Below are 234265 nucleotides of genomic sequence, written 5' to 3' on the forward strand. Positions count from 1 at the left end.
TCTGCCACATATGGTACAGCTATTTTTCAGTTTATAACTTGCATTTTAATTTATTTACTGAGTTTTGACGTTGAAGAGTTTTAAAATTTTATGTGGTCGATAATTTCATTTTATAACTTCTGGTTTGTAGCTTAGAAAGGCCTCTCCCACCTCAACACCTACTACCTTTTTAATTCTTTCTAATTCCAAAGGATAACATCACAAAATGTGTTGGACACATTCTGAATATCTCTCAGATTTGAGGCAAGAAATATGATCCTTCAATTTTCAGGAAAAAAAACTGGGGGGAAAGAAGGGTCATAGAGAGAGAAGAGGGGTAGGTAGTGCTTTGAGACATGCATGTTACTGTACCCTTTTCTTCCCAGAAAGGAACTAGACTCTAATCCAGTGGTCTTGGGTAGGGCCCAAGAATTTGCATTTCTAACAAGTTCCAAGATGAGGCTCATGGCTGCTCTAGTCTGTAACAATAGGTGAGAACACTAGAATTCCTTAATATAACAACCAATTTGAATTGATTTACTTCATCCTTTTTCTAATCTAATAACTTTCACTAATATGACACAATAAGATAAATTTAAGAGTCTGAGCAAATTTTCTCTAGCGTACCTGTCCCCACTCAGCAGTCCCCACTCAAGACCTGGCCAAATGAGAAAGACTGTGTCCAGACACTGAGTTTCCAGAAGGTCTCCATGGCTCCCTGAGCACCTGAGATTCTCCTGAGGTCACTGGCCCACATCTGGTTCTGACTGAGCACTGGGAGAGGGTCCATTCTTTTCTGCTTCGGTAACTACTTTGTAAAAATCTCTGTGGTGAATGGGGTGTCAAACTCTTCTCTGAGCTACAAAGTGGGTTTTTTTCCTTTTTAAGTAGCAAACCAAATTTCCATTTCTGAGATTTATATTTGTTTTAAAACAAAAATATTATGCAAGTCAGACCTCAAAGCCAGCTAATACCACCATGCCTCTCATCCTCATCATCCTTGTATAAATGCAAGCTCCCAAGGGCTTAATCTTCAATCCTCCCTTCTCTGTGCTTCCTCTCCAAAGACTGCTTTGCCAGGGCTGCTCACTTTCCCCGTCATTTCCACTATGTTTTTCTGAAATCCCTTGTTCTACCCCCAGATAAGCTCTTCTACATCCTTCCATGTTTTTCCCACAGCTGGGAGTCATCCCAGACCCGTTCCTCATTCCCCACATCCAGACACAAAATCTAGAAGACCATGTCATCTCAACATCTCTCAAACCTGTCCATTCTTCTAATCCCTGTTGTTATTGCCTTAATTCAAACCCTTAGGATCTGTCCCCTGGAAAGGCTGCGTGGTACAGAAATGAATACACAAATGATTTGGTACCAGAGAGACTTGTTCTTGACTCACATCCACTGCTTATTAATGGCCTGACACTGGAACAATAACTTGACATTTCTGAGGCTTCCTCCTCTTTAAAATGGGAATCGGCTCCATCTCGCAGGCATGCCTTGTGGGTTAATAAGATAGCGTATGTGAGAGGCTTAACAGGCTGCTCCACCCACTAGGTCTTCAACAAATATGGGTTTCCTTCCCTACTCAATCTTTATTTTTTTATTTATTTATTTTTTTGGGGTTAGGGCTCACCCTAATGATCTCATTTTAATTTAATTACTTATTGAAAGACCCCATCTCCAAATATAGTCACATTCTGAGGTACTGGAGGGTTAGGACTTCAACATACAAATTTGGAGGCAGGGAACACGACTCAGTCCATAGCCTACTCAATCTTTAGTTCTTTGATTTTGATCAGTGTTTGCTCATGGGTCCCCTGTTCTCCAAAAGAACATCCACACTATCACCAGAGAAGCCTTTCTGAACCAGAAATCTGATTTTTTTTTTTTTAAAGCAATTAGGTTCTTAACATTGCTGGCAGGACAAAGCCACAGCAGAGATGCTCCAGGCACTGTCCTCCGTCTGCCTTTACAGGGCTCATCTCCTTTGTGTCCCCTTCTAGATGCTTCCTGAAGTGTGCACACTCCTCGGAACACACCCAGCAGCTTCATGCCTTCCTGACTTCCCAAGTCTGGTCCCCATGGCATGTATCCTTCTCTTTCCCCAACACTGTTCACCTGACAGCTCCTTGCTATTTATTCCTTAAGCCCCACCTTAAGCATCTTAAGAAATTTTCTCTGAATTATTTACATAATTGATCTTACCTCCTTTTTTAAAATCACTACTATACTTCATATAAAATGTGATTACACCCTTTATAACATGGTAGTATGTTAATTATTTGTATGTCCATTTCTCTTCCAGACTCTGAGGTCATTGAGAATTGAGATCACATACTGGGTATCTTTATAGAGCCAACACCTAACAAATAGAACCATTAACTTCAACTCTTCTAGACCTCCTCACACTTTATATTGCATATATTAAAATGAACTCACATCACACAATTAATATAACTCTTTTGCTCTGATATTTTGCAAGGATTTTATAATTTTGCTTTTAAAATTATTTAGCTACAAATGAGTGGTTAATTCTCGAAGGGCAATGATTTCTAGGCAATCATTAAGCATAATCATAATTCTCCCAACGTGGGAAATCTGACCTAGAAATTACTTTTAAATATAATGAAATACTAAATTAACAATAACATTTTGCAGATATTTAATAACTTATTTTACATTTTGTCATGTTTTTTCTTTTCATTTTTTTGGAACCAGTAGTGAACTTTTTCAGATCTCAAATATTTCCATACCGCTGAAAAGTTTGTGGGCCAAAAGGACTGTTCTTATGGTATGTAATCAACACAGTACTTCTGCCAATACATACTAGGTATTAAATAAAGAATAAGTATTTTGGTGAATTAATAAATAGCTCTGTGACCTTTTTTATTTTTTGCTACCATTTAGTTAGCTTTTGCCATGTGCCTGGCCCTGTGCTGTTATTTATATATATATTAACTCAATTGATGCTCACCATTTTCTCCATTTTTATAGATGGAAGCACCTGATCCCTAAGGATATCAAGGAACTTATCTACTCGGTGCATTGATGGCAGAGCCAGGATTCACTCTAAGGCCATGTCTCAACCACTACACTATATCACCTAAGGTCATGTCTCAACCACTATACTATATCAATCTGACTTACAGCTTCCTTGCCCATAAACTAAAGATAATTATATATTTCTCAAAATACACATATATTTTGAAAATGAAATGAAAGCGACTAGCATAGTACTTAGAACATAGTTACTATACAATAAATAATTTAAATAGTTTGCTAGGGACTGAAAATAATTCTCTTATGCTGAGATAACAGTAGGTGTGCTCAGAACTCCTATTATGTGCTCCCATAGCAGCTGGACTTTTCCTAAGGAGCACCTGTGTTGAATCTAATATATTTGCTTGTTTAATTGTCTCCCTGTCTAGACTATGAGCTCCATGAGGACAAGAACCACGCCTTCTTAGTCACCTTCATACTCAAGTTCCCAGCATATTATCTGACAGAAATATTAGCTACTTGAAATAAATATTAGTTGAATTGGTTAAGTTAGTAAGCACCTACTTGGTGCAAATAACTACCAGGAAAGGAGTAGAAATCAAGTCTTTTGCCAACAAGTAGCCTATACTCTAGTTGGGTTAAAAAAAAATCATAGCACAGTATTTTCAAAGCAATATGTACTCATAATTTGTATAGTAGCATCTCATAAGACCTCGCTGCTTTTTCTATTCATAGAATCCCATAAAGGATATAATATGAAAAACATTGTCATAATTCTGCTAATATTCTTGCTAATATTCTTTTAGCATACTATCATTAAGGTGTAAGAAGAGAACAAAAACACATCAAGCCCATAATGATATGCAAATGATATTGATCTAATCAGTCATGTTTGCTGTCATGAAGAAGTCCACATGATTACAAAATATTTCACATATTGTGTGAACGTTATTATAGACTACATCATCATCATCATTAAACACCCATTTGTGTGAGGCACCCTGCTAGGTACCATGTAAAATGCTTTAATTAAACAAGTACAATCTCTATACTTGAGAATCAAGTTCACTCAAATAATCCTCTATTAAAAAAAGTTCTCTGATACTTTTAAAGTATTAAATTTAAGGAATAATTTAAGCAACTGGATCCTATTTTATTGACACTTTCATTAATTTTCATAAATTATCAAGTGTACAAGGTAAATCCTAAAGAATATGGATTCAATCAAGCTTTCATTTGTTTTTTATTAATTTAAACTAGATCTGGTTATTTATATTTATACTGATTTTTATATAGTCTTTATATATGAGGACTCAAGACTTTGTCATGGCTTTCAATTTTATTTCTAAATTTATCATTTGATTTTCAACTTATTTTATGGCATCCTTTTCTCCAAATAATGTCATGCAGTCACAGTTTTTAGTCTTTTGGTACAGTTTCTGTCTTGCTATAATGGTGTATTTTATTTTCATTCCTTATATGGTTTAATCTTTTAGATTTAAATCTTCAGTTCATCTGGAATTTATTTTTTGGAAGGTATTTTTTAAATGTTTTGCCAATTATCTTCACACCATTTTTTTCAAACTTTATCAATTATAAGTAATAACTTTTGCATTCCCAAATTTCTATATATACGTGGATCTATTTCTTGACTCTTGGTTCCATTCATCTATCTATTCTTTCTCCAGTGCTGTATGTTTAAATTACCATGGTCTTATATCTCAGTTTCTGGTATGACACACTTTTGTTGCTATCATGAATAGGATATGCCTTTTTCAGTTTAATTTTCTATCTTGTTATTATGTCTGTGGAAAACCAATTGCATTTTATAAGTTTTGATCAGATTTGACTATCTTTCAAGTCTTTCCTTTTAGTTCTGTTAGCTCTTTTAGTTGATTATCTTTGGTCATTTAAAGAGACAATTTCATCATCTGTAAATAATGATAACTTTGTGTCTCTCTTCCTGTATTAATACCAGATCTCTTTTCTTTTTTTTTTCTCATTGCACTGGCTAGAACTTCCAGATAAATGTTTGACAATAGTAGATACAATGAAAAATTTATCTTCTTTGAGAGGAAAGATAATCTAATTAAGAGCATTCTTAGCTCTTAATTATGAACTAAAGATGATTAGCAAATGGCCATGTGCTCTTCTACAACTATTGTGAAAATAATAGTAGTCATAATACTCTCTAATACATAATACTCTCTTCTCTGAGCAAGCAACTGTATCAGGCATTTCATAGGTTTAATTCATAATCCTTAAAACATCCTGCAAGTTAGGCCTATTACACCCATTTTGCAGAAGAGGAAAGGAAAGTTCTCATCTACTGAATAACTTACCCAAGGTTACCCAGCTCATAAGTAGTGAATTCAGAAATATAACCTAGAGCTTTCTGATTCTCATCTCTTCTTTTGTACCATATTATCTGCATTATATAAATAGCATAATGACTTAATTCTGAAATATGTAAATGGAAATATTTGATTGGGCAATTGGTGTAGGTTGCAATGATACACTTCAATATATTTTAAGTATTCAACTTGTGAGAATTATATATGGACTTAGAATGAGATAAATTATAATCATCACTTCTTAGTTTTAAAAAAATTGAAATGAGTTAATCTGATAAGTGTTAAGTACACACAATTAGTCAGTATCTTCATAATTATTTACCTAACTGTACCATATAAGCATATATTGATTGTATTGTGGCTTAACATTTAATAGATGCATAACTTCTCCCACAAACAGATTATGTATGTCAGAACTCTTGATAGAAACCCAACTCAAAAAGTGTCTCATGAATTTATGTAACCAGAAACACCCAGAAGTAAGGCTGACCTCAGGCATGACTAAATCTTCCTTTTCTGAGTTTCTCCAAGTGTTGATTTGAGGAAAGAAAAAAAATTATCTTTCTCTTTGCTGTAATATAATTTTTTAAAAATCCAAAATTTTCTTGATTTAGGTAATATGCCTACTTCTTGGACCAATCACTGAGAGGATGAAGTCCTCTGATCGGCCAGGCTTGGGTCACATGGCCACTCCTATGATTTGAGAGTGTGGGACGCGTACCATGATTAGCAGCCCCACCAGAATCCAGTGCAATGAGTAGTGAGGGAAACATTTTCCCAAAGGAAGAGAGGGGAAGGAATACTGGTTAGATAAAAATAATAGGCATCCATCATCAATTGTAAGCTCTTCTAAGTCAACCAAGTCTCTTTCATCTAGTTGTATTCCCTCACAGCAACATGCAAAGTGGTTATCCATGTAGATAGAAGACATTCATACAATGTAAATACAGACAGACAAAATACACATACAAATAATTGAATAGATTCAGAGTCAGCCATGAACCTCTGCTGAAACAATTGCATTAGCATATGACTTGATTATGTTTTCTCCCTAAGGTAAAGAAACATATGATGTATGAATCAAAGCCTTTCCTGTGTCACCTGGTGGGTTCTCTGAAAGGTGGACTCTGAGAGAGTTCAGTGTGTTCAGTACAGTAGGTATACTTGGATGAACACCTGTGAAAGGAAGGCAAGTAAGATTTGGCAGGGGGAGAAATCAATATGGGACACAGGCCTGAATAACAGCCTCAGCTGTCCCCATGGGGGACTCTGGAGCTAAAATGGCCTCTCAGACTTGCTACATAGGCTGAAGTGGCTGGGCCTTTACATGCCCCTGCTCCATCTGTCATTTAATGTGGACCAACCTGTGAAGGGCTTGGGGCACATCTTTGGGCATGTGGGTTTTCTGCAGCTGACGTGATCCCCAAAGGACTGACAGCTGGAGTTCTTCTGACAGCTCTCCTGCAGCTGGGGCAACAAGTCTTTCCTTAAAAGCAGATTTGGGGAGTGCATCTCTACAGCCATCATGTTTTCTAAGGAAATTGAAGTTAACTGACAATGAGGAAAAAAACTAGAGTAATAATTTTTGCAATGCCCTGCTGTAGATAATTTATATAATTTGTCTTTTAAAAGTATTTCCTTTACTCTTAATGTTATTCTTTCCTGGTAGGGAAGTGGATTTACACACAGTGAAGCTGAACTGATGCTCTCCATTCCTTTTTCACTTAGTAAATCCCCGTGCTACAAAACTGTCACTGCAATGTGTTGACAGCTAAATAATGACTGTGTACTACTAAATGAGTAAAAGAAACTCTTTTCTTACTCTTTTAAAATGTGTTTTTTATTTACTATTTTATCACTTTTTTATTTCTTGAAAGACAAGTTCAGAAAAAATGTGCACTTTTCTATAATATAGTTCTACTGTAACAAAAACTACAAACATAGCTTTTCCACAAATCCTACATTGTTAAAATATGCAGTAAGTTTGAAAATCATGGTGATGAGTCTGAGTTAAATAACATGTTATGGAGAACCCTTAATTGTGGTGACTTGCACTATAATTCATTCCGGTTGAATTGACCTGAGAGTTACAAAGCACTCTGTGTATGAAGTGTGGGAATGAGCAGGAGCTTTGCACTTGAACTGACTTGAACACTTCATAGTTATGGAGCCTTGGGCAGGTTAATTTAACCGCTCTTCACTTGTTTCCTCATTTGTAAAGTGGCGATGAAAATAATGACTCAAATAGGATATAAAGGACATAAAACACTGTCTGCCACATAGGCATGAGCACAATCGATAATTGTTATTATTCACTATTATTATCAAAGCAGGATTTTTATAAGACCTGGTCTTTCATATTTATAAACAGCTGATATTTTAAAGAGGAATGGAGTGTCCTTTACTCCCTACCATGAAGATGGCATCACTTTAGACTGGGCCATCAAGTTCCTGAATTTTTATTTTTTAACAGACAAAACAGCTTGCCCTGACTATCCCCGACACACACACACACACACACACACACACACACACACACACACACACACACACACACACACACACACACACACACACACACACACACACACACACACACACACCCTACTTCATCTTTGTTCCCAGTATCCTGATCATGTTTCATTCATTTGTGTAACAAAAGTGTCTCAGGGGCCTACTATGCACTCTCTTCACTTGGTTTTGCCCTCAAGTCTGCCCTCCAGTATTCTGGAAGAGCATCAGACTCGGAGAGTTTTACCCTTTGCTTCTGTGCTTAATGGCTATTCAGACACTCTTTTTTACTATAATGCCATAAGACTCCTCATAAAGACCTCTGCCTTCCAGGACTTCATGCCTCGCTGCCTATCCAATGAGCCTAGGATACCATATTGACACCATATATATTCACAATCTTTAAATTTTTTTCTGTTTTCATATATTTTAAAATCTACTTTTGATGCCTGAGTAGAACTGCTATTATTTTTTTTAGCTCGTATATAAATAGGAGAGCTGGAATCTGGAAGCCAGTTTGAAATGAGACTCCCAAAGGGTTAATTAGATATAGCAGCTGGCTGCTGTCTGTTAAACTCCAGTAGCTCAATTAGGGTCCCTGCCTGAAATCTGATTGCCCTTGGAAGAGCTTCTCAGCTGTAGCTTGTATACAAGAGCAAGAGTTCACTTCTAATTAGCAACATTTTTTTCCACTTAATTATCTTTAATTTTAGAAGTCCACCAACTAACAACTTTATCTGTTTCAATAAATGAGCCCCTACTATGAGTAGTATTTTGCCAAGCATTCCTGTACACAGCACCCTGGATTCTTATCTGCAAGTAAGTAGGAGATGGGGCTGGCAGTTGTGGTGAAAAGAGTGTTAAGATAAATATTCAAAGACAAATGATGCTATTGTGAAGCAGAATAGATAAAGGGCTGTAAGAGATAAAATGTTACAGGAATTCAAATGAAAACAGTTGCCTCTGTTTAAGGTGGAGCAGATAAATCCTAGTGGAAAAGGAGGATGTGAGATGGGCATAAAAGCTTGGATTTGGGCCAGCAGAGATGGGAAAGGCATTCCTGCCAAAACAGAGGGGTGGAAATGTAAAGGTGCAAGATATGACTGATGTGTAATATCCCCACATGGGGGCGGGGGAGTCTTGAAGATGGTTGTGAATGACCTTGTGAATAGAGTCCCATGGGCAGTGAGGAGGCAGGGATGATATGACTGACATCTGGCATTCAGATGCACATGGGACTGGACAAGGAGACTTTCTATAGGGCCAGAGGAAATGAACAAGAGAACCCCCTCCTATGAATGACATTGAAAAGGCAAATTTCAAGAGACCTGGGTGCAGGCTGTATCCGTTAGGGAGAGGGTAAAAGAGGCACAAGGGAAACCTGCAGGAGGGATAGAGCAGGGGGGTAGAAACAATACATTTTATTTTATTATTTTTTTTAATTTGAGCTGTGAATGGGTTATCCAGATGGAGATATTCAACAGGAAGTTGAAAACATGCCTCAGGGGAGAGTAGAACTGTAGATACAGATGTGGAAGCACTGAAGATAGAACCCTAAGGGTCCATGAGATTCTTGAGAGAAACAGTGGTCTCTTCTCTGTCTATACTTTCTCCCTCAAAAATCTCTTCCATTCTTAAGCGGAACATTTTCATTTAGGAAGTGGGAGAAGATGACACAAGAGGGCAGAGAAGGAATAACCAGAGAAGTAGAAGGCGGTCCTGGGTCGTAAAGTGTCAGGGAAATAGAAGGAAAGGAGAGGTTTAAAAGGTGGAGAGGCTAACCTCCTCAGACACTGCAGAGAAGTTGGATTGCTTGAACACTAAGCAAAGACGCACCCCGCCAGGATTCCATTGTGTCTGGTTAAGACTCCTGACATAGCATTTATCATGTGATAATTTAATTGTTTATTATTCTCCACCATTAGGTAAGGGTAATTTGGTATTGTTAATTACTTTATTACCAGCATTTACCACTGATAAATGAGTGAATGAATGAATAAACACATGAATGAAAATGTCAGTTGTGGCAGCAGTAAAGTGTAGTTTCAGTTGAGAGAGGGGGGTGTGGAAGCCAAACTCCAATGCCTAAAGTAAATGAATGGTGGAAAGGACAGTCAGGGAGATCAACCGAGATATACAGGCTGTTTTTAATTTTTGTAAGAAACAACAACAAGAAAAAAAAACCCAAACATGCAAATTCTTACAACTGTTGGCTTTAATTGTGGTGACTGAAAAAAAATGAACTGCCCTTGTGTCAGGGAATGTTCTTTCTGGTGGGTAGGAGAAAGTGCTGCTAAGAATAACATTTCTGTTTATTTTGAGATTGTCTGTTAACCTAGTGGGACTTCAGAGAGATTTAGATTACAAGTAAGCCTCTGACAGATATCTATGAAAGCTAGATTAAAACAATAATACGCACAATCAACTGTGGTCCAAGGGCTTGTAAATCAGTGCCAGTTGGAATGCTCAGAGAATTGGGAACAGTGATCTTTAGGCAGCCAGGTGAGACTAATCTGGGGAAGCTTTAGGAAGGAGATAAATTTAAGTTGTTTTGAAAGGGGACTATTCTAGTCAATTGGCAAAGAGTCTTACAGCACAGGATTAGGTACTTTAATTTGACTACTTGAGGTAATTTGGAGCCACCCCAATATTCTGAAAAGACTTGGTATAAAATGTTGTTTGGAAGATAACTCATTTCAGTAGTTTTTAAATCTGGCTGCATATTAGAATTACCTGAAGAGCTTTGAAAAATCCTGGTGCCTAGGCTATGGGGCAGAACGGTAAAAGCTAGAGTTGGGACCCGGCCGTCAGTGGTTTTTTAATGTTTTTTATTTTCTTTGTTTTGTTTGTTTAAGTTCTCTGGATGATTCCAATAAACAGCCCAAAGTGAGAAGTACTGCTCTAAGTGTAGGGAAAACTGCAAGCAAGCAAGAGAGAGACTAGAATTAGAAAGGTTAGCAAGGAGGCTGGAAATTGGTATCTGACCTAGCTTTGTGAACAGAGATAAAAGGGGTGAAGCTAAATAAAGTATTCTGGAGGAAAGCTTGGTTGGACTTTGTGGTACATGTCAGTTGCAATTTTTCACAAAGCTATATTCCAGGAGCATTGCCGATCTTATTAGGATGGATTAGTTGAAAAACAAACAGGTAGGACCTGCTAAGATCTGGGGCTTTTATTATTAGCAAAATTCTCAATTTCTGAAGTGCCAAAGCAACTCAGAAGAGAGAGAGAGAGAGAGAAAAATCATATTGAAAGTATATAAGATTTTGTTTATATTTGAAGGCAGAAATAAAGCCAATGATAGATGCTCTGGAATTAAGAATCAAAATTCAGACTTTAAATTGAGTTACAGTTAGGAGAGATATTGGTCTGTGGCAAAATTATGATCCTTTTAGAGTAACCTTGAAGAAAATGAAAAGCCAAACCATTAAGGACACTAAAAGAAAGATTCCCCATCGTTTTCAATCATAACATTCCACCTTCTTGGAACAAGGAATTTGTAACAGGTGTGGGAAATGGATGGGTAGTGTCTCAGAAATGATGACCTCTCAGAAAGGTGGGCTGGCAAGCAATGATGAGAATTCCAAAGTTCATATTAAATCACTTTAAATTTATTCTGGCATGTCCCACCTTTAAAGTTTAGAGGAAGGGCAGAATGTCATAAAGTGGCACTATTATTTATAAAAGGTAGTGTTTTATAATATATCATATTTGATAAAATATAGGCACTGAAAGAGAAACTTCACTGTCAAGAGCATCCTGAAGACAAGCAATTGAAGGCAGGTGTGGAGCAAAACCATTTTTTTCTGGCTCTGAGGATGAGGCTGAGTCTTACAAGCATGGTAAGTCTCCATGTAATAGCTGTCATTAATTAAAGAACAGACTTGGAACTGTAAATGAAAGATAATTGTTCCTATATTCCTGCTCCCAAATGCTGGGTCCCTGGTACATGCAGGGATAAGGGAGTTGGCTAGGACTGGTCCCAGCTGTAAGTCAGGGAGGACTACATGTTGTGATTTGAGGGGCAGAGACTCCCCTATCTCTCGCTCCCCAAAGCTTCCTCAGTAAACTTCATCCTATTTTCAGGGACTGGGGGTGGAGTAGAAGGTTAGTACCTTGCTTCCAGAACACCCTTGAGAAAATAAAAGCGTACTGTAAGGGATCAGGAACACACCAGAAATGACACTCATCCCCTCTCCCTCAGAGGAGCTCAGGGCACTCCCTGGGTAGGAGGGGGGTATCCTGAGGTTGAGCGTCAGAAGGAAGAAGAGAATCGAAGTTGGCAGGTCTGGGTAGGGTGCAGCAGGGATGAGCCATCGGGTCTCCCGTGGGAAGCTAATGGGTCTGGGAAGCAAGGAGGAGGAAAAGGAAGACCTGAAAGTTTTGCTGATTCTCTGAGAGGAGAAACCTCATTCTTCCCTTCTGCATCCGCCTCGCCTCACTCTTGGGCATGGGGCACTTGCTACTTCATTTCATCTAGCTGGCCTGACTACAAGGTGGGGGGCGGGCTCAACACGTGTCCACAGTTACTTTGTATCCCTTAGTACATTCAGGTGTCCTTAAATGCTTCCAATTTCCCTTCCTCAGGTTTGCTGTTCCAGGAAAGAAGGTTCTAAATTAATAGGCTACAAACTCCCCCTGCATGTTGGTTTGCAAAATTAATGATCCTAACGGAAAAGTAAATTAATCTTTGATGCTTGGTTGAGGCTAAGAGAAAAATCATTGTTTTGGGGGCTGGGCCTTCTTAAACACCTCACCCAAAGCATTCTCTCCCTCCCTTCTGTGCTAACCACACTCACAGAGATTGGGTGGCCGGGGGCCGGCAGGGGGGGCCCGGGGGGGGGGTTCGGCGAGGGGCCGGACACAGTACAGCTTGAAACTCCATCTCTGAATCCAAAGGGCCATGTTGCAAACATTTATCAAATGCCTGGTTTGTGCAGAACAGTGCAACTGTGCCCAAGAGAAGCCAGGAAAGGCTGCGTAGACGAAGCCACCTGACGTGACGTTCCTCCCATGTCAAGTTTTACTTGCACTTTCTACATTCACGGTTTGAAAAGACTGCAGTATACATTTTGTAAAATGTAAAGAACACGTCCACAGTTTCTTCAGTTTTCGGAAGAACAGCTTTGCCAAAAGCCCCCATCACAGGTCGGAGGGTTCACAGATCTCTTGGGATTAGGTAGATGTTAAGGGAATCAGAAGTTCTCTGATTGTCTTGCTGTGTTTCTCTAGCCAGAGCCTCTGCTGCACTGCATTGCTCAGTTTCTTTCAACTGAAAAATTAAATCTGCGCTCCTGTCAAAACGCATCATCTGCACACCTGGTCACTCATCCCAGTTCACCAAGCTCTCGGCAGAGTCGAGGTGGAAAGGATGGCAGTCCCCACTTCCGAAGTCTGGGAAGGCCAGATGTTTGGGAGGATCTGAACAACTGGTGTCCTGGGAGTTCCACGGGAGACCCGGTGCTATGAAAAGAGCTAGTGTCCGTCCATTTCCTAGCGTGTGAATCAGCCGGGTTGGGCCTTCGGGAGAAAATTCGTGAAGGACACCGTCAGAGCTATGGAACCTGCCAAATACACACGTCAGAACCAGGGGTGTGAGTGTGAAGGGGGAGGGGGGAGATTTTCAGAGGCTTTTCTTCGAGGTCTATTTATCCTTTGTGCCCCACGACTGGTGGGTTCTTAGAACGTAAACTCTTGGTAAGGGCCGGGAGGAGCCTCTTCCGAAAACGCCCAGGGGAGTATCTTGCTCATCAGTAAATGCTGAATGACAGCGGCAATTTCGGTCTGGAAGACCCGGCGCGGATTGGGTCTGGTGACCCTCTCGCGGGCGCGGCTCGGGGCCAGGACCGGGGAGACCCTGGAGAGGCGGCGGGGCGCGGGCGGCGCATCTGGCCGGGACGCCGCCGTCTGCGGGCGCTCGGAGGGGGCTCCACCTGGTCGCCGCGCCGCGGCCGGAGGGGCGGGGCCCGGCTTCCCCGAGGCGGCGGCGCCTCCTCGCTCCCGAGCGCGCACTCCCCGGCGTCCGGCGCACGCGCGAGGCCGGGAGGGAGCTCGCCCCGGCGGCGGCGGCGGGAGCGGGAGCAGGAGGGGGAGGAGGAGGAGGCGGTGGCGGAGGCGGAGGAGAAGGGCGGCTGAGGGGAGGCTGGCCGCGCGCGCGGTGGTGGCGGCGGCGCCGGCGACCTGAGCCGGGCGGAGTGGAGAGCGACGGAGGGGGCGGAGAGAGAGGGAGGCGGAGGAGAGTGAGAGCCGCATTTCCAGTTCCCAACTACGAGTCCCGAGTTTGTAGATGGGGCTGCTCGGCGGCGCCTGCGGCTGAGGAAGAACAGCGGCGGCGGGAGGAGGGGAGCGACGGCGGCGCGGAGGAAGCCGAGGTGCGAGCCGGTGAGTTGCCGGGGCCCCCACTCTCTCGGGTAACGGTCTCGCCGCACGCCGAGCCGGCCGGGGGGCGCCCTGTTGCTTGAGGCTTCGCGCCACGCGGGGACCCCGGCCCGCCCCGCCCCCTCGGCACCTGGGCTCGGGCGGGCGGCGGGGGCGGCGGGGGCTGCTCGGCTCGTCTCGTCTCGTCTCGCCTCGCGCGGGAGGGGCGCGCTCTGCGGGGCCCCCGGTTCCTGGGCTGCGGGCGTGCGGGCTGGCGGGCCGGGCGCGGCAACGTGTCTGGCCCATGCTGCCGGCCGCCGCGCCCCGCTCTCCGCCCGCGCTCCCCGGCGCGGCCCGGACTGGGGCAGGGCTGCGGCTGGGGCTGGGGGCGCGGGGCCCCCTCCGAGAGGGCGCCTGCACCCTCTGCGGCGAGAGGGGCGTTAAAGCATGAATGGAGAGCCGCGCCGGGGACGGCGGTTGCCGTGACTGACACCTTCGGGGTCGGTCCCCAGTGGGGGCGACTCCGCCGGCTTCTGGCTGCCTCTCGAGCTCCGAGTTCTTGGGGGAGGAGGCTTTCGGCGAGTACTGCTGCCACTTCCGAGGCACGAGACTCCAGTTGTTTGGCCAGAGTGGTTTTGGGCCGAGCACACGCTGCTCCGGAGGCGTTTGCGGCTGAGGCAGTGCTTTCCGATTCTGAGTACGTTGGTCTGGAACCAGAAAGGTGCTGGCTTTTTTTGTTTGTGGTTTTTTGGGGTGTTTTTTTTTTTTTTTTTTTTTTGGCTTTTTTGGCGGGGTGGAGGGCCAGGAGCGAGTCGATGGAGGGATCTTACGGTCGGCGTGATGACAGGATGTGGATTGGTTGGTGGGTGTTTTGGCAGAAGGACTTTTTAACACTTTCTTGGGAGTTTAGTCTCAATCTCCCCAGCTCCTGGGATTACGGCTGGAGATTACATCCATTCAACTTCCATCAGTTGGGGCACGTAAAAGGGGGTGGGGGCAGGCGAGGAAGGTAATTGAAGGCTGATGGGGAAGCTCAGAAAATTCTCCGCATTACTTATAAACAGCCGGTTAAGGTCAAGCTAGCCACGTTTTACTCTTTTTCCATGCCTTTGGGGATGGTTGGAATTTTACTTTGTGCTTCCTGACTTGGTCTTCTTGTTATATGGCTCGGAACAGTGGAGGTGCGTTAAATCGCTCTTCAATGAGAGTATGGTTTAGCAGCCATTTCTTCCCGTGAAATCTTTCAGATGGTCGTTGGGAAACTTCCGTATGCCGAATATTTAGGAGAGGTAACACGCTGTTAACCAATGCGGAGATAGTTGCGGTACGCAGGTTAAACAACAGACCTCACGGTATTCTTGTATCAGGCCTGATTATAGTCATGTCTTCTGAGGCCTGATTACAGTAAACAAAGAACTTTTGTGGGTTGTGTCATTTTGAGGTCATCTGTATCTGAAATCTATCATGTATTTAAATTCATGTTTAAATAGACGTTTGCACAATGTATTACTCTTTAAGGTCTATGCTTCTTTTAGTTTAGACTAGGGTTACATAATATACAAGTGGCAACATTTTTAATAGCTCTGTTTTTGTCCTATAGAGATTGTACACTAAATATCTTTATGCAAAAAAAAAAAAAAAACAACCATTCCGGGATGTGTGTGTGTGTGCCCTTTTCTAATTGATGCCACTCAGTTGCTTTTCCACTTGGAATTTCAAAATGAATTTTTTCTTTTTTTACATTCTAAATCAAATGAACACTGGAAAAATTAGGGGCTTAAGCAAGTCTGGTAGCTCTATATAAGACAGCGTCATTTTTTGTTGTTCTGTAGGCCAACTGTTGGATTTTTTTTTTTAAACGAATCATTTTTTTCTTAAACATTCATGGGAGCAGTTTGCATTTTTCCTGAGTCTCATTTAAGGCTGAAATTGTTCCAGAAGACTACACAGCCTGCTTCTCTTCCTCCTCCCCCAACCCCCTCTTTTTAGCTTGGGTTAACCAAGAAAATCATAATTGTGAGACTCCGTGTATGTTATCTATATTCTGCTTTTAAAATTGAAGTTGTTTGAGTATTTACCATCCCTTTATATACTTTACCATTTAATAATAGATGGTTAGCAGAAGACAACTGAGATTTTAATTAAATGCCCCTCACTTTTATGACATCCAAGCTTTGTTAAAAGTAACATCAGAAAATTATTGCAAGTTACAAATAATACAGGGTTAGTGCCGGTCAAAGACTACCTAATTATAAAAACACCGAGAAAATAAATGTTAAAAGAGGCAAGAGGAGCCATTTGTACTTTTTTTTTTTTAATTTTATTTATTTATTTTTGGCTGTGTTGGGTCTTCGTTTCTGTGCATGGGCTTTCTCTAGTTTTGGCAAGCGGGGGCCACTCTTCATCGCGGTGCACCGGGCCTCTCACTGTCGCGGCCTCTCTTGTTGCGGAGCATAGGCTCCAGACGTGCAGTCTTAGTAGTTGTGGCTCACGGGCCTAGTTGCTCCGTGGCATGTGGGATCTTCCCAGACCAGGGCTCGAACCCGTGTCCCCTGCATTGGCAGGCAGATTCTCAACCACTGCGCCACCAGGGAAGCCCCAAGTGCTGTACTTTTTATGTCACTTGCTGTATTATAAATTACCTAGTTCTAGGTGGTTTTTTAAAAAGAGTGTCTTGCAAATTAGACATTAGGTTTTTAGCACTGGTTATAATTTTCTTTAACAAGGTGGTTCATTTAGTAAGTGACTAAATTTGTATCAGAACATCACTTCAGGTAGATGTAGTTAACTTGCAAGGGATGTGCTCTTATTTATTTCCGGAGGAATGAACACCTGTCCATTTAGATAAAACAAATACTGGGCTGAGGATATCATTAAATTATTCCTAAAAAATTGTACTGAGAAAAAAGAACCTATAGATTCTTTCCTTCCAAAAATAGTGTTCACATTTATGAATATCATAAGAGCAGAAAAGCATACGAGGTCTCTTCACTGATATGGTGCTAGTATTGAATTAAAGATTTGATTTCTTCATTGTAGTTACCAGATTCTGCATAGATTACTTTTGGTCAGTCTCACAGGAGCTGCGATCATTTCCCAACTCTTCCTGTTATTTGTATGTGGCCACTGGGGGGAGACTTTACAATTTAGGTTGACCGTATCCCTCCCTCCCATACACCACTACTAATCATCCCTGAGCACTTTGCCAAACTGCTGGAAATATGTTGAGGAGGATGCCCTCAGAATCAAGTCTTGATCGAGGTGTCTAAATGACTTATTTCTTTAACTCACACCACACTCAAAAAGTACCTCTCTTTATAGATTGTGTTATTAACAGTCTACTTTTTGGTTACATGGGCTACCTAAATATCTAACACAGTGAAAGATGAGATTCATGAATACATTAGAGCTTTCAAAGATCTGACTTTACTGATATTAATCTTAGAAGCAGTGCAGGTTTAATTACTTGCTTTGCTTATATAGATATTAGTTGTCCAGAAAGATCTGGAGAGAACACCGTCTTATGTGAGCTGTACTGTATCCAAACCTCTTAAAGCTGATTGTTCTCCTAATTTAAAAAGCTTTCAGAGGAAAAGATACTGAAGCATACTTTGTACCTAATTTTTATCATGTAGGGGAAGTTCTTCCTTTATCATAGTAATAGAGATAAGATTGAAACCCACAACTTTGTTGACCATTAAGCTGTAGCTATTCTCAAGAGATACAATAAAGTCAGAGAAGTCTAGTTTCCAGTTTTCTCTTCTGACAATATTTAACTTTGTTAACGTCCAATTCAATAATAGTGAACTCAGCAAAGGATGTTATTTTTATAGTAGCTTAGAAAAGACTTAAGTTTTTAAGTTCTTCTTTAAGACCTTTGTGCAATCTTGATCATAGCATATAGATTCATTCACAGTATAATAAGTAGTACAGAATTTGAAGTAGTTTCTACCATCTTTCCTAGTTTCTTCTTTTTTAAGATGGCTTTGCATTTTTTTCTTAAAACATTTCATAATCCTCCAGAAGAGATATTTTCTGCTTAGGAAATGCTCATTCCTAGCTAACCTCAACATTGTGTTTAATACTTGGGGAGTAGTTTCTAAAGGTTTGTAAAGTTATCACTGATGCAAAGCAAAATGAGAATTAAAGACAATGTAGTGAGTTTTTCATAAAGCTCAAGTTATTTTCAAATCCTTTCCTCTGCCTACTAGTTCCTATACATGATCTGATTCCTACTTACTTTACCAACTTACACCTTTCCCTCTTAGATCAATTACTCCATTACCACTTCTTTATCATTCCCCCTTGTTCACTATATTCCGTCTACACTGCCCTTCTTTTTTTCCCTCAGAAATGTCATGGCTTGTTCCTGACTTAGGTCTGTTCCCTCTGCCTGGAATTCTCATCCGAAAACATGACACAACTGGCTCCTCATCATTTCAGGTTTCAGTTCAATTACCTTCTCAGATGAGCATTATTATCTAACCACCCTGTCAGAGTGGCACCATCCTCATTTCCCTGTATCCCATTACTTAAATTTTTTTCTGCAAACTGTTTATCATATCTGAAATTGTATTTTTATTTTATTATCTGTATACTCTCACTAGAATGCAAGGTCCATTAGAACAGAGATTTTTATCTCTTTTGTTTAACAGTATATTCCAAGAACTTAGACTTGTTCCTGGCACACAGCTGTCATTAAATATAAATATTCCTTTTTTTAAAATTTGAGGTTCTATCCCTCCTGAGGCTTTGGTGTTAAAATGTTCCTTTATGAAATGATTTGAGTAGATGATAGTTGTAGTAAGTAGGCCACTTTTGGCTGTAAGTAACAGAAATCCATTCTAACTGGTATGAACAAAAAGTGAGATATACTGTAAAGATGCAGGAGTGTCTAAAGGAATCCAAGGGTTTGGGCTCTGGAACTCCAGTGCCAGCAGGATACACTTCATCTCTTCTCTTTACTCTTCACTGTGCATTTGCTTCACATCTTCTAATGCTGTAGAGGACCACTCTCTAGCCCTCTTAGTAGAGGGCCATCAGCAGCTCCTTAATTTTCCCTGCACTGGCCCAGACAACAGGAAACAGATTCATCTAGCACCCATCCCTCCCCTGTTCAACAAACTATAATACCATGTTACTAGAACTTGCTTGTACTTGCTGTAATCATGTGAAATAGGATTGGGCAGTCAACCCAAGTAGGTGCCCCAGTGATAATTCATTTTCACCCTTACCACCCCCCCCAAAAGGCTGGTTTCCCCTCTTTTAAATTTTGCTGCTATATGTAGTTGGAAGATTTGAAAAGCACTGTCCTGGGTTTATATAAAAGCAATGTCCTTTTATGGAAGGAATTTACCATCTGGTTGAGGATAATATATACATGAAGGAAAGAAACAGAGTGGCATGAACTAAGGAAAATATTTGCAACTTGTATTATAGACAACAAGCTAACTTCCTTAATATATGAAGAGTACCTGCAAATTGATAAGAAAAAGACCAACCATAAAGTGGGCAAAGATCATGGACAGATAATTCACAGAAAAGGAAATTCAGATCGTTCTTAAACATATATATCAAGATATTCAACCTCACAATATAAATATCAAAAATTAAAACTATGAGATACTATTTTCAGCTATTAGATTGGCAGATCAAAAAAGTTTGATAGTACATTTAAAATTTTTTATTTTATATTGGAGTATAGTTGATTAACAATGTTGTGTTAGTTTCAGGTGTACACAGATTCGGTTATACATATACATGTATCCCTTTTCAAATTCTTTTCCCATTTAGGTTATTACAGAGTATTGAGCAGAGTTCCCTGTGCTATTCAGTAGGTCCTTGTTGGTTATCTGATAGTACTTTTGAAGAGGGTAGAGACTAACAGATGTTCTCATGCATTGCTGGTGGAAGTATATATCAATAGAATTTGATGTGATTGAAATTTCTGAAGATTGCTAAGGTAAATAGAACTACCTGGGAATATGTATAAATTGGTGTAGCTTTTTATGGGAGGGGAAAGAACTAACTTATTTACTTGAACACTAACTTGTGTTGCTTTATTTTTGGCTTTAATCGTGAAATAAACCCAGGCAAAGGTAAAGCCAGCAAGATTCCACACACACACACACCCCGCCCCCCAACACACACACAAAGGAGATTTTTTTTAAAGGATCATATTCAGTTCTCCTTCCCAGGTCACCTTTTCTTCTACCCTAGTACTGGTGAAGTTTGTGTCTAAATCACTGAGATTTCCATATACTTTGTATCTTTTCAGAGCCTTGTACTTTGTTAGCTACTTAGTAACAGTTAAGTAAAGATTGAAGTGAACACGGCTTAGCTTATTGGCTTTTTATAGCCACTTCATAATTTTATGCTTTTGGAAATATTTTGTAAAAAATGATTTATAATTTCACTTAATATATGTACTTCGGATTTTATTACAATAAATGGTCATAGAACACTTTTATAAGTTTATTATATAATATATTAATGGAACTTTTACATGGTTCCTTTGTTCTATGAAATATTGTTAGATCTTAGTTGGGTTAGAAAAATGTTGTGGAAAGATGGGGGAGGGCAGCTGAAATTCATGGACCTTTGCTAGAAAAATTCGTGAGAAAGCGTGAGGAAGATGACTGAGCAGATCAGGGCCACATGCTTAGGAAAGGAAAAGGAAAGAGTGAGGGATTTATAGAAAGTCTGTGGTGGAACCCAGAGGGGCTACATCTTGGGAGAAGTTTTAACCTAGGAAAATGCTGTTGATTTAGTTGAATGCATACTTTGAGGATACATTATATCCTTCATGAGACTTTAATTCTGTAGGTCTTTTGCCATGAATTGGCTCTGATACCAGGGCTCTCTACCTGAGTGGGTATCGGAATCCTTTAGAGTTATCCCACACCAAAGGATTCTAATTTAGTAGCTCTGAAGGGCGGCCAGAGCATGTTCATATTTTTTAAATCCCCAAGAGCCAATATTTGTAAAATAATACATCCTATAAAATATTCTTTTTAACGACCAAATCAGTCAGCATAGCTTTTATGGTCCTTTACCATTTAGATAACTAACCTCAGAAGGTCTGTCTCACCTTAGTCTCTACTTTAGCCAGATTGATAGTCTACAAGCATCTAATTGATTTCCATTGCTTTGCTCACTTTCATGCTTTCCCCTTCTTTGCCCCCTTGTTTCTTCTCTGCTAATAAATGTTTAAGCTTGCCTCCCCCAAGAAGCTGTTTTTGGCTGGCCTCATCCACCATTTATCTTTTCAGTATAGGACAAATTATAACGTAACACTGACATAGCTGGTAGGTACACATCATATGAGGGGCTGATTCATGTGTTTTCACTCCTGAGTCTTGTGTATGTATTCCCCTGTTTTACTGTTTGAACATCCTTATTTTTTCCTCTTTCTACCAAGAGCTTGGAGGTTAGACATAGTTGGCTTAGCATCGATAATGGCATCAGCAGTATATTTGAATGCTTACTATGTTTCAGGAGCTTTGCTAAGTGTTCTCCACACGTTATCTCATTTGCTCATCAACAGATTTTTAAAAATCAAAACCCTTTTCTGATTGAGTTGGTTTCCTGTGGCTGCTGTAACAAATTGCCACAAACTTGGTGGCTCAAAACAAAAGAAGTTTATTCTCTCACAGTTTTGGAGGCCAGACGTCTGAAATCAGCATCATTGGGCGGAAACAGGGTGCTCCCTCCAAAAGCTCAAGAAAAGACTATGTCCCTTGCTTCTTCTGCAGTTGCTGGTGGTGCCAGAATTCCTTGGCTTGTGGGTGCATCACTCCAGTCTTCAAGGGCAGAATTTCAAATCTCCCTCAGCTCTGTTCTTCTCATCACATTTTCCTGTGTGGGAGAGAAGGAGAACTCTCTCCTTGCCTCTCTCTCATAAGGACACATATGAGGCCCCCCGCTATTGTTCCAGGATAATCTCCCCGTCACAGGATCCTTAACTTAATCACAGCCACAAAGATACCTTTTGCAAATAATGTAACATTCACAGGTTCCAAGGACTAAGACATGGATATCTTTTGGGGGACCATTTTTCAGTCTACCACTGTGATAATTCAGATGGTCCAGAAAAGGAGGGCTGGTAAAAGTCTTTTTGCCCCACCCTCATTCCTCTCTTTCTATATCAGTGTTTCTAAGCTAGAGACAATTTTGCTGTCCCCTCAGGGACATTTGACTATCATAACAGGGAGGCAGTTGCTGTTGGCATCTCTCAGGTAGAGGCCAGGGATGTTGCAGACAATGTACAGGACAGGCCGTCCCTCACAAAGAATTATCCGACCCAAATATCATAGTGCTGAGGTCGAAAAACCTTGTCCTAAAGGTAACTATTGCCAATAGTTTCTTGTATATCATTCCTGAAAAAAAAATCTTATATTAGCACATATGATGAGTAAAGCCCTCTGATATGATTTGATTATGTCTGGTGGTAGTTTTTGGTTGATTGAAAGTTGATTTAAGTGAAGAGTCATAAAAAATGACTCAATATACCTTAAATAACATATTTTCACTTTCAAAATATAAATATACATGCATGCACCAATCTTTTCTTTGAGTATGTATCTTTTGACTGGAGCTCTGGGTCAACATTCTTATATAAACTTGTGTATTATCACCGATCCTAACTTAGGAGCAAAAACTTAAAAGTTTGTGAAGGAATCTGAGTGTAGGATCCTTGTAGTGTTTTGTGACTCCTGGATTGTTTATAGCTGTCTTGCTTACACTTAATTATACAGCAATTTGGATTTTTTGTTTTCTTGTTTTGTCACTTGCTTTCTTTGGGTCTTTCCAAAGCATTCAACTTGGTTTTCATATGAAGAATAATATAGCTCTCATGGTCTTGTATCAAATACAACATATATATATATATATAGGATGTGTGTGTGCGCGCACACGTGTATGTGTATAAAGAAATCCAATTTTGTACAGAAAAGAATGGCTAAGATATTGCAAGTACTTCTTCCAGTTGTAGCTCATTTAAATAGCTTCTCATCTGGTGATACGGTGAGAGCTAATGTCACAGTTACTTCCAGATTTTTGGAAGTTTTAGAAAATTTTGTTTTAATACTATAATGACAGAGTTTATAAATTATATGATATTACCGTAAATAACTTTATTGCTGTTACCATCTTAATGCTTGAGTTACTTTTCATTAACTGTAACAAATATTATTTGGAGTTTTGCTTACTAGCAAAACATTTTCACTGTTCCTTATATAGTGAAATGATACAGTTTCTTGAAACTGGGTACTTTATTATTTTCTTACTCAGCAAGGCAAGAGAGTTAGCGATATGGGTTGTAATTCCAGTTTTTCCAACTTCCAGCTCTTTTACTTTGTTCAGGACACAGAGCTCTGTGTGGTATAAACAATACGCTTGCTGGCAGAGATTCTGGTGTTACTACTAAACTCAATATACCTTATCTCTAAAATAGGGATTATAACATCTACTTTGTAGGGTTGGTGTAAGATTTTAATTGGATAATATATGTAAAGTGTCTAGCACAGAGTCTGGTACAGTAAATATCAGTATCCTTTTCTTCTCTTACTGTTTGGTACAGTGTTATGTGTACAGTGGATAATATTTGTTGAACAAATATGTCTTCAGTGCCTTTGCTTGATTCATACTTTCACTTTTTTCTTTCCAGTGTAAGAGCTATGTCTGTTAGTAAATATTTTTTAAAAGAACTTTGCTTTTAAAGTAGTCCAGTAAGTTATGTGCTGTTGGCTAAAGTTAATAAGTCTTATTTCTATATGACATTTCAGTGTGTTTACAAAGGCAAGTTAAGTATTGGGTGGAAAGATGACTATGTAACCTCAAAAATTCCTTCCAACGTAATCTAAAATTTTTATAAACTTCACACAATCCTGAGTTTTCCTCCTGCTTTCCCCCTAAAATCTAAAGAAGTAAGTAGTGTTTGAAAAATGTAGCACTTTGTTTGGAATGAAGAAAATGACCATACTTATAATATGTTCATAATGGTCCATTTATCATATAATAGGAATTCTTTAGTATTTGGAATGAATGTTGCTGTCTTTAAGTGGATTTGTCTTTTTATTTTACCTTGAATATGTATTTTTATATACATATAATAAAATGTTTTACGGGAAGTTTCATTTTACATAAAACTATTTGCCTTTTTATTCATCTATTACATATCCTAGCTGGGACTTTGGTATAAGAAACTTGGGTAGCTGAGTTAAAGAAATCTAATTCATTGAAGTTGCTTATTTTAGAAAGTAAATGATGGTCATGCATAATTTTATATAAGTTGATTCAGATGTTTTTAATTTTCTTTTTTAAACTAGTATTTTGGAATGGGGGATAAATGAAAAAAATTAAACCACGTTTTTAAGAAGGTTGGAACACCCTGGGAGGCACATGGGCAAAGCCATCACAGTATGCACTTGCCATCCTTAGCACTGGGTTCTTGAAAAACCCAAGGTAGAGAAGTTTTCCCTGAAGGAATTTAAACTGTTGTGGGGGAAATAGGATTAAGGAGTCTGAGATTGTGAATGAACCCTTAAAAACCTTATAAACTTTTAATGTCCTCCCAGTTAAAACATTAAATATATCAAACAAATTATCGATGACATTTTATGCAATTCAGTTTGGAAATACCGGGTACTATACAACTAGTTTGCATTTACCACTACTTCCTTGAAAGAAATGTTTCAGGATTTCCAGTCTTGGGGTAGGGGGGGGACAGGAAATGCTTCATAAATCCTAAGAAGCATTTTTAGGACGTCTTATTCAGAGCCTGTCTTATTTTCACTTAAAGGTTACTAACTTCAACTTCTGTTTCTAACTGTTGTTTTAGAGATAGCATAACTTGGACATTTGAGGTAAAAGAATAAGCTTTTAGTAACCTTTATTTAACTCACTCAGCTCGCTATAGCCAAGTGGGTATTTATAGTTCCTTTCCTCCGTGGTAACTTCATGCCAGTTCATGTCAGAACGTGACATAGTGGGACACTGACTTGGCTCTGATTGTCCTTCCATTCTCATCTCTGTTCTCTCCTTCCCAACAGACTGTGATTCTAGATCGAAGGCTGGAAATTTGTTTTGTCTCTGTTTCTATCTCTTTTAGGAGTGCCCAGCAAATATCTTCTACTCCTACTCTGCCATCTCCTTATTTCCCTTCCAAACCTGCAGCTCCCTCTCTTCCAAAATATCTCCAGAAACAACAGCTTAGAATTTGTTACACTCAAATAGAAATCTTTACCAAAAGTAAATCTGTGTATATATGTATATACTGGAATTTCACATAATACAAAGGTTATTTTATATCGCTATTTGAGGGAAGAAATGGTCTTTGTGTCCCCTCAGCCAAGCATTGTCCCATGATCTTAGGCAATGCTTGATATTTATTATTGAGCAAATTAGGAAACCTCAGAAATTAGCATATAAGTAGTGGTTTATCATGTGCAGCAGACTGTAGGTTCTGAGATGGTTTAAGAAAAATTCTTATCTGTAGGGAGGGACTTGCTGCTCATCTGATTGGATTAATTTTTGAGGTAAGTCCTAAGATGCTTTTAGCTCTAAAACTTTGATTGTAAAAAAGCAAGAAGGGGGCCATCAATTGATTAGGTATTGAATAGCCAAGAAAAAAAGAATATTGTTGGGTGAGGTAACATGAATGAAGGCATTTGGGTGGGAATGAGATAATGTGGTTGTAGGGATAGGAAGTAAAAAGATCAATGTAGTCAGGACAGAGTTTGTATTAGAGAATAGAGGAATTCAGTTGAATTGATGGAAGGCTAGATTTTTAAAAGAGAAATTTAAGCATTTCCAGATGGCAGAAAGCCCTATTTTTCTAATGCAGTATTGTCATTAAAATGATATTTTAACGTGATCTGTGTGATAGTCTTATGCTGAGTGGATTACAACAAAGAAGAGAATAGTAGTAGAAGACTTGCAGTGGTAATTTAAAGGCGAAGCAGCGAGAGCTTGGAAGACAGGTGGCAGAGAGAATGGGGAGTATAAGATGAATATAGGGAAATTGTGAATCCACTGTGGCTGATCAAATGGAATATAGAGGTATTTTTCAAGGTAGTTTTCAAGGGATTCCTAGGCAAAGGACAGTCCCTGGATTTTCAGGGTTTGGGGATCTTTTCCGAAGATAAGCCCTGTTCTTGTTTTAAAGGTTCATTTAGGTTCTTATTTTTAAGTAAGTTGTTACATTTCTTAGATTTAAGCAGGCTGTTCTCAACTATATTTGACCCTTTTTATTATTATTAAAGGATAGAAAAGTTCTTTTGAGACCACTTACCTGGGTAATACTTAGTAAGTCAAATTTCATTTGGACCAGCATGATATACTGTTAACTTTCAAAGGAAGGGTATTTACCGTAATGATGATGGAGGCGCTGTGTCCGTGTTGTCCTGGAGGGGAGGGACAGAGAAACTAAAAATTAGGAAAAGGGGAAACTTAGAAAAGCAAGACGCTGATAGTACTGATGAAGATGATAAGAATATTAAATTTTAAAAGCATTCAAATGCCTGAAAAACAAAACAGTGTTAGAAGTTGTGGGGAAATATGAGAAGTCTGTGATTTGATTTTTTTTTTTTTTTAGAAATTCACATTCTTTTTTATTTATTTATTTATTTATTTATTTATTTATTTATTTATTTATTTATTCATGACTGTGTTGGGTCTTTGTTTCTCTGCGAGGGCTTTCTCTAGTTGTGGCAAGTGGGGACCACTCTTCATCGCGGTGCGCGGGCCTCTCACCATCGCGGCCTCTCTTGTTGTGGAGCACAGGCTCCAGACGCGCAGGCTCAGTAATTGTGGCTCACGGGCCCAGTTGCTCCGTGGCATGTGGGATCTTCCCAGACCAGGGCTCGAACCCGTGTCCCCTGCATTGGCAGGCAGACTCTCAACCACTGCGCCACCAGGGAAGCCCCCTGTGATTTGATTTTTATTATCAGAAGGCATATATAAAGAATGGTCATGGGCCTTCCTCTCTGACTTTTTTTTTTTTTTTTTAATTCATCAAAAAACCATATCGTAAATACCTCTTGGAACCATGGTCATACTTTCTCTAGAAAGCCAAATTATTATGAGACATTTACTGGGTGATCAAGAAAAGTGAGGTGATTTTGATGCTAGAAACATCAAACTTTATTAGCTTGGTTTGCATTGTATTTCAGTGTATATTGTGTAATTGTGTATATTGTATTTCAGTGTAATCAATGTATATTCTAAAATATACCACTGATTCTTTAAGGGGGGCAGTTTTGCTTCCCACGGGGTATTTGGTAATATCTGAAGATTTTTGATTGTCACAATTTGGATAAAGGTACTCATTAGCATCTAGTGCTTAGAGGCCAAGGATGCTACTAAACAATTCATAGGACGGTTCCCCATAACAAGGGACCAAAATGCCAGTAGTGCCAAGATTGAGAAACTCTGGAATATGGAGTAGGCAAATTCTTCCCGGGGAATTTTAGAGACCTGGTCAATTTATTATTTCCTTTTTTCTAGATTTGACCAGGTATTGCCTTCTGTTAATGCACTTTCTTCCCACAGCTTACAATACACTTGATTGTCACTGTTTTCTTTATTGTGTTCTTATCCTGTGGCTATATCTTGGATACTTTGATTAGACAGATATTTCCAAATACTTCGACCTGTCTTCTCTTAGGGTGGCATTTTTCTGCTAGGACTGTGTATCTTGTGTTTCGTTTTACTAATTTAATTCTTGAGGGATCACCCTATTTTCAAATTCTGAGGGCCTCTTGATGCGATTTCTTAAGTACTTTCTTTTGTAAGAAGGCTTTTTCATGTGCTTCAAGTCCCAGGTCTGGGTTGAGCTAGTTCTTGAGTCCAGGTTTTTTTTTTTCTGATGATGTTTGTATCCATTCTAATATTTTCGTACAAGGTAATTTTTTTTCTGACAATATTTGAAACTGTTGTAATCTTTCTATTATACAAGTTTATTTAAATGAAATGTTTAACTCCAAGAAAAACCATCTAGGAGTTATTTCTTTTAGAATAATTTTATCCCTGCTTATAGATAAAGATTACCCTACATAAAACAGTTGCATATGAAAAGGTATTTTAAAAGGTATTAGAATGGTTTCATAATGATAAGTGAAAAACATTAGGAACCGGTTTATTTTTTCCTTAACATACCTCAATTTGATGTTCATCTAAACATATTGAGCATTTAGTAAAATATAAGTGCAGTATGCCTGTGTATACAGTTGACCCTTGAATAACATGGTGGGTGGTGGGGTGGAGGGGCTGGTAGTCTGTGGATATGTATCATTGGCCCTCTGTATCTGTGGTTCCTTGGCACGTGTGGGTTCAACCAACCACGGATTGTGTAGTACTGTAGTATTTACTATTGAAAAATATCCATGTGTAAGTGGACCCACACAATTCCAACCCCCATTGTTCAAGGGTCAGCTGTACTAGCTACTCTGTGTACAAGAAAGGAATAGGGAGGGAAAGCAAAAGTATAAAGAAATTATGTAGTAGTCAGGATGTGATGGATCCATATTGTGTGTGTGTGTGTGTGTGTGTGTGTGTGTGTGTGTTGAAAATTTGTCATCTTTGAGAAGCGAAGTTCTGGAGTAAGTGTAGGGTTTTTTTTTGTAGTAAATATTTTCTCTCTACTTCTAGTACACATCACTTATATCTTAATCTTCCATTTTCATCTGTGCAAATGTTTCATTAATTGACCTTCCATCAATCTAAAACTGATCTGCCTCACTGATAGATCGCTTGTTAAAAAGAGGCTTTCATTGGTTTGTTAAGCGACATATTCTGGAACTGCACAACAGAACCATCCTACCCCACCACTTCAAATGTGCGTAGTTATTGTTTTGAGTCTTGACTCCTTCCTTGGGCTTCTGTCAGCCGTGGAGAGCACTGCAGTTGCAGCTGCTGCCTCACAAAAGAGGTTTCGGATCCTCACTGCATGAGCACACAACCAGCATCAGTAAGTCTGTTTTAATTCAGGAGATACTTTAGCTAAGAAATATTTAAATGCTGGAAGAGACTGCTCTTCTGAGTCTAGGAATTGTAGGGTAGTCTGATGCACTGCTTTTATCCTTGGTGTGCTGAACAACCCAGTTTATCTAAAAGGAGAGATTTATGTTGACTGATGAGCAGGACAGTTGTCCCTCCCATTACTTGTTTATATAAATTTATTTTTAACTTTTAAAAAATATTAATGATAAACAGTTAAAATAGTACAGAAGGATGAATGTACAATGAAAGTTGCAAATGTTCTGTTCCCAGTTTTACTTCATAGAGTTATTCGTTGATAATAGCTTCAGATTTAGTCATATCAGTAAAGTGTTTCTCAACAATTGGTCTTTGACATTTTTGGCAGTACTGTGCTTTGTCTTGTGGGATTGTGCTGAACACCACTTAAAGTTTAGTGCCCCTGTTCTCTACCACAGCCATTGGAGCATCAAAGATGCCCTCCCACATTTCCAAATGCTCCTGGGGAGGGGAGCGGTACTTACCCTGCGTGAGAGTTTTGTAAATTTTAAAATTACGCTGTGTGTCTTAGAAAACATGTGTCTATTTTTTCAACTTTACCCAGTAACTATTGACTCTACTATAAAAGAAGAATATTTGAGCACACATGCACTTCTCAAGGGAGGCCCAGAAAGAAGTCCACTTGGGAAGAACTGCGCTTACCTCTGATGGCTTAGATTACAACATTTATTCAATCTTACCTGCATTCCTTTATGATAGTATTACTCTTGTGTTTTCAATTACCTATCTTTTTTTTTTTTTTCTCTCTCTCGAGTGTTTTTTGTGATTTTTGAATTGTGAGCTCATGCTTGGCAGGGTTTTATTCAAGGGATTCTGTGCAGCCGGGTTAGGGGACACATTTCTCCAGGGAAGATTTGCTAAGGGTTTTCTTTGGCACCTGTGTAATTTCTCAGCTTGGGGTTTTCTGAACTAGGTAGGTATATTGGAACCCTGAATCCTTGAGAGTAGGCTGTGGTTACAAATTCTCAGGTGGTATTTGCCCCCTCATACAGAGTTCAAGCTGAAAAAGGGCTCATTTCCTCATTGTCTTCCTTGACCAACAGGGACAACTTTGCCAGGCCACTCTTTTACCAGGTGGGGCTTAGTCCTGTAACATCCCTGATCTATATGGAGGGGTCTAATTGGCAGTTCTTCTTTTTGAACAGACCAAGGCCTAAACTGCTGCCTCTGAACTAGGTACTGAAGTCTGCAAACACTCCATGCAGCTATGACTCAAGCACATGCTTACCAGTCTGTTTTTATCCTCTTCACGTTGGCCCATGAGGAGTTTCTTGAGGACTTACCCTTGCACTTGAGAGGATGATTTTGGTGCTTTGGTTAGCATTTCTAGGCATTTTGTGAGAGAATTACTTTCAGATTTTCAAGTCCATCTTCTTGCTAGACATGCAAGCCTCTTCACCAGCTTTCTGACTTCTAGTATTTCCTAAAATTTCTGGTTTCTAATCTTTCATTTTCTCTCCCATCTCACCTCTAGTACTGTTGGTGTTCTATTCTTTTTAAAAAGCACGGATTCTGTCATTTCAGTGGGACCTCAGGAGGGAGACGGTGTAGGCATGTGTGCTCAGCCTTCCATTGTGTCTGGAAGTTTGTCACATAGTTTTTAGATCTAAGCCCATCGATGCTAACTGACCTGAAGAAAAATAAATCTCTGTAAATGCCTTTTCATTTAACTGTGATTTTTTTTTTTTTTTTTTTTTTAAGTTTGAACTTGAAGAGCGTGATGTTTGGCTATAAAAGAGGTGAAGGGACAGGGATGGAGGATGAAGTTCAGGCCATTAACTGTGCAGTTGAGCAAGGCCTCCCTGGTGTGGGGAGCAGAGTGGGGATCTTACCATGAAGTCTAAATATATAGGGCAAAATTACAGTACAACAATGAGAAACTACAGTTTTCTTAGTTACATGCAATCAATGTTAACTGCAGTTTGTTTGGCATAATAATAAGAATTAGAGTTCAAAGATAAATAAGATGCCATTTCTGCCCTCAGAGAACCCACTAATTTTGTGGTAGAGATAGACATGTAAATGCAAATACAATCACTTCTCATTATTCATTTTTTGTGGTAGTTTTGTTCTGTCAGTTCTCTGTGAACACTGAATTAGGGAATACTGAGCCATTGTTTCTAGGCTAAAAGAGGGTTAGGTTCCTACAAGCCTCTGATCACATTTTCATTAACTGGTCAATACATAACCTTGCTTTACGTGTGTTTCTGTTTAAAGACACCTTGAGATATATATATAGTTGATTCATTAACATTGAATGGCCAACAGCACTATAATTTCATGCCTGAAGGAAGCTCATCAGACACTTGTATTTTCTCTGTAAGGTACATCACCCTACTTCTTTGTGCTTAGGAACACTGGACAGCACTTAAGCACTATGCTTGGGGGACATTTCAGACAGTGAAATCACCATGAAAAAAGCACAAGAATGTGAAAAACATGACACTAAATAAACCATGAAAAGGATACTTGTTTTTGGTGTGAGAGCTGAAACAACAAGGCAGAGTGTTGCCTAATTGGACCTAAGCTGGGGATGCACACACTGGGCATGTTGTTTTTGCTGCTCTGTGTCTGCATATGACAACAAAAGCACTATGAGTATTGACTTTGAGGCTAAAGGTAAATTTTAACAAGTGGGTGAATTCATAAATACAGAATCCGTGAATAATGAGGATCAACTGTACTATTCAGTAAGTGCTGTATGTTCTAAATCTTCTAGGATGGGTCAGGAAAGGCTTCATTTGAGACCATTAAGATAAAATCACAGCAGTATGAAGCAATAGGTTTATGGATAGCAAATGGCTTGGTGTGGCTGGAATTAAAAGGGCCCCTTTAAGGGGGAGCAAGAGAGGATGTTTGAACAGTTAAAGGGGGGAATATAAGATCCTTATGCCTCATATGACCCTTATGCCATGTTAAGTAATTGGAATTTTATAGGTGATGGGGAGCCAGTGAATGATTTTAACCAGGCGGAAACATGGTCATATTTGTATTTTGGAAAGCTCACTCTGATGGTGGTACTGGGGATAGATAAAGTAACAAAAATAAGTAGAAGGTGTTAGAAGTTAAGATGAGAGAGGATGAGAGTATGAGCTAAGGAAGTGACAGTGGAGATAACGAAAAAGGGATGTGTTTGTAAGATATGCAAGATAACAGATTGAAAGGTCTTGGTGGCAGATTAGGTAGCAGGAATAAAGGAAATTGAACAGGTTTACCTGGGTACCATTAATTGAGATAGGGAATACTGGAAGGTGACCAGATTTAAGAAGTAATTTGATGAGTTTTGGGCATGTTGAGTTCATTGTGTCTGTGGGATATCTTTACAGTGATTAGACAAGAAAATATCATCTGAAGCTCAGGAGATAGAGCTTTGAGAGACATTAGCATATATTTGTTAATTGGTTGATGAATATCTGAATGCCATCCATGTGTCAAGGCACTGTCCAGTGCTGGAGGAGACAGAACAATGAGTGAATTTCTAGCAAGGGAGACAGGCAACAAGCAAAGATACTTTCAGATGAGCCCTAGGATGAAAATAGAACTGATAGGAGGGAGAATGACTGAGGATGTGTGTGAGGGACAGGAGCTTGTTTAGACTGGGTGTTAGGGTTCACTTTCTGGGGCGGTGACATTTATACTGAAACAAAAATAAAGAGAATAAGGATATGCATGTGGGTATCTGGGAAGATCATTTCAAGCAGAGAGAACAGAAGATGGTAAAGATGGGAGATGAGAAATGGGAAATAAACTGGGCATGTTTGAAGAACAGAAGGAAGGCCAGTGTGACTAGAGATGAGCGGACCACGGGGAGAGAGTTGTAGCAGATGAACTCAGAGGGACGCACAGGGTGCCAAATCATGAAGGCTGTGTAGGTCATGGTCAGGAGTTCGGATGTTTTTCTAAGTGCAGTGGGAAGCCTTTGGATGGTTTTAGCACAAGAGTAACAAAATCTGTTTATGTTTTAAATGATGGTTCTAGCCAATCTGGAGAATATTGTTGAGAACTAGAATGAAAGCAGGGGAGCAACTGAATGACTATTGAAGTAAATGAGCAAGAGATGGTGGTGGCTTAGAGTAAAATGATAGCCGCCAGGGGTACGAGAGTTGGATTTTGAGTCAGTTACTTAAGATTATGTACTTTTCTTCTATTACCACCATCATGGCTGAATTTAACATATTTTTTTTTTTAATTTTATTTATTTATTTATTTATTTTATTTATTTATGGCTGTGTTGGGTCTTCGTTTCTGTGCACGGGCTTCCTCTAGTTGTGGCAAGCGGGGACCACTCTTCATCGCGGTGCGCAGGCCTCTCACCATCGCGGCCTCTCTTGTTGCGGAGCACAGGCTCCAGACGCACAGGCTCAGCAACCGTGGCTCACGGGCCCAGTCGCTCCGCGGCATGTGGGATCTTCCCAGACCAGGGCTCGAACCCGTGTCCCCTGCATTAGCAGGCAGACTCTCAACCACTGCGCCACCAGGGAAGCCCCATGGCTGAATTTAAAAACCACTTTACCATTGGATCTGTTTTGAATTCTACATATTTTTATAAGTGCATGTGAAAAATAAGTGTTATCTTGAAAAAACTACCAATGAAATTTACTCTAAAATAATCTAGTTTGGGGGATACTAAAAAAAAGATTCAAATTTGTATATTTAATACAATCTGGCAGTGACGCTATAGTCATATTTCACATTTATTAGTGCTTATTGTATAAAAACACTTTCAGACAATTCTGTTGGTTCAGTTATAATACTACGTATTTTCTTATTAAAAAACCAATGGAGCTTTAAACTGCTTTATTAATTAGTGGTTAGGTCAGTAAAAATGTATTAAAAGCAGGGCTACTGCATTGTGAGAGCAAATTAGGAACAGCACTATTTGAGCTGTTTAAAAGAAAAAAAACTCTGTAGATCTAGCTTTTCTCAGGATGAGCTCTGTACTTTAACAAGGATGCTTCTGGACACAGCACGGAGCCAGGACCAGGGTGGGGAAAGATTAGAGATCAGTAGACCAGTTAAGAGCCTTTTAAAATAGTCTAGACAAGAGAAGATAAAAACTCTAAACCAAAGCTCAGAGGCTGGAAATTGTGATGAGGATGAATTTTTGAGACTTTGGTGTAGTAGAATGAGAAGGATTTGGAGGAGAATTTGATGTCTAGGTTAGGGAGAATTTTTAAAAATCAGATGATTCTGAGATTTTAAGCTTTGGAGAATGGGTGGATGGTGATGTCATAATAACAAGAGCTAGAATCTCTAGTTAGGGTGAGTGACTAGTTTTGAAAATGGTAAATTAAAGGCACCATCTTTGGGGTTCCCGGGGAAAGTACAATACATTAAGAAGGCAGTTGGGGAAAAGTGACTGCTGTAACTAAGATTTGAAAATCATATTCAGATAGAAACTGGTTGAAGCCCTAGAAGTAAATATCATTCAAGAAAAGAATGAAGATCTGAGGAACACCAACAGGAGTGACAGCCTGCCCTCAGGCAGAATGTGGACAGAATATGTGCTTGATTTTTCAGTTAGCTTATTCCTAAACATAGTTAGGAAGTTGGAGGAGAGTGGTGGCTAGGGAAGCCAGATAGCGGAGGCTGAATGGGAAGGTGGAGAACTGAAGAAAAGATGCCCAGGGTGAACTACTCTTTAAAGAAGCTTAGTAGCTGTGATGGGGAAAAGGAGAGAGAGGAGGGTGTGACTTAAAAGTGAAATGGGGGGCTTCCCGGGTGACGCAAGTGGTTAAGAATCCCCCTGGCAGTGCAGGGGACACGGGGTTCTAGCCCTGGTCCGGGAAGATCCCACATGCCACCAAGCAACTAAGCCCGTGCGCCACAACTACTGAGCCTGAGCTCTAGAGCCCGTGAGCCACAACTACTGAAGCCCACGCACCTAGAGCCCGTGCTCCGCAACAAGAGAAGCCACCACAATGAGAAGCCCGCACACCGCAATGAAGAGTAGCCCCCGCTCGCCGCAACTAGAGAAAAGCCTGCGCGCAGCAACAAAGACCCAATGCAGCCAAAAATAAATAAATTAAATAATTTGTTCTTAAAAAAGTGAAATGGGGTTCAAAATGGAGATTTAAAATATCATTACTGAAAGATGAGGAAGATATTAAAACTTAAAAATGTGGGAGTTACAAATGAAGAAAAAATACTGAAGTTACAGGAGAGGGATAACCCATGGGTCATGGTCCTACAGTGGGTGGGAGGGACTTGATTCATCACACAGACAGCAGCTTTGTAGAGGACTAGGGGCATATTTTCTTGTGAGATTTGAGGAAAAAGAGGTAAGGAACGGAGCTGAAACAGTTGATTCTACAAGTGGAGGGGAATTTCAGTAAATCATAAATGATAGCCTCTTTTTGTTTCCCTTCTGACAAAATCGTCTGCTGACTAGGGTAGTAAATGTTTGAAATAGAGAATGTGAGAGAACCAAGGGGCAAGTAATAGAAGTGTGAAGCAGTATTTGGGACTTTGCTGATTTGGGGGGAAATAAGGAAGTTTGAGCATATTGAAAAAGCTGGGGATAAGAATAGGAAGGAGGGCACTGAAAGGAAGGAAAGAGCTGTGGAAATCAGAAGTGAGGGGAGATGAAGACAAACTTGATTCCCAGATAATTTTGTCTAGGGCTACATTTATTGAAATGAGTGCAGGCAAGCTGTAGCCAGGCTAGTGGGTGAATCTTTTCACTAAGTCTTAATGTAACTACACCATTAATGCAATTTTATCAAACCAAAGCATATGAAGAAAATTCTGTTAAAGCAGAAAGCTGTCATTACAGAAAAGGACTTGTAAAAACTTTCTGCAATATTTGAAACAATATTTTTATGTAACCTTTTAAACATTTATGAGAGACACAAATTACCACATTTCTAGTTCATTTTGTTACCAGTGTTCTCAAAACATGGTATCCAGCTCCTTAGCTGCTAGAACTGAAGGGCTGGCAAGGATATCCAGTTGTGTCTAGTGTTTATGCTTGCCATAAGGAAAATTGCAATGAGAAAAAGACTAAAATAGTACCAGGATTCAGTTGTCATTTTATCTATTTAGAGTGTGCTTTCACCACTTTGAACATATTGCGTGTTCCTCAAGTTTCTTACAACCAGAAAGTCTTCCAAATAAGAAATGTGAGGTTAAAGCCTAAAATAATCTCTTCATTTTGGATAGGATATAGCTGCTCTCACTGAGGTAGAACTTCTTTGGGCTTTCTAAATTTCTAAAACTTTTAAAATAATTAGTAAGGCTATTCTATGCAGGGTTTCCATCTGGACGTATAGAATGAAGTTTTCTAATAGTGTAGATTATGTTTGACATTCCATACGTGGACTTCCTATGTGGGGAGACTGTGTTCGCCTGTCTTCTTACCTGAGCATTCCTGCCCAGGAGACCTAGTTGAGTGGCATTATACCTTGGAGAAGAGAATGTTTCCTTCTTCTTTTTCACTGTCAATAATATATTATTGTGCTTATTTTTAATGCAGTGCCTTGTACTTACTTTTATGTAATGTTTTGCTCAGTGCTTTAAAGGCTGATATAAGTAGAAGTGAACAACAGCCTGAGAGTGTTGAGTGAGATAAGAATATTTGAAATTGATAGCTAATTCTAGTAGCTTATAAAATATTTTTACATAGAGAGATCTGTGTCATTTTAGTATAACAGTACTATAATCTGAATTGTATTTGATTACAAATCAGTGATTTTTGAGCCCCAGTTCCTAGTTGGAGTGGAATTAGTGGTATGTGAATTAAGGAAAATGATTTGGGTTAAAACTAGATAAACATGGCAATAAATAGAAGAAGCAGTTTTATGATGAATTAAATAAGATTGATTAAAAAGTTTCCTTTTGTTAAAGTTATATCTGTACACTTATGAATGCAGAGAAAATACATATCTTTTGAAAATTAAAAATATTCTTTATAGGTTTTTAAATATTGATTTTAAATGTTATATTTTAATGGAATGTTTTACTGAAATACATTTCATATCATAATACATACAAAGAAGAATTTAATGAAGCATATCATCCAAAGGTGACTTGGTGTTTCCAGGCTTTTTCGCCTTCAAAGAAAAAGTCCTGTTTGTTTTTAACTCTGCAAGAACAGTTGTAATTCTGATCTTTCTTTGTTCAAATTGGTTACTGTTTATGCACAAGAGGCATATTTTTGGGTAGGTTTTCATATTAAAATTGTTAATGCATGTACAGATCAAAGACTGTCTTGCTCTTTATCTCTATTTCTTGATGCCTAGAGGCTACTACTTTGAACTTTTTAGCTGATTCTTTTGGCACTGAGCTCCATATCATTTATGGTATACTTATGTGGCTGATTTCTTGATTGTTCAGTATTAACCGTTATGGAAGATGAGGATTTAGCTCTTTTTTCCACTCTACCCCTACCTTCTCTCTCTCTGTATATATATACACACACTTCTGATCCCTCACTTCTCCCAACATAATTATATTAATATTTTTATTAAATCAGTATTTATTAATTGACCCATAGTAAGTTGTAGTTACCTTTTCCATTCCTGTGTTTTTATTTTCTTGGAGTTAATAATTGTTTGCTGAGTTTTCCATATATACTGCTTATCAATAATTCAACCCCCAAAATCTCTGCTAGTTTTTTATTTCACCTTTCAGTATGTTTATCCAAGTTTATCAACTTGATTTTCTTGAAGAGGTTGCTCCTGGGACCTTCTCACTGTCCAGGATAGACTCATTATTCTCCATACCTGATACACACTTGTCACCATCTTCCTGACAGTCACTTTTGCCTTTCTCATGGATTGCGTCTTCTAGTTCCTTTATCTCATATCTTCCCCTTTTCTATTTTGCCCCTTTGTTACATGCTCAGAGGGCAGCATGTCTTTTTTTTTTTTTTTTTTTTTTTATCTTTCTAAGAAAAAGTGTTTGTGGTAGATTAGTTTTATGAAACCTTATAAGCAAGTCTGAAAATTAATTTTAACTGTCCTCACACTTGATTGATAGTTTGGCAGGGTAAAGAATTTTAGGGTGGAAATGTTTTTAGATGCATCATTTCATCGTCTTTTATTTTTAGGTGTCATCATTGAAAAGTTCAAAAGGACTTTGATTCCTAATTCTTGATATGTGATTGTGGTTTTTTTCCTTTGTCTCTAGTGTTCTGAAATTTCACAATGACGTGTCTTAGTATACCTCTGTTTTCATCTATTTCACTGGGTGCTGTATGCCCCATTTAGTCTAGCAACTTACCGCTTTCAGTTCTGGAAAATATTAAGTGTTTCATTAATGTTTTTCTCCCTTCTGTTTTGTATATTCTTCTTTCTAAATAATTCCTCTTATTTAGATGCTCTCTATTAGTCCTCTGACTTTTTTCTCTTCTGTCTTTCTACCTCTGTACTTTTCTACTTTTTTTGGTATTTCCCCAAATTTATCTTCCATGATTTATATTGCATTTTTTATTTCTACTTTTGCATTTTTATTTTAGAAGCTCTTTTGTTTCCCCTGCTGTTCCTCTCCTACAGCAGTCTTGTTCTAGTTTGATGAATACAATGTTTTCATATTTCTCTGAGGATTTTAATGATTGTTTCCTTTAGCCTTGAACAGTTTTATTATTACAAGTAGATTTTACCTGTTTGTTTATTCTGGTCTCTGTCACTCAGCATCTGAGATCCCAAGGTTAATATCAGTAGCTCATTCTTTTTTTTTTTAATAAGCATGACTTTTAATGCATTTAACATTTATGTACCCTTAGGAACATAAAGAATCAGGTTTGTTTTTTTCCTTTCCTTAAAAAACTTTTAACCAAAAAAAAAAAAAGTACCCAGTTAAAAACAAGTAAGAGTAGAAAGAGATATATAATGAGAAGTCAAATTTTCTACTTCACATCTGTTTCCCACGTCAACCACTATTAGTGTTTTCTTATATGTTCTTACATAAATATTTTATAAACACACAAAAGCATATATAAATATGTAAGTGTGTGTATTACTCCTTCCCCACCTTCTTTTCTTAAACAAATGGGAGCCTGGTATACTCACTTTTTTTTTTTTTAACTGTAGATGTTTCATTTCTGTAAACACGAATACAGCCCATTCTTTCCACAAGTATATATATTATAACTGAGCATACATACTATGAGTATATATATTATGACTTATTTAGCCAGATTATTTCTAGTCTTTTTTTTTTTTGGCTGTTTTTTTGGGTCTTCGTTTCTGTGCGAGGGCTTTCTCTAGTTGCGGCAAGCGGGGGCCACTCTTCATCATGGTGCGCGGGCCTCTTACTGTCGCGGCCTCTCTTGTTGCGGAGCACAGGCTCCAGACGCGCAGGCTCAGTAGTTGTGGCTCACAGGCCCAGTTGCTCCGCGGCATGTGGGATCTTCCCAGACCAGGGCTCGAACCCATGTCCCCTGCATTGGCAGGCGGATTTTCAACCACTGCACCACCAAGGAAGCCCATATTTCTAGTCTTTTGCTTTTATAAACGATGTAGCATTGAAAATCCTTGAAGATACATACTTTTTAATTTATGTAGAAGCTGCCCCAGTGTGTACCCCCAACTCTGTTACCAAACAGAGTTTTTGACCTCTGCATTTCTCTTTGGTTAACATTAGTATCTCACTGTTATTTTGATTAGCCATCCTCTGTTTAGTTCCACTGATCTTCCCATTTCTACCTGAATGAGTACTACCCTGTTTTGATTAACACAGCCTTAAAATATATTTTAATGTCTGATAGGTTCAGTCTCCTTATATTTCTCTATAAAAGGATCATTTTAAAAATATTTTTAGGACTTCCCTGGTGGCACAGTGGTTAAGAATCCGCCTGCCAATGCAGGTGACACGGGTTCGAGCCCTGGTCCGGGAGGATCCCACATGCCGCGGAGCAGCTAAGCCCATGCGCCACAACCACTGAGCCCGCGCTCTAGAGCCCGTGAGCCATAACTACTGAGCCTGCATGCCACAACTACTGAAGCCCACACGCCTAGAGCCTGTGCTCTGCAACAAGAGAAGCCACAGCAATGAGAAGACTGCGCATCACAACGAAGAGTAGCCCCCGCTCCCTGCAACTAGGGAAAGCCCGTGCGCAGCAACGAAGACCCAACACAGCTGAAAATAAATAATATAAATAAAAAATAAATTAAAAAAAAATTTTTAGGACAACATTTCAGATTGCCTTGATGACAGACTGACCAGCACAATATAGTTATGCTCTCAGTATATAAATCCATCACAGACCTTGGATATATTGCGGGTTCAGTTCCAGATCATCACAATAAAGCAAATATCACAAGGTGAGTCACATGGATTTTTTGGTTTCCCAGTGCATATAAAAGTTACGTTTACACTATACTGTAGTCTAGTAAGTGTGCAATGGCATTATGCCTACATATCTTAATAAAGAAATACTTTATTGCTAAAACATGCTAACCATCATCTGAGCCGTCAGCGAGGTGTAATTTTCTTGCTGGTGGAGAGTCTTGCCTCAATGTTGATGGCTGCTGACTGATCACAGTGGCCATGGCAGTTTCTTAAAATAAGACAGCCATGAAGTTTGCCCCATTGATGGACTCCGCCCTTCATGAACCATTTCTCTGTAGCATGCAGTGCATTTGACAGCAGTTTACCCACAGTAGAAGTGCTTTCACAATTGGAGTCAGTCCTCTCAATCCCTGTCGCTGCTTTATCAACTAAGATTATATAATATTTTAAATCCTTTGTTGTCATTTCAACAGCCTTCACAGAATCTTCACCGGGAGCAGATTCCATCTTAAGAAACCACTTTCTTTGCTCATCCTTAAGGAGCAACTCCTCATCCATTAAAGTTTTATATTTGTAACAGATAATGAAAAAGTTTGAAATATTGCAGTTACCAAAATGCAACACGAAGACACAAAGTGCAGTAGCTCATTCTTAACAGCAGAGAACTAAAACCATGGAACTCTGTGTGCATGTATGAGCTTCACTGTAGCCATTCTGTGACTGGATTGTTTGGGAGTAATGCCTGATCTTGATGTCTATGTCTTTCCACTTAGGCTGGTCATATTCTCTAGAGAAGATTCTTCACATCTGCCTGGAAGGTAAAGATGTGAAGGGTAAAGGCTTTTGATAGTCAAGAGGGAGAAGCAGGTGGAAGGTTTGTCTCATCATTCAGTAATCCTGTTTTCCATATGATTTCATTGTCCTTTGTCCAGCGACACTTCTTACCTTACTCTCTCCAGATCAACCCCTAGTTTTCAGTCCTGCATGGGTGAGGGTGAGGGGCAGCAAGTACCCTGCAAGGAGGGTGGGGTTGAATTACTGATAAGTAGTATATATGAAAAACTAAGCAAATAAATATTAACTTCAAGAAAATAAAAATACAGGAATGGAGAAAGGTAACTGCGGTTTACTAAGGGATCAGCTAATGAATACTGACCTAATATTATCTGAGTCTCCTCATTGTAGTTCCCCTCACTTCATGTACCTTGGGCTGCTAATTCCTCAGTCTTTGGAAGATTTTGGGTTTTTTTGTTGTTTTTTTTTTTTAAGGATTATTTATTTATTTATTTTTGACTGTGTTGGGTCTTCGTTTCGTGTGCGGGCTTTCTCTAGTTGCGGCAAGCGGGGGCCACTCTTCATCGCGGTGCGCGGGCCTCTCACTATCGCGGCCTCTCTTGTTGCGGGGCACAGGCTCCAGACGCGCAGGCTCAGTAGTTGTGGCTCACGGGCCTAGTTGCTCCGCGGCATGTGGGATCTTCCCAGACCAGGGCTCGAACGCGTGTCCCCTGCATTGGCAGGCAGACTCTCAACCACTACGCCAACGCCACCAGGGAAGCCCCTGGAAGACTTTGTTTTGTAAATGAAATGATTTTCTGCTTTTCCTGTAGCTTGTTTAGAGTTTGACCTCTTGGGTCTGCTAAATCAGTTAATCCTTTATCCCTGTGTTCTACAGCTTCCAAAGTCAATTTATCTCTAATTCTCCACATCTTTGTAAACTTATGCCTTTAAAAATAAAATAAAATTACACACACACATCTTTGTTACATTTTAGAGAGATTTTAGGTGAGAGCAAAAATAGATGAATTCAGTTTATTTTAACCTGGAAATACTGATATTTGTCCTCTTGAATAAAAATATTTGTTCATTTTACTTTTGTTTTTGTGTTTAATATTCTTTCAAGCTTGACACTTAATTTTGTCAAATCCAAATATGCCAAAATGTTGGAGCCAGTCAGAGAGAAGGGTTTCTGCTTTCTAACCACGTTTATTTTTAATTCTTAATTATACCTTGGGTAAAAGGATCTGTGATGAAGAACACCCATCAGCTTTCCCTTCCGAAAGAAGGTTGTTTGCTCTAAGAGCCACTACAGCCATCCATGCTTTGCTTCAATTTGAATTTTTCTTTAGTCCTCTTCATTGTTAGCACAAGAAATTAACAAGAGTTGGTTCCTTTGGCATACTGGTGCTATTTCAAACTCAAACTAATCCCCAAGTGACTTTGTATTTTACTTTGGTATGTGTCAGTTGCTGATTATACAAAATTTTATCCCCAATCAGAGCTGAAAACTAGGTAATACAAAGGAAAAATAATTCAGAGCGTTAGTTAAACACTTATTAAACATTTGTTGAGTACCTATTATATACAAGGCTCTCTACTGGGAGCTATAATGGAAGAGAAAGCTCTTGTTCTTAGAGAGGTTATCATTTAACAAAGAGAAACAGGGAACAAATATGAAATACTTAATGAATGCTGGGAAACCATTCTTTCTGCTTGTTTAACCAGATGTTTGTATTTAAAAATAATTAGGAAAATAGGAAAATTAATTATGAATGTATGTATTCCCTTTGGATCTTGACTTCGTTTGTTAGACATTATAATAATCTTTTTTTGGAATTACATAATGTAGAGTGACATAATTAAAATCTGTACTTGTTATCACTCTTCCTTCAGCATTTCTTGAATTCTTGATAATTGGTTTTAACCCTAAAAGATTACTTTAAGCAAAGAATATGAGAGAAAAAAGAAGGTTGGTAATTTGCAAGAAAAGGAAATGTTTTATATTTAATTTTTTTTTCTTCAGATTTCAATACATACATTTGATTCCATGACTGTTTTATCTTTCACAGTTCAGGGAGAAGGAGAGAATAAAACAGAGTGGTGAGAGAAGTATCTTAACCCACTGTTGATCTGTAGCATCCAGCATCCCTGACTTCAAAGAGTTTCTAATGGCCATTTCTGACTATTAACCTGGAGTTTTATTTCAGTCATCTGTTGTTCTTGCAGGCATTTATTTTAGTCATCTGCTGCTCCTGAGCATGTTAGTACTGGCAACACATTTTCTTCCATCTTCCTGAACTTTGCAACTGCTTCCAAGTTTCACAAGGGTATTTCTGATTCCATTACTGTGTCCAAACACTTGGCATGGCAGTAGAAATGATGAGAGATGGCTGGTGTTGACCAGTAGAAATTTGTGTCTACTCTTTCAGGGCTAAAATCATAATAAAGTCATACTGCATAGTGGCAAGACTGGGACTAGGAACTGCGTTTTCTCATGCCCAGCGTTCTCTCCAGTGACCAAACTGTATTGTTTCATGAGTTTTCTTCATATCTGCCACTTGTTGAAATGCAAGCCCTCAGTGACAGAACTCATGTCATCATATCCCTGTGCTTTTGGCCAGTCCCTTGCAAAATGTTCTGATTTGTTATCCTTTCAGTCGCTTGGACATTTTCCTTCTTTCTGTTTAGGGAAAATATTGAGATTGTTTTGTAGAGGGATCATATATGGGAAATAATCTGTGATTACAGCTGGGAAAGATGAGCATGGTTCGGGGCCAATCATTTACATTTATTATATGTAAATATGATGTACATATTTTTTTAACCTATTGACTTATCGCTGGTCAGTCTCTTAAACTTTTGGGGCCTCATTTTTCTCATCTTTAAGATGGAGATAATACTTATACCCTCCAGCTTATGGCAATTTTTTGAGACTGAAATGGGATAGAAAATGTAGGAAAATGTAATAACAGTGGTATGCAGGCTTGATTCAATGATGGAGGAGTTGTAAAGAGTAAGGGATTTAAGACTTTTATACTGACACCACTTGATGGCTTTGATTAAATTAGCGTGTGTGGGTGTGTTACATGAGCAGAAAAGCCTAAAAGAGCTTTTACAAAAGGGGCTCCTTAAAGCAGCAGTAGTAAGAAATTCTTCCTCAGTCACTTAGTACAAATAGAAAAGATGGTCTATTTTGTCATTTTACAGTTGTGAGAGTAATACAGTATTATAAGAGAGAAGAAGAGTCCTTTAGCCTGATAAATATTTATCAAGAATCGATATAGAAATTCTTAGTCATCTCATACCAAATACCCTGGAGCTACATGCAGAAACTACAGTTTTCATTGTGTGTGTGCATGGCTAACAGTGGAAGGTAAGTTGTTTTCATTTATTCCCCCTGTGGCTTGGAGGCTTTGTTTTGAAATTTATAAAGGTCGTGATTAAGGTAAAAATGGGAAGAAAATATCTGATTTGTGGAATGAACATGTAAAAAATTAAGAGCAATTGTTAGTGAGTTTCATTCATTGTAATGCTTAACTATAGGCATTAAAATAGTCTCATCACTTAAAGTGCTCCTGTTAAAATTATGAAAAGGTATTATTTAATGTGACATGGACTGAAATGGCTTCCTAGGAAAGAAATCCATGATAAAAAGTACAAACTAATACATAAGGCATGAGGTATTTAAGGGATGAAGTGTTCTATATAAGGAGATTATCTTTGGAGAGACAAATCCATGACTTGAGAAATGAGGCTAAGCATTTTTGCCTAATGAAATCTTGTATATAAGGCTACTTAATTTTATTAGGTAAGGTGGTTTTCTTTAATCCTTATAAGTCTGTACAGAAACCTCTAGGAACCTTCATGATATTGACTCTCCAGATATACAGTTCATAGTTTGAGCAGCTCATTTGTTCAGTCATTGTTTTGTTACACAGGTATGCATAAATATATTAATTTTGTAACAATTTTAAGATATTACCAGGTAGAGCCAAGAGCCCTTTTAACTAACCCTTCTTTCAATCTCTGCTCCTTCCCCAGGGGTAATACCTGTTATACTTTGCTTTATATCTTTCCAGACCGATTCCTGTATATTTGCATATTTGTACCTGTGGAAAAGATAAAGTTTTGTGTGCTTCATTTCTCTCTATATGACACAATACTATCTTTATGACACTTGCTGTTTTCCACAGAAAAACGTGTTTTGGAGGGTTTTACATGTTAGTGCATATAAAATCACGTTCTTTTAACGGTTGCAGATTATTCATAGGATGGGGATTTAGGCATTCCCCTGATGAGGAACATTGAGGCTATTTCTGTTTTTTCCCATGTTTTCCAGTAACATCACGGTGAGCGTCCTAAAAAGCTGCCTCATTAGAAGCAGTATTACCAATTATCATGACGATCTTTCACTTGATAATAAGTTGTGATGATGAAGGTTTAGTAGAGTTAAAACTTGGATTTTTCTTTTTAATTAAAAACATTACTTGAATTCTGGTAATGGTGGCATGAAGAGGCTGGCAGTTCCCTCTGCAGAAAGTAAATAGAAAACCGGACAGAATTGTCAAAAACATCCATTTAGGGGTATTGGAAATTGACCAAACGTAGTTAAAAAAAATTGATCTTGTACAACCGTTAGGGCTTGGGGTGAGAACAGTGCGAGTCTGTGGCCTTCTGGCCCGGGCCCTTCCCAGATACCTCCTCAGGCGTGCCCTGCTGTCCCCACCCTCCTCAGCTGATGAAAACTGAAGCTTTACCAGCTTGGGACTAGCTGAGAAACCCAGCAGCTTTGCTGCCAAAGAGGTGGCCGTGGGGGAGTAACTTGATTCAGGGAAGGGAGGAGTGAGAGGGGGCACAAAAACCTGTGGCTTTGCAAGTACAGATTGGTGGGTTTGGATGGAAAGAGAGGGAGAAAACCTGCTGCCTTGCTAGCTCAACGCTGTGGGCCTGGTTTAGGGTGAGCAGTGGACCAGAAGAAATTTAATAGAGAAATCCCAGAAATGAGAGAACCATAGAAGGGCTGAGGTAAGTTCACCATACAGCTCTGGTTGACTGGAAGCTACGTATGTGAAGGGGAGACCCAAGAGAGGGGAGACCCAAAAAGTTCAACCCAGAGGAGACTAGAGAACTGGCTGCAGTGTTGAGTGCATTCCCCAGTCTATACACAAATCAACTGGCAGAAGCTGGACATCTTACAGGCTTGAGATGTTTGAGCACAACCATTGCCCAGGTCATTGGCTGACCATTAAGCTATACAGACATAGGCACACCCACTAGGAAGCCAGGCTAAAATATAAAAGTAAGAATTAAAAAAACTGAACAGAGACGTCCCAACTGCATACCATGTAGGGAAACTGATTCTTCAGTTCAAGTCCAGATGAATTACTAAAAAATACCCAGCATCTCTGAAAAATAAAATAAATTGAATTACCATAATATATTAAAGGTTCAATTTTCAAACAAACTGCTGGATGTGAAAAAAAAAAAGAAAATAAAACCTAGGAAAACGTGACATATCATCACGAGAGTCAGTGGAAACTGACTGTGAGTGGGCTTGATGTAGGATTTAACAGAGACTTTGAATTGGCTGTTTTTAATATGTTCAAAGAATTAAAGGACAGTATATTAGCAACACTTAATAGAGAGTCCCAAGAGAGAAACAAATTAGAAAGGAAGAATGAAATAGAAATTTAAGATTTCAAAAGTACAATAATTGAAATGAATAGGATAGGATTTATTTATCCAATAAATCTGTTATTGGATAGGCTCAATAACAGATTTGAGATGTCAGAGAAAACTTGAAGATCAATAAAAAGTATTCACTCTAAAGAAGAGAGAGAGAAAAAACATATTGTGAAAAGTGGACAGAGCCTCAGAGACCTGTGGGACAATGTCAGACATTTCAACATAGATATAATGAGAGTTCCAGACAGGAAGGAAGGAGAGAAGAGACAGAAAAAATATTTGAAGAAATAGTGGCACCAAACCTCCCTCCCAGATTTGGTGGAAAATAATAAAAAGGGTTCCAGTAAGATGGAGTAAGCACACAATACCCCGTCTCTTCCACTGAATGCGGCCATAAAAACTGGACAGCATACAGGAGTAGCTATTTGCAGACTCTGAAAAGTCAATAGTATCAGGCGGGTTAGAGAAGACAACCAGAAATTTAAGTACCATTGAATCAACGGTGAGTTTACTGTTCTTTTGTTTTGTTTTGCTTTGTTATCCCTGGACCTAACCCCAAACCTAGAGCATCAGAATGGACAGCTAGAACTACAAAAACTTGCTGGTTCTGGTTTAAAGAGCAAGATGCTCAACAGGAGTGCAGAGATCAATCAGTCCCTCCCCCTCCCCCTCCCCTCCCCCTCCCCCCTCCCCCTCCCCTCCCCTCCCCTCCCCTCCCCTCCCCTCCCCCTCTCTGCCGCCCAGCCCCCAGGAAGTCCTTTGGCAGCAGTGCTGAAGCAGCTACAGCAGCTAAGAGGAGCATAACTAAAACTCCAAAACAAGAAACCTTCCTCCTCAATTGGAGGAGTTGTGGTTCCTGTCGTTTTTTTGTGGGGTTTTTTTTTTTTCCTCTGTGCTCTGGCTGCCTGAACCAGGTCATGAGCCCATTTATAGAAAGTACACTGCAGAATGGGTTAAATTATGCCCCAGATTTCTGGAGGATCAGTAAAGAACATCCCAGAGAACCCAAAGTGCCAGGCAGATTGCAGAGGAGCTTTGGAAAGAGACTTCTTAAAGTTGTTATGCACTCCTAGGCTCATCCTTGAGAGGTGTGTATGTGGATCTGACCCTAAAGAACACATATAGATGTTTAGTACTGAAATACCAATAGACCACCAACTAAGCCCCAGACTGGCTAGTGGGTGGTACATATATGGGACTGATCCAAATAACACTGTGGAAATTTTGAAGTTTACTGGTTTCTTATAAAGTTAAATATACACTTACCATGTGATCTAGCAATCCCATTCCTAGGTATTTACCTAAGAGAAATGAAAACTTAAGTTCACAAATAAAGGTGCAGATAAGCATGGACAACTAAACTAAAATGGCATTGGTACCTTAGAGGGTCAGAATTTAACTGAGTCAATTGCTTGCTGAAACAAAAATATCAACACTCTCCCTAAGATTTCAGCAAGACAGTCTTTGTTTGTTTATTTATTTATTTATTTATTTGGCTGCGTTGGGTCTTCGTTGCTGTGCACGGGCTTTCTCTGGTTGTTGTGAGCGGGGCCTACTCTTCATTGTGGTGCGTGGGCTTCTCATTGTGGTGGCTTCTCTTGTCGCGGAGCACGAGCTCTAGGCGCCGGGCTTCAGTAATTGTGCCCCACGGGCTCTAGAGCGCAGGCTCAGTAGTTGTGGCGCACGGGCTTAGTTGCTCCGTGGTATGTGGGATCTTCCTGGACCAGGGCTTGAACCCATGTCCCCTGCATCGGCAGGCGGATTCTTAACCACTCCACCACCAGGGAAGTCTGGCAGAGTCTTATGTTATTAAAAATGTACAACATACAGTCCAAAATTCCTTGGCATATGGAGAACCTGGGAAACCTTAACCCAGATGGGCAGAGATAATCATGAGACACCAATACTGAGATGACACAGATGTGGGAATCATCTGAGGAAGATTTAAAGCAGGTTTTATAAATATGCTACAACAATTAAGGGTGAGCTCTCTTGAAATGAATGGAAATATAGAATGTCTCAGTAAAGAAATAGGAAAAAGAAAAACCAAATGGGAAATTTGGAACTGAAAAATATGATACCAAAAAACTCCCTGGACAAGCACAATAGCAGGATGGAGATGACAGTCCGTGAACTTCAAAGTAGATCAGTAGAAATTTATCCAAACTGAAAAACAAAAGAAAAAAATAGTTGAAAAAAAAAATAATGAGAAGAGCTCGAGGGACCTATGGGATGGTACCAGGTCTAACGTTAGGTTTCATCAGACACCCAGAAGGAAGAAAGAAATAATATGGTACAGAAACAAGTGTTTGAAGAAGTAGTGGCTGAAAACTTCCCAAATTTAGTGCAAGACATAAATTTGTCTTGTAGACTCAAGAGGTTCATTGAACCTTAAGTGGCATAAGCCCAGTGAAATCATGCCCAGAAACAACATAATGGAATTGCTGAAAACAAGACAAAGAAAAAAATACAGAAAGCAAAAAACAGAAAACCAGTAATAGAGTAACTATTTGAATGAATGTGGATGTCTCATCAGAGACCATAGAGGCCAAAAGGAAGTGAAACAATATTTTAAACATACCAGGGGTGGGTGTCAATCCAGTGAAACTATTCTCCAAGAACCTGGTGCTTTTTTTTTCTCTTTGAGCGGACTTCTCTCTGAAAGCATTGCACATAATAGAAAATTGTTTCTAAGTAAGAGTGCCAGGAAGTTACACTAGCTGCTTTTGCAAGGCGTTTACTTAGTTCATAGTAGGAAGATTGTTAAGTTCATTTAAAATGGTAGTTCACTTTCCTTTCTGAATTAAACTTGTCATCAGAGGATGACAGTACAGAGTGGGTCAGTTAACATGATTAAATTAGGGGGAAAACCCAACTATGTTCATTAAAAAAAACAATTGTTTTTAAGGTGGGAAAATTGTAATAAATTGCTGTTTTTGAGATACATTTTTCACTGACACTTTAAATAATTAACAGTAGTCATGATGAGAGATGGTTGAAGAGATTGAATTGCAGAATGTTAGGTAAAGCAGAATATTTAGCATTTATATGTTTTTAGTAGATCAGTCATTTAAATTTATTGTTTAACCTCATGAGTTACATCAATCTCATTTCTTTTTTACAGATAAGGAAATAAGTGTGTAGTTAAATTTTTCTTTAATGCTATATTGGAGAAAAAGATTAAAATTCAGAATTTAGCTCTATTTTAATCACTTTTTGCGGCACATGTTCTCAGCATTTATATTGATATGTCTTTATGAGGCAATTCATTATTATTGTAACAAATAATGAAATGAGGACCTCTTAATGGAGATGTAATTGATACAACCTGTTTATAAAGGACAGTTTGACACTATCTGACAATTGAAAAATCACGTATCCTTTGATCTAGCAGTTCTACTCTTAGTATTTACTTACTAATGATGTGTACGTAACTATGTATGTGTGTATAGATATAGGTGTTGATTGTAACACTGATTATAACTGCAAAAAATGGAAGCAACCTGTATATCTTTCAGTAGAGGACAGACTAAATAAATGTTGATGCATCCATATAGTGAAGTGCTAGATATATTGAAAAGAATGAGCTCCAATATGGAAAGATTACTAAGATATTTTATTAATAAAACAATCATTCATGTAAATAAAAAAGGATATATTCAAATACAGGGATAAATTTTGCTGGGACGGCTAGAAAGAAAATCTCTTTGGAGAAAATCAGTTTTTATGTTTATTTTAAAATATTTCAATATAGTTAAACTGCCTTTCACCACGCATGTGTGTATATACATACACATATACATATTTGTATATATATACATGTGTAAATATATATTGAGTTTTTAAAAATAGCATATGTAAAGTTTTTTAACTCATTTTTCATCAAAACTTTGACATTGTTACTCCATTATCTTCTGGTATTAAATATTACCAGTAATAAGTGGCATGGAAGTCTGATTATTGTTACTTTTACAAACTCTTTTCTTTCTGGAAATCTTCACCTCCCCCTTTTTAATCCTCAACATTTTGAAATTTCACTTAGGTGTCCAGATCTGGGTCTTTTGCATTCATTCTGAAGTTTTGTTTGTCATTTAAGTTCAGAGACATTTTCTACTATTATTTCTTCAACTATTTCATTCCCATCCTTGTCTCTGATCTTGTCCTATGAAACTCCTGATATGCACCGTTGGATTTGATTATGTATTTTAAGTGTTCTCATATTTTTCATCTTCTCCTTTTTGTTCTGCATTTGGGAGTTTACCTTGACTTGATTTTCCAGATTAGCAGTTTCAGCCTTATCATTCTATCATTTAGTCTGCTGTTTGATTTTTTTTTACTTTGACAATATTGTTTTTAACTGCCAGTAACTTTTTCTTCTTCTCTGATTGCTCCATGATCTCCCTCTTAGCAGCCTGTTCCTTTATGAATGCAGTAGCCTCTCACATATCTTTGAGAATGCTAATAAAAATAAAAAATTTAAGTTCTATTCTCAGCACCATCTGTTTCCCCTGTAGTTTAGTTTGTTCAACTTTGTCCCTTGTCACTGATGTTTTCTTCATATGTCTGGCAATCAGTAATGGTTGGTTTATATTTATAAATGGAGGATTAGGTTGATTAATCCAGAATATACCTCTGTTGAGGACTTCCTCTGTAGTTGTGTAGGCTGTCCCCCCACCCCCCAGCCCTCTGTTTGGAATGGCGGGCTTCTCCTTCAGATATCTAGGCAGAGAACTAGTGAGCAAGTTGGGAACCCTCAAATAGCTAAATTAAGAAGGAGGAATTTACCCTGGCTTTGGAACATATTGGTACAAGGCTGTAAGTTGGAAGAACAGAAGGGGAGAAGGTGGGGCCACCCCAGAAGTGTTAGACAGTGTGGTGAGGGGAATTTTTTGGTTATCAGAATACCTGAGGAACACTGCAGGCATTTGGTGGAGAACAATCCTATGCAAAAAGGATTATGCCAATAGTCTCCTGTTTGAGAAACACTGCTTTAGAGCATTCACTGTGGGATAGTCTCCCTTCCCCCACCCCTACTCATCTAGTGTCTGTTGTGAAGAACCAGATGCACCTCAGCCTCTCTGCTCTTTGTTTAGGCGCCACATCCATGTAAGGAACCCTTCCCATGCAAGACATGCGCCCACTGTCTCTGGGAAGAAGTCTGTGGTACTTAGGCCAAAAAGTGTGCCCTTGTGTATGGGGTTCCTTAACTGCTGTGAGTGGCTGCCCATCCACTCACTGTGCCTGCCCTTTTCTTTTGTTGGCTCCAGGCTTAGATTTTCTCTAGGAATGCTTTGGGAAATACAGCTCCATGTTTCGTTTCAAGGTTTTAAACATTGATCATAAATTCAAGATTTTCAGTAGGGTGAACTGTTTCGTTCTTTGCACTGGGATGCCTTCCACTGGGTGTCTCCCATTTTATTGTCCCACCACTCCCATCAAAGAAAGAGTTAACCTTTTACTCCTTTCCAGTATTCACTCAGTGTTAATAATGCACTAGAAGGTATTGTTGCAGGAGTTGCCATGTATTATTTAGTTGCAACAACCCTGTAAGAATAGGTAACTATTGCCGTTCCCCATTTAACAGATGAAAGAAACTGAATTGGAGAGGTTAAGTCATATACTCAGGTTTTCAGGACTAGTTAAGTGGTGTTGTCCAGGCTTTTAACCACTATGCTATATCACTTAATTCTCTGATTCCTTCATAGTGTTCTTATCATCGTGCTTCATTCATTTGTGTACACATTTTGGTCTACTCTGCTAGATGTCATTTTTGGAGGAAAGATAGTGTGTCTCTTTTCTTCAACATCAATCATCATGCCTGGTCTATAAGCACTTGGCTAATGTTGAGTAAGTTAGCTGAGCACATTTAAAGTTTAACTTTCTTCTTTGATTCAATATAACTAAACTAGAATTTCGAGATACTATTTTGAGAACTAAGGTATTGACTTCATATTGTCCTTTTATAGAAAACAAGTGTTTTTATTGACCTAACGATTTAGATGAACTCTTGCTGTCAAATCAGTCACGCGAGTCATATGTCAAAATTTAATCATAAAGAAACCTAACTTGATCCAAATTTTTTTTTAATTTTTATTTTATATTGAAGCATAGTTGATTAACAGTGTTGTGTTAGTTTCAGGCGTACAGCAAAGTGATGCAGTTATACATATACATATATCTATTCTTTGTCAAATTCTTTTCCCATTTAGGTTATTACAGAATATTGAGCAGAGTTCCCTGTGCTATTCAGTAGGTCCTTATTGGTTATTTTAAATATAATAGTGTGTACATGTCCATCCTAAACTCCCAATCTCACCCTTCTGCCCTGGTAACCATAAATTTGTTCTCTAAGTCTATTGAGTCTGTTTGTTTTGTAAATAAATTCACTTGTATCATTTTTTTTTTAAGATTCCGCATATAAGCGATATCATATGATATTTGTCTTTCTCTGTCTGACTTACTTCACTTAGTAAAATAATCTCCAGGTCCATCCACGTTGCTGCAAATGGCATTATTTCATTCTTTTTAGTGGCTGAGTAATATTCCATTATATATGTGTACCACATCTTCTTTATCCATTCATCTGTCATTGTACAGTTAGATTGCTTCCATGTCTTGGCTACTGTAAACAGTGCTGCAATAAACATTGGGGTGCATGTATCCTTTCAAAACATGTTTTTCTCTGGATATATGCCCAGGAGTGGGATTGCTGGATCATATGGTAGTTCTATTTTTAGTTTTTTAAGGAATCTTCATACTATTCTCCATAGCAGCTGCACCAATTCGCATTCCCACCAACAGTGCAAGAGGATACCCTTTTCTCCACACCCTCTCCAGCATTTATTGCTTGTAGACTTTTTGATGATGGCCAGTGTGACTGATGTGAGGTGATAACCTCATTGTAGTTTTGATTTGCATTTCTCTAATAATTAGTGCTGTTGAGCATCTTTTCATGTGCCTGTTGGCCATCTGTATGTCATCTTTGGAGAAATGTCTATTTAGGTCTTCTGCCTGTCTTTTGATTGGGTTGTTTGTTTTTTTGATATAGAGCTGCATGAGCTGTTTGTAAATTTTGAAGACTTATCCCTTGTCGGTAGTATTGTTGGCAAATATTTTCTCCCATTCTGAGGGTGGTCTCTTTGTCTTGTTTATAGTTTCCTTTGCTGTGTAAAAGCTTTTGAGCTTAATTAGGTCCCATTTGTTTATTTTTGTTTTTATTTCCATTACTTTAAGAGACAGCTCACAAAAGATATTGCTGTGATTTACGTCGAAGAGTGTTTTGCCTATGTTTTTCTCTAAGAGTGTTATAGTATCCAGTCTTACATTTAGGTCTTTAATCCATTTTGAGTTTATTTTTGTGTATGGTGTTAACGAATGTTCTAATTTCATTTTTTTTACATGTAGCTGTCCAGTTTTTCCAGCACCATTTATTGAAGAGACTCTCCTCTGTTGTATAGTCTTTCCTCCTTTGTCGTAGATTAATTGACCATAGGTGCATGGGTTTATTTCTGGGCTTTCTATCCAATTCCATTGATCTATATTTCTGTTTTTGTGCCAGTACCATACTGTCTTGATTACTGTAGCTTTGTGGTATAGTCTGACATTACGGAGCCTAATTCCTTCAACTCCGTTTTTCTTACTCAAGATTGCTTTGGCTGTGTGGGGACTTTTGTGTCTCCATACAAATTAAAAAAATTTTTGTTCTAGTTCTCTGAAAAATGCCATTGGTAATTTGATAGGTGTTGCATTGAATCTGTAGATTGCCTTGGGTAATACGGTTATTTGAACAATATTGATTCTTCCAATCCAAAAACATAGTATCTCTTTCCATCTGTTTGTGTCATCTTTGATTACATCAGTGCCTTATAGTTTTCGGAGTGTAGGTCTTCTACCTCCTTAGGTCAGTTTATTCCTAGGTATTTTATTCTCTTTGATGCGATGGTAAATGGGAGTGTTTCTTTAATTTCTCTTTCTGATCTTTTGATGTTAGTGCATAGAAATGTAAGAGATTTCTATGTATTAATTTTGTATCCTGCCACTTTACTGAATTCATTGATGAGCTCTAGTAGTTTTCTGGTACCGTCTTTAGGATTTTCTACATATAGTATCATGTCATCTGCAAACAGTGATGGTTTTACTTCTTCTTTTCCAATTTGGATTCCTTTTATTTTCCTTCTCTGATTGCTCTGGCTAGGACTTCCAAAACAATGTTGAATAAAAGTGGTGAGAGTGGACATCCTTGTCTTATTCCTGACCTTAGAGGAAATGCTTTCAGCTTTTCACCATTGAGTATGATGTTAGCTGTAGGTTTGTTTTATATGGCCTTTATTATGTTTAGGTAAGTTCCCTCTATGCCCACTTTCTAGAGAGTTTTTATCATAAATGGGTGTTGAATTTTGTCAAAAGCTTTTTCTGGATCTACTGAGATGATCAGATGGTTTTTATTTAATTTGTTAATGTGGTGTATCACACTGATTGATTTGTGGATACTGAAAAATCCTTGCATCCCTAGGATAAATCCCACTTGATCATGGTGTATGATCCTTTTAATATATTGTTGGATTCTATTTGCTAGTATTTTGTTGAGGATTTTTGTATCTATGTTCATCAGTGATATTGGCCTGTAATTTTCTTTTTTTTTTGTCGTATCTTTGTCTGGTTTTGGTATTAGGGTGATGGTGGCCTCATAGAATGAGTTTAGGAGTATTCCTTCCTCTGCAATATTTTGGAATAGTTTTGGAAGGATAGGTGGTAATTCTGCTTCTCTAAATATTTGATAGAATTTGCCTATGAAGCCGTCTGGTCCTGGACTTTTGTTTGTTGGGAGTTTTTTAATCACAGTTTGAATTTCAGTACTTGTGATTGGTCTGTTCATATTTTCTGTTTCTTCCTGGTTCAGTATTGGGAGATTGCACCCTTCTAAGAATTTGTCCATTTCTTCCAGGTTGTCCATTTTATTGGCATATAGTTGCTTGTAGTAGTCTCTTATGATCCTTTGTATTTCTGTGGTGTCGTAACTTCTCTTTTTTCATTTCTAATTTTATCAGTTTGAGCCCTCTCCCTTTTTTTTTTTTTTTTTTGATGAGTCTGGCTAAAGGTTTATCAATTTTGTTTATCTTTTCAAAGAACCAGCTTTTAGTTTCATTGATCTTTTGTATTGTTTTTGTCTCTATTTCGCTTATTTCTGCTATGATCTTTATGATTTCTTTCCTTCTACTACCTTTGGTTTTGTTTGTTCTTTTTTCTCTAGTTGCTTTAGATATAAGGTTAGGTTGTTTATGTGTGATTTTTCTTGTTTCCTGAGGTAACGTTGTATTGCTATTAACTTCCCTCTCAGAACTGGTTTTGCCGCATCACATAGGTTTTTGGATCGTTGTGCTTTCGTTTTCATTTGTGTCCAGGTATTTTTTTTATTTTTCTCTTTGATTTCTTCAGTGATCCATTAGTTGTTTAGTAGCATATTGTTTAGCCTCCACGTGTTTGTATTTTTTACAGTTTTTTTCTTGTAGTTGATTTCTAATCTTACAGTATTTTGTTGGAAAAGGTGCTTGATCTGACTTCAATTTTCTTAAATTTACTGAGGCTTGCTTTGTGGCCCAGCATATGATCAATCCTGGAGAATGTTCCATGTGCACTTGAGAAGAAGGTGTATACTGCTGATTTTGGATGGAATGCTCTATAAATATCAATTAAGTCCATCTGGTCTAATGTGTCATTTAAGGCCTGTGTTTCCTTATTGATCTTCTGTCTGGATGATCTGTACATTGATGAAAGTGAGGTGTTAAAGTCCACCAGTGTTACTGTGTTACTGTCTATTTCTCCCTTTATGGCTGTTAGCATTTGCCTTATATATTGAGGTGCTCCTGTGTTGGGTGCATACATATTTACAATTGTTACATCTTCTTCTTGGATTGATCTGTTGATCATTATGTAGCATCCTTCTTTGTCTCTTGTAACAGTCTTTATTTTAAAGTCTATTTTGTCTGATATGAGTATTGCTACTCCAACTTTCTTTTGATTTCCATTTGTATGGATAACCTTTTTCCAACCCCTCACTTTCATTCTGTATGTGTCCCTAGATCCAAAGTGGGTCTCTTGTAGACAGCCTGTACACGGGTCTTGTTTTTGTATCCATTCCATCAGTCTGTGTCTTTTGGTTGGAGCATTTAATTCATTTACATTTAAGGTAATTATTGATGTGTATGTTCCTATTTCCATTTTCTTAATTGTTTTGGATTTGTTTTTGTAGGTCTTTTTTCTTCCCTTTCTCTTTTGTTCTCTTGTGATTTGTTGACTGACTTTAGTGTTGTGTTTGGATTCCTTTTGTGTGTGTGTGTATCCATTGTAGATTTTTGGTTTGCGGTTACCATGATGTATTGATATAGCAGTCTATATATAAAAAAGATTCTTTTAAGTTGCTGGTCTTTTAATTTCAAATGCATTTCCAGTAGCCTGCATTTGTGCTCTCCTCTTCTCACAATTACTGGTTTTGATAACATATTTGTGTTCAGATGTTTTCCTACCTTTACTTGATGTTGCCTTTACTGGTGAGCTTTTCCATTTAATTTTATTGTTTCTAGTAGTGGCCTTTTATTTTCTGATTAGATAAGTTCCTTTAGCATTTGTTGCAAAGCTGGTTTGGTGGTGCTGAATTCTCTTAGCTTTTACTTGTCTGTAAAGCTTTTGATTTCTCCATCAAAACTGAATGAGAGCCTTGCTGTGTAGAGTAGTCTTCATTATAGGTTCTTCCCTTGCATCACTTTAATATATTGTGCCTCATTCTTTTGGTCTGCAGAGTTTCTGCTGAGAAATCAACTGATAACCTTATGGGAGTTCCCTTGTATGTTATTTGTTGCCTTTCCCTTATTGCTTTTAATATTTTCTCTTTGTTTTTACTTTTTTGTCAGTGTGATTACTATGTGTGTTGGCGTGTTCGTTGTTGGGTTTATATTGCCTAGGACCCTGCACTTCTTGGACTTGGATGACTTTTTTCTTTCCCATGTTACGGAAGTTTTCAGCTATTATTTTTTCAAATATTTTCTTAGGTCCTTTCTCTCTCTCTTCTCATTCTGGGACCCCTATAATGTGAATGTTGGTACGGTCAGTGTTTTCTCAAAGGTCTCTTATACTGTCTTCCTTTCTTTTCATTCTTTTTTCTTTATTCTGTTCTGTGGCAGTGATTTCCACCATTCTGTCTTCCAGCTCACTTATCTGTTCTTCTGCCTCAGTCACTCTGCTATTGACTCCTTCTAGTTTATTTTTCATTTCAGTTATTGTATTGTTCATCTCTGTTTGTTTTTTAGTTCTTCTAGGTCTTGTTAAACATTTCTTGTATCTTCTCAATCTGTGCCTTCATTCTTTTCCCAAGATCTTGGATCATCTTCACTATCATTACTCTCAATTCTTTTTTCTGGTGGATTACCTATCTCTACTTCACTTAATTGTTCTTCTGGGGTTTTAGCTTATTCCTTCATCTGGGACATATTCCCCTGCCATCTCATTTTGTCTGACTTTTTGTGCTTGCAGTTTCCGTTCTGCAGACTGCCAGATCGTAGTTCTTCTTGCTTCTGCTGTCTGCCTTCATCTAGTGGATGAGGCTTCTCTCTTGTTGCCAGTCCCCCAGGCTGTGAAGACTGACATGGGGCTCAAGACTTTCACTCCTGTGGGAGAACGTCTCTGGTATAATTATTTACCAGTTCATGTGTTGCCCACCCGGTGGGTGGCTTGTTGTTGCTTTGTCTTTGGATGTAGGGTATCTTTTTTGGTAGGTTCCAATGGTTTTGTTTTCTTTTGTTTTTGTTTTTGTCGATGGTTGTTCAGCAATTAGTTGTGATTTTGGTGTTTTTGTAAGAAAGGGTGAGCCTTCTACTCTGCTGTCTTGCTGGCAAGTCAATCCAAATTTCAATTTCAATCCAGTTTTCTGTACCATTGCCTGGAAATGTATTTAAAAATTTTTTTCCTGCTGTATTGAAAATACATTAGAAGTAGTCCAAATGACTTAGATAATTCCTTTAAATTTTTGCTTAAATATTTCCAAATGCACACAGAATAAGGTTTTGTTTTTCATTTTCTGAATCTGCAAATTATGCAGTATGGTTCTGTCAAAGTAACTGTTATTCTATCTACAAAGTATAAGAGCAGAAATAATTTTTAACGTCTTATGAAAACTTAATTTACCTGTCATATTTTCATTGGGGATTTCAGTTCGTTGAATTAAATGGGAGTGAATATACCACAAATGTGATTACAAAAGGATTTTTAATACTGAAATAGACTCTAGTCCTAATTTATTAAAAACAGTTCGTTTAAGTACTTATAGTTCTAAAACTGGGAAGAAATTCTTTTGTAAACAACTCTAGAAAGCTTTTGGAACAGAATATATGTGGGTAAATACCATTCATTTTATTAAATTTGTCTTTTTACTGATCTATATTTTAGAAAGTTAGAAATGTATTTATATGTAAGAAGTTCTGTAAAAGTTTGCCATTTTAGTAGACTAAGCATTGAAAGATACCACTTCTATCTTTGTTGCTTGTTATACAATTTGTGAAAAGTTAATAGCTTTAAGATTACTGCTTTGTAAACCATACCACATTTCACTGATTCCAAGTATTATACAGACATTTTATTTATAAACAACAATATATAATTTGAAAACTATTCTTCATTTTAGTAACAGAAGTATGTTACATTTTTGTGACTGAAACTCTATTATTGAGGACTTGTGATGTACCAGACTGTGGGCTAGTTGCTGGGAATATAAGTTTGAACAAGACAGATAAGATTTCTGCACTCATCAGACCTAAGAGTTTAGAAAGAAAATCATACATTAAATAAATACCAGAATATTTAATTACAGGTTGATCAGAGTTATAAAGTATAGACTACTACAAAAGTATATATTAAGAGAATTTATCCTAATTGGGGCTGCCAAGGACATAGAAATTCTGCTCCTGAAGGATGCGTATGAATTAGGTACACCAAGGTGGTGGTAAGTTGAGGGGAGGACTTTGTATCAGGACAGGGGAAGGATTGGTGTGGCTAAAGCTACAAAGGGTGGTGCACATTGTTTAACCTAGTAGTGTATTTTAAAGGTTCACTGGCCATAAAATTTACATTTTAATTAATTCCTTGTAGGTGAGATATATATCACCCATAAGAAATCTGTATATATGTAGGAGGCTCTTGTATAGTCTGGGCAAGAAATGATGATGACTAGGACTCATGTTATTTGAGTCCAGAAATATTTAGGAGGTAGAATCTACTGCTTCTTTGCTCCAAGTTAGTTTCTATTCCTACCGCTTACATACTTTCAAATATTTTTGCTATTTTTTGGTCCATTTTTCTTCCTCTTTAGCCATTCTCTTTATTCTTGTGGGTTTTCTTTTTTTAATCTTTATTAATACTTTGCTGCTGTTTTAATAGAGATTCTAAAGGGAAAGACTATAAACTGAAGTAGTCAATCTACCATATTTAACTGAACCCTACCCCCCACTAATTTGAAATGTCACCTTTCACATATATTAACTCCTGTTTAGTTATTCAGGATTTCTCTGTTGCTGTGCCAGTACTGCACCAGTTTAATTTATAGTGTTTTTATGCTTGACAGCACAGGCACCTCCTTTACAGTTATGCTTTTCTTCCAGACATATTGGTTGGTTTTACATATTTTCTCTTTCAAGTAAATTTTAGAATAACAGTACCCCAAAATCCTGTTGGGATTTTTTTTTTTCTTTTTTAATTTGTATTTATTTTTGCCTGCATTGGGTCTTCATTGCTGTGCGTGGGCTTTCTCTAGTTGCAGTGAGTGGGGCTACTCTTCATTGCAGTGCCCAGGCTTCTCATTGTGGTGGCTTCTCTTGTTGCAGAGCATGGGCTCTAGGCCCACAGGCTTCAGTAGTTGTGGCTTGCAGGCTCAGTAGTTGTGGCTTGCGGGCTCTAGAGTGCAGGCTCAGTAGTTGTGGCGCACAAGCTTAGTTGCTCTGCGGCATGTGGGATCTTCCTGGACCAGGGATCGAACCCATGTCCCCTGCATTGGCAGGCAGATTCTGAACCACTCTGCCACCAGGGAAGTCCCCATCCATTTTTTGATTGGGTTGTTTTTTGGTTTTTTTAATATATTGAGCTGCATGAGCTGTTTGTATATTTTGGAGATCAATCCTTTGTCAGTTGCTTCGTTTGCAAATATTTTGTCCCATTCTGAGGGTTGTCTTTTCATCTTGTTTATGGTTTCCTTTGCTGTGCAAAAGCTTTTAAGTTTAATTAGGTCCCCCCTTTTTTTTTTTTTTTTTTTCTTACTCTAGGAGGTGGGTCAAAAAAGATCTTGCTGTGATTTATGTCATAGAGTGTTCTGGCTGTTTTCCGCTAAGAGTTTTATAGTGTCCGGTCTCACATTTAGGTCTTTAATCCACTTTGAGTTTATTTTTGTGTATGGTGTTAGGAAGTGTTCTAATTTCATTCTTTTACATGTTGCTGTCCAGTTTTCCCAGCACCACTTATTGAAGAGACTGTCTTTTCTCCATTGTATATCCTTGCCTCCTTTGTCATAAATTAGTTTACCATAGGTGTGTGGGTTTATCTCTGGGCTTTCTATCCTGTTCCATTGATTTATATTTCTGTTTTTGTGCCAGTATCATATTGTCTTGATTACTGTAGCTTTGTAGTATAGTCTGAAGTCAGGGAGTCTGATTCCTCTAGCTCCGTTTTTTTCCCTCAAGATTACTTTGGCTATTCAGGGTCTTTCGTGTCTCCATACAAATTTTAAGATTTTTTTGTTCTAGTTCTGTAAAAAATGCCATTACTAATTTGATAGGGATTGCATTGAATCTGTAGATTGCTCTGGGGAGTATAGTCATTTTCATAATATTGATTCTTTTAATCCAAGAATACAGTATATTTCTCCATTTGTTTGTCTCATCTTTGATTTCTTCCATTAGAATCTTACAGGTTTCTGCGTGCAGGTCTTTTTCCTCCTTAGTTAGGTTTATTCCTAGCCATTTTATTCTTTTTGTTGCAGTGGTAAATGGGATTGTTTCCTTAACGTCTCTTTCTGATCTTTCATTGTTAGTATATAGGAATACAAGGGATTTCTGTGTATTAATTTTGTATCCTGTGACTTTACTAAATTCATTGATTAGCTCTAGTAGTTTTCTGGTGGCATCTTTAGGATTTTCTATGTATAGTATCATGTCATGTGCAAACAGTGACAGTTTTACTTCTTCTTTTCCAATTTGTATTCTTTTGATTTCTTTTTCTTCTGATTGCTGTGGCTAGGACTTCCAAAACTGTGTTGTATAATAGTGGTGAGAGTGGACATCCTTGTCTTGTTCCTGATCTTAGAGGAAATGCTTTCAGTTTTTCACTATTGAGAATAATGTTTGCTGTGGGTTTGTCATACATGAGGTCTAATGTCTTTTTAAAATAGTAGATTTTTGAAAACCTTTTTAATTTCTTCTGTTATGATCTGTTTTAATTTTTACCTCTTTTTCCTAAATTTTAATAATTGACATTTTCCTAGAAAATCTCTACTTGACTGGATTTTACAATAACGTTGTTCACCGTGTTTTCTTTTGAATCTTCTTCATATCTGCAGTTATTTTCTTATTGCATTCCTAAGGTTATTTGTGTCTTCTCTTTTCTTAATCAGACTAGGCAAGTATCAGTCTCTTTTTATTGGACCTTTGAAACAGCCAGAATGGATTGATCAAATCTATGGGTTTTTTTTTTTTCTTCTTCTTCTTGGATTAATTTCTGCTTTCCGTTTTAGTTCTTTTTTTGAATTTCCCATTACCTTGTAAATTTTGTTCTTTCATGATCCGTAGCAGGTTTCTCATACTTTGCCCTTTTCTAGTGGGAAAATTCTTCAGTTTGATCCCTGATATTCCCACCCCCTAACCCACCCTATAATTTAATCTTTTTCTTTCTTCTGCTCTTTCTTTTCTTTTGTTTTAATCCCCTGGTAGATAGTAAGTCTGTTTCTTTGGCAGTTAATATTTATTTGTTGAATTTGGTGAGTTGCAGTCATGCTTTTAGTGTTCATGTGTAGTGATCCTTGATGTGTAGTGAACATATTTGTAATTGAAGGGTCTAGATTAAATATATTAAATTTTCTCCAGTTTAAATAGGAATCCCATTTGTGTATCATTGAATCTGGCTTCTGATTAAAGAGTCCATCCTTCCGTAATTAAGGAGGAGGAGTGGAACTTGTAGGAAACTTACCTTCTGAGTTTTGGGACTTTCCTTTCTTCCTGGAATCTCTGAGTAAATTGGGACACTTCCCTGCTTCTCTGGCTCCAGCTCAACTTTGCAAGGTTCCCACTACAGAGAGCTTCCTGTTTCATATATTAAGCTTTCACATGCAAGAGTTGCCTTGTGGTAATCCGTGTCTGAGTTGTTATTATAGATTTAGTTAATGTTTTTTTTAAATTAATTTATTTTATTTATTTATTTTTTTTGGCTACATTGGGTTTTCGCTGCTGTGCGCGGGCTTTCTCTAGTTGCAGTGAGTGGGGCTACTCTTCACTACAGTGCGCGGGCTTCTCGTTGCGGTGGCTTCCTTTGTTGCAGAGCATGGGCTCTAGGCACACGGGCTTCAGTAGTTGTGGTTTGCAGGCTCAGTAGTTGTGGCTCGCAGACTCTAGAATGCAGGCTTAGTAGTTGTGGTACATGGGCTTTGTTGCTCCGTGGCATGTGGGATCTTCCTGGACCCAGGCTCAAACCCGTGTCCCCTGCATTGGCAGGAGGATTCTTAAGCACTGTGCCCAGGGAAGTCCCAGATTTAGTTAATGTTTTAATATTTTATGAGGTTAATTCTCTCTCACTGCTCTTTGTTGTTATTTTCTCATATTGTTTATTTTTTTCATATGCTTTTAGGATGATTTAGTTAAAAAGAACTGTTGTATTTTTTTCGATAGTTAATGTTATTAGATAACTAATTTATAAGCCAGTGAATTGGCTTGTGAGGGGCAATTATTTCTTCACCCTGTCCCATAACATCCCAATAAATGAGAGAGATTGGGATTATGCCAGGTGTTCGAATGTTATTAATTTTATTCATGACGGAGTATAGAGTAAAGGTGTTAGGGCAGATCCTTGCAGGTCTGGGAAGTTATGCTAATGTTTGACATTCTGGTGTAACTGGAGCACCAGGGTGGGTTGTTCCACACTCACCCACCCCCTCACCTAACCTCCTCACCAGTTCCTGTCTGCTTTTCCCACCTGTCAACTCTGCAACTCCCTAAACCCAAATAGTTTCCATTCAAAAAGGGAAGATATGGAAAATAGCAAGTCCCCTCACCCCAACTCTCAACTTGGGAATTAAATAGCCTGGAATGGGGCAAGTGAACTAAGTGAGGACTTTTTGACAGTAAACATTAAGAGTAACATCTGAATTCAACTCCAGAAAAGAGTGCTACCAGGGGAAAATCAAGTCTTAGCACATGTTCTTAAACTGCCCGTAAGAAAGGGCTAGGGAATGATCCTCTAGGTACAAGCTCTAAGAGCTCTGGACTCAAAGGGGCTTCAGCTGGCCCACTCTGGGCCTGCAGAACCAGATGACCCTTGGGCTGCCTGGCAAGCCCACTGCAGTCTGTCTGTCTCAGTCTCCCATGAGAGTCCTTCAGTTCCATCGCAGAGTACTCCCCAATGTGTTATACAGTTGACCCTTGAACAACAGCACCCACCCTCCACACAGTGGAAAATCCCCTTATGCTGTCTCCGCAGTTCCATGTTGGCAGATTCAACCAACAGCAGATGATTAGTACTGTAGTACATGTTTACTGACAGTAGTCCACACATACGTGGACCTGAGTAGTTCATATCCATGCTGTTCAAGGATCCACTGTAGTTGTCCTTAGAGCTCTTTGGTTTGAGGAAGTGTTTGGCATGTTTACTCTTCTGACTGTAGAGGAGGTGTGTCACCTGATGGCCGTTGGGAGACTTCAGGAGACTGGGTTAGGTCTTTGGCTGCTGACGGAGGTGTTGCTGAGAGCTCCCACTTTGAGCTTTGACCACAGGGCCAGCTCAGTCAGGGCCTCCTGTTAGCACAGGTACTCTCTCTGGTCACAGACCCATGTCCCATGGCAGGCTGTCTCAGCCATCCAGCAGGGTATCAGTGAAGGGCTTGCATATACCCTTGAAAGGATTACTAGTGTTTCGGGAGATCTAGCAGATAGGAGCCTAAAATCTTGCCCATTAAGGAATAGGGATGCCAGCCTTCAGCTCGAAGTGGGTTTTCAGAGGCACAGATGGTGTCCATAAGTTTCATCCTATGCAGATAGTTGTAGCAATTCTGACTTCCTTGGGTTTCCAGCTGTAGCAGTCTTGGACCATCCTCCACAAGGAGTCAAGGTTTGTACTTGATATCCCAAAGTCTGGACAGTAGAATATCAGTCTCCTATTTGAAGACTTTGGGGGCATGTACCCCTCAGAGACATGAGGTCCCCTTCAAGATTTCATTGTGAAGCTCATGATTTACTTCTTCACAAAAATAAATGGCAGTAAAAATACCAGATTCCCGTCAACCTTCACCAGCACAACATTCACTCCAGACTGGCCTCCCTAACCTGTGTAGAGCTGCATCAGTTTACCCCACTGCCCTGCCTCCTCAGCCCAAGTTCCCTGGAGCTCCCCAGCCAGGCCATTTCCTTAGTGGAGGGAAGACCAAGCCAGACTTGGCCTGAAAACATGGTTACATAGGGGGTCTACTGTATTTTTATTAAAACTCCATTAAATATACCAATTAGTTTAGGAATGTTTGGCAACTTTATAATTTAGATTCCCTTTTCAGGACATGGGATATTGACAGACTTACTAGTTTTTAATTAAATTTCATATACTAAAGAATCAGTAACAACTTACAAAGGTCTTCAAAATAACCAAGGGTATATTTCACAATCTCTGCCACTTTTCTTCCCATGTAATTAAGCACAAATATAAAAATTCAAATGCTGCAAGAACCAATATAGAAGATACATTTTTAAAAAAATCTTCAGTACAACTGGAAATTTAAACACCAGCTATATATTTGATGATCTTAAGGAATTACTGTTATTTTGTTAGGTGTGCTAACAGTATTGTTATATTGTTTAAAAAGAGTCCTGATCTTGTAGACATAAACACTGAAATAGGACACCTGGGATTTGCCTCAGAGTTATGTAGGTTAGAAAGTATATGGGGGTATGAAACAAAATTGGCCATGAGTTGCTAATTGTTAGAGCTGATAATTGTTGGGTGTGTTGTTGTCTCCTTTTGTGTATGTTTGGAATTTTCCACAATAAAAATAAAAATAAAGACATACATAGAATGTCAAAGGAAAGAAAAAAGTACTCATGAAAAGTAGAGTTAACTACGTTTATAGCCAGCCACAGGGTAAGAATACTCCTACAGATTGTTGATTCTGTTGTTCCCTGCGCAGAGTACACTTTGGACTTAAAGCAAAATTATGAAGTAAACTTGGTTTATATTCTTTATTTCCTAGTGTCTTCTTTCTTCATTTTACCTCAATATCAGTTTTCCTTCTGCCTGTTGTAAATGCACATTTTTCTCCTGTTTACCTCTTTACTTCCAAAATTGTCACTCATTTATACATACTGAGAAGGAGACCTAAAGATGAACCTGTTCCAATTAAAGTGCGAGAGAAAAATACTTGGGAGAGAGTTCAGGGTTAGAAGTCAGGGAATAGTTCTGATATTTGAGCATTTGGAAAAACTGATAAAAATGGGAGAAGTTTGTTGGAACATTTGGGAAAAAACTTGTAGGAGTCCTATATGAAAAGCACTAACTGTTGATTTTATTTTAAAAACTGCCAGTCTGGGGGCTTCCCTGGCGGTCCATTGGTTAAGACTCTGCACTTCCAGTGCAGGGGGTACAGGTTCAATCCCTGGTCAGGGAGCTGAGATCCCATATGCTGCATGGGGTAACCAAAACAAATAAATAAATAAAAATAAATAAAAATTGCCAGTGTGGAGATAGGGGGAAGTAAAAGCATCACACTAGTACTATTCTAACAAAAGTAAATAATGTATAAAATGGGTAAATCAAAAAGTAGCAATATTAGCACATTACCCAGAAATACAGCTGTGATTAAAAGAAACAACAAATTCAAAGTAGTTGCTTCTGTAGAATAGGATAAGTTGGGAAGGAGGCTGACAGCATGGAACAGAGAACTGCTGTATTTCATTATAAGCCACTTAGTAATACAATCTGACTTTTGACAATGTTTTATTTTAATAAAAAATAAAAATATTAAAAACAAACTGCACTATTAGTAGACTTATTCTAAAGAAGCATCAAGGGAAAATAAAATTAGTAAAACTAATCTGAATAAAATTAAGGCTGTGATATTGAATGAAGTAGGGGTCTAGCTGTACCTTCTTCATATGCATATCCAGTTGTCCCAAATTCATTTTTTGAAAAGACTGTTCTTTCCTTCTTTGAATTGTCTTGCCACTCTAGTTAAAAATCTAATGACCGTAAAGTGGATTTATTTATGGACTCTCAGTTATATGTCTTTATGCTAGTACCACACAGTCTTGATTACTGTAGCTTTTTAGTCAGTTTTGAAGTAAGTGTGAGTCCTCCAGCTTTGTTGTTTTTGAAGATTGTTTGGCTATGCTGGGTTCATTGCATTTCCCACATGAATTTTTGTATCAGCTTATATAACAGTTTCTACCAGAAAGGGCGAGGGGAGCTGAGATTTTAATAGGGATTGCATTAAACCTGTAGATCAATTTGAGAAATACTGCCATCTTAACAATAGTAAGTCTTCTATAGAATCCATGAATATGGGTATCTTTTTATTTAAGTCTTCTTTAATTCTTTCAATGATGTTTTATAGTTTCACTGTTAAAATCTTACAGTTCTTTTGTTACATTTATTTCTAATGATTTTTATTGTTTTAATGCTATTGTAAAAGGAATGGTTTTCTTAATTTCATTTTCGGATTGTTCATTGCTAGTGTATAGAAATACAATTGATTTTTGTATTTTGATCTTCTATCTTGCAACCCTACTGAACTCATTTATTTAGTTCTAATAAATTTTTTGTATATATTCCTTAGGGTTTTCTATATATGAGATCATGTCATCTGCAAAAAGAGATAGTTTTACTTATTCATTTTTCATCTGGATGCCTCTTATTTTGTTGCCTAACTGCCATGGCTAGACCCTCCAGTACAGTGTTGAGTAGAAATGGCAAGAGTAGACATCCTTGCCTGGTTCCTGATCTATGGGAAAGCATCCAGTCTTTCACCATTAAGTATGATGTTAGCTATGGGTTTTTCATAGATGCCCTTGAGGAAATGGAAATTTCCTTCTATTCCTAGTTGAATATTTTTTTTTATCATGAAAGGGTATTGGATTTTGTCAAATGCTTTCTCTGTGCCTATTGAGATACCATGTGGTTTTGTTTTATTAATACAGTGTATTACATTGATTGATTATCATATGTTGATTAACCACCCTTGCACTCCTGGGATAAATTGTACTTGGTCATTGTGTACAATAGTTTTCATTCGTTGCTGGATTCAGTTTGCTAGTGTTTTATTAAAGATTTTTGCCTCTGTACTTGTAAAGGATATTGGCTGTAGTCTTCTTGTGATGTCTTTGTCTGGATTTAGTATCAGGATCTCACAGAATAGTTGGGAAGCGTTCCTTCCTCTTGTACTTTTTTTTGGAAGACTTTGTGAAGTAATGGTTTTAGTTCTTGAATTCACTGGTGAAGTCATCTGGTTCTGGGCTTGTTGGAAGTTTCTTGATTAATCTTTTTTTTTTATTGCTCTATTACAATTTTATATTTCTTCTTAAGTAATGTTTTTAAATTTGAAAAATAAAAAACAAGTATAAGGTTCTAAATATGCATTATATAGTCTGGTAAACCCCAAATTGCATGTAAAAACCTATCCTGCTGCTAATTCATGGGAAGTCCATTTGAAATTTCTACTATTCAACAATTCAGTTCTTTAAATGTGACTTTTCAAAAGAGTGTTAATTGATAATGTCTTTTTACTTGAATTATTTTATAGTTGTATTTCATAATAGCTTGGAATTTAAGGTTTGCTTTTTTTTACTATTGCTTTTATCTCAGCAGCAATGCAGCAAGTGTTGGATAACCTTACGGAGCTGCCCTCATCTACAGGAGCAGAAGAAATAGACCTAATTTTCCTCAAGGGGATAATGGAGAATCCTATTGTAAAATCACTCGCTAAGGTATATTGGTTTATTCATAAGATAACTAAATTATTTTTTTTTATTGTTTTTACAGAGGTCTTTTCAGATTACCATTTTAGACCCTGGTTAATATACCTTAGCCTTTGTTAGCAAATAATAACAGTTAACAGCTAATGAGATCTTACTGTACACAGAAATTAGACCACTTTTGCCTTTTCTGTGCTGACTTTAAAGTTTTAGGGAAATAATAACTGAACAGTTGTGTTATAACGGAGGTCTGTGGAAAAGATTCTGGTCCTGTCTCCGTTTTCAACAACGAGGTACTGACTTTCTTCTTTTACATTGGACCATGTACCTGTTTTTTCATTTCAGTTCTTGACTTCCTATATCTAGTACTTTTTGAAATCTTGTTTTTTCTTGGTAACCCTGACATTTTGAGTGTGTTTCCATAAGCAACTCTCTAGTAATCTTTTTAACTCATCCATAAATATATTTTTACAACCATTTTTGGCCCAGTTTCATTTCAATTATACTATTTCCCTGTAATAATTTTTGTAAATGTCACTAAAGCTTAGCGTATTAACTATTTCACAACCGTGCTCTTGCATTCTTCAGATGATCCTTGCTTTCAAGAACCTGTGCCATATACCCTCTCTTTTTCTTTTCTTCCCTTTTATTTCTCTTACAAGATACTGAATATAGTTCCCTTTGCTATACAGTAGGACCTTATCGTTTATGTCTCTGACCTTTTCTTCATGTAACCATCTTGTCATTCCTAAAATGTTGATTTCACCCTCTCCTGTGATCATTTTTTAGCCATAGTCTCTTACTTGTCTTCTTCTAAGAGTTCTGAAAAATCATACTTTTTACAAAGTGTTCTATTAGTAGGAGTGAGTTAATGATGCAGATTCTTCGTTTTATTCATCAGTGTAATCATTCTAAGATCATGTGACATAAAAGCTTTGGTTTCTAAGTAGAAACTTATCCACTTGCAGATCACCCAACTAGAATTTTTATTTTAGTCATTTTTGACTGTAGTCTTTCAAAAATTTATTAGATATTCCTTTAATAATAATATATGGGATATGATTTTCCTTCAGATACAAGCTTCTTGTAACAAATGTCAGTCACTATACTGTGTTGAGATAAAGTAATAGTTTCAGGGTCTGTTGAAATAAGTAAGGGCTGTTTAAGCCTGTTAATTAAATTGCTCGCCCTGAGCTCTTATTGCTACTTTAAAAGTAGTGTTTACTTCTCCCTTGATATCATACTTACTGTTGGTTGTCAGTTTTTATTGCCAGTGTATCTATTGCACCCCATCTCCATGTTTATTTAATTTACAGCTTTTAGATGTAGATTTCAAACTAGATAATATTATGTAAGTCATCTTACAATGTGTTTATTGTTTATAAGGGTTTTTAAAATATACTGTTCCATCTTTGCAACAACTTTATGAATTGAAAACTAAGTTTTGAAAATAGAAAAATTATTTGCCTAGGGTCACTTAGCTAGTAAATGACAAAAATATTTAGACCAGATCTTGTTTCTTCAAATTCTGTGCTCTTTCTACCACAGCACAAGCTGTGTTTGTGTGTCTCTGTGTGTGTGTATTCTTAAGAATTTCTGTGCGTAAAAAATTATTGGCTTTTGTGTCACTGATATTGGCCTTTCAGAAGATTATCTTGTTCACTGTTCTTAACAAGTGAAATGGCTGGATGACTTTTGAGCAGCTGAAGTGCTACTGTAATCTTTTGATGATAAAATTGAAATTAGGAAGAGAGTCACCCAGTAGTATCCAACATTCAAGCAGCTTCTCAAAAAATAAAAGCAATAGTAGTTGGGTATTCCTTACATTGAAGGCACGGAAATCCCAGGAGGAAGGGAGGACTTTCTTCCAGGAAAGAGATAATAAGTCACAGCAGGCCAACACTCCCAGCACAAGTAGGGAGAAAAATGGATAAATTGCTGAGGAAACAGCGAGCAATACATTGCTAGACCTGTGGAAAGGCAGGGGCATGTGACTAATAATCATGAGAAAGACAACAGAAGCAGTCCCGTAGATGACCCTTTTATTAAAGTTTATAAACAAAGATTTTTAAATAACATTTTTTTTTAAGTGATACCTTGTTTTTTGGGGCTTGAAAAAATTATTTATTTATTTATTTATTTGGCTGCACTGGGTCTTAGTTGCTGCGTGTGGGATCTTTAGTTGTGGCATGCGAACTCTTAGTTGCGGCTTGTGGAATCTAGTTCCCTGACCAGGGATCAAACCCCGGCCCCCTGCATTGGGAGCTTGGAGTCTTAGCCACTGGATCACCAGGGAAGTCCCTAAATAACATATTTTTAATAGAAGAAAAAAGTGGGAAAAAATGAAGACATTTAAAATATTACTAGAAAATAAGAATCAAAAACAATCAAATGGTTATTCAAGGACTCAAAAATACAATATCTGATTAAGAGCTCATTTGATGGGTTTAATATTGGGTTGGCCAAAAAGTTCACTCGGTTTTAAGTAAAAATAAAAGGCACATTTTTCATCTTCACCAGGAATTTTATTGAACAACATATTTGTTAACCTAATGAACTTTTTGGCCAAGCCAATAGGAGACTAAACACAGCAGAAAAGAAGATTAGTGAATTTGAAGACAGGTCAACAGAAAACATCTAAACCGAAATTCATAGAAAAGTATGTCTGGAAAAGACAATATGTGAGGCATACTCAAAAAGATCAAATACACATGCAATTAATATCCCAGAAAGAGGGAGAGGGGGAATGGGACAGAAGAAATAGTTCAAGACACAATGGCCGAGAATTTTCAAACCTAATGAACAACAACATCAACTGACAGATTCAGGAAGGCAAGTGAACCCCCTGGCAGGGAAAATACAAAGCAAAACATTCCTCAGAATATCACCAACTCCTGAAAATCAAAGATAAAATGAAAATTTGTAAAGCAACTGGAGAAGAAAGACACATTAAGGAGAAACAGTAAGACTAATGGTTAGCAATAAAACAGGAACTCTGTTATGGAAGTCATAACAGAATGGATTGAGATCCTTAAACTTTTCAAAGAAAAACACTGCCAACCTCAAATTCCCTTTTCAGCAAAAGCAACCTTCAGAAATGAAAGCAAAATAAGGATTTTCTTTTTAGACAAACAACATCTGAGAAAAATTGTCTCCATTTACTCAACAATAAATGCAAAAGGAAGTTCTTCAGGCAGAAAGAATGACAAAATAAAGGGAACATTAGTGAGTAAATATAAAATCATACTGATTTTTAAGATGAAATAATAGTAATGTCTTGTGGCATTTATAGCATGTATATAAGTGAAATATGTGCAAATGATAGCCAAAAAGGAAGGACTTAGTGATTCAGACAATTGTAAGATGCTCTCATTATTCAGGAAGTGGTAAAAGTAATGTCTTAAGGTTGTATAAACAGTCAGGGATGCGGGGCTTCCCTGGTGGTGCAGTGGTTAAGAATCCACCTGCCAATGCAGGGGACATGGGTTTGAGCCCTGGTCCGGGAAGATCCCACATGCCACAGAGCAACTAAGCCCGTGTGCCACAACTACTGAGCCTGTGTGCCACAACTACTGAAGCCCACGCACCTAGAGCCCGTGCTCTGCAACAAGAGAAGCTGCCACAATGGGAAGCCTGTGCACTGCAACAAAGAGTAGCCCCCGCTCGCCGCAACGAGAGAAAGCTCACATGCAGCAACGAAGACCCAACACAGCCAAAAATAAAATAAATTAAAAAAAAAAAAAAAGTCAGGGATGCATGTTGAGATCTCTAGGGTAGCCACCAAAAGTAAAATTATAAGAATGAATAAATTCCACCCAAGCTATAAGGGAGAGAAAATAGACTTGAATTACCCTCACTCCGGAAACTAGCAAAGTTAGCACAAAGGTGGAGGGGGGTGACCATCTTCAGACATGGGACAACAGGCAGCACAGGATTGTGATGCCTGAGAGAAAGGAAAGAAATGAGGCGAGCATTATGAAACTGAGGGTAGTTTCCATGCTGCAGTGCAGAAAGAGGAAGCACAAACAGCACAGCAGTCTTAATAGAGCTTGGCATTTGGGGAGGTGGAGGTGACTGGAATTTGTGTAGCAGAGTATCAGGGAGGAGGAAGCTAAGGAGATTTGCTTAGGGGTGCCCTCAAATCTCTGGCTGAGTGCTGATTGTGCATATGTGAAGCACAGGTCTAGAGTCCAAGGAAAGACCCACTGGAAAGCACAGTAGGCCAAACAATTTCCAGGGCTCACAAGGGATGGGGAATAGTTTAGTTGGCATTCCCACCAGCCTGAGTGGAAAGTCCTCATAACATGTGGGACATTGGGCAGAGTTCACACTCAGTTTGTTATAACAGACCTAGGAAACTAGTACAGATTACAGCAAAATCAAACTAAAAATTAATAACAGAGTTATTCCGCAAATCCCCAAATATGTGGAAATTAAACAGCATACTTCAAAATAGCCATGGGTCAAAGGAGAAATCACAAAGAAACATAAAAAATATTTTGAATTGAATGAAATGAAAATACATGTCAGAACTTGTGGGGTGCAACAAAGCAGCGCTTAGAGGGAAATGCCTATATTAGAAAAGGACAATATTTAAATCAATGTTCATGTGTACACCTTAAGCAAATAGAAGAAGAACAAATTAAACTCAAAATAAGCAGAAAGTAGTAAATAATAAAGATGAGTGAATATAAAAAGACAAATAGAAAAAAATCAATATAACTCTTAGTATATTAATACAATTGGTAAACCTCTAGCTAGACACAAATTATCAGTATCAGAAGTGAAAGAGAGGACGTTGCTACAAATCCAACAGACATTGCAAGAATAATAAGAAATAATGTGAGCAACTTTATGGCAATAAATATAACTAGATGTAGCTAATTTCCTGACAGATGCAAATGACTAAAACCTAGATAAGAGTAGATAACCTGACTAGCACTATATCTGTTTTTTATAATTGAATATTTGCAGTTTAAAACTTGAAGCTCCACGGGCTTCCCTTGTGGCGCAGCGGTTGAGAATCTGCCTGCAAATGCAGGCGACATGGGTTCGAGCCCTGGTCTGGGAAGATCCCACATGCCGTGGAGGAACTAGGCCCGTGAGCCACAACTACTGAGCCTGCGCGTCTGGAGCTTGTGCTCCGCAACAAGAGAGGCCACGACAGTGAGAGGCCTGCACTCCGCAATGAAGAGTGGCCCCTGCTCGCCGCAACTAGAGAAAGCCCTCGCACAGAAACGAAGACCCAACACAGCCAAAAATAAATAAATAAATAAATTTTTTAAAAAAACACAAAACTTGAAGCTCCAGCCTAGACGGCTTCAAAAGAAAATTCAAACATTTAAGGAAGAAATGATACCAATTTTACATGATTTCTTCTAGAAAAAAGAAAGAGAAGGGAACATTTCCAATTTTGTTTTACTAGTCTTGGTGTTACCCTGATAACAAAACCAGCTAAAAACAGTTCAGTTAAAGAGAACTACAGAATAGTATCCCTCATGGACATAGACTTCAAGTTCTTAAGAAAATATTAGCAAATCAAATCTAGCAACATACAAAAAGGATAATACCTCATTACCAAGTGAGTTTTGTCTTAAAAATACAAGCTTCTTAACATTTGAAAACCAATAAATGTTTGTCACCATTTTAATGACATGATAAGCAAAATCGTTTGATGTTCATAGTTGTGGGAAAAGCATTTTACAAAATTGAATATCCATTCCTGATAAAAACTCAGCAAACTAAGAATAGAAGAAAATTGCCTCAACCTAATGAAGGGCATCTATAAAAACCCTACAGTTAACATGGTAATTCATGGTGGAAGATAGAATGCTTTCTAAGATCACTTCTGTTCAACTGTTATCACTTCCTTTAGACTTTGTACTGGGAGTCTTTGCTAGAGCAAAATGCGAGGAAAAAAAAATAAAAGGCATACGGATTGAAGAGGAAAAAATTAACTGTCTTTATTCAAGGATGACATTATCATCTATGCCAAAAATCCTAAGAATCTATCAGAAGGAAGAAAAAAAAAAAACCCTCTAGAACTAATTAGTGAGTTTAGCAAGGACACAAGATAAAAGATTAATCTATGTAAATCAATTGTATTTTTATATACTAGCAATGAACAATTGGAAATTGTAATTTAATGAAAAAGAAATAAATTTTTAAAAATATGTGCAAGACCTGTACACTGAAAACTACAAAACATTGCTGAAATTAAAGGCATACATACATACATACTTACATAAATGAAGGAATTGGAAGGCTCAATAATCTTAAAATGTTAATTCTCTGGAAACCGAGCTAAAGATTCAGTATAATCCCGGCCAAAATTTCAGACTGACAAGATGATGAAGGACCTAGACCAGACAAACAATTTTGAAAAAGAACAAAATTTGATCTCTTCCACAACCTGATTTCAAGGATTACTGTTGTCCTACAGTAATGAAGACAATGCAGTATCAGCATACAGATCAATGGCACAGAATAGAGTCCAGAGAGAGACGACCACTTACATGGTCAACTGGTTTTTGTTAATAGCGCTATGATAATTCAATGAAGAAATGATAGTCTTTTCAATATACGTTCCTGAAACATTGAATATTCATATGCAAAAAAATGAACATTATCTTTTTCCCCACTCTATATGCAAAAATTAGCTAAAAATAGATCATAGATCTAAATGTAAGAGCTAAGACTAAAAAAATTCTAAAAAGACACATAAGGGAAAAACTCCTTGTGACTTTGGATTAGAGAAAGACTTCTTAGATAAGACATAAAGAGCATAAGGCATAATGAAAATTATGATTAATTAGATTTCCTCTGCAAAAGACACCATTAAGAAAATGAAAAGGTGAGCTACAGACTGGAAGAAAATATTTGTAGAACATATATCCTAAAAGGGCAGCTGCTCATTTATTGGTGGTAGCAGTGCAAAATGGTACAACTACTTTGGAAGACAGTCTGGCAATTTCTTACAAAGCTAAATATAGTGTTACCCTACAATCCAGTGATTGTGCTCCTTGACATCTACCCAAGTGAATTGATCATTTGTGTCCACACAGAAACAAACACATTAATGTTTATAGTAGCTTTATTCATAATTGCCAAAACTTGTATGCAACCAAGATGTCCTTCAATAGGTGCATGGATAAACAAAGTGTGGTACATCCATAAAATGGAATATCATTCAGCAATAAAAAGAAATAAGCAATAAAGCCATGAAAAGAGATGGAGTAACCTTAAATGCTTATTGCTAAGTGAAAGAAGCCTGTCTGAAAAGGCTACACACTGTATGATTCCAACTATATGACGTTCCGGAAAAAGCAAAAGCTATAGAGACAGTACCAAAAAAGTCAGTAGTTGACAGTTTGGGGAGTATAAGGGAGGGATGACTAGGTGGATCACAGGACATTTTTAGGGCAGTGAAACTATTCTGTATGATACTTTTAAGGTGTATGGGTGACATTATGCATCTGTCAAAACCATTGGAACTGTACAACTTAAAAGTCAAAATCCATGGAAATGTAAACTATAGGCTTTAGTTAATAAGGGTGTATCAATATTAGCTCATTAATTATAACATTTATCACATTAATACAAGATATGAATAAGGGAAACCAGGGGTAGGGGAGCAGATATATGGGAATTCTCTGTATTTTCTGCTGAGTTTTTCTATAAATCTAAAGCCTTCTTAGCTAAAGTCCATAGTTTACATTAGGGTTCACTCTTTGTGTTGTACATTTGATGGGTTTTGATGCATGTATAATAACATGTAATGTCTTTTTTCTGGTTTTGGTATTAGAGTAATGCTGGCCTTTAGAGATTGAGTTAGGAAGTGTTTCCTTTGCCTTCTAGAAGAGACTATAAAGAAATGGTATAATTTCTTCTTTAAATGTTTGGTAGAATTTACCAGTGAACCCATCTGGACCTGGTGCTTTCTGTTTTGGAAGGTTATTAATTATTGATGTAATGTCTTTAACAGATATAGGGCTACTCAGATTATCTGTATGTCCTTTTATGAGTTTTGGTGGATTGTGTTTTTCAAGGAATTGGTCCATTTCATCTAGGTTATCAAATTTATGTGCATGGAATTGTTCATACCATTCCTTTATTATCCAAGACATCAGTAGTGATGGCCTCTTTCATTTCTGATATTAGTAAATTCATGTCTTATCCCTTTTTTCTTAGTTAAGCTGGTAAGAAGTTTATCAATTTTATTGATCTTTTCAAAGAACCTGCTTTTGGTTCTTTGATTTCATGTTTTCAGTTTCATTAATTTCTGCTCTAAATTTTATTATTTTACTTAATTTGGATTTAATTTGATCTTCTGTCTTGAGTTTCCCAAGCTGAAAGTTTAGATTATTGATTTTAGATCTTTCTTCTTTTCTAAATATGCATTCAGTGCTATAAATTTCCCTTTAAATACTGCAGTCACTGCATTCCACAAAATTTCATAAGTTGTATTTTCATTTTCATTTAGTTCAGATTTTTTCAAATTTCTCTTGAGATTTCTTCTTTGACTCATGTCTTATTTAGAAGTGTGTTGATTTGTCTCCAACAAATGTAGCTGGGATTTTTATTATACTTTTTATAATCTTTATTCTTATAAACTTGCTAAGGTATGTTTTATGGCCCATACTGTGGTTAATCTTGGTGAATGTTCCATGTGAGCTTAAGAAGAATGTGCACTCTACTGTTGTTGGATGAAGTTGATTGATGGTGCTGTTCAGTTTAACTCTGTCCTTACTGATTTTTCTGCCTGCTGGATCTGTCAGTTGCTGATAGAGGAGTGTTGAGGCCTCCAACTACAATAGTGGATTAAACTGTCTCTCTTTGAAGTTCTATCAAATTTTGCTTCATATATTTAGATGCTCTGTTGTTAGGAGCATTTACGTTATAGATTGTTATGTCTTCTTTATTATGTAATGTTTCTCTTTGTTCCTGATAATTTTCCTTGCTCTGAAGACTGCTCTGTCTGAAATTAATATAGCTACTCCAGCTTTCTTTTGATTATTGTTAGCATGGTATTTCTTCCTCATTATCTTTACTTTTAATCTACCCGTGTCTTTATATTTAAAGTGGGTTTTTTGTAGACAACATGTACTTGAGTCTTATTTTCTTATTGTTTGGTCTTCTATTCATTTTCTGCCATCTCCTTTTTAATTGAGTATTTTATATGACTTCATTTTTTTCTCCTCTTTTAACTCATATCAGTTATATTTATTTTTTTTAAAGATTTTAGTAGTTTCCCCTTGATTTTGCAGTGCACATTTACAGCTAATCTAAGTCCACTTTCAAATAACACTATATTACTTCACTGTAGTATAATAATACAGTAGTTACATGAAGTAACTACCTCATAACAGAGTATTTCCAATCTCTCTGTTATAGCATGGCTGTCAGTCATTTCATTTATCCATAAGCTGTAATCATCAAATACACTGTTGCTGTTATTTTTGAAGAGTTAATCTACTAGATTAATTAAGAATTTTTAAAAAGATTTTATTACTTTCATTTATTTTTTCTCTAATGCTCTTTTCTTTATGGAGATCTCAGTTTTAGACCTATAGTCCTCTCTCTGAAGAACCTCTTCTAACATTGTTTTCAAGGCAGGTCTACTAGCAACAAATTCCCTCAATTTTTGTTTGTCTGACAAAAAGTCTTTATTTCTCTTTCACTTTTGAAGGATAATTTGACTGTATAGGTATAATTCTAGGTTGGTAAGTTTTCTTCTTTCTACACTTCTTTCCTATCTGAATGCCTTTTATTTATTTCTTTTTCCTTTTTTTTTTCTTTGAAACTTTCTTCATTGGTTCTCTTTTATTTATTTTAATTGAAATATAGTTGATTTACAATTTGGTTAATTTCTGCTGTACAGCAAAGAGACTCAGTTGTACATATACATTCTTTTTTATATCCTTATTTGTTTTTTTTCTTGACTAATTGTCCTGGCTAGAAGATTCAGTACAAATGTGCAATAGAATGAAGAGAGCAGACATCCTTATCTTGTTCACAATCTTAGGGGAAAAGCATGTGTTAAATATAATATTATTCACTACTAAATATAATAGTAGCTGTGGGTTTATACTTTCTGTTCTAAATTTTGACTTTTTTTTGCATATGATTCCATATCAGTACCTACAGAGAACCTTCATTCTCTGTAAAAGTGGCATAATATTCCACTGCATGAATATAACAAAATTTTTTAGTCAAACTTCTGATAGATATTTAGGTGACTTTTTCACTTACAAGTCATGCTGTAATATGCAGTCTTGCTACATGTTATTTTGCATATGTATGTATATCTCTAAGATAAATCTTAAAAGAATCATTGTAATTTTGGTAGATATAGTCAAACTTCTCACTAGTGTGTTCCCACCAGAAAAGAATGTGTGAGAATGCCTGTCTTTCTGCCATATTCTCACCAACATGGTATGTTACCAGAATTTTATACTTGCCAATCTCATTTTTAAAAAAAGTATTTCAGTGTAGTTTTAGTTTGCACTTCTCTTATCATGAAGGAGGTTGTATATCTTTTCATATGTTTAAGAAGTATTTGAATTTCCATTTTTGTGAATTTTTCATATTCTTTGCCCATTTTTCTTAATGTGTTGCTGATCTTTTTCTTACTGTTTTATAGAAATCTCTCTCTCTCTGTATGTGTATATATATATATATAGAGAGAGAGAGAGAGAGAGAGAGAGAGAAATTAACCTTTGGTCTGTAATATGATTCGTAAGTATTCTGACCCTAGTTTGTCATTTGTATTTTAACTTTGCTAATTTTTGACAAGAAGAAATTTTAAATGTTCGATTTTAAATGTTCAATGCAGTTTATTTTATTAGGCCTGTTTTTGTTTGTTTAAATTATAGCTTCCGGATTTGGCATCATAGTTATGTCTTTGCCACTCAATGATTATAAAAAGATTCTTTTATATTTTCTCTGAATACTATTAAAGCCAAACTTTGTAAAAAGCCCTTCCTCCTTTTAAAAAGTATAAGATTCCCATTTTTAGTTCTTTGACATCTGTGTGGGTCTCCTAATTCTACAGGTATCTCTAAGAGTGGCTCAGCTCCCTGAGTGCGTTGAGATATAGTTTATCTAATCTAAGAATTTGAACTTTTTTTAACTAGATGACAAGTTCTTTACTCATTGGAGAATTCAGTTCTAATTTAGTTACACTTATTTCATCCATTTTTTCCAACAGAACAGATCTCATCCTTTTTGATATCATGTATGCAGAAGCAAAATAAAAAATGAATTCTCCATTCTCTCTGTCTCATTTCCACTTTCTGCTCAAATTCTTATTTTTTGGTTATTTGTGAACTTGTCTTTATCTTTTTTGTTCAAAAGTCTCTAGAATAAAAGAAGAGGATGTCTCTTGACCATAGTCAATCTTATCTCCTATTTACTTAGCTTTTTCAAGAAATACTTAATGAGCAACTACAATATACTTAGCCATGTTCTAAGAAGACAGAAACAAAATTTATGATATTTTTGTTTTTAAGGGAGAAGGATAAGGTTACTACACATAATCACAATACCATTATCATTACCAGGTATTTGTCATGTATAGTGCATAACTTTTGTTAAAATTTTTTGTTTGTTTGTTTGCAAGCATAGATGGACTGTGCTTGGGTAAAATACCCAGAAGTTTTGAAACAACTTTTCTTCTCTGCAGTTCATTTTTCTAAAGTGCAGTGGTGAATAGGATTCTCAGAACTGGACATACAAGAGGGCTTAGGCTATATTTGTATCAACTCCAAGTCTACAAAGCCAGTCATGGCATGTTCTTCCAAGCACTTGTGGCAGGTGACATATATTTTTATTGAGTTGTGCTAGCTTTCTAATAATGCTTTTTCTTAAAGGAAGCAAGACCCATTTATTCAAATAGCATGTGATTCATATCTGTTTCTCTGGTCCATTTTCAGTATTTCCTTTGTCTTTTTTGTTTGCTTGTTTGGTTAGTTAAATTCAAGTTGGTACTTGCCTCTTGAAAGCTACTAAATAAATTCTGACTTTAAAGTGAATAAAGGTCTCAACTTCTTTCACATTATCCTAGAACTTAAAAAGTTACATATTAACAAATATGGACCTGTATTTGCTTTCTTGGAAAAACTAAAATTGATCTTGATTGAACCCAGCTATATCTCAGAAATTAATTTTCCATATTAATATAATTATAGCTGCAGTTTCACTTAAAAACTTTTCTTCCTCTGAGAACTTATGTATTGTATAGTGAGATTTTTTTTCCTACCATAAAACCAGTCTGTACCAGGTTTTTGATGTGCAAAAACCTTCAGGTATATTTGTTTTTATAGCATAATTCTGCCCTCCACTTGACTTCCTCTTTCTCTCTTGCCATCAGTCTTTCCACATTCCCTCCTGTCCTCTCCAAATTTGGGAGCAATAAGGTAGGTGAACATAGAAAGGAGGGGAAGTGTATTAGAGCTTTCAAGTCAATGATCGTTTCTGTTTCTTTACTTTTCCCAAAGACTTGAATTTAATCAAAGTCTACCAGTATCTAAAGTAACATAGGATATTGTAGAAACTATATTGGCTTAGTTCCTGAAAATTTTAAGCCAGTCATTATCTGTTCCTTGGAGAAACAGATGATCTTTATAGCTCTTTGAGCAAACAGGTGGAGGTTGAAAGGGTGGGTGGTATTCTTGAACCATAAGAGTATAACTTAATACATCTAGACTGGAAGAGCCATGCTAAGAAGCAACAACTCAACTAGCAGTCAATGAGAGCATATGTCACACATTTAAATGAGTGAGAGTAATACATAATGTTTTTGATTAAATAATTAACCGCAAGATGATGATAGAGTAGCTGGCTGTATATTGATAAAGTCGAATAAGCTTTAGTATGTAAGAGCTCCAGCCTTGATGTTGGACTACCTGACTTAGCCACTTACCAGTAGTGTGAACTCAAGCAATCACTGTATCTCATTTTGCATCATCAGTGTCTGTGTCTATAAGGTGAAGATGATAATAACATACCTACATTTTCTGAGTACACACACACAATCTCATACTGCGCTGAGAATATAGTTCCGGGCACAAAACAAAAACCCTCAATAAATGTTAAAGTTCTTTTCTTCCTTTTTTTTTAAGATTTCTTATGCTACCATAAGAGTATTAAAAGTATTTGCAAGGTTAACGATGCTACATTAGATTTATTAACGAATATTTGTATTAAAGCAATTAGCAATTCTAGCTTGATTTGTAAGAGTTAAGTAATTGTGTACATTACTTTTTTTCCCAATGGTGGTGATAATCATTCCATGCTATATGTTGAATGTCTTCATCATCCTGTCTTTATTAGGCTTGTATTATACTTTAAGAAAATTATAGATTTACCTATTCCCACTCTTTGTGGCATTCTCTAGTCTTCTTAATTTTTTTCTTATCTAGATTTAGTAGAAACTCATTCCTCTGTTTAAATTACATTTGGTCTTTTGACATTTTTCTTTGTTTCATAACAGTTATAATTTCTTCTGTATCAGTTTATTTCATATGACTTAAAATTTCTTCTTCAGAGGTGTTTCTTTAAAATGTTGCTAATGTATATCCCCTCTCTTCTACTTAAACTTATTTCAACCTTGTGAATTGCCTGGAAAAATATATTTAAATGTAAAAATGCATTTTTAAAATTAGAAAATGTATCATTTAGAAGATGACATACAAAAACCAAGATTGTTAGATAGCTCATTAACAATTTTACATTGATACATGTGAAATGATATTTTTGTTTAAATAAAATATAATTTAAAAATAAAAAAAATTAGAAGATGTGTTAGAACTCTGAAGGATCCACTCCGTATGGTAGAAATAACATCTAAAGTATTATAGGGATAAGTTAAAGTTTGATACTATTTCCGCTTGAAATTTGGATTTTTCGTCACTTACAGAACTGAATCTTAAAATGTTAAGTGTGAGATTTGTCATCTTGCATGTTTTCATTTATAAACTAAATCTTTATAGTTATGCTCTACCTGTCTTCAAAATCAGACAGCAACCATTTATCAGAAAAACAACACTTAAAAGATAGAGACTGCTTAGTGTTCATTCTAAGTTTGAATTTAAAACTCCGCTTTACTCCCACTATTAAAGGATAATTAGGACTACGTATTTCCTGTGACAGTATGATTCATGGTTTATTTTCTGTGGAAAAGGTTGTGAGATTAAAAAAAACAGATCAGCTTAAGGTATGGAGACATAAGGGGATCATTCCGCTAATGAGATCATATGGTCCTTCAAGGCTCAGTTCAAGAGTTGCCTTTCCTGAATTGCCTTTTTCTGCTGAATTTTCAAAACTGGAAAATGATAGCTTTAGGATTATCATTTGGGGTTCTCAAAATGATTTTCATTATTTTTTAATGACAATCCATATAACGATTACGTTCCTATTTTTTATTTTTATTATGCTTAATCATTTAATAAAGCATAAATGGTATCATTTAGAGTTTGAGTCTAGACTAGAAAGTCATTAGGAAATTCTGTCAGGTAGGAAATATAATACATTTTTTAAATTGGCCTATTCAGTTTTTTCATGGTTTAGTTATAAAAATGAGTTTTCCATTACTTTTAGGGTAGGAATAGAGGCCAAGATTTATTGCATGATAACATTTACTCTGAAATCTATATATTACCTCTCATTGAAAGATTTGGTTGCAATGAATCAAACCTTCAAGTAATATCTTTTAAAACTTTCTTTATAAAAAGGAAACAAATCAAGAAGAAAACCATGGTCTGGAGCAAAACAGTGTGTGTTATTATTTTAATATACTGTTGTCTTTTCAGGCTCACGAGAGGCTAGAAGATTCAAAACTAGAAGCTGTCAGTGATAATAACTTGGAATTAGTCAACGAAATTCTTGAAGATATCACTCCTCTAATAAATGTGGATGAAAATGTGGCAGAACTGGTTGGTATACTCAAAGAGCCTCACTTCCAGGTAAACTTTCCCTGTTGCTCTTCTTTCCAAGTCCCCTGTATTCCCAAAATATTCTCCTTTAGTAGTTACGTTTCAGTTTAAGATGATGTTTTTTTAAAGATTATTTAGGGCCATATTTTGCAAATTCCAACTTAGATATTTTAATATCCCGTTCTGCTGGGACTACATAAACAGACACACATACTATACAGATGTATAGGGTCTGTCACAGAAATACATCAGAATGGATTTTTCTTTGTGTAATTAAAAAACAACAACAACAACAACAACAGCCCTGTTTCACCATCACACCACATGCTGGGGACGTTTTTCTCCCTGTGATAGTGCATTTTTCTTCCTCACTACCACTGTTTCCCAGCCCTCCTTGTGACCAGCCGTATACATTTTCAGTATTGCTTCTAAGACTGGGGTGCAGTTGATGACCTTGGAACAAAAGAGAACTGTATGATGATAGAAACTATGACATAGCATACTTTCCAAAGGTAAAAAAATAAAAATAAATGCAATTTAAGCATTTGTCTATGTAGGTGAAGAGTTAATCAGTTTACCAAAGAAGAATCAGTTTCAGAAGAAAAGGAGGTCGAGAGACTTCTTATAAACCTGTAATTAAGACAGTGTGGTATTGGGGCAGTATTAGAAAAATAGAAACCCCAGAAATACATCCACAGACAAATGGCAACTTGATTTATGACCGAGATACTACATTTTAGTGGAGAAAGAATGGACTGTTCAATAAATGGGCCTGGGATAAAGTGTCACCTGCTTGCCATTGCAAATCTTAGCATTAAAAATCAAATGGTAACACCCCTTTGCTTTTTCTCAGAGACTTTCTGTGACTCTCTAACAATGTTACTGCAAAAATTATGTACGTTTATAGTGAGATGGTTCCTACGTAAATCTGTATCTTAGGTACAAAAAATACAAACACATGTCAAAGACACCTTTGTGAAGAGGCCAGTTAGTTGAGGCCTTATAAGGCATACTACGTTATTTGGACTTTATCCTGAGGACATTGGGAAACTTTGGCTCGGGATTGCGGGGGTGGGTGGGTGGTGGTGGTTATTAAACAGGGAGAGGTCAGATTGTGGAGCCAGATGGTTTTGTACCAAGGCAAGAAGTTGTGACGGCAGTACAGATAGTGGGAAATGTGAGGATTTTCAAGTTCTAAGCAGCAAAATCAATAGGGCTTAGTGAGTGGTTACATGTAACAGCTGCAGAAGAGAAATGTGGGAAGTTGATAAGGACAGGATTTCTGACAGACAGTTGATGGCATCCACTCTAGGAGAACTGTTTTGGACATGTTAATGTTAAGGTAACTGGCCATATTAAGTTTGCAGTACCTTAGAAGCATCTGGTAGAGCTTTTCAAGCATGCTGTATTTTTTATATAAGTATATAAAATTTAATGCATAAATTTATATAAAGTTTAATAAATACGTAAAATTATGAAATGGCAACAAGTAAAAATTAAGACATTGCATTTTTACTCCCCAATCCACTACTGTACTACCATAGTGCATATTCCTCCATACTTTTTCTAGGCATAAATGTACATACATATTTTTTTCCTTTACTGATTGCGATCATTTTGCACACGTTTTTTGTAACTTACCCTTTTTTTCAGTTGTTGATTTCCACTTTTTCATTTCAGTGGACCTCTGTCTCATGTAATACACATTCTATATTCACATATCTCCATTTCCCCCAAAATATTTTTTATAGCTGCTTTGTGCATATGAGTTTTCAACCTAGGTCCATGTGTGGCATCTGGGTGGACCATCCCTTTCTCCCTTGATTATGATGTTGACCCATGGAAGAGACCAGGCCATTGTCCTGCAGAATCCACTCCCTGGATTTATCTGGTTGCTTTCCTGCTGTGTTGTTTAGTTATCCCTTCTATTTCTTATAAACAGAAGTTTTACCTAAAAGATGATTCAAATTAATTATTTGGAACTAGAATGCATCTTAGTGATACAACATAAATTAATCTGCATCAGACAACGTATAATACCTGGTTGGTCCATCACTCCTGATGCTGAGATTAGTCCTTGATTAAGGGCAATGACAGCCTGATCCTACCCTTGAAAGCCTTTCCACTAGGAAGTAATCTAGTACGTTATTATTCTAGCATTATACAAATGCTGTTTCCTTTCAACCATTTACCTACTGACGAACATAAATTAATAATCCTTGCCTGAATCAATATTTTCATTAGAGGTTGCAAAATGAGGTTTTCAAATTCTCTCATTCTACATTTATTGGCTGGTGTTCTTATATAAAGTAGAGCTTTTCCTCATCAACTGAGCTGTTTAGTTAACCTGTAATGCATTTCCTACTGAAAAGTTAGGGAAATGCTAGATTCTTTGCTTTACCAACTTTCAAAGTAAAGAATTGTTTAAAATAGCAATCTCAAATGGTAACAAAGGAGGTTTTTTCAGTCCTGTTTTTTAAATAGCATTGTGGACTTATGGAGTTTTCATTAATTCAGTATGTTTCAATCCTCTACAATCCTTAGTTTTGTTTTGTTTTGATTTGTCAAATTATCATGACTTTGGCCAGTTGTGGGCAGATTTTTAGTATATGAATCTGAAGCTCAGGAGAGTTCTGAACCAAGGGAGTTCTCAGTGTATAAGCAGTGGTTCAAGTCACAGGAGTAGATAATATTGCCTAAGAAGAGTATATACGGTAAAAGCTAAGCAGCCCAGGTTAGTGATTTGAGTAACTTCCAGCATTTATAGGAATAATACTTATATATGGATTTGTGAATATTTTTCTTCAGTCTCTTATACTATTTTCATGAAATGACCAAAAATTACCAATTAAACCCGTATACTGATTGCTTCTGTTCTGAACCTGTTGACATTTTCCCCCTTTTATTTTGATCTTTTTTTTTGTTTGAATTTGCACTCCCACCATTCAAAAAAATTTTTTTAATTTAGGTGTAAGTTAAGTATACACAATTACAGTATAAATGAAAAATAAATATAACCCCCCAAGTTATAAGAAATTCCTAGAAAGCTAGATCAAAGTCATCCATGAAGATAGCACATATACAGTAAATGTAGAAGGTAAAAGTGTATTATATTCAGGACCATTACTGGCTCTTTTTTCCCCCCAAAAATATAAATTTTATACCTTTATTAGTAATATGAAATTTCCTATCACTGATATAAGATGCTAATTTTTATTCACTGGATATCTTTTTAACAGACATTTTGTACATGTGAAAAATATGTGGTGTTGCTAACAACAGGCTTAGGATAAAACTTACGGTCCTTGCCATTTGAATTTGTATGATAACTAATAAATAGGAATTGATAAATATTGAGTGATGGTGATGACAGTGGTGGCAATGAAATTCAGTGCCTCTATTGCATCACACTTGGACATCTAGGTTCAGTTTCCGTTAAACATAAGGCTTTAAAAAAAAGTTACAAAACTCTATCAGTCTCTTCAGATCTTTTAAAACAAGGAATACAATATTGTTTGATAATAAGTAAAATGATACATGCTTATATGTCATAAAAAGATTCTGTATATACTTGATTTAACTCATATTTGGGAATTTAATAATTGTGCCTTTCGTGAAATTTTTAGTACTCTACTGGGATAATGAACTAAGTTATTTTTAATAACTTATTCCATCTGTATTCCATCTGTAATTAATAACCACAGGCTGTTTTGAATCCTTCTAGTCACTCTTGGAGGCCCATGATATTGTGGCATCGAAGTGTTATGAGTCACCTCCATCAAGCCCAGAAATGAATAATTCTTCTATCAATAATCAGTTATTACCAGTAGATGCCATTCGTATTCTTGGTATTCACAAAAGAGCTGGGGAACCACTGGTGAGTTGATAAGTCAGTGCCCTCTTAAATCTGAAATCTGACATACTTGTGGCTGAGTCACTACTCTATCTCATTCTTTCTCTCTTCCATAATTAGTATCATTATGAAAACTTTATTCATGTTTGTTTTATCAGTCTTTTTTGACCTGTGTATAAAATACACAGCTGTTGTCTCTCAACTTGATTTAGCATGCAAAATTAAACCAAAATTAAAAGTTAAACTGAAGTAGAGGCGAGAAGAAGTTTGCCGATGAGTAGCAAAAATTTCAAAAGATAACTATTTTTTTCCTATACCCTTTGAAGAAGTAAACTCAGGTTGCTTGCTAATTGTAGTATCAAAACACAGAAGAAGGTTGTTATGAAAAATTCAAGTGACTATACTATACTCCAATAAAAATTAATTAACAAAAATTGAAAACATTGATAGGACGCTATAAGTAATGAAGTTGACAAGTTCCTGCTGACATGATTATTTCTGGGCTCTGACTATAAGAACAGTGAAGTGGAAAAATGAGAAAAGCCGGGAAGAAGGCCATCAGAATGCACAAATACGTTTTCTTGCTCCTTCAAGCTTCCTTTTATCCTGTGGAATGCAACCTAAGATATGTTTCATTTTCAAAGTTACCCTTACCATGGAAGTCCTTTTTTAAGGGATGGTATATGTCAGCGGTCCCCACCCTTTTTGGCACCAGGGACTGGTTTTGTGGAAGACAGTGTTTCCATGGGGTTGGGGGGGATGGTTCAGGCGCTAATGTGAGCGATGGAGAGCGGCAGATGAAACTTTGCTCCCTCACCCGCCACTCACCTCCTGCTGAGCGGCCCGGTTCCTAACAGGCCATGGACCCCTGGTATATGTTGTCACAGTTGCATGTGGTTTAATGAGATTGGAGTATTGAGTCAGGAGAGAACATGGGAAAAGTAGGAATGATTCACTTACTTACTTTTGGAATTATTTTCTTATACATACATGTTCATGACTATTTAAGATTTCTTCCTAACAACCTAAAATCAATAATTCCATTCCTTATTTCCTTTAGGGTGTAACATTTAGGGTTGAAAATAATGATCTGGTAATTGCCCGAATTCTTCATGGAGGGATGATAGATCGACAGGGTCTGCTTCATGTGGGAGATATCATTAAAGAAGTCAATGGCCATGAGGTTGGAAACAATCCAAAGGAATTACAAGAATTACTGAAAAATATTAGTGGAAGTGTCACCCTGAAAATTTTACCAAGCTATAGAGATACCATTATTCCTCAACAGGTTAGTAATAAAATTCTTGCTAATATTAAGAATGCTTTTATTTCTTTAATCACACTGTAGGGTAGAGCCACCAGTTGCTACTTTTTTGCTAAAGAGAAGAGAAGAGAAAAAACTATCTGGTTTAATTGTTCTAAAGTGCCTTATTTCGTCATGGGTGAATTTTTGGATTTTTAAACAATATCATCTTACTATTCAAAAGGAATTAGGAAAGAAATCTCTTTGTGAACACCATGAACCCTAGCATTTCAGTAACATACAGCTAGGTATGAGAAAAACCATAAAGCCTTTTAGTCATTAATCTAGCAAACATTTTTGACACCTGTTATATTCCAGGCTGTGTGAGAAAATAAGCATGTACTCCTGATCACCTCTAGCTTAGTGTTCCTGGGATGGGCTAAATAGAGAATGAGGCCAGAGAGAGAGGATGGGTCCAAAATGAAAAGAATCTTGAACACCTGATTTGTACGCATTTGATCTACATTTTGTAACTAATTTTTAGGTAAAATAGATTATTAAGCAGAGGAATGTTTTAAAGACAGTGATCATCTAACCTCACTATGTTGAGTGAATTTCAAAAAGGAGAGAGATGAGATCGTGTAGTCAGGAAGCAGATTTTTGAAGGTGTGGGGTGATTTGTGAAAGGCAACTCTAATGGAAGGCTGTGACGACTGCTTTGGTTCAGATACCTGTGCCACCGCTTACTAGATTATGCTCTCTGTGCTTTGTTTTCTCGTCTATATAGTTGGGATATTTCTTTTCTTAAAAGATTGTTGTAAGGATCAAATGAGTTAATTCACATTAAGCTCTCACAGCAGCACCTGGCACATCCTGAGTGCTCAGCAAGTAGCTGCTGCTATTGTTGTGATGGTGGCGATGAGGTGGTGGTGGTGTGATTGTAAAGAAATGGTAAAGAAGGAAAAAGTAATAAAGTGATGGTAAAGGAGCAGTTGACAATTATGGTAATAAGCATGTTGGAACTGAGGAGAGGGTTTTTGAATCTAGGTACTGAGGACATAGGAAATATCTATCAATGTTTTAGATGCCTTTAATTATTCAGGTTTATTCCATAAATTTATTGTTTCATGTGTGAGTAAAATTATAGGTCTTTTACATAAGATACTGCCAGTATATTTTATTTTAATATTGATAATATAATTTAAAATACTAGTTTATATTTCTATACAATTCTTTGAAATAATGTGTGTTGAATACCTGCTTTATATTCTTTGGAGGATAAGCATAGTCAGTCATGAATTTTAGTATGTAAATTGGATTTCTGAAAATACAGAGGCTTATAGTGAACTTTGGTTCAAATGAAGGGTAGAGACCTTGTCTTCAAGGAAAAGAATCATGAAAGAACTGGTGTTAGAAATTAGACATTTTAAATAACTAGTACCTCTCAGACTACCTTTTTTCCTCCGTTGACACCTGAGTAGATTGGAAAAGTAGAACTTAAGATTTATGTATTTATTTTTAAATTATATGTTAGTTGTGATAGTTAGAAACATTTTTTTTTTCCCCTGTGGTTCACACTTCAGAATTCCTACCAGCTCACCATGGCTATGATGGACTTTTATGGGAAGAAGTAATTTTTGTGATATTAGTAGCTAGGGCTTTGGCCCAAATTCCTTTGTAGATTCTGCACCTGGTGAATGGTCTGAATGATGTGAAATGCAAGGGTATTTAACCCTATCTTAGGCATACATTTTTGTCCGTCCTGTGCCTTCTCAAACGCTGCTTTTTATGTAGCCTTCAGAACTGGGAGAGGGCATTGAAATGGGGAAGGAGAGGCCTTCCATCCAAGCCTGAGGCAGTCTCAGACCTATCTTACCATAAAAAAGAAGACTCTAACCTGAAGCCTTCCAACAGGAGAGAGAAAACACAGCCCAACTGGGACATTTTTAAAGTGAGAGGGGGAATGATTACCAATTATGCTGGAATACGACTGTCCTGGGCACACTGTGGTCCTCTTACTAAGAGAGACTAATGGGAATCAAGAGCTTTCAGCCTTTCCAGCTCTGCCCCTCTTTCACTCACTGGAAGCTCCACCATGTAGTCCTGTTGGGCCTGTCTTAACTCTTTCTCTTATTGCCGTGAGAGCAGATGGAAGCCAGGAGGTCTGCATTACCAGGGTGCTGTTTTTCAAAGCATGGTCAGTGGATCATCTTTATCAGTAACATTTGAGGTGCTTACTAAAAATCCAAAATCTTTCATGAGACCTAAGAATCTATATTTTTAATTTGAAGACCAGGATGGGTTAGAAGTTGCAGCTAATTCTGAAGTTCTCCAACTTACATGTATGTTGGGTTTCCAAAGGCTGTTTAAAATTCCATTTCTTTATTTAAGGCCAAACTGATGGGAATTCTCTCTTTGAGGCCATTATGACCCAGGTGCAAAAAATGTTATGAAAAGAAATTACAGTTTTATTTCACTCAAGGATATACATGTAAGAATTCTCAGTAATATATTAGCAAATGAAATTTAACAATATATAAAAAAGATACTATAACATGTCCAAGTTGGATTTATCCCATGTATGCTAGGATGGTTTCATGTTAGAAAATCCATATATGTAACCAAACACATTAACAGATTAAAGGAGAAAAATATCAGTAGAGAATTTGATAAAATTCAATACTTATGATTTTTTTTTAAAAGATTAGTAAATTAGGAACAGGAAAGAACCTCCTTAACCTTATTTTTTTTTATTAAAAAACCTAAAACATTATTCTCAATAGTTGACTGTTAGAAGCATTTCTCTTTAAAATCAGGAACTGGAGTCTAAGCTGGTCTGCCTGAGACTACTTGAGTGCCAACCCCAGGCCCCTGTGAAGCCCAGTTTCCACCCTAAGATGAGAAAAACCCACCATAAACCAAGAGAAACTTGCCAAACTTCAGGCATAATTGTGAGGGTAAAAAGGAACCACCCTTAGATGATATATAGATTAACAGATGATATTACAAATATCTGTTATAACAGATGATAAAAAATCTTCAGTTCTCCTTAAAGAAACTAGGAATAAACAGTATCTCTGACTTTTAAAGAGGTAAATATATTTGCAAACCAGGGAGTGATGATCCACCTTAACAGTCCTAACACTCAGAGGTCTCTGGCAGCAAACACTTTCACCATTACCAGCCATGCTGAGACAAAGCCCTTGACAGAAAGGTCACCCCAATCTTAGACCAGCTTGGTGTCAGCAAGTTTTCAAGATCCTGGCATAAGCTGGATGGAAAAGCTCCACTTGCTACTGGGGAGGAGGGTGATCTTGTTCAGAATTTTGATGAGGCTTCCAACAGTGAAGCAAAGGGAATTGACCACTTCTTTAAAAAAAGAAAAATGAAACTTCAAGAATTTTGACTCCTAAAAAATTTTGTTTAGGATATAGTGAAATATCGAAACCTGTAATATTTTAAATTCTGAGGCTCTTGGACACTGCTGCTTTTTAAATTATTGTTTATACAGTTATTTATTTTGCAGTTAATTAAGCCAAAGAAACCAGAACATAAAGTTTTAAAACAAGAATTAATAAAGTCATTGCTTCGTTAAAAAAAATTCAGAACTAGAGAAGGATGTTCATTAGCGGCACTTATGTTCAATATTTTATGGAAAGTTCCATAAGCGCATGAAGACAAAAATAAATTAATTATGGAAGCAAAAGACTTGTAAAGGAGAAAATAAAATATTATTTTCAAATAGTAAGATTTTTTATTTGAAACCCCCCCAACTATAAATTATTAGAAATCATTTAGCAAGATACTTGAAAATAAGATTAATATACAAAAGTCAGTTGCATTTCTATATGCCGTAAGTAAACATCTAGAAATTAACTAGGACATTTACAGTAGAGTCAGAGAATGTCACATTTATGTCTAGGAATAAATCTGACAAAAATATTCGAGACCTCTATGCACAAAAAATTAGTAAGATCTAAGTAAACAGATATATCATGTTCATGGACAGGAAGACAATATTATGAAGATATCAGTTTTCCTTAAATTGACTTGTAGAGTCAGTTAAATTCCAGTGAAAATTTCAATAAGGTTTTTCATGGTATTTGATAAGATGCATAGCCAAGACACTTTTGAGGCAGAAAAGCAGGAAGAGGGGCTTATTATTAATGTGTAGGAATTAAGATACGTGATATTATTGGCTTAGGACTAGACAGAATGAACAGTGGAAGAGAGAGTTCAGAAAGAGACCTACACACATATATTTCTTAGATATCTGACGGAGATGATATGTCTTTCAGTGAGAAAGACTATTCAATGAATGAAACTGGTTATTCACAGGGATAATATATGAAACTCTACATACACAAATCAAGTAAAAGGGGATACGTGGTCAGTAAACATATGAAGAGATATTAAAAATCACAATGTGAGATACCATTTTATAACATTCAGTTGGCAAAAAATGTAACTGTGAATATAGAGTATTTCTTCTACATTGCTGGTGGCAGTGCAAATTGGTATAACCACATTGGGAGGAAAAAGGTTTAGCATTATTAGGGTTGAATGTTTACGTATACTAAGACACGTAATTTCTTAGAGCAATATGTACAGCTAGAAACATGTTAACAAGCATGTCAGTTCCCCAAAAGAGTACATGCACAGAGCATGATACTATCTTTTTTAAGTTTTAAATAACTAGATATATATACTTTTACAGATTACATATAGGTTTAATAAAACTATACCAAAAGGAAAGCAAGGAGTTTGTGGACACAAGATGCAGGATGAGGGTTACCTTCATTGTTGGGGAAGCGAGGGTGGTGGGATGGAATGGAATGTGGGCAGGAGGACCATGTAGGTTTCTAGCCTGTGCTTTGAGTGGCAAGCTCATGGCTTTTATTATATTGTTAAAACTAACAAAATAAAAAAATAAAAGCAGGCCTTGCATGAACTAATGACTCAAGTGTAATGTAAATTAAGAATTATTAGTAGTATGATTTCAGAGCAGCCAGGTTAATAAATTTAAAAAAAAATTTTTTTTTTAACTAACAGAAGCTTAAACTTGTGGCCCACGTATGGTTATTTACCATACAGAAGTGTGAACTGCCCCTGAAAGCTTTTTAAACCAAATATATAATCTAGTTTCCTTGCTGATCTCAAAATATGTTGTTTGTGAGTGTGCATTTGAATAGGCTGAGTTCATACACTTTGAAAATCTTTAGAAAAATAACATTCTCCCTTAATTATCTGTTATTATTGTAGAGAACTTCTTAGCAACTCTGATCACTGCATTCACTACCTTGTCACTTACTCTGATGTGTAAACTCAGGTGGACCTGAAACTATGGCTTGAGACTGAGAGTGTGTACGCAGCTCTTGTACCATGTTCAGCCAGCACATTCCCAAACGAATTACCAGCCTCCTTCTGATTTACGACAAAGGTCATGATTGGAGATGTTTCTCCAGCCTTTCATCCATTTGATGATTTTTCTTCTTCTGCTAATTATTATCCTTTGCATAGGCATGGCATACTCCTGTGCAATATTTTACTTTGTCAGTACTTTGCCTATTTTTAGCTTTACTTTTTAAAGGTATCTTTGAGGTAAAATTTTTATAAATAGCATATACTTAAAGCATACAGTTAATAAATGTGGACATATCTATTATGTACCCATGAAACCCTCAACACAGTTGAGACAGTGAACATATCTATCACCCCCAGAAGTTTTCTTGGGTCCACTGTAATCCTTCCCTCCTGCTCCTTACCCCCAGCCCAACCTTCATGCCAGGCAAGTACTGCTCTTCTTTCTGTCACTATAAATTAGTTTACATTTTCTATATTTTTATATAAATGGATTCATACAACATGAATCCTTTGATTTTGCTTTTTTTTTAATCTGACTTCTTTCACTCAGCTTAATTATTTGGGGATTTATCCATGTTTTTATGTGTATCAGTAGTTGATTCCTTTTTATTAACAAGTAGTATTCCATTGCATGGCTGTACCACAGTTTGATTATCCATTAACTGGCTAATGAACATTTTTGTTGTTTCCAGTTTGGGGCTATTATAAATAAAGATGCTATGGACATTTACATGTAAGTCCCTCAGGTAAATACCTAAGAGTTGAAGTACTGGGTCATTTGGTAGGTATATGTTGAACTTGTAAAGAAATGGCCATACTGTTTTCAAAAGTGGTTGTACTAATTACATTCCCACCAGCACTATAGGAAAGTTGCAATTACTGTACATCTTCACCAGCATTTGGTATGGTCAGTCTTTATAATTTTAGCCATTCTAATAGGTGTGTCATGGTGTCTCATCATGATTTTAATTTGCATTTCCCTAATGACTGCTAATATTGAGCATCTTTTCATGTGCTTATTTGCCATGCTTATGACTACTTTGGTGATGTCTTCAAATCTTTCATCCATTTTTTATTGAGTTGTTTTTTTCCTTATTATTTAGCTTTGGGCGTTCTTTATGTCTTGATACAAGTACTTTACCGAAATTATGATTTACAGAGATTTTCTCCAAGTGAGAAGGGGCTTGTCTTCATTCTCTTAACACTGTAATACAAAGAGCAGACGTTCTTAATTTTGATGAAGTCTAATTTGTCCATTTTTTTTTTTTAGGGATCATGCTTTTGTTCTGTGTGAAAAAATCTTTGTACAACACATGGTTATAAAGATTTTTTCCTATATTTTCTTCTAAAAGTTTTATAGTTGTATACTCTGCATCTGGCTCTGTGATCCATTTACACTGCGTTTTTATATTGGGTATAAGATATGGATCAAAGCGTTGGTTTGGGGTTTTTGTTTTTGCATGTAGGTATCCAGTTTTTCCAGCTTCCGTTGTTAAAAAGACTCTTTCATTAGATTTGGAATTTTTTTGATTGTTATTACTTGGAATATCTTTTCTGTTCCTCTGTTACTCCTGTCCTTTGGTGACACCAGTTATACATGTTAGGCTCCTTGGAGTTGTCCCATAGCTCACTGATACTCTTTTCATTTATTCAGTCTTGTTTTCTCCCACTTTTTCATGTCGGACAGCTTCTATTGCTTTGTCTTCAAATTTATTTATTTTTTCTAAAATGTCTAATCTGTTTATCATATCCAGTGTACTCTTCATCTCAGATATTTTTGTTTTCATCTCTAGAAATTTGAATGGAATCTTTTTATATCTGCCGTGTTTCTACCTAACATGCCGAATCCTTCCTCCAGCTTCCTGAACATATGACTACAATATGTAAAGTTAAAAATAACTATTTTAATGTCCTTGCCTACTAAATCAGTCCCATTTGTCATTTCCGGGTCACTTTTTTTTTTTTTTTTAACATCTTTATTGGAGTATAATTGCTTTACAATGGTGTGTTAGTTTCTGCTTTATAACAAAGTGAATCAGTTATACATATACATATGTTCCCATATCTCTTCCCTCTTGCATCTCCCTCCCTCCCACCCTCCCTATCCCACCCCTCTAGGTGGTCACAGAGCACAGAGCTGATCTCCCTGTGCTATGTGGTTGCTTCCCACTAGCTATCTATTTTACGTTTGGTAGTGTATATATGTCCATGCCACTCTCTCACTTAGTCACATCTTACCCTTCCCCCTCCCCATATCCTCAAGTCCATTCTCTAGTAGGTCTGTGTCTTTATTCCCATCTTGCCACTAGGTTCTTCATGACCTTTTTTTTTTTTTTCTTAGATTCCATATATATGTGTTAGCATACTGTATTTGTTTTTCTCTTTCTGACTTACTTCACTCTGTATGACAGACTCTAACTCCATCCACCTCACTACAAATACCTCCATTTCATTTCTTTTTATGGCTGAGTAATATTCCATTGTATATATGTGCCACATCTTCTTTATCCATTCATCCAATGATGGACACTTAGGTTGCTTCCATGTCCTGGCTATTGTAAATAGAGCTGCAATGAACATTTTGGTACATGACTCTTTTTGAATTATGGTTTTCTCAGGGTATCTGCCCAGTAGTGGGATTGCTGGGTCGTATGGTAGTTCTATTTTTAGTTTTTTAAGGAACCTCCATACTGTTCTCCATAGTGCCTGTACCGGGTCACTCTTAATTGGTTCATTTTTCTCCATATTTTAGGTTGTATTTTCCTGCTTATTTGCATGCCTGGTTATTTTTGATTGGCTGCCAGATATGAATTTTACCTTGCTGAGTGCTGGATATTTTTGTATTCTTAGAAATATTCTCAGGTTTTGTTCTAGGATAGTTACATTATGTGGGAGCAGTTAGATCCTTTCAGATTGTGCTTTTTTAAGCTTTGTTAGGTGCAACCAGAGTAGGATTAAGTCTAGGGCAGAACCCTTCCGAATACTGAATGCTTCATGAATTATGAGGTTTTTCCACTCACACTGGTGATAACAGGAACTATTTCTGACCCTGCATGACCTCCTGATATTGTTCCCCATAATGCTGATTCTTTACCTGATAGTACTCATGACGTGCACTGATGAGTATTCAGCTGAACGCTGGAGGGAGTCCTCTAGTTCTTGAGCCCTTTCTCTGTGTAACTCTTTCCTCACTGTCACTCTGTTCTGTGCACTGTAACCCCCTTGATCTCCCTGTCTCTCAGCTCATCTCCTCAACTTGGAGACCACCAGGCTCTACCTAGAGTCCCCCTTCCTGGGTTACAACCTGGAAACTTTTTCTGTGCAGTTAATTGGGGCAATTGTATAGTTCATCTTGTTTATTTCCAGTTTTTAGGGATCACTGTCTTTGTTGTCTGATGTCTTGACAAACATTTCATATGTTTTGTCCAGTATTTTAGTTGTTTGAGGTTAGAGGGTGGGTCCTTGTTACTTGTCTTAGTCAGAAGTGGGAGTCATTTTATCTCTACTTTCATTACCATAAGAATTTAATTTTTGAATAGGTGAATCATTCCCATGGTTCTAGAAGTCAAGAAATAGGAATATGTATTCAGCTGAAATCTCCCTTCTAATCTACTACCAGTCTAGTCCTCACTCCCTGTTGTTAAACAGTTAAGATTGCTTCCAATCTTTTGTGATTAGGACATATTCAATAGTTAATAGTCTTCTACGTAAGTCATTTTGCATATATCTGAGTAACACTGCTGTTGAACACATTCCCAGAGGTGGATTACTAGGTCAGAGGTTTTTTTGCATTTATAATTTTGATAGCTTTGCTGCATTGTCCTCCCAAGGGATTAAACCAGTTCTTCCACCAACCTGTTAGGACTATGGGCCAGTAGGCATTTTCCTATCTACAGAATGTTATCAAATATTTGGATTCCTGCTAATGTGACAGGAAGGAAATGTTATTATAATATAGTTTTAATTTGTATTTCTACTCTGAATGAGGTTAACATCTCCTCCTGTGTTTAAAAGCCAGTACTTTCTTTTTTCTCTTCCTTCTACTTTAGATTGTTGGTTATTCAGTTCTGTTAGAGATAAGAATATGAGATTGAAATATATTAGCAGGTTGTATTTAGTAACTTCTTAATAACCAATGAACAGTTAACATCCATAGCCTATTAATGAAACACTTTAAAATGTACTTAATAAAATACAATTATACTAAATCTAGTCAAAACTCTGTGATTTAAAGGTCATTACAAAATGTTTAGATCAAAGGTTGGGTTCATTGATTTTTCAGACAAATTTTCAAAGTTCAGAGTAAAACTAGTTTAATCTGAGTTTTTGAGCTTGAGAGTAATGTTCCAAAACTAATTTGGTTAATGAAAAAATAAAATTGCTTCTTCCAGAAATCTTTTACATTGGAGAGATGTGGTTTGTTTGACAAATAATGACATTTCCAGAACAATTTGATGAGAGTAGGGAAATGAATATTTGAAACTTGGACTAACTCAGAAAGTCTGAGCCTTTTGTTACAAAATATATTCTGTCCCACAGATAAGAATAATAAACACATTCATGGTTAGATGACAGGATCCTCTTACTATTACTTCAGTGCAGCTTTCTTGAAAAGTAAGGAGTATCCAAGTATTTTTACAACTTTGCATATCCATCCTTCTTCTCTGCCTCATCTCAAACACCTCTTTTGCTTCTATCATTTTCAGGTGTTATAGCCTATGGACAATTAATTAGGGAAGTAGTTGGTTTACCAAATGAGTGAAGTAAAAATGAGCCAGTAGTTTGTATTTTGTTAATTTATTATCAGTTTAAAGTCTGGCTTTATTTATGCATGAAAAATGTATTTTTAGCGTTGCGTCAGTATGGAGAGGCGTCCATCACACGTCCGTCAGGTATGATGTCATTCCAGGACATTCTCTGCTACTCTGTTTTTCTGTCTTATCAGCCAGCTACATTTACCTTAATTACACTTAATCATTTTGGGTTTTTTCCATTGCCAAAACATTGAGCTGCATGCCATTTTCAAGTTAGCCAATTGTCACATTTTAGCGATCTTAATATTGTTTGTATGCTTGCCTTTGAGATATTTCTAAAATTGTATATCAGGAAAAAATTATTGGCTTACTGATTTTTTTTAAGCATTAATATTTAGCCTTTCAAAAGTTATTGAAAATATTCTGGATGCTTTGTATCAAAATCATCTAATTGTAAGTAACTAAAATTTTGTCATGTTCCCAAATTAAGTTATTTTTAAATTAATGTGCATCCATCACATTACATTTTAGTACACTAATAATGTAATATATCTGCTTGTGTTATTTGAATATCTTGTTTGGTTATATTTATAGAAGTATGATAAATAGAAAAATAACATTGTTATTTTGACTAATTATGTGCTTTCCTGCTTGCTAGTTTACCTGCTGATAAATACTAAGTCAGTTCCTTAGCAGATAAAATTTGAATTTCTATAAATATGCCTGAAAAAAGTCTATTAAAGTAATTGCTCTGAACTTGCCATCAAATACTGAAAATGCTTAACTTAATTAGAATTCAAATTAAAATTAATAAACTAAATATTTTGGATATTGGAGATCATAACTAATAGTTGTAATTGACATACTTTTATTAATAAAACAGATTTAAAGGAAATTTGTGTGGTTAAATGAATTTAAATTGGAAAATAGTTTCAAGGCTTTTTCAGTATTTGTCTTACAATTAATTTAATGCTGATCATTTACATCAAAGCAAGATGATTCCAGAAAAGTATTTTCCACACTAATTTTGGCTAGTGTGAATCTGTGTGATTAAAAATATATGTCATTACCAGGGATGAAAGTGGGTTGTATTTTGTTGTTTTTTAAGTTTAATAAATATATTGCAGGTCTGATTTTAATATGAACTTTTAGTATTTAATTTTTGCTTCAGGAAACTTTTAAGAAGTCAATCCTATTATATCTGTAATACATGCCTTAAATCAGCTGCATATATTAATTCAGGATGTTAATTAGAAAGTAGCATTTACTTGCATAAAAATTACGCAGTGTTGGTTGGAAAATCACATGAAAAGATTGGGAGAAAGTGTAAGAATGGTGGAAGAAAACAATTGTCAAACTCCGTTGATTTACAATTAGAAGTTAAAAATAGAAACAAAAATTTAATGTAGTACTAATGTTTATTTCTTATTTTCTTCTCTGATACCAAATTATTAATGTTCTAATAATTTTATACTTATTTAAGGAAAACAAGTTCCTTAGTTGAAGTACTAAATACATTGTCAGTTACAATTAAATCACAGTGCTTTGAAAAAGATTTCAGAAATCCTGTGACAAATGATACATCTCTAGTATTTTTAATTGTGCTGTGTTTTAGGTATTTGTGAAATGTCATTTTGATTATAATCCATACAATGATAACCTGATACCCTGCAAAGAAGCAGGATTGAAGTTTTCAAAAGGAGAAATTCTTCAGATTGTAAACAGAGAAGACCCAAACTGGTGGCAGGTTAGTATGCTTCTCAAAATTTCTTCAACTGCCTTTTTATTTTTAATCTTAGATCTGGCCAATATCTGAATATTCAGGAAGAAGGTATTAGCATTTGTTCCAATGATTTTTCCTGCATGAACAGCTCCTGCTTCATGGCTGCTAATTTTGTGGACAGAAGACCAAATTGAGAGGGAATTTGTGAGTAGATGTTAATAAATGCAGAATTAACTAGCCTGTGGTGCTCTTCCTTTGGTTTAGAGACTAGACCAGTCAGTTCTTCCACATGTGATTGCAGTAAAATATAGTATTGGGTAGGAACAACTCACTTGGGGGTCATCCCTTTTTAGTGTTTGTTCCTTTTAACTAGGAGTCTTTTACTGTATAGGTAGAGTAGTCTTCCTCTTGTCTCCTCTATGTATACATTCATGACAAATAAAACGTAATTTCTTAAGGTCTTAAATCCATTTGCCCACCTCTTCTCAGTAATTGAGAAATGAAGGCTTGCTTTATCATCCGTGTTGTTTGGTCTTGGATTGAAATCTGTGTGTATGGAAAGGGATGTGTGTTATCAACTGTCTTTCCCCCATCCATTTTCCAGAAGATGTGTGATGGTCTTCCTTTTCCTTTCCACTAGTACAGTTTTCAGAAAACTCTAGCATAAGTAATAAGTCTGGTTTTGTAATTGTTTACACTGACTAGCAACCACAGTATTCAGAACTGGAGAAACAAAGTCTAAAATCTCTTAAACTGTAAAAGCAAAAGAGAGTCTCATTAAGGAACAAAGTGTGAAAGAAAAGGACCTGGTACCTAGCACTAAATTCTGAATTAAATGGAGATATTAGTAACTCACATTAGCTCTAATAAGTTATACTGACTTCTAAGGGGGAATGAATTACAAGAATAAGAATAGTCTTGCTAATATGTCCTTAAATTTAAATTAAGACATTATGATGTATAAGGGCACAGTGTGGTGAGAGAACTAAGAAATGAGTAAATTAAATGGAATCCATGATTTCAAGAGGTTTCCACTGAATTTCTTAGAACTCATCTAAAAAAATCTGCTTTCTGTGACAGTGTCCTTTTTTAAACTTTCCCAGTTTTCTCTTTTTTCCCTTCTCTGTGAATGCCATCTCTTAGTTTTCTCTTCTAACCCTGTCACTATTATCTATCTCTATCTCTTCCTGCATGTTTGTCATCTATTACTCGAATTGTATTTTTCAGGATTTTAATTGCTAAAAATGATACTGGATTTTTCTGTGCTAGCTGTAAGGATAAAGTCACTAATGTTGTGGGATAAGCCGTTAGTAGCCAGTTCTCCAGCCACTATTTTGAAATAGCACTTCTTTGGGTTTCATTTTAAAAGTTAGTTTGACAGTAGGTGAGGTTTTACCTATTTTAAACTTACTTCCCCTCAGGATATTCAGATTCCTGGTAGCATGAACTAAACTCTCCACTCTGTTCTCCCAGTGCTGTCTCTCTTTTTTTTTTTTTTCCCATTGATTTGGCCTCAGGAAATACCAACGTAGTAGAATTATTGGATAACAAACACCTAACTAGGTGCCAACACATAACAGCATTTATTCCTTTCCACTCTCACTAGTTTAGTATTATAAATAAAAAGTTTTAGTAATTTAAAGAGCCTGTACACCTTTGTATTTCGGTCTAAAAATTCACTACCAAATAGCACACTGGTTAGGTACCCACTGATTCCTCAGTACTAAAGTGTTTCAATATCCTGACAATGCCATGGATTTAAATATCAAGGTCAGTTTCTTAAGATCAAATGTGATTTTATTTTTTAACTGACTATTGCTTGTCCTACTTATTAGAATGTGGTCTCAAGTTTTGATCACTGAGATATACAATTCATTAATTTGATTCTAGGCTAGCCATGTAAAAGAGGGAGGAAGCGCTGGTCTCATTCCAAGCCAGTTCCTGGAAGAGAAGAGAAAGGCATTTGTTAGAAGAGACTGGGACAATTCAGGTGATGAACTCGATACAATAAGTAACAAGTAGTCCTTTGTGGCCACCTTTCTTTGCCTCTTTCATCTGAATTAGCTGATGAATTTATTTAAAATATATCTAGAATTAATCCCTCTCATCTGCTTTAGTGTACTGCTCTCAAAAGTAAACTTTTTGTTCCCTTTCTGCCACCTGCTGGTATTGTATCAGAATTCAGTGGCTCAACTCACCCCTGCCTGCTTCTGCTTTGTAGGATGCAACACTGGGAAGATAATTCTCCCACCCCTATAGAACACCACAGGGCAATGTAGATAGTCTGACATATTGTTTAAGTTATATTTGCCTTGTCATCCTTCAGGACCTTTTTGTGGAACCATAAGTAGCAAAAAAAAGAAAAAGATGATGTATCTCACAACCAGAAATGCAGGTATGTTTTTTTTGTTTGTTTTGTTTTTATTTTTTTTGTTTTTAAACTGTTCTTTTTTTTTTTTTTTTTTTGGCTGTGTTGGGTCTTCGTTTCTGTGTGAGGGCTTTCTCTAGTTGTGGCGCGCGGGGGCCACTCTTCATTGCAGTGCGCAGGCCTCTCACTGTCGTGCCCTCTCTTGTTGCGGAGCACAGGCTCCAGACACACAGGCTCAGTAGTTGTGGCTCACGGGCCCAGTTGCTCCGTGGCATGTGGGATCTTCCCAGACCAGGGCTCGACCCTGTGTCCCCTGTGTTGGCAGGCAGATTCTCAACAACTGCGCCACCAGGGAAGCCCCGCAGGTATGTTTTAAATACTTTTTTGAGAAATCCAAGTGAAGTATGAAATAGCTTTATATCATTACTCAAAGTGGCATACACTCTAAATGTATAATTTTAAATGAATTAATTCAGATTAGTACCCAACTGCAAGGGACTGCCATGTGAACACTTGGTACAATAATATACAGGCATTATTTAAATCCTGATATATATACTTGCACTATCACTAGTGTGCTTTATTTTATACTCATAGTTTATAATAAAATGAATTGGTTAGGATTTATGCTTGTATTAATGAAGGAACAATGTGACAATTAAAACTATTCAAGAACTTTGATAGAAACTTGTGTCATTTCTACAGAACAGAATGCCTTTATAAAGATAATAAAAGAGTTACGATTAAGGGCAACCATATTCTGCCATAACATTGTCCATGATACTTTTGGAAAAATAATACTGGACCAAACAAATCTTAGCCTGATCTAGTAGGATTCTTTCTTAAATCTTTCAGACTTAAAGAAAGATAAATATGACACCTACCACAGTTAATTCTTTTCAGTTATAAAGGCTGCTGATAAGAGTGAAATGCAGCTCTTAGAATCAGAAGGCTCTGGAGGCTTACTCAAAAGAATTGATAACTTTAAAGTGCTTTCTTGACTTCAGAGCTACCTCTATATTGGTAATAAACTAAATAGCACATTATAAAGGAAATAATCTAATAATATATTATAATAATAATATTATAATAAGGAGAAATTAGACTCTCCCTTAATCTATTGTGGAGAAATTGTGCAAAGAAAGTGTTGCTGTTAAGATAATAACCTAAGGAAGAAGTGTTATTACTATAGATTGAGAGTTATAGCCATAATATAGGTAATATAATATTTCAAATCCTCTTGGGCTTTATTGTTCATTAAATATATATTCTTAAAGCTTTCTTGCAAAATGGAAAATTTCTAATTTTCCCATTGATCATAATTTTGGAATGTGTTTCTACTGAAAATAGTTAAGATCCAACATTTTATTTTATACATAAATTTAGATTCTTAATATTTAAATGTTAGTATGTTGTCTATATGCATTTTATTAATCAAACTAATATTTGCAGAGTTCACCACACAGTATTTATTCATTTGTATCATTGGAAGGGGATACTCATTCTATGAAACTTATTTAAGCAGCCACTCTAAGTGTACTGCTGTCCTCCATATTTGATACTCACCTTTTAGTGGAATAGATTACATAAACTAATTTGCAATTTGATTATATTAAGTAATTATTTCTACTGATGAATTGATAAGAAACAGGTTTTAAGGGATAGATTATCTGATAAGGATAAAGTAAGGGTATTTTTCTAGTTTTGTTAGACAATTTTTTAAGGCAAATGAATAGAAGCAGGTGTTTAAATCAGGGTACAAAATAATTTATTGTACTTTACCAAATTTATTTTTAAAACTCTGTACTAAGTACAGTTCAAGTGATACTTAACTATCAAGACAACTAAGCCATTACTGAACAGAATAGCAGAGGTTTTTCATCCATATAAAAGATAACTGAGGGACTTCCCTGGTGGCGCAGTGGTTAAGAATCTGCCTGCCAATGCAGGGGACACAGGTTCGAGCCTTGGTCCAGGAAGGTCCCACATGCTGCAGAGCAACTAAGCCCGTGTGCCTTTGCTCTACTACTACTACTACTGAGCCTGTGCTCTAGAGCCCGCGAGCCACAGCTACTGAGCCCACATGCCACAACTACTGAAACTCGCACATCTAGAGTCCGTGCTCCGCAACAAAAGAAGCCACTACAGTGAGAAGCCCGTGCACCGCAACAAAGAGTAGTCCCCGCTCACCTCAACTAGAGAAAGCCTGCGTGCAGCAGCGAAGACCAAACACAGCCCAAAATTAATTAAAAAATAATAATAAAAATAAAAGATAACTGAATATGATGTTTTCCCATTTCCTTACTTTTAGAATTTGATCGTCATGAAATCCAGATATATGAGGAGGTAGCCAAAATGCCTCCCTTCCAGAGAAAGACATTAGTATTGATAGGAGCTCAAGGTGTGGGACGAAGAAGCTTGAAAAACAGGTTCATAGTGTTGAATCCCACTAGATTTGGAACCACAGTGCCATGTAAGTTTTCTGTTTCCTTTACTATTGGAAAGAAGGAGTGGGGGTGGGGCAGATTATTATTATTTTATTCCCAAGTAATTTCTAATTATGCCAATGAAAATGAACAAGCAAATGATACTGAAAAACTTGGCGACTCTACAGCTGTCTTGAAATAGCATTGTGGGCCATGTCAGCTGGCTGCCTGGTGGCAATCGCTTCTCCAAACTCTTCAATCCAGAAGTGTTCGTTAAATGCAAGTATTAAGAGTTGTGGCAAAATCAGCATTAGCTGTGCATTTTCTTGTACATTTGATGTGTATCTGAAAAGTTGTATTTTCATCCAGCAGGGGAAACCTGCTGGATCCTCTGACACTCATGATCTGGCTTGTAGCTTTCAGTCCTGTAAGGTCCTAAACCTGATTTTTGATAGCACATCAAGAGAGATTCCTCTTCCAGAGCAGGCAGCATTAACGAAGGTCACATTTATTTATATACAAAATACAATAATACTGATGGGAAATAATAACCATTAAATGAACCAGACACTCATTTTATGATCTTTGTGTTCTTTCTCTATTTGCACATTTACAAGGAAAGTTAAATAATGTCAGAAGCATGCTTGATGAGAATGGAGTTAGAGCAAGGAGTTAAGTACAAATGTATATTAGTCCTTATAATAAGGCAGTGATATCATTCATTTTGGAGATACATGAGCCTTTACTTGTGGGAACTTACATGCGCTCTCCCCTGAACACAAGCCAGTCTTGCCTTTATAAGTCCCCTTTCTGTGCTTCCATTGCTGACCAAGCCCCCTTTTGATTAACACAGAATTTCTGTAGGTATTTTAATGCCTTTAAGCTTTCCATGTCAAATCTTAGCCTAACATCACTCCATGTCTTTTGGATGAGTTTTAGAGTTTCTCCGCTTTCATCCAGTATGCTTTGACATTTAGTTCTCAGTGAGTAATCTTATTGCTGACATTTTTAGGGGTGTATTGGGGCAATAACCCTGTCATTGTCCTCATGTGCTGTCTGTAATCCCTTCAGGGTAAGACTTTGAGTTCCATTGTAGGCACTGTAAATCAGTAAATCAGACAAATCATAGTTAAGTCATTAACAAAATAAAAATCTCACTGTGATCAAAGTATTTTAAGTATTTTAAAGTATTTTATTTTTCATTTTTATCAAATTAATACATGTAGCATATTTTAATCAAGTAGTTCTCAAAAATATGTTATGAAAAATAACTCCATTTTCCTCTACCCCACCTCTGGCCTAGACCAGAAACAGTCACTTTTCAATCTTTCTGCTATTTATTTTGTTAGTCTTCCATATTTCTTAATAATGTCTTCATTCTGCTATTTCTTGTTCTGTCCAGTGTAGGCCTTACCTACTGACTTCCTGAGTGTCCTCCCAGCATAAAGATAGCTCTAGTTTCAGTTAATTCAGTTTCACTTTCTTGAACAGCCTCTTCCTCTCCCCCAACCCAGCAATTTCTAAAGTTCGTTTTTTTCTTCCCGTCTTTGTCTTATGTGTTCATGCGTATAGTTTTGTATTAAACCAAAGAACCTCTTATTTAGTAAGTCATGCTTTTTTCTTGGAGACCTCTGTCCCACAACCCTCAGTCTTCCTGCTTTAGTGAGGGCTACACACTCTCCACTCTGGCTGCCCCACGTGCACATAGGGATGTTTCCCTTTGTTGCTGTCCTGGGTTGAAGCTATTGTTCCTGGGTCCCATTCTTTTTCTTTCTTGGTTTATTGCCTTGTTTTGCTACGGCACATGCCTTGTAACTTGACAAAAAATGCTATATGGAATGTAATTTCTGCATCTTTGAAGTTGTATATTTTTTTGTCTTCTATTTGATTGATTATCTGAGAATAGAAGGTCTAGATTGTAAAACCCAAAAGATGTTACTCTTTAACCCAGTTTTGTTAAGAAGTCTAATGTCATTCTAATTTTTGTCCTTTCATACATGACCTGATTTTCCTTCAGTCTTTTTATTTTGTTGGTTTTCATTACTTTATAACTGAATAATGATGTGCCTTTGTGTGCATCTATTTTTATTTATTGTGCTGATGATTAGTGAGCTCTTCAGACTAGAGATGCATGTCATTCAATTCTGGGGAATTACTATTTCTTGGATGATTTCTCCCTGTTTTCTCTATTCACTTTTTTCTAGAATTTCTATTAGCTGGATGTTGAACATCCTGGATTCATCTCCTCAGTCTCTTACTTTTTTAAATCATGTTGTCCAACCCTTTATCTTTTTATTCTACTCTTTAAAAGATTACCTTGAGTTCTTTATCTTCTATCTCATCAATGTTTTATCATAAGTAGTCATATTTTTCATTTTAGGATTATTTTGTTTCCTGTTTTTTCCCACAGCATCATCTGTTTGTGGGAGCTATCTCTTCTGTATTTCTAAGAATATTAAGTAGTGAGTGTAATTTTTTTTTTTTTTCTATAGGATGATAAAAAGGTTCTGGAGATGAATAGTGGTGATGGTTGCACAACAGTGTTACTGTACTTAATGCCACTGAATTGTGCACTTAATAATGGTTAAAATGATAAATTTTATGTTATGTATATCTTATCATGATTAAAAAACAGTAAAAAAATTAATTGTGTTAGCTTCTTAATATTCCAGCATATAAGTACACCATGCTTTACTGTTATCACCCATTTATATGGTTTGGGTGGCTTTTTTGTTATAAATAAAGAGATCATAAAATGTGTATACATAAATCTCAGATGTAAAATTATTAGACCAAAGGATGTATAGAGAGATTTATAAATATAGAAGTATTAAATATATTTATTTCAACTTCTTGATTTCTTCATGCCAAATTAATTTCCAGAAGATGTACTATTTTACCTTTCAAGACTTATTTTTAGTAAAGATTCAAGTCTGAATTTTTATATAGAAATATTTATGTATATCCATACCTTGTCAAGTATCACGTCTTCATATAATGTAGGTGTGTTTTACTTTTCTTTAAATCATTCATGTTTATATAGTGTTTAGTTTGTTTGTTTTAAGCCTCAGAATCAACACACACACAAAAAATACTGATGAAGTGTGACAAGTTTGCCTAATTTTTGATACACAGTCTTGTGCTACACATTGTCTGGTGGGCTGGTTGGGGAAGTCTCATAGGGAAGGAAGTAAATGCTGGTGTTGGATTAAATTGACTTAGTCTTCTCTTTATATTGTGAAATGGTCCTAAAATAAAATATAAAAAATTATTAATCCAGGTGGACAAGCTACCTTATGAATCATGTTTTCCCTTTAATACATCTTGGGATAGTTAACAAATAAAATGTTACTTTGTTGATTATTTCCTGACTATTTGAAGAGCTACTAAAGATTAGAATTTTGCCTATCAATCACAAAACTTAAATTCTAAGCAATCACATTACTTAGTTGCTTAGCATATAAGCCTAAGGAATCAGCTGTAGTCAATCCACCCTGCTCTAATTTCTCTGTTCTAGAAATGGAAAGGGGCTTAATTATGTGCCAATGTAGATTTCTTTTTTGAGTCTTCACTAGAGAATGGTATTTTCCTTAAAATTCACTTGTAAACTAAAAACATTTCACCAAGAATTTAAGATTCCCTCCACATGTTGGAGGTAGTGTTGGGGGGCAGTGTGTGTGCCTGTACATATTTATTTCAAGCAGCACGTTCCCATGTATGGTTTCACTGTAGTGCGTCCCCAAAAGTCGTACTCTTCTAAAATTATCTTCACAGATATTAAGCCAAGTCCTAGTATGTATGTATTTGGGGAGTTTAAAATTGCCTTAGGAGTTTTATCATACCACCTTTGGTGAATAATCCCAGAAACCTTAGAGATCACACATTTTTGAATATGGAAAGCCATCATAGCATCTTGAAGCTCTTTAAGTGACTTTATAAATCTCTCCACAGTGGTCTGGAATGAGCCAGAAAACAGCAGGGGAAAAAGGGAATCCTCTTGTACATAATAATCTTATTTGTGAATTAGACCCTTATTATTGAGCTTGAACTTAAAGTTTTTTTCTTATAAAAGTTTTCTTGATGTGTTGTGCTTATTTCAAATAGTCAGAATTCTGTCAATTTTTCATCTGATTACTTTGTAACTTTAATTGCATGTGGCTAATGATTTTGTCACATATTCTGCATGTATAAGTACTTGATTAATAGAAGTAGAATACTGTTTTATATCTGATCTAGGCAAACTCAGATTAAGGCTAAACTTGAAAATAACACACACACATACACAAATTACTTTTCTTCCTAGGGAGTGCTAGCAAGTTGGCAGAGAATACCTAACTCTGCACCTCTGCAACAGTTTGAAAAGTGATAATCGTCCATTCCTAGCACGGCCAAGTTGCAAAGGAGTTGTATGTCTCTAAAATACCTGACAAAAGGATGTTTTAAGTTTTTGACTTGGTCTCTTCTCTCTCATTCTCTCAGAATACTTCAGGTCAGAGTAGAGCAAGTTACTAGACCATAATAACATCCAGGTGGCTAGATCCACCGAGGTGCAAAACAAAACAATTAGCATTTGGGAATGTTAATTAGAAGGAAGCTAGAAGAAAAGTTTGGTGCTGGGGCAAGATAAAGGATAGATAATTTATGGGTAAAACTACACTTCAGAAAATTGATAATACCAACTAAGAATAGAATTTTGCTCATCTGTTGGACACTCAATTAGGAAATGTTCAAAGAAGTGTGAAGAAAGGCTGTAATTGATATTCCTTAAGGAGAAGGGGAGTGCTGGTCAGCTGGAAAAGATGTTCACTTGCAATATACCTCACACTTATTAGCTCTCACCATAGTTAAGAATTTAACTTTGGGGCTCTGCTTCTAGGTAAATATATTTTGAGTTTCAATCTGACTTTATAAAGCACATTTTTTGGATATAAATTGTATATTGGAGACTACCTCTTAAAACATTCCTGATCAGGGGTCAGCAAACATTTTTATTCAAGGGCCACATATAGTAAATACTTTAGGCTTTACAGGCCATCTAGTCTGGGTCACAACTATTCTGCCATTGTAAAACGAATGAAACCATAGGCGATAAAATGAATGAACATGGCTGTGGTCCATAAAACTTTATTTACAAAAATAGGAAGCAGGCCAGATTTGGTCATAGGCCATAGTTTGCCAACCCCTGCACTAAATCGAAAAGACTTAGGCTACCCTGTGCATTTTAGTTTGTTTTTTAATACCCTGCACTGTCTCTGTACAAATTCTCAACGCTATTTTATTTAGTTACTTCACGGAAACCAAGGGAAGATGAAAAAGATGGCCAGGCATATAAATTTGTGTCACGATCTGAGATGGAAGCAGATATTAAAGCTGGAAAATATTTGGAACATGGGGAATATGAAGGAAATCTCTACGGAACCAAGATTGACTCTATTCTTGAAGTTGTCCAAACTGGACGAACTTGCATTTTGGACGTCAACCCACAAGTAAGCTGCATGATTCCAAAGCTATTTCTTAAGTTTTATTTCCTGTGGAGTTTTTGTTTCTTCTTCAGATTATGAGGGTGGCTCTTTCCCTCTATTACCTGTGACGATAGAGAACCTTATTATGCATCAACAACTAGTTAAATAAATCTCTGATCTATTAGCCAACAGAGGCATGGATAGCTATAGAAGCTTGATAGAAGTTTAGTATTTATTTACTTGCTTAAGTAATATATAAATGCATGTGTTAGGAAATGTTAAATTTAAAATTTGAACAAGGCTGAAACATAAGGAATAAAAATTAAAGTCACCCACGCACTCACCATTCATTTCATTCTCATTCCATGTCTCCCTTATTGACCCCTTCTCACCATTCTACACTCAACCCGATGGGTTTTCTATTTTTGTGGTTGTTTCTCTTATATATAAATGGAAAAATTCTATACAGATTCTTTAACCTTTTTTCATTAAACAGTATTTCTTGAAGATCTTTTCATGTTAGGTACTGTAGAGCTTTTTTTGTTCTTTGTAATTGCTGCATGGTATTTCATAGTGCAGATATATATTTATTTATATAACCACTCTCCAGTTAATGGACACTGAAATTATTTCTGCTTTTTCAATATTAACAGAATTCTACAATTAACATGGAAAGCATTTACATCATTCTTGATGATTAGGGGATCATTAAGTTTAATACTTTCCTTTGTTCAAGGGTACCAAAAAGTAGTGAGATTGAGGTCAGAACAAAATTTAATGGATCACCATTTTAGGAAAGTACTGTATGGAATCAAAAGGATAGAAGGGAGGGGGGGCAGATAGCAAGTATTAAATTATGTCCTTTATCTTGAGGAAGAGGGCAGATGGACTTTGATTATTTAGTATAAACTAAAGGGTAACATAATTCAAATTCTAATCCTGTATAAATTGGTTTGTAATTGTTCTTCTACACAGGCTCTGAAAGTGCTGAGGACATCCGAGTTCATGCCCTATGTTGTGTTTATTGCTGCTCCTGAACTAGAGACGTTACGTGCCATGCACAAGGCTGTAGTGGATGCTGGTATCACTACCAAGCTTCTGACGGTAAGCAGTTCTTTTCAGGCTAACAGTACTATTTTCCTCCTAAAACTTTTCCTTTTTCTTTTGGGCATGTTTAATTCTATCCATATTTATGAAATAAACACACTGTATAAGGTATTGGAGAATAAAAATTTGTTCCCTAGATGTAGTTAGGATTTGGAACAGTATTGCTTTTACTTAGAAACCATTGTTCACTCTATTTTAAAACAAAAGTTTACTCCCCCTATGTAAATGAAATGGACCAATGTTAAAAAGTGCATATTAATCTAACTCCCTCATTTTACTAATGTGGAAACTGGTCCCCAAGACCAAAAACAAGTATGTTCATCATAAGGTTTACTATTGGTAGACTTAGGTGTTCTGACTTTTAGTTGTTACATGTCTTTTTCTCTTGTTCTTCCTCTCTTTTCTCATGTTATGGAAAATTTTAAATATGTACAAAAGAGGGAAGAAATGAACTCCTAAGTACCCATCACTTAGCTTCAATAACACATGGCCATTTTTGTTTCATTTAGACCTCGCTTCACTTCCTCCCTTACCATGAATTATTTTGAAGCAAATCTTTGATATCATATCAACCATAAGTACTTTAGTATTTATCTCTAAAAGATAGACTTTTTGGACATAACCATAATACCATTAGCACATCAAACATTAGGAAGAGCAACTTCTTCTCAATATCATCAATATACAGTCTGTATTTGAATTTCCTCAGTATTTATCATTTTTTTTTTGACAGTTTGTTCAAATCAGGATCCAAGCAAGATTAACATGTTGCATTTACCTGATGTCTTCTAAATCTCTTTTTTTCCCCCAGCTTGAGGTATAATTGATATACAATAAACTGTACATGTTGAAAGTATACAACTTGATAAGCTTGGGCATATGTATACACCCATGAAGCTATTGCAGTCAAGATAACAGGCATGTCCCTCATCTTCGTAAGTTTCCTTGTGCCCCTTCAGAGTCCCTCCCTCGTTCTTCTACCTCTTCCACACTATAGGTGATAAGCCTTGAGATCAGGTGGTTTTAATCCTCTTTGTTCTTTTTCAGGTTGCTCCATGTCTCTACTGAACTTTATGAATATCTGAAATATAGTTATCAATGTTTTTATATCACTGTCTACGAATTCTAACATTTGCATCACTTCTGGATTGGTTTTGACTGAATGACTTTGCTCCTCATTATGGGTCTTATTTTCTTGCTTCTTTGCAATCCTGGTAATTTTTTATTGGATGCCAGACATAGTGAGCTTTGTCCTGGGATGCAGTTACGTGGAAACAGTTTGTTCCTTTCAGATCTTGCTTAAAAAATTTGTTAGGTAGAACCAGAGCAGTTCTCATTCTAGGGGCAATTATTCTTCAGTACTGAGGCAAGACCCATTTGAGCACTCTCCCAGATGGCCCATGCGACATGAGGTTTTCTGTTCTGCCTGGTGGGCATCGGTACTATTCCTGGCTCAGAAAGAATACCTCTCATCCTTTCTGGTGGTTCTTTGGCGACCCTGGGTAGTGGTAATGTGCACAGATTGGTATTCAGCTGAATGCTGGAGGGGGACCTTTGCAAATCTTCAGAGTTCTCTCTCCATACTGCTATTCTAGCCAGTATTCTGTCCTGCAAACTCCTGCTACCTTGTTCTCCCTGGGCTCTCAGCTCTGTCCCAACTTAGAATCCAGTAGTGTCCTCCTGGGCTCCACCTCACTGTGTAACAGCCTGGAAACTCTTTCAAGCCAGTAACCTGGGGTAATCATAGGGCTCACCTCATTTGTTTCCTGTCTCTCTGGAACCCCTGTCTTCCATTACCTGATGTACACAGTGTCTTAAAAAGTGTTGTTCCATACATTTGGTCTGTCTTGGTTGTCAGGCAGGAGTGTTAGTCTGATATCTGTTATTGCATATTAGCTGGAAGCAGACCTCTCCCTTTAGACTGTTTTAATCTGTAAGTCTTCACTGCCTCCCTCCCCTCTCTTTTAACCTTCTAACTTAGTTGTTTAAAAAAACTGGGTCATAGAAAAAAATGGGACCTGATCTGTAAAGTTCTCAGTAGCTCTTAACCTAATGATTTTAGCAATTTTTATTGATCTTTGCCTGGCTCAGTTAATTTTTTAGGAATTGTGAAGTGGTGGTATTCCAAGTTTGTGATTTGTTCTGCATTTATAAACTAGAATTCTTCTAAATAACTTTTCCTTATCAACTAGTTGATGACTCTGAAGTAGAGTATATATAGGAAAGTCAGAACATAATGCTTGATACTTCCCCTTTAAGGGTCAGTTTTCAGAATAATGGGTTTGTTCCATAACAGTCTCCAGAGGCGACAGGTGACCAAATAAGGTTTGTGGTTTTTTTAGTTTCATCATGAGCACATGGATTTAAACTTACTTGATGTGTTTTACTCTTTTGCAATTATTATTCTTATTGATGTTCAAATCGCCCCATCTTTGACCAACAGGGGCTTATTTAAGTTGGCCCTTGAGACCTATTTCATGAGCCTAATCGTCTCAGATAGCTTCCTTGCTACATGACAAATGCTCTAGGCTCATCTTGTACATTTTCTATTCCAGGCCAGGAATCAGTTACTTCTCCAAGAAGCTCTGGTTCCTTTTAGAGTAAATGGTATTTTAGGACCGTAATACTAGGGGTGCACGTTGTCCCAAGATTGATCATTGTTTCTAGCTAAATGTACCTTTTAGGCAGACAGAACTAGTTTGGTTATATGCTTTTCTGTTTGTATGTTTGAAGGAAACTATATCATGAACATATATTGATACTTCCCAATCAAATTCAGGATTACAGGGTTTTATTTAACCTCTTTCATATATATAACTCCATTCTCCTAGGCTGAGTATCCCAGTTCTCAAAAACACTGGGACTGTTAGAATATAGCACATAATTGCTCATTTGATTTATCTCACAGTACACACACAACAGTCTGAAAATAAGTGTACAAATACTACCAGGTATGATTACTGTGAACTGTCTCTTTCTCCTTTATCCTTAGGGTTTATCCCACTAAGTATATACAGTCAAATCAAATCGCTATGTTTTAAAGTCACTTGGAATACTCTCTCTCTGTGTACTTAGGTCAACTATTACTCTCTGATGTTTAAATTGTCCTGTCTTCAGCTAAGAGGAGCCTATTCATCTTGTTTTCTGAGTCTTTTTAACACAACCCCATAAACTCTGATGTGCTTCCTGGTATGACGAGCTGCTCCAGGTTATCCTTACACATTTCTCGGCCCAGATCTGGAACCAGCCTTCCAAAAGCCCTGGTTCCTTTTAGTGGGAAATGGTATTTAGAGATAATATAGATGCTAAAGGTGTGCATTCAACTTAGTTTGTCATTGTTTCTAGGTCTTCTCAGTGGCCAGATGAATGAAATATATTTTCCCCTTTTGGAAAATATACATCATTAATTCAGTTTGATAGTTCCAACTCACATTTTACATTTTTACTTAACTTCTTGGACTATGTTTATCTATTTTTCCTCCTATGCTGAAAGTCTTGGTTGCTGATGACATTAACATAATTTCTGACTTTACATGTATAAACTAAGTACATACTATATATATAATTTCTGAGTAACAATATTAACAATATGATTATTGAAAAGTTTTAAGTTTCAGACTTAAACTTTTTTTAAAAAATTGTTCTTATGATATATCCCTTAAGTATTAAATTATTTTAAAGTCGCTAAAATAATTCTTTTCTGTGGTTAAGGCATCAACTTGAAACACAGATTTGTTTCATTTTGCTTTTGCTTTTTAGGTATTGCTCTTTTTTTTAATTTGAATTTGATTTTGTTGTAATATAATTCTATACATTTTCATAGTTCCAAAGTAAATCTTAAAAACAAACAAACAAAAATCTAGCTTTTCCCTATCCTCTCTACTCTATTACCTCCTACCCACATAGGTAGTCATTTTTACAATTTTTTTTTTAATATAAGCAAGTATGTATGTGTATCCTCCCTCCCCCATTTCTTACATAAAAGGTAGCTTATTACATACAATAGTCTGCCTGCGTTTTTCACTTACTAATATATTCTGGAGATCATTCTAGAGCCATACATAGAGATTTTTTAATTCATTTTTCCATCTATATGGTATACTCCATTATTGTTACAGGATTGTTATTGTCAAAAAAGAACTTTTTTTTTTTTTTTAACAAGACAAGTTTCTAATGACTGTACTAGGTAAGATTTGTTTACAGGTTGAATTGTGGCCTGTTTTTACATCTATAATAAAAGATATTTTAGTTGTTTCAAATTGATTTCGAAATCTTAGTGAAAATATTAACTATAGTACTAGTATCCCTCAGGCTTACTTGGGAACCCATTTCTCTCTATATACTTTCCTTTAGGTGTTTTCACCAAATCCATTAACTTACATATCATTGTTATGCTGATGATTCCTAATTTATATATAGATAACCCAGACCTCAGAGCTCCAACTTATATAACCATTACCTACTTAATGTTACATCTGCACTTGGATGTCTCACAGACATCTTAAACGTAACATGTACAAACAAAGTAGAATGTTTTGTTTCCCCTCACCAATATCGTGTTTTTCACACTCCCACCCCCTCAACTCTGCATCTTCTGCAACCACCCATTTATTCAAGCTAGAAACTCGAGCTATTTTTGATTCATTCATATTCCTCACTTTTCATATCCAGCCCATCAGTTAATCCTGATGATTTTATCACCAAAATATATTTCTAGTCTGGTGTCATTTCCATCTCCTCTGCCACCATCATAATCCAGAGATGTCTTTCCATTGCATCTAGGTCCTCCATGACCTAGCCTGGGCTATCTCAACTTATTACCCACCCTCCCTAAGCCTCCATCCATCTTGGTCTTTCAGTATCTGAAACACATCAGGGCCATTTTCCTCCTGAACTTTACATTGCTATTTCCTCTGCCTGGAATGGTCTTTCTCCCACTATAGTTCTCAGTTTAAATGTCATTTACTCAGTTTAAATATTTATTCATTTGTAGAGTCTTTGTAAGCACTCTATCTAAAGTAGATCTCTTAAAGTTCTTTGTTCCTGGTTATTACAGCTTGCAGTTTTTTGTTTATTTGCCCTTTATTTGTCTCCTCCACTGGAGGGTAGGAGCCCATTCTCTCTTATTCATTTTTATATCCACAAATTATGAAACATAGTAGACGCTTTAATAGGAACTCAGTAAGTATTTGAAGAACATGTAGAAGCATTATGAAATTTCAAAACACTTGCAATTTAATGAAAAGCTTTACTTGCTCATGCAAAACCTATTACTTATTTATTCCCCCACATTGTTCCAAAATGACTAGAAATATTTTATGAAATATAAACAGTACTAGCTAAAAAAATAGATAAAAGTGTGTGTGTGTGTTGTTGGGTGTGGGGAGCATGGACAGGCAGCCTTCAAAATACATTACTGAGATTCTTTTTCTTACAGAAAGGCAGCAAATTTGGCTTTGAGCTTAACAGCCGCTGCAGATTGGGTTCCATGAGTTACAGAATCCATACGATAAAAATATTTTGAAAAGGGTGATGCCGTTGGGCTAGAGACCAGTCACCTACAAGAATTCTTTTATTACTTTGGATTTCACCCCAAGATATTGTCAGCAGTCTTTTAATCAGGAATCTTACCTTAGTATCAGTGAAACAGAAGACACAGAATACTCATAAATTCAAACACGAGTGCCAGCTGGAAAGACTAGGATAGGAACAGATGGTAATGTCTTTTTTAACAATCTATATAGATTAGATTTTGAGGATTAGTATCAGAATCACAACAAACAAATATCCAACCTACTTATTTCACTTTGAGTTGGTTTTGAGCCATTAAATATACATTATGTAAACTTTTCCTTTTAAAACTCTTTGACAGGACTCTGACTTGAAGAAAACAGTGGATGAAAGTGCACGGATTCAGAGAGCATACAACCACTATTTTGATCTGATCATTGTAAATGACAATCTAGACAAAGCCTTTGAGAAACTACAAACTGCCATAGAGAAACTGAGAATGGAGCCACAGTGGGTCCCAATCAGCTGGGTTTACTGATGATTCAGTAAGGTCCACAATTAAAATAAAACTTTCAAAAAGTGACTGCAACAAATCAACCTTCTACTGAGAAAATACATGCACAGATAGAAGATATCTGCCAAGTCCAGGCATTTTTATTGTGTAGATTGAAGTACCAGTACACTATTCTGGATTTTTATAGAAAATGTGGTTGGGAAGGTGTACTAATATATAATTTATCTTAATTTTTCTAACTTTTTATGGATAATCTTTCTATTCATATCACATAAAGAAATGCGTTGAAGCATTTTGTATATGTTTTGATTTAGTACCCTTGCCTTTTTCATCAAAGGAATTTTCAAATCATTCACTCTAACATTGGTCTCACATTTTCACTGTGATAATGAATACTTGAAATAGTTTTGTAAAGCTGTCATTTAGTTCAGTATTTAGTGAAGGGTCAGCTACTCTTATTAGAAAATAATGGTTTATTGGCCTTCTTTCCTAATATGTATAATTTCTTACAGAAGCAGAATTTTAATGTCAGTGCTACAGCTAGTCTACTACCATCCAATACTGACATCAGAAGTCTGCTCAATGCTACATAGTTTCATTATTACAGAGATGTATGGCTATCCACTTTAATTTACGCAGCTATATTAGTTTTTTCCCTTCATTCTCTCTCTTGTGAAAAAATGAAGAGCAATACTTTGCACTCTCATTTATTGCAGTGACGGGCTGATGCTTCGTTAACATGTACACAGCAAGCAAGGCCGTGCCGGCTGAGAGAGTGCCTTATCCTGCAAAACCTTACAGCAAAATGACTCTGAAAGTTGATTTATTTGTACATGTAAAAGTTTAACTGACAAAAATGAACGTATTGCTTTATACAGTTTTTTTATTAGGATATGGTCAGCAAATGTATCACGCCTCTGAAAATTTCTGTGACGCTGAAAAATGCCTCCAAGTTTGCAATTGGGGGGTGTTGTGAACAATCAGTGTGCTTTTGAAGTGTGATGTGATCATTAGGGTATTTTTTCGGTTTGTTATGTTGTGAAGCAAATCCATTGAACAGTTTATGAAATTTGGAAATAACTGTCAGCTGTTTTATCTCAATACAATATATACATTATATAATATGTACATTGTATGTATTATATAATATATATTAAATAATGTATTATATATATTTTTTACATTTCTGTTAGGAAATGTACTTTTTTGTTTAATGATTAGGAAAACAGTTCTCCATCTTTAGATGCATTAACATATACAAATTTCCAAAATTAATCTCAGTTAGTATATTCTTCTAGGATTCTTAGATGGTATAAATTCTTCCTAAAACATATTCAGAGATGCAGGTCATCATTAAACTAAGTTAGCCATATTTTATATTGCTGCTAGCTTTTCACATAAACAGTGTTCACACTTAAAGGGTGAGGTGCTTAAATACTGGTGGTCATCTTTGTCTGGTGTTAGGCACCAGTCACCTGGCTGCTGAATTTGTTTTCCCCTCACCAAAGCTGTCACACGTAATGCAGCCGGGAGGACTCAGAGGGAAGAGAAAATACCTGGCATTAAGCAGCATGCACACACTGTTCTTCACAATGAGACCGAACACCCAAGTTGCTATATGGTTAAGATTGGAAATCCATAGGTGTTTTTTTTAATCCAGCATTTCATATCCAGAACACAAGTTCATGTTCTTTGTCCTAGGATAGGAAATTGGTGGCAGAATGGATCACACCCTTTTAATAACTTTGGTAACTTTTAAACCACATATATTTACATCAAATTCTTGGCTTCTCAAAGCAACATGAATCAAAGCACAGTGTCGAGATGATGTCCCATGACTTAGTGTCTCAACACACTGTAAGCTTTAAGAGAAATTTTATTTCCACATTCTCAGGAAATGTGCTGTCTTCTGCGGTGTGCCTTCATGCTGCTGCGTGGAGCCTCTTTGGAATCATGGTAGCAGCTCAAGAAGTTTATACACAAAATATTTTACCCATCTGACACAATAGAGATGATTTTTACATCATATATATCTTAAGCCTTATCATATGGTATAAAATGCACATTATTTAGAAAACAGTCTACACTTAAAGGAATTATTTCTATTATAAATGGTATTCATGACTATCTACTTAGTTAACATGAGATTCCTCCTAATATAAAATGGAACAGTGCAGTTGATTTCATTTCAGTCTAGACGCCAGAGATGAAGAGAATAAATTTAGAAAAGGTCGTTTATCTCAGTAAAGAGTCATTGAACTTGAAACTCAAGTCCCATCTGGGTCTGCAGGAACCAGCAGAGCTCTGCTGGGGCAAGGAGTCCCAGAGGCCCTGGGATTCTCCCGAGGCAATGAGAGTATAGTTGTGATCAACGAAATGTGAGCTTCTCTTGTAGGAAAGGTCTAAGATAATTAGCTTTACTAAAGAGAAAATAGTTTAAAGTGATGTTGAACAATTGGTAATAGTTAAAATATACATGCACGTGCATATGCTTTTGGGAAACAATGTGCCAGTACACTAATGCACCTGAGGATTCCTTGTGGACAGGTGAGTATCCACATTCAGCATTCAGGGCATGACTATTTATATACAGCTAAATATTATATATATTTTTTATTTTTAAATATACAAATACCCCATATCCATAGAGTTGATGTCCCTGGATAAATCATTTAACTGTTAAGTAGTAGAATATATGTGATGCACTCAAGTAGAATTTTACTTTTATTACAGCCATGCCTCGATTATGCAGTCTCAATTTCTGTTTGATATTTGGATAGTATCAAATAAAGTACTATCCAGTACATCAGAACTTTGTTTACTTTTGCCAAGTCTAACCATACCATTGCTGAAGATAGCTTTCTAAAGTAGAAATCGTATCATAAACCCAGTACAGCAATAGTAGCCTGAACCCTAGATTCTAGAATCTAGTAAATTTAATATAATAGCTTATAAGGACAAGTTTTCTTTAAAAGAGCAAATTGGATATTAACACAAATTTAGAAAATAATGCAAATTAGCAATAAAATATGTTAGTGTAGCATTATAGACTGGCCAGATACTAACTGCTTTGACCGTAATATCCCAGTGACAGTAGAGGATGATTGTTGCTTTAAAGATTCATTTAAATTTGTATTTATTTTAATGGATAACAGTAAGTGTCATGATCCAGTTAATTGGGGTTGATTTTTATGATAGATAGCCATGGAGTTAGGTACAAGTATTTTAAATTTGTAAACACTGAACATAAAAGTTTTGCAAATTGGTCAAAATAATGATCTACTTAACATTGTACTTACACGGCTTCTGAAACAACACCCCGTTTTCCAGAAATCACAGGCTAGGGAGCCAATAATTTTATAGTAATGAATCTTTATACTAAAAATGGAAAAACCAATCCTGAAGTTTTATGTATATAGATAGCAGGTCATTCTTTAAATGTTTGAGTCACCATATATAATATATATATATTTTATATATATATATTATATATATATATTATATATATATATTATATATATATATATTATATATATATATATACACACACACACACATAGCTATGTGTATAATATGTAAAATTCTCCCAAGATACATGAATAGTAAAATTAAATCTGTTCACCCATGTAATTATAACTAGTGCTCTTACATTTTTAATTACTCCCAATTCTTAGACATTATGAAACTTTTTTCACATTGTTTTCATAGGTTCTGTTTTACCTTGAGGCAGATACTAATCCCCTTTCTGAAAAATATATTTGGAATTAAGCTCAGAAAATTATTATAACTTAGTTTCCTTAGGGAAGAAGGATAGAGTCCTAGATGGAAGCCTCTTGGGAAATACTTATTTAAACCTTCAAATGAGTTTGTGATATGGTTCAGGCTTAGAGATTATGGTACCTGCCCTCCTCTTGTTTCATTGGATTTGTTGTGAGAATTCATGTAATAACATCTGTAATGGATTTGGAGTTCTTGGGAGAAATTCAGAATTTTAAATAATAGGGTTATTGTATATAGTACAAGTTAATATTATTCACAAACTTTTAAGAATACAGTCGACTAATAGTTCATGAGTTTTTACGTATACATTGTGTATCTGCAGAAGATGACAATTATGTAATTTTTTTAAGGTAAGATTATTTTTTAACTGCATTTTTGTTAGCTTCAAGTTTTATTCATTTTTAATATTTCCCATAATTTATCATGTTACTTTGTGTGTTCCTGGAATGATTTAATGCACAGAATCAAAAATGAGTCCTTAAAAACACTAGAAAGTGAAGGAATGATGATATCTCATTTCTAAGGTAAGAATTTAAAAGCATGGTTTGCACTACTTCTGCAATACACTGTACTGCTTTCTTTAAAATAGTCTCTCTTTTGATAAAAATAGAGCTAGTGTACTTCTGCTGGCTGAGATCCTAATTCTGACTCCTGACCATGTGGCCTTTGATAAAATTTATATCTCCCTTTAGTTTTAACATTACACTTGTTAAATAAGGCTAACTTAATATTTGTCTTCACCTTAAATTACAAGAAGTAATTTATAACTCTGATGTGGTAAATGCTAAATTGGAAAATCCTTATTAAGCTACTTGATCTGTTTATTCACTCACCCTGAGGTTGCTTATCTTTTAGTTCTTTTAAAATGTACCTCTTTTGGAGGTAACACAGTGATTGGTGCACACCATTCAGAAATTCTACCTTCAGTTTTAAAACAGCTCTGAGGATGCATTGATAGTTCCAGCCTAGAAGAGGATGTGTTCTGCTCTCTTAGTGGTCCTGGTCAGGAGGTCTTGAGTTCAGAATCCTACTCTAAGTCCAAACCTTTAGCAAATCCTTGCGACCTTGACCACTCACAAGTCAAACAAAATTTAAGTAGGCAATCCACAATTTAAGTAAGCATCCGAAGACACTCTGATGTTTGCCCCTTAAAGCTGCCCTACCTTATGCCTGAAGTTTATCACTGCAGCCCTATTGTTTAGTGTAAGTTTAAAAGGCATCTGTTTCTTTAAGAGGGGAAACACATTCAGTTAGGTCCAGTTAGGGGACCTTGAATCCAACATGAATGCATTTTAGGAGTGTTCTCTAATTGCTTCAGGGCCATTGGCTGATACTGTAGTGCTATGATAAATCTGACTTGCCTCCACATGCCAAAGTCGGTCAGAAGTGACAATTTTTTTTTTCCCTACCAGCTTTTACTGTTTTCTAATCTCCAGCACAAACTGAATGAACACATCTACAGGTAATGTAAATGTCACTTACAACTTGACAGATTAAATTCCTCAATGCTTGCAAACTTGTCTTGAGTCCCATTGAACAGGTATTGTCACTACCACAGAGTAGAAGCCAAAAGGTCTTATTTTAAAAGTTGGAGATAGATGTCTTTACTGCACTTCAGCAACAGCATGCCAGGGGTAGAAACATACAAATATGACAAGCCATGCCTGAAATTTGACCTTCCTCACATCAGTCCAGGTGGCCTGGGAGCTTGGAGGACGAGGGAAACTCCTCTGCTATGTATTACTAACCCAGAAGTCATTACCAGTTAAAATGTGTGGTTCTCATCTTACTCTTAAATAGGAGAGGCAGGCAGTGGTATGAGTAACCTTACTTTGGAGACATAAACCTTGTTCTGGTAAACATGGTCCAACTGAGAGATGCCTTAGTCTTTTCAGTAAAACCTGATTTGAGGAATAGCTGATCTCCATCTGTAACTGAAATACAAGATACATATTTCCTTTGGCTGTGTGTCCACTTTAAAAAACAGCTGCTGACTGCTGTTTTTTCAGTAACATTGATTTTTAAGAAAGTGGTGTCTTGGATTTTGCTATAGAAGAATGAGCACTGGGGTTCAGCAGCTGGTATAATTTCCACGTTATGTTAGCTCTGTTAGAGCCCATGATGAGAATTTGATGTGAAGACTTTGAGGGACTTTTTTTCCATCTCTCTTGGTATATATTTATTTTGAACACATATGCATGCTCCTTTTAACCTCTGGTCTTTGAAATGATTGTAGAAGAGACCTTTTTTGTTTTTGTTTGTTTTTTAATGGAGGGCAAAATGCTTGTTAGCAACCAAAAAATCAAAGCTGAACAAGCTGCCAAAGTAAGTTTCTGGTGAAAAAGTTTAAAAGTAAAATTAATTGCTACTGCTTTCCAAGTAACTGTATTACTAGTTCCTGTATAAAAGAAACATTATTGCTGTCCTTGTATAAATAAAATTTTCCTGCAGTACAGTTAAGTATTGATTTCTCAGAAACTGTCCCTATAATTTTTTTTCACATATTTCCATATGTTGTCCAAAATGAAAGTTACTGAAATGTCCAATCTGTGAGATTGCATACTCCTGGTAAAATATTTTTGTATATGTAAAGAAATAAATATTTAATATTGGGAAAATGTAGTGTTTCATTTATAGGTAGAACTAAGGCTTGGAGATAATAAAATACAGAGAGTATCAGATTAGCTTCACCAATTTCTTTTAAATGCTAATAGTCTTTGTTAAAAGCCTCTAATGTTATTTTAGATTTCCCCACCAAAATAGATCAATTTTTCACCTGCCTCCCTTTTTTCACAAGGAAATCCTAATTATTGTTTCATCTATCCCAGCCCAAAGATTCCGTGGCTTTCAAAGACGACTTCCTCAAGGAAAGATTTCCAGAGACAGGGAAGGTTAAAATACAGGATCAAGAAAAGACCTCTAAGCTTAGATGGCATGGAATACTAGGACCATTTCCCAGCTAGCCAAGAAAGAGAAACCCTGGTGGGAAAGACAATGCCTGCTGTGGCACACACCTCAGCCCTGAAGCCTGCGGTGAGAAAGGGAGGTGGACCCACCAGACTGGCCAAGGGATGGAGGCGTGAATGTGGGTGAGTGCAGGAAGCCTGTTTCCAGAAAAGGTACTTTGGCAACTCTTTCCCAAGCTAGTTTCCAGGTTTCTATACCTCATACTTCAGAAATTGCTAGTCTAGTGTATTTCTGGTATTTCTGAAAGCATTAGTCTTTTAATTGAAGTATAGCTGCTTTACAATATTGTTAGTTTCAAGTGTACAGCATAGTGATTCTGTATTTTTACAAATTATATTCCATTATAGGTTATTACAAGATAATGGGTATAATTCACTATGCCATACAGTAAATCCTCACTGCTTATCTATTTTACATATAGTAGTTTCTATCTGTTAATCTCATATCCCTAATTTGTCCCTCCCCCCTCCCGTCTCCCTTTTAGTAACCACAAGTTTGTTTCCTATGTCTGTGAGCCTGTTTCTGTTTTGTATATACATTCATTGGTATTATTTTTTAGATTCCACATGTAAGTGATACCATATAGCATTTGTCTTTATTTCACTAGGCATAATACTCTCTAGGTCCATCCACATTGTTGCAAATGGCAGTATTTCATTCTTTTTTATAGCTGAGTAATACTCCATTATATATATATATATATATACATCTTTTTTTTTGAATTTGTGAATTTTATTTATTTTTTTTATACAGCAGGTTCTTATTAGTTATCTATTTTATACACATCAGCGTATACATGTCAATCCCAACCTCCCAATTCATCACACCACCACCACCACCCCCCGCTGCTTTCCCTCCTTGGTGTCCATACGTTTGTTCTCTACATCTGTGTCTCTGCAAACCGGTTCATCTGTACCATTTTTCTAGGTTCCACATATATGCGTTAATATACGATATTTGTTTTTCTCTTTCTGACTTACTTCACTCTGTTTGACAGTCTCTAGCTCCATCCACGTCTCAACAAATGACCCAATTTCATTCCTTTTTATGGCTGAATAATATTCCATTGTATATATGTACCACTTCTTCTTTATCCATTTGTCTGTCGATGGGCATTTAGGTTGCTTCCATGACCTGGCTATTGTAAGTAGTGCTGCAATGAACATTGTGTCTTTTTGAGTTATGGTTTTCTCTGGGTATATGCCCAGTAGTGGGATTGCTGGGTCATATGGTAATTCTATTTTTAGTTTTTAAGGAACCTCCATACTGTTCTCCATAGTGGCTGTATCAATTTACATTCCCACCAACAATGCAAGAGGGTTCCTTTTCTCCACACCCTCTCCAGCATTTGTTGTCTGTAGATTTTCGGATGATGGCCATTCTCCCTGGTGTGAGGCACCTCATTCTACCTCGTTGTAGTTTTGATTTGCATTTCTCTAATAATTAGGATGTTGAGCAGCTTTTCATGTGCTTCTTGGCCATCTGTATGTCTTCTTTGGAGAAATGTCTATTTAGGTCTTCTGCCCATTTTTGGATTGGGTTGTTTGTTTCTTTAATATTGAGCTGCATGAGCTGTTGATATATTTTGGAGATTAATCCTTTGTCCGTTGCCTTGTTTGCAAATATTTTCTCCCATTCTGAGGATTGTCTTTCCATCTTGTTTATGGTTTCCTTTGCTTTGCAAAAGCTTTGAAGTTTCATTAGGTCCCATTTGTTTATTTTTGGTTTTATTTCCATTACTCTAGGAGGTGGATCAAAAAAGATCTTGCTGTGATTTATGTCAAAGAGTGTTCTTCCTATGTTTTCCTCTAAGAGTTTTACAGTGTCTGGTCTTACATTTAGGTCTGTAATCCATTTTGAGTTTATTTTTGTGTATGGTGTTAGGGAGTGTTCTAATTTTATTCTTTTACATGTGGCTGTCCAGTTTTCCCAGCACCACTTATTGAAGAGACTGTCTTTTCTCCATTGTATATCCTTGCCTCCTTTGTCATAGATTAGTTGACCATAGGAGCATGGGTTTATTTCTGGGCTTTCTATCCTGTTCCATCGATCTGTGTTTCTGTTTTTGTGCCAGTACCATATTGTCTTGATTACTGTAGCTTCGTAGTATAGTCTGAAGTCAGGGAGTCTGATTCCTCCAGCTCCGTTTTTTTCCCTCAAGACTGCTTTGGCTATTCGGGGTCTTTTGTGTCTCCATACAAATTTTAAGATTTTTTTGTTCTAGTTCTGTAAAAAATGCCACTGGTAATTTGATAGGGATTGCATTGAATCTGTAGATTGCTTTGGGTAGTATAGTCATTTTCACAATATTGATTCTTCCAATCCAAGAACCTGGTATATCTCTCCGTCTGTACACCACATCTTCTTAATGCAGTCATCTGTTGATGGGGACTTGGGTTGCTTCCATGTTCTTCGCTATTGTAAGTAATGATGCTATGAACATTGGGGTGCATGTATCTTTTCAAATTAATGGTTTCATTTTTTCCAGATAGTGGGATTGCTGGATCACGTTAGTTCTATTTTTAGTTTTTGAGGAACCTCCATACGGTTTTCCATAGTGGCTGCAGTGATTTACATTCCCACCAGCAGTATACAAAGGTTCCCTTTTCTCCACATCCTCTCCAACATTTGTTATTGTAGGCTTTTTGATAACAGCCATTCTGACCAGTTTGAGGTGATACTTCATTGTGGGTTTGATTTGCATTTTTCTAATAATTAGCAGTGTTGAGCATCTTTTCATGTGCCTGTTGGCCATCCCTATGTCTTCTTTGGGAAAATATCTATTCAAGTCTTCTGTCCATTTTTTGATTGGATTTTTTTTCTATGATTGAGTTGTATGAGCTGTTTGTATAGTTTGGATATTAACCCCTTGTTGGCAGCCTCATTTGCAAATATTTTCTCCCATTCCATAGGCTGCCTTTTTGTTTTGTCGATGGTTTCATTTGCTGTGCAAAAGCTTTTAAGTTTAACTCGGTCCCATTTGCTTATGTTTGCTTTTATTTCTTTGGCCTTGGGGGACTGATCCAAGAAAATACTGTTATGCTTTATGTCAAAGAGTGTTTCACCTATATTCCAAAAAAAAATAGGTTTTACGTAAAGTCATCCCTTGGTATGCATGGTTGGGCATCCGTGGATTGTATAGTACTGTAGTATCTATTGGAAAAAATCCCCATATAAGTGGACCTGTGCAGTTCAAACTCATGTTGTTCAAGGGTCCAACTGTGTGTGGTTCATTCTTCTATCTTATACTACCTGTCAGTTTTCTATCACTGCAGTAACAAATTACCACAAATTTAGCAGCTTAAAATACAAACTTATTATCTCAGTTCTGTAGGTCTGAAGTCCAACACAAGTCTCACCAGGCTAAAGTGAAGTTGTCTCCCAGGCCCTGCCCTGGCTCTTACCTGCAGGTCTGGAGGAGAATCTGCGTCCAGGCTCTTGCATGTTGTTGGTGGACTCCAGTTCCATGCAGTTGTAGAACCAAAGTCCCCACTTCCTTGCTGGCTGTCTGACCGACTGCTCTCTTGTCCTTGAACTGGCCCCCTCTGTCTTGAGAGCCAGTGACAGCACTGAATTCTTCTCATGCCTCATCTTTCCTGCATTTTCTGTGGCCAAATCCCTTTCTCACTGACCCTTCTGCCTTCTTTCTTTTAAGGCTCCACCCAGATAATCCAGAATAATCTGTCCATCTCAAGGCCCACAACCTAAAAACACCTGTAAAGTCTCCGTTTGCCAGGTTCTAGGGATTTATTAGGTCATGAACACATTTTAGGGGCCATTATCGGGCCACACCACACCAGCTAATCAATCATGTCAGCATTTCTTCCTGTATCCGTTTATGAGACAGAAGTGGTTGTGGAAATATCAGAGTTAAGGTGGTTGTTCTGTTCTAGGAAATACTACTGTATTTACTGTTTTCTACGTATTCTGGGATACTAGAACTTGTTTCCAAATCTAATTATTAAAAGAAGTATGGTTCTGGATCTCAAGCAGTAAATAAACATACATTTAAAATTAATAATATTTAATGATGAGGAAACTAGTTAGTTAGAAGAACCTTTTGAAGGCCCAATCTCACCCTCACTGGCGTCCAGCACTACTTACTACCTCACCCACCAGATCCCAATGGGGGTCTGCTGTAGCAGCATAAGGCTATATCTTTTTTTTTTTTAAACATCTTTATTGGAGTATAATTAATTGCTTTACAATGTTGTGTTAGTTTCTGCTTTATAACAAAGTGAATCAGCTATACGTATACATATATCCCCATATCCCCTCCCTCTTGCGTCTCCCGCCTACCCTCCCTATCCCACCTCTCTAGGTGGACACAAAGCACTGAGCTGATCTCCCTGTGCAATGCGGCTGCTTCTGGCTATATCTTTTTCAGTAGCTAATGTCTAAAACACAGTCCAGCAGGATAACTGGCCAGTCTTAGGACAGTTGTGGAAACAGACAGATTGCCTTAGTTGCTGTTTGATGTAACCCAAACTTCCAGCACTTGCTTGGATGATGGCATCTTTTCTTTCTGCCTTAAGCCTATCTTTAGTTTTTGATGTTTTGGGTTTTTTGTTGTTGTTATTTTTAAGACATACAAAATTCTAACAGGAATAGAAGGGTGAACCACTACCCCCAGTGCCTCTTGCCCCAACCTCTAAATCCTTTCCTGTTTCTAGTGAACTCTTAAATGAGGGTTCCCATGCATTGTGATACATGTATATCTGTTTTTCACACAAGTAGATTCATAGCACACATTCTGTCTGTAGTATGTTCTTTACACTTACTTCATTTCAGAAAACCAGACAAGAGGCATGTATAGTACCACCATCTTAACACAACTGTCTTGACTTTTGCATGTTCCTTTCCAATTTGTGAATAAGGTGCTTATTTTCTATGTTGTTGCCACCACTCTGTGTCCTTTTTTTCTTATATATCAATCATAAGTATTTGCATAATTTTGTCTCATTTTAATAGAGGTCATGAAAGGGTTATTTTCTTCATTTCTTCCTTATTAAGCATTCATTAAAATCTCAAGTGCAGAAAGGGAATAAGTAGGTGATGCTGAGGTAAAAAAACAGGTACTGAGTGAGTAACACACACAGCATGTTTCTCTCTAACAACTGCTTGCCCTCCTGCTCCTAAAGTAAGACAGACATTCTAGCAGTAGGTCTCAGCAACTTCTTGCTAAGGGAAAGCAGAAGTGGCTTCAGAGCCCCAGTGGGTATTAGCAATGGCATCGGGAGCACTCAAGAGACAGTCCTGGCTATTAATAGAAGGGTATGAAAGCAGAATAAAGAAGAAGAAGAAAAATATACACAATTCAAAGTTTCCTTTGATACAAATGTAGTATTTTACAAATTAAACAGCCAGAATGCATGGGAAATCCACACATTGCTCTAGACATAGGATCAGTACATTCATCAAAGCACGGCAAAGTCAAAACGGATAGAGCTTGACCCTAAGGAACAGTGTCCTGCTGAGTCTTCTGCTAAACAATAACCTCTGTACTCTAGTGGCATTTACAGTTCATTTTTCAATCAATCAATCAATCAATGCATAGCATACAGCACATTCAAAATGGAGCCTTCTATGAAGAGAAATTCCTCCCCACAGCATTCACAAATTTTTGGATCAAAGCATCAGCCTCATCTATTTTTGTTTAACAGGAAGTGGGAACTAGATGGACCCATTTTTCTGCAGAGAAAAGGTCTGAATGTACTCTGACTTACAATTCTCAACCCTCCTCCAGCTCTTTATGTGCTGGGGTCTAACTCGGACACCGGGTTACCAGCACAAGAGGCCCTCCTGTGAAAAACACACTGTACACAGAGTACCTGGTGGCTAAATTTGAGGCGATTCATATGCAAAAAGTCACCACTTATTAAACTGTTCAATAAATTCATCTCCTAGATCAACCTTTAACGTGGTGATCTAAGCCCCAAAGGCAGTATCTTAATGATGCTGAAAAATACCCAGGCTTGGCTGATAACACGTACAGGCAGACCTCAGAGATACTGTGGACTTGGTTGCAGACCACTGCAATAAAGCGAGTCACACAAATTTGTTGGTTTTCCAGTGCATATAAAACTTATGTTTATACTATCTTATAGTCTGTTACGTGTACAATAGCATTATGTCTAAACAATGTATATACCTTAATTTAAAAATACTTTATTGCTAAAAAATGCTAACCATCATCTGAGCCGAGTTGTAATCTTTTTGCAGTAGTATCATCAAAGATCACAGATCACCATGACAAATATAATAATAATGAAAAAGTCTGAAATACTGGGAGAATTACCAAAATGTGACACAGAGACACAGTGAGCAAATGCTGTTGGAAAAATGGCACCGATAGACTTGCTCGACTCAGGGTTGTCACAGACCTTCAATTTGTCCAAAAAAAAAAAAAAAAAAAAAGTGCACTATCTACAAAGTGCAATAAAACAAGGTGTACCTGTAATCCACATAGGACACTGTTACTGTGCTCTGCCCAAAGCACAGAGTCCATTCAGGCTTATATAAAGAACCAGTGGGAAAACGTTAGGGTCCTTCCGGGTGGCAGCTTTCACGGAAGGTTGCAGTCTCTCCAGGTTAATGTCAGCTGAGGCAAACAGACGCTGCACGATCCCAAACCTTTCTGTATCTTTCAGTGGAGCCAAGACTGGGTCTTCAAGATCAGACACACCATCATCAGACAGAGCATGGAGCTGAAATGACACATGTAAACAAATCCACCAAAAAAGGTTATAGAAAATCCACATCATTGGATAATAATGTTAGCACGTCTAGCTAATTATGGGGGGAAAATTAAGTTGTTTACATTCCCCAAATAGAGCAGGGAAAACCCTTAAGCTGTAACACGATATATTTGGCCCAGGCCAGGACCTCCACTTCCCCTGGAGTCCTCTGACCAAATCCCTACTCTCTGAACTCTATCTATCTTCTACTGGATCCACTAACTCCAGTAGATTAGAAAGGTCAGAATATAACTTTCTTATACACACAGTATGTAAGGTTTGGTTTTTTTATTTTAATTCACCTATTACAATGTCTTACATGTTTGCATGAACTCCTCAAAGGTAGGTACCATGGTTTACTTAGTGATGCTTCTTGCCTTAAGAACCTCTGCCCTTGCTCTTCCTTCCACCTGCGACATCCTTCCTCCAGAGCTCCCCACAGAACTTTCCTTCTCATCTCTGAGCTGTTGGTTGAAATGCCACATCAGAAGGGCCTTTCCTAATCCTCTCTCCATCGAGCCACTCGCTACCCCCTTATCCCAGCCACTATTACATTATTTGTCTTCATATGCTTGCTGTTTCTGAAATTATCTTCCTGACATTCCCTGTTTACTCTGTTTATTAAAACCTAAGCTGCCCAGGAGAGCAGGGACCTGGTCCGCCATGCTTACCTTATACCCTGCCTAGAACACTGACCCTCAGTTGAACGTTAGTTCTTCAGAGAGGTCACATCAAACACTGCTCTAATTGCAACTGCTCAGAACATGTGAAACTTTGCTTTTAGGGTCTTGAGCAGTGCCTCTGACACAGTTGTTTTTAATCTTTAGTAATTACAAATTTGCCAGTAGATTGGAATTTTAAACAGGCACTCAGAACCAGATCAGATTAATAATGTAGAGCATAAAATTTAAAATAAAAAATGAAGCCTTATAAGGTATGCATGAATTTTAACTGAATCTGAAGGGAATCCAAAAGAATTCCAAACATGTTCTGAGCACTGATAATCTTTCTTACTAAAAGTAATAAGCAACTTGCCCCAGGGGCTGAAGGGCAGCACTCATTTGCATATAAAGGAACTTGTGTGTCTGTTATCAAAATCAGCCTTACACGTCTACACCTTGTAGATTCACCCAATGCAACTCACACAGTGTAACCACAGGTTTCCCGTTACCACGTGGCCTAGACTGTAAACTGTAGATGATGCTTTAGGGAGTGGATCTGGCCTGCTTCTTTAAGCATGAGCACCACATCCGGTGACTTAAGAATGAGCTCCACTGGTGCAGCACAGAGGGCTGTGTCCTGGGTCTGGTGGAGAAGCACCCAGCAACATCCTGCCTTCTTCTCTGAACATCTGCCAACCCCAAGTGCCCAGAGGCACAAGAGAGATTACAGTCACCCAAAGAGGGTGGGGTGTGAAATTAACATTCCCTCCAGATGATTCTAACTCACTTTCTTACCAGCTCTTTCACCAGTTTGCAAATGTGTTTGTTAGTGTATCTGACGCTATTCTTTCAAAAGCCCTTCAGCAAGCCTCTCAGAGTTACTCTGGCCACCAGACAAGACAAGACAGGCATGCAAGGAGACTTCTGTACCCTGCTCTAAATAAATACCTATAGGAAACATAAGATACCCAAATTCCTTCAGGAAGCAGGAGCCTTGCGGTCCTAACAAACGTTGTTATGAGCTCTAGGCGAGATTAAAGACCTTCCTGAGTGTCTTCACATAAAGAAACATTACTTCTTTATGTTGAGCAGCCCACAAAGGCAAACAGATGACTCTATGGGTGGGTAGTTTTGCACCAAGGTAGAATACCAGCTGTGCTGGGACTCCAAGTGCGTCCTAATGGCTACTCCCAGAACACCAACAGAGCAGAACTTGGAAGCAACCCAAAGATCAAATCCTAGAGCAGACCTGCAGGGAAGATGACAACTAAGTGTGAGCTGGTTGGGAGAGGGAGTTAGTTAGCTAATGCAGTCTCGGCAGTATTTTCTTTTTTTATATACTTCCTGAATGCAGTTGATGACTTTGTAAATACATGGTGAGGGCTGACTTGGGAAATGCTAAATACTTAGTTGCTGCAAAAGGGAGCTAAGCTAGAAAGCAGAGTTACTGTCGTTGCAGACAATTAGATAATGATACGTATTGTTTCCATAACCAAACTGCGCCATCAGCCTTTACCCTCAGCTGGCCGCACCACCGTGGCATGCTGGCTCATTTTCAAGTAGTTCAGTTTTTGTGGTCAAAGTACAAGAACACAGCATTCCTCTGCACAGGTAGAAACTGCTTTCGGTTGTGAATGACATCTAAACTGCCCCTTGGAATGAAGCCTTACTGCAGTCTCTGGAATGAAGCCCTCTGCAGTCTCTGGCCCTGCTCCCAAATCAGGAAGATGAAGATGGTAAATATATGGGGCCTTGTGGAAAGATCCACAGGGCTGTGAAGGGCAGGGACAAAGTCCCCTGGGACACGATGTCCTGGCTGAGCTACCGTCACCTCACCCGTTCATGTTTCCATTCCTCACTTCTCAGGTGACTCCCGAGTCCCATGTAAACTTCTTTGCTACACCAAGAAGTACCACAGGCACTAACCACAGTGCTCAAAGTTCCCAGAGTAGATGCATAACAAACTGCAGGGTCCTATCTAGGCAGTCTACCCCGATACCTGCTTCCCAGATCTGGGAGCAGAGCTCTGAGCTTCGGTCCTTTGGGTCTACATAGCGTGCTGGCCTCAGCCCTTAGTAACCAGGCCTCAAGATAACCTAGCCGGGTATCCTCTGCTTGTCTGCCCTAGGCTGAGCAACACCTGCAGAAGCTACAACTGAGGAGCTGCCCCAGCCTATTGATGGTTCCTTCTATTGATGACCCAATTTGTAATTTAAAAAGGAAAAGCTTAACCTTGACTTTCAGGGCTAAGCTCATCATTACCTAACTCTTGCTCTTGCCATGGCATTTCCTGAGGGCATGAAGCTAATGATATTCCTAGGAGAAAATGAAATGTCTTCCTGAGACAAAGCAGTCCTCTTGAATACCTCCCTGTTGAATTTGATGCAGAGCTGAATCAAACTGGTCCAGCCACAGAACTGCCATTGCAAATAATGTGGTGTTAGGCCCCTTCCCTGCAACACTGCACCAAGCCTTGGCCAAAATTCTCTCCAAAAAATGCAAAAATCATGAGATTTGGAGTAGAAATATAAGGTTTGAGTCCTAGCCCTGCTAGCAAGTTCTTCAAATAACTCCTTTCCCTCTGAGCCTTAGTCTTCCTATGGGGTGTGTGATGGGGGCAGGGTGTAAAAAAGAGAGAGATTAATAATACCTGTTTTAACCTATTTTGAAGGGCTGTTGTGGATGAGAAAGCCTAGCGAGTTTTATCAGCTGTTAGGTGTCCATCTCCTCATCATTTCCCTGTTCCTGCCCATCCCCAGGTCCTCTCTGGGAGGTTCTTACCAGGTGGCACAGTGTAGGAATAATCTGGAGCTTACAACAAGTGCCCAGCAGAACTGCTGCATTATCTGGCATTTCTGCAGGAGAAAAAAAAAAAAAAAATCAGTCACCGTCAAAAAGCACCCATGGAAACAGAGCCAGCCCCTGAGCTGTACCTAATTTATATATCCTCTACCAGTTGGGCAGAGGATAAGCTCAGTAATTGTAGAATAAATGAATGAATGGGGCTAAACCGGCAGCAACGGCCTTTTAGAAAATAGATGTAGGGACCAGGTAACCAGCTCTGTGTTCACCAGAGGATATTTCTTACATGCAATTTGCCAATCAGAAAGAACGGTACAGACTCAGGGAAAAGTGAATCAGCATGGAAAAGCAGAAAGAACCTGGGGTTTGGTGACAGAAGAGCTATGTTTGAGCGCCACTAAATATTTGGGAGCGACCTTGGGTATACCTCTCACAGCACGTTTCCTCATTTGGGTACTATAGATTTTCTTTTTTTCTGCCTATGTCAGAGAACTATGTAAACTATAAAGGGTTATACCTAGGTCACTAATCATTTGGGGGAGAAAGATGTAATGTGGTCTAGTCAAGGGGTGGCACAGCAAACCTGCTGAGCCCAGGACTGTGCAGGGCCCCCTGGCCCACGGCTAGCTCAACACAAGGGTACCAGTGGCAGAGAGCATTGGCACAGAGCTGTATAAGGCTGGGGGCTGTCCCAGAAGGGTCCTGCCAAGCCCCAGGAAAAGGAAATCCAGATCAGTGTTAGTCAAAACCAGTTTTAAATACCTCCCAAGGTAGAACAGATGCAGTTGCTAGAAGGACCCAATCCCTTGGGATACAACCTTTGCACTGAAAAGGCAAAAGAGAAAAGAATCGTCTGCTCCATCATCTGGCACAGGGAACACTCATGAACCCCTCCATCTCCTGCATTAATTAGCAGCCTTATTTATAAATGGCAGTGTGTTGCTGAGGCTGTGGCCCAACAGAGCACAATGAAACACGGCCTTCTCCCAAGAGCACAAGGCCGCTAGGGGGATGGGGCAGCCCCGAGGCCTGAGCCTGCCAGAGAACCCGCTAAATTGCATTTAAATGTGCTTTTGTCTCCAGAGAGTCCCCACAGTTTTCAACAGACCCTCAAGGAGGCCCTGCTCCCAAATCAGGAAGATGAAGATGGTAAATATATGGGGCCTTGTGGAAAGATCCACAGGGCTGTGAAGGGCAGGGACAAAGTCCCCTGGGACATGATGTCCTGGCTGAGCTACCGTCACAAGTCATCTCACCTGTTCATGTTTCCATTCCTCACTTCTAAGGGGACTCCTGAGTCCCACGTAATCATCATCATCATCCCTTATTCTTGGAAATACTTTACTTCCATGTTACTCAATGGTCATTCACTACCTTGAGCATGGTGCTAGGGACACAGCTCTACTTTACAGCACTTACCACCTAATTTCACTGCTTGACTCTAGTTCCCTTGAGGGTGGGGATGATGATTTTCTCCTACCTCAGCATCTAGCAGTGCCTAAAACACAGTAGAGGCTTCTTCAGCATTTCTGGAATTGAAATGATTTCTTTTGATCTTTCATATTCTAACTATTTTACAAATGAAACCTGGGAAGTTCATGCTTAAGGTCACAAAATGGTAGGGGAAGTGTTCCAGGAGATAGGCTAGATGCTGAGACTGAAGTGCTTTAAACAAACAGGAGGAGGGAGGTTCAAGATGGCACCGTAGGAAGATCCGGAACTCACCTCCTTCCACGGACAAACTGAATCTACAGCAACATATGGAACAGTTTCCTCTGAAGAAACCCCAAACTACCTGAGCGACTCCCATACATCAGGTGAACAAGGAAAAAAACCCCATGGCAGCAGGTAGGAGAGGCTGAGCCACAGTCTCCCTGTAAACCCCACACCCCTGGTGCAGTGACCCACAATCAGGAGGGAACTCAAAACCCGAGCTTCTCCCTGTGGTGAAGGATTTGAACCCCACCCTGACTTCTAAGACCACCCAGACAGACGAGCCCCCCAAAATCTGGCTTTGAAAACCAGTGGGGCTCACATCCACAAGACCCACGAGCCTATAGTGAACTGAGAAGTCATTCTTAAAGGGCTTGTACGTGGACTTACCCACCCCCAGGACCCAGCACAGAAGCAGCTGTTTGAAAAGCCCCCATACTGTCTATGAAAGAGGCTTATTTGTTATCATAAAGCATCGGCCTGGGGGTAGGCATCTAATTTAACACACACCTAGGGACCTGCTGGTGTACTCTGGGGACCGAGGCCATCAGACACCATCTTTGCACCCTCCCTCTGCCACACTTCAAAGCACCAATATTTCCCAGAGGAGAGCTATGACACACCTCTGGTGCCCTTGTTTTTGTGGCTGCCACCCAGGAAACACCCCTTGATCGTCTGGCTCTCGTGGCCAGCAGGGCTTGCATTCCTGGGTCCCTCGGGACTGTAACAATGACACAGTTCTTGGCCAGCTACCACCCCCAGGGCACAGTCAGACAGCAAACTGAAACACACCCCTAGTCCTTCTGTGAAAGAGACCCACTTGCTTGGCCTGAGGGGCAAGTTTCGGGTTTGCCATACATCTAGGGGACTGCTCTCAGAACAGAGGCCAATGGATGCTACCTTTGTGCTCTCCATCTGCCTCATTCCAGGTTGCTGCTATCTCCTGGAAAGGAGCTTATACAATCGTCTGGCTTGTGATTTCTGTGACTGCCACCCAGGTGACACTTCTAGGTCACCTGGCTCTACTGGCTAGCAGGATTTACACTTGTGGTCTATATATACTTGTATACTTTAAAAGCTGCTGCCTGAAGGTCTGGCTCCTAATCAGCCTAAATCTAGATGCTGACTGAGATCCTCTTTGGGGCACTGACAGGTGTCGACAAACCCTCAACTATTGGGAGCCACTAAAAATAGGCTGCTTGGACAATCACAAAGGTTTGAGAGACAACAAAGAGCTAGGGTGAGGTTGAATAAGGTCCTCTCTTACATGAGACCACTCCCTCACGTGAGAGGAGACTATTTTACCTTCTGCATGGAAACAAACACACAGTGTCAAGGAAAATGAAGAAACAGAGAAAGGTGTTCCAAACAGAGGAACAAGATAAAAGCTCAGAAAATTTCCTGAATGAAAAGCATATAAGTGATTTATGTGCCTGCTAAAGAGTTCAAAATATGATCATAAAAATGCTTATTAATAAGCTTGGTAGAAGAATGGATGAACACAGTGAGAACTTCAACAAAGAAAGAGAAAATATAGGAAAGTACCAAATAGAAGTCAAAGAGATGAAGAATACAACAAATGAACCAAAACAGACACTAGAGGGGTTCAACCACAGACTAGATGAAGCAGAAGAAACGATCATTGAACTCAAAGACAAGGCAATGGAACTCACCCAATCAGAGCAGCAAAAAGGAAAAAAAAGGTGAAAAAAAAGTGAACACAGCTTGGGCTTCCCTGGTGGCACAGTGGTTGAGGATCTGCCTGCCAGTGCAGGGGACCCGGGTTCGAGCCCTGGTCTGGGAGGATCCCACATGCCGCGGCGCAACTAAGCCCGTGAGCCACAATTACTGAGCCTGTGTTCCGCAACAAGAGAGGCCACGATAATGAGAGGCCTGCGCACCGCGATGAAGAGTGGCCTCCACTTGCCGCAACTAGAGAAAGCCCTCGCACAGAAACGAAGACCCGACACAGCCATAAATAAATAAATAAATAAATAAACCCAAAGTTTAAAAAAAAGTGAACACAGCTTAAGAAACTATGCTACAACATCAAGCAGACCAACGTTTGCACTATAGGGATCCCAGAAGAAGAAGAGAGAAAGGGGCTGAAAACTTGCCTAACCTGGGGAAGGAAACAGACACTCAGACCCAGGAAACCCAGACTGGAGTTCCAAATAAGAGGAACTCAAAGAGACCCACACCACAACACATTAAAATGTCAAAAGTTAAAGACAGGAAGAGAATCTTAAAAGCAGCAAGAGAAAAACAACTTGTTACACACAGGGGAACAACCCCACCCCCCACATGGCTATCAGCAGATTAGATTTTTCAGCAGAAACTTTGTAGCCTAGAAGGGAGTGGTATAATATAGTGAAAGTACCAAACGAAAACAACTTGCAACCAAGACTACCTGACAAAGTTGTCATTCAGAATTGAAGGGGAGAGAATTTTCCAGACAAGCAAAAGCTGAAGGAATTCATCACCACTAGACGGGCCTTACAAGAAATGTAAAAGGAACTTGTTTAAGCTGAAATGAAAGAGTACTAATTAGTAACAGGAAAACATATGAAAATATAAATCTCACTGGTAAAGGTAAATATATAGTAAAATTCAGAATAATATTGTAAGGGTAGATTAATCACTTACAAAACTAGTAAGAGATTAAAAGACAAAAGTAGTAAAAAAATAACTATAACTACAATAATTTGTTAAGGGATATGCAAGATAAAAAGATACAATTTGTGACATCAAAACCATAAAATGGCAGGAGGGGGAGAGTAAAAAAGCAGAGCCTTAGAATGCGTTCAAACTTAAGTTCTTACCAACAGGTATTTATAACCGTCTATTTTAAGTTGGTATGTAATCCTCATGGTAACCACAAATTAAAAACCTATTAGCAGATACACAAAAGAGTAAAGAGAAAGCAATCTAAGCATTCCACTACAATAAATCATCAAATCACAGAGGAGAGCAAGAGAAGAAAGGAACAAAGAACTACCAAAGAGCCACAAAGTAATTAATAAAATGGCAATAAGTACATATCTATCAATAATAACTTTAAATGTAATTGGACTAAGTTCTCCAGTCAAAAGACAGAGTGGCTGAATGGATAAATTTTTTTTTAAAAAGACCATTATGCTGCCTACAGGAGACTCATTTCAGATGTAAGGACATACACAGACTGAAAATGAAGGGATGGAAACGTATTCCATGCAAATAGAAACCAAAAGAAAGCTGGGGTTATACAGGCTCTCTTTATATCAGCAGTAAATAGACTTAAAATTAAGACTGTAATAAGAGACAAAGAAGGGCATTACATAATGATAAAGGGGTCAATCCAACAAGAGGATATAACACTTTTAAATATTTATGCACCCAACATAGGAGCACCTAAATATATAACGAAAATATAACAGACCTAAAAAGAGAAATAGACAGCAATACAATAACAGTAGGGGACTTTAATACTCCACTTTCATCAATGGATAGATCATCCAGAGAGAAAACCAATAAGAAATAGGGGCCTTAAATGACACATTAGATCAGATGGGTTTAACAGATATATGGAGCACATTCCATCCAAAAGGAAAAGAGTATACATTCTTCTCAAACACACATGGAACATTCTCCAGGATAGGTCATATTTTATAGGCCACAAAACAAGTCTTAATAAATTTAAGAAGACTGAAATCATATCAAGCATTTTTCCCAACCACAATGGTATAAAACTAGAAATCAATTACAAGGAGAAAACTGGAAAAGTCAAAATATGTGGAGATTAAACAATGTGCTACTGAAAATATGTCAAAGAAGAAATCAATAGAAAAATCAAAAATACCTTTAGACAAATGAAAATGGAAATGCAACATATCAAGATGTATGGGATATAGCAAAGCCAGTTCTAAGAGGAAAGCTCACAGCAATAAATGGCTACCTCAGGAAACAAGAAAAATCTCAAACAACCTAACTTTATACCTCAAAAAAACAGAACAAATGAAACCCAGAGTTAGTAGAAGGAAGGAAATCATAAAGATCAGAGTGGAAATTAAATGAAATGCAGACTGATAAAAGAAAAAAATCAATGAAACTAATAGCTGGTTCTTTGAAAAGATAAAGAAAACTAACAAACCTTTAGCTAGACTTGCCAAGAAAAAAAAGAATGTAAAATAGACAGCTAGTGGGAAGCAGCTGCATCACATGGGAAGATCAGCTCAGTGCTTTGTGACCACCTAGAGGGGTGGGATGGGGGGGTGGGAGGGAGATGCAAGAGGGAGGGGATATGGGGATATATGTGTACGTATAGCTGATTCACTTTGTTATACAGCAGAAACTAACACAACATTGTAAAGCAATTATACTCCACTAAAGATGTTAAAAAAAAATTTTTTTTAAATCAGAAATGAAAGTGGAGATGTTACAACTGATACCCCAGAAATACAAGAGACTGTAAGAGGGTACTATGAATAATTATATACCAAAACATTGGACAACCTAGAAGAAATTAATAAATTCCTAGAAGCATACAATCCACCAGGACTGAATCAGGAAGAAATAGTAGTAATCAGTCTTTTCGGATTTTCTAAGTAGATTGAATCAGTAATCAAAAATCTCCCAACAAACAAAAGTCAAGTCAAGGACCAGGATGGCTTCACTGGTGAATTCTGCATACATTTAAAGAACTGAAACCAATCCTTCTCAAATTCTTCCAAAAAATAAGAGGAAGGAAGGAACACTTCCAAACTTATTTTATGAGGCCAGCATTACCCTGATACCAAAATCAGACAAGGACACCACAAGAAAAGAAAATTACAGACCAACATCCCTGATGAACGTAGATGCAAAAATCCTCAACAAAATATTAGCAAACCAAATTCAACGATACATTAAAATGATCATACATCATGATCAAATGGGATTTTAGTCCAGAGATGCAAGGACAGTTCAACATCTGCAAATCAATGTGATATACCATATTAACAAAAGGAAGGATAAAAATCATATGATCGGGCTTCCCTGGTGGCACAGTGGTTGAGAATCTGCCTGCCAATGCAGGGGACACGGGTTCGAGCCCTGGTCTGGGAAGATCCCACATGCCACGGAGCGACTAGGCCCGTGAGCCACAATTGCTGAGCCTGCGCGTCCGGAGCCTGTGCTCCGCAACAAGAGAGGCCGCGACAGTGAGAGGCCCGTGCACCGCGATGAAGAGTGGCACCCACTTGCCGCAACTAGAGAAAGCCCTCGCACAGAAACGAAGACCCAACACCGCCATAAATAAATAAATAAATAAAATTTTTTTTAAAAAATCATATTATCATCTCAATAGACACAGAAAAAGCACTTGACAAAACTCATCATCCATTTATGATAAAAACTCTCAACAAAGTGGGTAAAGAGGGAACATATCTCAACATAATAAAGGTCAGATATGACAAGTCCACAGCTAACATCATACTCAGTGGTGAAAAATTGAAAGCTTTTCCTCTAAGGTCAGAAACAAGACAAGGAAGCCCACTCACCACTTTTATTCAACATAGTATTGGAAGCCCTGGCCAGAGCAGTTAAGCAAGAAGAGGAAACAAAAGGCATCCAAATCGGAGAGGAAGACATAAAGCTGTCCCTGTTTGCACATGACATGATATTATATATAGAAAAAACCCTAAACAAAAAACTGTTAGCACGAATAAAGTCAGTAAAGTTGCAGTATCAAAATCAATATACAAAAATCTGTTGCATTTCTATACACTAATAACAAACTATCAGAAAAGGAAATTAAGAAAACAATCCGATTTACAACTGCATCAAAAAGAATAAAATACCTTGGAAGAAATTTAACCATGGAGGTAAAAGACCTGTACACTGAAAACTGTAAGACACTGATGAAAGAAATTGAAGAAGACACAAATAAATGGAAAGATATTTCCTGTTCATGAATTGGGAGGATACTGCTACAATGTTCATACTACCCAAGCTACAGATTCAGTGCAACCCCTATCAGAATTCCAATGGCATTTTTCACAGAAATAGAACAAACAATTATAAAATTTGTTTAAAACTATAAAAGATGCTGAAGAGCCAAAGCAATCTTGAGAAAGAAGAACAAAGCTGGAGATATCACACGCCCTGATTTCAAATTATATTATAAAGCTACATTAATCGAAATAGTATTGTATTGGCATAGAAACAGACACATTGATCAGTGGAACAGAATAGAGAGCCCAGAAATAATCCCATGCATGTATGGTCAATTAATTTACAACAAAGGAGCCAAGAATATACAATGGAGAAAAGAACAGTCTCTTCGATAAATGGTGCTGGGAAAACTGGACCACTATCTTACACCACACAGAAAAACTAACTCAAAATGAATCAAAGATTTAAACATAAGATCTGAAACCATAAAATTAGAAGAAAACATAGGCAGTAAGCTCCTTGACATCAGCCTTGGCAATGATTTTTTGGATTTCACACCACAGGCAAAGGCAACAAAAGCAAAAATAAACAAGTGAGACTACATCAAACTAAAAATCTTCTGCACAGCAAAGGAAATCATCAACAAAATGAAAAGGCAGCCTATTGATGGGGAAAGAAATATTTGCAAATCATATATCTGATAAGGGGTTAATATCCAAAACATACAAAAATCTCATAGAACAACTCAATAGCAAAAAGAAATCCAATTTAAAAATGGGCAGAAGGGGCTTGCCTGGCAGCACAGTGGTTAAGAATCTGCCTGCCAGTGCAGGGGACACGGGTTCGAGCCCTGGTCCAGGAAGATCCCACATGCCACGGAGCAGCTAAGCCCGTGCGCCACAACTACAGAGCCTGCGCGCCACAACTACTGAGCCCGTGTGCCACAACTACTGAAGCCCGCACACCCTAGAGCCTGTGCTCCACAACAAGAAAAACTACTGCAATGAGAAGCCCGCTCGCCACAGCTAGAGAAAGCCTGTGCGCAGCAATGAAGACCCAACACAGCCAAAAATAAATAAATTTTAAAAATTTAAAAAATGGGCAGAACATCTGAATAGACAATTTTCCAAAGAAGACATACAGATGGCCAATAGGTACATGAAAAGGTACTCAACATCACTCATCATCAGGGAAATTAAAATCAAAACCACACTGAGGTATGACCTCACATCTGTTAGAATGGCTATTATCAAAAAGACAGGAGGGCTTCCCTGGTGGCGCAGTGGTTAAGAATCTGCCTGCCAATGCAGGGGACACGGGTTCGAGCCCTGGTCTGGGAAGATCCCATATGCCGCGGAGCAACTAAGCCTGTGAGCCACAACTACTGAGCCTGCACGTCTGGAGCCTGTGCTCCGCAACGGGAGAGGCCGAGGCAGTGAGAGGCCCGCGCACCGCGATGAAGAGTGGCCCCCGCTCGCCACAGCTGGAGAAAGCCGTCGCACAGAAACGAAGACCCAACACAGCCAAAAATAAATAAATAAATAAATAAAATTAAAAAAAAAAAAAAGACAGGAAATAAGTGTTGGCAAGGATGTGAAAAAAGGGAACCCTTGGGCACTGTTGGTGAGAATTTTTTAAGGCTACTCAAAAAATTAAAAGTCTTACTACTATACAATCCAGCAATTCCACTCTTAGGTATTTATCCAAAGAAAACGAAAACACTGACTTGAAAAGATACACCCCCATGTTCATTGCAGCATTACTTACAAAAGCTAAGATATGGAAGCAACCTAAGTGTCCACCAATGGATGAACGGATAAAGAAGATGTGGTACACACACAGAGGAATATCATTAATCAGTAAAAAGAGAAATCTTGCCATTTGTGACACCATGGATGGACCTTGAGGGCATTATGCTAAGTGAGATAAGTCAGACAGAGAAAGACAACGTATGATCTCACTTATATGCGGAGTCTTAATAAAAAAAGGCTCATAGAGCAGATTTGGGTGTGGGGGGGTGTAAAATGTATACGGGTGGGTAAAATGGGTGAAGACAGTTAAAAAGTACAAACTTCCAGCTATAAAGTAAGTCATGGGTATGTAGTGTGCAGGATGGTGACTAGAATTAATACTGTATTGTATATTTGAGAGTTGCTAAGAGTAAATCTTATAAAGTTTATTTTTCTTGTGATGAAAACTTTTAACTATGTATGGTGATGCATACATAGTTAATGAGACATATATACAAATATCGAATCATTTTGTTGTACACCTGAAATTAATGTATAATGTATATATATATGTCAATTATATCTCAATTTTTTTTTAAAAAAAGTAAGTGCTATAGAAAAAACTAGTGTTATTATTTAGAAAGCTGGAAACAGGCCTCAAAAAGGGGCCATTTTCTGTTCTAGCACCTTTCCCAGATTCTGAGAAGAGAAGACTGTTGTAGGAGGAAAAGGTCAACTCAGAAGGGCGAAGAATAAACAAGAGCATTAGTGAAAGAGCTCACACCAATCCGACCTCCACAGTGACTGACACATAAATGAGATCTCAGTTCAGAGAGATGCAGAAGAGCACCGTTGGTTTAGAAATAGGCTGCAGATATTTTCACCTGCACTTAAAGATTTCACTATCCCTGAGCTTCCAGCTCTGACACAGCAGGCAAGTCTCATGTTATGTGTCAACCCCAAGCGGCTGCCTGTGTGCAAGGCTGCAGAGAATTTGAGGCTGTGTCCAGGCTCGGGAAAAAGGGGACTGTGGTGCATTCACAATGTTGGCCATGTGTTACATATTTGACATCACTGGTCTAGCCTATTGATATTAAAATATTTCAATAAGTAATAGGGTATGTGAAGAAAGGGCTTCTCGCAAGCTAGAGAACTCTGGCCTGTAGATTAGCTCCTGATAGAATGCCTGTAATTAAACTCTCTGATATACCAATTAACACTGGGAAAAGGTCTCCAGGGGAGTTCCACAGGGCTCTGTCTTATGTCCTATCCCAGTCAAAATGTTTACCCATGACTTGGAATAAGGCATAGAGCGTACATTCATTGGCATGTGGAGCTGGGAGAGGCATTTGCTCTGATTAATTATTTAAAAACTGGAGATTCCTGGGCCTTTGTTCCCATGTGGTGCTGGGGAGGAACTCTGAATGTATCAGGAGCTCAGCGCCCTGACTGACGTCACCTTGAAGGGAAGTTGTGGGGACTAAGAGTGGGCTGCCTTGCCAGGTCTTGCCTTTCTGAGAAGGAAGTGAAAGCCCAGCTTCCTCATACAGGATGACCACCTTCTGGTACCACAGACCCTCTGGCAAGGTGCGTTCTGGATGGGAGTTGGCAAAGAAGTGTCAGGGCGGGGTCCACCGCTCAATAATAATTGGATGGCCAGGATGCGTGTGGAAGTTGTGGAGCTGCTGGGCCCAGCAACCTAGTGCATTGGGATGCTCTCTGCAGCCTCCCTGCCCTAATGGCCACAATGCTGCACTTGGGGTAGAGCCATAAGTTTGCAAAGAGGAACAAGAGGCTCAGAAGGAACGAAACACTGTGGGGGAGAGCAGTAGCCAAATGAAAGCCACTGCCACTCAGCACTGCCAGGCAGCAAGTGTGAATCACTGGCTGTGTCTGGGGAAACTGGTTTCCTGTGTTGGTGAGGGAGTGTGCCCACAGACAGCCCTCCCTGGGGGCGGAAAGGGAAGTCCTCTCTCCAAGGGAGTGGACGAGGCTGGCAGCAGACAGGCCTCCTTCATACTCAAGTCCGTGACTTCACGGCAATCCTGTCAGCTTCCTCAGTCTTCCACTGCCTATCATCCCTGCACTGCTTGAAGGGGAGGGAACCTTATGTACCACATCGTCCACAAAGTAAGCAAAGTAATTTCAAGGCAACAGCATTTCTTCCCCTTTTTTTTTTCCATACCTGCTAGCGCACTGACCAAGAAGTAGGCCGTAGAAAGGAGTTTCTGGTTGTGGACCACATCCTCCGGGCCTGGACACTCGCCCTGCACACTGTATCCCACTAGCCGCAGGAAGGCCACGAGGTCCCGCTGCTGTGAAGGCTTCAGCTTCCCCAGCACCGCCAATGAGGGTGACAGGCTGCTGACTATGTCCTCACACTGTGGGGAGAGATGGGGTGCGGGGAAGAGAAAAGAGACAGATCTAGTGAAGCCACAGGCCAAGCTGGGCACAACACAGGCCTCTGCCCCATGACACACAACCCTTGTAGTGAGATGGAGAGTGGTCCCCCAAATATAAGTCCACCTGGAGCTTCAGAATGAGACCTTATTTGGCTTCCTTGCAGATGTAATTTAGGTAGGGATCTCGAGATCATCCTAGATTGGGGTGGGCCCTGAATCTAATGGTGGGTGTCCTTTAAGAGACAGGAAAGGAGATGGCCGTGTGAAGACAGAGTAGAGATTTGAGCAATGTGGCCACAAGCCAAGGAATGCCAGGAGCCACCAGAAGCTGGAGGAGGCAAAAAAGGATTCTCTCCTAGAGCCTGTGGGGAAGCATGGCCCTAATGACACCTTGACTTTAGACTTGTGGCCTCCAGAATTGTAAGAGAGTAAATTGGAGTTTGTGGTCATTTGTTACAGCAGCCCGAGGAAACTAATACACCCTTCTATTCATCACATCGACTACCTTTCTGCAGTTAGAAAACTAAGGACCTGAGAGTAAGAAAAAAAAGAAGCTTTAGGGTTAAAAGGAGGTGGGGAAATTTTAAACACCATTTTATCCCAGCTCAAAGCCTTATACCAAGAGATCTAGCCCGTCCATATCTCCAGAAAACCATGCGGAGACACTACCTTGAGATGTCTCCGGTCTTACCACTTGCTCCAGAACCAAGAGTAATTCTTCATCAAACAGGACCGCCTGGAGGACGTCGTTCAGAGCTCTCTGTTGCTGCTCTGGCAGCTCCACAAAGGGATGGAAATTCCTCTCCAAGAACAGAGTGGCTGTGAAAGCAGCAGAACATACCCAGTCTCGTGACTTATCTCAGAACGAAGACCAGTAACTCTTGCTTTTTATAGCTAATTGTCCTCTGTTCTTTCATAAACACTTCCAGCTGCACAGTCAGTCTTGGAACTCAGAAATAAAGGACGCGTTAAATACCACCCTGCATGTTTTTCACTAACCAAACTACTAAAGGAAGAAAGGAGGAGGGAAGGGAAGAGAGGGAGGGGAGACAGAAAGAGACAAAAAAACAGACAGAAAAGAGGGAAGCCAAGTTTCGTTTCAGACTGTATTTTCCTGCTGACTCACTAAACATTAAGTCTAATCAATTATTTTCTGGAAAAGTCATTTAGAATGATTAAGTTATCAAGGCTGAATACTAAACATCAGGACTTTTACAGAGCTTCAGAGTCATCATGCAAATTCCAAAATACATTCTTTTTCATATCTTTCTAATACACTACAGATTTTGTATCCTTTAATATTAAATGCATGCTTTTCAAGGGGCTGGCACAATTTTCATTGGGCAAATACAGATATTCCACTTTCTCCATTCTTCTTCACCCGTCCTGGAGAATGGGTTAGAATCCCAGCTGGATTACTAACGTCCTCTTCAGGATGCTTGAGCCTCTCCCCTTAAAATCTTCCGTTTTCATTTTAAGATAGTCAAAAGTTTCTAGTAATTTAAGCCCAGTGGGAATTTAAAAACAAGATTTGATAAACCAAAGCTTTCATATATAGGGATGCAGACCAATACATAAACGCACCCTCCGCTGATGTCAGATTCCAGACAACAGTTACACTCAAAAACTGCTCTATAAGCACAATTAGTTCCTCGCCAGCCCCAGCCTGGAGAGAAGGGCTGTCCTGGCTGGTCTAGGGTCCAAGGGCACAGAGGCGGGCGCCCACCCTACTCCTGCCTGAACTACCCAGCCTCCCCACTCCATGCCAGGCTGACTAGAATGACCAACTTACAGGGTGGACCGGTGGGTAAGGAAATGATAAGAAAGCTCAGCCTGTCTCGTCACTTCCCTGTAGTGCAGTTCAAGGCTGTAGCACCACTGCTGATGTGATTCTAACCCGTGACATTGACGTCGCTTAAGTGGCAGCTGGAAATCACACCCAATTACCGTGAGGGGGGCCTGCAGCCCTGCATTAGATGGGAAAGCCTTAAGATTGGGCCTTCACTGCCAATTCTGTCCACACTGATACTTCTGCTACAAAAGCATCTATCTTCTGGTTTGGGACTCGTTGAAGCCCCACTGATGAGTCTCTCCTCTTACTCTCCAAGCCAGAGATATTCTGAGCTGCTCCTAGCTCTTTTTTACTAAGCTCTTAATTATTCGTTTCTCTTTTTCCTTGCCCTACCCTCTTCATCTCCTCTTCTACTATATACTGCACTCCTACTAATTCCTGCCCTACCCCCTACAAAAAACTTTTTAAAAAAACACAAAATGCTGTGGGGAGCGAAAGGAATTGCTGCAGGCAAGTCACAGGTACTCCCCTCCTCCTCGCTGGATGCCTTGGCATCACATGGCTTCATGCCATGTGGATAAGGGCCTCCAAGAGAGCATTTTGCGACGCCAACAAAGCGTTGCCTGTCTTCGCAATGAAGCCTGGAATAAATGAAACAAATGCAAAACTTGGGTTCTCTCTCCTTGCTGCTGACTAGCTCTTCTTGGTAGTCAGCAAGACTCCTGTGGTTCAAATGAAAGAAAATGTGAGGCCCCTAACTCTTCCCCTCCTCAGCCTCCTACCCCTTCCTTAAAACAGGCCATCCAAGACCTGAAGTTCCCTAAGATCTGACCAAGCTGAGTCCTGATGAGTGAACCAGAACTGATTCAGGCACCGTCCTGTCTGTTCTCAAATGTTCTCCGTGAAGTCACTAAGGAGTCACCGCTTCTGAAGGGCGCATCACCTCCTGGGGTACAGTACTCAACTACCCAGCAGCTCACCCCATGCCCCAGCCTGCTGGCAATACCTTGTTTTAAAACACTCAGTGGCCCATCCGAGGCAGGCAGCCCTTGCCCAGCATCTGGCATGTCCCAGAACGCAAACTCTTTTAAGGGCAGGAGGTCCAGCAAGGCAGAGTCACTTCTCCTCTCCTGCTCGAAGCCCCCGTGCTTCCCTTGCAGAAGGCAGAATTCTGTAACGCGGGGGAAAAGGACAAGCTGGGCGTTAGGGTCAGCCTTATTGGCACATCCCAGACCTGGCTTCACCTAAATCAAGCAGGGCAGGGGGGACATGTCCACCCTCTTCCTTATACACCCACTTCCTACACATTATTCTATTTGACCAAAACTCAGGCACTTCCTACAAATACAGGAGAAATGGTTGTTCTTAACATAAGGTTCTTTGAACAGGCAGGAAGCAACCTTTCAAACATCAGAAGTATTTCCTTAGCCTGACTGGAACAAACCAACTCCAACAAACAACCCACCATATTTAACTGAGAAAACTGGAATTTGATTGATAAATCTGGTTTGACTGAACTGATACAGAATTATTGACAATATATTTAGGTGCACAAGTGGTTACGTGGCTCTTGGAGAGTCCATAATTCTTCATTAATAAACTATTTTCTGCAATTATATGAACAAACCTTACAAACATGTTGAGAGGAAAATCCATACACAAAAGAATATATTCTATATGAATCTGTATGAAGAGACTAGTCTTTTTTTTAAAGCCTTATCTTTTAGAGATATTTCAATATTTATAGACAAAATAATATAATGCCTACAATTTGCTTCAAAACAATTGAGTAGGGGTGGAGAGAGGTGGGAAAGTTATAGATGAAACATGAATTGCCCTAGTTATTGAAGCTGAATGGTAGGTACATGGGTTTCATTATATTACTATCTGTACTTCTGAACATGTGTGTAATTTTCCATAATAAAAAGTTTTTAAAAATTATAAAAAGAAATGCCCCTTAAATACTTCCATATTTGAGGACCCAACTAAGGTAACTAAGTTGTAGGTAAAAATGCAACAGTGTGTCCTTGCTAAGTAAAAACTGTGTGAACTCAAGAATGAGGGTTCTCCTCCTGACCCACCTCCTACAGTAATGAAAATAAAAAAAAAAAAAAAAAAAATGGCACCTAATTAAACTCAAAAGCTTTTGCACAGCAAAGGAAACCATAAACAAAAGGAAAAGACAACGCCAGGATGGGAGAAAATATTTGCAAACGAAGCGACCAACAAGGGATTAATCTCCAAAATACACGAACAGCTCATACAACTCAACAACAAAACAAACAATCCGATCAAAAAAATAGGCAGAAGAATTAAATAGACATTTCTCCAAAGAAGACAGACAGATGGCCAAATAACACATGAAAAGATGCTCAATATTGCTAATTATTAGAGAAATGCAAATCAAAACTACAATGAGGCATCACCTCACACTGGTCAGAATGGCCATCATCAAAAAATCTACAAACAATAAATGCTGGAGAGGGTATGGAGAAAAGGGAACCCTCTTGCACAGTTGGTGGGAATGTAAATTGGTACAGCCACTATGGAGAACAGTATGGATGTTCCTTAGAAAACTAAAAATAGAACTACCATATGATCCAGCAATCCCACTTCTGGGCATACACCCAGAGAAAACCATAAATCAAAAGGATACATGCACTCCAATGTTCACTGCAGCACTATTTACAATAGCCAAGATGTGGAAGCAACCTAAATGCCCATCAACAGAGGAATGGATAAAGAAGATGTGGTACATATATACAATGCAATATAACTCAGCCATAAAAAATAATGAAACAATACCATTTGCAGCAACATGGATGGACCTAGAGATTGTCATACTGAGTGAAGTAAGTCAGAGAACAACAAATATTGTATGATATTGCTTATATGTGGAATCTAGAAAGATGGTACAAATGAACTTATTTACAAAACTGAAATAGAGTTACAGATGTAGAAAACAATCTTATGGTTAACGGGGGAAGGGGGGAGGGATAAATTGGGAGATAGGCATTGACATATACACACTACTATATATAAAATAGACAGCTAATAAGGACCTACTGTATATAGCACAGGGAACTCTACTCAGTACTCTGTAATGACCTGTATGGGAAAAGAATCTAAAAGAGTAGATATATGTATACCTGAATCACTTTGCTGTACACCAGAAACTAACACAACATTGTAAATCAACCATACTTCAATAAAAATTTTTTAAAAAGAAGGAGGGTTCACTTTATGCTTCTATTTAATAATTTGTGTACAGGCTATGGAATGAGAATGTGGCTGAGCCTAGTACTTGCATGACATGTGAAAGGCATGGGTATTAGCACGTATTTTCACCTGCTGTGGACACGAATGACATCCATAAAGACAGGACGGCTGTCTAAAGACAAAGAAAACAAGCTTTCATTTACTCACCCGACGACCCACCCCCACTCCTAGTCATCCAGAAGGCCCCTGGCTCGCTCCACCCTATGCACCAGGCACCGAGGTGGATAAGCGTGAACTGGCCCCCAGCGAAGGCTCCCCAAGGACAAGGACCATGACCATTAACACAGCCTCACATCCTGCCAAGAGCCCTGTGGGGCCCCCAACCATATTTTGGGAGCCCAAGACCCCAGCACCACTCTTCCTCTACACAGATGCCCAGCCCCCCTGAAGGCACTGCCAACTCCTTCACTCTTTGCAGCATCAGGCACTGCAAGGAGCCAGAGATTCAGAAGGACCACAACCTAGGCCTTGACAATAAGTATGATACGAGTGGAAGAGGTGGACAGGTCACTGAATCCAGAGTGGCAGGTGTGGAGAAAGCAGCAGAAAAGGATTCTTGGACGAAGCAGCGTCTAAGTAACCCCCTAAAGCCTGGTAGGAACTAGCTGGGCCAAGAGGCGGGGAGCACACTCCAGAAGCTCCCGATAAGCGAGAGTGGAGGGTTCCCAGACGGTGGGTTAACCCCGGCTGGATCACTACGTTGGGAGGCGCTGGTGATGAGAAGCAAGGCTGGACACGACGTGCCTGGAAGGGCAGACTTTATCTCGGGACAAAGGGAGCCTCAGAAGGGTGTCTGAGCAGGTGAGTGAAGTGACCAAATGTGTATTGTTAAATAATCACATCAGCTACACTGCTAGGATGGGAACCATTCAAAGCAGAGGAGCCAATTAAGAGTCTGTGATGGGAACGAGGTCGGGGGGGTGCTGGTGTCGGCCGCTGGACCTGCAGAGAAGTGCACAGACCCGGGAGGGTGGGAAGCACAGGTTCACGTCCACAGGTGCCCAATCAGAAGTTCCTGCTGAAAGGACACTGGTAAATGCCTCATTCTACAAAGCAAAGGCTAAAGTTCAAGACAATAACATGATGTTTCTGATTGGCCATAATGGGGGGGGGGGTCTGTTGGCAAAGGGAGGGATCGTGGCTGGGAGAACCCCTCGTCAAGGACGGGCTCACAGATGCCTCCCCCAAGGGACACGGAGGGAGTGGCCTCCTCTCGAAGCTTCAGAAGACAGACAGGATCCTCGTCAACTGTACTCCCACCCAGAAGGTGGGAGGAGAGATCGAGCAGCCTCTTAAGGGCCCTTCCAGCCCCTGCAGGGCTGTTTATGAAGCCGGATCAGAACATTCTGCAGGAAGAGCAACCGAAAACAGAGATGGGAAAAAGCAGCAGAACTGGCTTAAGAATCAGGCAGCGTGTCACACGAACGAGGGCCTGACCACCAAGCTGCACAGGCAGGGCAGGCTGCAGCAGGAGAGGGCAAAGGAGAGGGCTTCCTAGGCCAGGGTGTGGGAAGTGAGCCAGAGCAACCCTGAGAACTCCCCAGGGCACCTCTGCTCAGCAGCACAAAGAGGAGTTTATTTTTTCAAGACAGCAGAAGCAAGCCAAGATAAAAGGCTTGAAATTGAAATGCAAACAGGAGAGCCTCGCCAGGCAAGCTTTGTCTTTCCAACCCCATCTGAGAAAAGAGATGCCCCTGTGGGAGCAACAGGTGCCCCAACAGAGCTGCATGCAGGGCAGGGCACCTCCACCTCCTCGGAGAAACAGGGAGGGGCTCCCGGGGGCCCCAAAGCCTGGAATGGCAGCCCCAGCCTGGCCCCCAGCCACCAAAGGGTCCTCAGAGCACTCGCGGGCATCCTCGGTGCAGGCCAAGCTTCCAAAGAGCCTGACAAAAGCAACACCTCCACCACCAATCCATCTGGACAGGAGAACCAAGGCCTCAGCAGCCTGGGCTGGAGTCACACAAGCCCACGTGGTCACACAGCTTATCACACGCTGATGACAAAAGCTGGAGGGACAACTTAATCATCTAATAGGCAGTTTGTTCAGTGGATGGATAGTCTTTCAAAGAGAAAGAATAATCATGCCCAGGATGACACAAATTTGGAACCTTGGACCTAAAGGATGCTGGTCACGATTCTTGGTATTCCCGGTATCCCATGCGTCCCTGGCCCCACCCCTAGACCAACTTCCTACAACTGGCACCTTCAGTTTTTGTCACCTCCCTGAAACACAGGCTGCTCTACATGCAAAACGAAAGAGGGAGGGTCGGTGATTGCCCTTCACGTCCCTTGCGCACCCGCAGGCTTGTCCACTGTCCCACAGGACAGTCAGCATTCCGAGCGCCCACGGTTGTAGCTGAGCGGTGGTACCTCGCGTGGCCGAGTGAGCAGAAGGGACTCCCAGAAGACACCCGCATCCCTGGCCTGGTCCCCGCCAGCTGACAGAAGACAACTGGGGGAGGAGCAGGAGGTAGCCCCAGACATGTATGGCCCGTCACGGCACCCCTTCACAATGTTTTCATCGTGGAGAACTGAAAGTGCACGGGGATGGAGAGAGTAGTACAGGGGGCCTCCGCACACGCATCGACCAGCTGTGATGAACCCCCCCACCTCTACCCACCCCCCACACACCTCACTCTCCGCCATCGTGCTTGAAGCAAGCCACAGACATATTTCCATTTCACCTGTGAAGAGTTCACTGTAAATCTCTAAAAACTAAGATGACGCTTTTCATAAACATAACCACAACAATGTGACCATACCTAAAAAAGTTAATTATTTTTGATGTTACATATATTAATTCATGTCCCCAAAAAGCAGTCAGACAGTTTTCTTGGGTTTGACACAAGCTTTTCCTGGGAAGAGTGTGAGGGAAGAGCCGTGAGTATCTAAGACAAGCCACACCAACTATAAAACCCTATTTTCTTCAAGTGATGCAGTGACCTCCCGGCTTTGAACACGCTGGTGATCAGACAGCAAGGTCAAGTGCAGCTTTTTGGGCTCCCTACAGGGGAACGGGAGGTAAGATGATCACAGTGATGACAGTATTATTAATAGCTAAGGTGAGTACTTAATAAGCCACCGCTGTGCCAGGGACTTCACACACCTCATCTAACCTGCCCCTCACGGCAGCCCTCTGAGGGAATGTCCTTCCCCTCCCAGACACAGGAAGCTGAGGCCCAGCCGGCTTCGGCAAGCTGCCTGAGACCTCACAGGACGCCGTGGCACTGGGGCCGATGCCCAGTCCGTCTGACTGCAGAGCCCACGTTCTTCGCCCTGCGCCCTGCCGGTGAAGCACGCCCCACACCGACATCTGGGCATTCCTCACCAACACCCTCCCACCGCGGCCCTCCGTCTCACTTGTCATGAGACATCCCCAAACTCTTCCGATATCTCTTTCTTCTCAATCCCCAGAGCAGCGGGGGAGCCTCTACAAGTGTGTGCCTCAGGGGAGGATGGGGTGTCCCTCCGCGATGGCTCAACCGCCTCCAGAGAGCTCGGAGCTGAGGCGCACTCACCGAACCGGCCGTCTGCTCTCACGTACAGCTCGACGACGCCGTAGGCGATGGTGGTGGGAGCCGGGATTTCCAGCACCACATTACTGTCCTTGATGATGTTCCCATCCTCCGTCGCTGACACCTGTGGGCGAGGGCGCATGCTCCACCTGTGCGCTCAGGCTCCCCCAGGCTTCTCTTGCCCCCACGTGGCCAGCCTGGTGCCTGTGCACAAAGAGTGCCAGGAAAATGCCCATGGAACGGAGCAGAAAAAGGGACCAGCCGGCAGGGGTCAGGATTTAATCCTTGTCGGCCTCATGATGTCCTACACGTATTCCAAAGTCAATGGCCAACCTGGTGGCACAAAGGCGAGATCCCAGAGTTTGGGATACAATGAAGTTAGGTCTATGGTGCTGAATAAAGAAGACAATAAACAAGATAACTTCCCATTTCCCTCACGGAGGATTATGGAAACAACTTTGAAATCCTCAGAAAATCCTCAGTGGTTAGAGAGCCTGACTAGGAGAACCTAGCTGAGAGCAAGACCCCCCAAGCACGTCCTCCTGGACCTCATGGATGGCACACTGTGCAGTCAGATAAAACCAGGGGAGAGGCACAAGGATGAGAGAAGGGTGGGCAGGAAATACCGAGTCAGGCACCAAAGCTCTCTCCTTCAAACCCTGTCACAAATATGACCCTTGCCCACCATGGCCTGGGGAGGAAGATGAGAAGCTATTCGTTGCCCAAATGCTGGAGATCAGAGACATCTTTAGCAACTTGACCCTGGTCACAGTGTGATGTCAGCTGGTCTCCTGATTCCCAGGCAGGCTCCAGGCCTTTGGTGGGGGTCACCGTGGACAGAAATATCGGCAGGGCCAGCTGAAGCCATCTCCCATCAGGCCTCATCACTCTGTAAAGCCTGCCCACCCCAGGGAGAGTCCAGCCCCAGACCTGTATCTCCACCTCCTAAATACAACTTTTCTGGGTCCTCTAGTATAATTTGAAAGTTACCCCAAGAAGTAAATCTCTAAGAAAAGAATATCGGGCACCATGGCAAGCTGGAGGGGAGACAGTCTGGGGTTGCAGCCTCCTGTTCCAGTTCGGTTCCACTGAATCTCAGGGATCAGCTTGGTAAGACTGTCTGTAACTTAATCCAGAAGCATCTGTTTATGTATATAAAGACATATGTACAGATCTTTACCTTCCCTAACTCAATCCATTAGGGATTTAAGGCAGCTAATCCAAAGGAATCATTTTGAGACCCTTGGCTCTGAGGGGCTCTAGGGGTCATCTGTGCGTCAACCTAGCCAATGCTCATTTGACCCATTTTCTTTTGGGAAAGCACCTGATCCAACCCTGCATGGCCCATCCCAGTGTCCTATCACCCCGGCCTTGGGTTTACTTCAGGAAGGAGCACGGACCGGGATGGTCCAGTGAGTGCTAGCCCTGAAGCACTCTTTCCACTGGGGATGAGGTGGGAAGAAAGCCAGGAGAAGCCTCCCCACAAGCTTATATGAGAGGGGATCTACCCCAGGGAAGGCAGCTCACAACCTTCTCCTGAGTCCTGGATCCAGAGGTGACTGAAGCTAGATCACCCCAAATGTTTCAGTTACATGAGCCAATAAATTCTTTCTTGTTTAAACCAATTTGGGTTGGATTTCTGTTAACTCACTACAGAAAGAATCCTGACGAATGAAGACCCCACCCACAGAGGCCCCTGACCGAGGCCGCCGTGGCCTCTGACCGGCACCTCCACTCGCTGGGTGCACACCTGCACCTTCTTGGTCTGCATCCCCACCATGCCACCGCACTTCTCCTCCATCTGGACGTGCTCAGATATCACACACTTCTGCGTCGTCACTATCTTCTGTGTCAGGACACACAGGACCTCATTCTTCCTCTCCAGCACCTGCTGCAGCACTGGATTCTTCAGATTTATTGTTCTGAAAAAGAAAGACGCCCGTGAGTGGCCTCGTGCCTCAGGGGAGATTGATGCAGCATGAATTTTCGCCTCTCGCACAGCTGGCGGCTGAGGAGCAAACAGGTGACAACCAGCATCGTTTATTTTCTGGTGATGAGAGGGGGCAGTTCATCCGGAGAGGCAGAAACCAGAGTCTCCCAAGGCCACCTGAGAGCTGCCAGGCCTCCGGAGAAAGGCTGGACACCGGGGGGCGGGGGGAGGCTCCTGTCAAACAGAAGCAAGAAAGAACCCCAGCGGGCATGGCAGCTGCGGTCCACCTGCTCACACCGGGGACTCCACACTGTCATTTAACCAGAGGCCGCGGGACCACAGACATCACAGGTGCGGGCGATAAATAGAGGATTACTCTGGGGGGAATGCAGACCCGTGCTTTTCACAGAGGAGAGGGGAACAGGCTTGAAGCACGAACAGCAAGGAAAAACTTGGACTTGAATTTAGAAGGTACTTTTTAATCTGTCTATCCAGGAAGGACATGTCATCTCTTAGAAGGGATTTTCCATCATTTTACAGATGGGGAAACTGAGGCCAGTTAGGCGTGGCCTGCCCAGGTCACCCAGCAGAGACTTGGGGCTCCCAGGTGGCTCCTCTGGGGAACTTCAAGAACAAGGTAAATTTCCATCTACGGAAGATGACTTGTTGCTTAGAAGCAAACGATGAAGTGCCCTCTCTGGAGGTCTTGTTCCATGCTGTGAGTCTATGGAGGGGACAGGAAGAAAACCAAATTAGAGTTAGCGTCAGCACGAAAACAATTACAGTGTTCATCCTGTGCTTTCTAAACAATCCAAGGTTAGTTACCTTGAAAGCTCATCACCATCTCCAACAGTGGTGGTCACCCCGCCCCGCAGGCAGACGCAGGTTCTCCAGGCTTCAGCAAGCGTCCCCAGAACAGAGGCAAGTAGCTGGAAAGGTCCTGTCTCCATGTAAAAAGCTGCCCGGGGTGGAAACAACCCGTATCCAGAAACAGATGAACAGGCCAACGTGGTCCATACACACGATGGGACGTTATTCAACCACAGAATGGAATAAAGCTGACACGCGCTACAACACAAACGAACCTTGAAGACATTATGTTGAGTGAAAGAAGCCAGGCACAAAAGGACAAATATTGGATGATTTTACTCATATGAAATATCTAGACTAGGCAAATTTAGAGCCACAGAAAGTAGATTTGAGGTTACCAGGAGCTAAGGGAGAGAGAATGTGGGGTTCTTGCTTGATGGCCACAGAGTTTTTGTTTAGGACGATGAAAAAGTTCTAGAAATGGATAGTGGTGATGGCTGCATGACAGTGTGAATGTACTTAATGCCACTGAACTGTGCGCCTAAAAATGGTTAAAATGGCAAATTTTATATTTTATCACAATAAAAAAAAAGTAAAGACAGGAAAGACTGTTCGATCTCAGTAGTGGTCAAAGAAATGCAAATTATAACAATGTTTCACACATATTAAATAAGTCATAAAGATAAATTGACAACAACAACAAAAGCCGCCCAGGGCTCCATTTCCAGGAAGACACATAGAGCAGGGCTTGCGGTCTGCCTGGCCGGGCTCCAACCCCAGCTCTGCCCCTCCGGCTCGGTGGCGGTGAGGGAACTACTCCACCCTTGCCCCTCGTCTTCCGTGGACACACCGATGGTAATGGGTCTCTTCGTGGGGCTGCTGTAGGCTTTACACGAGCTGCCATGCAGCGAGCAGTCAGCGCTTGCCGAGCAGACAAATGCCCAACAAGTGCTAGCTGGCTCCGGCCACCTTTCTGTGTCCCTCTACTGAGGCCCCCCAAATGAAGCCCCAGTGTGTGCACTTGACGGGAATGATGGGCAAGCAACTGGGTCACAGGTAGTTTTTCGCATCACTCACGCCCTTAGAAATGTCCAATGGATACATCTCATCTCGATCCCTCCCCCAGCCTCGGGATCTGGCCCCTGCCCCCAGCTGACCCCGCCTTCCAGCTTCCTCTCTGTGTCTTAAACACACCAGGGGCATGACCGCCCCAAGGCCTTGGCACAATGTCCCCCAGGGCCCTCACATCTCGCTGACACTAGTCGCCTCCTGGGGAGGCTGGTGTTCCACGTTCATCCTGCGCAGGGCGACACCCTGTCACGCTGTCACATCTTAGGATGTGGATGTGACATTCATATTCTCTGGAGAGCGTACTTCCACACGACACTTTTCTAGCTCATTCGTTTCTCTGTTCACTGCCCGTCTCCTCCCTCTAGATCATAAACTCTATGGAAACAGGGTCTGTGCATGGCAAGGGCTCAGTACCCATTTTTGGAATACATGAATAAATAAAACATGTGGGGCTTTTTCCCCTTTGTGTATCTGCCTGAATGAATGTGTCAATGTGTGAGTAGGTGTGCATCTGTGCGTAACAGAGAAAACATCCGGAAGACGGAGGAAATGGAGGATCAGCAGCGTGGTTTAAAGAATGACACGAAGATGTGAATCTTCCTGCGAGACTGTGTTTGGCTCCTAGAGGCGCAGACTTGAAGATGAGGGCCGGCGTATCCGTCAGCCAGAACGTGCATCTGAACCAGGCCTTGCTGACCTTCTCCTTCTGTTGTACACAATCTCCTATTCTAGCCAATTCTTGAACATCGACTCCCTCAATTACAGCTCAGATACTGGCTCATCCGCATGTGAACACACATCAGAAGCAGCAAATCCTGCCCACAAGCCCAGAACTAACTGCGGACGAACGACTGAAGGCCGCCTTGAGGCATCTGAAGCAACTCTGGTGGATTGGAAATCATTGCACTGCTTCGTGCCTTAAACGGGTCCACTAAAATGCTTGATGTTGCCTTAACCAATGTTAAATTGTTTGGAAAGAAAAACCTCAGCCTAGGCCACCCAAGACTCCATTGCTTAAAATGCCCACCTCCCTCCACAGCCCCGACCTGAAACACCAGAAAAAAGAAGGGGAAAAAGGTCAATTGGCAGGAACATAACTTCCTTCTGCATCTGAGTTGAGGAGGGTCCTGAGATGCTTGTGGGGTCAGCCAATCGCCCAGGAGGCTTCCCTGCCCTCAGAATAGCCCTGCGGGGCAGCTCCACCACAGAGCAGGGCATAGAAGCCTGGCCAAAGACAGGGCCCACCTCCCAGGCTAAGATGTGGAGGACTGGGGAGGAGAGTACAGCCGGGCAAGCCCTCCTGCAGGCCGGCTGAGAGCTGCTCTCCTGGGCCCAGACAGCAGGCGGGTGGCACCCACGGCAGGCACTTCCGCCCCCAAGGTCACTGGGATTCTATTTCCCAGGATAGCGCTGCCACCTTTTGGAAACCGAATGCTGGACAAACCAGCTCACCTTCAATTGGGAGAGGAGGCCTGGTGTAGACCGAGGGGAAGCTAGTTATCAGGAACAGTGGATTGTTCACAATGGAGTCTTCACAAAGCAACCTCCGGAGGGAATCCTGCCCCATCTCCACTGGTCCTGCAGTGCCAGGACCCAGAACAGTTCACGGGAGCCGGACCCTGGCCCTGGCCCTGGCCCTCCTGGAGTGGGAATCCCTGTGTGATGGAACCTCCCCTTGGCCCACCAAGTGGGGAAACTAGCTGCATTTCAATGTAATTTGTTTACTTTATAATCCTGTATATTTTATCGTATGCATTTAAAGAGGTCTGTGAGTTTCTTCAGATTACTAAAGGGGTTTAAGGAACAAAAAAGTTTAAAACCCTAGACTAGGGGTTTCACAGATGAAGAACAAGGAGGCCCAGAGAGATGGAAGATAGTAAACAAAGTCACACAGCTGAGAGGCCCAGGCTGGTCCTTCCAAGGCCCCACCAGCCACGGCAGACCCACCTCTGCTGTCTCCCTCCTCTGGGTGAGGGCACCCAATGGCTGCACCAGGAATTTGACCTTTATCTCTAGTACGTCCATTTCTACATGTCAGTATCTTGCCTGTCTGGCTAGACCAGTGGCTGGGGATAGCAGGAGGGACCATATCTGAGTTCTCTGGGAATCCTTTTCAGCATATCTGTGCCTGCCTCTCCTCCCTGACCCCATCTCCTGATGGCTGCCCTTAGAAAATTCTTCCCCGGCTCATCCTGATTTGCTCCATCTCTCCTGGGTCCTATTAAGAACCACTGAACGACAAGGACAGAAGGTCTTTAGAAAGAGACACAAGAAACTATTAACAGTAGTTGCCTCTTGGGTGGGGAGCTAGATGGCCAGGAGATCAGGGGTCAGAGGTATTTCACCTTCTCAGTCGTGACCTTTAGACATTTACGTCATAGGAACATATCAATTACTCCAAAAATTTTAATTAAAATTATGCTACCCACCCAGTTGGTGGATAAATGAATAACTTACCACATAAATCCCAAAGGGCAGGGTTGGAATAAAACTCGCTCCCCAGTCCAGCCAAGGGTCAATGCCATAGACGGGAGAAATAGGGTGGAAGCTTTCCCACAAGAAAATAAGCAGCTAGATGTTCTTCAGCCTCTTCCCACATATTTTTAAGGACCGCCCAGGGTTGCAGATGGCAATTTGATACTAGAACAGGAGGCGGCCGAGACAGAAGTGTAGTACAGTCAATGTCAAAGGGTTGGACCCAAAAGAACACATCTGGAGGCGAGGGCAGGGGAGTACACACTGAATGGGGGAGAAGAGCGCCCCTCCCTCACCCAGTGGACCTGCTGCCCCCCCCCACCCCGTTCTCCCACAAGATCACGCGCCTCCCACGTGCCCGCAGCTCTGTGCAACACAGACACCTGCAGTCAACGTGCAGGTGGGTCCCAGCTTCATCTCCTCCTCGCTGGGTCACTCACTGCCTCTCGTCTCCGAGCCTCAGTCTGCACATCTGTAAAGTAAGGGTTGGCTACGAGGCTTACCTGTAGTGACCCACACTGTACCCGTCTGAAAATGTTTCTTTCCTTCCACTATTGGCAGGGAGGCCAAATCAAGTTCCCTCTCCAGGCTGGCCAAAGATATGGCCATGGTTTTCAGGGGAGCCTTCAGCCGGGGAGCAGACCCTCCAAGCAGCTAAGAAAACAGCTACCCGGATACAGGCCAGGAGTTCCTGGGGGAGGAGAGCAGGCAGGAGCTGCCGGAGGCAACAGGTCGGAATGCAGTAGGAAGCGTGGTTCCACGCCCGGCACGGCTGCCAGGGGCCAGGCTGTGGGCCAGGCTGTGGGCCAGGCTGTGGACCAGGCTGTGGGCCAGGCTGTGGACCAGGCTGTGGGCCAGGCTGTGGACCAGGCTGTGGGCCAGGCTGTGGGCCAGGCTGTGGGCCAGGCTGTGGGCCAGGCTGTGGACCAGGCTGTGGGCCAGGCTGTGGGCCAGGCTGTGGGCCAGGGAAGCCAGCGGGAACAGAGGCTCCTCTCCTAAGGTACCTGAAAGCTCCCCAGGCCCGGCCCTAATGAAGCTGCCTCCTTCCCAGTCTGAAGCTTTAATTTCCATTCTCTTTACTTCTAAGGCTTGGAAAGCCTAATGCAAACCAGAGAGAAGAAACCCAGAGAAGACTTTTAAAACTCTAACAGTATCCAAAAGGAGGGAAGCAGTTTTCTTTCCCAACGCATAATGCAGCCCCCAGGACCCCTCCCATAGAGACAAGGGGAGGGCATGCTTTCCGAGCAGACCCCCATCCCAAACTCATTCATTTCACTCCACAGATAACTGGGTCCTATTATGTTCTGGGCTAAATGCTGGAGATTCTCAGTGAGCAAGACCGAGGTGATCACTGTTGCCACGACCCTCCTGTGTAATAGCCCTTGATCATAACAATCCTAGAGGAATAGGGCTTCAAATGGAGTTCTGATAAGGCTCTTCAAAAAGTAATGTGCTGGGCTTTCCTGGTGGCGCAGTGGTTGGGAGTCTGCCTGCCAATGCAGGGGACACGGGTTCGAGCCCTGGTCTGGGAAGATCCCACATGCCGCGGAGCAACTAGGCCCGTGAGCCACAACTACTGAGCCTGCGCGTCTGGAGCCTGTGCTCCACAACAAGAGAGGCCGCGATAGTGAGAGGCCCGCGCACCGCGATGAAGAGTGGCCCCCACTTGCCGCAACTAGAGAAAGCCCTCGCACAGAAACGAAGACCCAACACAGCCATAAATAAATAAATAAACAAAAATTTTTAATAAAGTAATGTGCGTCATGACAGAGTAGGGGCAATCAGCTCTTAACCTGTCTTCTGTGGAGAAATTATGAAACTACAAGGGCCCCAGGGGACGACTAGTTCTGAGGTAGAAAACCAGTTTCATCTTGAATACCACCTCTGATGGATCCATCAGTGATCGCTGCCTAGCTACTGGGAAAGGATTCTAAGACTGGGTCCAGGCCAGGAGGCAGCGAGGAGCGAGAAAGCCATGACTGACTCGCAACGTTTGCACAGGCCTGGAGGGGACGTGGTCCTATCACTCGGATGTAAGCCAGTGTCTGTGCTCAGAAAGGGAGACTGCGGCCCTCAGAGGTTACAGACTGGCCTGAACCCCATGGCACACATCTTCTGACTCTCAGACCAGTGATCTTTCCGCTACACTGCTCTAAAAACTGACGGCAAGAGGCTAGGGTGCAAAGGCACTCTGAAGAAACCGTGCAAGATTGCAGGGGGTTTGTTCCACCATCTCTCCAGGAACAGAGACTGGGACATTATAAAGAGCCCAAAGATGGTGGCTGGCCTGATATTGCCAAAGTATTAAGCAAGAATTACTAACCCACAGAAATGTAGCTATGTACTGACGATTAAGGCTTTAGCAATTTCGGTACTTCTCCTAAAGGGTTTTGATTTATTGGCTAACACTAAAGGAGAAGTGGGTGTTCGCAGACCAGCTGCATAGTGGAAAAATTAGAAAGGCTGTGGAGATTAGGTCCACACACGTTGCTTGTAAACTTGGCTTTGCTCTTCCGACACTTCATTAAGCAGCAAAGTCTGCTTCTCTTTTGATAGCCAGCCTCCTCCAGTCTCGAGACCTGGCAAGACCCCCCACCAAGGCCGTGACTAGAGTTTAATTTCGGTAACCTCCTCCTCAAACCCTGAAGCGCGTGCCTCTGCTGCTTCTTCCACTGCCTGCTTACCCCCCCGGGGACGGTCCTTGCCCCGTTAGAGTCTGTACGCTCCCAGAGCGGGCAGGGGAGGGGCGAGCACTTCCACCATGTCCGTTTGTTTCTGCAGGCACCGCACTGAGAACTGGGGGCCTGGAGGGCTCTGACACCCCCTGAGTGTGAGGAACCACTAGCTGCCTCCCCCGGTTTTGTTCAGCTTTGGGAGCCTGGTACAAGGGCGTGGAAGGGGTAGCCCAGACCCACAGATGAGTCTTGGCCCTTCCTGGTAACTCTGCTGTTCTTCTCAGGGACTGGGCAGGGTGGGCCATCCGCGGCAGTTCTGGCCATTGAGCCTTGAGGAGAAGTCTGCTGGGGGCTCCTGGGAAGCTCTTTCTCTCTCTTAAAAAGAGGCACAAGGAAGAGACTACTGTTGTGCCTCTGGCCTTTGTCTGCAATGCAGTCATTTGGGCACCAAAAGGAGAACCGGGCAGCTGGGACAGGAAATGCATGGAGACTACCACCCAGGGGCTCCACGGAGCCACTGAACTAACCAGCCGCCACGAGCCTCAGCTGAAGGTGACTCGCCCTACCTGGGGAGGTTTTCTCATGTGAGGTAGTAACAGATTTGCTTTGCAACGGAAGACACTCTAACTGGTCCATGAAGTTACTGTCACCTTTATTTCACAGAGGGACAGAAGCAGAGAGAGCTCGTGAGCCAGTGACCCAAAGGCACACGGCTGACCAGGGCCAGAAGGAGAATGCAGCTGAGCCTATCCAACCCCGAAGCCCTATGTCTTTCCATCTTCCGTCTCCCTCCTTGATTTCCTCTGGGCCCTGTACACAGAAGGTGCTTCATGTGTGCTTGAGAACGAACAAGCAGCCTCTCTGCTCAACCCTCCTGGGAAAGCTCCCCAGAGACTAGCAGCAGATCCTCCTGGAAACCCAAGCAGCCACCACCGGCTGGCTCCTTCCCGCCAACAAAGTCTCCATTTCAACCATAAAAGGAACTTCCCACACACCCACCAGAGGTGATCCACCTGGAGCCGGAGCCAGGGCCAGGAAGTCTCTAGAAACCTGAGCTGCTCTGCCCTGGGGCTCCACTTCCACATGGTGAGGGAAACCCTGCTCTGTGTCACAGGGCTGTGACTTCAGGACCGTAAACTGCCTGAAAAAAATCAAAATCGGGGGGCTTCCCTGGTGGCGCAGTGGTTGAGAATCTGCCTGCCAATGCAGGGGACACGGGTTCGAGACCTGGTCTGGGAAAGATCCCACGTGCCACGGAGCGACTAGGCCCGTGAGCCACAACTACTGAGCCTGCGCGTCTGGAGCCTGTGCTCCGCAACAAGAGAGGCCGCGATAGTGAGAGGCCCGCGCACCGCGATGAAGAGTGGCCCCCGCTTGCCGCAACTAGAGAAAGCCCTCGCGCAGAAACGAAGACCCAACACAGCCAAAAATAAATAAATAAATAAATAAAAATAAATTTTAAAAAAAATCACCAAAATCAGGGCACAATGCTATAAGCACACATTATTAGCAAAGTGACGGGGTCACCCTCACCTCTGTGCACACTGCCGTCTATTCAGTACCTTATCTCACTCACTCACAACCAGGGAGAGAAAGGAGAAAAAGGACTAAGCCACTACAGACTTTCAGCCTTTCAGATGGAGTAACTAATTCACTGCCACCTGCAGATGCAGCAGGTCTGAGAGATGATAAAACCGAATGAGCCTGATGCAGGGAGTTGAACTCACGCAGGAGCCTGTGGGCCAGGTTTTGCCTTTCAAGCTCTGTGCATCCACAGCTGGATGGAAAAATCACGTGTTCTGTGGACCTGGGCTTCCATCTCGAGTCCAGGCAAATTAATTAATCCTCTGCATCTCAGATGCAAAATGAAGATGAAGCAAGTATTCTTCCAACCCAACGGTGCTGACTGTACTGCAGGCACCGTGTGGGTGCAAAGGTGAGCAGAAGAGGATGTCCCAGGAGGGACGCAGACACGGAATCAGGCAGTGATGACGAGCGCTACCCCACAACGGGGTTGGTGCCCCCGTAGGGAAATCGGGGGGTGACACGACTGCTGAAGGAAATGAGAGCGCATCTGAGTTGCTGGCCAGGTGAAGCAGAGGGACGGAGTCTGCGTGTGGACTCAGTGTACCTGTGCAGATGGGAGTGACGGAGCCTTCAGACAGGGCTAGGAGGTGAGAGAGAGCCTGGGGCGTCGACGCCCGGGATTGAAATACGTTCAGGCGACTGGCCTGGAGTGTGTGAGGGGAGGAGGGCGCGGATGTCAGCCCAGGACAGTGAAGAGCACAGAAGGGCACGTGCCAGGCAGGGACACACCCCGATGGGCTGCCGTGCAGAGAATCAAGTGAGTGCAGAGGGACCAGCTGGGAGACTCCCGGGACATCCAGGTGAGAGACGGTGGAAACCTGCACCAGGGCAATGGTTGTGAGGCTGGGGCACTGGGAACAGGCAGGACAGATATTCAAGAGGCAGAATCAACTAGCGGGAGACTAGGTATGGCAGGGAAAGGAGGGAATGAGCCCCGTCTGATGCTCAGATCTCTGGCTGAGATAACTGGACTTAATGCTGCAGCAACCGGCACCTCGGAGGGAGTCGGGCAGCAAAGTGGGTATAGAGAGACGAGAAGTTCAGTGATGGGCATCAGACATGATGTGAAAGCCCTGGCGGAATAAATATCTGCTCGCCTGAACTCTGACTCCTGACTCATTCCAGCCAACACAGTTTGTATCAATACATCACAGCTTGTCAATTTTAAAACACACATTTTTTTCACATCTCTGAAATCAGGATGTTTTTCAAATGACATGGTTTAGTTGGCAGGGTTCTTTCTTAGTGCTACATAAAATAGTTGTGCTTCTTACGATGGATGAAATCTTGGATTTGATGAAATAATGTCTATCACAACCTTAGAAGAAAACAGTACGTGAATGTCTCTCCTTATGACTTAAATCCTACCTACTTCCAAAAAGATCTGAAGTAGCCTTTCACAATAAAGCTCGTAGGACAGGATGATTTCTGTAAAAAGACAAAAACTACTCCTGGGATCGAATATTGGAAAGAATGCTCAGAAGGCCCTCTCTCCCACAAGAGGGGTTCAGCTCAGATAAAAACAATAGAAGGTCAAACAGCCTTTCAGAAGCTCCCAATCCTGAGAACTAAAACCCAAACCAGGACTCAGAATAATCTAGGGGAAAATTTAAAAAGCAGCAATAAACTGACTGACTTTCAGACATCACAGAGATGGGTGTGGCCTGGGGGTCTCAGGAAAGACATCTTTTAAAAAGAGTGGATTTGGTGGGGCCTTGAGAGCTTCACTGTTGCTCTTCCCAAAAAGAATATGACGAGAGGCAGGGCCCGTTAATATGTTACTGATATTGCTCAAGAGCTTCTTACATCTTGATTCAAGAACTGAACAAGCATCTCCTGTGACAAACGAAACATTCTGAGAGAACAGCCTACGTGCTTTCCAGACTTTCCTGAGGCACAGCACATGTCTGGGTCCACTTTCATTTGGGGAGAAGCCAGCCTGCTGCCACATGCAAGAACCAGAGCCTCTCTGACTCACTGAAGGTCGTGAGTCCTTCCATGGCGGGGTTCACGATGCAGACCACACGGCTGCCTGCCTCCCCTCCACAGACGAGCGAAACAAGGGCTCCAAGACGTCAACATCAGAAACCCCAAGGGCTTCATTCTGAAACTGCCTCTCCCGCCCCATCACCAAATGCTAAGTTACCCCTTACCTTCCCACAGCTCTGACCTTTCCCAGCTTCTGTAACCAGGCTCTATTGGGGGCTAGTCAGAATAGCAATAATTATGGAAGTGTTCACACTAATAGCTACAATTTTTGAGAACCTGCCATGTGCCATGCTTTGTTTATATGCCCTCATTTAATTCTCACATAAACTCCTTGGGAACAAGAATCCCATTTTAGTAACAATCCTGGGCGGTGAAGGCAGAAAAAGATGGTTCCTATGTCTCGGTTTAAAATATATATATCTTTTTTAAGCCAGGAGTTGGGGGAGGTGGTTTATTAGTGTTTGTTATATACTTCTATGTTTCCACAACCAATTTTTTTCATTAAAAAAAATATAAGCCTGAAGTTTACTAGTCAGCCTAAAAATACCACCAACACTAACACCAAGAGAAGAGCAGGAAAAGGTGCTGATTGACACTGATACCCCCAGACCCCCAGATGCCTTCACCTGGTTTATTTTGACTACTTAAAGGCTGCCCCTGGGGAGAAACAAAGAAATAAGAGAATAAGCAAAAGACCAAGATTCAGGAAACTCTTGTTCTCCAAGTACATGTGGCCAGAGGTCTTTAAATTGTTAGGCACAAAATCTATTAAAAATAATGGTGTCACTGGTCAGAATGGCCATCATCAAAAAATCTACAAACAATAAATGCTGGAGAGGGTGTGGAGAAAAGGGAACCCTCTTGCATTGTTGGTGGGAATGTAAATTGGTACAGCCACTATGGAGAACAGTATGGAAGTTCCTTAAAAAACTAAAAATAGAACTACCATATGACCCAGCAATCTCACTCCTGGGCATATACCCTGAGAAAACCATAATTCAAAAAGAGTCATGTACCACAATGTTCATTGCAGCTCTATTTACAATAGCCAGGACATGGAAGCAACCTAAGTGTCCATCAACAGACGAATGGATAAAGAAGATGTGGCACATATATACAATGGAATATTACTCAGCCATAAAAAGAAATGAAATTGAGTTATTTGCAGTGAGGTGGATGGACTTAGAGTCTGTCATACAGAGTGAAGTAAGTCAGAAAGAGAAAAACAAATACCATAGGCTAACACATACATATGGAATCTAAAAAAAAAAAAAAACAATGGTCATGAAGAACCTAGGGGCAAGACAGGAATAAAGACGCAGACCTACTAGAGAATGGACTTGAGGACATGGGGAGGGGGAAGGGTAAGCTGGGACAAAGTGAGAGAGTGGCATGGACATATATACACTACCAAATGTAAAACTAATAGCTAGTAGGAAGCAGCTGCATAGCACAGGGAGATCAGCTCAGTGCTTTGTGACCACCTAGAGGGGTGGGATAGGGAGGGTGGGAGGGAGGGAGAAGCAAGAGGGAAGAGATATGGGGATATATGTATAACTGATTCACTTTGTTATAAAGCAGAAACTAACAAACCATTGTAAAGCAATTATACTCCAATAAAGATAGATAGATAGATAAATAAATAAATAAATAAATAACAAAAAGAGTCATGTACCAATGTTCATTGAAGCACTATTTACAATAGCCAGGACATGGAAGCAACATAAGTGTCCATCAACAGATGAAAGGATAAAGAAGATGGGGCACATTCGTACAATGGCATATAACTCAGCCATAAAAAGAAACGACACTGAGTTATCTGTAGTGAGGTGGATGGACCTAGAGTCTGTCATACAGAGTGAAGTAAGTCAGAAAGAGAAAAACAAATACCGTATGCTAACACATATACATGGAATTTTTTTAAAAAATGGTTCTGATGAACCTAGGGTCAAGACAGGAATAAAGACACAGACCTAGAGAATGGACTTGAGGACACAGGGAGGGGGAAGGGTAAGCTGGGATGAAGTGAAAGAGTAACACTGACATATATACACTACCAAATGTAAAATAGCTAGTGGGAAGCAGCTGCATAGCACAGGGAAATCAGCTCAATGCTTTGCAACCACCTAGGGGGGTGGGATAAGGAGGGTGGAGGGAGATACAAGTGGGAGGGTATATGGGGGTATGCATATGCATACAGCTGATTCACTTTGTTATACAGCAGAAACTAACACAACACTGTAAAGCAATTATACTCCAATAAAGATGTTAAAAAAATAAAAATAAAAATAATGGTGTCAGAGAAAGATGTGAGCACACCTCCTCTCATGAAAACACCAAAATCACAACTAACTGCTGAACAACCATTGACAAAAAAACCACTGGAACCTACCAAAAAAGATATCCTACATCAAAAGACAAAGAAGAAGCCACAACAAGACAGTAAGAGGGGCATAACTGTGATAAAATCAAATCTCACACCCCCTGGGTGGGTGATCCACAAACTGGAAAATAATTATATTGCAGAGGTTCTCCCAAAGGAGTGAAAGTTCTGAGCCTCACATCAGGCTCCCCAGCCTGGGGGTCTGGCATTGGGAGGAGGAGCCCCCAGAGCATCTAGCTTTGAAGGCCAGAGGGGTTTTATCACAGGAATTCCACATGACTGGGGAAAACAGCAACTCCACTCTTGGAGGGTGCACACAAGATCTTGTGTGCACCAGGACCCAGGGGAAATAGCAGGGACTTCATAGGAGCCTAGGCTAGATCTACCTGCTGGTATTGGATGGTCTCCTGCAGAGGTGGGGGGCAGTTATGGCTCACTGCGGGCACAAAGGCACTGGTGGCGGTAGTTCTGGGAAGCACTCATTGGCGTGAGCCCTCCTGGAGGTGGCCATTTTCTCACCAAGACCTAGCCCCACCCAACAGCCTACTGGGATGCCTCAGGCCAACCAACCAACAGGGGAGGAACACAGCCCCACCCATCAGCAGACAGGCTGCCTAAAGTCTTCCTGAGCCCACAGGTGCCCACTAAACACACCCCTTGAAACAGCCCTGCCCACCTGAGAGACAAGACCCAGTTCCACCCACCAGTGGGCAGGAACCAGTCCCTCCCATCAGAAAGCCTGCACAAGCCTCTTAGACCAACCTTATCCACCAGGGGGCAGACAGCAGAAGCAAGAAGAACTACAACCCTGCAGACTGTGGAACAGAAACCTCAATCACACAAAGTTAGACAAAATGAGATGGCAGAGGAATATGTCCCATGTGAAGGAAAAAGATAAAACCCCAGAGGAACAGCTGCAATCTACCCGAAAAAGAATTCAGAGTAATGATACTAAAGATGATCCAAGATCTTGGAAAAAGAATGGAGGCACCAACCAACAAGATACAAGAAATGTTTAAAAAAGCTAGAAGATCTAGTGAACAAACAAACAGATGAATAATACAATAACTGAAATGAAAAATACACTAGAAGGAATCAATAGCAGAATAAATGAGGCAGAAGAATGGATAAGTAAACTGGAAGACAGAATGGTGGAAATCACTGCTGCAGAACAGAATAAAGAAAAAAGAATGAAAAGAAATGAAGACAGGGACTTTCCTCGTGGTCCAGTGGTTGACTCCACACTCCCAGTGCAGAGGACCTGGGTTCGATCCCTGGTAAGGGAACTAGATCCCGCTTGCAGCAACTAAAAAGATCTCGCACACAGCAACGAAGATCCCGCATGCAGCAGCTAAGACCCAGCACAGCCAAATAAATAAATAAATACTTTTCTTTAAAAAAAAGAAATGAAGACAATCTAAGAGACCTCTGGGACAACATTAAATGCACCAACATTCGCATTATTGGGGTCCCAGAAGAAGAGAGAGAGAAGGGGCCTAAGAAAATATTTGAAGAGATAATGGCTGAAAACTTCCATAACATGGGAAAGAAAACAGTCCAAGTCCAGGAAGCGCAGGATCCCAGGCAATATAAACCCAGGAAGGAAAATGCCAAGACACATAGTAATCAGATGCATTGCCCAGGACGAGGCAAGTTGGGCTCCAAGCGCAGGGCCAGAGTGGCCTCCCCAGAGTCCTTTGCATGGCACCTGGTGACAAAATGGCTGCCCGAGGGAGACGGGTGGAGCCTCCAGGCCGGGAGGCACCAGGCCCCGCAGGCGGCGGTGGCAGCGAGAGCCAATGGGCTGAGTTGGGGCCCAGGATGTCGCCCGAGAGCAGGGAGGATGAAGTGTCGGGCAGAGGTTTGAGCCCAGTGTCGGACGGTGTGAACTCGTTCACCAACAGCAGCAGCTTCCTGGAGCTGTTCAAGTGAAAGATGGAGGAGGAGCAGCGGCAGTGGCAGGAGGAGCCGCCCCCAGGCCCACAGCGACCCAACCAGCCGGCCACCACCGCCACCACGGGTCCTGGGGATCTGAAGAGGAAGGGCAGCCCAGGCCCCACGCTCAGCTTCATGGGCAAGCGCAGAGGCAGGAACAAACTAGCCCTGAAGACAGGAATAGCAGCCAAGAAGAAGACGGAGAATGAGGCATTAACAAGTAAAGGTGATGCATGGGCCAAGTACATGGCAGAGGTGAAAAATTACAAAGCCCCACCAGTGCAGAGATGATGATAAAACTCGGCCCCTGATGAAATGACCCCCCTCCCTGCCTGCCCAAGGCCTGGGACTCTCTGCGATGTACATAACTATTTAATGCAGCAGCAGCACAGCAGCCTTTTTCCCCCAAGCACTTATATACAGAAAGAAACCGAGATGGTTCCCACAGCTGTGGATGATTTTCCAGGACTCTTTTTTACCTTGAGCAATTGCCTCCTGAGACTTCATAGAACAGTGGTCTACTGTCCCCTCTCTTCCCATCTCCTCCCTCTCTCTGGCTCTTTCAGTCTTCCTCTTCTCACCCTCCCCTCCCATTAGCCATCACTTCTGGGAAGAAAAGAACTTGACTTAGTGCTGGTAAAAAAAAAAAAAAAAAAGAGAGAGAGATACATAGTAATCAAACTGACAAAAATTAAAGACAAAGAGAAAATATTAAAAGAAACAAGGGAAAAGCAACAAATAACATACAAGGGAATTCCCATAAGATTATCAGCTGATTTTTCAGCACAAACTCTGCAGGCAAGAAGGGAGTGTTACGATATATTTAAAGTGATGAAAGGGAAGAAACTACAACCAAGAAGACTCTACCCAGCAAAGCTCTCATTCAGATTTGATGGAGAAATCAAAAGCTTTACAGACAAGCAAAAGCTAAGAGAATTCAGCACCACCAAACCAGCTTTACAACAAATGCTAAAGGAACTTCTCTAGGCAGGAAACACAAGAGAAGGAAAAGACGTACAATAACAAACCCAAAACAATTAAGAAAATGGTAATAGGAACATGCATATCGATAATTACCTTAAACGTGAATGGATTAAATGCTCCAACCAAAAGACACAGGCTTGCTGAATGGATACAAAAACAACACCCATATATATGCTGTCTACAAAAGACCCACTTCAGACCTAGGGACACATACAGACTGAAAGTGAGGGGATGGAAAAACATATTCCATGCAAATGGAAATCAAAAGAAAGCTGGAGCAGCAATTCTCATATCAGACAAAACAGACTTTAAAATAAAGACTATTACAAGACACAAAGAAGGACACTACATAATGATCAAGGGATCAACCCAAGAAGAAGATATAACAATTGTAAATATATATGAACCCAACATAGGAGGACCTCAATACATAAGCCAAATGCTAACAGCCATAAAAGGGGAAATCAACAGGTGTTAAAGTGAGGGACTTTAACATCCCACTTACACCAATGGACAGATCATACAGACAGAAGATCAATAAGGAAACAGGCTTAAATGACACATTACACCAGATGGACTTAATTGATATTTATAGAGCATTCCATCCCAAATCAGCAGTATACACTTTCTTCTCAAGTACACATGGAACATTCTCCAGGATAGATCACATCTTGGGCCACAAATCAAGCTTCAGTAAATTTAAGATAACTGAAATCACATCAAGCTCTTTTCTGACCATAACGCTATGAGACTAGATATCAATGACAGGAAAAAAACTGTAAAAAATACAAACACATGGAGGCTAAACAATGTTACTGAACAACCAATGTATCACTGAAGAAATCAAAGAGGAAATCAAAAAATACCTAGAGACAAATGACAACGAAAGCACATCGATCCAAAACCGATGGGATGCAGCAAAAGTACTTCTAAAAGGGAAGTTTATAGCAATACAATCTTACCTCAGAAAACAAGAAAAATCACAAATGAACAACCTAAACTTACACCTAAAGCAACTACACAAAGAAGAACAAACAAAACCCAAAGTTAGTAGAAAGAAAGAAATCAGAAAGATCAAAGCATAAATAAATGAACTAGAGACAAAGAAAACAATACAAAAGATCAATGAAACTAAAAGCTGGTTCTTTGAGAAGATAAATAAAATTGATAAACCTTTAGCCAGACTCAGCAAGAAAAAGAAAAAGAGAGGGCTCAAATCAATAAAACTAGAAATGAAAAAGGAGAGATTTCCCTGGTGGCACCACAGTTAAGAATCCACCTGCCAATGCAGGGAACAAGGGTTCGATCCCTGATCCAGGAAGATCCCACATGCCGCGGAGCAACTAAGCCCATGCATCACAACTACTAAGCCTGTGCTCTAGAGCCCATGAGCCACAACTACTGAGCCCGTGCACCACAACTACTGAAGCCCATGCACCCCAGAGCCCGTGGGCCACAACTACTGGGCCCACACACCGCAACAACTGAAGTCTGCATGCTCCAGGGCCCGCATGCCACAACTACTGAGCCCACGTGCTGCAACTACTGAAGCCCGCGTTCCTAGAGCCCATGCTCTGCAACGAGAAGCCACCACAATGAGAAACCCACAAACCACAATAAAGAGTAGCCCCCGCATGCCACAACTAGAGAAAGCCAGTGCGCAGCAACGAAGACCCAAAGCAGCCAAAACAAAAAAAAGAAAGAAAAAAAGGAAATGATAAAGAAGTTACAACAGGCACCACAGAAATACAAAGGATCATAAGAGACTACTACAAGCAACTATACGCCAATAAAATGGACAACCGAGAAGAAATGGAAAATTCTTAGGAAAGCAAAACCTTCCAAGACTGAAATAGGAAGAAATACAAAATATGAACAGACAAATTACAAGTACTGAAACTGAAACTGTGATTTAAAAACTTCCAACAAACAAAAGTCCAGGACCAGATGGCTTCACAGGTGAATTCTATCAAACATTTAGAGAAGAGTTAACACCTATCTTTCTGAAACTCTTCCAAAAAATTGTAGAGGAAGGAACACGCCCAGGCTCATTCTACAAGGCCACCATCACCCTGATACCAAAACAAAAGCTACCACACAAAAAGAAAGTTACAGACCAATATCACAGATGAACACAGACTAAAAAAATCCTCAAAATACTAGCAAGCCAAATCCAACAATACATTAAAAGGATCATACACCATGAACAAGTGGGATTTATCCTAGGGATGCAAAGATTCTTCAGTATATGCAAATGAATCAATGTGATACACCATATTAACAAATTAAAGAATAAAAACCATATGATCATCTCAATGGATGCAGAAAAAGCTTTTGACAAAATTCAACACCCATTTATGATAAAAAAAAAAAACCTCCAGAAAGTGGGTATAGAGGGAACCTAGCTCAACATAATAAAGGCCATATATGACAAACCCACAGCTAACATCATTCTCAGTGGTGAAAAGCTGAAAGCACTTCTCTAAGATCAGGAACAAGACAAGGATGTCCACTCTCGCCACTTCCATTCAACAAAGTTTTGGAAGTCCTAGCCACAGCAATCAGAGAAGAAAAAGAAATAAAAGGAATCCAAACTGGAAAGGAAGAAGTAAAACTGTCACTGTTTGCAGATGACATGATGCTATACACAGAAAATCCTAAAGACGCTACCAAAAAACTACTAGAGCTCATCAATGAATTCAGTAAAGTTGCAGGATACAAAATTAACGCACAGAGATCTGTTGTATTTCTATCACTAACACTGAAAGATCAGAAAAAGAAATTAAGGAAACAATCTCACTGACCATCACATCAAAAAGAATAAAATACCTAGGAATAAATTTACCTAAGGAGCCAAAAGACCTGTACTCAGAAAACTATAAGACACCGATGAAAGAAATCGAAGATGACACAGACGAAAAGATATACCATGTTTTTGGACTGGAAGAATCAATACTGTCGAAATGACTATACCACCCAAGGCAAACTACAGATTCCATGCAAGCCCCATCAAATTACCAATGGCATTTTTCACAGAACTAGAACAAAAAATTTTTTAATCTGTATGGAGACACAAAAGACCCCGAATAGCCAAAGCAGTCTTGAGGGGAAAAAGTGGAGCTGGAGGAATCAGACTCCCTGACTGCAGACTATACTACAAAGCTACAGTAATCAAGACAATATGGTACTGGCACAAAAAGAGAAATATAGATCAATGGAACAGGATAGAAAGTCCAGCGATAAACCCATGCACCTATGGTCAACTAATCTATGACAAAGGAGGCAAGAACATACAATGGAGAAAAAGACAGTCTCTGCAATAAGTGATGCTGAGAAAACTGGAAAAGTAGATGTAAAAGAATGCAATTAGAACACTCCTTAACACCATACACAAAAATAAACTCAAAATGGATTAAAGACCTAAATATAAGGCTGAATGCTTTAAAACTCTTAGAGGGAAACATAGGCAGAACACTCTTTGACATAAATCACATCAGTATCTTTTTGGATCCATCTCCTACAGTAATGGAAATAAACACAAAAATAAACAAATGGGACCTAATTAAACTCAAAAGCTTTTGCACAGCAAAGGAATCTATAAACAAAACGAAAAGACAACCCTCAGAATGGGAGAAAATATTTGCAAATGAAGCGACCGACAAGGGATTAATCTCCAAAATATACAAACAGTTCATGCAGTTCAATATTAAAAAAACAAACAACCCAATAAAAAAATGGGGAGAAGACCTAAATAGACCTTTCTCCAAAGAAGACACACAGATGACGAAGAGGCACATGAAAAGATGCTCAATGTTACTAATTATTAGAGAAATTCAAATTAAAACTACAAAGAGGTACCACCTCACAACAGTCTGAATGGCCATCATCAAAAAGACTACCAAAAATAAATGCTGGAGCGGGTGTGGAGAAAAGAGAACCCTCCTACACTATTGGTAGGAAGGTAAATTGGTAAAACCACTGTGGAGAACAGTATGGAGGTTCCTTAAAAACTAAAAATAGAACTACCATATGATCCAGCAATCCATTCCTGGGCATATATCCAGAGAAAGCCATAATTCGAAAAGATATATGCACCCCAATGTTCATTGCAGCACTATTGGCGATAGCCAAGACATGGAAGCAACCTAAATGTCCATCAACAGAGGAATGGATAAAGAAGATGTGGTGTATATATATATATATATATATATATATATATATATATATATATATATATATACACACACACACATATACACATAATAGAATATTACTCAGCCATAAAAAAGAACAAAATAATGCCATTTACAGCAACATGGATGCAACTAGAGATTATCATACTAAGTAAAGTAAGTCAGACAGAGAAAGACAAGTATATGATATTGCTTATATACGGAAGCTAAAAATAATGATACAAATGAACTTATTTACAAAACAGAAACAGACTCACAGACTTAGAAAACAAACTTATGGTTACCAAAGAGGAAGGGGGCGGGGATAAACTGGGAGTTCGGGATTGACATATACAAGCCACTATATTTAAAATAGATAACCAACAAGGACCACTGTATAGCAAAGGGAACTCTACTCAATATTCTGTAATAATCTAAATGGGAAAAGAATGTGAAAAAGAACAGATATATGTATATATATAAGTGAATCATTTTGTTGTACACCAGAAACTAACACAACATTGTAAATCAACTATACTCCAATACAAAATAAAAATTTTTTTAAAGATGGTGCCAGCACTGAATTTAGCGCAAAGGTAAACAGGATCACTTCAAACCATCTGCTGGGGACTTCTCTGGTGGCGCAGTGGTTAAGAATCTGCCTGCCGGGCTTCCCTGGTGGCGCAGTGGTTAAGAATCCGCCTGCCAATGCAGGGGACACGGGTTCGAGCCCTGCTCTGGGAAGATCCCACATGCCGCGGAGCAACTAAGCCCGTGTGCCACAACTACTGAGCCTGCGCTCTAGAGCCCGTGAGCCACAACTACTGAGCCCACGTGCCACAACTACTGAAGCCCACGTGCCTAGAGCCCGTGCTCCGCAACAAAAAAAGAAGCCACCGCAATGAGAAGCCTGCGCACCGCAAAGAAGAGCAGCCCCCACTCGCCGCAACTAGAGAAAGCCCACGCACAGCAACGAGGACCCAACGCAGCCAAAAATAAATAAATAAGTAGATTTAAAAAAAAAAAAAAAAAAAAAAAAGAATCTGCCTGCCAATGCAGGGGACACAGGTTTGAGCTCTGGACTGGGAAGATCCCACATGCCACGGAGCAACTAAGCCCGAGTGCCACAACTACTGAGCCTGCACTCTAGAGCCTGCGAGCCACAACTACTGAGCCCACCGGCCACAACTACTGAAGCCCGTGCACCTAGAGTCCGTGCTCTGCAACAAGAGAAGCCACCGCAATGAGAAACCCATGCACCGCAACAAAGAGTAGCCCCCGCTCGCCGCAACTAGAGAAAGCCCACATGCAGCAACAAACACCCAACGCAGCCAAAAATAAATAAATAAAATAAATAAATTAAAAAAAAAATCTGCTGGCCACAGGAAAAGATATCAAGTAGAAAAGACCAGTTATAACTTTGCTGCATGGTTTTTTTTTTTTTTCAAGAAAGAGATAGGGGCTTCCCTGGTGGCGCAGTGGTTAAGAATCTGCCTGCCAATGCAGGGGACACGGGTTCGAGCCCTGGTCTGGGAAGATCCCACATGCCGCGGAGCGACTAAGCCCGAGAGCCACAACTACTGAGCCTGCGCGTCTGGAGCCTGTGCTCCACAACGGGAGAGGCCGCGACGGTGAGAGGCCCGCGCACCGCGATGAAGAGTGGCCCCTGCTCGCTGCAACTGGAGAAAGCCCTCGCACAGAAACGAAGACCCAACACAGCCAAAAATAAAATATAAATAAATAAATAAATTTAAAAAAAAATAAAAAAGAAAGAGCTAGGCCCCCAAATCCCTCCCCTCAAAATACTCCTAAATAAAGAGTTGATGGCACATTGAAATTTCACTCAAGAAAGCTATTGTGGTAACTTTAGAGGTCAAATGTGGGCCATAACAAATAGGAGCATTTAAAATTTTTTCTTGTGTATAAAACTTGTACAATTTGTAAACAGTTAGATATAGTAAGACTTTGCGGGTGTAATTTTAAAATATTTTAAATAATTATGAAGGTTCATCATTGCCATACCATTGCTTGCATGATATATTAGTTTCATATAATTTATGTTAGAATTCTTTTTTTTCTTTTAACAAGTTTATTTTCTTTTTTTTTTTTTAATTTTATTTATTTATTTATTTATTTTTGGCTGTGTTGGGTCTTCGTTGCGGAGCACAGGCTCCAGATGCGCAGGCTCAGTAGTTGTGGCTCACGGGCCTAGTTGCTCCTCGGCATGTGGGATCCTCCCAGACCAGGGCTTGAACCCGTGTCCCCTGCATTGGCAGGCAGATTCTCAACCACTGCGCCACCAGGGAAGCCCCCTATGTTAGAATTCTTAATGAAGAACCAAACTTCTAATTATCATGTATTCATAGAAAAATGCAATCTTTTCTTTACCACAATTTGCCTTACAATGCACCAAAGAATGAAAGTGGGATCTGCCCGTACCATAACACCCCCCCTTAACCCCTAAACAGTCAGGAAAGCACAAAATGGCACCATCTCTGGAAATCAGCTGGAACCAAGGCCCTGAACTCCAGGGGCAAGAACTGATGTGTGCACTCGGAGTCCACTCGCTTCTACATTTAGCCCAGAGAAAACCCTCAAAGAACCTCTAGGTCAACTATTCCACCTATACCTGGCAGGGACAGAAGCGACCTACCATGTCTGCAGAAGTTATTTACCGGGAATAAACTTCCTCAAACACCAGGAGATTAGAAGCAATAATCAGTGGCAGAGATGGGGAGGGTATGGCGGTTATACTTAAAGCACTGACAAACGGCAGCTGACCATGGAAGACAAGGTGGAAAAACTAAAGAGTTTATCTCAGAATCATACTGGATCTAAGGTATAAAACATGAACCTGAGTCATTATGGAAAGGTCTTAGCCCATTTTCCATCAAGAATGTTTTAAGATAAACATAGAGCTCTCATTCAAAGGAGTCATGGCCAGGTGTCTGGAAAGGTAAGTCCTGTGGTCCTATGGATTGCCTTCATGCTTGACAATGCTACATAACTGTTATATATGAGCGCACCTGTTTTTTCAAGGACAGATGAAGTTTGTTTTTGAGATGTGCACACATCTCACTGACAATAAAACAAATACTCTGAATGCCGAGGGCTAAAATAACTTGTATACAGATGACAACTTATCTAAATGACCTGAAATAAAAATGATGGCAGATAAGCCCTCGAGAAAGACAGTACTTAAGCATTACTAATCACCACTCCCAAGGCTACACATGTGTCAAACAGCCAGCCTTATCAATCTGATGATGTTGTGGGAGTCCAAAAACAGGCAGAACATGTAGATTAGAATTTATTATTCCAGCGTGAAGTAACAAGAATGTTAGTTTTACATGATCTCCATCCTATGGTCAAGTCTTCCTCCTCTTCTCTCCCCTGTTGCTCAACTTTACCTCTTAGCAACAAAACAAGGAAGCGGTGACTCTGTGATAAGACACCTCTTCCATTTCTAGACTTTAAATTTGTTCTTTACCATGTTCCTGGTGTTGCCCCTACCCCTCTTCCCCTACCAAGGCCATCCTTTCCCAATCACCTGTAGAAAGAACAGAACGTCTAAACTCTCCCCAAGTGATCTCATGCCCTAGTGTGGGCACCTCCAGGTGGGCAGACCAGCTATGCACATGTGCTTGTTCAGGACAGCGCCTGGAACACTGTACACCCCCTAGGTAACCTCACTGGGGACCCAGATTCATGCCTCTGCCTTTATATCTCCTGCTATAATTTTAACTACTTTTATCTCAGCCAATTCCTTTGCTTCACAGTCACTTCAAGAATCATGTAGAGGAAAGAACAGGAGTTTTGGAGCCAGAAAATCCTGGGATGAATCCCAGCTGCAGCACCCAAATTGAGCTCCGGGACTGAGAACAAGTCACTTCCTTCCCTGAGCCTTAAATCCTCAAACCTAAAAAGAGACAGCTGTGCAGAGTAAATGAGATGACGTCTATAAAGTGCCTGGCACACAGTAGGTACTCAGCAGATGCCTATCTCCTTCCCCTCCCTCTCTCCCTGTCCCCCCCTTATAACTGCTGGCCTTAGCATCTTTCTCTGAGACTACTTTTTCCCATCTCTACTCACTGACTTCTCCCCATATGCTTCCTATTGGCACTATCTTCTACACCTGAATCACGAGGAGTGTTTGAGAAACGTGTAACGGGAAACGTGATTATAGAGCATTGCCAAACTGTGTTTTTTCAAATAGAAATAACAAGACTGCAGAAGAGGATTACGCTATAGAGGGCTGTCTAAAGACTGAGGCAACAGCCAGCCCTCCCGTCCCTCTTCGCCCTTATTTGCCAGACTTAGCAAATAAAAATATAAGACCCCCAGTTAAATTTCATTTTCAGACAAACAACAAATACCTTTCCAGTGTTGTCGTAGAGAAGGAAAATGCCTCTCTAGCAAAGAAGAGCGGTAGAGAAAAGATAATTAAGGTCATGACTATCAGAGAAAGAGGTGGCAGTCCCTTCCACCTGGTGTCACCAGAGAGAGCTTAAAGTTCTCTGACCGAGAAAGGGAATTCCTGCCGGAGTCCTAACTCAGTAGAGTCCTGGAGTTCTAGAAAGTGCCAGGAGGCAATAGTCAAATAACAACCATGGTCTTTCAACTCCGTTAAGCATCAGCTTAGTGGAGAGCTGAATGGGTTTTGAAGACTTCAGTTGCCCACGCATCCTCAATATCTGTACAAAATCCACCCAGCAAATGCTTGATACATGAGTTTTACAGTATTTTTTACTCATTAATTTTTAAACATTATTTTATTCAATGAGCAAACCTATTTTATATTTCATATAATCCTAAGAACACTGGAAAAGAGGAGATAAGCTACCTATACTTAACACAAGTGAGTTTTCTCTTAATTTATTTGGGTTGACATTTTCCATTTTAAAAGAAAAAGGGTGATAAAATTACACATGAAAATGCACCTATGTTACTGTACAAATGGAAATATCATCTCTTGTCAGGATTACTACAATAACCTCTCAATTGGACTCCTAGCTCCCACCCATCCAGTCTCTCCTCAGCCCAGCGGCCAGAAGGATCCTTCTAAAACATAAGTCAGATCCTGTCACTTCCCTTCTCAAAGTCTTCCAGTGGCTTCCCACCTCACTCCGAGGAAGAGTTAGTCTTTCCAGTGGCCTGCAAGGTCCCACGGGACCTGCTACCATTCCTTTACCCCCTCTGACCTCACCTGCCCTTGCCCTATTTACTCAGCCCCAATCACACCACCTCTGCCTACAGCCTTCTTGCCCAGGACACTCCTGTGCTCGCTCCCATCCCCAGCTTCAGGTCTTTGCTCTGAGGCCATCTTCTCCAGGATGCTTTCTCTGGCCCCCATTCCTGGCATGTTCTATCCCCCTTCTCTGCTACATTTTTCTCCATTCCAGAGAGCACCATCAACCTACTATATATTTCACTTAGTTGCATGTTTTGTGTCTCTCCCCGCTAGAATATAGGGCAGAAATGTTGGCATTCTGTTCACTGCAGCATCCCCAGCATGTAGAACAGTATGTGGTACGTCGTAGGCACTCAGCAAAATTACTTATGGAATGTTGAATAAACATAAGGTAAAAATAATGGGGTACTATCATTTCACTGGGGTAAAGTGCATTTACTGAAATCTAAGCAATGAATAAACGTGGGGTTTTCTTTAAGACTTCAGAGTTAAAAACCAGCTCTTCCCCTGAAGCCCCACACCTGCTTTCTCCTTTTCCTAATCAGAAAATCATAAAGAGCCAGGGCAGAAGGGGGATTTTTCTACTTCTGATATTAATATTCAGAAGTGTAGGACAGAGCGTTCTCACTGTTGGTATTTTATAAATCGTATGATTTCTTTAAAGTACACATTCGTCTGAAGTAACATCCTGTTAAAATGCTTCCCAAGTCTCCCCTCTCAGGCTAAGAACAGTCAACGTCCAGACTAAAGGATGCACTGCTCATCAAGTCTCAGCACATGGGCATTCGGTAGTGTTTGCTGATTGGCCAAGATCCCAACATCACCCTTTTAGCCAACGTCCCACAGAACGACCTTTAAATGAGAGACATGTCAAAGTCCAAAATGGCAAGCAGAATTCCCATTACCTCTCCCGGGCAACTCCAATGAGCCGCTGCAAGTCCAGCTCCTGCTTCCTCAGGCTTCCAAACGAGGACTGACTCTCCACGAGGCCTTTGCCACCAACGTTCAGCTTGACCTTCCCCAGTGCCGTCTCCAGGGTCCCACTCACATGGTTTTCAAACTTGCCCTCGTACTTCACAAAGTCCGACTCCACGACCACTACAGTGAATGAGACATGCAGAGGAATCTAATGACAAAACGGCCACCTCTGTTCCTCTGGTCACCTAGCTTTCTAATCCTGCGGAAATCCGTGGGAAACACGACGTCTGCACTCAGGATGGAAAGCTGGCGGCCGCGCTGTGTGTATGGGCAAAAGAACCTGGGTGCTAAGAGCATGGCATGCACTGGTGGCCAGGGACTCTCCTGGGCACATTTTGTTTTTTCATCTTTCAATTCCAATATACACACATATAGACAAGTGCACAAAAAGTATCTATAGAGTTTCCTGAATAATTTTAAAGCAAACATCTGTTTAACTACTATCCAGGTAAAGAAACAGGACATGTTAAAGGTGTGCTTTTCCAGGCTGAAGGAACTAGATGAGGATGACACCAAAGCAAAGAGAAAACAGCAGCCCAACACTCTGCCCACCCACCCAGGGAGTGGCCCGCCTGATTCAGTATCTGGCAGGTCAGGCGCCTGAACCTCTTCCTTGGGCATCCTCCCTTCTCACTGGTGGCCTTGGAGAACACTCCCCTGGCCTTCATTACCATCTCCATTGAAACAGTTCTCCCCATATTTACCTGTTTATATCTGACCTCTACCCAGTCTTTCAACTCCTTATCAAGCAATTCCTTATCTCTGTGTTCCTGATAAAGTCAGTGGGCATGCCCTTCCTCCCTGCTTCAAACACCACATTGGAACACACAAGCTGCAGACTCTCCATTCTTCCTTCCTGGCTTCCCAGACACTAAGAAAGATGCCACCACCCAGCTGGTGTCCCAGCTTCAATCAACTCCCCTGGAAACTGCCACATTCCTCATCTGGTCATACCAGGCGATTGCTATCAGATTACCTTCAGGATCTGCCCTTTTTTGTCTGAACACTAAAGATAAATATCTGATGATCTCAGACTTGAACTGCTAGCCTCCTCATGTCTCCAGATTTCTACTGTTCTCATTTTTAAATGAACCAAATACTACCATAAAAATGGTGTCAGTCACCATCATTCAGGAAGGTTACATTGAGAGTCTCTTAGGAACTTCATACTTGGCCCTTTCCATTTTCCTGACCCAAGGCTCTCCTGGGCTCCTGGCGGTACTTCATAAGGGATTCAAATCCAACTGGAGTCTGAAACGTTTCTTTCCATCCAGCCACTGCCCCCAACACCTGTATTTCTTTCACCCCAGGCAAGAAAACCTATACCTCAACCAGGGTTAATGAGAATTAATCACCATTCATTATCTGTGAAATTTACAAAGTAGAGAATCATCTCCATGAAAAATAAGAAGCTTATGAAAATGCCCCCGAGTCAAAGTCTTCTCCTAGTCACATCTTGAGAACACAAACACTCTGGGAAATGCTTTCGGAAGCAGCATATAGCAGCTGTTAAGAGCTCAAGATTTTATCACTAGTCTAATATTCCTAGCTGGGAGAACTTGGGTAACATCCATCACCCTGAACCTCAGGTTTGTCATATGTAATTTGGAGATAATTAATAATACCTACCTGATGGGTTCTACTGGAAGTTGATGTATGCAAAGCATGTAATACAGAGCCTGGCACATAGCAAGTGCTCAATCGATCCACTGGGTTTAGGCCAAAGCAACATCATTTCATGATAAACAGGACAGTCCTAGATTGTATAAAGTACTACACAGACAGAAATTCTACCCTTACATCCCAGTTCCAGTCCCAATCAGGCTTATTACCACTCCTGAAAACTCTGACCCCAAAACTGGATCCCACAGCAGGTAAGGACAATCAAGACTGTCTGTGTACTGCAAAATGCCACACTAGACACACCTCCGAAACAGACGTCATTTGTGCACACGTCTGCATCGAGTTATCCACTGCTGCAGGTGGAAGGGAAAAGTGAGGAAGCCAACAGGCCATCGGTAGGACAACCAAGTCACCACCCTCCAACGTCCACACCCCTGGGCAACATAACACTCCAGTGTTGTTGCCAGGGGCAAGAATAACAAAGGTGAGGCATCATGAATCTGCTCAGAAGACAAAGTAGAGGGCACCTCTCATCACAGCCCTAACAGCAACAGGACACAGAACCAGGCGTGAGCTCTGGCCTCAGATGATGAGCATACGTGGGACTTCCTAATCTGCAGGGGCTGCAACTGGCCTGACCCATCTAACAACAGCTCTCAGGACACCACGAAAGAAGCACCTCAACAGCACAGAGCGGTGAAATTCCAATTACTCAGGGGTCCATGGACTGTTCTGTGAATTTTTTTTTCTCTTGCCTTTCCTTATATTTAGTTATTACACTACTCAGCAAGAGTTCTACCAGACATCCAGGGGGAAAACATGACATAAAATTAATATCAATTCACTTGCCCATTGCTTGACAGCTCTGATAATGAGCCTGGCTGAAGAAAGTATTGGCTAGAATGCTGAGCTGGAAGAAAGTTCGGAGATTATTTGTCAACTCAAATTATCTCCTCTATCACTTTTCCCCTTTAAGGGAGATGCAATCACAAAATTAGAGAACTTTAGGGCTGAAAGAAGATTCAAACATCATCTAGTCCAATAATTAAGAGCTGATGGTGCTTTCATATATCACCATGTTCCAAAAAGTAGTGTAGGAATAAGTACCAAAAGTCTTGGAAAAGTTCCCCACCTCTGGTCCAGTAATTCTATCTTTAAGAATCTATGCCAACCTAATGTTCATAGCAGCATTATTTACAATTGCCAAGATATGGAAGCAACCTAGGTGACCATCAACAGAAGAATGGATAAGGAAGATGTGGTATACACACACACACACACACACACACACACACACACAATGGAATACTACACAGCCATAGAAAAGAATGAAATTTTGCCATTTGCAACAACATGGATGGACTTGGAGGGTATTATGCCAAGTGAAATAAATCAGAGAAAGACAAACACTGTATGTTATCACTAACATGTACAATCTAAAAAATAAAACAAACTAGTGAATATAATAAAAAAGGAAACAGACTCACAGATATAGAGAACAAACTAGTGGTTACCAAAGGGGAGAGGGAAGTGGGGGAGGGGTAAGATGGGGGTAGAGGATTAAGAAGTACAAACTGCTATGTATAAAGTAAATAAGCTATAAGAATATATTACACAGCACAGGGAATATAGCCAATATTACCTAATAACTATAAATGGAGTATAATCTATAAAAATTTTGCATCACTATATTGTACACCTGAAACTAATATAATATTGTGAATCAACTATATCTCAATAAGAAAAAAGGGAGACCTTCAAGATGTCAGAGGAGAAAGACATGGAGATCACCTTCCTCCCCACAAATACATCAAAAATACATCTACATGTAGAACAACTCCTACAGAACACCTACTGAGCGCTGGCAGAAGACCTCAGACTTCCCAAAAGGCAAGAAAATCCCCACGTACCTGGGTAGGGTAAAAGAAAAAAAGGAAAAACAGAGACAAAAGAATAGGGACGGGACCTGCACCTCTGGGAGGGAGCTGTGAAGGAGGAAAGGTTTCCACACACTAGGAAGCCCCTTCACTGGCAGGGACGAGGGGTGGGCAGGGGGAACTTTCGGAGCCACAGAGCAGAGCACAGCAATAGGGGTGCAGAGGGCAAAGCGGAGAGATTCCCGCACAGAGGATTGCTGCCGACCAGCACCCACCAGCCTGAGAGGCTTGTCTGCTCACCCACCAGGGCAAGTGGGGGCTGGGAGCTGAGGCTTGGGCTTTGGAGGTCAGACCCCAGGGAGAGGACTGGGGTTGGCTGCGTAAAGACAGCCTGAAGGGGGCTAGTGCGCCACAGCTAGCCGGGAGGGAATCCAGGAAAAAGTCTGGACCTGCCAGAGAGGCGAGACCTTTGTTTCGGGATACGTGAGGAGAGGGGATCCCTTCCCAGTGTGCCCACAGAAGGCAGAGCACAGCCTGAAAGAGCTCCAGAGACAGGCGTGAGCCACGACTATCAGCTCGTACCCCAGAGACGGGCATAAACTGCTAACGCTGCTGCCGCTGCCACCAAGAATTCTGTGTGCAAGCACAGGTCACTATCCACACCCCCCAGGAGCCTGTGCAGCCCGCCACTGCCAGGGTCCCATGATCCAGGGACAACTTCCCCAGGAGAACACACGGCACGCCTCAGGCTGTTGCAACGTCATGCCGGCCTCTGCCGCCTCAGGCTCACCTCGCATTCCAATTATGACTACCGAACCACCCCCTCCTCCAGCCTGAGTGAGCAAGAGAGCCCTAATCAGCTGCTGCTTTAATCCCCTTCTGTAAGGGTGAGTAACACACTCCTGAGGGTGACCTACACGCAGAGGCGGGGCCAGAACCAACGCTGAACCCCAGGAGCTGTGAGAACAGAAAAAGGGAAATTTCTCCATGCAGACTCAAGAGCAGCACATTAAATCCCCACAATCAACTTGATAAACCCTGCATCTGAAGAATACCTGAATAGAAACGAATGTTCCCAAAACTGAGGCAGTGGACTTTGGGAGCAACCCTACACTTGGGGTTTGCTCTCTGCATCTGATTTGATTTTGGTTTTATGTTTATCTTAGTTTACTATTTAGTGCTTATTATCATTGGTGGATTTATTTATTGGTTTGGTTGCTCTCTTCCTTTTTTTTTTATATATATTTTTTCTCCTTGTTCTCTTTTTGTGAGTGTGTATGTATATGCTTCTTTGTGTGATTTTGTCTGTATAGGTTTGCTTTTATCATTTGTCCTAGGATTCTGTCTGTTTTTTTGTTTTTGTTTTTTTGGTTTTTTTTCTTTCTTCCTTTTCTTCTGAGCTGTGCGGCTAACAGGGTCTTGGTGCTCCAGCCGGATGTTGGGCCTGAGCCTCCAAGGTGGGAGGGCCGAGTCCAAGACACTGGACCACCAGAAACCTCCTGGCCACACATAATATCAATCGGCAAGAGCTCTCCCAGAGATCTCCATCTCAACACTAAGACCCAGCTCACCCAACAGCCAGCAAGGTCCAGTGCTGGATGCCCCATGCCAAACAACTAGCAAGACAGGAACACAACCCCCCACCCATTAGCAGAGAGGTTGCCTGAAGTCATACTAAATTCACAGACACTCCAAAACACACCACTGGATGCAGCCCTGCCCACCAGAAAGACAAGATCCAGCCCCACCCACCAGAACACAGGCACCATTGCCCTGCACCAGGAAGCCTACACAAGCCACTGAACCAACCTCACCCTGTGGGGGCAGACAGCAAAAACAACAGGAACTACAAACCTGCAGCCTATGAAAAGGAGACCCCAAGCACAGTAAGTTAAACAAAATGAGAAAACAGAGAAATATGCAGCAGATAAAGGAGAAAGGTAAAAACCCACCAGACAAAACAAATGAAGAGGAACTACGCAGTCCACCTGAAAAAGAATTCAGAGTAATGTTAGTAAATATGATCCAAAATCTTGGAAATAGAATGTAGAAGATAAAAGAAACGTTTAACAAGGTCTGAGAAGAACTAAAGAGCAAACAAACAGTGATGAACAACACAATAAATGAAATTAAAAATACTCCAGAAGGAATCAATAGCAGAATAACTGAGGCAGAAGAATGGATAAGTGACCTGGAACATAAAATAGTGGAAATAACTGCCTCAGAGCAGAATAAAGAAAAAATAATGAAAAGAACGGAGGACAGCCTCAGAGACCTCTGGGACAACATGAAATGCACCAACATTCGAATTACAGGGGTCCCAGAAGAAGAACAGAAAAAGAAAGGGACTGAGAAAATATTTGAAGAGATTATACTTGAAAACTTCCCTAACATGGGAAAGGAAATAGTCAAGTTCAGGAAGTGTAGAGAGCCCCATACAGGATAAATCAAAGGAGAAACAGGCCAAGACATGTATTAATCAAACTATCAAAAATTAAATTCAAAGAAAAAATATTTAAAGCAGCATGGGAAAAGCAACAAATAACATACAAGGGAATCCCCATAAGGTTAACATCTGATCTTTCAGCAGAAACTCTGCAAGCCAGAAGGGAGTGGCAGGACATATTTCAACTGATGAAAGGGAAAAACCTACAACCAAGATTACCCAGCAATGATCTCATTCACATTCAGTGGAGAAATTAAAAACCTTTATAGACAAGCAAAAGCTAAGAGAATTCAGCACCACCAAACCAGCTTTACAACAAACACTAAAGGAACTTCTCTAGGCAGGAAACACAAGAGAAGAAAAAGACATACAATAACAAACCCAAAACAATTAAGAAAATGGTAATAGGAACATGCATATCGATAATTACCTTAAACATGAATGGATTAAATGCTCCGACCAAAAGACACAGGCTTGCTGAATGGATACAAAAACAACACCCATATATATGCTGTCTACAAGAGACCCACTTCAGACCTAGGGACACATACAGACTGAAAGTGAGGGTATGGAAAAAGATATTCCATGCAAATGGAAATCAAAAGAAAGCTGGAGTAGCAATACTCATATCAGATAAGATAGACTTTAACATAAAGAATGTTACAAGAGACAAGGAAGGACACTACATAATGATCAAAGGATCAATCCAAGAAGAAGACATAGCAATTATAAATAGATATGCACTCAACATAGGAGCACCTCAATACACAAGGCAACTGCTAACAGCTATAAAAGAGGAAATCGACAGTAACACAATAATAGTGGGGGACTTAAACACCTCACTTACACCAATGGACAGATCATCCAAGCAGAAAATTAATAAGGAAAGACAAGCTTTAAATGACAAAATAGACCAGATAGATTTAATTGATATTTATAGAACATTCAAACCAAAAACAGATTATACTTTCTTCTCAAGTGTGCACGGAACATTCTCCAGGATAGATCATACCTTGGATCACACATCAAGCCTCAGTAAATTTAAGAAAATTGAAATCATATCAAGCATCTGTTCTGACCACAATGCTATGAGATTAGAAATCAATTACAGGGAAAAAAACGTAAAAAACACAAACACATGGAGGCTAAACAATACATTACTAAATAACCAAGAGATCACTGAAGAAATCAAAGAGGAAATCAAAAAATACCTAGAGGCAAATGACAATGAAAACACAACGATCCAAAACCTATGGGATGCAGCAAAAGCAGTTCTAAGAGGGAAGTTTATAGCTATACAAGCCTACTTCAAGAAACAAGAAAAATCTCAAATAAACAATCTAACCTTACACCTAAAGGAACTAGAGAAAGAAGAACAAACAAAACCCACAGTTAGCAGAAGGAAAGAAATCATAAAGATCAGAGCAGATATAAATGAAATACAAACAAAGAAAACAATAGCAAAGATCAATAAAACTAAAAGCTGGTTCTTTGAGAAGATAAACAAAATTGATAAACCATTAGCCAGACCCATCAAGAAAAAGAGGGAGAGGACTCAAATCCATAAAATTAGAAATGAAAAAGGAGAAGTTACAACAGACACCACAGAAATACAAAGCATCCTAAGAGACTACTACAAGCACCTGTATGCCAATAAAATGGACAACCTGGAAGAAATGGACAAATTCTTAGAAAGGTATAACCTTCCAAGACTGAACCAGGAAGAAATAGAAAATATGAACAGACCAATCACAAGTAATAAAATGGAAACTGTGATTAAAAATATTCCAACAAACAAAAGTCCAGGACCAGATGGCTTCACAGGTGAATTCTATCAAACATTTAGAGAAGAGCTAACACCTATCCTTCTCAAACTCTTCCAAAAAATTGCAGAGAAAGGAACACTCCCAAACTCATTCTATGAGGCCAACAACACCCTGATACCAAAACCAGACAAAGATACTACAAAAAAAGAAAAGTACAGACCAATATCACTGATGAATATAGATGCAAAAATCCTCAACAAAATACTAGCAAAGAGAATCCAGCAACACATTAAAAGGATCATACACCATGATCAAGTGGGATTTATCCCAGGGATGCAAGGATTCTTCAATATATGCAAATCAATCAATGTGATACACCATATTAACAAATTGAAGAATAAAAACCATATGATCATCTCAATAGATGCAGAAAAACGTTATGACAAAATTCAACACCCATTTATGATCAAAACTCTCCAGAAAGTGGGCATACAGGGAACCTACCTCAACATAATAAAGGCCATGTATGACAAACCCACAGCAAACATCATTCTCAATGGTGAAAAACTGAAAGCATTTCCTCTAAGATCATGAACAGGACAAGGATGTCCACTCTCACCACTATTATTCCACATAGATTTGGAAGACCTAGCCACGGCAATCAGAGAAGAAAAAGAAATAAAAGGAATACAAATTGGAAAAGAAGAAGTAAAACAGTCACTGTTGGCAGATGACATGATACTATACATAGAGGATCCTAAAGATGCCACCAGAAAACTACTAGACCTAATCAATGAATTTGGTAAAGTTGCAGGATACAAAATTAATGCACAGAAATCTCTTGCATTCCTATACACTAATGATGAAAAATCTGAAAAAGAAATTATGGAAACACTCCCATTTACCACTGCAACAAAAAGAATAAAATACCTAGGAATAAACCTACCTAGGGAAACAAAAGACCTGTATGCAGAAAACTATAAGACACTGATGAAAGAAATGAAAGATGATACCAACAGATGGAGAGATATACCACGTTCTTGGATTGGAAGAATCAATATTGTGTAAATGACTATACTACCCAAAGCAATCTACAGATTCAATGCAATCCCTCTCAAATTACCAATGGCATTTTTTACAGAACTAGAATAAATCATCTCAAAATCTGTATGGAGACACAAAAGACCCTGAATAGCCAAAGCAGTCTTGAGGGAAAAAAACAGAGCTGGAGTAATCAGACTCCCTGACTTCAGACTATACTACAAAGCTACACTAATCAAGACAATATGGTACTGGCACAAAAACAGAAACACAGATCAATAGAACAAGATAGAAAGCCCAAAGATAAACCCACGCACCTATGGTCAACTAATCTATGACAAAGGAGGCAAAGATATACAATGGAGAAAAGACAGTCTCTTCAATAAGTGGTGCTGGGAAAACTGGACAGCTACATGTAAAAGAATGAAATTAGAACACTCTCTAACACCATACACAAAAATAAACTCAAAATGGATTTGAGACCTAAATGTAAGACGGGGCACTATAAAACTCTTAGAGCAAAACATAGGAAGAACACTGTTTGACATAAATCACAGCAAGATCTTTTTTGATCCACCTCCTAGAGTAATGGAAATAAAAACAAAAATAAACAAATGGGACCTAATGAAACTTTAAAGCTTTTGCACAGCAAAGGAAACCATAAACAAGACGAAGAGACAACCCTCAGAATGGGAGAAAATATTCACAAACGAATCAATGGACAAAGGATTAATCTCCAAAATATATAAACACCTCTTGCAGCTCAATTTTAAAGAAACAAACAACCCAATCCAAAAATGGGCAGAAGACCTAAATAGACATTTCTCCAAAGAAGACATACAGATGGCCAAGAAGCACATGAAAAGCTGCTCAACATCACTAATTATTAGAGAAATGCAAATCAAAACCACAATGAGGTATGACCTCACACCAGTCAGAATGGCCATCATCAAAAAATCTACAAACACGGGACTTCCCTGGTGGCGAAGTGGTTAGAAATCCGCCTGCCAATGCAGGCAACACGGGTTAGAGCCCTCGTCCAGGAAAATCCCACATGCCACGGAGTGCGCATGTGCCCATGCGCCACAACTACTGAGCCTGCACTCTAGAGCCCTAGAGACACAACTACTGAGCCCACATGCCACAACTTCTGAAGCCCATGTGCCTAGAGCCTGTGCTCCGCAAAAAGAGAAGCCACCGCAATGAGCAGCCCGTGCACCGCAACGAAGAGTCGCCCCCCCTCGCCGCAACTAGAGAAAAGCCCACGCACAGCAACGAAGACCCAACACAGCCATAAATAAATAAATACTAAAAATAAAACACTCCCAATGTAAAAAAAATTAAAATCTACAAACAATAAATGCTGGAGAGGGTGTGGAGAAAAGGGAACCCTCTTGCACTGTTGGTGGGAATGTAAATTGATACAGCCACTCTGGAGAACAGTATGGAGGTTCCTTAAAAAACTAAAAACAGAACTACCATATGACCCAGCAATCCCACTACTAGGCATATACCCTGAGAAAACCATAATTCAGAAAGAGACATGTACCACAATGTTCACTGCAGCACTATTTACAATAGCCAGGACATGGAAGCAACCTAAGTGTCCACTGACAGATGAATGGATAAAGAAGATGCAGCACATATATACAATGGAATATTATTCGGCCATAAAAAGAAATGAAATGGAGTTATTTGTAGTGAGGTGGACAGACCTAGAGTCTGTCATACAGAGTGAAGTCAGAAAGAGAAAAACAAATACCGTATGCTAACACATATATATGGAATCTAAAAAAAAAAAATGGTTCTGATGAACCTAGAGGCAGGACAGGAATAAAGACACAGACCTAGAGAATGGACTTGAGGACACGGGGAGGGGGAAGGGTAAGCTGGGATGAAGTGAGAGAGTGGCATGGACATATATACACTACCAAATGTAAAATAGATAGCTAGTGGGAAGCAGCCGCATAGCACAGGGAGATCAGCTCGGTGCTTTGTGACCACCTATAGGGGTGGGATGGGGGGGTGGGATAGGGAGAGTGGGAGGGAGACGCAAGAGGGAGGGGATATGGGGATATATGTATACATATAGCTGATTCACTTTGTTATACAGCAGAAACTAACACAACATTGTAAAGCAATTATATTCCAATAAAGATGTTAAAAAAAATAAGAAACAAAATTTTAATTAAAAAAAGAATCTATGCTAAAGCAATTGCTTAAAGGAAAAACAAAAACAACAACAAAAATTCAGATAACAATATTCATTGCAGCCTTATTTATGAAGCAGTAAATTGGACTGGTTAAGCAAATTAGGGTGCATACACAGTTGAAAACAGTACTAAGAAATATTTAAACCCATGAAGGAAAACATATAAGGTTAAATAAAAAATAAATGAGGAGTATATAAAAATTATATGTAGTATGTTTCCAATTTTGTTTTTAAAAAATTAGATGCAGAGAAAGAAAAGATACAATCCAAGTGTTAATGGGAATTAACACTTGATGGAGGAATTTTTGTTGATTTGTTGTCTTGCCTTTCTATATTTTATAAATACTCCTCTGTAATAATGAGTCAAACCCCCCATTTTTGATGTTTAATGTTTCAAGCCCACCACCCCTTCTTTCCTTTCTGTTACACATGTGGGCAATAGGGTAATAAACCCCAGGTGCTCCCTCCATTGGCACCAGCAGGAAATTGAAACCTTGTAAGCCCCAGCCTACATGCAGAACCCTCACCACACCTCCTATTCACTAGAGAAACTGAGCCCATCTCTTATCCCCTCCTTCTCTCTAGCTATTTTTGGATCAGCCTTGGGAACCTGCCATGCTGTCCCCAGAAAAGCTTCATTTTGTGAGTAATAAAACTTTTCACACCCTCCTGATGGGTATGTGGCATCATCAACCTCAACACCAAACCAAATTTGGGGAGGTAGAACCAGTCCACTTATGCTGAGGGGCCACAACACCTACAAATGAGCATGCTGTACTTTTATACCAAAACTGCAATATTATTTCTTAAATATTAAGCTATACCTTTTCATGTCAGGCCTGCAGAATTTTCTCATTTTACAAAAGGATATGTTTTTAAAACAGTAGGCAAAGAAACAGGAGAATTGCTTATAAGGTATCGCCTTAGAATCACTCAAGACAACGTGTGTCTAAAAGAAGAATCACCTCCTGTTCTGGAACTAATTGCAGAATATAACCAAAGAAACATACCTGGACTCAGAAACTGGTCTTCTGTGAGTACATCTCCCAGGGTGACAGATAAAAACTGGTACTTGGGTCTCTGCCAGCACCACAATCTCTTTTTTTTGGTCACCAGACTTAGAAGTTGTAATTTATCAGAGTCATTCAAGTTTGATACAGCAATCAGGTGACCTCCAGCATCAACTTCTCTAAGAAAATTCCTTGTTGCTTTGGCAAACATTTTGAGAGCTCCAGATTACCTGAAAAAAATATATATAGGAAGTTGTTATTTCGTGACTTTTTTCTAAAATTACCTTATTTCTCCCTAGTATCAATCAGTATACATGAAAAGAATACCTTCTCCTTAGAGAAGCCTCTAGTTTGAGTTCCGTTGATGTCTAAAAAATCAAATTGAGGGTTTCCCTGGTGGCGCAGTGGTTGGGAATCTGCCTGCTGATGCAGGGGACACGGGTTCGAGCCCTGGTCTGGGAAGATCCCACATGCCGCGGAGCAACTGGGTCCGTGAGCCACAACTACTGAGCCTGCGCGTCTGGAGCCTGTGCTCTGCAACAAGAGAGGCCACGATAGTGAGAGGCCAGTGCACCACGATGAAGAGTGGCCCCCGCTCGCCGCAACTAGAGAAAGCCCTCGCACAGAAACAAAGACCCAACACAGCCAAAAATAAATAAATAAAATTTTTAATTAAAAAAAAAATCAAATTGAAATACTGAAAGGGAATATGTATATAAATCAGGATAGGCTAGGTTATGCCTCCAAATCTCGGTGGCTTAAAACCAGTAAGGTTTACTTAGTGCTCACACTACACGTCCAATACGGGAGGACAGGAAGGCTTTGCTCCTCGTAGTCATTCAGGGATCCAGGCTGAAGGGGCAGCCGCCATCCTGAATATCATTTCATCAGCCAACAGGAAAGAGAGTTCTGAAAAGCTTCACACCAGCAATTAAATGCTCTGGCCCAAAACTGACACACGTCACGTCCACTCCCAATTTGTCAGAACTAGGCAGATGGCCTCAGCCAACCACGATGGTCAGGAAATACAATCCTACCAAGTATTTGGAAGGCAGAGACCTGGGAATATCTGTTGAAGAGCATACTGACTACCCCAATTTGTATCTTACTTATGACCACTTCTTTGAAGGGTCAAATGTGTTTTTTCTCTACACTATGTGATGTCCCCTTGTTCATAAATGGGAAGTGACTAGCTATTACTTTTAACCCCAGATTTGAAAGCCCAGTCACTCTTCAGCCGGAGGGAAAAAAAAAGAGACATGTTGGAAGATATAAAAGTACTATATTCAGTGGAAGATGTATATACTATTCAATAAATGGTGTTAGAACAACTGGCTAACCATCTGGAAAAAAATAAAGTCAGATCCCTAACTCATGCCATACACAAGAGCAAATCCTCAATGGATTAGAGTGTTTTTAAGGAAAAATGAAACCATAAAGGTATAGAAAAAAATACAACAAATATTTGTACAATTGTAGGATGAGAAAGGCCTTTAGGAAGACAAATGGCAAACTGAGAAAATACTTATAAAACAAAGAACCAGAGTATTTAACATATACAAAAAACCTTTACAAACCACATCAAGTTTTAAAAATACTGTAGTAGATACATGCGCAATTCACAATATATAAACTGCTCATAGCTGTATATATGCATATGAATATATACATATGTGCACACACACACACAATCATTATTACTCAAAAAAAGCACAAATTGAAAGGTTTTTTAAAACTATCCATAGTCAACGGTTAAAATGTCTAATGAACAAGAACTGTGTTTTATTTATATTTGTACCCTGGTGTCTGGCAGTCACATAGATAACAAAATCATAGAATTTAAGAGCTGAGATAATCTTAGATGTTAACTAGTTCAACCCACTTTTCTTTACCATGAATCTTCTCAAGGGCATTAAAAAAATTGTTTTACTATCACTAGTTCTTCTCTAAAGTACCTTTTCTTATATTATTGTATAGCCAGCTAACCCTGTTCTTGTATCAGAGCACTCATTTATTCATTTATCAAAATATTTATTCAATCGGTATACAAGGCAAGATTTGGGACCAGCAAGGTCATGATGTCCAGGAGACATGGTTTTGTGTAGATATGCCCATCACCAATTCTTTGACAGACCGAGAGTTGCTTTGCAAGCTCTGGGACTGGTTCCCGCACTGGACTGCCAGGTTCTAGAGAGGGGAAGCGCAAAGGATAAGGATGAAGAGGCCTCAGTCCTGGTCCTGAAGGCCTATGCCTCCTCTGGGGGACCAGGGCAGCAGGAGCCACTCGAGGGGTTATATAGGGAGCAGTGTGATCAGAGCGGTCACTTAGAAAGATCTTCTGGAAGCAAAATAGGAAACCAGCTGGAAGGGAACAATTAGACAACACACAGTGATGCTGAACTATGTCGGTAGTGTAAGGGTAGAAAAGATGCTGGTTTGGTGGTTTCCCCAGAAGTCTGGTTGGATGTGAGGGTGCTGATGAAAGAGAGGAGACCCCCCAGCTTGGCCTGCAGCTAGCTCAGGCCTGGGTCGGCTGATGAGATGGAGACGCCAGCTACCAAGAGAGGGATCCAGAAGGAAGCAGACTGCTGGGGACAGTAAGACAGTAACTGCTGAAGAGTGCATCTAGGATAAGGTGTAAGGTTTATTTTGTCAAACACAAGGAAAGAACTTTTAACAAAATAAGGTCTCCCCAATGACCTGGGGGATTCTACCCTGCTTGTCCAAGAGAAGAGCCACAGCAGAACCTGCCTCAGTTCACCATGGTTATCAGGATCTCCATTTTTATGGTTTTTATTCTTTCCTGGGACAACCTGGAAGGGAGTTCACTAACTTGCCTTCAGATTAAACAGGTTTCTGAAGAAGGCAAATCAGGCTTGCCATAAAAAAATAATAAAATAACAAAACCCAAACCCATCTGCTATGGGCAACAAAGCCTTAGTAAAGACACCAATCCTCCCCAGAGAGATTAGAGAATGAAGAAAGGGAACTCCTAAATTAATTTTTAGTTTTCTTTTTCAATCTAGCATCAAATACGGCCTCTTGACATGTAGGCTGCTTTAAAAAGAGTTCATGGAAGTGGCTATTGCTTTGGAGGTTTTTATAAGAATCAGGCTTATTCAATCAAGGAACTCAGAATATTCTCCTTGTGAAGGTAAAGTTAGAGGCTTTTTTTTTTAAATTACTATGTTTGAATACACAGTACCTTTACATGGCTCTAATATCTAAACTATGGAAAAAGATATACACTGAAAAATTCCATTCCTACCCAGGTCCCATCTACCTTTTCACCCCTCTCCCCTTCAGGTATATCACCTTCATGTTTCTTTATACAAATATAAGTAAAAAGGAGTGTACACACTTTTCTGCATCTTACTTTCTGTCATGTGGCAATATATCCTGGAGATCTTTCCATGGTTAGAACCTTCTGCATAATACAGCTTCATAGTACCCCTTCACATGGATGTACCATTGCTTATAACCTGTCCAGTACTGCTGATCACTTGGGTAATTTCTAAATTTTTATTATTATAAAAATGCCACATTAAATACTCCTGAATGTATGTCTTCTTCCTACATGGGCAAGAGTATCCGAAGGGAGATTTCTAGAAGAGGGATTGCTAGACCAATGGGTAAATGTATCTATAATTTACAGGTTGTACCATCTTGCAGTCTCACCAATAAGGTATGAAAGTATCAGTCTCAGCAACAGAGTATGGTATCAACCTTTTGTATTTTTTTTTTCAGTCTCGTAGGTGAGAACTGGTATCTCAGTGTAGTTTTCTGTTTTTTTGGTTTTTTGGTGGGGTCGTGTAGATCAGTTGCCAATATCTTTTGTTTTCTTTTTTAATTAATTATTTATTTTTGGCTGCATTGGGTCTTCGTTGCTGTGCGTGGGCTCTCTCTAGTTGCGGCGAGTGGGGGCTACTCTTCATTGCAGTGCGCGGGCATCTCGTTGTGGTGGCTTCTCTTGTTGCGGAGCATGGGCTCTAGGCACACGGGCTTCAGTAGTTGTGGCGAGCGGGCTCAGTAGCTGTGGTGCGTGGGCTCAGTAGTTGTGGCTCGCGGGCTCTAGAGCGCAGGCTCAGTAGTTGTGGAGCACGGGCTTAGCTGCTTCACAGCATGTGGGATCTTCCCGGACCAGGGCTTGAACCCATGTCCCCTGCATTGGCAGGCAGATTCTTAACCACTGTGCCACCCAGGGAAGTCCCTCAGTATAGTTTTAAGTCATGTTATTTTAATACAAGTGAAGTCAAGCACCTTTTGTTTAAAGTCTTTTTCTTAACTGTTTGTGTCCTTAGCCCATTTTCTATTGTTTTTTTCCTTTATTCCTAGGATCTTTCAACAGAATAGAGAGATGAGCCAAAGTACAATATATGCTAGAAATTTAATACAATACAGTTTATCATGTGGCATTGGGAGCCAATAAGCTGTTGGCTGATTCTCAAACTTCTAAAGTAACTGTCCAGCCAGGAAAGATTAAATAATATGTCCAGGGCCCACCAAAGGACCTAGAACCCAAGTTGCCTGGCACAGACAAGCACAATAATGTCTCAACTAGAAGTTAGACTTCAGATTCAAATTTCCAAAATGCTCCAACCTGGAAGTAGACGAAAATGGCCTCATGAGAGACCAAGCTCAAAACGCGCATGGCCTAAAACCCCACTACACTTCACAGCTGTACCGAAGATCCTGGGCTCTCTCGTTTGGGGCCTGAAAAATTCCATTAGCAAACAGTTCCTACTTGTCTGCCTATGTGGCGTCCCAGCTCGAAGCAGATTAGAACTCAGAGAGCCAAAGTGAAGGTGGTAAGGATATACAAGCTCGAATGAGACTCCTGGACAAAAGACATAAGAGGAAGAGACCAAGAAAGCAAGACAACAACACAAAGTCAGAAGAATACATGGCCAGCTGGGACCACTGGCTCCTGGGAACAAAGAGTAAAACAAACACTCGTAAACAAACACTCGTAAAAATAGTTGCCAAGGTAATGATAGCATAAGAAGATACTACAGTCACTCGTGTCCATCCTCAAGACTGATTCAGAGTGATGGAATGATCACATCTTTGAGTTGCAAAGGACCCACTTCTTCCTAATACCCAATTCAGGATTCTTCTCTGGAGCAGCTCTAGTTGATCACTGGGCCTCTGCATGAATAGTTCTAGGAAAGAGACCTGAACATCGAAATCCACTAAAAGGGCGGGGGGTGGGGGGGGGGGAGGCGGCAACTGTATATCGAGTACCTGCTGTGTGCCAGGTACTGGGCTAAGTCCTTTCTACACATTTGCTCATTTAATCTCCACGACAACCCCTGAGTAGGCACTGTCCACATTTTACAGATGTGGAAACTAAAGTTCAAAGATGTTAAGTAACTTGCCCAAGATCACAAGAAAAAAAGCAGCAGCCCTGACATCCAAGAGCCTGCCTGGTACCATCAGCTAGCCCTGGGGTTGCTGGCACCGGCCTGGCGTTTTCCTGGTGAACATGAACACCACCACAGAACGTCGACAACTGGCAAGGGCACTCTGTGGTCATGATAAATCAAGACCAAAACAAGACCTCTCATAGTCTTATCTGACCTCAGACAAAATATGAACACTGCCCAAACCACAAAAATGACCAAACACTCCCACCATCCCCACCAACCCTAAACACAAGTGACTGCAGTTCTCAGCCAACCACAGTTTTAGCCTCACTCCTTTCAGACAAGATTTATGAAGATACTCCAGAGAATCTCCCCCACTTTCTGACAGCATCCAATCCAGAGCAAAGTCCTATCTCCTTAAACTCTCCCCTAAATCGCCTACAAGCCCAAATTCTGTAACTCCTTTCTGCACTCAGTTACGGAGATGCCCAGGATTCCCCATGGAGCGAAGTCTCCCTCATTCAGCAAGTAATGACCCATCCCCTTCAACTCCACCTGTGTTGCCAGAGGTCTTTGACTAGAAGGCACTGAATGTCAAGTAGAGAGATAGTGCTGAGCCCAGATTCCAACCGAGGTCCACCTGCCTCCCAAGCCTGAGCCCTGGACCACCCTGCTCTGCCGACTCCCCAGTCAGGTTTTGTTTGTTTGTTTGTTTGAATTTGGACGACATATAATTTGTTTTATAAAGTAAGAAAATGTGCTCAAAAGGGTAAACTTCAGTTATGGTGGAAGCAAAAACCATGGCTGTAAAACATGTTATTTCTTCATTATCTAGGAAAATGAGACACCGCTGTTAGTACTTATCTCCTAACAACTTCAGCACATTTTGAATTTAGTTTTCTAAATAACAAAGTGAAATTGAGTCTATTAAATTAAAACAGGTGTCATCCTTCTGTATCTTCCCGTGCTTACAGCCCAGTACCTTCATTTTTATAATAAGAAGGCAAATTAAAGACAAGGTACTTCATCATTTCTTTCTAAAATAAAAATCTGAAATAAAAAACAAACGATGGTCACAAGACAGGCATGAGACTGAAAAAGGAGTCAGGGCAAGGCAGCAAAGGCTTTTAGAAAGTGGGGTGGATAACAGGAGACTGATTAAGAATAAAGAACCCTCTGGTCCCCTTGAGGGTTCAAAAAGAACAAAAAGAAAAGCACTTCTGAAAACCATAAGGCTTCCTCCTAAAGCAGGCGAGCTAAGGGCAGCAGATGGGGGCTTGGGCCGCATTTCTCAGATCTCTCTAATTGCCTGGGCTCATCTTCTCCCGGCTGTTTTCCTTTATGAGAAGAGTTCATTGGCGGTGGCTTTGGAAAACGATTAATTTACTCTACATGTATTCAGCTGTTTCTCTGACCTAACAGCAATATTTCATTCCACTCCAAGTAGACTGTCTATCTCTTAAAGGCATCGATCCCAAGGCATCCGTCCCTCTGAATGGTCCTCTGAACAGAGTAGACTCTCAATGAGAGGTGTTTTTGAACACTCTACAACCAGCGCCTTTCTAAGACCGCCCTCTGGTCTTTCCCGGTCAGGTGCAGATGGGAAGGGGTCTGGGATCCGCACGTTGAGGCCCCGTGAGCAGCGGTGATGTCATCCCACCCAGGCCGAGAACTCCCGAGGGGCTTGGCCTCCTCCACAAGCTCGGGGCCCAGTATCCCGTACCCCAGGGATGGGGACTTGGTCCGCCCCAGCGAGTGAATTCCACGCCGGCCCCCGCCTTCCTTCCACGCACATAAGCACCCCAGCGCCCGGCCACGGAGAGCCTAGCGCACCCGGAGGAGAAACCGGAAGACAAAGAATGAAGAAGTGGGGAGAGGGCGCAAAGGGTGGGGGGGAGGACAGTAGGTACCCGCTGCCCTAGCAACAGCCAGGGAAGGAAGTGGCAGTGGGAAGGGGGAGGAGAGGGGATGCGAAAGGGGTCGGGGGGACAGAGACGGGAGCTGGGAACGCGGACGAGGAGGCGACGCCATGGGGCCGGCGGTCCAGCTGCGGGCAGCCCACCCCTTCGACCCCCATAGGACTAAGGGGCAGACGGGAGGGTGTCCCCTAGAGAAAGAGCCGCGCGGGCTCGGCTCCCCAAGGTCAGGGCCGGATCCGGAGCCGAGCCGAGCCGAGCCGAGCCGAGCCGCCCGCACTTACCTCCCTGCAGCCTCGCGCCCCGCGCCCGGCGCCTGCCGAGTCGTAGGAGCCCCGCGGGTTGGGTTGGGCCGGGCCGGGGCGGGGGATCGCCAGGGAGGAGGGCGGGCGGCGGGACCTTTGCTTCGTCCCCGCCCCCTGGAGCCGGGCGGGGCGGCCGGAGGAGTGAGCTCGGAGAATTTGCGCTCAGGAGTATTGAGTTCTTCAGCAGGGCCTGGAACGAGGCCCCCATATGCCCTGGGCATATCCTTAGGTTAGTTACCCCACCTCCTTATATTTTTGTCAGTAAAGTTGTCCCTGACTATTCAAATTAGAAGTACAGCCAGTCCACCACCCTACAGGAACACGCCCTAGTTCCTCGCCTGCTTTATCTCCTTTGCACTAATCACCATCTGATAGACTATACACATCATACTTATTTCATGCATTATGTTTCTCTTCCCTAGAATGTCAGCTCCACGAGGGGAGGAGCTTTTGTCTGTTTTGTTCACTATACCCCGCACCTAGCATAGTACCCGATGGATGGTTGATAGTAAATAATTGTTGAGTTAATTAATGCATCCTCTTGTTTCTCCTACTGGACCGTAGGGGTCTCACTCAACTTTGCAGTACTTGGCACAGGGTAGGTCAACAATTAATTAATGGTTGTTGGATGAATGAGTGATTTGAAATGGTCAAGAGAGAAGGTGGTCCCCTTTTGGTCCCCTGCCTGGCCAAAGAGATTAGACAGTGGAAGAAAAAGAGAATCACTGTCTTGGCCCTGTCAAGAGACATTAATCTATGCTATTGGTTCTCTGTCCTCAAAATTATACAGTGATGACTCTGACTTGTTACAGAGATTATTGTCTCCTGACCTTGGCCATTAACCTCAAGAACATCCTTATAAGCAGCATGTTCATGAAGTTCCCACCAATAAGCCCAGCCCTCTGTCTAGATAGGTACCACTTGTAACTCAGAGTACCTGAGATTTTTGGTGCAACAGTTACTCAATGGCTTCAAATTCTTCGCTTTATTTTTTTGTCCTGTCCACTGGCTTTCAATTAAATGCTTGAGGAAGATAGTATAAGATCAGCAGCTAATATTTATGTAGCCCTTTCTAATTACTGTCACCAAGCATGGTTCTAAGTACCTTACATGCACTGATGGATTCATTTACTTCTCAACAGCAACTGGTTGGAGGTCCAAGTTACAAATGAGTAAATTGAGGCAAAAGATGGGAAGCCCACCCAGCTGAAAAGAGATAGAGCCAAGATTTAAACCCAGATCATTTGACACTGTAGCAGAGCAGGATCCTATGGGGCCTTCCCGGGATAGACCCCCCCTACCCCACATCGTCTGCTGTAGCTCCTCTCAGCAGTACTGAAGGAATAGTATCTGAAGCACATTTCCTGAGTTGTTTTACAGATGCTTAAACCACCACCAAATGGAAGAAATTAACTACTTGATGACCATGACCAGACCTACTGGCAGCTAAGGATTGATAACGTTAACCCCTGTGACACCACCCTGTTACCTCACCATCACATACCCTGGAACACCCCTCCCTCACCTGGCCTTTAAAAATGCTTTGGTGAAACCCATCGGGGAGCTCGGGTGTTTTGAGCACTAGCTGTCCTGAACTCCTTGCTTTGTGCCCTGAAATAAACACTGCACTTTCCTTCACCACAACCCAATGTCAGTAGTTTGGCTTTACTGCGTGAGAGTGAGTGGATCCAAGTTTGGTTCGGTAACAACACCATCTGAGCTTTAAAACTACCAGACGGTACAGACTCTTCGGAAAATAAGAAGCACAATAAGAGTTACCCCACCAAGCAGTGTTTGACCATGTATGTGTTGGGAGAGAGCGATGAAATGTGTTTAGGAAAGTTCCCTCCGTCCCCTTCCCCATGGCTACTTTTCCTGTCCCTGATGGGTGGGGTCAGGAGGATTCTGGCGCAGCCCAAACTGAGAGTCTCAACTTTTCTCTTGTATTTTTTGAACAGTTGTGCTTATTATTATTACTATTATTATTATTAAAGTATTTGAAGACTTCAGACAGACAAATGGAAGATGGGAATTTTAGCCCAACTAGGAAAAAAAATGAATAAAAAGATAACATCCAACCCCAATGCTCTCACCCCATGAGATGGGGTAGATGTAGATGTATCCCTTTAGGAAAATGGAGCTATGACAGAATTCTGCAGGAGATAAATTGGGGTGGTCATAGTGATGGAAGTGTTTGCTTTTAATAAGATTCCCTCTATGAACTAGGTTTCAACTTATAGAACCCGCTGAAACACATCTATGGGGTGTTGTGTATTTCCTACTCTTTTCCCAGACCCTTACTGAATAAGCAACATGTAAAGGTCAGCAAAAATTGATAAAATTTATTACTGGGGTGTATTTCATAAATGAACACGCTAACAAACCAGCTGTGCATGGCTCTGCTGTTAACTACTTCCAAGTTCTTTGGGAGCCACTTTTGAAGAGACCTGCACTCTTTTAGATAAATAGCCTCCATGGTGGAGAAATAACACACAGGTTTTGGATCGGTTAGATGTGGGTCAAATCCAGCCTACCACTTACCAGCTGAGTGACCTTGGGCAAATTTTTAACTTCCCATTTAAAAATTGCCTATAGTGAGATTAAAAGAGAAGATGTACAAAAAGCACTCAGCACATAGTAGACCCTAAATAAAAGTTCATTTCCTTTCCTTTACTAATTACTTTTTGGTTAATGTCACTTTTAAGTTGAGCCTAAAAATTTTCACCTGTGTATAATTTTGTCTTTTACCATATTGACTGCTTCCCAGAGGAACATCGCTACTAACATAAAATAAAATTTGGCATACATTGATATATATTTTTAAACCAATTTAATTTACTTCCCTGAATCCCAAAAGTGTTTTTTTTTTTTTTTTTTTGCAACTGGAGACTGCATTGCCAATGCGTATTACCGGTTACCACTCTAAAATAAAAAGCTTAAGGAAGGTTAAATATGGCCCAGAATTAACAGCCCATTTCTTTCAATGTCCCAACCATCTCTTATTCAATTGCAAGGTACAGATACAGACAGAAGAAGAACTGAAATTTACTTGTTGGCCAGCAAATGATCAACCAAAATTGTCCAAATATAAAGTCTCAAGGCAAATATGATTGGACAAATAAGGAAATAAAGTAATTTGTTGTTCAGTTATTATTTACTGCACTACAAACTACCCTAAAACTTAGTGGCTTGAAACAACAATCATCTTATTACATCTCACGATTTTGTGGGTCAGGGCTCAGCTCAATGATTCTTCAGTATCACGTGGCATTGACTGGGATCACTCAGCAGAATTTAGCTAGTGAATAGCCTAGTCTGGAAGGTCCAGGATGGATGACTGCACCCACATGTCTAACGCCTTGGCAGGGAGGGCTGGAAGGCAGTGCTCAGCTGGGATTATCAACCACACCCCTTACATGTGGCCTCTTTATCATGGTGATCTAGGGGAAGTCTTACGTGGAGGCTCAGGGCTCCAAAAGCAAGTATTCCAAGAAACAAAGCAGAAGCTATGTCTTATGGCTTAGCCCCTGAAAACCCAGAATGTAACTTCCACAGCATTCTGTTGTTGAAGCAAGCCCAGATTCAAAGACAGGGGAATTACACTCTACCTCTCAATGGGAGAAAGAGCGAAGAGTTTCCAGACATCTTCATTCTACTATACTTGTTTTTATGAAAGAGAATGCCATTAAATAACAATAACAAACAAATAATAATAAACAAAGTTAGTTTAAAAAAAAAAAAGCCAACTCCTATATTTTCTGTTCATTGTTCATGTAGAAACACATACCATTGTCAGCATAAAGGAGATTTGCAATGAAGACCGGCAGTCATCCACCAGAGGTCAGGTTTCTAGAAACATTCAGGAATAACATTATTGCTGCACAAGTTTTTCTCACCCCATTATCATTATTCTTAAAGATTACTCAGCGTCCAAGTTTGCTATCCCCAGCATAGAGAAAGGCCAAGTCCGTGCGTCTGACATTTTGTTAATTTAACAAATATTTATTAAGGACCTACTATGTGCCAAGCACTACATTAGAAACTGGGGATATACTGATGAGTGAGGGAAACGTGGTCCATGCCCTCATGGAGCGTGGGAGACTATCTGGGAAGGCAGACAGATAAACACTAAGGAGGAAGTGTGGGAAGTTCCATGATCAGATGCCACGGGAAGGCTTGGCTAGAGCATGTAACGTGGTGGAGGAGGAAAGGTAGCCGGGTCAAGGAAAGGCAACGGGTCAGGGTAAGCGAACTGCCAAAACAAATAAAACCCCACATTACAATGGCTCAAACATCACAGCAGTTCATTTTTTCTCAGTGAACAAGCTAAGGTAGTTTCTGAGTGTGGGAAAAGGGGATGGAGGAGGGTAGTCTCTGTTCCTTCAGGAACCAGCCTGGAGAGGCTCTGCCATTTGCAGTTCAAGGCCGCCAAGTGTGCCAGGCGTGGGCATCTCCAGAAGGCCGAGAAGGAAAGAACCTGGAGGCTCCCTCGTGGGAGAGTTTCATGGGCCTGGCACTTTGCCTGTGTACCTTCCTCTGCCTAGAAATCAGTCCTGCTCATCACAAGGGAGGCAGGAGGATGTAGTCCTGGTGCCCAGGAAGAAAGAGGAAACGGGTTTCTGAGAGCAGTAGTGGGCTCAGCTTCAAAATGCTTTTAGAGGACAAATAGGCATTGGACAAATAGGTATAGGACAAGCTCAAAGCTTTTATAAAGAATCCCAATTAGGGCAACCCAGACAGCTGAACTGTTTTTAGTTTAAATCATTTATTTTTGGATTATTTAACACATACTATAAAAAAATTAAAACTTTTAAAATCCTGTGCCGGGTTTAAAGGATATCTAAGAAAACATGGAGAAACTGGTGATAGAGTGGGGGAGGGGTACTTTATCTTTAACAATTATTACTGATACAACTTCTTCGCTGAGTTTTAACTGGAGGGGGAGAGTGGGAATTGAATACACATTTGCTATTTGGTGAGGTCCTTAAAAAGGCTAATTGCAATGGAAAAAACAATTTGGCAAGAAAAAATTATCTTGGCACCTGATTCAATCTTGACTGATTGCTAGAAGCACCAGTGCAATAAATTTGTCAGTCTGAATGATGAGAAAACGGCTTCAGAAATTCAGCCCCTGCCACTCCTGGGCACCTTTGACACCATGAAAGATTTTACATTCTTTCAAACTGCTGGTAGAAGTGGATTTTTTTTTTCTAATAGCATACTTTGAAATCTTCAAGCTTCTCTTTTTTTTTTTCCAGATGACCTGCACCTGTCACCTCAATGCAAGGCTGGGTTTCTCTGAGAAATCTAGACAGCCAGTAGGAAATGGATACACAAGGACTTCAGAATTCAAGTAGGCTTGCTTTCTGAAAGTAAATCCATCTTTCTCTGCTAATGTTCACATATTAAAAGCAATAAAAACATCAACACTGTGATGGTTAATTTTATGTGTCAACTTGACTGGGTTAAGGGATGCCCAGATAGCTGGTAAAACATTGTTCTGCATGTGTGTGTGAGGGTTTTCTGGAAATAGATTAGCATTTGAATCTTTAGACTGAGTAAAGAAGATCACCCTCACCAATGCGGGTGGGCATCATCCAATCTCTTGAGGGCCTGAATAGAACATGAAGGTAGAGGAAGGGAAATTTGCTCTCTCTGCCTGAGTTGGGACATCCATCTTCTCCTGTCCTCGGACATTGGTGCTCCTGGTTCTCCAACCTTCAGACTCAGACTGAACTATACCACTGGCTTTCCCGGTTTTCCAGATCATAGATGGCAGATCTTGGGACCCTCAGTCTCCATTATCATGTGAGCCAATTCTTATAATAAATCTTCTCATATAAATATAAAATCTATATATCTATATATAGAACCAAACAGAATCAATAGGCTATATCTCTGTATATCTATATAGATATACAGAAAATTTTTCCCAGAAAATTTTATATGTCTATATGGATATATCTGTATATCCGTATAGATATATCCTATTGTTTTGTTCTCTGGAGAACCCTGACTAGTACACACACTGAAAACCAACCAAACAGGCAAATCCCAGAGTCACTTAGGTGGCTGATTAAGACTTGGCAGTTTCATGATTTTGGAGCTGGCACAAGCACTAAGTTTGGGTCCCATGTCTGCCTCTTACTTGCACTTACTACTCCTCCAAGCCTCAGTTTTCTCATCTGTAAAGTGGAGATGATAACACCTAACTCACATGATGACTGTGATTCATCTGGCACCCAGTAGATACTTGAAATGGTAGCTGTCATAATTTTCAGGTTCCTTGGAATTCCATTCCATTTTACAAACATCACTGAGTGCCCACTATGTACCTGAATAAAGGCATTCTCTGCCCTTAAAAAGCTCACAACTACTAGAGGAGAGACCTGCTGAAAAAGTTTAAAAAGAGCCCAGTAATTCTGACTTGGGAGGGAAAATTGTCGGGAAATGTGTCCTGGAAAGACTAGCCTTTGATCAAGGACCTTGTGGCAAAAGATCCAGAAAAGAACAACAAACATCTTTGAAATCTCTCTAGATTCCATTTCTCATTGCTCTCTCCTCACCAAAAAAAAGCCCTGCCCACATAGGGCAATGCCAAACATTCCCCCCAGCTATGAAATAAGCCTCACATTCTAGAATCAGAAATATGCTTGAAATGTAGATATCCCTAAAGGAAGTCACAGGTAGATGAGACAAACAATCATGTTAAAGCATAAATGTTGATATCCTTTCTGGAGAGCAGTGTTTGATCAGGCAGTTGAAAGATACATGGGAGGTTTACAAAAAGGAAACCACTATTTTGCAACTTTGCTACTTTTAGTTTAGTTAGAAGAGCTGGCACCAGGTTCTGATATCTATAATTGCTACATTTTTTTTGAATGCTTACTTTGTGTCCAGCATGGTCCTTAATAAACATTATTTCATCGACTCTTTGTACAACTCTATAAAGTATTATTATCCCTATTTTACAGATGGAAAACAAAACAAAACAAAACAAAACAATCCTCAAGAGGCAGCCTACAAGTCTGGCACAATTGATACTAGGATTTAAGGTCTCAGGTCTCAATCCAAGCCTTAACTTTTGATTACTGCCTGACAGGTGAATTTTGGGAGAAGTCAAACATTTAAACACAATCCTGAAAGTTCAGCGTTTCACCTTCATGTTAATTAATATTCACTCACTCAAAATAGATAGCTATTTCTTCTGTTCTTGAAAGCTGTCTGGAATAGTGATTCCTAAAACAACCCCTGCAATCCAATGTAATGATTTCTATTACCCTGATATTAAAATATATTATTTTTATGCCTTCTAGAAATCTCTTTTTCTAAGGAAGTGAGGAGGTTTGCTTGGGCTGGATTTTCAAGGGAGGACGAATTTGTAGGGACCTCCTTTTGTTTCTACTAAAGCTTTTGTCATTTCTTCTAAAATTGCCACAAAACATAGTCATTATAAGGCTAAGAAATCTGAGATAAAATTACATTTAAAATCTTTTATTATCCATTATATGCACAAGAACCTAAAACATTTTCTCAGATCACAATTTAGAGGCTGATTTCCTCTTTTATGTCTTGTCTGACAATTCTCCACTATTAGGGAGTCCAGAAAAAATGCTTTTGATGGCTCTCAGGCATGTTTATATAATACTTTATTAAATGCCATCTGCTTTTGCTTTATTAATGTTTTATTAAGGACCATCTGGCTGTTGCTAGATCATATAGACTCTCCAGTGAGTCAGTTCTCACCTCTCAATAAATTATCAAGAGTCATCATTAGCATAAGAGAGATGAAACCGGGTAGTGGAAAGAGGAGGAAACCAGGACACCTATGTCCCAAGGCTGCCCCCAACTGGTGTTGTGGTCAGCATGGGCCCTCGACCTGTCTGGGCCCATGTGTTTCACCTGGAAATCAAAGGTTGCACTCAATCTCTGAGATGACTTCAAACTTTAAAATTCTAGGTCAGAAGCTCAAATGCAGTGCTATGGGCCAAAAACCCAGGAGCATGGGGGAGGGCATGTAAATACCTTCCTGGCTACAGCCTGGACCTAATGGACAAAGAACTGGTAAGATTTAGGACAGGTGGGAGAGGCACCAGCATATCCTCAGCCAGGTGGAGACTTCTGTAAGGTCTGGGGCAGGAGTGGGGACCTGAGATGGGAAAGACAGGCTGAGAGCAGATTGGGGAGGGCTTTTCCTGATGATGGGAAATTGTCGATTATATCTTTTCTCCACATCATTTTTTTCCCTTCTTGTCCTCAGCAATCTATAGTCCTTGGAGCCAGCCATTCAAATAGTTCTAGGCATACAGATTGGTCTCTTTAGTGTTTTAAACATTACGCTTAAAGCAAGAGTTTCCCAAATGGTGCAGCATGCAGTTGACAAGAGGACCTAGAAATTGAAGCCTTCAGCCCTGGAGATGTGAGTCACTCACTGGCTGGTTCTTGTATGAATACTTTTATTTTCTTATTTTTTAAAAAATTTTATTGGAGTAGAGTTGATTTACAATGTTGTATTAGTTTCTGCTGTATAGCAAAGTGAATCAGTTATACATGAATACTTTTATTTTCTATGTGTGCCATGATATAACAAAGATTGGGAGTGCTACTCTAAAGCAATCTTATCCACCAAATTAATTTGCTTAGCTAATGTTACTTATCAGCAGTTCAAACATAAACAGCATTTATATTAAATTGTTTTTTATATACTCATATATAAAACATATTATATTTAATGATATTAAATATAATTATGTATATTTAATAGATATTAAATTCATATTGCTATAGCCTTAATGTATCACCCCAACATTCATACGTTGAAACCTAATCCCTGAGTGTGATGGTATTTGGAGGTGGGGCTGTTGGGAGGTGATTAGGTCCCGAGGGCAGAGCCCTCATGAATGGAGTTAGTGCCCTTTTAAAAGAGGTCCCAGAGATCTCCCTTCCCCTTCTTCTTGTGAAGACACAGCAAAAAGAAGTCCACCATCTATGAATCAGGAAGTGGGTTCCTACTGAGGCCGCACTCCTTCTCAGATGTGACTCGAACCCAGCTTCACCTCAGGTTGGGACTTGAACCCACAACCCCTGACTTAGGAGGGGACTTGAACCAACTGTCTTTTAATTGAAACCCTTCACCTGGTGTCAGGACTTACTGAAGCTCAGGTTCTTTTATCTCGATGAAGAAAGAATTCAGTGTGAGGCAAAGAGTGAGTTTATTAGCATAGGATGCTTGCGGCAGATACAAGCGGGCAGGAGAGGGAGCACAGCCAGAGAACAAAGAGGGCTACATTTTTATAATCAAAAAAACGTGGGGAGGGGAGAAGACCACCTTCTTCCTCATTCTTGGGCAGACATCAAGGCTTACATCATTAGTCCCTCCTTTAACCCTAGGTCGTCAAACTGGGACTGTCATGGTGCTATTTAAATCATATGGATATTAGCAAAAGGGTGGTGACATATTCTAAAATATGGTAATTCATCTCAGGTTTTGGTATAATGTCCCCTTTCACCTAGTTTCTTTCCCCTTTCACCTATATTCCTGTCTTGGCTACATGCAGAAATGCTACTCTTCAAGGACAATTAACTCCCTGACTTCATGTAACAAGATGTAGACCCCATATCTATTTTCTTGCACTTTAACTACATATGTAGATTGTTGCTTGGTTACTGGGTTCTTTTCTTGAAATGACAATTAATAGGGAAATAAAGAAAATATACGTGCTGTTTGCAGTCTGGCACTTAAGGAGCTTGAAAATCACTACTGCAGCCTAACAAGTAAAAAGCTGAACAAAGTGAAAAATCAACAACTCTTCTTAGATTTGCTAGAGAGGTGAGGCCGTAGAGCAAAATGCTATCTTGGAGAGACAGACATGCAGGTACAAAGAATCACAACTTACCAGAGCAGAAACCTCTGCAGGAACCAGTGCTGAGGTAGGAAAACCGGAACTGTAATTGACAAATTGCTGGAGGCTCAGAGGGGAATGAGTCTAAAAGTTAAAAACTTTCCGCACTGGTGAGTTTTACCTCTAGGACCTCTACAAGGTTCTAACAGTTAATATCGGAGGAAAATCTCCTCTTGCATCCAGAAGGGGGAGGGAAAAAGTACTCATTTTGAAATTCACCACAGCATCCATTTCTTCTTAATAAGGTCTGTCTTCAAGAGAAACTATTTCACCAAAGCCTAAACCTATTGAGATTTTATCAAGACACTGACCTGGAGGAAGGGAAATACCCAACTTCAGCCCACTCTAGCCGTCCTGTCCTACCCAAGGGAGGAGAAAGAAACTGAGATACACTTGTGCAATCCCAAGTCCAGAGGCTCACTAAGGGTCTGAGATCCAATCACAGTCTCCCAAGGCAAAGGAAATAAAAGCAAAAATAAACAAATGGGACCTAATCAAACATACGCTTTTGCACAGTGAAGGAAACCATAAATACAATGAAAGGACAACCTACGGAATGGGAGCAAATATTTGCAAACGATGTGACTGATAAGAGCTTCATTTCTAAAATATACAAACAGTTCATGCAGCTCAAACAATCCAATCAAAAAATGGGCAGAAGACCTAAATAGACATTTCTCCAAAGAGGACATACAGATGGCCAACAGGCACATGAAAAGGTGCTCAACGTTGCTAATTATTAGAGAAATGCAAATCAAAACTACAATGAGGTATCGCCTCACACCGGTCAGAGAGGCCATCATCAAAAAGTCTACAAATAATAAATGCTGGAGAGGGTGTGGAGAAAAGCAAACCCTCTTGCACTGTTGGTGGGAATGTAAATTGGTGCAGCCACTATGGAGAACAGTATGGAGGTTCCTTACAAAACTAAAAATAGAGTTACCATATGATCCAGCAATCCAACTCCTGGGCATATACATGGAGAAAACTCTAATTTGAAAAGATACATACACCCCAATGTTCGTAGCAGCACTATTTCCAATAGCCAAGACATGGAAGCCACCTAAGTGTCTACCAACAGATAAATGGGTAAAGAAGCTGTGGTATATATACAATGGAATATTACTTGGCCATAACAAGGAATGAAATAATGCCATTCATAGCAACATGGATGGAACTAGAGATTATCATACTAACTGAAGTAAGTTAGACAAAGACAAATATCACAATATTACTTATATGTGGAATTTTTAAAAATGATACAAATGAACTTATTTACAAAACAGACACAACTCACAGACATAGAAAACAAATTTATGGTTGCCAAAGGGGAAATGGAGGGGAGGAATAAATTAGGAGTTTGGGATTAACAGATACACATTACTATATACAAACCAGATAAACAACAAGGACCTACTGTACAGCACAGGGAACTATATTTAATATCTTGTAATCACCTATACTAGAAAAGAATCTGAAAAAGAATATATACATATATCCCATATATATATATATATCCAAATCACTTTGCTATACACCTGAAACTAACATAATATTGTAAATCAACTCTACTTTCATTTAAAATTTTTTTAATTAAATTAAAGACTGAGATCTAATCATAGGTCTATAGAGCACTTTCCTTCCCTGACACCTTACTACCACATCACTGAAGGCCTATTTACTGCAGTTTCTTTACCCAAGACATAGATCATGCACAGCTTTCAACAAAAAATTACAAGGCGTACTAAAAACCAAAAACACAATTTGAAAAGACAGAGTAAGCATCAGAACCAGACTCAAATATGGCAGAGATGTTGGTATTATCAGACCTGGAATTTAAAACAACTATAATTAATATGCTAAGGGTTCTAATGGGTAAAAGTAGACAATATGCAAGAACATGGATAATTGTGATATAAAAAAAAAATTTTGGTCTTGTCCCTGGCTCCTGGCACAGAACTTGTAAAATTCTTGGAATCTCCTGGGTGATGATGGTGTCTTTGGTGTGTTAATAAAATGACTTTTGGCTGAGGGACGCCTAGATAGCTTCAGGATGGGGGCTGGGCACCAGAAAGACCAAACCATGTGATCAGAGGACTGGAAATTTCAGTCCCATCCCTGACCTCTGGCAAGGGGAAGGTACTAGAGATTATGTTCAATCACCAATGACCAATAGTTTTAAACAATCGTGCTTACATAATGGAACCTCTGTAAAATCCCAATAAACAACAGGGTTTGGAGAGCTTCCAAACACATTGAGGTTCTAGGCAAGTGGTGCACCCAGAGAGGGCATGGAAGCTTGGTGCCCCTTGCCTCATACCTTGCCCTATGCATCTCTTCCATTTGGCTGTTCCTGGGTGGTGTTCTTTATAATAAACTGGTAATAGTAAGTAAAGTGTTTTCCTGATTTCTGTGAGTTATTCTAGAAAATTATCAAACCTGAGGAGGGAGTTGTAGGACTCTCCAAATTTGTAGCCAAGTCAAACAAAACTGTGGGTAACCTGGGAACCTGATACTTGTGACGGGTGTCTGAAGTGGAGACAATATTGTGGGACTGAGCCCTTAACCTGTGGGGTCAGTGCTAAATCCAGGAGTTGGTGTCAGAGTTGAACTGAATTACTGGGCACCCAGTTGGTGTCAGAGCATTGGAGAACTGGTTGGCATTAGAAAACACTCCTGAAAGAACCTGAGAGTAGTGTAAGCAGAGAGATGGAAATTCTAAGAAAGAATGAGAAAGAAGTACTAGAGATCAAAAACATTGTAATAAAAATGAAGAATGCCTTTGATGGACTAATTAGTAGACTGGACATGACTGAGGTAAGAATCTCTGAGCTTGAGGATATGTCAATAGAAACTTCCAAAGCTGAAAAGCAAAGAGAAAAAAGACTGAAAAAGAGAGAACTAAATATTCAAGAACTGTGGGACAATGAAAAAAGATAACATGCATGTAATGAGAATACCAGAAGGAGAAGCAAGAGAGAAAGGGCCAGAAGAAATATTTGAAACAATAATGACTGAAATTTTTCCAAAATTAATGTCAGATATAAAACCACAGATCCAAGAAGCTCAGAGGACACCAAGGCGGATAAATGCCAAAGAAACTATACCTAGGCATGTCGTATTTAAACAGCAGAAAATCAAAGAGAAGGGAAGAAATCTTGAAAGATGAAAATATAAAGCATGTTAGATAGTGGTAAGTGCTAAGGGGAAAAAATAAAGAAGGGGCTAAGGAACTGTACTGGGGGGGGGGGCATGGAGGGGACTGGGGTTGGGGGGCAGGGCGAAGTTTGGAATTTTCCATAGACTGACCAGGGAAAGAATCCCTGGAAAGGGGAGCTTACAGTCAAATTACTGTGAGCTCTTGAATTCATGGTGGACACATTAATAATGCCTTTCTTTATTTGGAGACTGTAACAGGCTCCTTGGTGCAGTAGAAAGGGTATAACTAGGCCGGCATCCTGGTCTGCCACCCACTGACTGTGTGAGCATGGGCAGGTTACCTGACTGTCTGGGCCTCTGTTTCACATCTACAGCTGAGCTTCTTCCTAAAGGACCTAGATCTGCAGGGACCCCCCTGTCCCCAGCTCAGGATGGCTGCCCCATGCCTATCTTCAGGTCTCAGCTTAAACTTCACTTTCTCTTGGCAGCATTCCCCAACCCACAGGTTTAGTGAGGTCTCTCTTATATAGTCTCATATCTTCCTTCACAATAGTTTTCTCAATTAATTAGTTGGTTGTGTAACTATTTAATGTCTGTTTTTCCTGCTGGGATGCAAGCTCTGTAAGAGGGAGAGCCATGCCTGTCTTTGTTCACTGTTACATCCCTAGCACTTCTCACAATGCCTAGCACAGAGTAGGTACTCTGCAAGTATCTACTGACTGCACAGATGAATAAATGAACAGTCGAGTGGTTATGAATTAGAGATAATTCTAGGTTAAGTAATTGGCACAGCGCCTGGCATATATTTGGTGCCTAGTAAATGATAGTTGTTGATTTCATGGACATATTTCTCATCAGATGTTAGTAGTTTCCACGACTAACTTGGTTTTATGTCTTTGCAAAGGCTGTTGGGATTTTAGGGATGGGTTTCCATATAGTTCAGTAATTTTTCAGAAATACAATCACTAGAACTTAGAGAAGGTTTTTGTTTTGTCTTTTTCATTCTTTGGGGTTTTTTTTCCCCCCTCTGGCCGGTTGCTTCTCCTTCTATATGGTAATGCCTCTTTTACCTATGAAAGAAACCATGAGATGAGACTTGAACTTCAAAGATGAAGAATCTAATTGCCGGGACTTGGATTATTTCAAGCAATGAAACACCCAATAACTTTTAAGGACCTGTTGGAATGGGGAGGGGCAGACATACCAGGTGCTGGCTAGGTTATGGGATTGCACTGTCATGGAACACCAAGCTTTTCACCTGAACTGCCTTCCTGGTCTGAGAGGCTGTAGGTGGAAATGGTGTACAAAATAGCACTCAGCAACAGCATATGCTTTTCTTTCTCCCACCTTCATTCCTGAAGGGTCTGTCCTTGGTCTCCTGGAAACTCATCCATGACAATAAAAATTTTTTTCCTTCTACAGGCATACCTTGGAGATACTGCAAGTTCAGTTCCAGATCATGCAATAAAGTGAATATTGCAATAATGCTAGTGACACAAACTTTTTGGTTTCCCAATTTGTATAAAAGTTATGTTTACACTATACTGTAGTCTATTAAGTGTGCAGTAGCATTATGCCTAAAAAATGTACACACATTAAAAATACTTTCCTGCTAAAAAAAAAATGCTAACTACCATCTGAACTTTCAAGAAGTCATAATCTTCTTACTGGTGGAGGGTCCTGCCTCTGTTGATGGCTCCTGACTGATCAGGGTGGATGGTTGCTGAAGCCTGTGGCGATTGTGGCAGTTTCTTAAAATAAGACAACAATGAAGTTAGCTGCACCGATTTTCTCTTCCTTTCATGAACCATTTCTCTGTAACATGCAATGCTGCCTGATAGCATTTTACCCACAGTGGAATTTCTTTCAAAACTGGAGTCAATCCTCTCAAACTCTGCCACTGTTTTATCAGCTAAGTTTATGCACTATTCTAAATCCTTTGTTGTCACTTCAACAATATTCACAGCATTTTCATCAGGCGTAGATTCCTTCTTAAGAAACCACTTTTTTTTTGCTCATGCATAAGAAAATAGCTCCTCATCTGTTAAAGCTGTATCACAAGATTGCAGCAATTCAGTCACATCTCCAGGCTCCATTTCTAATTCTAGTTCTCTTGCTATTTCCATCACATCTGCAGTTACTTTCTCCACTAAAGCCTTGAACCCCTAAAAGTTATCCATGAGGCTTGGAATCAACCTCTTCCAAACTCTTGTTAATGTTGATATTTTGGCCTCTTCCCGTGAATCACAAATGTTCTTAAATGGCATCTAGAATGATATACTCTTTCCAGAAGGTTTCAATTTACTTTGCCCAAATTCATCAGAGGAATCACTATCTATGGCAGCTATAGCCTTATGAAATGTATTTCTTAATGAAACTCGAAAGTTGAAATTACTCCTTGAGCCATGGGCTGCAGAATGGATGATGTGTTAGCAGGCATGAAAACAACATTAATCTCATTGTACATCTCCATCAGAGCTCTTGGGTGACCAGGTGCATTGTCAATGAGCAGTACTATTTTGAAAGGAATCTTTTTTCTCAACACTGGGCTGAAAATATTCAGTAAACCAGGTTGTAAACAGATGTGCTGTCATCCGGGCTTTGTTCTTCCATTTACAGAGCACAGGCAGAGTAGATTTAGCATAATTCGTAAGGGCCCTAGGATTTTTGACATGATAACTGAGCACTGGCTTCAACTTAAAGTCACCAGCTGCATGATCCTCTAATAAGAGCATCAGCCTGTCCTTTGAAGCTTTGAAGGCAGGCACTGACTTTTCCTCTCCAGCTATGAAAGTCCTAGACGATTATCTTCCTCCAATAGAAGGCTGTTTTGTCTACATTGAAAATCTGTTTAGTGCAGCCACCTTCATTAATTACCTTAGCTAGACCTTCTGGATAACTTGCTGCAGCTTCTACATCAGCACTTGCTGCTTCTCCTTGCACTTCTATGTTATGGAGACAGCTTTTTTCCTTAAGCTTCACGAATCAACCTCTGCTATCTTCAGACTTTCTTCTGCAGCTTCCTCACTCTCTCAGTCTTCATAGAATTGATGAGAGTTAGGACCTTGCTCTGGATTAGGCTTTGGCTTAAGGGAATGTTGTGGCTCGTTTGATCTTCTATCCAGACCACCGAAACTTTCTTCAGCAATAAGGCTGTTTCACTTGCTTATCATTCGTGCGGCCACTGGAGTTGCATTTTTAATTTCTTCAAGAAGTTTTCCTTTGAATTCACAACTTGCTGTTTGGTGCAAGAGGCCTAGCTTTCAGCCTATCTTGACTTTTGTTCGACATGCCTTCCTCACTAAATTTAGTCATTTCTAGCTTTTGATGTAAAGTGAGAGACATGTGACTCTACTTTCACTTAAACACTGAGAGGCCATTGTAGGGTTATTAACTGGCCTAATTTCAGTATTGCTGTGTCTCAGGGAAAAGGGAGGTCCAAGGAGAGGGAGAGAGATGGGGAAATGGTCGGTCGATGGACACACATTTATCAAGTTTGCCATCTTATATGGGTGCAGTTTGCAGCACCCCAAAACTATTTTAATAGTAACATCAAAGATCACTGATAGCAGATGAGCATAACAAATATAATAATAATGAAAAAGTTTGAAATCTTGCCAGAATTACCAAAATGTCACACAGAGACACAAAGTGAGCAAATTCTGTTGGAAAAATAGTGTCAATAGACTTGCTTGAGGCAGGGTTGCCGCAAACCTTCAATTTGTAAAAAGCGCAATATCTGTGAAGTGCAATAAAGCGAAGTACGATAAAACAAGGTGTGCCTGTATTTTCTTCTTAAACTCAATTCCACTCAGGCACTTATACACTCTTGGGTATAAACAAATTTAGCATTTAGTCTTATGTTGCTGTTTAAATCATTTGAGCTATAATTCTGTTTTACGATTTAGACATCTCAAGTTATATAGCCAGTACCTGAAGCAAATTGAAAAGAAATTAAGTTGGATAGCTTAAGATAAAATGCCATTATTCTTCTTTCATATTTTAGTGCAAATCATAAATCCACAGATCCGTGGCCTTCATTTTAATATAGTTTATGACTAATTCATTTTAATTGTTCATAGTTGATGGCAATTCATATTGTTCTTCCATTTGCTGATCTGTAATCGGTTCTTATTTTCATATATTTTATGGAGACTCTCAGCTTTAGATATACTATGCAGATCTAAAGAATTTTTAAGACCAATTAACCGTCATAATTGTTGTCATTTGTCACCAAGCTCCCTCTCTTGCCCACCTTTATATGAGCCTTTCTGTGTCTTCTAAAATAGTGATGGCACGGGTCCTTGGGTTTTGCAGAGCCAGAGAGCTAGCATGTCTGTATATATAGATGAAAATATCCCTTGGAAGAAACTCTTTCTAGGAGCTAGCACTCTCCATCCCTTCGTCAGCTATGGAAAGCTCTGTGGCTATCTACTTCCTGGGGTACCAGAAGACTCAAATGCCATAACCACATCTTCCCTTGTTCCCAGTATAGCCAGGTCCTTGCTTTTTTTCATGGCTTCTAAACCCTTTTTATCTTTAATTTCCCCATGTTTACATAGATGTGTGTCTCTCAGATCCACAAATCCTTTGGAAAGTATGTGGGGTCTAGGTTACAACAAGTCATCCTGCTTTCTTTAGGAGGGGAAAGATCTGTCTTTCTGAGACACTCTTGCCTGGGACTAATCTGAGTTCTGAGGGACTGGCAGGGCCCGTTCATCCTCCATCTCCTCCATCACTCCACCATGACTGCTGCAAAGAAGCCATCTCTCCCTGTTATTTCCTGGTGGCACCACTCATTTGCACTTAACACAAACAGGATCATGGTCACCTGCTTGTCATTTTTTCTTTTACAATGTGTATTTCACCTTGAGCCCTCAAACTAGAACCAAGACCACCCCCAAAGATTTCATGCATTTCCCAGGACTTAAATCTCATGCTCACCTGTAGCTTTAAGAGTCCAGGTCTGCAAACTCACTATGCTCATCTGGTCCATCCTCTCTTTGGAGGTGATGCAACTATGGAATCCAGCCTCTGCCTTTCATTTACACAAATACTACCCACACAAGGCATATGTGTGTGGAAGATGTTCCCGAATGCTTGGGAAAACAGAAAGTGTTTATAAGAAAGCAAAACAAGTGACTAAAAATTATATAATAGGTGGCCCTGGGATTTTGCCATCTCTGTGGTTTGTCTTCTGTCAAGCCACAGTCGTGGATTGTCACTTATCACCCCCAGTGTTTTATCAAATTAGTTTTCCCAATGAAGACAAGTTATTTTCCTAAGTGGAAATCCGATACCAGGTTTTATGGTGATTTTTTTCTCATCCTGTTACAAAATATGACATGGACACAATATTTTCTAACTCTCTAGTAAGTCTAAGAAGGCAAAGACCTTCGTTTAGATTTCTTAATAACTCAGGAGAAGGGAAGAGGATGAATGTTGACCATCTGTTGTGTGTTATGTTGAGATGAAATAATTTACTTAAAAATCACATTGCTTAGAATGCAAAATCAACACAAATTTGTGAAACAACCAGAATTCCCTGATATTTCAAGCTCACAAAGGGCTACTAGGGACTCCTTGACGTTGCTGCCTCCAATTGCGGCCTACCTGCCCCGACCTGCCTCTTGGAATCTTTGCTAAGGATTCATGGTGGTAAGGAAGAGTGGCTGGTCATGGTGATTAATTTCACCATGGTCATGGTGCTGGTTATGGTGATTAATTTCCTGTGACTAAGAGAGTGTTCATCATGGTGGTACTGAGAAAAGTGAAGTCTCAGAAATGGGAAGATGGAAAGACTTGAGTCAGACTTTAATGAGCCATGAGCCAGTGCCTGCGTATACTTGTTGCTTAACTTTTTGTTATCAAAAATGTCAAACCTATACCAAATAAGATAGAGTAGTATAATACACGTCCCTGTATCCATCATCCAGCTTCAATAATTATCAACTCATGGGCAATCTTGTTTCATCTATATCTACTCCTTGCCCCACAACCACCATCATTTCATTTTAAAGCAAATCACAGGTTTTATTTGATAACCAGGTCTTCACCACCACACTAGGATTTGCTTTTATGTCATGTAAATTTTCAGTTAAAATTTAAACATGAATAAATCACCTTAATTGAAACCTCCTAGATCAGATATAAACTGCTATTCTATTACACAAATGGACCTGATGAGATGGCCTCACTTTATCATTTCTTAGGTCACTATTCTCACCTCCTGCTGCAAAGATCATTTATTTCCCAAACCAATCTGATGCAAATTGTGTCCTTTTATTTCTGAAAAGACCAGAGATTCATTTGTATGTGTGATATAGAAATGTGTATAATGGAAATAATGCTAAAAAGTTAAAAATTATATGCCAAAATATTAGCACTATTTTCTTGGGGTGGTACGAACTCAGGAAGTTTCCATTTTATTCTTTCCTTTTATCTTATAATTACTTATTTTCTGTTGGTAAAAGTAATGTATTAGGGCTTCCCTGGTGGCACAGTGGTTAAGAATCTGCCTGCCAATGCAGGGGACACGGGTTCGACCCCTGGCCTGGGAAGATCCCACATGCTGCGGAGCAACTAAGCCCATGCGTCACAACTACTGAGCCTGTGTGCCACAACTACTGAATCCCGTGCGCCTAGAGCCTGTGCTCTGCAACAAGCCACGACAATAAGAAGCCCACGCATCGCAACAAAGAGTAGCCCCTGCTTGCCGCAACTAGAGAACGCCCACACACAGCAACGAAAACCCAACACAGCCAAAATAAATTTATTTAAAAAAAAAAAAGTAATGTATTACTTTTATGACTAAAAAATGAACAAAAACATCCACCATGGGTATAAATTTCAAAGAAACTTTTATGGAAAATAACACATTTGCCTTCCCTACACAGGTTGAACTCTTGAGGATAAATGGGAAAATGGAAAAAACATTTTCACCAGTCAACAAAATTTGGACACCCTGAAATTGCCCACATAGGCAGGGCCTCGAAATCTGGCCCTGCATATTACCTGAACCAAAACCCATAACCATGACTGCACCCAGGCTTTTAGGGTTGCTTCAGGGAGCAGGAAGCAGTGTAGGAAGTATAGCTGAGGAACAACTGGAAGTCTGGTGGTTTTAGATGGCTCTTAGGGACAGAGGGTAGGATATCTGAAACTAGGGCCCTCCTGGGAAAACAGACATGCAGAGAGTCACTGACTTCTCTTGGGGCCATTGCTGCAGGTGACTTCATGGAGAAGCGAGGACATAGCTTGCCTGTGAGCCTGAACTCCTCTGCTTCCAAGAAGCTTCCCCTCCCTCTCCTGAATGCCCCCCCCCCATAATCAGATCAGTTCAAGTGTCCTTTGATATGAGAGTAGTGTCTCTTAGTGTGACCAAAGGGGATTAAATCCTAATGAGCTATATTTATTGTTCTCATTTAGTTTGCCTTAAAGGAAAAAGTTTATGAAACCAAACTCCATTTTCTAATTCTTCTGCAAGGAACATATATTGTGTGATTTTAAAAAAAGAAAAACAAATCTACTTTGCCCTTGAATCTACTCCAGCTTCCCTTATGACCTCCATAAAGGCTTCCTCTAAAAGGCTGAGTATCAAAAAAAGGGGCAGAGTAGGGGGAGAGAGAGAGGAAAGAGAGAATGTGTGTATGCGTGTGTGGATGTGTGTACGTGGACGTGTGTACACGTGTATATTTATGTTTGTGTGTGTTTACAAAGGGGTGTTAGCATGGACTAGTCAGTAGGTTTCAAAAGTCACCTCCCATTCGGAAAGGGAACGAGAGATCCAAGGAGAGGGACCAGGTTAGAGCTAGGAGTCAGTTAGGTCTCGGCCTCCCCTGAAGCCCCCCATTATGAGAGGTTGGAACCCAGACACAGGCAGCCCCACCATGGGCTCTAGAAGCCTGGCTGAGGAGCTCCAGACCTCAGCGTCAGACCTCAGGCTGAGCAGCAACAAAAATGTGGTCACCAGCCTCTTTAGACCAAATGTATTTGTATTAATTCGGAGATAGGATAGGGTGGTGTAATCAAAGAAAAGGGTTTGGGTTTTGTTTTTTGTTTTTTGCTAACAAGAGTTCAAGTAGATGGTCCAGAGCTGGTGTAGCAACTCGACCGTGCAGGGCGAGCAACTGTCCGGTTTGTCCAGGACTGGTTCCTGGTTTGTGGGATTTTCAGTGCTAAAATCCAGGCAGTTCTGGGCAAACCAAGACAAGCTGGTGACCCTAGGTGTTGGGTCCCAAGGTCTACTGACCTTGTTGGCTTGCCAACACGCAGTTTCCATCTTGAGGTGTAAGAAAGCTGCTCCCGTTTCCATCATTCCATCCATATGAGCCAGCAGGGAAGGGAGACCAGGATGGGGAGGGTACATTCCTTTCATTTTAAAGGCATATCCCAGAAGCTGCACATTACACTCTGCTCGTGACATTTCAGTAAGAATATAGTCACACGGCCACACCTAGCATGAGTCTGGGAAATGTCATTCACTGGCTAAGCACGTGCCCAGCCAAAGCTTCTATGATTTTGGAGTAATACGAGAATTAATTAATACAGGCGGGACAGCTGGCAAGCTGCCGTAGTACTGAACAGATAATACTTCACGATACTCCCCAGACTCCACAATCCCTAGTTTCTACATGGTTCTTTCTGCATAAATTGTCACACTGGTACAATGTGACCCTCCAGCTAGGCCTCCACCAGGGGGACTAGGGCTGGACCTATGATTCCAGTGCAGTCAACTTACAGCGTTGTCAGCAGCTGATGACATGGCTGACACGACAGCCTTACCCACTGGGATGTGACACTTTTCTAGAAAAACTGAAATGTAGATACGTTAAGTTGTCAGTTGCAGAAGCTGAAAGATATCCAGAGAGAAATAAAGCAGCAGAAACTATCAACGAACAGAAGCCATGACGGAGAAAAGATCATCTGATAACAAAGTTGTTGGTAACTGCAGAATGGCAGACATAGCGGCAGAGAGGTACACAGGAGGGGGATTAACCTGTCCTTGTGCAGGAAAAGATAATCTTATTGAGAGAAGTAGGTGGGATTCTGAATAATCTTCTAGTTCCATAAATATTTATCAGTTTCTGGAGGCCCAGCAGTAAGGCTGCTCCAACATTCCCTGTGACACCTTAATTTCAGTTCCCACGTTGGGGAAGTGATAAGTGGTATGTTGTGTTTGTGTGTGTCTGTGTCAGAGGGGTGCCATTAGTGTGTATTCAGCTGAAAAAAAAAAAACAAAACTAAAATGGCCTAACGAATAAGGACACCTGTCATCGCACATATCAAGATGTGCACAGGTAGAGCAGTTTCAGGGTGGCTAATTCAGAGACTCAGTGACATCACCTACAGCCCAGCCTCTGTTTGCCATTTCTCACTGCCATCCTCAGCCCCCTGGTACTGCCCTCAGACTTGCCTCTTCCTGGTTTCAGGTTGACTGTAGAAACAATCCACACAACAGCTCAAGGCTGGAAAGGAGATGGCCTTCTCCTTAGTCCCTTTGTGAGACTGTGGAAAACATTTCTCAGGCTGCCAGCAGATTTCTTCCCACATCTCATCCCAAGCCCATTCCTAAGTCAGTCATTGGCAGGAGGAGGAACTGCCATATTGGTTTAGTCTGATTGAGATGCTGGGGCCAGGGAAGGGGCGTGGCCTCCCTTCAAACACAAGGCTGTCCATATCTGAACAGAATCAAAGTGCTGTTTGTAAGGAAGAAGGAGGCTAACGTGGTGGCTTTGGGAAGCAAACTACAGTGTCCACTACAAGAGGGTTGAGAAGTCAGCTGGCTCTTCTGGCTGGCCTCATGGGGCACCTCACACCTTGTGAAATCACATTTAAGGCCTCAGTGTTACAGGTTAGAAACTGAATTTTGCCACCTGACACATTCTGGAGTACTGATCCACCCTAACCAAAGGTCAATTTACAAATCAGGATATCAGTTTATTGATTAGTAGTGCAAGATGCACAAATGTCTCTCCAATGGCTGGAAAGCTCATGTTTACCACCTAGCACATAGCAGCTAAGTAGCCAAATTAATATCCCCAAAGTTTCTTGGTTGTACATAACATCAAAGCAAAGGATGCAGAGGGTTTTGTGCCTTTCTCTGTCGGTGCCACATGCTTTCAGGTTTCTTTTCCATTACACATGACCGTCTCCTTGGCTGGAATACCCTTGTTGTCCTTCTCTGCCTAAAAATGCCCAGTCAAACCAACTCCAACTTCACATCTTCTGTGAAATCCTCCCTGACCCCCTTCCCAATAGAACCAACTCCCTTTAATAAGTTCCCATACGTGGTAAATATTCACTGTAGGTTATTTCCTTTCTCACCACAGTATTATTCTTAGTCATCTTTCTCCCTATTCGATGGTACCTAGTAGTACCTAGAAGAGTGGTTCTCAGACCTTTGTGCATATAAGAATCACCGAATCAACATAAGACTTTGTTATTAAAAAAATCATATTCTCCATCGACAGAGGAATGGATAAAGAAGATGTGGAATATATACACAATGGAATATTACTCAGCCATTAAAAAGAATGATATAATGCCATTTGCAGCAATATGGATGGACCTACAGATTATCATACTAAGTGAAGTAAGTCATACAGAGAAAGACAAATATCATATTATATCACTCAGTGTGGAATCTAATTTTTAAAAATGATACAAATGAACTTATTTACAAAACAGAAACAGACTTACAAATATCGAAAGCAAACTTATGGTTACCAAAGGGGAAATATGGTGGGGAGGGATAAATTAGGAGCTTGGGATTGACATATACACACTACTATATATAAAATAGATAACCAACAAGGACCTACTGTATAGCACAGTGAACTATACTCAATATTCTGTAATAACCTATATGGGTAAAGAATCTGAAAAAGAATGAATATATGTATAACTGAATCATTTTGTTGTACACCTGAAACCAACACAACATTGTAAATCAACTATACTCCAATAAAATTTTAAAATCAATCAATAAAAATACAGAGAAAAAAAGCTTAACAAAAATTTATATTCTCAGGGAGTGTGACTCAGTAGGTCATGGATGGGGGCAGGAATACACATATTAAGATGCACCTCAGTGATCTGGTAGCATGGGGTTTAGGCCACATTTGGGGAAGCACTGGCCTAGGCCATGATCTTTCTTGCAACTATTGTTCTAGTGACGGGAAATGGCTATGTTCCAGGAAGAAGACCTCTTTCTCAAGTATACTGAATGGGTGGTAACAAAAATCTTCCTCTCCAAGGAAATTAACAAAATCCCCAGGACTTTCTGCCCAAGTCAGTACGTATGATGGGCGGGTCCTGGACAGGGAGTTAGGGGTGTAGAGCCCAGCTCCAGGAAGCCTTCTAAGAGGTGGAGATGCTTGAGCTGAGGCTTGAGGGGGAGACGGTGTGAGTTCGGTAGATGTGGTGGGAGAGACGTTTCTCTAAGAGGAACAGAGTGTGCAAAGGCTTGGGGATCTGAGACTACAGGCAACTCAGTAAAACAGGGGAGAAGAGGGCATCCGGGGAAGTGAGGAGAAGTGAGGTGTAGAGTAGTCACGGGCCAGTACATTTATTATTCATTTACAGCACCGTATAAAATAGTAAAAAAACAACCATTTATTGAGCCCTTATTCTCCACTAGGCACCATAATAAGCAATTTACATATTATGTACAGCTTAGTGCTGTGTTTCTCACACTGTTTGGTCTCAAGATTAAATACGCTCTTAAAAACTGTATGCTCTTTAAAAAACTTCATGCTCTTAAAAATTATAGAGAACCCCAGAGAGCTTTTATTTATGTAGGTTATATCTACTGATATTTACTGTATTAGAAGTTCTACCTGAGAAACTGAGAAATATGAATTCATGAAAAGTATGGAAAATAAACCATTATATGTTAGCATAAAAATATACTTTTAAAGAAATACAACCAGAGTCTCCAAAACAAAAAAATTAGAGGGAAGAATAGCATTGCTTTATATTTTTGCAAATATCATTACTGTCTGGCTTAAAAGAAGACAGCTGACTTCTCATGTCTGCTTCTGCATTAACCTTGCACACTCACGTCGTGTAGCTTCTGGAAAGTCCCACTGTACACTCAAGAGAGAAAGTGAAAAAGGCAAAGAGTATCTTAACATTATTATGAAATTATTTCAGACCTTGCCCAGGGGCTCCCAGACCACTTTCTGAGAACTGCTGGTTTAGAGGCTGAGAGCATCTGAATCCTGGCTTTATCACGTTCGAGATTGTGACTGTGAGCAAGTTCCTCAGCCTAGGTCTCCACTTTCTTCTTGGTGATGCGGGGACATTGAGGGAGCCTTGGGGACAGTGGTTAGCACAGTGTGAGCCAGCAGTAAATGGCAGCAACCGGTGATCCACATGACATTGCTTGGGGCAGAACTCCAGTGCAGAACTGAGGAAACAGCAGAGCCAGGGTTCAAACCCAAGTCTCTGTCTCCAAAGGCTGGGCTTGTGACCACAGTGTTACATACACACAATGCTGAGGTGTTCTGAGCAGAGACGTATTGTAATGAGATTAACGTTGTGAGCAGAGCTTAGAAAAATCACTCTGGTTGGGGCTTAGAGGATGGATGGGGAGGAGCTGGGACTGCGGACAGAGGCTCCACTCGGCCAGGCAGGAACCATCGAGGGTCTGGCTGGAGACAGGGCTGTGGGTAAGAAGGAGGAACTTCTCAGGTGTACTGGGCAGGACTCAGGTCCCACGGACGTGGGGATGAGGGAGGCGGAGGAGTGTAAAATCTCTCCTGCATTTTTCGCTGGAGGAATCCCAGTAACTATGTGTGGCCACATGTTCAGAGTGTTGTCAACCAGGGAAGCCTCAGTGTCCAGCACTGGTCACATAGGCATGGAACAGCCATGTGGCTGACCACAGTTACTTAGTTTCCAGTCCTTCCAGAGGTCAAACTGATACAGTGTGGCCCAAAGTCCCCACCATGACCACATTTTTACTATAAACTATCTGGCATGGCCCAAGCTTCCAGGTATATAAAAACTCTCTTATCAGGAAGGATATTCCAAGGGCTTAGAGGGTATCTCCCAAAAGATGGTCAAGGTCCAGCCTTTTCTGTGTTCAAATTGCAAGGTTTGAACAACCCAAGCCTGCTGCATTACCCTCTACTGCACTCGTAGCCAGCTGCCTACTTAAGTGGACTCTCAAAAAAAATCACCACCGAATTTTTTCACCAGAGCACCCAAATCTGCTCTGCCCATAGTCTTCCTCATCTCAGTTCATGGCAACTTCATCCTTCTAGTGGCTCAGGCCACCGCCCTTAGAGTCATCCTCGACTTCGCTCCTCCCACATCCCAAATCCAACTCTTTGGCCAATCTTGTTGATTCTACCTTCAAAGTACTTCCAATTTCTTTCTGCTTCCCTCCACTACTTCCACTCTGGTCCGAACCTCCACCATCTCTCTCTGGATGAGTCCAATAACCTCCAAACTGGGCTCCTTGTTTTTGCCTGTGACTCCTACAATCTCCACCAGGCAGCCAGATGACCCTTTAAAATCATAAATCAAATCGTGTCGTTCCTCTGCTCAAAACCCTTTATTGACTTTTAATCCCATTCAGTAAAAACCAAAGTCCTATGACCCCAAGTACCTCCCTGCCCTAATTTTGATTTGCCATCCTCTCCCCCACTCACACTTCTCCACCTGCACTGGCTTCCTTGCCTCAAACGCACCAGGCTCAACGCTGCTTCAGACTTGTATTTGCTATTGAAATATTCATCTTCCCTGCCCACAGACCTTGAGGATTTTCCTCCACAGCACTTTCCCATGTCACACCACACATCTGTTTATGAGCTCATTGTCTCCACCCCTGGCCCCCACCCTCTGTCCCAATAGACTCTAAGCTCCACAAGAACAGAAACTTAATTTTTAAAACCTCCCCTGTATTCCCTGTATTGTTGGCTTGATGAATGTGCAGGCAAAGGACCATACCAATAGGCTTTGATGCCTGTTGTTCACTCTTGGATCATTTTGATTTCACAAAACATGATTCAGAAGCTGACAGTACTTTCTAAGTAAGCAAAGTAATTCTTCCACATGGCCAAATATTTCCCATTTTCAGGATAGAATAGAAAAGAATAATTTCGGGCAGATTCTGCAATCTGTAGGTAAACTCCGTGAGGGCAGGGATTAGGTCTGGCATGTGTTTGTGCTCATGAATATTTATGGATTGACCAAAGAACATTTCTGCCTATTCTTGAGATCACAACATGGCAGCACAGAGAGAAATGTAATAACAATCTGTTCATTTGATGTTGGGGCCAAGTGAGATTTGCGGAGGATAAGTGACCTACGCAAGTTCTCACCATTAACTACAATTAGGTTCCCAAGTCCCATCCCAGGGTTCCTTTCCTGTCCAATGAGCTCCCTGTGTCAGCTTCAAAGACCTAAGGAAACCTTTGGGACTAAAATTAGAGAACAAGTTCTTGGAAAGGAAAAGGGTGTTGGGATCACATATCTCACTCTGTAGCAGAAGGAGCTGGGTTTTGAAACACGTCAGACACGCACTCATATTCCTACTCTATTAAGGAGTTGGGAGAGTTTGGTCAAATTGCTTAACTTCCGGTCCTCAGTGAACACTTCTGTTAAATGGGATTGCCTAAATGGGGTTGTGGTGAGGCTTTGGTAGTGAGCTTGCAAAATTATCACACACTATAACTCAGAAGTGAGAGAAATGCAAATCTTTCATCTTGTCAGTAACTGATCTGGTCTTCCTCACGAGCCCTTCACCTATTGGTTAGCAAGAAAAAACTTAACTCAAGGTCCAATGTTGTTCAGTCTAAATAGGTACAGAATCTCAGTATGGGATGATGAAAAAAATTCTGGAGATGGAGAGTGGTGATGGTCGCACAACAATGTGAATGCACTTAATGCCACTGACCTGCACACACAAAAATGTACAAACTTCCAGTTATGAGATAAATAAGTACTGGGAATGTAATATACAACATGATGACTAGAGCGAATGCTGCTGTATGGTATATTTGAAAGTTGTTAAGAGAGTAGATCGTAAGAGTTCTCATCATAAGGAAAAAAACATTTTTTTTTCTTTTTTGCATCTATATGAGAAGATGGATGTCAACTAAACTTAGGGTGGTGATCATGTCACAATATATGTAAGTCAATTATGCTGTACACCTTCAGCTTACACAGTACCGTACGTCAAACATAGCTCAATAAAATTTTTTTTACCACAATAAAAAATTAGAAAAAAAAAACTTAATCTAATCTGATAATTTAGAAAGTCTGCTCCGGTAATTCTCAGTCACTTCTGGAGACATGGTGAACCTCTTAGATTTCCCAGGTTTGGCCTCCGTTTCCCTCACTACACTGTGTTTGGATGTATGGGGAGGGGACACAGGAGGTGGAGGCTTATGTGACCCTGCCGCAGAGGTAGAAGAGTGGGGTCCTCGGGCGTGATTCCCTCGGCCCCCTTGGATGCCTGGGCGCTGCCTGCCTCTTCTCCCCACCCTTGTCTCATGGCTCCAGGCTGAGGAAACACCAGGTATTGTGACACATCAAAACATTTCACTGTGACGCTGGTTGGGAAGCGGTACCGTGGTCTAACTGGCCGTGAGTCACCCACGCCTCCTCTCCCCCCTCCCCCAGACTTCCCTGGCCACCAAGCCCTCTCCTTCCTTCACTGGCTCTGTGATCCGGCCCTCCTCTCAGGCCACGTCTGCAGTGTGGTTGAGGCCCGTCACCTCTCCCCTCATCACGTGGGCATCCTCTTACCACATCCAAGAGCCTTCTTACACACTGCAGTTTCTCACTGACCCACTGGCTCCCAGCAGACTGGAAGCTTCTCAAGGAGGAAGGCCATATATTGCCTGTGTCTGGGACCATTCCTGGCTCAGTAAATACTTTTCAAAGAAAACATCCATCACAGCAGCTGCTACTCGCTCCCTGTCTGCAGGCCCTTGTTAAAGCAGCGGTCCCCACCCTTTTTGGCACCAGGGACTGGTTTCGTAGAAGACAATTTTTCCACGGACGGTTGAGGGGGGGAATGGTCCAGGCGGTCATGCGAGCGATGGAGAGGGGCAGAGGAATCTTCCCACGCTCACCTCCTGCCATATGGCCGGTTCCTAACAGGCCAAGGAAGGTACTGGTCCGGGACCTGGGGGTTGGGGACCCCTGTGCTAAAGTACCCACGAGTGTCAAGGCCCCTAACTTTACATCTCAAATAAAGCACAAAAGCAATGAGCGAAATGTCATGAAAAGAAACACATAGTTCTTTCCAACATGCCATTTTCTAAGTCCTAGAACAATCATGAAATTAGAAAATGGTGTTCCTGCTCTGTGGTGAGCAGACTGTGTGAGGCTGTCTGGGTCTGAACCACCCAGAGGAACTCTGTGTGTGTGTGTGTGTGTGTGAAACCCCCCACGACAGCAGCCAAATTTGAGAATCGCTGCTTAAGCTGACATGTTTTTCCCAGTCTGATACCTGTTTAAACTATGGCATTTAATAAAGAAGAGAGGCTGCCCTTAACTCATTAAAAGTGTTACAACAACAATAATATCATGGAGAACCAGTTTTTAAAAAGCACAGTTAATCGTAATTCATCCCTGCTAAAATAACTGGGAGCCCAAATAAATTCTATCCTCTCTCAAAAAAATTGGCTCTGAAGCCTATTTACTTACTGAAAATTCCTCTGAAAGCTCAGACGTGAAGATGCTGGTGAATATGAGGTCCAGGTGCTTGTTTCTCTGTTGGCCCGGGGCCGCCTCCTGCATTTCGGGGCTTGTACCCACTTGAGTTCAGTCACCAGGGAGAATGGCGGCCAGAGGAGACTGAGGTTGGGAGATCTCTTCCTGACGCTGGACTGGATTTTCTGGCAGAGGCCGAATGCCCCTCCACTACAGCTCCTGACCTCCCTTCCCTCCTCGGAGCTCCAGCTCCTGCAGGGGCGGTTACAACTTCCAGCTGTTGCTAATATGCCTTAATCCTGCTAACAGCCCTGCAAGTAGCCCTTCATTTAAATCTCCTGAGCTATGGAGTTGGATTCGCTTTCCTGCAGGGACTCCAACTAATTAGTCCATAATAAGAAACTCCTGGCTGGTGTCAACTAGGACCATGATGTCCTGATTTGCTGGTCACTGATGGACATTATGTTAGTGCAGGTATTCCATCAGTATGACTAGAAAATAATACGACTGAGTTCCTAAACTAAAGGCCGAAAACCTGTACCTTCAAATTTCATTGCCTCCTCAAAGTCGACACCTTAGGATGCTTTAATATCTATTCCAATAATGGCCAACACGTTAAAATGGTCTGAGGTTGCCTTTTAAGATTTCCTTTAGTGTTCATATTATTTGGAATAATGTCAATCCTTCTTTGATGGCAGATTTGATACAGATCAACAGGCAATATCATATACATATATGGAAATTAGCAATAATTTCACGATGTTTATATGCAAATGTCACTAATTGCCCTCAAAATGTCTTTTATAGCTTGTTTTTCTTTTCTTTTAAGCCAGGAGCCAATCAAGGTTCATGAATTGCTTTTGGTTGTCTCTTTAGCGCTTTGGGGGAGGCAGAGATGTGACCTTATGTGTGTATCTGCGATCCAGTGCGTGCATAACACCATAAATATATGAACTGACTCGAATGGGACTTCAGGGAAGGTTAAGTGTTTGGGGCATTGCAAAGGACACAAGTTGGGTGTGGGAGGAGATGAGTCAGCCATTCGTAAGGGCCATTAAATCAGTGTGACTAGTCGGCATTTTCCTTTTTCATGTTAGGACACACAGAAAATAATATT

At 39.9% G+C, this 234265-nt stretch overlaps 2 protein-coding genes, 1 long non-coding RNA gene and 2 pseudogenes across 17 annotated transcripts; 3 read left to right on the forward strand and 2 right to left on the reverse strand.

Moving 5' to 3' along the window:
* The first annotated feature begins 8006 nt into the window (after positions 1–8006).
* PALS2 (protein associated with LIN7 2, MAGUK p55 family member) lies at positions 8007–119451 on the forward strand. 7 transcript variants are annotated; one of them, XM_082398402.1, is made up of 13 exons: positions 8007–11686; positions 69018–69136; positions 83935–84087; positions 87782–87934; positions 88971–89198; positions 99368–99409; positions 100887–101018; positions 102885–102984; positions 103321–103389; positions 105674–105835; positions 111072–111274; positions 112226–112354; positions 118230–119451. In XM_082398402.1, exons 2-13 carry the CDS (start codon positions 69020–69022, stop codon positions 118404–118406), a joined length of 1665 nt encoding a protein of 554 aa, XP_082254528.1. In that variant the 5' UTR covers positions 8007–11686; positions 69018–69019; the 3' UTR covers positions 118407–119451. The 7 variants fall into 7 exon arrangements, with proteins under 7 accessions (XP_082254528.1, XP_082254529.1, XP_082254532.1 ...); XM_082398403.1 differs by lacking the exon at positions 8007–11686 and adding an exon at positions 13936–14225 and having other exon boundaries at positions 69015–69136; XM_082398406.1 differs by lacking the exon at positions 8007–11686 and adding an exon at positions 14088–14229.
* Positions 64452–67336, reverse strand: LOC309632675 (protein C1orf43 homolog pseudogene; annotated as a pseudogene). Its single transcript has 2 exons — positions 67301–67336; positions 64452–65489 (listed from the first exon to the last, which is right to left on the reverse strand). The product of its transcript is annotated as a protein C1orf43 homolog pseudogene (transcript).
* GSDME (gasdermin E) lies at positions 112362–216247 on the reverse strand. 7 transcript variants are annotated; one of them, XM_082398459.1, is made up of 11 exons: positions 203393–212128; positions 195827–196056; positions 183779–183971; positions 157401–157593; positions 155675–155795; positions 149884–150048; positions 147777–147904; positions 146869–147064; positions 135310–135383; positions 131584–131836; positions 112362–118055 (listed from the first exon to the last, which is right to left on the reverse strand). In XM_082398459.1, the coding sequence occupies exons 2-10, from the start codon at positions 196035–196037 to the stop codon at positions 131606–131608; spliced, it is 1512 nt and encodes a 503-aa protein (XP_082254585.1). In that variant the 5' UTR covers positions 196038–196056; positions 203393–212128; the 3' UTR covers positions 112362–118055; positions 131584–131605. The 7 variants fall into 7 exon arrangements, with proteins under 7 accessions (XP_082254585.1, XP_082254582.1, XP_082254584.1 ...); XM_082398456.1 differs by lacking the exon at positions 112362–118055 and adding an exon at positions 213310–216247 and having other exon boundaries at positions 130453–131836; positions 207201–207262; XM_082398458.1 differs by lacking the exons at positions 112362–118055; positions 203393–212128 and adding an exon at positions 213310–216247 and having other exon boundaries at positions 130453–131836.
* On the forward strand, positions 135399–145202 carry LOC309631827. Its single transcript, XR_014246588.1, has 2 exons — positions 135399–138746; positions 139050–145202. It is a non-coding gene; the product is annotated as an uncharacterized lncRNA (long non-coding RNA).
* Positions 169703–175031, forward strand: LOC309631738 (telomerase RNA component interacting RNase pseudogene; annotated as a pseudogene). The gene has a single exon. The product of its transcript is annotated as a telomerase RNA component interacting RNase pseudogene (transcript).
* Positions 216248–234265: the final 18018 nt, after the last annotated feature.

Source organism: Balaenoptera borealis (assembly GCF_965194805.1).
Source record: "Balaenoptera borealis genome assembly, chromosome: 7".
NCBI classification, from domain to species: Eukaryota; Metazoa; Chordata; class Mammalia; order Artiodactyla; family Balaenopteridae; genus Balaenoptera; species Balaenoptera borealis.

Bases quoted from the DNA above. Each gene is read 5' to 3' on its own strand.
- PALS2 (XM_082398402.1), top strand. From the start codon at position 69,020: ATGCAGCAAGTGTTGGATAACCTTACGGAGCTGCCCTCATCTACAGGA. The intron at 111,275-112,225 runs GTAAGCTGCATG...TCTTCTACACAG, and splicing joins TTTTGGACGTCAACCCACAA to GCTCTGAAAGTGCTGAGGAC. The intron at 112,355-118,229 runs GTAAGCAGTTCT...ACTCTTTGACAG, and splicing joins TCACTACCAAGCTTCTGACG to GACTCTGACTTGAAGAAAAC.
- GSDME (XM_082398459.1), bottom strand. From the start codon at position 196,037: ATGTTTGCCAAAGCAACAAGGAATTTTCTTAGAGAAGTTGATGCTGGA. The intron at 157,594-183,778 runs GTAATGGGAATT...TTTCTTTTTCAG, and splicing joins ATTGGAGTTGCCCGGGAGAG to AACAATAAATCTGAAGAATC. The intron at 131,837-135,309 runs GTAAGAACCTCC...GTGTCATTTCAG, and splicing joins TTCCTACACTGTGCCACCTG to CTCCATGCTCTGTCTGATGA.